The sequence below is a fragment of the Platalea leucorodia genome (genome assembly GCF_965183815.1).
Source record: "Platalea leucorodia genome assembly, chromosome: 3".
NCBI lineage: Eukaryota > Metazoa > Chordata > Aves > Pelecaniformes > Threskiornithidae > Platalea > Platalea leucorodia.
The window spans coordinates 20,281,697-20,525,489 of NC_138825.1; the positions used below are offsets into that span (position 1 = coordinate 20,281,697).

Genomic DNA, 243,793 nt, shown 5'->3' on the forward strand with positions numbered 1-243,793 from the left:
CAATCAGACAAAATGATGTTGAGATATTTACCAACAAATGAACTACAGAGCTGTTGCAATAAAATATCCAGCATGACTAATGCAGACACCTAACTAGAGCACAGATATACCTATACTTTCAGGAGAATGCTGCTGATGTATCTTGATGTAAACATGATTAACAACCTTGTTAAATGAAGATGATGAGATGGGCTTTAACCAAACAGCTTAGAAAAATACTTGAGAAAAATTATGAAAGAGTAAGATAAAGATGTGTGTATATAGGAATTCTCAAAGCTGCTTTTCCCAGGACAAGGTAAGTGTGCCCTAATGGTTAACAAGGTTAGGACTGTAGAAATTGATAACAGGCTGCTAGTTGTTTTCTGTTCTGTCTATTACTAGCAATACAGGAATGTCCAACCACACCTCTGTCTGGTTTGTGCTGAGTAAACCCACAGTTTCTTTGCAACGAATTTTCAGTGACCCTTCCAGGAGCTAAATCAGATCTAGACAAAGCATCTCAAGTTTAAGTGATCAGAGTAGCCAAAATTACTCATTTTAATAAAGATGACACAAAAAGCTTTTATTCCCTTGAACAAAGTATAAGCTATTCTATGTAAATAAAAACACAGCAGAGTTGAATCCAGAATTTCAAATCCATCTCCCTTGAAGACTAAGGTGGTTCCAATGCTAAATTGGATTCCATACATAAAAGCTTTGACATTCCTGTCGCAGGAGAGTTGCAGCAGTGGTCCTATAACATTATTGGGTTTATTGCCAAAAATAGAATACTTTCAATAAGAGGGAGAGATTTCAGTTTCTGTGCCACAAAGCTTGCAATCTAAAACAAAAGCCTCTGAAGAAGAAAAAAAAAAATAGGCTAAGAGAGCCCAGAGGAAAGACCTAGTTCTTTCCTTATTATTTTTATGATGGTGATTACTGCAGCAGATAATAGCTTTTAGGAGGAACTAGTGTGGAGCCTGTAACATGCAACCTGCTGCATATTCCATGTCTTACAGAATATTAAGCACAAAAATACAAAGAGAAACCTGTACTGAGAGCCAAAATAACACAAGCACTGACAGGATTCTAGCATCATCGACACCGAGCCATTGATATCAAATACCCAGATCCTAAGGAACTTCAATGGTCATCTGAATTAACCTCTTTTTTTCCATCATCACATCATCCCATATCACAGCTGTGCATGGCAGAAGCAATTTTTTATCAGATCTTTATTTTAGTGGATTTATCTGTTGCACTGGTCAGCTAATATTTGCATGTGTTCATAGATTTTACTTTTTACATTTAATCCCCCTAGTCTGGAAGTTTATTGTCAGCCACTTTTACTGTGACAGTGAACAAAGATCAAGAACAAGGCTCCAGTTTGTTAATCTCTTTGCCAGTTCAGAGCACAGTCAGTCTCTGCTCCACTTCTTCCACTTTAGACAAAGCAGCTACAGACTAGGGGAAGAACCACAATCTAGCAGAACACCCATAAGATCAAGGAGTGGCAGCCAATTAGATCTGAATCTGAATTCTCTCAGTGCCAGGAGGCACACAAGGCGCGAACATCGTTCTTCCACTTCGATCGGTCCACGGCTGCGTGCTCTGGAGCCAAGGGCCACAGCGCAGTCTTCCGTCGGTTTCCCCCTCAGGACACGACCGATCCAGCTCCATCTCCTCCTCCTCACTTCGTTACCGATTTTCTCCATCTCCGCCATTTCTGATGCTTGTCGTTTCTGCAAATTTTTTTTTTTTTTTTTTGTCCGGGAGGAGGCAGTTGGCCTCCTGCCCAACCCCCATGACTTGGAGGGCCAGTGGTTTTTCTGTCAGGGTGGCCTTCCCTTAGGCTGCGTTCGTTCACGGCACCTTCTTCAATTTTATCCGGTGCACCCTCCAGAGAGGGATCCCCTATCCACCACCCAGGGGACGTGCCTTCTAGCCGTGCAGCCCCAGCCGAAGGAGCCAATTAGATACATGATGATTATTAGTTTAGAAACAGCAAAAAGTGATGGTAGACAGGCTTTCACTAGACTCTGTTCTGGAAGCTACATTTTATCCTTTGAAGGCAGGGTCTATTTCTTATACTTGCCTATTCCTTTGAGATGCAGACCTTAACCAAGCTGGCCTTCAAACCCCCACTTTGATCCATCTATTGGTGTCATGCATTGAGTAGTCTCCACTTTTCTATGAGCAGAACCAATATCTGGACAAAAAAAGACATTCAGTTATTTTATATCTACCTTTTAGATTATTTAAAGTGCACAAAACCATCCTTAAAAGGAACATTCTTAGAAAACCAGACCTTTTTCAGACTTTTTTTTTTTATACATCACACTTCTCATTTCTATGTGGATAAAAAAGCTGGTTTCAGTTTGTCCTCTTACAGAAGAAATTATTGCAGTACAGAAAAGTTAGATGGCCTGACCAAACAGCAATGAAGCCAGGGTGAAATTTTCAAAAGTACTCAGTGCTGAGCTCCTTTCTCACTACACTCAGTGGGAGAGAAGTTAAATAAACATCAAATGCTTTCTGAATAATTCTGCCTAGTGAGAAACCACCCACTGTTTTCACTGAGACCAGAATCTGAACCCAGAACCTATACCCTGTTGACTGAAAAATAACATGTACATATCTTTGCTTTGTTTACAGTTCCCAGCACTGACGCCCCAGCAAAAGGATGCAAAGTCAAAGTAAGATCAATTAAAACCAAGGTAAACACACTAGACTGTTTTCCCACATTGACCTGAAAGGCATGAAAGAAACATAAGCTTGAAGAACAATGCAAGTACTACTAATATTCCTGGAAGGATTTTGTTTTGTTTTCTGGAATAAGAAACAACTATGAAGTATCTTATTCCATAATGCATGATCCAGTGAATTTCCAAGAACAGGAGAGTTTAGAGAGTTCAGAGCATATTCTGTTATCACAACTCCCAGATGTCCATTGTATCTTATTTGGATAAAGATCTGTAGTGAGTACAGCCACTCAAGTAATGTTGCAGTCTCCTAAGATATAAACTGAATGGTTTTATTTACAGTTATTCACATCTCTTCCTTGTATCTCAGGAAAATCTCTTTAGCACAAGAAATGCTTTTTACATTAAAACCACTAATAAAAAAACACATATAGATAAAATTGAGTACCACCAGTTTTGGGGCACCATTGACGACATCATTGATTTTGAGATATTTTTCCCACGCTTCAAGTTTCTCAGGTCTCCTAACCTGACCAGTGTTCATCTCAGCATTTCTTGTAAGAAAAACATAATTGTCCCTGATCCCTCACCTACACTGACGTCAGAGGAAGTCTGGATGGAGAAAGATGACACAATGTTCAGGATAAACTAAAGGAAAAAAAAAAATTTAAGAACTTTCACGGTCAGGGTCTGCTGATCTGTGAAAGCCTGACTCAGCAGCGACTTAGCAAAAGGCAGGCCCCTATTGGATGAGGAGAGGGAGCGGATCCCAGAGCTGGTCAGCTGGAGAGGTCAGCGGCGGGACCACGGGGAAGGTCAAGGGCCTGGCAGACAGTACTTGGGCCCTGTGCCCAGCAAGGGCAGTCAGGGATGGCCAGCGGGGCACCAGCAGGGTAATTCTCTTGCCTGCCCTGTTCTGGTCACTCCACAGCCCTCAGCAGGACTCCAGCAGTGGGATATGGCTTACTGTCCACTGATGGCAGCTCCTCCAGGCTCAGACTTCGTGGAGACCAGCTTAAATGCAGCCAACCCTCTCATAAGCAGACATTAAAAGAAGGAAGAGGACCTGCAAAAAAAAAAATCAGACATCCAAATGCTCATATAAATAATGGTGAGCAAGTATATATGTTATATTAAGCCTTCGCGGATCTCCCTGCCCTTATTGCAGTCTGTGGCATGCCATCTAGGGGCTGTTCTTTACAACTTGAGATGGTCTCTTAGCTGAACAGTCCAGGAGCACCCGCTATTTCTAGAAGGGCCATGAGAGACATGTAAATAACATAACCACCAAAAGCTGAAAAGCCAGTAGCTAGAGAAAGGGAAGAGTAGAGACACTTTTAAAGCAATTTTAAAAAAATTACAAGAACAGGAAAATTAAGGTGACAAATATGATACATTTGTTTCTCTGGAAAAAAGATCTCTAAATTTCATCTATCAGGTAAAAAGTCTTCTGGCCCTACCCGAACTCACAAGGCACAGTAGGATGGCTTCTTATCAGATTCAACTTCTCCTGCATTGCACAGGACACTTCAACAGCTGCCCTGACAAGCTATAAATAATTAACTTAATCCACGTTGTGCAAGCCACAGGGCAAGAGATTACAAAATCCATTTATGCAATTGAGATGTTACATTGGGACACCCAAAATACACTTCAGCAAGCTGATTGTCCTCTTCTAGTTTTTATACTAGAAAACATTGGGGAAAAAACAGACATAGCGTAAATTAAATTTGATTTAAAATATGGAACTCCTAGGCTGGAAGAAAAGAAAAATATTTTAAAAAATACTCATTGAGATTCTGTCATATAGCATTACTAATGTTGAACTTCAATAAAGAACACAAAAATAGTTGTTTATTCTATTTATTCCATTGTAAAAACTGAAAGGGATCTGAAATCCGGCAATCAAGATAAACAATCCATCTAATTTTTTTTCCTTCCCCCTTTCAGTTTATGTTCTGGCAAGGAGATGACAGTTTTGCTGCAGGCTTTTTATTTTTAAAAAGTCTTCACAAATCATTCCAGTAAATTTTTCTTGATGTATTGATAATGCAAGCTTCTGCAAGCGTTCTACATGATGCAAAAAGTTTCCAAACAATTGTGACTGACTAATTACAGTTATGCATACTACTCAGTCATTTAAATATCATCATACAATTGATAGCATTCATTTTCTTGCCTGGAGAAGGCAAACTCTTGTCACTATTGCTTGGTGAGACTTTAACCCTCTCCACTGCCTCCCAATGAAAAAATCAAGACCAAATCCAGCATTTTTGTTGTAGCCTTTCAACATAGAGGATGTCTCAAGATCACTGCACGCTCCAGAATTATTAAACTGCTGATCTGTTTTTCCCACATCTCACACACTATTTTAAATAAGCATCTTTAAGTTACAAAAGTGAGAGTCATCAGAATGAAGAGCTGGTTGCCGAGTTACAGCAATGCATTGGAACTTCCTTTCCTCAAGGGAAAGGAGAAATCACTCCAGATGACACCATCTTTAATAGGGCAAAAACCCTACTTGGAAAAGCACAAGCAGCCAACATTCTCAGAATGCTCTGATGAAGAGGTACCAAGCGAGTTATGATGTAAAAACAGGTCCAGAGCTTTTTTCCACTGAGATGTCAGAGAACACTGATGTCATATTTTGTATTTTAAGAGTCTTCTGCTAGGTCTCGGGCAGCACGGCATTCAGCCTGGGCTGAGTAGTTCCACAAGAGAGAAACTGATCTTACAGGGCTCTTGGAGCCAGGCGGTCTTGCACTCCACCAGGTTCAATGTACTCAAGTTCAACAGGGGACTGTCTTCACAAATACGCCCACAGACTAAGTCCAGCAGGGGTCACAGTGTTCACGCAATCAGACATCTCATCTGTGATTACGACTACGTATTTGGAGTTTCCCATCCAGCTCCACAGAACTTCCAGGTGCAAGAAAGGAAAGGCTGGAACAGATGGATCTTAACGTTTCCTTCTTGTCATTCCTCATCTCCTTCAGCTTTTAGTCTTACTCCTCCATAATCACGCCTTAAGACCACAACTCTTAGCCCCTTCCACTGAGAGTATTTACTCAGAACCTACTTTATCTTTGATTCATCCACAACTGTGAGTTCAAAAGTTCCTTCAAAGTTTCCAGACAGAATAATCATAAATATGCTTCAACAGTGATTCCCCTAGAGAAGTTTCTTGAATGGATCCCACTACAATATCTATCCCTAAATCTTGCGGATCTCCACTGATTATCATGAATTCCTGAAAATCCAGGTTGATTCAGGACACACGCCATGTGGTTCAGTCTCTCCAGACCACGTCTGCTACTTGCTGGCCTGCAGAATCACACTCCTCAGCAGACCACTGCTGCCTCAAGTTCTGAGCATGCTGTCAGAAGAAAGTTGATTACCTTTCTGATCCAGGTTGTTTGTCTGGAAGGGTGATGATATATTTCCCTTCCCTACATTTGCCTACTCAGTTGTCTACTTCTGCTCTGCAGCTTACTGAGTCAAGGCTGGCTTACTGCTGCCTTCATACAGCCTTCCTGACATATTGCTTGAATGCCTTTCATTTAATTTATCCTTCTCCTGGGCTGTGTTTCATAAGGACCATGCTAAAAAAAGCAATGTCTTCTATTTCACTTTTTCAGAACTTGTGCTCACTAAGGTGTAGTAGGAGTTGTTTTGCTGGTGCATCTTATTGTTCACACTTCATCACCAGAAATTTCTTTCCCATTTCAATTACTGCTGGGGATCCTTAAGGCCATTTAAAAGAAGCTAAAACCTGCCCAGATAAGCTAAAACCACATTGCAAGCAAGTGTATCTCAGGCATTCAGGTCTGTTGTGGACAGACAGAAAGTCTACATTGTTCTAAAAACAAGATTGACTGCAGAAGCAGCTATTTGATTGGCACATTTAAATAACAAATAGTAGAAACTTGAGTATCAATATCTGAGTAATCAGATATATACTTTTAATATCTTATCCAGACATCCGATTCTGCTGTTTTCTCTCCCTCCTGTACCTATGAGGCTGAGCTCCCTTTAGTGAATGTTTCACAACTCCACTCACCAGAATTACCCTCTATTCTTTTATTGTCAGCTGGTTCCTCCTCCATAGAGGAAATAAAACCTAAGTACCTATTCCATAACAGTTTCACCCTCTTTTGAAACAAAACAGTGGCCCTAATACATCCAGAATTTTGACAGACTCTCTCCACTTTTTTCCCTAGCTGGTAACTTCAGTCCCAATAACTTCCTAGTTCCAAGAAAGCATAACCAGCTTCTTCCATTTGGTGCAACGTACACCTGTACCATGTTATCTATTCACCACTTCCCCATTCCCCATCCTCTGATCAGTTTACTGTTTTCCACCTGTGGTTCTTAGTCTTCAGCATTCAGAAAAACTGGTTTAAGCCCTCCTTTGTGTCTGTGCTTTTCTCCCTAAACAGTTAAAGTCTTTCTGTTGCCACCCTCACAGTACTTTTTCCCCATAACCCAACAAGTTAGAGCCCCCAGTCAGCTTCTCTGACACAGCTAAGCATTCCCCATCTAGACTTCTATGCTCAGCTTGGAAGATTTACCTGAACACTTTCATCCCAATTTTCTGAGCTCTGTAGTATTTCCTAAGCAGCTTAGGAACCCAGGAGACTGGCTGAGAACACAATCATCAGGATGAAGAATCCACAGGTGTGTCAACGTGGCTGGATAACACCCCAGGCCCCATTAGGGCAAAGTCTTGAATCATTACTCTCCTTGGCTTCCTTGAGGGTGAAGGCAGCAGACCTCCATCCTTGGCTATGTAATGCCCCTCTGCATTTCCCTTATTTCTGACCTCAGTGGAGAGGAGACTTGGTTGCAGAAAAGACCACCATCTGCCAAGAGGGATGGTCAGTGTCTGGCTCCTTGGTGTGGAGCAGTGGGTTCTCCTCCTCACAGCAGTGTTGGTGCATTCCAGGATCAAGGCAGCTGGTTTCCTCCAGCCTGAGTGTCCTGCAGATGAAAACCATGTACTCCCACTTTTGCAATTCAGTCACCACCTACAGCAGCTGTTGTAGCTCATTTGGCAACTGGCATGTTTCACCTTGGGTGATACCTCTTATCTGGCATCGTTTAACAAAAGTATCAGAACTACATTCCCAACAAGTCAGGACCAGAACCAAGGTGGAAAGTTCCAGAGACAAAGACAGAAGCAGAAACAGCACTAGGGACAGCAGAGTGCCTTGTTTTCCCCCTTGAAAGGTAGAAAATAGGCACCTGCTGTCCTCTCTCACCTGAGGAAGTCAGATGGTCTCTGACAAACAATGGTTAACTTTGGTTTCCTTGCCACCCTAGACCCTCTTAGTAGCCTAAAGAAAAAAAAGAAAAAGCCTGCAGTCCAGTATAGTTTACTATTTCTCTATTTGTTAGAAGTAAACAGGTTGATGACAGCAAGCTTTTCAGGCATAAAACAGCAGCAGACCCTAAATAAGCTTCTTCCTTTTCACACAGATTTGGCCTCATGAACTCCATATCTGAGGTCCCTGCTCTGCTAGACAGGAAACTTCAAAATGAAGCATCCATACCTGCTTTGTCCAGCTTCTAACTTTTCCAATATGCATGCAGTTCTTGGAGAGGAGCAATTTAGATCTAGCTATGATTTCTCTAGCCCCAGACAACTTCTAGTAAGGAACTCCTTCACCAGTTACAGCTTCCCCTTCTGTTCCACCCCATACCACATCATACATCAGTTAAACCAGCGCAGTGGAGTCCAAAGAGCATTGCAATATCTTCTTGCGAGAATTCTTGGACACCTCCCTTGTATGTGTCTCTACTTGGGCATCATTTAGCCTGCCACACCTATTTCCAGCTCCTTCAAACAAGGACCTCATCCTGTTGAGGAATAAGGCAGCACCTACAGAAAGGCACTAACCTTGTTTAAACCATTTAAGTGACACCAGAACAATAGGATAGTGCAGGGGGACAGGACCTGCCCCATTGCTTGATTAACAGTACTTCCATAAGGACCAGTTATGAGTATTAGAAAATCTTCAGGCACATTAAAGAATGTCCAGCTAACTATCTGCTAGTCAAGCAAATATTAGTATTGACTGAATCCTGAAATGAAAGCTATGCTTGACTCACGACAAACCCTCCAAAACCAACTACACTTCATTGTAATGAGTTGCCAGGATGGCCCAAGTCCAATATTGACAGAGAGCTAGAGTCTCAATGAACCAAGCTAGCTACCTTGCCACTGGAAAGCAGGGGACTGAAGTGTCACCTCATCATCCACTGGAATGGAGTGAGAAATGCTCCAGAGCCTAACTGGAGATGCAAGGAGAAATTAACATTTGGAAATATCACATTCCTCTTCCAAAGTAAGTTATGCAACCCCGCAATGACAAAGCCTAGCTGGGAAACAGACATGGCAAAGGAACTCTGAAGTCAGACATGGGATGCTACACATGCCACAGACTGATCCTTCAAAGAGTATACCAGGAACAAAGCTAATAAGATTTCTGATCCGACTCATTCATATTATAGGATGCCTCAAATGACTTAGTAGTGCACTGTCAATGATGTCATTCTGGAAAGTTTATACAACTGTTTATGATTACCCAGGAAAATGTTTATAAATTGGCAAACCAAAGGAGACATCCCATGCACAACATAATCCTGTTGTATCCTCCTAGTGTGTCTCTGAAATTAATATAATATGAACAGTAAACTTAACACCATCTGACTGGAACCCAATTTACCTATCAGGTACAGACCAAAAATCACACCTTACAGGTGAAAGAGCACATACAAAAATATTGACATTTAGCCAAAGAAAACATTGCAAGAAAAAAATAAGGCACAAAAACTGCCAAAAAACTGCAAAGTAACAGAGAACGAAAATGTTTCTGTGTATTTATTCATAGTGTTACACTTAAGATGTTGCTGATGGACATAAGCCAACTACAGCAGTGACTTCAAAGCTATACCTGTACAAAGTTGTAGAATGGTATCATCACAGAAGCAGCATCTTATCAGAGCACTTTAAAGGGTAGTTTTGGTCAACCGAACTGCTTATTAAAATAATCCTAAAACCCCACATACAGAAACTCTTTTCTACAAACCATCAATTGTTATTTTCATTTGGGGTTTGAAGGGTATACATCCCCAGGAGAATTATAAACTTGACCCTATGTATCCCATATCTTTCCAATTAAGCTCCCAAAGTCAATTATTAAAGGCTTGGAATTCAAGTTATGATTCAAATCTGAAATTTTACATCTTCACTGTGCATATTAATGACTTAAGAGCCTGTAGGAAACACTGGAATTCCTTTAAGTCTACTTTACCCAATGTTCAAGGTTGATTTGATTGGATCTACGCTTTAAAAACTTTAACAGGTATATTCATTCATTTTGCACATTGCAAGTACTGGGCCACATACTATTATTTTTCCACGTAATAACTTCATGTTGCTATGTTACCAAGAGCTAAAATAATCTAATAAACATTAATTAATATTTGCACAACACCCTGTAATGTGGTTACTTGCAGTTTTACAGACAGGAAAAGCTGAGACACTAAGAGGAACTCTTAGATCATACAGTGAATCAGCAGTGGCACAGGAATAGAGACAATAAATCCACACTCCCATTTCTGTAATGTCTGGGCTAGGCCCTTTTTAAGTTACTAAACCATCCAACTAATTCTCTTACTGCAAAATATTGCTTCAAATTAATTTGTTGAAATTGATATTACAGCTTTCCACCCAATACTGATAGGTTTGATTTTCATTTACTCTAGATTCTTATAAGAAAAATCAAGGTTCCTTCTTAAATTATTAGAAAGCAGCAACTGCAATACTGCAGAGCTAAATTAAGAAAGTTCGCATGATTTCACTTCCAGCTCCCACCTGCTTCTGTGGCAGAGTGGGCGGGGAAGAAGAGTTTTCCAGGTCTACGTATAGCATTCACAGGTCTACATATACAGCAATTTCCACCAGACTCTCCCAGCTGATCCAGCAACAGACCACGGGAGAAATCACTGATTATGACCAGAGCTCTTCACTCTCCTTTTACCTGCAAATTTCTCCTCTTTCCCCAAAATTACATTGTCCAGATGTTACCCAAGATGATCGAGTACTTCTGGTTACAGCTCTGCCTTTCCACCTATCAGTAAGCCCTTTTGCTCTAGCATTTTCAGAACAGAACATCAGCTGTCAACTTCGGAGCCCTCCTCAGAGGAGCATCTGGCACACACAAACTCAGGGAAAAGCAAGTCCCCAGTCTCACCCTACCCCACATGCTTTCAAAACAATGAACACTCTTGAAATAAACATGGCCATCCAGGAAAATTGTCCTGCAGAGACAAATCCAGTCCCCATACCTGTTCAAACACTCCCATCACGTGTAAGGATCACTTCCAGATGTGTTTACGCTTCTTCTGAAGGTTTAATTTTGGACTACTAAAAGTCCATTCAATCAAAAAATTGCAAAAGCTTGGTGTCCTTCACCAACGGACATGAAACTGAGCAGTTATGCTCCACGGACTACCAATTGCACAAACTTTGTAGAACCTTATTTGTCATTTTATCTTGCCAATTTGTTTGCATAATAGTTGGAAAGTGGTGCTGATTAAATTTCTCCTGAAGTTTGATGGGCCAGTGCTAACTTGCCTCTGGTTCAAAGCCAAAACATAGAATAAAGTGAAAACTAAAGCATCTGTAAAAATTGGTATGTTGTGCTTAATTAAGCTGTTAATATTTCTCTTAAATTTAGGTAACTATTTCTAGTTGGTATTTCACTAATTCCTCTAAGGCAACCAGAGCTCTTAACAGTTATACTGACTCTACTGCAGTTAAATCTTACCTTTTATTTCTCCAGTCTTTAGCAATTCTGCCTCTTGAAGTGTGTTCCTTTTAAATAGAGAACATATCCAACCCAAAGTGATCTTCATTGATTTATGCCAATTAAGAATCTGAAAAGGGTTGCTGCTGCCTAGAAGAGATGTGTACTTATTCTTACCTCTTCTTTAGATTAATATCCATGGTCACCAGTGATGGACTTTTCCTGTGTATCCAGTTTAACACTGATAAAATCGGCAAGATTATGCAATTAGCAAGATCCTACCTAAGATTTTGATTAAATTTTAACATTCAGAAGTTCTACATAAAGCTTTATGCTGCTGGGTTGGACAATTAATACAACTTTGGTCTTAGCAGTTAGGCTCAAAATTAATTCCCCATATGGCTGTAACAAGTTAAGACACCCTGAAGTTCACTAATCCTGGTAACGATATAATCAATAAGGCACCGGTGTTTATTCTAGAACTAGTACCATGAGATTTTGTGCCTGAAGTGCAGTCTACAGATGACACTTGATTCCCTAGTTATACTAAAGACAATTACAAGTAGCATCAAGCCAGTAACGGTGTCCCGTCTATTTCCAGCTCAGATAACGAAATATCCTACAAAGATGTGTTTACAACCACTTGGTGAGACCACAGTAAACTGAAGCAATTCCAAGTATTTTTGCCTTTTCCCCACCTCCATAAATAATGTGATGAGATTATCATGAGATCTTTTTAGATTACAAATCCATCATTTGCAACAAATAATTGATGCTAACACTTTAATAAGTCACATGAAAGCACTCATTACTACCTGACTAGCTTCCGCTTGTGCTTAACCATAGTAGCAGCAAATTACTCCCATGGCCTCCAATGGACTGACACACCTCAGAAAGCCTAACGTCACTGCCAAGAGGTCATTTTTACAGACGTGTGTATGCTTTCCCATCGCAATCACAAAAGAGCAAACATTGACTGATTTAAGTGACCTGTTGTTTTGAGATGAGTATGTGAAGAATTATCATGACCTTGATCCATCCTTGCGTAGCAAATGTCTAGATGGCCTATCAGTTGCAGCTTGCAACACCTTTTCCAGCCTCTTCTCCACCTAGGATGAATGGCGCAACCCCGAGCAGAGCCAATGCACTTCGGAATATTCACCAAGTATTTTACTGTTCCTACAGCACACGACTGGCTTAAGGATTATTCATGACAGCCACACCCATGTCATTAATCCTCCTGGCAAATGGTAGAAATAGAAAATGTCAGAACTGAAGCTTTAAGAGTGCTCCCAAAGGTTAAGATTTTGTCCAAATGCAGTGAGAGCCTACAAAGCGTATTCTGATAAAAGACAGCGACCTCACCTACAGTTACAGCAGAGTCACGCTTGCCCTATCTTATGCCTTCAGGGAAGAGTTTGTTAGGAACAGTGCTGTCATCTAGCCCCTCCCTAGTTTAGTATTCCTAAGAACATTTAACTACATCTGGGGAAATATGCATATGCTCTCCTTTTTTGCAAAGCATTATATATGTTTCTCACATCAGTGATGGAACAGGGCGGGGCGGGGGGGGGGGGGGGAAGCCACACAATGCCCTTCAAAAGAGGCTGAAACTGATATTTAATATTTTCCTAGTTCAGGTTGCCTTTGGTTGTTTCGTGAAGGAAGTGTATTCAACCATGCAGAGCTTTTCAAATCGACTAGTCACACCTTCTTGCAAGTTCAAGTGTCAGACCTGGAGTTTCCTGGACACACCAACCTATTGTTGAGATAGGCACTCCCTGGAAAATGGTTTGTCATATCATAGAATCACAGAATGGGTTGGGTTGGAAGGGACCTTAAAGATCACCTGGTTCCAACCCCCCTGCCATGGACAGGGACACCTTCCACTAGACCAGGTTGCTCAAAGCCCCATCCAACCTGGCCTTGAACACTTTCAGGGATGGGGCAGCCACAGCTTCTCTGGGCAACCTGTCCCAGTGCCTCACCACCTTCATAGTGAAGAATTTCTTCCTTATGTCTAACCTAAATCTACCCTCTTTCAATTTAAAGCCATTACCCCTTGCCCTGTCACTACATGCCCCTGTAAAAAGTCCATCACTGGCTTTCTTTTAAGCCCCCTTCAGGTACTGGAAGGTTGCTCTAAGGTCTCCCCAGAGCCTTCTCTTCTCCAACCTAAACAACCCCAGGTCTCTCAGCCTGCCTTCATAGGAGAGGTGCTCCAGCCATCTGAGCATCTTCATGTACCTCCTCTGGACTCACTCCAACAGGTTCATGTCCTTCTGATGTTGGGAACACAGCACTCCAGGTGGGGTCTCACCAGAGCAGAGTAGAGGGGCAGAATCACCTCCCTTGACCTGCTGTCCACATTTCTTTTGATGCAGCCCCGGATACAGCTGGCCGCCTGGGCTGCAAGCATACATTGCTGGGTCATGCGGAGCTTCTCATCAACCAACACCCCCCAATCCTTCTCCTCAGGGCTGCTCTCAACCCATTCTGTGCCCAGCCTGTATTTGCGCTTGGGATTGCCCCAACTCATGTGCAGGACCTTGCACTTGGCCTTGTTAAACTTTATGAGGTTCTCATGGGCCCACCCCTCCAGCCTGTCAAGGTCCCTCTGGATGGCATCTCTACCCTCCAGCGTGTCAACCGCACCACACAGCTTGGTGTCATCAGCAAACTTGCTGAGGGTGCACCTAATCCCACTGTCAATGCCGCCAACAAAGATGTTAAACAGCGCCAGTCCCAATACTGACCCCTAAGAAACACCACTCATCACTGGTCTCCACATGGACATTCAGCCATTGACCGCAACTCTTTGAGTGCAACCATCCAGCCAGTTCTTTATCCACCGAGTGATCCATCCATCAAATCCACGCCTCTCCAATTTAGAGACAAGGATGTCATGTGGGACAGTGTCAAATGCTTTGCACAAGTCCAGGTAGATGACATCAGTTGCTCTTCCCTTATCCACCAACGCTGCAACCTCATCATAGAAGGCCACCAAATTTGTCAGGCATGATTTGCCCTTAGTGAAGCCATGCTGGCTGTCACCAATCACCTCCTTCTGAAGACAGTATCTGTCATAGCATAGAAGTTGTGGGAAGCAGTATGCATGAGTATTTACCCTGGCTAAATGCTGCATGAACTAACTCTTGAGTCATTTAAGCTCTTGCCTCCAAAGGCAATCGTACTACCTTTCAAAAGCTATTTACATAATTTTTTGTGCTACTCTTTGCTTCTCCTTTTATTATTTTTATAACATCAAAACATATGCAAGCATATCTTCGTCATTGCCACATTACAGATTTTCTTCTCTAAGGCACCTAGACCCCGCAGCCTTCCTGGCCATAGCACATCAGGAAAGCACTTGCCTGCAGTCTATCACCCATCCACGTTGATTATGCAGGTTGCGCTCTCTGCAAAGACAACTGCTTGCAACACCCTGCCAATTCCCATCCAAACCCAAGTTCTCCTGAATTCCAAGTTACTTTTCCCATGAACTAAGCATTCAGCTAAGCCCAAGGCAAGGACATCTCTGATGCTTATCTATGTGATGCAGTGAGCTTCCCTGGCCTGTATCCACTGCAGTGGCAGTGCTAATGCTTTTTAGCCAGTGGAAATCAGCAGATCACATCCATGAATGACTTTCCTGACAAAAACTGCTGTGTGCAGCTAACACAGGAGTCCTGGTTTCTACCCCATGTGTTGCTGCATCAGCAGAGCCAAGGGAGAGGGAGCTAGTGTGCCCTGTTTCAGACTATATCACACAAACAAGATCATACCTTGGATTTACAGCACACTGGTCACACCCCTTTCAGGTACTCTTGCTAGCTGTCCCAAAGAATGTATATGTAGAGTGTACAGACTGCACTCTCCACTTGCCCTGAAAGATCACCCTTTCAACTTGTTAGGGTAGTACTTTTGCCCCATAAATCTAAGATCAAAGATCTTAGGAATGTCCTGAAGTTCCAAGACACTCTGCTGTTGCAGACCCCTCTTCCCCCTTCAGTTTAAGAAGCTCAGGCAAGTCAGACAATAGAATTGCTAACCATGTTGTGGGTTTGTTGCTGGTTGGTTTTTTTTGTTGGTTTTTTTTTTTTTAAGTAAGCCAGTCAAGAAAGATTGTTCCCCATATTTCCCAACTCTAGTTCAGCCCACTCACTACTTTTCCAGGTAGGTAAGTCCAGCTGAATCTCCACCAGTGAAATCTGTTCAGGTAATATGTAAAAAATACCTGCAGGGAAGGTGTAAACCATTCATTCATGCATGTACAGCTCCTGAGACATGCCAGCATTTTTAGAAGACAATTAGCAGCAATAGTAGCTGGATACTTTGACCTAGAAGGATGCAGAAAAAGAATTAAACTGAGCAGACTGTCAGAAGACCTGCTAATTAACTTCCTCCAGGACCAGTCTATCATTAGGAAGCAGTTGGAAGCAATTAGGCATAGGAGATTTTTCTAACTTCACTGTTTCATTTTCTAACCGCTTTGCTCTAGCTGCACACATACGAACCTTGGGGATCTGTTTACACTGTGTTACTCACACCAGCCTATCATAAAGACATATCTTATAACTGCGTTTCTATAGGCAGCCGGAGTATGACATTCAATATTAAGTCACCAGCTCAGATTTTAATGGGCAACACTGAGATTTGCAGAGCATCCACAGGAGTTATGCCTGTGCAATATATCAGGCAGGTTTCCCCCAACCCAGGAGAAGTAGGCTGAACTTAGAAAGTGAAGGTTAAAAAAGTTTTTCATCTAGCATTACAAAGGAGCATAGCTATCAGGGCTCCTCTTTACTCACTGAGAAATTTGCTTCTTTACAATACTGCAATTCCCCCCAGACACTCTTCTGTTTCCACAGAAATCAAGAAAAACTTTACTAATGATCTTCATAGGTTGCAGGTTGGGCTCTTTATCTTTCAGGGAAACTTTGTGATTCAGACAATACAACTGCAGCTGTACCCTTTTTCAAAGGGAAAAATAATAGCCTACTTTACTCTCAGCTCCTAAAGAAGGCACTGTGACAGATGCACTCGACCCCTTGATCAGACTGGCAGTGGTTTGGTGCAGGCTCTGGAAGAGGTAAAGGCCTGAGCTGTAGAGAGAAACTAGAGGAATTCACAGCCTATCTGTTCTCTGAAAACCCACAAAGGAACAGAGCGACTCCTTTATCAAGGAATGAAGAAAGTTGGGGGTACAAGGAGTCTCCTGCATACCTTTTCTATGGCATGGAATTTGACTACAAGCCAACCACTTTATCCTATAAATATGACAGCCTAAGTGAGCCTTCTTGGAGCTCTCCTTGCTAAGGCAGTGTGGCTGCATGGCGGTGGTCACCCCTTGAGCTGGGACACAAGGTTGCTCCTCAAGGCAGAGAGGCCTTTTACCAACAACACATCTTTGGTAAGCAACTGATATAACACACATAACCTTGTAGTTTGGTCACTTTGATTTTTGTCTTGGTAAGTTTGATTGCATACTGAATTGATGCTAATGAAACATTATATAAACTTTGCATGTACAATCCCCTAGACATAAACTGTTGCACAAGTCTGAGACTAAGATTGGACCTAGCTGCACCTAAGCTCCATCAGGAGTTTAGAAAGCAAGAGCGTCTACTCTGAACCTCATGACTCAATGGGAGGGTCTTCCTTACTCTTTGAATCTCCGGTCTCTCTGTGAATCATTCTAACTCAAGGGTAATTCAATTTTCCTTTGTGTGATGCTTCCATGCAGTAATTAATAGAGTGAACCTTGCCATAGAACTTTGTTAAGTCACACTTTTACAACATCATATTAAAACCACTTTTGCTAATACCTTTGTTGGTGATTCCTTAAGCATTCTAAATCACTCATTCGCAACAGGTGCCTACCTTCTAACTGTCCTATAATAGCAGTAAAAAGCATATGCTGAATAAGAAAGGAAAAGTTACACTGCAGGCAGATTAATCCAATGAAACCAGAAGTGCCTTTTGCAGGCAGCAAAAAAAAACTTGCATTAGCCAATCTGTCCTGATATGCCAGCCTAGGTCAGTATCTTTGTGGTCCAGCATGCCTGTTCTTTCAAACTTCGGGCACTCACCAGCAGCTGCCACAGAGCTGCTTGCCCACCAGTCAGGAGGAGGGCAGCAGTCTTGACCAGAGCCAGGGTTGCCAAATTTCTGACAGCGCTGTGGCAGGTACTCCGGGCATCCAGGGCAGGGCATGACCAGCTGCAGAGGAAGAAGCTTTGCTCCTGCTTACAGGGGGCTCAAGCCACAGGGGCAGCAGCCCAGGCCTGCTTGCTGAGGGACACCAGGGCACCAGCCAGCCCTGGAGTCACAGAACACATCTGTCTCAGACCCCTTTGCATAGACTTGAACACTTGAACCTGAACCCCACTTAAGGGGAGGTCACACCAAGCAGGCTGCCAGCAGGACAGAAAGCCCCCAGGAGCTGCACCCTGAGTACTGGGAGGGCACATCCCACCTCACACAGCTCTGCCCCACACCTCTGAAAGGCTGGGACATGAGACACCCACCGCCTTACAGGGGGCTGCTCCAGGCAGGGGGAACACACAGACCCCACTGACAGGGCCAGCCACTAATCACTAGCAGGAGCCCAAGCTGGGAGGACTCCCAAGGAGAAGCCCATGGACACACCTCATCCCAGCAGCAGGGAGGTGGCTCACACTGGGAGAAAGCCAGCAGGAACCACTGGACTGGCTCCTCTGGAGCCATGCTCACATGCAGCTCCCGAGGGCTGCAGAGCTCCAGGTGACGCATACCTTGACTGCAGGGCTGTCACCCTCACTCTGCTCCCAGCACAGACAGACACAGACTCCAGCCCTGCTTGGGGGGGGGACAACATATTGCCCAAAGTGCTACAGAGTGTCCTACCTCCACCCTAAGACACAGGGGGCCTTGGGCTTGGCCCAAGGCAGGAGTCAGCACTGATCTACTGGTGAACCACCCAAAACATACTGCAGCATTTTGTTTGTTTTTAAATGAGAAAGGACAAGCACATTGACATTAATGCACAGACACAGTCAGACATCAAAAGCCCCCCCAAAGTAGGAAGGGGACTCCAGGCAGCCATTTTGCTTACCCACCAGCAGAAGGGGGCTGTCAGGCACACACCCAGGACACATGGTGGCCCACAGTACTCAACCAGCTGAGGAGCTTCAGAGGCTGCCAGAAGGCAAACGCCACAGCACAGAGCTGTTGGGCTGCCCAGATTGCCAGCAGGGTCCATCGCAATGTAGAAAACTTGCCATTTTCCCCCAGCAAACCCCCTTTCAAGGGGCCACAGCTCTTCCCACCAAAACATTGAGGCACCACAGAAAGGACCATAGAAGCCCACCCTCTTTCTCCCTTTCCTTGGCATTTATTAACTTTATACAGGTGCACTCAATTTGTTACTAACACAGCCCACCTGCAGCAGGGTCCATGAGTACCACTGAAGATAAAAAGCTGTATTTAGCCTCCTCTTTCCCTGTCATTCTCTTCTAATTTTTATTTTTGATATCGACATGAGTATTTTGCCTCAGCTGCGATTCCAGCAGTTTTTCAGTCAGGCATGCATTAACGTGCTTGCTTCGTTATGCTCTGCTGTCCTTGTCATTGCTCAGCAGCCCCATGTCAAAGGATCAGCAAAAGGATCTGTGATCCTTTCTTACCTTCTCCTTGAGTTGAAGGAAATAAACGTTTATGCTAAGACTTGTGAGGAGAGTCATTGCATGTGCTGGATCGGGAGGCAGGGAAAGGGCAGACATTAAACCCCAAGTACCCCATAAACCCCCAAGAAGCATTGAATTCTGATGGGAGTCGCAGCCAAAGAAAAAACTTCTCCTGTGGAACAAATTTATCAGTCCTCTATTTTCCACTGTGAATAATCGCATCACTATGCCTTGTATTTAAACACACATGCTTCCAGTGAGCTATTTACTCCCGTCCACCTGACAGCTCAGTTAATTTGGGAAGCACTCATCCGACCTTACAAGCTTCTCGGTAGACACCGCACTCCTGTCATAAACTGGGTGAGCAGCTTTAGCAAAGTATGGCAATTGAAAAGAGCCATCATGGTCACAGAGGTTATTAACCCTTCCCTGCAGAAAGAAGGCAACCTATGTAAACTGTCATTAGGATGGTGCATCATTGCAATGCATTATTCATATCATGGTGGCATCAATACGTCCCAATAAAGTCATAAGCTCCTCCATTCTGTAAGTAAATAGACCCAGCCCTAAATGCCTGTAATTTAAGTAGGCAAGACAGAGAAGGAGTGTGGAAATGAGGTATAAGAAATTAAATTATTTTCCCAAGGTCACTCCAGAGGTCTGTGGCAAGCTGAAGAACAAAACCTGAGTCTGCATCTAGTCGTTAACCTCAGAGGCCTCGTTCGCGCATCTCCCAGTCAGTACACCTGAAACGCTTTTTGTCTCCTGCCTTCCTCCTCCTTAATGTTACTTCATTTCTGAAGTTTAGCTCTTTGACCATGCCACATTTGGCAGACACTGCCTACACGTCACAGCCCTAGGAGCTGTTATGTTATTATAGTTGTTCATTTTAATAATGGTGCGTGTCTCTGTCTTCCCTGTTTTACCTTGTTATGTTCTCCACCTGGTGTTTCTGAATTGTTTTTACAGGTTGCAATCCCGTTCAAACCCAGGGCCTGACATACCGGTACTGGGAGTTGGATGAAGTAAGGACGATAGTGCTGCATCACACACGTGCCCTCATCTGCCACTATGCAAAAAAAAGTCTCTTTAAAAAGCCTGTGAAGTCCAGAGTAAGTAATGTCAGAGTTTCCCAGACCTACTACTTTTGAAACCGTAAGAGTTTCTTCACTAGACTGTTAGAGCAGAATGAGCTATAAAATGGGAAATAACTGTGTCCTGTTCAGCCTTGGGGTAACCTTTAAACACTCTTTATGAATCAGAGATACAGATGGTGACAGTTGTTATTAGTTGCTATTCTCCACTGCTAAAATGCTACCAAGAAATTAAGCAATGTACATGTTTGATTGTCAGATCTGGTTCAGATTTGATAGTGTCCAATGAAACGTTCCCCTCCAAGACCTACCAAGGCCTGGAGTGGCAGGCAAGACCTCATGGCTTCCCCACTGTCAGACAGCACCAATGAAACCTGCTTGAAAAGAGTCCTGACCCCTTCTAGTGCTGATCTGCTAAAGCCATGACAGCCTCTTCCTGGTGAGGACTCACCAGCGTCCTCAGGAAATCTCTATTCAGCCTGACTGGGGTTTCAAACAGAGCAAATTTAAAAACAAGCTGAAAATATGAAAGGAGCATTTTTCACATTGCAGAATCAATCACCCCAAAGTGATTCCAAAATCCGCAGAAGAGCTCAACCATAGCAGCCTGAAGCAAACAAAGGCACACACTGATTTCAGCTGGCTTTACCTGGCGAGACCAAAAAAAAAAAGCTGACAGCCTTGCTGATGGCATGCATGGGTGTGAAAACAAACTTGTCACATTGAAGATATTGTTGCCACTCACTCAGGAGTCAGACCAAGCCACAGTGACTTTTTTCAGTCTCCCACTGTTACAACATGGGAGGATTCACCTGGATGAGCCACCGGTATTCAAACCTTGCCGTGCTTTAACTATTGCACAACCAACCGGCTCTGTAGGACAGTGTCGTTCATGTACCAGCAGTCGCTCTTGCTTTATTTACACAGAGCAAATCTGTTGCTCGTTGCAGTGGGAAGTTTTAAGAAAGGATAAACATGGGGTTATCGCTCAGAAATTACTGGCTTCTTTCTCTGTGCTCAGAGCCTTGTCCGAGGCCACCCACACAGCCGTAGCTGGGGATAGCCGGGGTTAGCCGGGGTTGCACACAGGAGTCCTTGGCTTCCAACCCCACGCTGGGTTACTCGACCTCTCTGGCAACTCTGCTGGATATAGAGGCGATACTGTTGCAGATTTTCCCCAGCTGGCACCAAGGGCATCTCCCAAGCTGACCAACAGCAAGAGAAGCCCCCACATACTTTGATCCCTTCCTCTCATAATGACTAGATAACGAATCTATAATTGGCCAGCCCAGCCGCAGACATACTGGGAGAGGTTTAGGGCAGTCCCGTTAAGGTCAGCAGGTCCCCCCCAAGCTGTTCCTGCAGAAGAGGGTGCACCGCCATGCTCAGTGTCTCATCGTTGGGGCCACAAGGACAGCTTTGACATCTCAGATATTAATAAGCAAAGTGAATGTTCTCCTCAATCCCACAAGATGGCAGGAGATGCTCAAAAATTCACCCTTGGCCAGCTGGAAGGTCTTTGCAGGCTTTTGTAGTTCTCTTCTGACAAGCCCTTGCTCTGCGAGGAGTTAAATGAAACCATATTTTTTAATAAGACACGAGAAGCCTGACAAAGGCGTATCAGTGAGTGTTCATGGATCTCTTAGGAGCAGTGGGATGTTATCTCAGTGACTCGGCGGCACTGACAGACCCATGTGGGAGAGTGTTTCATGTGGGAACAATCTCCAGAATTTGCTTTCTTGTAAGGAGAAAAAAAAAGAAAATGAGCAAACTAAAAGTGGACAGAGGAAACTGCAACTGGCTTGTATAAAGTTTTTATTTTTAATATCAGAGCTTGCAGACACTCTGCCTGCAGCATTCCTTACATTACTCACAGCATGAAGACATGAGAAGCCAGGAAAATTCAGACAGTTTGTCAAGAAAGGTCAATTTTTATTCCCTTTAGTTTACAGCTGACTTCTCCCCTGTTAAGCACTTTTTTTTTTTTTTCCCAAGGACCTAATTAAAAGCAAGTGCCTGCACCAGATCATATTCCACCCTTAGGATAATAATAATCCAAAATGATCCAAAATGACTGAATTCAGTACTAATTAATAGCCCTGTGAATGAGTCTGATACTTCATGAAACAAATATAAAGAAAAGGTCACTGAAAATTGAATGAAGTGTCTATAGGGATATTTCTGATGCAGGAAGCACTGAAGATAGTCTTTGTGTGATCACCTTCAGAAGGGAGATAGAGGAAATACCCAAATGCGTTTAATCACCCCGAATTCAGCTACCTCAGTAAGTGAGTTTTCCTATGCCTGCATCGAGTAACCATTCAGAGGTCAAAACAACCCAGTTTGACTGACGAAGGAGACTGAGCCCCGAGCTGCCGTGACCACTTGTATTTCAGGCTGGATGAATCTCTGCCTGAGGAGGTGCCAGCCAGGCAGTGTGATGGGGACGCGGGTCCTGCAGTGCTGAGGGAGAGGCCCACCGTTTCTCATGATGCAGTGCTGCAAGCAATGGTGGTACAAGAGATGATGTTAAAAAGAAAATGTTTACGCTCAGAGGGTAGTACCTGACTGCCATTAAGTCTGCACGGACCTGAATCTGTAAATATGAGACAAGAAACCCTAAAGCACATTATTTATCCCTGATCTATCAAGTCTTCCCTTTCACACCTTCTCCTCCAAATATTTTTATAGGGCTAAAGCCCCTGGCAGGCACAATCTCCTAACTTAAAATACATTTTTTAATTATAAACACTTAAACATTCATGGCATTTTTTCCTATGCTGCATCTGGAATATATATATGTAATTCTCTGATCTCTGCTGTGCTACTTCAGCAAATATATTTTTGTATCTGAGTTGTACTGACTACGATACGGTTTTTTCATAGACTTTCCAGCAATAGTTAATACTGTGGCACTGTCTTCGATGAACTTATTCCATCTAGGACACAGTGTCGTCTGATTTGACTGTTACTGTCTGTCCCCTTGTGGCCAGAAACCAGACTGAACTCAGCTTACAGATTTAAACAGATCATTTGCCTCGAGTAAGAAGAAACAGCTTATTTTGCTGAAGAAGGAAGCTCTTGCATAGCGTACTAGTCCCTTAGAAAGCCTTAGATTTAACTGTTATGGAAGTAATTTTGATCTCCAAAATTCAGATTCCTTTTTGAATATCCTGAAAACTGGTCACATTCACATCTGAATCCTGGGTTCTGCTATTATCCATTTGCAAGCAAAATCTGGATCCAGGCTTGAATTTCAAATAACTTTGGTGGCTGAATCACTACAAAGGCCTGAGCAAATTCAGAAATAATGGTTCTGTTTCACAGCTTCTTATTCACAGTGAAACACACACAAAGTCTGGGGCTACCTGTGTGCAAAGCTTTGCACAAATGATGGTAATTATCTGGTGAACAGAAAATAACCTTAGATTGTGTCCCAAAGCCTTTAAGCCCCAAGCTGAAATGCCTATCAGTTTTGCTCAGGCAAGCGCAATTCAGTATTTTCTTCAGGTAGTTAACACTGTAGATTCAATTAACATTTTCTAACTTTTAAGTTGAGCAGCAACTATACCAACAGATAACACTAAGCATGAAGGTTTGGGAAGAATGAGGCCTTCCTCAGCAAAGCGAGAAGCACAGAAGGATGTATAGGTGAGGGGCACTGTGGACCGTAAAACGGGAGCCGCGGGAGAAGACTCATACTGCCCTAGCAGAAAAGGAAAACTGCCCAGCGCTGAGGAACCAGCGTGAAAGGAGTTGCGCAGTAGCGCGCCAAGAACAGAAATGAAGGGTCCTGGATGTGAGACTACAGAGAGGGCGTGGATTTGTGGAGCTTTGATTCATAATCTGGGGTCACTTGGCAAACCTTCCTCTCTTCCTTTGTTTTACTCTTTCTGTGCTTTTAATCGCCTCTGAGTAGAAAGACAGTTTTCAGAATCAAGCCCATCTCACGAGGTGGATGTACCATATGTACAGAGGCTTTCTTCCTCCTGACGCGTCTCCCGAAAACTGCTCCTGGCAGTCCCGACACTAATCCATTTCAGTGATAGGGTTTCATGAAGCACCAAGCATACTCTTGGCAGGCAAACTGTTTGTGCATCTGGATGTAATAAGGAGCTAGACTCTAGCTGATGTGGTGGCTCAGCACAGTGAGCCACCAGGCGCAGGATGGTCAGTTTTTTCCTGCTGCCAGAGTTCAAATCGCAGCGGCACATTGGAAGGCGGTTGTGGTGTGAGCCTCTCAGTAAAAACAGCCAGACCACAGAGAGGGAAGGGAAAGAAAGGTCACTGGGAGTCAGTCGAACAGCTGGTTTCTGCCTAGAGGACTCTGAAGGGTGTGACAGTATCTCCCACCAGCAGGAGTAGCCAAGGCTCCCCTCAACAAGAACAAGCCAGGAAGCATCCCAGTCCCAGAGGGTGAGGAAGGAAGAAGGTGAGGAAGGAATCCCCCAGGGGTGGGGGAGAAGAGACGTGGGCCCAGCTGAGATTGCTAACAAAGAGAAGGTTGGTGCGGAGTCCCGATGGCACTCCAGTGGAGCACTGTGCACTGCTGTGCTTCCTTAGAGGCTTTTAGTTTCATCTCTATCACTGCAGGAGGACCCCAGAGTCGCACTAGCTGGGCTGCTCCCATTTCCCTGCCAGAACTGTTAACACAAGGGTGGCACTGGTGTAATGCAAGCTCTCCCTGCCAGCAGCACGTGCTCAGAGGGACAGTCCCATGTAGGGTACAGCTGGCCTCTGGCACCGCTGAGCAGCAGAAGATGGCAGGATTTTTTGGGACTACTCTGAAACAAACTGGGCCCAAACCAGCTCACACCCAGCCTCCAGGATCCCAGCTGCAACCTTTGCCCTTCTCTACAACTCTCTACAACTACTTCTCTACAACTATTCTCTACAACTGCTCTCTACAACTACCTGAAAGGAGGTTGTAGCGAGGTGGGGGTCGGTCTCTTCTCCCTAGTAACAAGCGATAGGACGAGAGGAAATGGCCTCAAGCTGCGCCAGGGCAGGTTTAGGTTGGATATTAGGAAAAAGTTCTTCACCGAAAGGGTGGTCAGGCATTGGAACAGGCTGCCCAGGGAAGTGGTTGAGTCTCCATCCCTGGAGTATTTAAAAGAAGGGTAGACGTGGTGCTCGAGGATATGGTTTAGTGGTGGACTTGGCAGTGCTAGGGTAATGGTTGGACGCGATGATCTTAAGGGTCTTTTCCAACCTTAATGATTATATGATTCTATGATTCTCTTCAGTCCTGCACCGATGCAAGGCATATCCTCCTGACTCCATGACTTCACTGCGCACACACAGAGAAATAAAGGAGAGCAAAAATGATCTTGCAGTTAAAAGTCACACTGAAGAAGAGCAAGCTCCCTTTCCTGCAGTCAAATTGGCTCTGCAGGGCTCACAGATGTTTTTTTCTTAAAAAAAAAAAATCACGGTAAAAGCTTCATTTCAATGTTATTTAAGCAGATCCGACTCTTAAGATACATGCAAGAAACAGATGTGCAGAACAGAGAAGTGCCATTTTTATGGAGTGGTTCTTCAATGTTTGAACCACACTAGATTACATTTGGAGTGTAAGCTCCTCAGCTACGCCATGTAATATTTATAATAGTTTACAGCAATGACCAAATCTTTCTGCCAGTGAAGCCACGTGCCTCTTTATCAACCTCAGGACAAGGTGGCAATGCACCAAAATAAATGGGATGTTAATCCCTTGTTGCCCTACACTTTCCAGATACCCCACACTTCACCCTATATTAGATTTACTTCTCTCTCTCTGTCATTGCTCAAGCAAGGTGTTACTTGTCCCTTACTTTTCTGTCCTGGGATGCGAGTTCAGGGAGCACAAGTCAGTGTAAGTTGTTTATCAGGCAGAAGCAGAGCCTGTACCGTTGTCAAGTCCCTGAATCCCTCATGTTAGTGTTTTTCTCTGACACTCTGTCCCATATTTGGGCTTTGGGTAAGCTGACAGGAATGTAATTTCTATTTAAAGATACACTGTCTGTTACTTTTATACTAAGTAATAAATGCAGGATTTGAAGAACAAGCACCAGAAAAAAACGGTTGGACAATTTATACATTGAGTCACCTCTAATAAAACATCATTTAAAAAAAAAAAGCTATTCTTATGCACTTCCTTATAATCTTCCCCCAAAAATTCCCTTGGCCTGAAATTTCCCATGTTTGGTCTCTGCCCAAATGTGAATATTTAGATTCCTGCCAATTGTTTTCAGTCAGTTTTCAATTACATGAGGATGAAAAATAGACATTCCTTCCTATTCCTAGGACCAGGGCTATATTTTCCCATAGCTATGCTGAAGCAATCTGAACACTGAAACCTAAGTTCAGTTGTAAAAAGCTATCAATAGGGTACAACGCCTTCTGTGAGTCTGGGGAATCCTTTTTAAGTTTTACAAATGCATTTTTACCAAGGAAAAGACTGTTACACTTGTGCCTCCTTCCACATATGCGCTGCATGTGTACATTCAGTCATAGATAATTACTTATTGTTGAAAGCAAATGTATTCCTCCTTAGCCCCATTACCCTTCCTGAACATGCTCTTTGATAAAAGAGAAAACTGGATTCTGTTATCTCAATTTCTGCAGATGGCTTTCAAAACTACTTAGGAGTAAGTAATCGTTTGACTCTCAGTGACTTTCAGCCATCACTCATGTATCTCTTTAATGTCCTCACCCGCATTCAAAATTCCCATTGAAGCTGATATTAATGTTGAGGAATAAGCCAGAAAGGATCCAGTAGGGCGTTCAGGTTGCAGACAGCACTGAGAATAGGCAGTGAACTAAATGCAGCAGATACGATACAGAAAATTCTGCAACATTATATTGGAAACCCAACATATCACTCTTGCGATTTCTTTGCAGAGACAAAACCCCACCTGTGGTTGAACCACCGCTTGTCTGAATGAAGCCTAATGTTTACTCTCTTTAAGCCTTGATTTAAAACACTGACAGCGACCTCCCTTCATATTGACTAATACAATTACCTCTCCACTTCCCGGTTTCCCAGCCAGTGAAGCACAACGCTGCTCCTCAGAATTTATTAAATACTTAGTTCACCCAGTAGGAGTATTTGTGGACTCAAGTGCTACTCAGTGCAACTAAGCATGACAGATATAGCATCCTGCCTGTAAACAAGTTTTTCAAAATCCAAAGCCAAATGAAAGAAGATCAATCCAATGAAAACATTTTTCTTATAATTCATAAGCCTTCCCTCACTGTTTATAATCCAGACACTGTACTTTGGGAGATGACATGAAGCATATATCAATTATTGACAAATAAAACGGATTCACCACCCCTTATCATTGCAGAAAGCAAATAAACCTAAGGGGAACCTTCAAAACTTTCAGGTCCTTAGTCACGGCTTAAGGTTATTACTTAGGAACCACTCCTGATATCCGCTCTCATCCTGAATAACACCTTTTTCTCCAATTAGTCCCACTAATTTCAGTAACACCACTCCTGCAAGAAAAGCCACAGTCAGGTTAAAAATGCATGTCTTTTCAGACAGATTTCTCCTAAGCAAGTGCAGAGCGAAAGGAAAGTAAAGGCATCAGGATCCAACCTCATAAATAAGGAAAGTGAGTTCTAGCAAGAATAAGCTCCCGGAGAGGAAAGAAAAATGAGAGAGCGCAAAAGGAATGAACAAAAGAGATAAAGGCAGGAGAGGAGAATTTATCTTACACAAACAGAATTTGTGTTGGCCCATCCGTCCATGACACAAGCACTAATGAGGCTGCCCATTCATGGAGGCCTCAGATAAACACACAGATGGCCATTTAAATCACCACAATGCAGTATGTGTATTATGTGAGCCAGTGTTTTCACTTGGAGAGGGTAGAGAGGAAAAGACACAGGGCTGGAGATGATGAAGATAACAGGCCAGGATTATTGGACTTTTCCTATGCCTCAGCCTTCATAAGTTCTTCTATGAAAATGCTCGTAAAGACCTGGACTATAAAAATTCCAGACTTTACTTTGTTGGCATAATTGATCTCAGATATGTCACCACAGAAGGAGACAGAGGAGTATTCATGTAAGACAGACAAATCTTGGAGAGGAACCAAGTGTAATATATAATCTTTCCTTCCCAGAAAACCATTCACAGTGGTTTTGGAATAGATTTAGACTTTTAAAACCTGTTCTCCGACCTGCAGCACGTTTCAAAAAAAAAGCTCTCAGGATCACAACAAAGAACACTTGAATTTGACAGTGTATTATTCCTCTAGTTTTGAAATAATAATTCCTCGATGATACTTTCTTATTTCACAAAAAGGAGACTGAGGAACTTCCTCTTTAAAAGACCCTTCAAAGGATCTGAAATGTTACAAAAAACAGAGACCAAATTCACAGCTGGCACAAGTGGGCACTGCCCCATTTGAGTATGTGATCTGGGGCTTATAGAAACATTTTTGCTCCAGTTGGAGGTGTCTACCAACACTGTATAATTATTACGGTACCATTGCAAGAACTTTTAGAAGCCTGGTTTTTATTTATGCACCATGCTGTGTGCTTTTTTTAAAAAACTATGTTGGTGTTTGTCGTTGTTGTTATTGGCATTTTACCCCTGGGGGTGGCTGGCAAAACCTGGTTTCCTTTTCTAGTCATTTTTTCCTTTGCAGCTTCCTCACATTCCTCTTCACTTTCCTTCACAAATGCTGATCTTTGGTCCTCCTGACCCTTCTTTTTCAACACCCTCTTGTCTCTCTTGTCTTCCTTCTCTAGGGAGTACAAGTTCTTACCTTCTCCCCTTCAAAGCTGTTGCCACGTCAGTAGTGACTACGTGATACACACCTAGAGGCCACAACTGACATTAGAAGCCGTCATACAGCATCGGACACAGATAGTCAGTCCCCTTTTATGCCTCCTCTGCTATCGTTTTACACTGTCAGCATCTACCTTCTAAGCCATCAGGACATGTGGCCCAAACTGATTGCTAAGGGCTTGATCTGTGGTCTCTTGACTGAACATCAAAGAGAGACTCACACTGGGTTCAGCAGGCTGTGAATCAGACCCTAAGACACCATCAGAAATCTCCATCGGGGTGTTAGGAAACCAGCTGAAAGAAAGCAAAATAAATTTTCCTGTGGAAATTAAACCCTATGCCCAAGCCGCTTACAAAGTTAGTCTTAAGAGCATGCAGAGGGGGGAACTGCTTGTCTAAACTCTGTGTCTGTGTCTCTGTGTGTGTCAGTGAATGAGCAAGAGACATCCTGTGGGCCTTTTAGAGCTGGTTACATTTAGCTGCTTTGTGGCTGGTGCCAAATGTTTAGTAGCTGTGACTCATTGACCGACTAGCTGTCTTTTAACATCTTGCTTCATTGTCCTTTTCTCTTTATAAAGGTTTCCCCTCACCCCCATCCGAGATGTCAAGAACAGTGATTCCAGATGTAAGCAAAAAGTTTTCCATCGCGGCGCATTACAGGACCTGCAGGCATGTCTTGAATGAAGATTGCAAGTGAAGTGGATACCGCTAGACTGCTGAACACCTTGAGAGCAATGCTGACTGATGAAAGTGAATGCTCAAGGCAGTCTGCCTTGTTATGTGGCCTCCAGGTGAATGAAAGATTAGTTGGCAAGATGTTTTGAGATGTGCCTGTGCATAGCTCAGGAAGCAAATCTGAGTTCCTTGTCAAACAGGCAGAGGCATGTGGGATTTTGGGGGTACTCGTGATACAGAGGAAAAGGGAACAGGGATATTCTGAAGAAATTTTATCAAAACACACACCAATCCCTGCCCAGGTTTCAAGGAACAAAATCCAGTAGCTATTGGAGAGGAACAATACATTGATGACTGCGTTCCTCAAAAGCGCTCAATAAGAGACAACAGCCATCCTCCTCGTTTGAATCAGTGTGTGCCACCAGGGAAAGACACAACCACAGATGTCAGGACACATGAACTAAGGCTCCAGCTCTACAGTGCTTCCAAAGGGGTAACACTCTCACCCTGGTGAGCTGATAGGCCTCAGCTCTTGTGCGGAGATGTTCAACACTTCGCAGCACTGAGCTCCCCACCTGAGGACATTAGGAGGCTGGCTAGAGAACCCGCCTCTCGAAATGCGCGGTGCCAGACAGGCGGTGACACACAGACCCTGGGCAGGGATGAAACCAGCAGCGTTTAGTGCTGTGGATATTCAAGGAGTAGAACAGCAGTATTTAGGGCTGTGGATATTTAAGGCTTTTGAGCTCATCCCTCTCCGTTGGACTCTCCCTAGGCAGGAAATTGCTAATTACCTTTCCATGGCAGGAGCAGTTCAGCTCCTCCAGGGCTGAGGAGTGAGAATTGGCCGTAATTACAGGAGGAGCGCACAGAACACTCTCTCCCTGGTAGTGGAGGGGCTGAGCTGCAGCCAACGTTTAAAGGCTGATTAGTATAACTGCTTGCAGTCAGTATTTACAGCCACTTCTCAATTGCCCTTACCCTGGGAAAAATGAGATGCTGTCAGCATAAAACTTAAGAAAAAGAACAATAGAAACCAAATTATCTGTTTTCTTTTGATATTAAATCAATCATAATTTAAACAATTACATTAACAATAAGATTTTTTCTAGCCCTCCAGTGCTCCTTTTGAATTTTCCCTACAACCCATGGTTTGGAAAATTTGTTTTCAGAATGAGTGAACTATACATGCATTCAATAACGGCTTGAATGGGGGTGAGGGGCATTGTTTCTAAAAAGAGCTGTGTGAATATTTTAAGTTATTGAGTAGGAGGGGTGGTAACAAGAACAATAGAAGAACTAAATTATTGTTATTTTGTCTCTTCTAGTCCTCAATGCTGTCATACATTTGCCCTTTCCCCTGAAGTGGAGTTTGTCTCCCTGATGGGCTCTTCTGGAGAGCTGTCTGAGCTAACACAATTATTGTGTCAAACTCTTATCTCAGGGACCGAATAATGGAACCGCGCTTTGACTGACTTGTCTCCTCTGATTGTTAATGAACTGTTTATTGCAATTAGCACCCATGTTCTTTTAGCTGGGTCTGGTGGAGGAGTGTGCTCAGAAAGCTCTCAGAGGGAAGAAGCAGATGGATAAAAAGAGAAAATAAACTGTAAACAAAGAATATAAGGGGGAATGGGAACAGAGAAAGAGAAGGAATGTTGGTGAGGGAAACATTTGAAGGAATAGAATTTGCAAGATCATTTCCATGCTGTACTATTTATGCAGATCTTAAAAGGCTGATAAAAGTACAGGAAAAACGTGGGCCCTTTCCTCTGGCTACGGTTTAGCTCGAGGTGGTCAGAGCCACGGTTGCCCGGTTGGTCCCGCAGCCTTTGCTTAGAAGCAGATCATTCAGGTCAAGAGTGAACAGGAGAGGGCAGCATCGCTTTAAACGAGTGGTAGGAGCGGCTACTGATGGGTTTGGCAGGCGGCACACGGACAAACAGATGACTGTGGGTCACCAGGCAACAGATGGATGAAGGGAGTTTGCCGGCAGGTACCTCACTGGAAGAAATGTCTGCATGGGAAGAGGAACGAAGGAAAAGGGGTTTTTAAGTGCAGAGCAGGAAGCAATACGGATGTGGTATTTCAGCAGTGCTTTTGGCTTGGCTCAGTTCAACTGCGGAGTAAAGAATCCAAAGCCCAGTGTTAGGCAGCATATACCTAAGGACAGGGACTTCTAGCAGTTCGTTTAGTTACATTGTATCTCATCCAAAGATCGTTAGGCTCTTACAAGATAAGAAAACTTATTTCAAAGATGCACACATGATACACAAAGGGTGGTTAAGTACCCTGCCCAGTGTGCCGCGTGGCATCAGGACAGCACCTGGACGGCCACGCTCCCCTGCTAACCACTGAACCACATCAAGCACATCCACTGAGCGCAGGGTACCATTTTAATGAGACGATGGATTTCTGAGATGTAATCAGCAGACCAGAATCGCTGATTCAGCTTCAGCCGAAGGATCAATGCTCTGCTCTAGTGTGTTGTTTCAAATCAATTCATTTGGTGATATAAATATATGAGAACATCTTAAACCCTGGAAAAGACACAGTAGCCTTGGTTACATCAGTGGAAACTCCAATGTAGTGACTTTTAACAGAGGACAAAATCTAGTCCGTTAACTTCTATTTTTCTTCTCTGACAGCAGTTATTAGGGGCTGTTGTGGATTAATGAACTGCTCTGGGCAGGGGTTCTCTCTGACACATGACTTTTTAAAGTTACGCAGTGTGCAAAATCACATGGCAGAGAAATTCCCACACAGATAAAAAATAGCCATACCTATCAGTTGCAATCTTGGCTCTGCTTCCTTTCTGCCACTATGTTATGCCTACTTCAGTGAAGAGAGAGTAATTCTCTTTACAATTGATGGTTCTGCTAGTACATTACTAAATCTGCAGAGCCGTACCGGATTTGCTGCACTGCGCCCTTTTCAAATCAGGCTCACAATCCAGAGAGGAAGACAAATGCCATTTCAAAAGAGGGTAATGGTACATCGGTTCCAAGGGAGATTTTGTTCAATCATTTTGCAACGTAGGTGAATCACAGAAATCTTTTTCATTTCATAGACAATGTTTTAATATCTCTGCTCTGTTCCCGAGGTATAAAATGAGAAAACTGGGTTTTCATTTACTGAAGTTTGATGGTTAGTATTTCCCCATCCATGTAAATTAAGTGTTTGATCTCTCTGTGCAAATTATCAATAAAATACCGATACTGAAAGAAATAATCTTGGAGATGACTGTGAGGGAAGTCTGTGAATGTGAACACCAAATACACATAAATCTACATAAACCACCAAACATCTGTTTGGACATGGACAGAATTCTAGAAATACAGAGATAAATGACTGCCTGACCTGTTTATTGAAACAGACATTTCAAGTAACATTTTCTAATTATAAAAGTATTTTTGATCCACTGTTTTGTTACATGTGAAGTTGTAGTGATTACACTTAGGATTTTCAGGGAAATGTTGAAATGGAAGTGGTTTTGTTTTGGCAGTTTTTAAAATTTGATCTTAAAAATAACTTTTTTCCTTTCCATTATTTAATTTCAATAGCTGTGCTAGAGTAAATGAACCATTATTACTGGCACGTTATCATATAAATGACGGATTGCATATGATTGAGGACAACTGAAATATGCTATTTTAACACATTTTCAAAATAATGCTGCCAGATGCTCTTTAGTACTGAATGAAACATCTTATCTTTTCTAGCCCAGTACGTAGGAGTGGCATTTGATGATTTAAAAGCAAGTTTCCATCAGTAGTCTCATCATGTAATGAAAACTAAAAATGCTGTGAAAGAAACACTAAGCCTTGAAATTTTCAAACAAAAAGGGCCTGAAACAACTCTTATCTTGGATTTTCTGATTTATGGTAATATTTTTGCTTTAAATATTCTGAATCAGAATGAAAAGTAATATTTCAGTGTCAAATTTCCCAGAAAACAGAAATTCCAGGCTTTGACCAACTATAATTACCAAATGAATGAGTAATCCATTTTCTCCCAGGCCCTCAGTTTTGTCAGCACTAAATTTACACACAATCATTTTTAAGGAGATATGGGAGGAAATGCATAAATGCCAAGAATGTTTGTTCAGGGAAATGACACACCATCCTTTTCCCAACATCTGGTTATTCATGAAGGGCTGACAAATCTTCTTTTAGACTTATTAAGCGTGAAGTTATCTATTCTGAGGGGATCCATGATAAAAGCAAATTTTTTACTGTAGTGAAGTTTGAGCTGAAGTCTAGTACAGACAGAGGAAAGAGACTGGAAGAAGGAGAGCTGCTCTTGTTGGTCCGTGGCTCGGGAGCACTATCCGTCTCCCTCTCCAGTTCTCTATTTTTAGACGACCTCCAGTGCGTTAGATCAAATGTATAAATTGGGTGAGGTCAAACTGTCTCTCTCTGTCTGTGAATATGCAGCTCCCAGAGGTGTGGCGACGTCTGGGGAATTCAGCTAGCCGGTATTAACCTGAACCTTGTCAAAATCTGACTACAATCTTAGTCTTTCTATCAAACATGGGCCTAATAACCTTTTCACAATTAGAAGTTAAATTCTCATTTAATTTATGCTGATGTGGATGTACAGATGTCAGCAGAGGTTTTTTTTGCTTTTACATTGTCTTCCTTACTGTATTAGCAGCTCACTGCCATCATAAAAGGTCTTTGCAGGAAGAAGATTATCATCCCTGAAAACAGTAGAAACCCCATGATTTCTACTTTTGTAGCAGTTTGATTTTATTCTAACCGGTGTCATCAGAGCAGACTTTATATAATGGAGCATACTTCTGTAGGTATAGGTGTGTGCTTATAAACGTAAATACACACACACAGAGAATTGATAGTACAACACTTATTAATTCATTATTCAGGCAATAGAATAAGAACACTTCAGCAGATCACAGAAACCACCCACAGTAAGTTCTCTTTTGCACAGCCTGAGCTGTCTTTGCTTTGCAGAGCTCTGAGTGACTTGAACATCGCGTGTCATTTGTTTAGCCCTTGTACTGAGAAGGGAATTTCACCTCAAAACTGTGCGGCGTGAACTGGCAGCCCCGAGCTCTGCAAGATTTATGTGAGGCTGCTGGTGGTGTTGTGTCACTTGGTAATGTAGGACCGTGTCTGTGGAGGGAATACCATGCAGTGTGGAGGCGAGCTAAGGAATTAAATGGGATGGGATTTGCATTAGAGCTTCACCAGAGTTAATCAGCTTTGTCCCTGAAATCTGGCTGCAACTTGCTGTATGGCTTCCTGCTCTGGTCAACAGAAACTCTAAGACTACGACACATAAAAATGCCTTGAAGAAACAGAAGAGGAAAGGAAGCAATTATTCCAGTTCAGCTAGATAAGTGCCTAAGGGATCAACTCCTTGTCTAAAAAGTGTATTGGCATTCTCAGCCTCTTGACATGGATTCTGCAATGAAGAAAACCCACATATAGAATGAGGTCAAAAAGTTAGCTGCGAGTGTATTGTCTGGGCTTTAAATTTAACCTTGCCTTATGTCTAAACCCAGATGACTGAAGCATTCTGCTAAGTCTTTGTTGCTTGCAATTACATATATTTTAAAATATGTGGAAAGCTCTGTGGCTCCTTCTCTTCCAATGGAACTGGGGATTCAGTTCAGCAAGTATACAGGCTGATGGATACAAAGGTCACCAGTTACTTCTTGTGGTAAATTAATTTTACTGAGTATACTTCATTATTTATCCTGTACGCATCAAACAGAACACGCAGCTTAGACTGAAATGTGTCTGGATTCACATTCGTAGAGAGATGAGAATTGCCAGACTGGACTAGGCCAGTGTCAGTCCACATAGTCCAGCAATCTGTCTTTGATAATAACTAGCACCAGATACCGTAAAGGAAAAAAGCCTCTACTGAGCAATAACCCCAGTCATTAAAGTGTTTTACCCCAATCAGAGAGAAGTTGGTGCCCAAACCATGAAGTCTTTTCCAAACATTTGCTAATCCGACTGGAACATTATCAATGTAAATGTCTGATTCTTTCCAGATCTTGCTCGCCTCTTCAGAGAAACCGTGTGGAAGAAAAGAGCAGTTAGATGAAGGAGAAGAAAGAAATTTCCAAAATGTGGGATATAAACAAAGAAGGTTTGGGGCAGAATGAAAAATAAACAGAGAGAGTGTCTGGAGGGGAGGAGGGAATGAAAGAAAAATTCTGTCCTTTAAAAATAACACAGGCTTCCTTTATAGCTTGCAAACCAGTGAGGCTTACCTTACAGGGAATAGTTTATGACTCATACCCTGTTTTGGAAGTCCAGCAGAGATCAGCAAGATGTCAAACCAAAATTCAGCTATCTCTGCAAATATGCTGATCAAAGTTCTGCCCAAGACAGAGCAGCAGACACTGTAGATTATGTTGACTCAATGAAGTCAGAGGTGACCACGGAGGATCTGCAAGTCTAGATCCTCCGCCCCCAGTCCTGCAGAATACAACAATACAAGGGCTTGACATAGAAAAGGACTGGGATTTTTATCTGCTATGTAGCTCAAGAGGGTGGAAGGAAAATCTCAGTTCACTGACAGAATAAGGGTTGAAAGCTACAATTGCACCAATGATAATAAGAATGCAGGACTAGCAAGATTTGTGCTTTCAAAGAACTAATACAGAAAAATGTCTCAACGTCTTGTCCATGAAAGCTGGTAGATAAGCATTAGGATAATATGCTCTAAATATGGTTTCCAAATCAGTCCAATGTGAACGTCCTGCTTTGGGAGACATGAATAACGACTACTTGCTCAGAGACGCAGCGCACAAGGCGAGATGGAAAGTGACATGTAAAAGTCAAAAGACTTTGCAGAATAAGGCAAGATTGAACTCTGAGAGCCAGAACCTCAAATACAACAGAGAAACTCACTTTCTAGGGGTTTAATATTGTGAGATCTTCTCACAAAATGTGGACTCCACATGTGATAAATAACCCTGCTTCCAGATCTCCTGAAAAAGTTTAAGGGCATAGCTAATGACATTTTTAAAGACAATTTCTGTGCTGATAGATGGTAGCACTGACATTTTGCATTTATTATTTAAGATTGTTTTGCACTTGTAGAAACAGTAAGTGAGTGCATTTTGAAACTCCGATGGTAATTTGACATTCACAAATTTCTTGTCACCTGGCAAAGTCTGTTAAAATGTTACAAGCAATTATTTTAATCTTGTTGAAGATTAATCATACTTTAAAACATCGGTTCTGGAAATAAAATTCTAAATGTTAATACTGATAAATTACTGTTGCGAATGGATCATTATGTAGAGGAAACATTTAGTTTAATTGGAGTTGTTCCTGAGCCACTCTACATACATTATATGCTCCAAGAAGCTGAAAGCAAATTCTGTCCTTTTGAAGAAAAACCTACAGTCCCGTCCTGGTTTTAGCCTCTATTGTAAAGGGAGTCAGGGAAATCAGATCAGACGAGGTGCCTTGCTTGGATGTCAGTTTTCAATCCAGCAGACAATTCCAACCAAACTGGACAGAGCATTCACAGAGATTAAGTTTTGACAAAGCCAGCCAAAATAAAGACTTTACTAGGGCTCTCCCATCATGAAAAGAGACACTTCATGGGATACCACAGAATACTCAAGAGACTGAGACTTGGTCTGTAAGGGATGAGGCCTCTTCATGCAGGAGGCAGGATGTTCAGGAACATCTTTATGCAGCTGTTTCTTTGAAAGAGAAGCACATCATCCAAGGCTGCTAAAATGCACCTGTTAAGTCATTTTAACCTTTCCTTCCCTTGCACTGCCTTGGTCCTGGCTCTATCCAAAGATGAAGTAGCTGCCAATGGGGCGAAAATGCTGGTATGCACTCTTTCTCCAGCAAAACTCTTTGGAGAAGTCCTGTGCTATGTTGGCAACGAAGATGGATATGAAAAAGAAAAGCTGTGTAAAGCTGATACGTAACTGAACATCCTTAGACCAGGAAGATCTATTATTGACAGATAATTCTTGCTGGAAACACAGTATAAAGGGAACCTGACACTCTGAAAGCCAAGCCTGAGACCTGTTTCCCATTGGTTTGGAGCCTGTTTTTGTGAGACCTTGAGCATCCTCAGCACCAGTGTTATTTGGCTGGAGGGCTCCCCGACCACTTTGATGAGTCCAAAGCACAGTGCAGAATTGGGCTTGCCTCTCTGCCCTGCCCTGTGACTCCTCAGTGCCTAGGCACATGCCTAAATCTCTACATTTCTGCAGGAGTTCCCAGCAAGCCAGATGCAAAGACACACTAGTGAAGCCCTGTCCAAAGGGTACACTTCTGCTGCACAGCATGCATTAGCCATCTATGAAGACAGCAGCCTATTGGGTAACAACTCCAACAGTGTCTGCAAGCCAGCTTCTTTAGAGAAGACAAGGGTCTTAAAAAAATTCCTCTTGTATCTTCCACAGAAAAAGCATGAAGGGAGCTAGCTTTCAAATGCCAGGATCTGCTGGAAGTGCTGTTCTTTTCTACAAAGGTCCTCATTTCTTTAGTAACTAACAGCAGCCTATTGGGTAACAACTCCAACAGTGTCTGCAAGCCAGCTTCTTTAGAGAAGACAAGGATCTTAAAGAAATTCCTCTTGTACCTTCCACAGAAAAAGCATGAAGGGAGCTAGCTTTCAAATGCCAGGATCTCCTGGAAGTGCTGTTCTTTTCTACAAAGGTCTTCATTTCTTTAGTAACTAACTCCAGGGGTGCTGCTATGCTCCCACGTGTTGCACGCAGCATAGCTCCTGTGCCTCCAAAAGATGGAACTGTCTCCTTACAGTCCACCGACTCCTCACCATTCCCTGCCACCGGGATGGCCAACATCATGGGGCAGTGCTACTTGACCTGACCGTTTCTTTGATGGGGAAGCTTTTCTGCTAGAAAGCTGGCTAACGGCATGGACTATTTCTACCCAGGCAACCACATTGCCCCGACAGTACAAATGGAGCTGGATTTTATGTTCAAGAGCATGCATGGAGCCCAGGGTTCTGTGTCGCATACCTGACAAAATGGACTAAGAACTTCAACTATTTCAGCCTACCACATACCCCTGACATGTGAACAACTTGGGCTGTTACTGAGCTGGGTTAGATTCAAATCCATGGACGGAGGTAAAAGGTTTTGTGTTCCATTACCAGCGCCAAACATTCTGTTTTCTTACTTGGCTTCTTTCATTACGGTGTTTTTCAAAGCTGTTAGAAAGCACCCATTAGCACTTCATTCTGTATAGCTAATCTAATAAAGGGACAAGTGAAGTGGGAGGAAAGAGAAGGTGGGCAGGAATTATTATCCAAATTAGGTGTTAAGCTTTGGCTTCTGCCCCCACCTTGGGTGAGGGTTACAAGGATTAGAGTGGAGAGGGGGAACGGAACTTCTGTTTCTAGAGCAAGACTATGAAAATAGACACACTGGTAACTATGAACAAAATGGAAAAAGTAAATACGGTCCATGAAGTAACACCATCGGGAAAACAAATGTTCTCAAAGAAAAATTTCAGAAACTGCATAATTCTCTGCAGCATGAAGCACTGAGAGCCAAGGTCTGTTTCTCTGGAAAAGTTCCTTTGCATCTGGATCCCCACCAGACTTGGAAGAAGGAGAAGTCTAGGAGGGCTGTGGTTTGGAGTGTGCCGGCACTCTCATTGCATATTGTTCCATTTTCTTTGCAATAATAGCAGAAGTTTCATGTTTGACATAGCAAGTCTCCCCTCCTCTGTCTCACCTGAGATGTTTCTTGCCGCAGTCCAGACACTAAGGAACTGCAATAAAGCAAAAGCAGAAGCTGGATATTGATCCCAACGTGACACTCAAATCACATGTGGCACACGTACTACTTTTGAAGATTTGCTGTAGCATCAGGCATTGCTTGCATCAAGCCCTGCTTTTGCACTTCATGTGTGAGTGATACACATAGCAGCAGAAACTGGAAAACAAGATCAGTCTATACTAGCTCAATTCAACCCCTGAGCAGAAAATATTGTGGTGTATTGTGATGACTTCATGTTCCAAATGCTGACATAACAGCTGTTAGTTATGTCAGACCATCACACCATGTAGCATCCACCTAAGAACAGGAAAGCCAGTGCGGTGTATTTATGTGTAAAACATTAAAGAGCGTCTCCCTTTTATGATCCATCTTAACCCAGGTGCCGGTAATGCTGCCTTACCACTTGGAACACCTGCAGATTTCCATAGTTAAAAAGTCTTTGACAAAGCACATCTATCTTATGTGAATAAAGAATTTAAGTAAGTTTCTCTTGTCGCTTTTCCTCCTCTTCTGAGGAGGAGTTTGCATGAACTGAAGTCATGATGCCTTTCTTGACACTGTCAGGAATAACCCCTGAATATACTGGAAGGGTATTACAAAACAGAATGAAGTATATTTCAGTTACAAATTCCCGAGAACACCATCGCCAACAGACTGCAGAAGAATCTTAGGGTTTAGGGAGTGATACGTAATTTAAAAGTCATGCTCTTTGGGATTACAGCGGAAAAAATCTGCAGAGCCTATTGCCTTCCAGATTCTTAATTTTTTTTTAGTCTGGTGGTAAACCAAACATTTTTATGCATTTGTTGACATGTCCAGTGCATTTGGCAACATGCGAAATCCTTGCTATTTGGGTCAGACAAGTGTCCTCAAAAACAAGGCAACCCAGCAGACCTTCCAAGCTGGGCTGTGCCGGACTCTGTTTGCTCTGGTTCGGTGGAATTGGCTGTTAAAGACAACGTACAGCAAGCCCTGCTCTGGACCGGGGCTGTGGCCTCTGCAGGGAGCTGGGTTGCCTGTCTCAGCTTCCTCATCCTCTTCCTGACTGCTCAAGGTCAGACCCAGGAATCCACTGCCCTTCACGTGGGGCATGCCGAGAGGCAGCAATCTTTACCAGCTCCCTATCGCTGCCTCTTGGCCCTGGCCCCAGAACTGGCTGCTACTCATTTGGCAATACACCCTGATTTCATGCCTCCCTGCTAGAAGTCACAGTAGAGAGACAGAAAAACAAATGGGCCATAAGAGCAAAACCTCTCTCTTCCCCAAACGTAAGTCTGCGCATAAGAAGAGCCTCTGGTGCATTTGTGCATGAATCAATTGAATGAGCAGCTCTCATCTACTGCACACAAGAGATGCATCTCCTAGGTACATCTCCTCCTCCTCTCCCCTCCAGGTACAGACTATCATAAGCAGAAAGCAAGATTTAGATCCTTGGTCCTCTCCTGCCAAGCCCTATCCTCCTTCCCTGCTTCAGTCTCCCTAGTTGCTTCTTTGTGTTACTAGTAGCCTGAAATTAGAAGCTGTCACCTTGTTTGGCTGGTAATTGTACCTCCTTTAAAGAGGAATCTCATTTTACAAAAGTTCAAGAACCGAAGAAAAGTTTACCCTGGTTTGCAAGTTTGTTATCTTCAACACTGCCTCAAGGCGGTTGAAAATGAATATGGCACATATATGTGATGGAAACCCTCCGTGAGCTTGAGAGAGGCTTGAAAGCTGTATTTACAAAGCATATCCTAGGCACTACCTGAATACACCCTTTCTTTAAAATATAGCGGGTGAGATCCAAAGAGCAGGTACATTTACAGGTACAAAGACAGAAGATGATAACTTTTGTTAAGATCTCAGATGTGGAGATGTAATTCTCACAAAGTAGTGTTTGAATCAACTGTTTTGTCTCTCCAACATAACCTTATGTTGCACATCGTCCTCGCTCACTTGGGTAAAAGCCTTTCTTTGAGTGACAAACCTGTAAACGCACTTAACAGCCATGAGATCTGCATTGCCTTGTCTTTTCCTTGCTTTATCACATATGTCACTATACCAGCCCACTCGGATGGGCAACCGGCTCATTTTAGGTGTGTACATTGTAAGACCCTAAGTATACTTTCGAAGCTGTACTTAAGCAACAGCGCACTGATGAGATATGAGGTGCAACTTGGGGAACAGCAGCTGTCAAAAGCATCAAAACCAAACAAGCTCAGCCCATTTTTCTTGGTGACAAAGACATAGATGTTGAAATACATTCATATTTACATCAAATATTTATCACATACTAGAATGCCTCAGTTTGCAGAATACATAAGCAGCATTCAGCACACATGATTTTTCTCACTGCCACTTTCGTACTGGCAGCCAGGCAAACCCTGACATACAAACACTGCTTCTTTTCCTCTTCAACATTCCACAGCTGCTGCATTTATGCAATTTGCTATATGGTATTTCTCATCCCAATGGAAAGCGTCTCTGATATCTCTCTCCAGAGGCAAGGCACAGCCATAACACCCCATAGATGCATGCTACGGGGGAACCAAAGGAGCTTGGGAATTGGCAGGTGAAGATGGTGAGAGACCAGGAGCGTGGAGAACCCTTACCATTCTGCCCACTACGACACCTGGAGCGCTCCCACTAAACCCAGGTCAGGCCGCCCCGCACAGCCCACCGAGCACAGGAAGAGACGTTGTTCTGTGCCACGGTGCAAACATGGCCAACGTGCCCAGGAGGAAGGACTGTGGGATGGGCTGATCAGTCCCTGCTGTATTCCTGAAAGGGACACACTGAAGCTAAAGAAAGGGATGGGGTGAAATCTTGTCCTAATTATGTTAATAGGAGTATTGTCATTGTCTTCAGTGGAGCTAGCCTTTCTCTGCAGGGAACCTGCCAGAAAATCCCAATACCCATTTGTATTTTCCTATTTCAGGACGAAAATTAGGCACAGTGTGTATTTCACCCACTGGTGTACGGCTGTCACTGTGGAAACCCTGTTCAATAGCGTGTGAAAACTTTTACAGTATTGGCTGGGTTCATAGAGTGTTGAGCACCATTTTTCCCCATTAACTTTATTAAGGGTACTATCATTCAAAAATTAGGCTACCCGCGCGTGTACAAATAGCTGTAATTATACACATAGCTGCTACGTATGTCTTCTGAAACAAATACTGTACTGTATTTCTCAATTAAATTCCACTCTTCAAACATACCATGATGATATAACAAGAACTTCTATATTTTTCCAAGCCTATACTAACTGTGTTTTCCATTGCAACATCCTATGAGTAGATACTGCCCCATTTTGCAAATGGGGAAAGCAGGGTACACAGGAGTTGCAGACCTTGTCAAAACCATGCAGCCAAGTCCTGGCAGATTTGGGAATGGAATCCATGAGTCCTGACTCTTTAGTCCCCCCGCTCTGATCACCAGACAACACTCCCTTCCTCTGAAATAGGCTATTTTGATTGAAAACAGATGGTGTACATTTTTGGCACAGTTTTTTAACTATATTAAAATGCTCTGAATGAATATGTGCTTATATCATACCTATATATGTATACGTGTATATACATGCATACTGCATCTATGCATTCAGAAATAGGTATGAGTTAAGGACATATTAATTTACATATATCGTATGCAAATGTAATGGATATGCTGAAAGATACTTAAGTGCAGCTGGACAGCTGACATACCTAAACACATAAGCTGTATTCTTTGGTGGTATTGTAATTACACACTATGTATTCTCTCTCTCTAAGCAACAGATTTTACATTGTGGATGGAGCATACACTTTGATGTAATGCACGTATTCATGTTCTTTACCATTTCGTGAGAAATTTTAGTATAGTTCCAGTAAGGGATGAATCACATCCTTTTTCATTAGCTCCAGGACCAATCTCCATCCTAGCTGAACAATGCACTTAGTGGACACTGCCTGCATTTGTAGTGTTTTTTTTCTGCAACTGAATCATTATGTCTTAAATATCTTGCTTACCTTTTGAATTCGCTCCTTCTGTCATAAGATTTGCCCCTGCATCAAGTCTCCTCTAAAGTTTGTTTCCAGCTAAGGACTGGCAAATCCTGTCTTGGACTCGCTGTCTGTCAAGACTAAGATCTTCCCACACATCATACCCTGGAGGAGATGACAAGGGCCAGTTTTTAATCACCCAATTCTTTGCCTGCTCACCTGCAGCCTTGGGTCAGGTATAGATGGTCTGTCGTATCAGCTGGCAAACAGCTCAGGAGATCTTTCCCACGGCTGGAAATCACCAGAATGGGCTTGTATCACTTGCTGTCTCCTGTGCATCCTGGGCAAAGATGGGAGGGTGGGCCCTGAGAGCTACTCGCATGGGATACAGCCTAGTTACAACCCCCTTTCCATAAACCCCTTTTCCACAACCCCTTCCCATTGACTGTATTTCCATTCCTTTTATTGGTCAACTGGATTTTCCTCTTCACTTACCGCAAAAGAGGTAAGGAAATAAGCCTTCAAATCCACAGTTATGCAGGGGGAGCTGAAAACAGCTCATTCCCCACGGGTGCTAATCCTTTGTCTGCACGTTGGCCCCAGCTACCTCACGCCTTCTACGCACAGAAAGTGAGCCAGAATTGGGGGCGAGATTAGAATTTGGGAATTCTATCCTTGCAGAATGGGGAGCCGGAGCAAAAATAGTTATTTCAGTCTGTGCTAATTCCTGCTGGACTGACCCGTGAATGCGCAACAGAAAAAGGAAATATTGCTGATACTCACTGCTCTTCAGTCTTTTTTGGTTCTAAATCTGCAGAACTCAGGAATCAGGAAATGCCTGCAGAAAGGTTTTGAGGAGGTCACAGAAACAGAAGTATGCTACAGTGCTGCTTTATCTATGGATAAACAAAATATGGCCGCTTATTATAAAGAAAAAAGAGTTTATTCTCTTTCAGAACTGTAGCTCACAATCCACAAAAAGTAACATTGGCATATTCTGGTTTCACAAACAATGCTGTAATGTAATATTAAGATCTCCACTATTGTGCTTACATCAGCTAGCAGCTGTAATCAGGAGAGTACCTTACCTCAGCTCTTATCTTGCATAGGATGGACTAGCATGTTTATATTTTCCTGTCTGTTTGTTATGCTACAAAACTAATAATGTGGCACAATTCATTCTCAGTAAAGATTTTTTATGCTAATTTCCTCTGTATCAAAAGATACAGTAAACATATGTACTTAGGATAGCTCTCTTGCAATTCAATACACTAAGATATTTTGCTCTAACTTTGCAGAATGTAATATTTCCAAGTAGAAAAAGTGTTAAAAGAAAAGTCTGTTCTTGCAAACTATTACGTGGTACCAGGCCTCTCTCATATCAATAAAATGGTCTCCACAGTGACACTCTTGCCCTTTCTCTAGCCACTTTCTGCCAGGTAGGAGTCAGAGAAATGCAAAACAGCCTTAAAAGCTCCGTATCTGATTAGAGGAAATTCTCCCAGCGCAGGCTAGGCAGAGACTGCCAAAGGCTTTGTTCCAGTTCCCTTTTAATAAGCCATTGCAAAGGGGTCTGAGTTAATTTTTCAGGCTGCTGTATGGCATGAAGGCAACAGCCTGGACAAAATCTGCTGGATTCACCTCCTACAGCAGGCCAGTGCTGGGAGGATGATGAGGCTGCTTGAAGGCAGCACAGCCTGAGCCGTTCTGGGCTGCTGGTTGCATGCAGCGCTGGATCTTCTTCCATTGGTTTCTGTGGGATTCAGACGACACTCTTGCCATTTAAAGTGTAAGTAAGTGGAATCTCTGCTAATACTTGTTTTTCACCAATACTGAATAGAGTCCAGAGACTAAAGAAAAATCATGAGGAGAACGTAACTCGCAATATATACCCAATGCAGAAGCCTGTTTTCTCTACAGCACTTTTTCCCCTCCGTGATGTTCTGAGGAGTTTTTTTCATGTTCCCTCATTATCTCCCTATTTTACGAGTCAGAATAGATACCCTATGATAAACATGTGCAGCAAACTAAGCCCCAGAACAACTCCATGATTAGCCTGAGACTACTTGGTGAACTGGCTGGAGGTGGGAAGACTGCCCAGCTCTCAGTAATCCACCCTTGGCCCCAATTCAGCAGAGCACTTAGGTACTTCTTTAACTTAAACAAGATACAGTGCTTTACTGTGAATGATAGACCTTTTTATTATTATCACTTTTACTGCAGGGCAAGGGAATTAAGTCTTAGGAAAGGCCTTGAAGCAAACGGGAGCAATAAATTCAACATCCTGAGGCTCTGCACCCTGGGTCTGTCAGAGTCCCTGACCACAGGGAGGAGGTTGAGAAACTGGCCCAGCTCATTTCCTCCTCCTGTAGGAGACAGCAGTGAGATTAGCGACTGTAGGATTGCTGCCATACAGAGCGGTGCTAGTCATAGCTGGTAGCTAATTATACATCCACTGGCCACTTTCCTCATTATTCGGTCAAGTAAGAAAATCTTCACTTTGTTAGAAAAGCCAAAAGAACAGCTTATAACTGCTGATGTCTTTTTTTGAGAACGCACAACTATGGCTATTGCTTTTCGTTGTAAAAATACAAATCTTTTCTTTATAACATCTTCAGAAAATCTTTTTTCATTACCTGCATGAAAACGCAATTTTCACAGCCTCTGAAATGAAACCCTCTTCTTCAGGAGAGAGCCAAGAAATCAATTGCAGCAAACGCTGGATTTCAGGTGGTGAATGTAGCTGGACCTTGCTTCCTCCTGAGGCACCACACACAGAAATTGTCAGTCTTCTGGGCAAACTGTGCTGGTCTCCATGTCTGGGGAAGAAAAGGGTTGAGATATAGCTGTATTATGATTAATGTTTTTATGACAGATAAATACATTACTTGACTAAAGTTTTACAAACATTCCATTTTATGTGATGATTTTAATTCACTTACTGTGTGCTTTGGCATGGCTTGGGGATATTAAGGGGAGGCAGCAACATCTCTGTGGTTAAGGCTGAAGCTACCTTCCGTTACAGCACCCTATTTCCATCGCTTCATCATAACTTTGGCTTGGAAAGCTGCTTGAGTCTGAAGCTTGCCAGGTGTATTTTAGTCACTTTTGCAAAAATTGAGGAAAATCAGCCAAATGACTTTCAAGTTACGCGTTGTTAAAACTTACTCTGATTGGAAATATTTACTTTTAATTAGTATTTTTAGTTCTTGTCTTCAGTTTGCTTGATTAAGTTGAATTAATGCAGTTCATACCAACACTCCTGCCTTAAGAAAATTTCACTGTAACTCTGTAGTTCTCCTCAGCTGAATGACTGTGACTGTAGAGCAATGTCCTCCTCCTGACCCATGTGCGTCCCATCAGGAGTGGTTATTGTCCCCGACCCAATCTCTGATGCTTGTTTGTGCCCATCTGCTGGAGACTGTCCCTCCTTTCGATGTCTTGGGAGGACTAAGTGAGTCCCAACTTATTTCAGCCAAGGTGAACTGGGTTACTTTAAACAACTCCATAGTGATTCATTGCTAACCTCCCTCTCTTGCAGTGATGCAGGTAGGCAGTACTCATGCTAGCAGCTCTGCTCTCACTTCTATAAGAAAGGTTACCTTCACCAAGGGAGCACTATTAACAAAATGAAGCTGTACCACTGGCCAGCAGCTCCTTCCACAAGCACAATTACTTCCAGTGCACAGGCCTTGCTATCCACACACGAGGATCTGAGCCAGTGTTATGTTCACACTTTTGATTAAACTAGTACAAATATTTGTCTTTCTCTACCTCAAAAAATATTAGGAATCACACTTCTAACTTTTCCATATAATTAAATCCTCTTAATTTGTGCGCTGACAGTTTACAAAGAAAAATGGTTGACATATTGTGCAAAGATATAAACCACTCTCGTTATTCATGAATCTGAGTCCAAACAGTTTTGTTTGTTTCAGAAGGAATTATGAGTTCACTTATGTTCTTGCTGAGATCAAGGAGGCTTTTCTGGCATTGGCGTGAGTGGGATCATGACTGAACACTACATAACATTTTGAAACTGTCTTCAATTGCCCATCTCTCTTCAAGATTTTCTTCTCTTTGCAAGGTGGCCTAAAGTTACCTGCTGAGTGGCAAGAGGTCTTTATTTACAACAAATGCCTTCCAAAAGTCTCTCAAGTTTTACAGAGCATTTCATTTTTCTATTAGTTTTCACCGCAGAAGGAACCAATCCACAAAATGTAGTACTGGTAAATAATAAAGGTGTTGGTTTCTAGTCGTTGTTAGCTGCACCATTGCCATTGCCTGCTTAAAATGTGATGACTGATTGCAAATTTAATCCATGACGAGAGAGATAGGGCTTGCTGCCTCCTCAGCTAAATAAAATTTAGCAAACAAACAAAAAATGCCAACTGTTGATAAGCCACAGTATTGTGATTTCAGTCCGCAGACCATGATGGAGGTGTCTCTTTGCACTAAGTGTCCTATCACTGATTAAAACACTGACTTCTGCCTGAATTGCAACTGTCATCATTGTCCGTATCTATTTTCCCAATGAAATACATATTTTAGAGCCTTGTTGCTGTTTTGCAATTTTTAAGTTAAAAATAAATAACACATAAAATAGAGGCACCGCTGTTTTCAATATATCAGTGTTCTTTCAATTAAAATTCAAATAAACTGAAATACTACTTTAAAACAAAAACTGAATTGGTCAGACTTCTAATCTGAAAACTCCACAACCTGGGGAAATTGGTATCACTGTGCGATCTCCTCACACTCCTTTTTGTAATGAGCTGGGCACTCTGAGCCCTTCTCTGATATAAAGTTAATCCCATTCAATCCACCCTGTGCTCGCATTCCAAATTGTGCTCCTTGCTGGGCTTGTTTTCATCTAATCACAGAATTTGCTGTTTTTTACAAAAAAGGGGTTTTTTTTTTCCCCATTTCCCTCTTCACAAGCTTCCCTTCCACTCTCTTGCCAAACTCCCTGCCCTTGGCTTCCCCTTTCGAAATCACTCTTCCTTCCCATATGATCTCCAAATTAATCATCGCTCTCCCTCCCTCTCTCCACTCTATCCCGTTTTTTCCTCCCTTCATCCTGTTTCCTTCCCCCATCAAAGATCTCTTAGTCACAAGTTCCCTCAGTCCTCATCTCTTCCATCGTTGTTACATATATGACAGTAGCAGCTTGTTGCATTTTTTTTAAATCACTTTCACAGTTAGGTCCTCACTGCATTCATCTCTAAGTGTACCCTTTTGTGAAAAAAAATCCATAATACAGTATTGAGTGTTCACCAGAAGAAGAGGTACTAGTTTTAGAGGAACAGATATCAAAAGCCTTGATTATGATCCGTAGAAACTATGAAACATTGCAAAGAGAGTAGGTTTACAAGCAGTTCTCATGCCGAGTTATTGCAATTGTAAGGTGAGCAACACTAGTTTTGTATAGGCGTCAGCCAAATAATGTAAATGTACCCACTTTTCTTTTGAATCAATGGATTTTCTTGCTGTGCCTTGTGTGGCGGTGGCAGAAATTTGCATCCATCCAGTTCACAAATAAATACGTGGTCTTCCTGAGAACTCTTCAGTTTGAAAAGCCACTTGACCTGAGGAAGAGTTCTACCTCATTAAATAGCTTCATTTAAGGGACTGAAGTATCTTGAGGGTACTTTCAAAGGTGGCATAACACGGGTAACAGATTCAGGAGACAGTGGAAGAAAACTTGAATGTAGATAGAGGAATCCACAGGAGAGAACTGGACTACGGAGGGACTAAAGGCTTGAAAAGCTGCAGACATTCTAGACTACAAAAATAAGAGAGAAAAGAAAATAAAAGAACAGTCTTAGATTTATGTGACTGAAGAAAGGAAAGTAAAAAGAATCTCAGATTGCTAATTAAGCTTTACAGCGTCCCTAGGAGCTTTGGCAGACTTGGTCCCACTTTTACAGGAAAAAATGACGTACTGAGAGATGAAACAGCACTGTCAGAGTGCAAACAGGGTCCTGTTCGGAGGCCAGCATGAGACGTGATTTTGGTCAATTCCTAGTTTGCATCATAAAAGCAGGATTCAAAATAACAGCAATTTCACGCAGTTATAAATGTAATTTCACTGCTTCCTCTCCTCTTCAAGAGAGAGGCTATCTTGTTTCTATTCAGAGCACAGCACCCCTGGACACTGCAGCAGGGCCAAAAGCACCTCATGTCTTCACAGAAAATTGCATCCTGCTGGTGGCCACGTTCTCATTAGTTTTAAATGAAGACTAAAACCAGGGGAGTGAGGCCGATACAGAACCAGTGAAGTGAGATCAGTATGATGCAATTTGTCTCTGAGGTAAAATTAGTCAGTTCAGCCATTCACAGAAAATCGTTAAGACTACAAATAAGACTCCAAAGACCAATAAAAGAAGCATGAGGGAAGAGAAAGATAATTCCATATTTACAATATCTATATACGCATACAAATTTATGATCATTGTTTTGGGATTAGGTAAATAATAAGCATCAATTTTGCCGGGTACCATTTAGGGCTTGGACTTGGACTTGTCTGTAGACCTCACAGGAGAAATAGGTCTTGGCAAGACAGAGAGAAAAAGAATAATAGATTTACAAGTCTTTAAAAACACTAAAGCATGTTACTAAATGCATTATTACAGGTACTGAGACTAACTTAGTTCTGCGATAGTCATTAGTTTCAGTGAAGAGACCTCTCTGTCCAATGGGATTAAGTCTGCCCCGGTAGTAAGACTTATGTCTACATAAACTACAATGCTACAGATACTAGAAGAAGTTTTGCTCTCCTCACACATGCAAGTCTTCAGTGTCATCCTAGAGTGCAACCAATGTGTGCTGTGTCTGTAGTCACCTGCAATCTCTTATAATAACCTAAGTTATTACTATAGTTCAGACGACAGCTGTAGGACCCCTTTCCAAATGGTACCATCACATGTCTAAACACACGTTCTCTAAATTGGGTGCCGGTACTGTTTTTGCACAGACCACTGCCCAAATTTTCCTCAGGAGATGAACTGCTATGTCAGTACAAACAATGTATGTCTACAAAGTGAGGTTTTGGAGAACAAAAAAGCCTGGATGCAAAATTTTGTCAACATATAAAGGCCACTCTTGAGTACTTGTCCCTAAGCATGTAACAGATCTACCAGTTGCAAGCACTCATTCATCTGTAGGGGAAGCATATGGGATCCCCCTTGACTTGAGTGTAAGTCTCTTTTCCCAAGCAACAAGTGATTAGATGAGAGGGAATGGCCTCAAGTTGCGCCAGGGGAGGTTTAGATTGGATATTAGGAAAAACTTCTTCACCTAAAGGGCAGTCAGGCACTGGCAGAGGCTGCCCAGGGAAGTGGTTGAGTCCCCATCCGTGGAGGTATTTAAAAGACGGGTAGACGTGGTGCTTGGAGACACGGTTTAGTGGTGGACTTGGCAGTGATAGGTTAACGGCTGGACGTGATGATCTTAAGGATCTTTTTCAACCTAAATGATTCTATGATGCTACGACTTTAGAAATGGTTTGCATGCCAACAGCAGGTTTCTGCAATATTTCACCCAAAACAACAAATCTCACGTCCCTGCAGAGAAAAGGCTGTTTACTTTATTATACTAACATTAAGTACTGCAACACTCAACATACATGTTGTTAATAAAACATAAACTATAGTTTCAACTGTATTTTCCTCATTCCCCACTATTCTAGCTGTGTTGCTATCAGCTTGCTAATTTATTGTTTGATATAAATTCCTTATTATCATTAGTTACTTTTTAGATACTGTAAACATTTGTAAAGCTAAGCAAAAAGGAGCAAATATTATTCTGATATTATTAAAATAAGAATGGGGTGAAACAAACACATGATAATTATGAAAGATACTGGGGCATGTTTGCACAACTTGGGTGTATTTTTAGGACACGGTCTGTCCTAGTGACAGAACATACAAGAGGGAAGGAATTTCTGAGTGTTACACTAAGTGCTTTTGTTGGTTTTCTAAATATTTTGGACTAAAGTCTCTCTTGCAGTCTTTCTTATAAAACAGAGAAAATATTTTTCCAACCCATGGGGGTATTGTGAGAATTACTCATCTGGTACATAGATAATTCCCAGCAAATAAAAATGCCGATAGTCATTGTTGGTATTACCTGTTCCTCACAGCTTCTGTGACAGGACGGCTGACTACAGCCCACTGGGCGTATCACCAGTTGTCGTGAGGATTACCTACGTATTTTTGGACAGGCTATCAAATGAGTAGAGAACAAATAATTCCTGGGTTTTGTGTTCAATTGCAGCTTACAGAGCACGGTTTTAATAGAAAAATGTGTCGTGTGCCTCTTGTAGTCTCACTGGAGCTGAAAGCATGCTGAAAAGAACTAGCTTGATGTGCAACTTCTGTCAAGTGGTGCTGACAGAAACAAGGGTTCGGTTTTAAAACCAGAAATATAGGGCAAGTGAGTGCCTTTGCTAGGTATCCTTCCTTGTTTGCAAACACTTGGTCTGCAATTAAAGCAAGGAAAGACTTTATTATTGGCTGAGGAAAACATAGTAACATAAGTAAATAAGTGAAATATCCACACCCATCATATCTCTGGCAGTGGTTCTTTAGTTCACTTCCCTACCAAGTGGTGCCAAAGTCCAAGGAGCTAACAACCCTTTAACTCTTTGTCTTCTCCCTTTTCCCTCTGCGATGCTATTAATGGTTAATGCATGCTCAGGATGAACTTGGCTGACGTGTCTCCAGCCCCTATAGGAAGTGCTATCTGATCTGGTCCACCTACCCCGGCAATAGCAATTTATTTTTATTGCCGTCATCAGTCGACCCCCACCCCCAGCCTCAATCCCGATTTCCACAAGTTCAGCGGAGAGCCAGCAGGAAATACCTTACTCTCACTGTAAAACCGCCTGTGTGCCACAGCTTCGGAGCGGGCTCCTACCACACAGGCACTGCGGCGACTTCTTCAACGAAAGCTTTAGTAGACAAGGATCAGCAGCACCCCAGATCCTTGCACAGGGCTCTTGTCATACCAAGGGTGTACCCCAGCACGGGAAGGGAACCCTTTCCTTGTCCCCATCTTCTCAGTTTAATGCCATCTTCTACCCATCACAAGCTCACATACTTTTAGTAGCTCCTAACAACATTTCTCGGAGGTTTTCTGCGTAAAAAGCTTTTAGAATTAAATTCTCTGCACATTTCTTCATTCGCCAAGAGTTGGCAGGAGAGTTTCCTCCTTTGAAAGGCCATTGCCCGAGCTGGTGGATCCCCTTCCCAGGCTCACCGGCAGAAAGCAGACTCTTCCCAGCCCCGCAGACCGGCTGCTCTGCCTTTTCACTCGCACGGGGCGGGAGTCACTGTCCTCTCTAGCTTTGCACCAGCGAGTTTATTGAGCAATTCCGAGCAACCATATGGGACTTTAATCATATTGTGTATTTCATCTTCATGGGTATGTAAGACTGTTGATGTATTGTATCAGGTGGTAAAAAGCTCAGTTTAAAAAAAAGTATTATCTAGATGCTTGTTACAGCAAAACCCAGCTGAGTGTCTTCTGTTGGTTATTGAACTGAGGAAGCAGATGCCCGAGCCGTTTCCTCGCCTGGAGCTCCAGCAGACGCAGGACTTAGCGGGGTTTTGGAGAACACTGAACTTCACCTATGGCTGGTGACCCTTGGGAGCCGCGCTGCCTTCCTCCCCTTTCACCTGACTTCTGAGGAAGGACGAAGTGGTTACGGGTTGACTTACAGGTGACATTTAACCCCCCACGGCCGCCTGAGCCCACCACCGCATCCCTTACGCCTTTCGAGAGGCGAATCGCTACCGCGCGCTGCGGGGTGGCTGCCATTTTGCACCCCGCAGGCGGCCCCGTTTCGGCGCCGAACAAGCTGGTTCCCCGTGTGTGTGCCGGGGCGGCACGGCGGGCTCCTCGGGGAGCGAAGGCGCTGCACAGGCGGGATGTAACCGCCATGAACCGCCGCGTTTTCTGTCACGTTTTCAGTCGTCGAAGCGTGAGGCGGACGGGGTCTGCGTTCGCACCTGGAGCTCGGTGCTCGGCAGAGAGAACCGTGGAAATGAACCACCACGCAGCGTACTGCTCCCCCTGCCCTTCGGCCCGCCGGCTTTAATGAGGCTGCCTTTTTTAATGAAAGGCGTAATTGCCGGGGAGACGAGGCGGCAGGGCGGAGGGGGCGGCTGAGGGGAACCGGGCCAGCGGCGGCGGAACGGCGGCGGCTGAGGGCCGAGGCGGGAAGGCGGCTCCCCTCCCCTCGGCTCGGGGGGAAGGCCCCGGAGGGACCCCCGGCCCGGCGGGTGGGTCGGCTCGGGGCAGCCCGGCCCGGCCCGGCCCGGGCGGCCGCAGCCCGCGGAGCGTTGCGCAGCGCCCTCCCCTCTCCCTCCCTCCCTCCCTCCCCTCCGCCTCGGTCCGCCCGTATCCCTGCATTCCCCGCTGCAGCACCCCCCCCCCCCCCCCCCCCCCCCCCCAATCCCATCAGTAGCGGCGGCCCCGGGCTCGGCTCCCCGCGCTGCGGCGGCGCTCGGCGGCGGCTCCCCCCGCCGCGGCCGCCATGTTGGGCTGCTGCGAGCTCGGCGGCGGCAGCGGCGGCTGCTGCTGCGTGTGACCGCGGGAGGGAAGGAGGGAGGGAGGGAGAGGGAAGGAGGGAGCGGCGGGGGAGAGGAGGGCGCGGAAGCGGAGGGGAGGGAGGGAGGGCGCCGCCGTTACCCCTCCCCGCCGCTCCGCGCAGGCACACACACACACACACACACACACACCCCGCACGCAGACCGGCGCCCCGCGGGAGGATGCCCTTTGCCCGGGGGGGCGAAGCCGGGAGAGCATCTCGCCGCCGGGAGTGAAGCCGCCGCCGGGGCCTCCCGGCCCGCAGCGTGCGGCCGGAGCGGGGACGCCGGCGCTTTCCCTCCGCCCCAGGACGCGCACCCGGAGGAGGAGGAGGAGGAGGAGGAGGAGGGCGCCGCCGCCGCCGCAGCAGCCATGGGAAGGATTTGACAGGGCTCGGAGCGCTTCCCAGCCGCCCCGCGGCGGTGCCGGTGTGTAGGGGCGGGCGTCCCGCCCGCCGCCCCTTGGCGCAGCGGAGGAGAAGGGGGCGAGGATGAAGACTTTAGTTTTTTTGAATCACTGAAAAGCCTTAAAAGGAGACTCGGTAAGGAGGAGGAGGAGGAAGGGAAAGGCTGCCCGGGGCAGGACGTGGCTGCGCCCTGAGGAGGGGCGGCCGGGGGGACCTGCGCCCCACCCCCACGGCGGGCGCGGTGGCCGCGGCCGGGGCCGGGGCCGGGGCTGGGGGAGGCGGCGGCGGGGGCGGCGGGGCTGCGCGGCCCCCTCCCTCCCTCCCTCCCTCCTCGCCGGTGCGCGCCCTGTTTTCTTCTTCCTTTCGTGTATATAAATATATAAACGCATCTGTGTTTTTTTTTTTTTTCCCCCCCTTCCCATCCGTTCCGGGAAGTGAAAGGCCGGTGCGAGCCGAAGGGGGCTGTTACACTTTAATGATGCGGCGGGGCTCCGCTCAGGATCGTGTTGCATGATCTGCATTTTGAATGGAGGAGAAGACCTTTTTAAATATATAAGTGCGTATGTCTGTGCACGCACGGAGAAATCGGTGTCAGTCAGTCTCGGTTGAATTTGAGTCCCATTATTAAAGCATCAGCAGTGGCCATATATATTCCCCCCCCCCCCCCCCCTTCTTATTAAGCATATTGAAAGATTTTATTTTTTTTTTTAGGGTAACTACTTTCTTCTCTTAAAAATTATGTATACACAGATATACACACTATATGTGTGTGTCTGAAAGTCGCAAGGGTTTAGTTTCAGGCTGGGAACACCGAGGTGGGCTGGAAATTAAGCACCACCACAGTTTGACACTTGTTAAAAATACTGTTGACTTCTTTTTAAACAACAAAACCCTCAAAAGATTTTTTTGTTTTATTTTTTTGTTGTTTTTTTGGCAAAGTAATAATAATCATTAAAAAAGAAACCCCAATGCAAACTGAAACAACCATGTCTGGAGAAGTGCGTTTGAAGCAGTTGGAGCAGTTTATTTTGGATGGGCCAACTCAGACTAATGGGCAATGCTTCAGTGTGGAAACCTTGCTGGATATACTCATCTGCCTTTATGATGAATGTAATAATTCCCCTCTGAGAAGAGAGAAGAACATTCTTGAGTATCTAGAGTGGGGTAAGTTTGAATGTGTTTATTTTGTGTACATCCGTCCATGTTCCTGTCTGCTTTGTACAATGTCTCTGTTATGTATGTGTAAGAGGGGATTGTTTATAACTCTGTGTTTTACTGGGGAGTGTTATCAGTTTTACTGTATTTAAACATGGTGGTGGTGCTAAAAAGAAATCTGCATTGGTTATTTGTCTTTGAGGTATGCATGTAAAACACACATTATTATTCTTTTTTTTTTTTTTTTTTCCCCCCTCTTTTGACATGGATCAGACTCTGGTACATGAGGCATATTTGTTTGCCTTCAGGCCCAGCTGTTGAGTTTTGTATCCTAAAGTTGCTGGGAATATAGAAGGCTGAGGGGTAAATTCTCTGATGCCTGGAAAAAAGATCAGTACACAATCCTCTGGTTTGCATCTGCAGTCAAATCTATAGTGCTTTAAAATAAAACGTGTTGATCAACAAGAAAATCCTCCAGCTTTCTTAAATGATATGGGTTTGAAATGTCTGTGAAAATGGAGAAAATGACATTCTCTTCTTTAACATAAAATCATTGCTGACCTTGTTTTTCTCATAGGAAAAATCAATCTAAGTTGAAAAGCAAAATGAAATTGTGTGTTCCCCCAGCACCCTTTCCATTTTCTTTCTTCGTTTTGGGGAGACAGGGTATTTGCAGATTTTTAAATGAAAACAGGTGAATGATAGCATTCCAGTTCTTCTTAAGTTGTCACAGAACTGGTTGTCTTTGTTTTTCTTTTTAATTCATTTTCTTCCTCCTCCTAAACACAGATGCAAAACAGAAGATGCAGTCTGACATAAGAACCTTGATGAGAACAGTTACTGTATCTGACCTTCAAACTTCAAAGTCATGCTGCACTTCTGCATTTACATGCAGAACCATTTACCACATTTGCTTTGTAACAAATACATCAGCAGGCCTCCTTTATTAAAAAAAAAAAAAGCACGTTTTCAAAACACATAACAGGCGTTTGATTAATTAGCTGGTTGAGCTCTTCATAATGAAGTCACTGAGGAAAGACATTGTTTTGATAACGGATCTAACAACTTGAGGCTGATACGTGTGTGCTTTATTTTCCTGCTCCTCACTGTGGTCATACTGACATCTAAAGGACATCTGACTCAGTAATTAAGTTTCTTGTACTGTTCATATTGCACTGGTCTTTGTTTTCTTATTATCTGGAGGAACAGGCTATAATTAATGCGTTCTAGCTAAGGAGGAAATAGTAATTAAAAGTACTTCTGAAGAGTCTTCCCTGTGAAACTGTCACAGTGGCATACAGAAGCTGTGAAAGACTGGGAAAATATGGTGGCTCCAAGTGTGTTTTGTATGTGAGAACTTAGTGTAGTCTGCAGCAGATCTAGCCAGCTGATATCCTGATAATAGTAATAATAAATAAGTTAACCGTATCAATATGATCAGAGTAATGGTGTGTTCGGGACCCATCGTGTTGGGTCCTGGTGCATTCAGCGGTAGTTGTTTGATGGATAAATGCATCGTTCCAAGGCTCTGACAGTACCTAAAGATTTCTATAATAAATTTTACAGGCTGCTAATGGAATAATACGCTGTTTTGGAAAAGCTGGAATAAGGTTTCTTGCTGGCCTGTTTTTCGTGCTACTTTTCCGCTCTCACGCTCCAACTGTGCCTTAGCAGGACTCTTGAGCTTCAGATGAGACCGGTTCCTCCCATTTTCAAGGCTGAGTTGCCCGAGTCCTCTGTCTGCTCCCAGCTCTGCTATCTGGACTTCCACCCTGAGAGTTTTTTTTCAAGAGGGTTTGTGAGGTGAAATGCAAGAGCAACGGTTTCTAATACCTGCCGTTGGAAGTGTCTATGTGAATGATGTCTTTATCCTGCAAACACTCACATGAGTTGTCTCTTCTGAAAGCCAGACCTCCTAGTGAAACTAGCGGTCTCTGGCATTTCTGTTGAGATCAGGGGGTTGGCAAAATCGGGTTCTTCCAGAGGTAGCGTACCCTCCAGCGTTCGGGGGCGGCGACGTTACCAAGAGTACCCTGTTCTTTGATATAATCGTGACCTTGCATATCTGTCTCCCCAAAAGGGGAAACAATGCAAGTGGTCGATTAGAAAGAGGTTATATGCGGTTTTAAAGTCGGAGACGTGCCGGGTAGTGGCAGAAGCGGAAGGCTGGCAGCCAGAAATCATAGGCTCTGCTGCTGCCTCTGTCAGTGACTCAGTGTTGAAGTGCTTTCAGCTGAGTTTTTTTCAGCTTCCCTATTTGAACAGTAGGGAAAATACCACCAGTTTTACACCAGGGACTTCTGAAAGCTGCTGTATGTGAAGCACTCTTAGTTTTGAATATGCCATATAAAATAGCATGTATTAATTAATTTTTCCCATCAGTGAAATAAGACTTGGTGAGTGGTGCATCTACTGGTGGGTGTCAGTGGCTTGCTGTCTTGGAAGGATGTTTTGTGCATTTATGCCAAGCATCCACACATTTGCTTTATTATGAGGAGTGCAATCTGAAATTATTGGATCTGGTCTTGGAATGGTATGAACTGGTATGTTTGCGCATTTACAAATTGCAAAGTACAAATTTTCTCCTGAGAACTGTTCATCATCTTAAGCTTAAACTGCTTTTTAAAATTATTCTTTCTAGAAGTAAATAAGATTTATTTATATAGTTATTTTTTTAAAAAGACTAATAAATAGCTATTTGGTGATCACAGACTGCTGTTGAACACAACAAATAACTTTTTTCTTTGTTTTCAGCAGTGCAGTTTCGAGGTGCTACTGTTTCATTTTGTGGGGGTGCTGGGGTGGGTTTTTCACGGGGGGTGTACATGGATGTGTATTGTTGTTTAAGCTGTTCTAGGTCTGAGGTGTTACATGCCATATTTCATGTAAGACTGAATATTTGTAGCACAATCTAAATTTTTTGGGGGGAAAGGGTTAGGAGGTATTCTAACATAGAAAAGCTAATGTGGTTTCAGTGATAGCCATGTGACTGATGCTATATTTAGGGGAACTAAGCAGCTTCACGTTCTAGGCCTTGGATCTTTTAGGACTATTTTATGAACTTGTTACCTAGCTCTGTAATTTATTAAAAAATTAAGCAGGGTAAAACAGATAAGCATCTGAACTGGTTGTTCATCTTTTGTTTTGGATTGATGTTACAAGTTTAACTCAGCAAATGAAGAAAATAGGGTCTCTGCAACGTGAAGTTGGTTGAAGTTTGTAGGTTTTGAGTCTTTTCGAGGTGCTGGAAATGATGTCACACTTACTTGAAGGGTCAGGTTAATTACTTTAGTGATTTAGAATCTACATTACTTCTAAAATTTTTTTTGGCTTAAAGTGAAAGCATAATTACTTTGCCTATTTTTATACATTATTAATTTTGTGACATGTGAATAAGATGATTTGGTTTTGTTGTTTACTTTATGTAGGTATTTTATATGCAAAGACAACCATGGAAACAACCAGTGTATTTGAGTTCTGAGGGTTAAATCAGGGCACGTTTTGAGATGACTGAAAGGAAACAAAACATTTGGATTTGGCTTGTTCTATGTATTTGATGCTAGTTTTCATTTTTACCTCTATTGATAGTTGTATTTGTGATTTAGAAAAGGCGTTGTCTAATTATAGCAACTGGAGCTTACCAGAGAAATCTATTCAGAATTCCAAGCATTTTGTTTTTTCTTTTCTACATGTGTACGAGTTGCCACAATGACTCAAGACTGTGAGGGAGGTAATGAAGGCTGATAAGCTGAACTTGAAAGAAAAATATAGTGATAGAAAGAAGCTTTTAGAGATGTTTTTGTTCTGGGAAAACTTCCTTTACAATGGCACCGATTTGAATTGGTTTTTAAAAAGAAACTAGAACAATGTTATTTAGGATGCATAGAAGGAAAACCAGAATAAACTTCAAAATGTGTGGAGATACAAGGGAGGGAAGATGGAGGGCACTACCAATAGCATGGTGAGGTCAGTGGCTTGATTGAATCTGTTCTCTTGTAGGAAAAATGTAAACTGTCCTTTAGTGGTTTTTATGTTGGTGGTTTTTTTCTACCAAAGGAGGCTTTGGAAGATGGATTAAATTGTTCTCGTTTCATCTCTAGCACAACTGAAGTGTTGTGGTGTTTATGCAGTGTTGATATGGTCGTAGACTAGACTCTCATCATTGGTCTCATACTTTTGTTGTTTAGTTGTGCAGCATCTCTTCTGGCCATTAAAAATGGCTCTATCATCATAAAATGATTTTTTCAAGACAGAGTTGTGGAGAGAGGCTGTCTGCGTTTTCTCTCTGGCAGTCTCTCTCACATTTTTTCTTAAGAAAAAATAGTATGCCCATTTTCAAGCTAGGTTTGTTTTTAAATATTAGTAACAAAAGAAAACAAAATCTTGCCTCTAGACTCCTGCACCTCTTCTGTGTTATTCAGCTGTTTGTAGGTCATGAAAGAAATCATAGGCATTTTCACCTGTGGGTTGCTTATATTTTGTTTTTAAACCAGACTGTTAAAAAAAAAAAAAAAAAATCCTTAGGTCCTATTCTTAGTACAGAGAGCAGCAAAAGACTTAGTACTCAACTTCTTTAAGTGTGCCTTATTTTTTTTGAAAGTAGACTTTGGCGCTTAGTACTATCTAACCCATTAGAAATACATTTAAAAAAAAATACATTTTAGGAATTATAATTGTTTTTTTCTTGTTACAGTCATACAACTGGGAGCACCTCTTGGTCTCATTGACATAAGTGAAAACAGTTATTAAATTCTTTTTGGGAAAGAACGAGCATCCTGCTTGACAAGGCCACTTAACGTGCTTAAGCGTATATCTGATTTTAAATGTGAGTTGTTTCATTGCCTGCAGCTGAGGTATATGGAGGCATGGGGATATATCTATGTTGAAGTCATTGTGGCATTCTTGATGCACAAATTTCTGTCTTTGTTTATGACAAGACTTTACTGCTTATTTATGTAAACTTGTTTCTGTTAGATAGTTGCAGCTAACAATTAAATGCCTTTTATTGATTAGGGTGAGAGAAGGAGGTTCTTCAATGCTGGCAAATAGAAACAACCTTCAAATCTCTGTGTTTCAGAATACTGTGTAAACAGCTTTTATAGAGATGCAGTTTTATACCAAATTACTTGAAAAGAAAAAGAAATTGCAGGAAACAACATATAATTGTTGCCTGTGCAGACCTTGCTGTTAGGTAGCTCTGTGTTTAACCTCTGTCCCTTTTGAATTGTGACCTCTCCCACATTTATTTCAGTTTTGATTCTTGTCTAACAGAGGAAACTAATTACTGTAAGTTAATCAACAGTTCTGATGTGATCGAATGAGCTGTGAGACCATCCAGTTAATTCTACGTGTTTTGCATTAGGGTTAAAGCCAGTTTCCAGTAGAGTGAGGCATTAACCCATTGTAACACCTTTATTTCTTAACACATTTACAGTACACTAAGTTTTTTAAACTTATTTTTACTTAAAATTAAGTTTTGTGAGGATGTTCCTTTTGGTTGGTTTTGTTCTTTTGGGCTGGGGAAGTTTTGAGGTATTCAGAGGCTGCCTGATGGGCTCTGGGGCTTGTGTATTTATGTTGACTGACTTCTGCAGGGATGTCCTTTTTATTGCAAAAGAGTATGGCTTGCTTAGATAGAAAGCTAACTAATACTTCGTTTTCAGGAATTTTAGGAATGTCTTTATTCTGTACAGAAATTCCTAGCATGCTTTGGTCTAATGGGGACAAATGGAGAAATACAATTATATGAGTTAGTCTGCTCAGTGGGCATTATAAACCTCATGACAACACAGTAGATTCCCTGTTACTAAGATATTTCATGTTAAAGGGTTAATCCAATAGTTTATTTCTGGGACCATCATAACTGTAAAATCTACTGCTGAAGGTGTGTTCTTAATCTCTGTGTAGCGTATGACGCTGTGCGTGTGTGTACCTGATTAACCTCCTTCCTTGTCTTTTGGCCCTTCTCTCCTGAACTTTACTGACATACTCTTTTATAACCTGTAGCATATTATTAGTTCACAGTTGACTGAAAGAAGGATATTGTGCTATAAGAACAATGAGTTTATTTGGCCCAATATAGTTTAAAGTTTAATATTTTGCTATATACAGACTTTTTTTTTTTTTTTAACAAAGCTTAAGAGAACCTACCTTTCTTTTTGAATCTGTATCTCTCATCCATAGATCAGTGCTTGAATTCTAAATAGCAGCAGGAAATAAAAGTAATTTCACTTCTGAGTCATACCTGGGGCTGGATATTCAAGTGCCAGCGTTGTTTTGAAATTTTATTGCGAATAAATTGCAAATACAGAATTTCCAGATACAAAGTGGATGCAGGCTACTGTACTGGAAATTATTATTCCCGTATTATTTTCTGAAAGTAGACACTGTAAATTATCCTGGATGTGTCTTTGCAAAACATTAACCCATTCATAGCATCGCTAATTACTTTTATACTGCAAAAAATATACCATCTCCATTTGCACAGAAAACTTCCAGAAGCAATTAGATCCTGTTGCCAAGCTCTAAAACCCAACTAAAAAAGGTACAGTGGATAGCTGAGACAGAATTAGAAGAAAAGGCCAGCTCCTAGTTAAGTTTTATCTTTTGGCAAAGCAGGCATTCCTTCCATAAGCATTTGTACTTGTTTAATTTGATTTTCTTTTTCTGGCTGAACAACTAGAATATTTTGTTCTACTCCGGTCTAACTTACTTCAACACATTATTTTTCTAAAATCCTCATTAAGCTGGGGAATGCCACTAATGTGGACTAAAATCTTTAAAAAATGCAAGTGATTTAGGTCAGTCATGTGCAATCTTTTGTTAACTACAAGATTTTTATTTCAAAATAGTTTAAACATGACATTAGGCTTAATAACAACTGCAAAAATCTTCCATTCAGACGGGTCAGTTTGCTTTATTTCTAGCAATAGAGCCTAATTAGGTTTACTAGCGGTCACCACGGATAAAATCCACATGAGGTGTATCCAGACTCCTGAGACTTTGTGTTTCATAATTCTTCCTTATCCGTATCCAGCCTTCCAGTTTGATTTAAATTAGTTTTGTTACACAATATTGTAGGTTTTATTCTTAGGGATCAGCTTCTTAGTGAACCTTCTTTCTGCATGTTTTTGAAAAGTTTTTGACGTGGAGCTTGTTGATGTTATGAACTGCAGTATTTTGTAGGCCATTTTGAGGGAAAAAACCCAACCTTTTAAATATATTTTGTTCAGCAATTTAGTAGAAATGGATGGTAATTCTTTTTGTAGAAAGACTAGGTGAGTTTAGAGTGGCATTCCAAAGGGGAGGGAAAAGCATTTGTGGATGTTAATAACAGTAATTACATTTCCTTCAAACGTTGTGGGATTAGGCCAGCAGCACTTCGTTGCTCTTCTGTTTGATTTCTTCTCAGTCTCAGAAGTCTGGGCTTGGAGGAGGACTCTGTTGTCTTAGCTCGGGAGCATGGAAGATCTTCGTCCTCAGAGTGGAGGGCACATGAGCAGTTTTTCTGTGTAAAGTGTTGGGGTGGTGGTGTGTTGGTTTTTTGGGTTGTTTTTTTTTTTTGTTTGTTTGGTTTTTTTTTTTAAGTATTCCCTCTCACTGTTGCCCTTGTTTCATCCTTTTCATCTTCAAATCCTACCTTATTTTAGGCTTGTGTGACTGTCCTGCTTGTGAGGTGTCCTCACCTGCGGTGAAGGGCCCGCAGGACTCCATTTCCGAGTTCTTCCTCCTTTCCTTTCTGTGCATTTTTCATGGGTAATGTTATTCCAGAGCTAAGCTTTAACGTGTGTACCCTCTCTAAGCTGAGGCCTCCTTCTCTTCCCTGGTTCCATTCTGTTGCTTTTCATCCAAGCAAGATCTCAGTTTGTCTTTCTAATACTACGTGGATATCCATGTGTCAGTCTGCTTTTTCCCATGGCCAAAATCTTGGTTTCTGGATTTGGATTGTTGTTTTTAACTTGTTTCTCCCCAGTCATCCCCAAGCTTTCATGATTTTGTTGGTCAGATTCATAATATAGAGACTTTGTGTGGAGAATGGTAACAAAGAGTCACCACCTGTGTGAGAAAAACACACAGGCTTTCCCTACAGGTGCATCCACACAGCATTTTCCGTAAACACCCTGTGTATTTCTTATTAGATCCGGTACGTGTCAATTGATTTACTAACATGAATCATTTCTACTTGCAAGCTCTTGTAGAGCTGGGGCCTTGGGCTGTTTGTTCTGGCTGCGAGTAAGAAGTTGTGATCTGTTTTACCCCTGTAGTCTAAATACGAAGAGACTTAAGTGAGAGTACAGCTTTATCATTTTAATACCTAAAACAACGAAGTGATAGGAAGGGTGGCAACGACTTTTGTTACGTGACTGCAAAGTGGTTTAAGAAAATGTCACTGGTGCTGTGGGGACACCATGGTCCCAAGGTATTTCCTACTCTTGCTCATTAAAGCTCTTTCACCTTTACCACGCTGCCTTTTGTCAATAAAGCACCGTGTTGTTTGAATGTTTTGCAGGACACATAGTAACAAGAGGAGGAGGAAATAGAAGTTGGTATTTATTTTAATTGTAACTCGCTGGTTTTATCTTGGGTGGGAGCTGACTTGATGGTGTCTTAAGGCTGGCTAAATCCACTCGTCTCTGTTTTGCTGGTGCTTACGTGGGCAGAGGAACGTACTCCAGTCGAAAACTAACCCTGCAAAAACGTGTTGAAATCTGTTGATCCGCTTACGTGAAGAGATTATACTGGTGTTTGTACAAAAGGAGGGGACTAGGACTGCGACAGCCCAACTTCAGTGGCTTCACCTACTGTAGCTCCTGTGCTCCAAGTTCAGAGGCTGCCTCTCAGATACCTTCTAATGTACAAGGAAGCTACAATTTTGAACCAAATTTTGACATTGGCAGCTTTTTCTGATAGGTGTTTTGTGTAGAAATTCAGTGAGCCTTTTTATTTCCATAACAGTTACCAAAACTTTTCTTCTTGCAATGAGAAAATTTCTAATCATGAATAGTGGTCTTCAAAATAGCTGTCTGATTTTGATGATGGCAATTCCTTGGAAAAAGAAAGTGTTCATGTATTTGTGTGTTTTGTGGTATTTGGCATAGTATCACTCAATGTCTTTAAACATTTTTCCTTGTATGTTTTGTAACTGAAAGACAAAGACTCTTATATTAACACACTTGGAATAGTTTTGTTCTATTTCCCCCAACTTTTAGAAAACACTTGATGTTGTTCTATTTTGTGATAATTTAAAAGGATCCTTTTATAATTTTGGTAGGGACTGACACAAAAGAGACTTGTTTTTGCTGTGATCTGATATGTTAGAGGGAAATTATAGAAGCCGCTTCCTACGCAAATAGAAATTTGCAGAGAAAATCATTATCATTTAGCTCTGCTGGTTCTGTCCTAGGATGCTTTATTTTGTTGTTTCACTCCACCCCCAATATTGACTATTTTTACCTCTGTAGCTAGCAACCACTTTTGGCTAACAAAAGATGTATTTCTAAACTTCTGTATCTTTGCAAAAGTCATAATTTAACTCTTGAAATAAATTTAGGCAAATTGTTTTTTCCGGATCTAAGTATTTGGTAGGCTGGCTTTTTTTTCTTTATACTCTTGCATGTTACCTATTTTTTTGAAAGTAAGGAATGACTTAATGTCTCCGCCGATGATAATCCAGACTCTCAAAAAGCAAACTCTAAATAGTTAAGGTTAGTAAGAGAAAACAGTATATGATGTGTATTACCACAGCTGGTGTGTATTATTTCGTTAACTTGATCCTCGAGTAACACTGACTTGAGAGAAGATGATCGGGGAACCAGTTGCTTCTAGTGACATAGTTTCTTAGCTACTTCTGTGAATATCTGTACAAATATGCCTGAGCTCTCGTGAACACCTCAAAAGTCTGTTCCTGGGTGATTTAGCAGAGATGTTACCTGATCTTATCTGTAGTAGCCTAGTGCTTTAACTGTCTGGGGCGGGGAAAGGGTGCAGTGGGGCCAAGGACTTGCTGATTTGCTGTCTAGTTACGCTCTTCTTGAATTTTTACATTCCTTTTCTCCAAAACTAAGATTATTTAATGGAATTAGTCAGTATTATTTACTGACAATATTATATTAATCTTGTGATCCTTGGCACTACCAATAGAAGGGAATCTCTTCCAAGAAATTCTTGACTTAAAAATTTGCTTTAATTTCGCCATTGAGTTTTCTTCATAAGGGAACAATCCAGTCTCAAGGTTTTTTGCTTTATCTTGGTCGTGTAGTTTGTGTTGTCAGTAAATGTATTTAACTATGTATATGATCATAGTAATAATTACAAAAACTTCTTAAACACCCCAAAATCTACACGATATGTTGCTGTGCATTGATTGTTTCTAAAGCCTCAATACATTCAGTTCTAAAACATGCTGAATTTGTGGCACTAAAAACTTTCAATGATATAAAACTGTCATATGATTATTCAAAACTTGTCTAATTTTGTTCCCTGTGATCTTGTGATTTTTGCTTTTTTTTTTTCCCCCACCCACCTTAATTAACAAGTAGAATGTTAATTGACAATTCTTAGTGATGACTGCTCGTGTTCAGCAAAATGAAATTTTACATTTTAAAACCTAGGAGCTAAGCAAATGTTATTCTGTCTCTAAAAGAACACAGTTTCTTGCCTTGTGTCTTTCACTTCAGAGAGGGGTTCCAACTTCTGGGGATATCCTTTTATTTTTTGTTTCCTTTTTCTTTTTTTCTTTTCCAGTTTAAGGAAACTATTTTCTCTAATAAGTCACTGTCAGATCTGGTTAGATCAAATTAATTCACTTGTTTGGGGCAAGTATGTTCTTTAGTAAAATAAGGTAGTTTTGATGTTATCCCACTGATTCTAAAGCAATAAAGAAAACTTTGTGACTGGTAAGTTTTGATGGCACTTTTGCTAATGTTAGGCTACTATTTGTTTTTGCTTTTACTTCAGATTTTCAATTTCTCTCAGGCACACCTTCTCCAGTTCTTTCTGTATTTCCCCTCCGCCCGCCCGCCCGCCCGGCATGTGAAAGCATACGCTCTTACAGCGACAGGGTGCAGAGGTCATTCTTAGCACTGCTCCAACGGCAGGGGTACAAAACCATTTCCTATGGGAAGCGGCAGAGGAAACTTGCAGGAGGTGGAAGATGGCAAATGAAGTAATTTTGGCAAAGCTACAAGGGTTTCTTGGTATGCCGGTGGTTGTTCTCGGTAACACCCCCATCACCATCCCCCTAAAAGCTTGTGGCAGAATTTTCATTAGCTTCAAGAGAAGCCAGGTCAAGCATGTCAAACTGCACGTTTGAGTTAAGCATAAACACCTCTCACAGGGGTTTGGGGTCTTTTGTGTGTGTGTTTATGAAAGCAATGTAGCTCTTCTGCATTGTGACATACCTGATGTCCTTTTTCACTTAGAGTATTCAGGTAAGACAGAAATATTTGAAGTCTGTGTGCTATTTGCAGGCATTTTGAGCCTCACAATTTCAATCTAGGACTCTATGAATAAACCCAGATACTCTTCTTTGTCTCTGCCTTAGTGTCCATCTTATACCATATTCTTCTGTGCCTGGCACTTGAGGACTTTAGTGCTATTTTTCCCTGCTGCTTTTTTCTTTTATAGAGAAAAACAGGCTCGCCAGTGAAAGGCATGTTACCCAGCCACAGGTGGTGTGTCAGGACTTCAGAAAGTTAAGACATCTCAATGGGGAAGGATTCACTAGTGGATCTTTAGGAAGGAGGACTGTCTATCAAGATGAGTATGCGTGAAATTATTAAATACAAATTCAGGTGGTTTATTTAGAAGACTGTGTGTATACATAGATATCAATTATATGTATAGGAAAACACCTTTTTTACAATAAACTTACACAGACTTTAAGTGGTAGGCATTGACTTGGATCCATGAGCCAAAACTGTGATGTCTGTCTGGTAGGAAGAAGAAAGCATTTGTAAGCCAAATTCTGCTCTCATTTAATGGAGAGAAACGTGAAGTTAATTCACTGATTCCTGTGCGATATTAAAGCAGTTCATATTTGCTGCTGAGATTTTAAAGAAAGTCAAGCTACTTACTTGAGGGCATTAACTGGTTAAGTATTTAAAACTAGAGTACTGTAGCTTTTTCTGGATGTCCAGAGGGAATATTTCCTTTATTTTGCTTTAATTTTTAAAGTATACTTCAAAAATATGTATTTCTTTCAAAGTTGGGAGGGTTCTAAATGTTTGGTTTGTTGTGTTTTTTTAATTTCAATAGTATGATTTCTGGCGAGAAAGGAATTTACAATGCTACTGGGCACTTGTATATATTGCTTTGAAAATCTGTTTCAGAGAAGTAGGTGGTTATTAGCATCTTAAATATCTCTGCAAAGAAATGGAGGCAGAGCTATCATTTGTTGAAGACCATTCAAAAATTCAGTGGAAAAGCAGTTTCTAGGATCCAGGTTTATGTGTATGTTTCTTCCAAATTTTTTTTCCAAAGTTTTTGAAATGTTTGCAGTGGAAATTCCTAAAGGTGTGGGTGGTTTGTAGCTTCTGTGTGTTTAAGTGCTTTATTTATTTGCTTAAATTTTCAGCATAGTGTTTGGGTACGCTTTTTCTTGGTGGTGTTACTTGAGAAAGCTTGGAATCTTATTTCTGTGATCTTGTTGCTGTGACGTCCTCTTTCCTCCCTCTCCTGTAACTTCAGCATTGTACAGTTCAGAGCAGTGGCAATTGTTTTGTTTCTCAGAAGGGAAGTGCTCTTTTCTGTCGTGGTCAGGTGGATGCTTGCCAGAATTGTGTTTTGAGCAACTGTTTATGTATGTTGAACTCGGACATCCATAAAAATTAAACTTCTTCTAACTCATACAGAAGTTTGTACCTCACCTTTTCAAAACCTCTCCTGCAGCTCCACGCAGTGCATGCATGCCACTGGTATTTCAGAAAAGTTTTTCCAGAGCGTTTAAATATCTCATATAAAGTGTAATGTGTACAATTAAATCTCATCCCGTATGTACTATTTAGGAGATGGGTCTGCACTGACTCCTCCTGTCTGCAGGGCTTGCTTAGCTTGAGTGGACTTTGGGGAAGACTGTTGGTGGTGGCGTTGGAGCAAGTAACCGTTAGGCTGCAACATTCAGTTCAGAGAGGAGAAAGGGAATTTGTATATAACATTGCTGCACTAGAAACTTTTCCCATAAGACTTTGTATGCTTTCGGGAAGTCAGATATGATGACAAGAGAGATAACCAGAAACTATTGATTGTAATCTCCACCTAACGCTGGAAGTTATCTCCTGGGAAGCTGCGTGTGCATAGGTATTGCTCGAAGAAGTTTTAACTGAAGGTTGAGGCAAGTCGTCTTATAACCTTGTATTTAGTCATCAGTTGAGGTAAGAGAGACAGTATAGGTAGGCAATTTCGCAGTATGGTTACTTCTGTGGATCAGGAAATTCCCCCACCCTACCCCTCCACCCCTCCTCTTTTTCTGCCTGGTCCTCCTGCGTTTCTGCTTCCTGCCTCTTCCCGCTGCACTCCGAAGCGCCCTGCGAGGAACTGATTTTAAAGCAACTGTGCCAAGTAAAACTCAACTTTCCATTAAGAATGGATGCTCTACGCTTTTAGTTTAATTTTGTTTTACTCTTTTGTGCTTAAGGACTTCTGAACACGTTCTGTAGGGTGCCCTGAGGTTGATCAGTCAGTCTGTTTTTACAGCAACTTAGTCATGACATGCCAGAAGAGAAATGCTAAATTTTTCTTTTCTAAATAGTACTGCAAAAGAAAAATTCAAGAACTATTAATGAGATATTACTTTGCAGATAGCAACTATCTCCCAGGCACAGTGTAATTTATGTAATACATAATGCTTTGTATCAGAAGTTATCATAATTTATTTATGGAGGAGTTTGTTTTATAAGGATATTTCTGAGTGATTTCACTGTCTCATTATAATTTGCATTTACTTTGTGTTTTGTTTGTGCAGAAACATTTTGTACAAATTGCTGTAATTTGTCTTTTTGCCCTGCCAGATTCAAATGGCAAAAGTTCTTGAAGCGTCCCGAGGTAGTTATTTATGCTATACCTGGAATAGAGGAATTGGAGAGCAGGCATTGAGTTTCTCAGAGTTCTTCAGTGAAAGTATGGCAAGGGTTGGAATTTGCGTTCCATGGCCTACGGCCATAGCCAGCCCTTGTCCATACTTTCTGGACATGGGGAAGGAATAGCTGTTCCTCTACTGTTGCACATTTAATATTTGTAAAATGACAGTGATTTAGGGTTCTTGTTCTTGATTCTATACAGTAGGACTTCAGAAACTTTCCTCCTATTCATTCTTTTGCAGTCAGGTGTGGAAGGTCATGAATTAATCTGTGCTCTGAGGTGATAGGCTTTACTAAAATGAATTTGTTTTCTTGCTAGTCTGTGGAGAGTGGAATTTGGGGTTTTAGTCCAGTCTTGGCTTCATTAGCAAATGGGTAGAGAAAAGAGTAACTTCTAATGAATGTTTTGATTGTTTAAAGTGATCTTTGTTGGAAAAAAAAGTATTAACAAAGTATTAGACTTCAGCCTGACCACGTGACATCTGAAGTAATGGATAGTCATTCACACCTATGTAAAATCAAAGGCAGTCAGAACAGTAGTGGGTTTTAAATTTTTTTTTTTTTTTTTTTTGTATGGAGCAGTAACATCTGAATGAAGTGCAAGCTAGTGCAAAACCAGATCCTACATCAGTATTTGTTTTGGAGAGCTTCAATAGCTCATTTGTGGTTTTCCTGCTTGTAAATAATGCAGTTATCCCATCTCCTGCTGCATGTTTTTATTCTTTGTATTTTCTGCTGATGAATGTATCTGTCTCTGAGCTATATTAAGGAAGGGTATAGAGCCAGTTACTCGCTGATTTCTTGAGCTAAATCCCAACTTGCGCAGAAGAACTTAATGTTCTCCTGGAGGTTCTTGGGTCCTTTCCCCCTTCTCTTCTCAATCCCATGTAACAGAGGAAGTAAGTCCCTTCCATTTTGCGAGCTCAGTATTGTAGTATGTGAGCTGTGGATTAACGGGAGAGTAATTCCTTCACTCATCCCTTTGAATGCTTTTTCTCCCCTCTTGCTTCTTGTGCCTTAAACTGGTAGCCGAGACTGTATTGCTGTGCTCAAGAATCTCCTAGGTTTTGTTAGCACAGTCAAAATAATCCTTGTTTTAAGGTACTTATCTGCACCAAGCCCGATTAATGTTTCCTGTGGGTCGATTTAATTCCTGAAGAATGTTACTGCAGACGGTAGCACTGGAAAAGCGGAATGTTTCTCTCTTGTGATTTCATTAACTGCATACTGTGCATCATTTTGGGGCTCATTAGCTGAGAAGAGTAGTTAGGATTCAAAACTTAAATACTTGAAGTAATCCATTAATATTTTTCTTTTTGATGTTGTTCAGTGTTAAGAGAAAGATAAACACAAAAGTCAATGTGATAATTTTTCTTTCCTTTTTCTTTCAAGCCTGGTAGCTCAGGAAGGAAACCTTACCATGAAAACAGAATTTGATCCATCACCATTGCAGTGGTATTGCAGAGCACTGCCCTTCTGGTTGTGTTCGGGGCACTGCCCTCTGCTTAGCTTCTGCACAAGTACAGAACACGTAGATGGTGGTTCAGAACTGTCTTTCTGTGTTTGCTAAGAGTTATGAGCCATTCTTAAACATTAGCATTTTTGTGTGATCTAAATGTGCCTCTGTTCCCCCAACATAAGTACCTTCTGAATGGTTTCAAATCAATGACAGGACATGCAGGACCAAGTCTTGCTTATCCAATTCTCAGAATTATTCCAAGTGTAGGAGTGAAGTGTTTCATGCTTTGAGTATGACTTGAACAGTATACAAGGCTTGTCCTTGAGCCATTTGGCCTGGGATACTGTTTCTCCTGAATTTGAGGATTTTGTATTTTATGTGAAAGCGTGACTACTGCCTGGCAAATGTCTTCATCTCAAGCAGTCTCTACTAAGACCAGCAGTGACTCCTACCCGTCTTTTGGAAATGCAAGGCCTAATTAATGAATATGTTACTGCTTTTTTTGCTTGATATCAACTGATATTTTGAAAGCACCTGTGGAAGTAGAACCCTTTCACAGTCACTGGATGTTGGGCATTTTTGCTCAGCCTCTTGGTTGCTGTTTCAGTGATAAAAATGTATAGCTCGGCTCCACAGTTCAACACCTGCATACCTGAGGGCAGTGAACTGATTGTAGGGTGAAATGTATCTACGATAGCAGCAAGGCTAGCTTAAGAAGTTGAAGAAGATGTATTGTGTAACTGTACCTTGTTGAGCGGTCAGGAGATTTTTATTTCTCTCTTTCCCAGAAATACAACATCGGATCCTAATGGTATAAGGATGGTGTAAGGAATGGCAACGTTGGTGGTACAAAGACATGTACGTGGTGTTCTTTGTGCATCTATGAAGTAATTTGGCTGCGTAAAAGCTTGAGCTAATTCTGGGTTTGCGTTAAAGGTCAGGGAATTCCTTCTAGTCTGAAAGAAAGGAAATGTGAGTGTCACTTTTGGCTTTAGCCAAAATAGTCCATGTTGTACTTTATTCTCAAACAGGAAGGTAAGATGCATTCCAAATTACAACGGGGAGTCTTTCTGGGAATTGCTTTGCAGGTTAATGGTGTTCCTTTCTATACTTTTCTGTATTTGAGGGCATCTGAGTGTAGAATATGAAACATCAGAAGCCAGGAAGGAGGAGCTGCAGGCAGCCAGTCTCTGCAGAGCCCCTGAACACACGTTGTTTTAAGCACGCTGCGGAGAAGAGAGGGAGGGATGTTTGATGCACCTTCCAGGGGCTCGGCCAGGTGTCCGGCCTGCGAGTGTCCACTTCAGAGGACTGGTAGAAATCAGGTTTAGGAGGAACCTGAAGGTGATATTTATGTAGCTGTATCCTGAATGTTACATAAGTGGATTTTGTGTGAAAGCTTTGACATTATTTAAGAGATTATTAAATGACTTACAAATACAGTAAAGATTTCTGAAAATTCGTTTTGTTGCTAGTATGTATCTATGATAGAAATACTGAAAGAAATAATTCAAATTATATAAACGCAAACTGACAGAATACACAATCTATCTGGCTGCGTCCTATCTTAGTCTGTAGCTGTATGATTGTGGTGTTTGCCCTGCTCCCCCAGCACCTGTCTTGCATGTCCCATAGGATAGTAGGGCTCTGGAAATTCAGATTTTGTTGGGGAATAAACTGTCAAAGTTAGCAGTTATGTAGTGAATGAAATTGTGGTTTGCAGGAGAGGAAAATTGTTTTTATGGGGGAATTGAATGATGCTATGGAGAATTCGACTCTTGCTGACTGCTACAGAGGGTTGGTTTTTTTTTTTTTTTTAATGTGATGCTGGATATTAACCACATATTTTGTATGTAGCCACTAATTGTGCGTTCATCACCACATGGATCAGTGAGTTGACTTCCTGTGGTTTGATGAGAAGAGATACCAAGAACTCTCAGCTGTCACTGAAATTGGTTGGAGCTCTGTTTTAAACTGTAAAGCTCTATATAATGCTATGTGCTCTAAAAAGTCTGTATATGGAATTCTGAAATTATTGGTTAATATTGGATAACTACTTTTTCCCTCAGTTTATTATGTCCCAGTTTGTTTTGTCATAAAGGCGATAATATTCCTGGCTCTTGGAAGGGTATTTTGAAAGGTAATGTATTTGGGATCCTGCCATAAAGAGCGCATTTAAAAAATTTTGTGAGAATTAACAAATCTTGCTGCAGAACAAATAAGATGTAATGTTTTCAGGAACCACCCTAATATATCTTATCTGAGCATTGACAAAGTTGTAGACTATCATCATTCTTATGTCCATGCCCTCTAGTTTGTCACCAACCAAAACTTTAATCTTCTTCAGCATTGATGTCTTAGTCCATTCTTGTTTTTTTTTTTTTCTTTGACCCATCTTTGTCCAGTCACAATTTTATTCCAATTAATTGTTCTTTGTTTGTGTGTTGTTGGTTTTTTTTGTTTTTTTTTTTTTTTTTTAAACAGGGTATTCACTTTATAAATTGCACATTATAACACATGCATGGAAATCACAATATATTTATTCTACCTACTTTATTGTTGCAGTTGTTGTTGATCAGAACAGCCAGTTTCTCTGAACATAGCTCATATAATTTTTGAAAACAATTTCTGTTTTGGAAGAGATGAGGAGGATTTTTTTGAATTAAAATGAGGTGTGATGGAGCTACTGATAGATGAGGAAAGGGAAAAACCTATATAAAAGAAGTGGTGACAAGTCTCATTTGGCTTAGTCTCAATGTCACTATGTTTTGTAGATAGCTAAGGAAAGAGTGTATGTGCCTAAAATAAGTCTGTGTGTTAAAGTAGTAAGTGCATTTTAGAGCATGTGTTTAAAATTCCTGTAGATTCAGTGAGAGTATGTAACTGTATTTAAAGGCTTTCAGAAAGGGATCCTGTCTGCCTAAATTAGAGGCTTTCTGTCATGTACTTCTCTCACCCTTTAGGAGAGCATAGTTCAGCTTTTGCATCGTGCACCTGCCAGTTTGCCTTATCGACACTTATCGACCCCCCCAAAGGTAAACTCTAAAGCCATAGTCCAAAATTTTTTTTTTTTTTTTTCTTGTTCATTTGAGGGAGGGGTGATCCTAGGGAAGCTACAGCTGCAAGACATTCCACTGTTTAAAGTAACGTGCCTCAGCCAATACAGAAGGAAGCCAGTGTTTCAATTCCAGCTCCAGTCACTTGCGGCTAGAAGACAGCATCCAGGTCCAAAGATAAAGGACGTTATGTATCTCTTCTGCTTCACCATTTTTGGGAAAAGAGCACTATGTTTTCCTTCTCTAGTGGTAGGCTTTGTAGTAGGAACATACTTTTCCAAACGTTAAATTAAGAAGCATAACACTGATTGTCTTTCCAAAATTCAAAGTACTGCTTTTTGTACTTTCCTCTTTTAAGATCTTGCTGCTACAGAACAAAACCACAGCAAGCTGCTTCTCAGTTAATGACAAGAACATTTAAAGCTGCACTGCTGCCATTGTGCTGTGTATCTGGTATAGGAAAAACCTTCCTTTTGACAGAGATGTGGGCGTCTTGAGCCCCTCTTCTCTGCCTCGGTAGGTATGCTTCTAGCCCTGGTACTCTTGCTCAGATTCATACAGTGCAGAACAGAGGAAGAAGGCCTTCAACAGAGGGAAAACCTTCAATAATGGCCAAATGATTAATCCTTACATCCATACAGCTACTTCCATGCTGTTTGGAGAAAGAAAACAAACAGTATGCAGGTTATGCTTTAAACTGCTTCCATGTTCGTATTTCATCAGCAGCCTCTCTTATTTAAAGTTTTCCTTGGCCCTGGCAATTCGTTATTGTCATCTTTTTCAGACCCTAAGCTTGGAAACTTGCACACCATGCACTTGGCACTAGACTTGAGATCTCTTTGGGTAAAATCTTTCTTTTAGGTATACTTAAAAAGCTGCATTAATACCAGTATTGAATACTCAATCCATAGAGTCCCTGGCAGCCTGTCTGTATTCAGTGCAGAGGTAGTGCTCTACCTGGAGAGATACAGGTGGTAGTGGTGCAATTATATAGGAGGCAAAAAGGTTCCTGAACCTCGCTAATTTGTGCAGAATGATGTGAATAGCTTAGCAGATGTATCTAGGGAAATTCAAGGCAGATTTTATCGGGGAATTAATATGATTTTTCTGATTGTATTTTCTGACTACTTCCACAGAAGTAGTCTGGAACCTGGAAGAACAATATCTGTGTTAAGTCTGACAGTACATTTGCAGGGTAAGGGGAAGTTCTCTACAGGACTTTCTTAATGGGCTCCTTTGAAAGACTGACTTTTCATGGTATAGGTTTACCACATCAAGTTTACCTAAAAGAGAAAAGAATTGGCACGGCCTTGCATTTTAATTTCTGCGGTATTTTTATGACAGTATCGGTCCTCACGTTTGATTCAAATCAAATTCCTGATACTTCCTTTTTCTGTTCTTTAGTTGCAAAATGTGGGCAACAGTTGATATGTGCTTCTCAGGAGTCTTGAGACTTCCTTAGCTGTAGCATGTGATGCGCTTTGAAGAATCGATGTGGAATATAATGTTTAGTGTTGAAAGCCATGAGCTAATAATTCAATTTGGATCTCTGTCATACTTTTTTCTGTTGATAGTCTCAGGGGAACAAAGGGTCCTTGGAACTAATTGAAGTGAATCTGTTGGGAGTTTCCAGTGTGCGATGCTCAGAGAGAACACTGGGAGAGGCCAGGCCCTGGCCTGTGGGCCCTGTGTTCGTGGGGGAACTGAACTCTACGCATATGGAAGGGCTAAATTGGACTTCAGAGCTGTCCGGAGCCGTTTCACTTATTTTTAGCTGCACAATACTTGCCTTTTACTCGGAGGTTTATATGAAGTGTTGTGCAGTATTGCTGCCTGCTTAGTCCTGTGAGAAGGATCTAATCTACAAACACACCCATGCTTACCACCTCGACTGAAGGTATTTAAACTATCTATATTTTGGTTGTGGGTTTTTTTTCCTGGCTGCGAGCCCATTTCAGGTGAAAATGTGAGAAATGGCACAGTTACAGAATCCAAAAGAATTCTGAAATGGTTCAAATGTCTTGACATTTCTTTTAGAAGACGGTCTGTATCATCTATTAATGTATGCAAATCTACTCAGTGGTTTTAACTATTGTTAGCTTCTTAACTGATTTTTGTTTGTGGGGAAACAGTAAAGCTTGTACTGAAAATAATCCTTTAAGTTGAACATTTCTATTCTTAAGAACAACAGCAAAATCCTCGTGATCGTATTTTGCTGTTATCAAGGAGCTACCTGAGGTATCCGTCCGCATTTTGACTGCTCCTGAAGTAAGCACCCAAGAAGAAATGCTGCAGCTTGTCCTGTCTTCACTGTTGATCTCATGCAATTGTAACAAAGTGATACAGTAATCATGTCAGTGTTGATATTTTATAAGCAAAATGTTGTTTTAAGGAGCACCCATGAAATTTGACTATTTCAAACTCTAAAGAAATTATTTTTTCGTAAAATAATGGAAACATGTCAATTGGCATGTGATACAGAAGAGAAGGTATGTGTTTTCTTGATGCAATTTATTCCAGCTCCCATGTCTACGTGCAAAAGACAGTTGCTTTAATAGACTTGTACAAAACTGAGTTCAGGCAAACACTGTGTCATTGCCCAAATCATAATATTTACAAAAAGTCATTGTGTGTGCTCAGATAGGACTGTGGTATCATGCAAAGCTTGTTAATTAAATAATGTTTTAAAATAGTTTTTGAGATAAATTTCTGTTTTCTAGCTGCTCTAACAAAAGACAAATGGCTTTTCTGTTCTGTGTAGCCAGTTTCTAATGGAACAGCTGTACATACTGATTTTTTAATACTTTTTATTTAGAAATCTTTCGGGCATTTACAGATAGATGGATAGTTGTGTGAGAACAAAGCACAGTCCAATATAAAAATAAGTGTTAAAATGTGAAAAGTTAGCGTGAATTTATTTGATAACTGCTGATCTGCTGTCCGTTCAGGTAAAATAGGAATTATAGACTTTAAAAATATATATATATATACACACACATTTAAAAAAAAAATAGAAATAAACCAAAATATATGTTTTTATACACAGAAAGTCTGCAATATATGAAGATAATTAGAGCTATGTGAATGTCTAGGTATTTTGGTGTGTGACTTTTTTTTTTTTTTTTTTTTTGCAAGACAGACTATCATCTGGCTTTTCTTGTGTGTTTTCTTGTTTTAGTGTTTCTGAAGGCTTAAAATAAAAAATTTTGTAAAGAATTTTTGTGAAGTAAAATCTGGTTCATCTATGAATATATTTTAGTTTTGGAAATTAAATTGTGGGTAAAAGCTGAAGGAGGGTGTTGCAAAGATCAAAAATATATGTTATTTTTAGTTTGGAAAAGCTGTTCTGCGTGGTGAAAGTTAACTCCAGATGCTCCATGTTTCTCTGAGCACTTTCCTTTTCAGGAAGGCATGACCACGCTTAATTTTGTTTCTGAAGTTATTCTTGCATTGCAAATGGGATGCTAGAGGCATACAGCTTTCCACGAATGGATCGCAGCTAAGTGGAATTTGATTGTGGGGGCCCAGATAGGAAGTAATTAAATGTTTGAGGTTTGGTTTACTTCGGTTCATTTTAAGTACCTTAATGGATGTCTTTAGTTTTGGAAGCCTGGCCCACAGCATTGATAGATAATATCGAAGGAATGACTATTACCAAAGAGTGAAAACAGTGTTTTGGTGTTACTGTTATATTTGAAGAGCCTAATGTAAAGGAAACTGAAGTGCTTTCCCACTGACCTTATTTGCTAAATCAAAGTAACACTAGCGTGTGGCCAATAAAGATATCTGGTGGCTGGGCTTTCTTTCAGACGTAAGAGTGTTTGTGTATTTTGAGAGATGCATATTTTACATCGCAGTATGGGAAAGCCATTTTAGCAGCTTTCTTATATTTATTGTATATATTAGAAAGCGCCTACTGTGCTCTCCCCTCTGGGGGCTGCAGGGCACTCCCTGCTCGGAGGCCTGCAGCACCTCCTCCCCTCCTCCTTCTCTGAGCTCGGCGCTCGCAGGGCCGTTTCTCTCACTTTGTTTCCCCTCACGCCTCTCTGTCTTTGTGGCATTTCGCCCTTCCTTAAGCACGTTTTCCCCGGGGTGCCGCCACCGCGGCTGAGGGGCTGGGCCGGGCCCTGCGGCGGGAGCGGCCCGGAGCGGCGCGGGGCAGCCCCGGCCTCTCCTCACAGAGGCCGCCCTGCGCCCCCTCCTGCTCCCAACGCCTCCCCGCGGGCTCCCAGTCCTCCTTAACAGGTGAAAATGGTAAGAAGTAGCCGAGAATCAAGGTTAAAGTTGGTTTTGCTACCTTGGATTAATGATCCCTTCATAAATTTCTAATTAGGCAAGTAAAAGAGTATAGGCCAAGACGACTAGCACTGAAATTAGATGATGTTAAATTATCTGCACTGCTGCACAGCCGTGTTTTCTAACCCACGGTGCAACAAAACTGTAGAATTGTAACAAAAATCTATCTTATTAATTCAAACAAAGATTCTTTTTTTTTTTTTGCCTCCTTTTTTTTTTTTTCCCCCTTATGGTGCTTTCCAATTCTAGTTGAAAATTACTTGCCTCTTGTGGAATCAGCTTTGAACCTTCAGGTTTTAGGTCATTATATATTAAGATTAAAATTTATCAGTGTTGCTTTCAACCTTGCAAAGTTAGAGAGTTTGAAAGTTAACTTTTAGGATTATGAAGGGGCTTCGCTTTCCCACACTGAACTGAAATCCATACGGTACGAAGTTTTTTGTGTTGGGTCTGGGCCGTTGCGCGTTTCCATCCATTTTGCTGCTCTTTTCTCAGAGGAGGTAAACAGCTTAAACCAGGGGTGGTAATCACCCGACGCTGTCCGTCGTCCACCTGTGTGCTCAAACACAGAGCAGTCAGGAGCTGCTGCCGCTGTCGTCTCCATTTCTGCTGCCCCAGAGCAGTCCTGGGAATGAGGCTTCCTCACTACCGACGCTTGAATTGGCTTGTTATATCCAGTTACGCTCTCAAATGCACCCGTCTGCTTCCTGCTGATGGTGGAGTCGGTGTTTGTAGGGCTACTTTGCTAGCGTTGGTCGTGCGTCAAGCAATATAACTGGTAGTCTTGAGAGACTGTCTTTCGTCTACCCCAAGCAGCACCTGAGTATTGTGAATCTGAGCAGTCATTAAATACAGAGCCATTCTCATTCTCTGGTATGTCCGTTTTGCGTTATGCGATATCCTGCTGGTAAACAGCAACAGCTGATGAAATGTTAAGCAGCTATATTAATTTTAAGGCCATTTCCATGTTTCTCAGACTTTTTTCCTGACTCTTTTACTAGATAAGGAAAACTATTTACATCTGGGTATTAATCATACGGAAGTAACTTTTAAAACTTAGCACTGTATGTGTGGATTTTTCATTAGCTTTCTGTTTTTCAGACCTATAAAGGAGCTCTTCATTTGAACAATTTGAAACCAAAGAATCTCTCTGATAGGTGTTAAGTTAGACCATTTCCTCTTTCTCTGTGAAGTGTGTGTGTTGTGTTTCAATCCCTTTAGGGACAATTTTTGTCATGTGAACTCTGTTACTGGTTTGCCCACAAATTAGGCAAAATTAGCTCGCAGTGGCTGTGGTAGAAGTCAGTCTTTTTCGATTGGGAGCAAAGCACATAGAATATAAAACAACAATGACCACAAAACCCTCTTTCTGCTCAGTAATTGACTTTTAAAATTTAACTATTTTAAATGAGCAAATGCTGAAAATAGATGTGAAAAGCTTGTAATCTTGTACACTTGTTAGTCATCAATCTTCACCTTACCATGGATGAAAAATTTATATGCTCAGAAAGCTGGAATTACCTTTCCACCATTGGTCTTAGTAGATAAATAAGTACTCTGAAATTGTGAATTACAAAAAAGAATTTACTGTATTTACTGGAATCATTGTTTTGAAATACAAATTAGCACTTGCTCTGACAACTACTGTGTTCATGAAAACCCTGCTGAGGAATAGCCTGCAGAACAATTTCTCCTAGTACAGTTGTTTTTAAGTAATCCCTGTCAACACTAGGCATTGAAAATGTGCTAGCTATGCCATGGTCTGAAACAGCTGTCAAATGTAGTTTCTGGCACAAAGCCATCTTTAGATATTGTTGTATCTTGCTAATACAGAAAATGAAGAGATCACTTTCTTCTGGATTGGGTAAATTTGTGGTCAGCGAGAAGAGGAAGAAAAGGTCCTGAGTTATAAATGAAATTTGTTCAAGAAAGGTGTAAATGAGCCTTAATCAGTGGCTGCATTTTTTCACATCATGAAGTGCTTTCCCAAGTGTAAGGATGTACTTAACCATGTGCTTGCCTGAACCTGGGTCAAAGCTCATACTGCTGTTTGACTTTGAGCTAAGATAAGCTGTGCAGTTGTAATTATAACTAAGTTATTAGATATTATCCAGAAAGTATATTAAAAATAAGTAATTTCGAGATGCTTTCTCTTTCTGATGATCGAAAAAGACAATGCAAACAACAATAAACTTGAGGTTTGAGATAAACAGGAAAACAACTATAGTAGAGAATTCAGGAAGAAGGCATTTTGCAGGGGAGCAGAAAGGGAAGTTGTTCCAAGGCACTGACGTGTCTTTCTCTACACACAGATTTCACTTTAGATATGACAGTATGTATTCCAGTTGGCAGAATTCAATTTACAAAGCTGATTTTTCATGGTAGCTAGATGACATTCTACCGAATCCTGAGTTAATAAGAGAACTTAATAGTTTGGATAAGTGTATGGGTTCCTCTCAGGGACTTGAGTTTGGCAGGGTACTTTACAATATATTCCAGTAGAGGACACAGAGTCTTGCATGCGTTCTTTACTTAAACTGTATGAAAGAATCTTTACCAGTAGGTAGTTTATATTTAATTCTTGCATCCTCTTGGTCACTATGGTGATTTTGCTCATCCCTGACAAAGCCTTTTCATTTTCCTTGAATTGTAGAAATTAGAAATGGCAAAACCCTATTAGGATTAGATCATCCAGCACATTCCCTTGCCAATGGGGGATTTTCAGCAGTTTCTCTCTGCCTTTTGTTTTATGAAGTTCCTTATTGTATCAGCAAGGTTTTTGCCAAAGGAAAACGGGATAAGGGCTTCTTTTGGAGCCTGCTAAAGAATTTTAGTGCATCAGAGCACTGTAACATCATACCAGATCAGTGTCATCTAGTCTTGGTTTAGACAAAATATCTTGCGTTAGAGATTTCATGTTCTTTCAAAAGAATGGTTGTTAAGGATGATGCTACAGGTTATGTTTAAGTATTGTTATTACATAGCTAAAGTAAATAAATCCCTGTCCAGAAATCGTGGTTACACGTTATCTTCACTTAGCCGTTTTTCTGTAGTCAGTATGTGTCATTTGAAAACCACATGTATCTGTACTAATAGGTTTTGTCTGTGTGATAACTAATACAGCAGAAAGTAAATGAATCTAAAGATAAGTCTCCGTACTAAGAAAAAAAGACGATACACAGATACCACATATGTCATGCTGAAATTGAGTGGGGATTTTTAAATACAGTTTGAAGTGTTGTCTTGTACAAAATCCATCTGGTACAGGTTTTAACCATCTATTCCAGGTAATGAGCTGTGAAATTGAATGGGACTGTATAAGCTGATTATACTCTGTGGTTTGCAGATGCATAACGCTTTTTAACTCTTCATTTACTGTACGCAAAATAGCTTGATATTTGTATGGCTTGTTTCCTGTTTATTTCAAGGTACTTGTCTCTGAAAGACATTAAGTACTGTGTGTCCAATAGTAGGAATATTGTTCAAACGGTTATGGTGCTGATGTTTATTTGGGTGACTAGTAGTGTGGGTTTTATGGAGAACATGGAAGGAGCCCATGCAAGGACATTTCTACTAGATGCTTCTTTATTGATTTTTCCTAAAATCAGGTTTAAACTGTTGTTTATCAACAACGGTTTTACCTCAGCGTGAAATGCCATTTTTATGCCGTGTTTAAGATATTTGTAGCTACTTGCAGTGTCTTCAACTTTTGGTCTTTTCAGATACCTATTTGCAGCCGTATGCAGGCGGCATAATAATATATATGCTTACTGGAAAACATTTCCATACCCTTTGTTCCTCCTCTTCTCCCTCCTACCTCATGTATTTGCATTATACCTTATGTAGCAATTGAGAACAGGGCAAAGATATCTGCAATGTGCCTGTCTTGATTTTTCTTTAGTTTGAAATCTTGGATTTCATGATTATTCAGTGAACCCACGAAGTACGTATTTTTATGGCTAATTTATGCATGCTGCTAATTTGATACTAGCTAGTATTATTGTATTATTTGTATAGGTCAAATCAGATCTTCAGGTTGCAAGTGTACAGATTATGTAATTTCTGTGAATTGTAAGTATATTCATCAAATCACCTAAACCGAAAGATGCCTGATGTTACCCCTCATGGCTTGCAAAACTTGGTTTTGGTAGAAACAAATCACGACTGCTGTGTTAATGCATAATCATTGCTCATCTGCAATTGTTCTTCTAATCTCTTTGGTTTTCTGCTTTCACTAAATCTAAGCATTCTTTGTAGAAACTCGTAGATTGATTGCGGTCTATGATATCACTGAGACTTGCTGTACTTTTTTCATGTAATGCTGGTTGACAGATGAGTAAGTTCCTCTTGGTTTCCTCCCGCTCTGTCATAGGAAGTCACATTTAATCGATTATGTGACTGAAGAGTAATGATACAACCACAGGAAATCCTGTGGCTGAAACCAGTTTTGTTCTTTACTTACTTTCAGTAATAATTTTATATTTGCAGAATACTATTTTGGATTTAGGACTGCATTGTACTTTGACTTTAAAAAGGTGGTGCTTTTTGCAGTGGACACACAGAATGGCTAACAGTTTTTGAGATGGGGAATCTTTCTTACAAAAGATCTAAAAGTAAAGAGAAGTATTGCTGATGAGAATTTGTGGATGAAACCTTGGCAATGTGGGTCACTTCAAACAAAACAAAAGCCAGTAGTGTCAAATGCAAACACACCCAAAGAAAAAAAGAAATGTAGCATGTGCGTGCTACGTTTAGCGGTTTTGAAAGGTAAGAGGTGCATGGAGGCACGTAGGACTTCTTGCTCATTGTTCTTTGAGCTGGAGCAGTGAGCCGATTCAGCCACACAAGCCCTCGTGCTTGTAGAAAGAAAGGATATGGCAGGAGAATGAGACCATCCTTTCTGAGAACAGAGCACACTTAAATTGATGTAAACAAGTCTGCACCCGCATTCTTGATCAAGAACAGTTTATATCTTGTCTTGAAGCCCTTACTTTCAGGATATAGCAATATGCAAGTTTCTAATTATTTTAATTTTTGGTTGGGACCTGCTCTTCTGTGACTTTTGAGGCACAGTAATAGCGTTGTTGGGTGTCAGTCTCTTTATAAAAATTTTCTGAAGGGATGGGAAGATGAGCTTTTAGATACTGCTGCAGATTTTTTTTTTTCTTTTTTCCTTTCAATTTTAAGTAATTTAAAGGAATTTATTACTGTGCTAATTAAAACTAGGGAAAGACACGATTCATCAGAATGCATTTGCTTTCTTCCTTGCATATGCTGTTACCATTAGGCCTTTTTTCATTTATAAATTGGGGAAATAAATGTATCCCTAAGATGAAAGGGCAAAGGAAGGATAAAATGTTTTAAGAACATATCTCTTGGCCTTGTAGAGAGCATGTGTGGTATTAGTCTGACTTGACAGCACTTACGAAAGGGAATTACTGTGGTAACCAGAACGCTAAAGAAGGCAAGCGGCTGGCTAGTGTTTCCCAACCGGAGGCATGCCTTACTGGCAAGAAGGGAAGATGGCTTGGAAACCAACCAGGGTGGGGAAGAAAGGGCAGGAGATGCCGAGATGCACACCCCCAAAGTACTGATGTCCTTGAGGTGTGTAGTTCTTAACTCCTGTGCTCTGGGCAGCAACCATCTGGTCTTGCTTGTGGCTGTGTACTCACTGGATGCGTACAGCCTTGGAGCTGTATGGTGCTGGGGTTGCTGAACCTGGTCAGGAACCCGTGCTTGTGTCTCGCTGTCTTACGTCATGAACTAGTGCAAGAGTAGGTATTGATCCCTAGCTGTTGAGCAAGATGTGGATAGCTGTAGCAGTGTTCCTCAGTCTGGGTTGTTAGAATATACCTCCGAAGCCCCCTAAGGACATGCGCCCTCTGGGAAGTTACATGGAGACTAGAAAAAAGAGAGGAAGGAGGCAGTAATGGTAGAGGCAAACTGGGATAGTAATACTAAGCACAATAGTTTGGGGAATGTTGATTTAATAGGAATTTCAGTTTCTTTTTTATTTAAATTCTGTTCCTGTAATTCTTTCTCTCTCTACTAGAGACTTGTACAGAGAGTGTTCTGCAGATCCAATAGAAATATCATTGGTGGAACTGTTGACCTCAGAAACTTCGGTAGTAGAAGTGCTGTACCAGCAGGAATGACAAATTATCTGTTTATTCAAACTGATACTGACAATATTAGTGTGTGCTTCCTCTGTTGAGCTAAGCATATGTATCTTTAATACATTTCTCTTTGGATCTTAAAATGAAACTTAAAGCTCAGAAGTAATGGAAATTAACTAAAGAGGCTGATAATATCTGAAGATTGTCTGGCATAACTTGTGGAAAGTGGCCTTTTGGAAGGAGTAGCAGCAGGATTTAAAAAAAGTAGTTGAAAGATGATTGAAAATGACTTTGCAGGATCTGGACTGAGTTCAGTTCATTTCCTTCCCCACTTGAAGCATCAAGAACATTCTGTGATGTAATAATTTTTTGTTGTCATCAGTAATAAATTTGAGGAAGAATCATGCTGTTTGCGAATGGATTTATGATGACTGATTATCTGGTTCAGAAGTCTGGGCCAGAGGTGGGAATGTGGGTGGCTCTGCTAGCCTGCTTGGGTCATCAGAGAGTGCCCATGAAATTTATCTAGAAGAGTGGTCTTGATTAGTTTTTTGGGAAAATTTCTTCTTTGAATTTGCTTCACAGCAAAGCATAGGGATGTTTTCATAACATCTTACTTGAGCTATGTTTTTTATGCTATCCTCTGTGCAAAATCTAAAGATTGTGGGGCTGGGGGGGGGGGGGGGGGGGGCGGGGGGAAGTGCAGAAATTAATTATATGCAGTTCTAAGTGACAAAAGAGCTAAATGAGCTCCTTTCATCCAGCATAGCTTAAAGCTTTGCAGAGTTAGCTCCTCTTTGTGTAAGTGTTTCAGAGAAGTTTTAAGACTATCCTAATTTAATCATAAAATCTACTGTGTGGCCATATGAGGACTCAAACATAACCCAGCAAAAAACCCCTGCCTTGACCATAGTGACCTTTAAAGGAGATCACTGAGCATGAGTTGTGTGAGACTTGGAAATGGATGAAACTTAGCTGGTTTATGTCAGCTGGCAATCTGGCCGAGTATTTAAACTGAAGCAATTTATTGTTTTATTTTGCTTTTTCCTCTAAGAAGTTATTAATGCACAGTACATAAACATAGAAGCAATAATACTGTACAAGTATTGAGGGGGGGGAATACCCAAACTCCAGAACAGTACCTCTGTCTCCTCCCAATCTCTTCCTTTCCTATCTCCTTCCAGGTTATTTAAGTAGTTAGTAGGTAGTGAGGAAAAAGTCATGTAAGAACACTTCCTTCCAATCCATACCATCCTCTTGAAATGGCCTCTTCGGGCAGCTAGAATTATCTGCACTGTATTTCCCATGCCTTTTAATTGCTGTGACCCACCCCAAAATTTTACAGCTTTAAAAACCCATAGCAGGATGAGAAAATGCGAAGTTTTGCACTTCTTTTCCTCACACTTGTATCAGAAATAAAGATATGACTAAAATTGCATTATGTCAAAACACTTAATGTGTAGTCAAAGAGGAAACACCTTTTTCCTCATAGCAATTGCAGGTCAAGTGAAAGTGGACAAAAGGAGTAAAAGTGATAAAAACTTGGTGGAGAGAAGAGAAATCTTTCCTTGGAAAGACAGAGTGACTATGTGTAGCAATGTTGTGGAAACTGTTCATAAACCATAGATGTGGGCGTAGAGAGCAGGCAGAGCAAACAGCAAAGAGTTCTTGACTATACATGGGATGAGACTTGTGATAAATTCCTAAAACAGATTTACTAATTTGTTCCAGTATGCTAAGTGAGTGAGTGTTTTGAAGATTACATCCAAACAATCTGAAAATAAATGTTTCTTCCCATCCATACTCAAGTAACAGTTGAGAGGAAAAAAGCATAAACAGGAGATATCTAAAATCAAGAGAAACCTTATCCAGCACTTTTTAGGATAAAATGTTTTGAGAGTATTTAGTACAGCAAAATATTTTGGATCAAGAGACTGAGCACCTGTTGACTTCATATGTTAATAAAGCTGTTAAATGCACCTTTATATTTTCACTTCATAGTGTGATCTTTATACTGCCCTGAGTGGGCTGAAGACCTACAATACCTCTCTAGCTTTAGAGGAGCATTTCATCTTTGTTTTTAAGCTAAATTTTATCCTAAATTCAAATGAAGTGAGTGTTGCATTTGTGCAGTAGGGAAAGATGAAAGAAAAATTCTTTTTCAAACAAGGTTGGAGAAATTGCCTTTGGCTTTGATTATTTATGTATGTGTTATAGAACCTCAGCTTTCGTGATCAAGTTAAAGTAGTACAAGCACCTCAATGTGAAAATAATGCTAGTTTAAAAGTACTTCTATATAGTGTGTTCCCATGGAAAATGTGAAACCATAGCAGTGTGAGCAGTTTTCCTCACAACAATATTTGCACTGTAGCATTTTATAAAAGTGTAAGATTTTCAATAAAAGTTAATTCCTAGCTGTTGTGACTACTACGTGTAGCCTAAGATTCTCTTCAAAGCAGCTTATTTTTCTGTTGTGATTAGCTTAAAAAAGTAGGTAACCAAATATGTCAAGTAATTTTTTTGGAGACAGTTTGCTTTAAAGCATTCAACGTCAGCAAGTGTTTTTGAAGAAAACAGGTAATTGTCCTTCTCGGCTTAGCATTGAGGGTAAGCCTATCGGTTGTGTAGAATGCAGCGGCACAAGTAATTAGTAAATTGCTACTATATACTATATGTAGTAAACTATATATAGTAAGTAAGGAAATTAGTATATTTCTACATGTAAATGAGAAAGCCACTTGTTTTCTTTAGGTAAATGGACTCTATTCTGTTGAAAGTATAGCTTCAGCTGATTTACCAGCATCAATTAAGGCTTCAGGATCTTTATTTCCAGAAGGAAATATTTTTCTATTTATATTATGTTAAGGAGTAGAGTATGTGAGATTGGGATTGCTTTGAATCAAGCATGTTCCCACACTATTTAGTGGTGGTTTTAATACTCCCCCCTCTGCCCCCCCCCCGGCCCCAAGTGCCTGGGAAACTAAATACTAAAAATCAGATTCACCAATTAAGTGAATGACATGTTCATATTGCAAACATTGTTTCTAACTGGTGAAAATCTGTAGGTAGAGCCAGAACTTTTGCATTAAGGTTGTACCTAATTATGCAACACACAGCTCTTAGTGAAGTCATATGACTAAGGACCTGCAGAATCTGTAGGTTGTATTTCATTTTAATTCATTTTATTCAATTATTCATATAATTCTATGTAAATATAGGTATGCTATATTCATACATATATGTATGTGTGTGTAGGTGTGTATATAGACACAAATGTATGTACAGATACCTATATATATATATATTTGTATATTAAAAAAAAGCCATCTGCATGCTTTGGTACTTGGTCTTGGTTAGAATTTGAAGGTACGGTTCCATAAATTTCTGATACCATCCAGAAATATTTTAAACTCTTAGTTCCCAGGGAGAATTAAGATTTTTCTCTGCTCAGTATGTGGAAGAATCAAATAATCATCTCTGATTTAATACTAGATCAGCTGTTGAGTATGTTGTGCATAGTAAGTTTTTGTAATGTTAGTATTATTTTTTTGATGTCTGATGTCAAGGCCACTGGAAAATGTGGAAAGACTGTGACTTCAGAAAGCTTTCAAAATCAGGCTGTTACTAAACTCAGAGTACTATTTTATGGAAAAAATGACATTATCAGATCACGCCGTGATGTTCCAGGTGCTTAGGAGTTTTGTCTTCTACCTTTCTGCATATGTATACAAATGGTAGATCAAACATTTTAACTGTGAAGTCAATTCCTTTTTGGTATACATCATTGATATTGTAATACATACATATTTTAATGCCTGAATTCTAAAAATGAATAAATAAAGCTGCCTTAATATTTAGTAGAAAAACAGGCAAGTATTGAAGAAGCTCTTGCACAGATGCACATGCTTGACAGAAATTGTATCGAATTATTTCTATGATTTTATGGTTTTACTACCAGTATTAAATGGAACTCGTATTTTAATGGTGCAGACTCTGTGCACACCAAGTAAGATGAAAAAACTGTCAGAGGGAAGGGGCACGTTAGAGGGGAAACAATCATGTAATGTACACATAATTTCTTGTTACTGAGAAATTTTTCATTTTAAAAGTGTCACTTCCTGAAATAAAATAATATATTGATATAAATATCTATACCATGCAGCATATATTTTAATCTGTTATTTTAGGATATTCTTAACTGAATTTTGACCATTTAAAAAAATTTAAAATAATGGATTTTGTATGGCATTTTTCGCTACTAAGTTATAATAGCTATTAACTACTTTGAAGGTAAAAAGAGCGATACTTGTGAACTGTTGACAAATCTGTGTAATGTTACCTTGTTTCATATTTAAGTCTGTTTGAGATAACAGTATTTTAAGGCTTTGCAACAGTTACATACATTTGAACATTTTTCTTAGTATAAAAATAATTCACTTCCAAGTCCTTGTATAGGGAGATATTCAGGAAGTTTTCATTTTTGCTCTTCACTTTGAAACAGTTCCATTTCCCCTCCACTAGCTCTTTGTTGGCAAAAGTAACGAGACCTCTTTCCTCCAGGAGCAGCCTTTTATTTGTTTTTGTTTGCTTGGGTCAGTCTAGGCTGCAAATAAATCTGTTATTGCACAGACTTTACACTTTATTTTACTATAACAAAACTTGTCAGCTCCCCTTATAAGTGTGCCAGTCGCAGATGAGTTGTGTTTGATATTTGGAGGGGGAGGGAAGAATTGTCTTTCATTGCTTGTAGTCAGCAATTGAATCAGAGTTTAAAATACAAGCTGAAGGTGGTTAGAAGTTATGCAGTTTTTTGTCTCCTAGAAGAAGCTCTAAGCTGTTGCACTGGACAGTAACGTGATGGTTACCCAGAACTACTGAAAATGTGATGTTGTGCTGTGTCAGTCCTTGATTCCACCAGTGCAGCTATCTTTATATGTGGGTTCCTGGTAAAGTACTATGATAGCTACAAGAAAGGCAAAGGTAGTATGAGCCGTACTGCTGGCTCTCGGGGGAGGTAGTTTGTCCCATTGGCATTGCTGCGGTATGAATTTTGGAGGTCAGGAGAACAGTCTTGGGAAGAGTGGCAAGGGACAGGCAAAAGATCCTCTCCTGGTTGTTCTTGCATAGTGCTGCCGCTCAGGCAGTAGTGAGCCCAGGGAGTAGTTCCGTTGTGTTTAATAGCCTTGTGCTATTTTTTATTAGTTGTTTTTTTTGTTTTTTTTTTTTTTTCTTGTTTCCCTGCTTTGTGGGAAGGGTGCTGCATTTTTGGAAGGAAATGCGTTAAACTGCTAACTCGTCATTCTCGCACCTTGGCCGTTTATTTGACATTAAGACTGTTTTGTTCTGTGCTGTATTAATGTTAGTTAATTTGTGCTTGATCTAACTTATGAGAAATTCAGCTGTCTCCAGATAGTGGGCATATTTAGTTATGTAAAACATAGTACTTGCAAGAGAGCACACTTTTCAGTAAAAACATGAATTCCTGGGGCTATGCCAAATCTTATTTAAAGTTGTGAGGCCTTTCCTTATATAGGACTATAAACATAAAAGATTTTTAAACAAGTGAAATCTCAAAATTTCTTCTATAGCTATAAAATCTTGAGGGCCAAGCTCTACGTGAACTCATGTAGCCCATTCAGTGATAACTGGATTTCATGATCAGATACATGGTTGGAACATGGATACATACTATTGTCTGACTTAAAAATGGATGCACTGATAATGGAGTATGATCTAGCTGCTAAACTCCATCTCTTTGTCTTGAATACACAGTACTGATGTTAGTTGAATTTCTAAAGCGAACAGCTTTCGTGAGCTTTTGGTGCCCTTGTCGAAGAACTGAGGATCCAATTGTGGGCATGTTCAATATGTTAACATAAGAGAAATTGTAATATGTGGACTACAGATTAAGGTCCACATTGATGTTAGAAGAAAGTCGTGCCATGCACAAAAATATTTGTTAAAAGCCTGTTAAAATACCTTAAAGATATAACAACATGGTTGGAGTAATTTAACATGTTTTACAGGAAATTACGTTGTTAAATATATAACTGTCAGTAACACTTCTGCAGTTGTAGTAAACAAGTTGTCGTCGTGACCCTTTTTAACTTTACAGATAAAAATGTAAGCTGGGAGATGGTTAAAAAGAACGGTTCCACAGCAAACAAGAAGAGTGTGTCAGGTCTTACAGGAGCTGCCACAGAAACGAAAGCTGCTTTGCTTTCTGAAATCTATTTCATTGTTGATCAAATGGCTCGTGTTTGGAGCCTTTGAAGAGTAATGCCCATTATGGTCTGCAGGAGCAGCATTTGTCTCTGATTTTAACACCAGCTGACCGTTTCTTAAAAGACTGCAGCTGTTATTTACTCAGAGCAGTGTAACTAATTCGATTTTTTTTTTTTTTTTTGTCTGCTGCAGCGCTAATGAGTCATTTTTGCTCCTTGCTGGGTGCTATACATACATAAATTATTATTGCAAATGTTACGTTATTCCGAGGCCTTTTAAAGGGGTATGTTGTTGAGGTACCAAGTGTAATCTAAAGGAGGTACCAAATGTAATGTGCTTAATCAATTCTGATTTCTTTTCCTTTATTAAAAATCATATTTTTCTCATTTATTAAAAATCGTATTTGTAAAGCAAGCAAATAATATGGCGACTGTGCACAACTCGTATCCCGTGAAGCTCCGTTAGTCATCATACTAGGGGCATCGGAGAGTTGTATTACAGAGTGGATTGCAGTACGAGAGGTTTCAGCATGCGAGTCAGTGCAAATTGTGAGTTATGGGATTCTGTGTTGGTGATCTTCCGAGAAAGTGTGGAACAACTCTTTGGCAGAGGTAACTACTTTTTATTAGTTCTGGCAAAGTGATAGTGGCAGATCAATGCAAAGCTGAATCCTCTGAGCTTGATTCCCTGTGTTGTGCAGCTTTTATTTCTTCACATATCTTCATTAGCATAAAAGCTAACAAAGCTAATCAGTATTCAAAGAGGATAGTATAAAGGAAAATGGATACTACACACAAAGAAAGCATGGGACATTTTGGTTAATATAGATGATGCTTTAAGCTATAATTGCGCTGTAATGGTGGTGCACATCTGGAATGGACATATTTCTGAACATACTTATTTCAAATGTTCTTGGTATGTTTTAATTTTTAGGACAAAATGTTGTATGTAGTAGTGTGCTATAGCATAATCATAGGATTTGTCTGGTATCAATTATTATGAATAGGCTGTAGACAGTTTTAACAAAATTGTGGCTGGAGGCTTTTTACTGCTATCATTATTTGGATTTCCTGACATGGCTTTTTGTTTTGTTTTGTTTTGTTATGATTCTGAGCACTTCAGAAAGATAGTTGGTGAATGTCTGTTATGAACTTCCATAGGAGGATCAGTTCTGACCCCTGAAGACTTTCTACTAAATATTTACTGTGCTGTTCTCAGAAGTGGCATTGTTTTTCTGCTATGCTACAGTTGTTATCAATATGCATTAACAAAGCATTATGAGGTTAAAGTATTGAATGAGCGCAGGGAAAGCTGTAATATTTTGCAAAGCCATGTCTTTTAACAGGGGCTTTAATAAGATAAATATTAAAGTAATGACAGTAAATAGAATGTCTGACTAGACTTTTTGAAAAAGTTTCAATTATAGGGGTAATATAAATGGTATTTGGAATCCCTTAACGCTAGCTTTCTACCTTTTTGATTTAAAAAAAAATTTCCACTGGCAATGTGGGCTTCTGTACAGAACATTTCAGTTTGGGATATCCTTGTGTTTCTTTCAGTTACTCATGAACTTTTCCAGGCCCCGAAGTGCTCAAAATCCAGAGGTCAGAGACTAGTGAGTTAGAAGACTTGTCTGACATGCTGATGGAAGAAAGAGAGGGAAGAGAAATCGTGTATCCATCTGTTCTCTCCTCAGGAATTTTTGTTCATGACTGAAATAAAACTAAATTGAAGAATATTTGTAGGAGCAACCTCCAACTCTGTTTCCGAGTACTCGGAGCAGTCTGTAGATAGGAGTAAAGTGGTAAGGATTGAATTATTCCCCTTTGTTTTGACTCCAATAACTGGAGTTATTCTGTAGTTGGAAATATTTTTTTCAAATATTGCTATTGCTTAGCTTGTGGTTTTGGATAATGTTCTCTTGTATGTTTACAGACAAACAGAGATGACATTCTGACAACTTTACTCTGGAGCATGTGTGGCTCTGGACCATTGTAGAAAAATCCTGTGACAAAAGGCTAGCAAACATAGAAGTGGCAACATTTTTGCAGCTCAAAGAATTATTTCCCACTGAAATCCCCAAACTTAACACAACTGCTTTGTGTGTGTATGTTCTCTAATGACTGTGCATCTTGCGCATGGAATCACAAGCTTAGCATAGTCAAGTGGAATATCTATAATCGATATCTTGATTATAGAATCTGACTTGCAGGCCTTTGAGTGGCAGAAAGATCCTCTCGTTCTAAGGTGGTCAGGACAACTACATCTTTATGGTTTCTTTGCTGTTAATGTTTATGTTAATTCATTTGCTAGTGCTTAATTAAAGCTGTAACTACTTAAGCACTTTCTTCAGAGTGTAGGAAGCACTAATGAGCCTAATACTCTGCAGAGGCTGAATGTACCTGATCAGTCTGTATGTTTTGTTCACATGAGTAAGCATCCCAAAGGAAAGTTTTGCCAGGAAATATTCCTCCTTCCAGCTGTAATTGAATGGGCTTGAACAACAAGCTGAGACAGCTGGGTCCTGTTTTGGTCTTGATTTGTAGGGACCCAAGGGATTGGGAGAGTGGGAAAGGGATCCTGTGCCAGTTGAGTGAGTTCAAATGAGGAAAAGAGAGCTTTGCTCCCTCGGCTGCTCTGCATTTCAGCTATTAATACAGCAATAAAGCCTATTCAAAGAGTTCTGTGTTCTTTGTGTTTTTTTGAAAGAAGGCTTGTGTACTTAGCTATTGTGTCTTTCTTGAAATTTAATGTCTTATCACATGAGGCAGAATTTTCCAGGTCAACCACCCAACTTTAATCATGAAATCTTGTAGAGTGCAGGAAGGAAGCTGAGAAGTCCTCACAATAACCAAGGAATAACATCCTATTGGAAGTGTTCTTTCATGGGGTCATTCACATTATAATTAAGAAACCCCAAGAAACAAGTAGTTAAAGCATTTGGACTTCAATCTTGAGCAACTTTTTGAGTAGTTTAAGTCCTTGATGTATCTGTATTTAAAATGAGTTTTCTGTGGTCTTGAGGAATAACAGGAGCTTTTCCCCAGTCCTTTTAAATGTTGCTTGTTCTGAACATACACTTCAGATCACTGTAGGAAGGTCAAATTGCTGCTTTCAGAGGGAACCCTAAATCGAATTTTTGCAGGTTACAATTGCAAATGTTAACTGTTTGGTTAAACCTTGTATTTGCCTCAGGCTGACCTGTTGTTGACAAAAGTAAGTAGCTGTTTCTCCTGACTGAATCAGGCTGTTTTAACAAATGAGTGTTTAAATGCCCTTGTCCAAATCCAGCTAATATGATTGCCATATGAAAATAATATGAGGGTAGAAGTGGGGCAAAATGAAGCTATGTTTGCACAGTGATCAATCGCTTATATTAAGTAAGAGTAAGAAGTATGCAGAGATTTGTGGAGGAACTGCCTAGTTTTAAAAATCGTCAGAAAAAGCTATGAAGAAAGAAGAGATCTTGTCAGAAGAAAATAGCGTATCTACAATGTAAAAGAGAGGATCCTGTGCTGCCAGATTCATCGTAGCAGTACATCCTTACTAGTGTTAGTGGGGGAACAGCTCTTGCTGTGGTGACTGGATCACTTCTGGTACTCTGTTTTCCTTGGGTACTACTACATCATTGCCTGCAGTGTAGACAGACTCTTAGTTTAGACACGTAGGCACAGAAAGCGAAATCCTCTTTTATCTCTATGCTAACTTTTGAATACTTGGTGTATACAGAGAGCTGAATATAGACCATCAGGTTGAATTTCTAGCAGCTCCTGGGTTTTCTTGCATGATACTGTACCTCTATGGCTAGGGTTTGTCTGGTGCTGTAGTGCAGTGGTGGGAAATCCAAATATAGAGGGCTCTCGTTTGTACACTGCTACAGCGATTTTGTGGCAGGTATCCTCTAATTTTACATGGGCCCGAAGTTTGTATACGCATTTGTTCTGGTTCATCAGTTTAACACAGTCTAATAGCCAGCTGATCTTGACGGTTTTTATTAAATAGTTAGTAATTTTGTTTATTTACCAAACCTAATGGTGTGTCCATGTGTTTCAGTGATTTGATTCTCATTTGGTTGTTTGGACGTGTAGAATTCTGAAAAACTTTCCCCTAAGTATTTGTGTTCTTGCAGGTATGAGTTTTAAGCTGGCTTATACTAATAAGAACTTCTTGGCTAAAGAGTGTTTTTTAATTTTTGTCTCACGTAATATTTCATGTGTTCACAAATGGTTATTTTGCATGAGTATTGCAACTGTTATCAAGTCTGGGTTTGTTGTCATCCACTTCCTTTGGGGCAAAAAATGTTGTTCCAGAGAATGGTACACTATGCAACATTTCTTCCAAATAAAATTTCACTTGATGACAACTAATTTTATAAAAGGAAGTAAAAAAGATGTGGCACGAGCTTCTTCTGAAGCTGTATTAAAGTTCTGCCATCTTTAGTTAAGAGTGACACTGGGCAGAACAGCCTATTGTCTTTTTGCTGCCTCTAGATCAAGGAAAATGTTTTATTTGTATGATATTTAAATTTTTTACTAGGGCAGAAGAGCAGAATTTAAATAGACCAGACAAAGCCATTTTCCACAGTTTTTCACATTCTCATAGAAGAACAGTTAATGCCTTAGTGGAGACTACTTCTTTCTTTTTTCTGGTCTCAAGGTACTCCACAGTGTTGCTTACAAGTGGGACTGGGAAAAGCTGGTTTACATTATGCCGAAGTATTCTTTTAGGGGCAATCTCTCTGTTGTCAAGGTTGGTTTGAAAATTTGAGAGAGAAAGGGGAAAAAAACGTTCCTAGACCTAGTTCTGTGAAGGCTATTTTTTGCAAAATATTTTATGTTGGAGGTGACACTTGCTTTATTTCAACCAAGTAGCAGAGGGGCTTCTTAGTGTCAAGGTTGTAGCCGGGGAGAGCATTCCGGGAGAATTTTTTTGCTGAGATAAAAGATCAGCATATGAATTTGGGTATTTTGGGTCTAATTTTCTCTGAGATTAGAGGAGATAAACTAATTTAAAAAAAAAAAGGTAATTGAAAATACAGTGTTTCATCTTCACCTTTTTGTGACTTTTGTTTACAGCCAATACTAAGAGCATTTATATGGTTCTCTAGTGTACTAACAGACCGCTAGCACTTTATATTTGTACATAACTTCGCATATTCTATCTCTTAGAGTGACAACATATAATAAAAATAAATGGACATATAATTCACTTTTATATCTTTAAAGGTTGAATTGATACTTGATTATTTCTCTTAAGTTTATCTTGTGTGATCCCTGCAATGAGTTATAGATTAAAATATCATACAAAAAAAAATTAAAATTTTTAAAAAATAAAATCTTAATTGATGGATTGTCTATCCTGAATGTTTGGTAATACACTTGAAGAGCCACTAGAAATCATTAGTGTATGTTACATTTGAGACTGATTTTAGACTAGTGATTTTTTAAATGCATGTATTAGAACAAATGTTGATGTGGCAAGTAGCAGTTGCTTTTGTTTAATTATTATTTGTATTAAGAAGAAAATACTGCTGTTTAAGAAGTTGAGCTAGAAGCAAGGAAAGTGGCTATCACCTTTACATAGCAAAATGCGAAAGCTGTGTTTGCTCTCCATCTCCATGTGTGTGCACAATCATATAAGTAGCAAGAGCAGTCCTGGGCAGGAGAATAGTGCAGTCACAGATGTTGCCACCTTGGTTGCTATCTAGCCTAGTTATGTTTGCTGTCAGGTACTTTTTCACTTTTAAATGGGAAAGGAAGGTGACTTTGAAAAGAGGAGAGAGTAGCAGAAGCCACTGACTAGAAGGAAAGAAGAAAGAAAAGGAATGAAGAAATTGAATCTTCTTTTAGATGGCTTTCTGATTTCCTCTGGGAGGAAATAAGGCCAATCAGGTCAATAACAGTCCTCTAATATTATTGATGAAATAACAGCTGTCTTGTTTCTATGGTGTCTTTAACTATTTAGTTTTCAAAAATAGAGAGGAGTGTTCTTGTCTCATGAAAGAAAGGGAATGGTTCTACTGGAGTATGTGTTGTATCAGAAGATTTCAAAAAGAAATCCTTGTTTTTGCATAAGCTACTCAACAAGACCTCGTGCTTCCTGTCAGAGATGGCTCATTTTTTGCAATGGGAAAAAGTTTGTGGTGGTTTTTTTTTTCTTTTTTTCTTCTTCCCATTTATTGTATCTTTGTCTTTTATCTCGTGATTTTGTTCTGATGGACAATTCAGTTGGGTGAATATACTTTTTATTTCAGGAAAATAATATAAATTTATACTGTTACTCAACAGTATATGTATATTTTAAAATCTCTTCCCCAAATGAGGCAGAACTAGGTAAGATTTCTCTTGCAACGTAGGTTTGCTGTTCGGTGTGGTAAGATCTTTTTAAAATGCAAAACACCAAGGTTTTTCTGTTAAAATCGCTCAGTTATCTATTTGCTTTAAATGTTTTCATCCATTTATGTATTCCAATATGTTATTTTCATAAGTCAAAATGTGATCTCAAAATGACAGTTTAAAATTTGTGTACAGGCTACACTGAACTGCGTGCATGGGGTTCTGTTGAGAATATCAGGATGAGAACTGAATGTTGGCTGCCGCCTTGCTCTCTGCTTTTGAAAAATTCAGGCCTGTAATCTTGACAGCAAATTTGCATGTGCGTTCACACACATATATATGGCATTTGAAGTATTTCCCAAGTAAAACTCGTCAGGAAATAATCATTTTCCCCATGTGCAAAATGATAAGGGGTTCTTTGCTGTTTTGAATAAGTACAAAACATTTTGTTTCTTGGATCAGTGAGAGAAATTACTACTCATGGGGCAAAAATTTGTTTACTCTGTCACGTGTACTTCAGGGCTTATGGGATGGGGAACAAAGCAAAATTTCCTTTTCCTGAAGGCACAGAAGCAGGATACAGAGTAGATTTTTATCTACTACGTATCTTTGATAAGGAAAGAATTGGGGAAACAGCTAAACAAATCACCCTGTAAACCCGCATAACCCCAGTAAGTCATAGTAACTTTTCCTCCTCTCTACCTGACTTTAGGTAGTGGGAGAAATGGCAGGTCATGCAGGTTATACGCTGTAATGCTCTCAGATGCATCCTGGTGACATCCGTCATGAATGCTTCCTTAAATCTCTTTCACACTTTATTAAAGCTCCAAACCACCGTAGTGTTTCAAAGACAGAATACAGAGTTTAGTTCTTAAAAACAAACAAACAAAAAAAATCCGCCCCCCCCCCCCCCCCCCCCCAAAAAACCTAGAAACAACAAAAACCCAAAACAAACCCAAAAAACCTTTTGTGGTCTCTGAGAAGAAATTGTTCATGAGATTATTTTCACAGTGTTCCTTCCATGATGTACTTTTTCTTTGCGTTCAGATAGTGAGTAAGAGCATATAAGACTTCAAGCATGAAGAAGGCGGTCCTTTTTCCTTTAATGGCTTTATGTACACAGCTTCATAGATTCTTGCCATCACATAGAGGAATATGATTTTCTGTTTGTACAGTGAGTTGGTTTAGGTTAATTTACTAGTTAGGGTTCTCTAATTTACTGTTCAGTTTTTGGAATTAATTAAAACTTACTGATAGTAATTAGGAAATTGTTGTATATGATGTCTGGGCAATTATAGTTACATTTTTTTAAAATCTGTGCAATCTGTGGTATTTAAATCAATCATATTTTCAAAAATAGTTCAGAATCTTTCAAGAAAATAGCTGACTTACTTGTTATTTTAAATCTAGAAAAGGTGATAAAAGTAGGTACTAAAATTATTTCTGTCAGATATAGTAAGTTTGTTTGCAGTTGTACAGTCATTCAAACTTGGGAACGTCCGTTGTTCTTTTACAGCCAAAAGGATGGAGTCTGAGTTATTTATCTATTTTCTTCTAAAAGTTGGATGTGGCAGAAGGGCCTCAAGTTTTCTTTTGATTTCCCCTCCCCACCCCACTACATGAACATGGTTACACTTCTAACATATTGCAGAGTTTTGCTTGACTCTCTTAGGCATAATGGCATTATAGTACACTTTTGTCTCTGCTTTCACCAAGACTTCTAAGGTTCTCCCCTGATAATGTATTTCCTGACCACCACATGCCCTTGCAGCATTTCAGGTGTACTAGGTCCTCTAATAACAGATATAAGTCACTAGTGTTGACATTGAAATGTACTTGTGTTGTCCAGAAAAAACGCGGCATATTTCATGACAAGAAAAGATACCTCCATTTGCTGCTTCCTTCAGAATTAAGTTGAAAACTTGGGAGCTGACTTGTAAGCTTGTGATCCTGTTCTAGCATCCTCTTTGCTAACATTGTTACCTTTTGCTTACTATTTCAAACTTACACTTTAAACTTATATTTAAAAAAAAATAAAATCTGAGATTTTAATTTCGGTTCATGTCTCCTGTAGCTCTGCAGCAGGTGAGGCATACTTACCATCTTGTGTGGAAACACAGTAATGTTATCTGCTGAAAAGGACAAGCAGTTGTAACACTGTGCACAAAAGGATTTTTTGCTCGTTTTACCAGTACATCAGGGCTGCTGTTATCTGCTGAGTTTGGGGCCAGAAGGTGTTGAAATACGTTTGTTTGGTGTTGGTTTAGTTTGATTTCTTCTGGTGGTGCTGTCTCTTATATCCACACAGGGCCTGGGCCACAAGAATTTGGATGTATCTAGGATAACCTTTACACTTCGATCACTCCCCAGACCATGGTACAGGTTGAGAGGGAGACGGCTGTGTAGAGTGCTTCAAAATTGCCTCCACTGTGCTTGGGTTCAAAAAACAACTGGGGCCTTGAAAAGCAGAGCACTCCTTGAAGGCTGCCCTCATCCTTAGGTCTGCTCAGACATCTGGTGTTTTGTTGTGTTGGTTTTTTTATTACTATTTGCTTTCCTCTCAGAGGATTCTGTAACTTTATAAATATCTTCATCTGGCTATGTAATTCTGTTAAGATGCATAGAAATCTAGGTGCTTCTGTGAGAGGAAGGAACCTTTTAGAAGAAGGTTTTGGTTTTTTTCTTATTAAAAAAAAAAATCGGTGTATTTTTTAAAGGGGATGTTTTGCCACCAAACATAAATAGCAAGGCTGATTACTAATGCTTACAATTTGCTTTTGTTATCTTGTGGTGCTGTTTGATATCAAACTTGGCTACTTTATCTGCATGGGCTTGGTGTAGCCAGTTCCACTTATACCCTAGAGAATGTAGCTCTTAGGTTGCCACAGGAGTTGTGTCATCATCGGAGGACTGAAGCTCTTTTTCAGGAGTGTATGTCACTTGGGCCCTGAATTTTGCAAATTCAGCCTGTTTTTTGGAATATTGTTTAAATGACACTCTTATGCATTATTTTCAAGCTATTCTCTCCATGTCCTGTAGAAAACAGATAGTGCTGCTCAAAAAGAAGCCTAAATTCTGAGAAGATTTTTTTTTTTTTTTTCCCCCCTCCCTTTGTGGTCCTTTTGATTGAGATTTGTTTGGAGGTAATGAGTTGGTCTAAGAAACTTGACGTTACCTACAGGCATGCCTTTCCTGGGGAAATTTCCATTTAGTGGATTATACATATATGTGTGTATATACACATATGTGTGTGGGTACACACACACGCACACAGGTATATATATAAATAAAAATTTTTTGATAGCTCAGTTAACACAGACTATTCCCTGTTATCTCTTAACAGTCATGGAAAAATGATAGATGAGGCTTGGTAGCTGCAACTCCTTCACTGATCTATATCATAATTTCATTATCATTGTTAGTTCCTTTTGAGTGCAGCAGCCTGTTTGCTTACTGGGATTCAGCTAACTATAAGCAAAGTTCAGCCCTCCCACTATTCTTTACAGTACGTGATTGGAAATTAATAGATTGACTTTCAGGTGGAGAGTGTATATTTTTTAGTCCCCTGGTGATTCAGACTGCTAATTTCAGCAACTTGTTGATCTGCAGTGGCACTCATATGTGAACCTTGAATTCCGACATTGTGCTTTTAGGCTGCAGGACGGATTTTTTTTTTTCAGGAGGTAGATGTGGGTGTGGCATTTAGATTTTACAAAAATGAAAATTCCTTTTTTTGCCCATCTTAGATCTTCTGGAGCTCTGTTCATTCTCTGTGTGTTCTTGAATAGAATCTTTAATGAGTCAGAAATTACTTTGCCTGCTTCCTTAAGCCCTTGGGAGTAAATTTCATTAGACATTGCTGATTGAAGTGTATCTAATGCATTTTTTTTGTTTATTTATTTTTTGTATTAGTATCGGCAGAGATATTTGTGATTGGATTGAGCCAAAAAAGTCGACATGCCTTTATCTGTAGAAAAGTTACTCAGATAAGGCACGTTGGTCAGTACTTTGTGGGGAAACCTCCCCTGCCCTTATTTCAGACAGCTAGTACTTGTCAGTCCAGTAGCTTTCACAAATACTGAATTCACATTTGTTCTAGAATGTACTAAAATAAGTGTAAACGGGGAAAATACTACAGTGTGAGTTGTTCTTAGCTATACAGATGGAGCCTAGGCAAGCTGTACTGCCAACTGGTAACAGTGAGGAAAAGCTAAAGCGAGTGTTGTCTGTTTTGATGACTAGCAACCCGAGTTACTGACAGTCACTGTTTCTTGAGTTCAAGTTGAATTCTTGAGATTCAGAAGGATTTTAAGACGAAGGCATCCGTTTATTCTCAGGTTTGTAAAGAAGTACTTTAACACAATATGGGTGAAAAGTTTGTCTGTGCAGCTTGTATACTGTGATTAATATTGGTGCTACCATCTTTGAGCATGAATTAAATTAAATCAAATACTAATGTTGGGTTAAAACAAATGCACTTTCCGTTCTTTCTCACACCCAGTGGTAGTAGATTCAAATTAACAGTTGTGTTGAGCTAGAGATTCTGTTGACACTTGAAATAGTACCGAGTGGTTCATTATTTGAAATTTATAAAGGAGCAAGCAGTAAGATTTATCTCAGCAGTAGATATTGGTCCTTTGTAGGTTGGTACATAGAGGGGAGGCAGTGCACCGTGGCTTATGCAGAAAACTTGGGGCAGGGAGGAAATCCCAACTAGGGAAAACTCATAGTGAGTAAGAGAACATGCAGTAACTGACTCCAGTAGAAAGAAGCTTTTGCAAGGGTTGTGTAAGTCATCTGAGAAAGTTTGTTGGATGAATTTTGATATTCAAGATCCCAACAACTGCATTGTAACTTAGGTGGGTAGGTTGATGTTTGATGAAAAGATTAGGAGTGTGTTACTTGGAAATACTCTGAGGAAACTGTAAGAAAGTAATTTGATTTTAAACTTCCCTTAGATTAACTTTATAGAAGCAAGATGTGAAGAAGTAGTAATTGTTGACATACACCACTAAACTCACTCTCAAATGTATGATCTATTTTATTTATGAAGTTAAAATTGCATTGTCATTGGAAGGTGAGGCCTTTGTAGTTAAATGTATATGAATTTTAGTTTTAGTAAATCAGGAAACAATCACAATAAAAAGCAAGAAAGTAGATGTTTTGAACACTTCTGATGGTAAGTCATATCAAGGTGCTCCCTGTTGTTGAAGTTTTGTTTAGCCCTCTGTGTAAGTAAGTAAAAATTACAATGAAATACAAACAAAATCAGGGGTGAGGAAGTTGAGGGTGTTGTGTATATTCATTACTGCCTTTTTATGGACTTGGACATCTTTCTAATACACGAGTGAATGCTTAATTCTCATTCTCTGAATTGTCCTTTCTTTTCCTTTCTTTTCTAATCAACTCTTGTGAATGCAAATAAATTTCACAAGTCTCTGGTACTGCCTTCTCTGAAGTTGGCAGTTTGCATCAGGATTGATAGTTATGTAGTCACAGGTGTCCTGTTTATTTCAATAGAAGTTAAGTGTTTGCATTCTTCTGAGGATTTGGGCCCAAGACATCTTGAAAACTCATTGTAGTCATTTCCTAAATTAATGTGTATTAAATTATTTTCCTAGGAGAAATATTCTGTGGATGTCAGGTTTCTAGAGAAAGATTTCTCAGTTTCATAAAGTGAGATCTCACTTCCCTGTTAATCATCTTTTCCATATTTGTGTGTCAAAAGTAGTAGTAAATCAGAGAAGTTCTTAGCCTTGGAGTTGCCCAAACTTTATGTAAAATATTTGTCTATTCTTTCTCTCTTTTTTTAAAATATCTGTTTGCTAAAAGAGCTGGAGGGAGTAATCAGTTCTGAAGCAGTTGTATCTGCTGGTTACACTAGGAGTCTGGACACAGACTCTTGATTAAAAAACAAAACAAAACAAAAGAAAACAAAACAAAACAAAAAACAACAACAACAACAAAAAAAACCCCAAAAAAACAGAAAACAGAAAAACAACAAACCCCCAGAAGTAAATTTTGTGAGCAGAAGTGACTAATAAAGCTTGGTTTCCTGTTAATTGTGCCTTGTGGTTGATTGGAGTCCCTGAGTTAAAGGCTGTGTCGCAATTACAGCACCTGTACGGGAAGATGTCCGCTCCCACCCCTCTGTCTGGTTCCCAGGGTGTTTCCCTGGGATTAAGAAGCAAGAGGATGCTGTTGTGAGTCTCTCCTGCCACCCACTTACTTTTGTGGAGCATGCAAAAAGTGAATTGTCTTTGAAACATCTTCTGCTTAGTCATATCGGGTTCAAGTCAGGTGACGGGGAGATGTTACGAGGAGACTTGCGTTCAGACATGCACTGTGATGGTGGGAGTGTTGCTTCTTTTATCTCTGTGTCACTCTCCTGACAGTAATTCAGGTATATTTAAGTGTAAAAGCTTTTGTTGATGGTGATGATGCTTTGTCAAAATTATTAATTTAAAAATAAACCCAGGTCTGTCTGAGAGCAATTGTAAATCTAGAGGATGAAAACCAAATGTTTCTGAATACCAACTCTGTTACAGTTCTTTATAAGGACTGTATTCTGCCTTTCTGGTTTGCTTGCTTTTTATGGACTAGCTGTAAAAAATGTACACAATGGCTATTGTAAATATCAGCCTTCCGTTTGCTGCTGTATGTAAAATTCTTAATTTATGTGCCATAATTATTTGAAAAAACAACAAGAAAGTAATCCCAAAATACCTTATTGTATGAAAGAGTCCTTTCCATTTAGGCAGTTAGATAAGCAGCCCATTTCCTCTGAATGAATATTGCTAAAGTTGCTTACAGTAGTTGCTATATCTGGACTGAATTCAGGTTTTCCAGGTGTGTGTTTCTTATTGTACAGATGTTTTTTGAATGCACTTTGAGATAAACTGAGAATATTTAAACAATCAGTTGACTATTATATTTTTCTGATAAAAAGAGAAAAAATTGGGTGGAAAGAAGTATCAAAATAGAGTAGAAAATTGGCAAGGTATAGATAGGTATGAAAAGGTGTGGCTAGTGGATGAGTTGAGTCTGAGTTGTTGGGGGGAAATTTGCGAATTCTGACATGTGTTGCATATGCATGCTAAATTTTCCCATGTGTTTGACATAATACAGGCTTAAGAATACTACATTCAGTTTCAGTAATCAGGTTTTTTTGCTAAGGTATAACTAGAGAATTTGAAAAAGAGCAACAAATTAAGTTTTGTTGGTTTGTAGGTTTTTTTTATTGTTTTGTTGTGTTGTTTTTTTTTTTTTTTTTAAATGCGCAATGCTGTGAAGCCAAGCTAAAACTAATAGGAATGTTTTGTGGTAAGTTTTGAATAAATACAGAGTAACAACCTAAAAATAGGTGTTAATAAGGGCCAGAGTTGCCACACTTCCCTAAGGATTTGAGATCAGAAAAAAAAAAGTTCAGAGTGTGGGAGGTGAAAAGTTACAGTTCTCATGTTTTTTGTAATAGGGAGTGCAGTGTGTTATTATGGTAATCTAGGTTTGACCTAGGACTTGACCCATTTGTCAAGAATGGCTTAAAAATAACAAGCTCTGTTGGGCAATTATATGGATGGGTACACTCATGACCCATACCTTCAAATATAACTAATTCCAAATACACATGTGACGCTGCATTATGACTAACCTTCATTTTTAGTAATAGCGTTTTGGTACTGTTTTCATATGGATAAGTGTTAAGAATTTGTAGGATTCGGATTTCAGAAAGTTTTGACGGTCTTTCACGTTGTTGTTAAGCTTGCACTAATTCAATGTGTTGCTCAAGAACACGAACTAAAGTCTGGAGGAAGAGGTGTCATGACCAGGTGTTTGAACTGGGGACTTGTGCTGAACAGGGAAAGATGATGATATAATTAGCAAAATGGGTTTAGTCATATAATGTGGAACATAAATTATCCATACTAAAATGGATGCTTGTATTTTACTGTGAACTACTTAACTTGCTCTTTTGTGATCTGTGGAACAAGGTGAAATTTGGAAAAGTGAGCTACAAGTACTTTTTTTGTACAAGTACACCTCCCTATAAGTACTTTTTTTGTAGAATAAACCTTCTGTAAACTAATTCCAGAGTGAAAAGTCATGAATTCCTAGCATTCGTTTTGCTTATGACTTAATTATGACTTATATTTTCAAGATGTTTTATTATCTGTAACTGGAATCCATTTTTATTAGAGTGCAGTTTCCATTTAAATATTTATATGAAGTAGCTAGATTGGTAATATTAAAAAATTATAAGTGCTAACTAAAATCTGTGTATGTTACTTACTTCTGGAGTGTGGTTGCTTTATTGAGGTAACTGAGTACTCTCTTGCCTGAAAACTGCTGTGTTTGTATATAAATTAATGAATTTGTGTTCTGTGCTCTTCTGAAAATGTGTCCAACTTCCTTATTATCCCATTACTTATCTCAGACTTGTTTGTGTGTGCTATGTCTTGCCATGGCTTTTCCTTTCAAGTTTCTAGTAAACAAAACTTTTGAGATAAAATTTGGGTAGAAGCATTCAAAGAATTTTCAGAACTCAGTGAATATTTTATGCATTTAGTATCACAACTTGTGAAACATTTCTTCTCCAGTGCATCAGATGCATAGAAGACTGCCTCTCCTGTCCACATTTGGGGGAAAAAAGCATACAAAATTTTCTAAAAATGTCTAGAATTTGAACATGAAGAACAGTTTGTTTTGATTCTAATTCTTCTCTTCGATTAGTTTGTAGTTTGAAACTGAGACACTTTAATCCTTGGTTTACAGGAAGAATGTTAGTTTCACTTGCTGCCGCCTCTTTTTATCTTAAGCTGATAAATAAAACCAAATAATCGTATCTTATTAGAAAATTGTTGTATTGTCATAGAAAAATAGCTTTTAATCAATGTAGTGATAAAGAAATGCTTTAATCTATGTAGCCTGTCCTAACAGGCATACAGCAATACAGCTCTGTGTTACTATAGGGAATAAGATTCAAAAGACTCTTAATTTAGGCTCAGCCCGGCAAATACATGCATGCAAGAGTTCACGGTTTTGAGGTCTCTCTAATTTCTGACTTGACGTCGATGGGAATACTGAAATAGATGATGTGCTCAGTAGCACAGAAGTCAGTTCAGGTGTACCGCTTAGCGAATCCCTTCACTTGATTCATTAGCAACTCTGAAGGCTTAATTTGAAACAATATACCCTTAAAGTGTGGTTTGAAAACCTTTTAATATTTACGTATTACAAGCATAAGGGGGCCTAAAAGCTGAACAGAGAAATTGAATTAAAAAAAATGTAAAGTTTCTCTTTGGTTTCGTGAAGAATTTGATCCATCAGTGATCTGGGTTGCAGAATTATTCTTTACTGTATCCTTGGTGATATAAAGATGGTGTGGATCAAAGCAAAAAGGGCTGTGGTGGAAGCATCTCTTATGCCTGTGCATGCAGGCCCACAGGTGTACATGGTTTATGTGGGAACTTACAGAAAATGTATGCTGTAGGGTAGTTACAGGTGTTGGGAAATCTATTTGTCATATTCAAAGTCAAGATTCTCTTGAAAGTTTGATTTCTATTAATGGGGATCGTTGATCTTTTTTTGAAGTGGCAGCAGATTTTAGTGATTCAGCTGCACTGAAGATTGAATGATTAAAATTGCCATGAGGTGAAATGCGGTCAAAATAAAAATATCTTAATCAGCATTATTTTGCAGTGATCATTTAATCAGGAAGAAAGCGAAGATGATTGTAGTTGAGAAATAGAGTGCCGGATCTGGTTCACGGTTAGGTACTTAAGCGTTATGATATGGTCTTTATTCTCAAGTGGGCCAAATCAAGTTTATTATAGGCAATTTACGTTCTAATGGCACTGAACTTTCAAATGATTAATTATTTTTTATTTTTAATTGCGTTAGTTTTAAGGTAACTCTGAAAGAGTGCTGAAGTTCTAAGATCTTCGAAGACCTTTAATGAGTGCTGTTAGTTTAATAAAGGAATATTGTTATAGTCATAATTTCCTAAAATGTAGTGAAACTGAGAAGCGTTCTTGAAACATGACTTAACATCACAGTTTTTTAGAGTTACTGTCCTTTTATCATTGTGTCAACGCAAAAAAACCCAGACAATAAAGAACATGCTCAATTGCATTCCCCAGCTTGAATACAAGGAGCAAGCAAATGAGTAGTTTGCAGTTCTTACAGCAGAAATAATATAGAGTGGTGGCATTAAAATGGTATGAGGTGGGGGGGGTGGTGGTGGTGGTGGAAGCTTAAGCTGTGGAGGTGGAAAAATTTCTGTGGCCAGAGGAAGGGTGTTTTGTTTTCTTCTCTTGTGACCGGGAACTTGCAATTCGAGTAAAAAGCAGTCATAGAGACTGCAGTAGTGTGTCTTTGTTTTTCATTGCACTTACAGTGGCGTAACACTCAGAAGCAGCATTTTCCTGTGATGCATTAATGAAGTGCAATACGATCTATTTTCTTATTCTTAACTAATTTCAGAGTAACCCATAGGATATATCAGACAGTGTAAAACTAATGTAGGCAGTGGTCAAAAGCAACGTTTTATTTATTTGGATCACAAATGCTACTTTAAAAATATGTCTAATGACAGTGAGTAGTTACTTCTAAAGAAAATTAAAAATATGACTGGAAAATGTGTATCATTTTAACCTAGGCAAAATTCCTTCTCACGATATTAAGTTCTCACTATAGTTTTTAATATTTCCATTTGACATACGTTATATCCAAGTAATTCTTGCTTTTATGAATTTTGAACTTTATTTTAATGTTCGAACTTCAGTTTAATGTCAGGTGTAGATCATGAAAGCAAGACTTCATATGACATCTTTCATTTCAAACGTGTTGTCCATAAAGGCAGAATTAGGAGTATAATTGTGTGCATTCGTACGATATTCACTACCCAGAGTTCTCCAGTCCTGACTGGGACTTTAGAGATCTGTTGCAATGCAAATACAAACAACAGTGTCAGTGAAACCTGCTGTACATGAAGTTTATGCCGTGCTTTTAAAGAGGAAACAAAGTATATTGTTACATGGTCTGTTGGTACATATGGTGGGCGCTTGCCCGCGACATCCTGCGGAAGAATTTGCCTGCTGTTGGAGCTCGGCTGCGTTACTCTCCTTCTGCTCTGAGGGCCTTGCGGCTTGCTGGGCAGTGTCTGCGATGGTTCGCAGTGAATTTGGGGGTAAAAGCACCACAGTGGAGGGGTGAGAGACAGGACTCAACTGATTCATGTGCTGCCTGAGACTTGACAAGTGTGTGTTTTGACAAGTTCCAAGTGTAAATATATGCTAAGGGTACATGGCTACACAAACGAGTAATTTTAGAGGAGGAGATTTTGTGGAGAGTCTGCTCACCTCCCTTTTCACCAGGTTTAGAGCATATCCTTTAACTAATTAAAACAGATCAAGTGCTTTCAGTTTTGCAGCGCTTTTTCAGCTTTTTTCCCTCAAAAATGAAAATGAATAATGTTAGTTGCTCACATAAGAGGTAATGAAACTCTCAGTATCAGCAAAAAATCAAATATCTGACCTCAGTATATTTGCTTTATATAGATGACTGTAAAAAAAGTTTTTCCTTTTAATTAAAATTCTAAAGTAAAAGGAAGGCAGGCTGATGTTGTGTAGCTCAAGTCCTTTTTTGTTAGTCACAATCTAATGAAAAATAAAGGCACTCAAGACTAGCAGTGGTAAAAGGGGAAAGGAAATGCATCAGGGAATTTGAGAAAGGATGGTGGAAGCACGTCGTCACCGAAACTGGGACTTGGGAAGAGAGATTCCAGCTGGGTAGACCAGAGTTTTAAAGGAAAAGTAAGAAATTAGAGAACTAGCAGAACTGCAGAACTTTGCTCAGATGGTGGCTTCTGTGACCAGCAGGGCTACAGGATGGGGCCTGGAGGTGAAGAGTGGTAGGCATGAGCAGACCAATATATATAAGCAGGCAAGGTACAGATGCGGAGAAAACTGAGGAGGCTGTGGGCAGAAACCATCAGGCGTGGTGGCAAAGCTGCGTGGGAACAGGGCTGAGTGATACTGGATGACACAGTCTTGTTGGAGAGGTTAGGACCGAATGGTTGAGAAGGAAAGCATTGGGATGAGGAGTCACAGCAGGGAAGAGGTGAAACTAGATCATGTATTTGTGAGAGGCAAGAGAAGGGAGTGTAAGGCAGGCTGCAATATTAGACAGATATTTGAGTATCCCTTAAAATCCATCTTTCTCTAGCTTCAGAAATGGAACAGGAGATTCCTGAAGTGCTGTGAAATACCTCGGAAACTGAGCAGGGGGCTTCATGAGTGCTGGTCCATGCAAAAAGCAACAACCTGCAACACTGGTCCTTTAGTCAGTGAGGATCATGTACTAGATGCCTGTGTTGTGTGGACCAAAGTCGCTAGCTTTCTTCTGGTAAAACACTCCTGTATTACTACAGTATGTAGCAGAATTTCTAGAGAGGATTAATTTTTGTTTTTTAAATGTGAGGATTGTTTGAATTATAAATAAAATATATATTGAACAATTCTTGAATTAAGGGTGCAAAACCATAAATGCAGAACAAAGGAAATGACAGAATTAATGATGCCTCCGCAACTACCTTGAGAGAGGACATATTACAGGCTTCCCTTGTGGTCACAAAATGCCTGTTCTTTAGAGAGATCTGTTACTTGACAGACAGTCGTTCCCCGCCCCCTTTTTTTTCCTTTTCTCTCCTTGAAATTTGCTGTGTGGTTGCACACTCTTTGTTTATTGCGTAATATTAGATTTTTTTTTTCTCTAATATTCATCAACATATAATCTTTCACAAACGGTAGGATAGGATTTTTCAAGGTCCCAGTCAGATTAGATGGTGATATCTCTATTTTACATAATAAAAAGTAATACATTGAGGGACTAAGAATTTTACTTAAAGTATTAATTTTTGATGCCTGGTTTATTTTGATTTTTCAAAATATCTAGTAATTCTAAACAGAGGTCTGATTGATTTTATTTACAACTTAAACGTCCAGCATTTTTTGGCGATCAAAGACTGGCATATTGAGTTATATGTCAATTATTGAGGAATGTGAAGTTTAAGCTTGACTGTCAGAAGTGTGTTTTTACTTGACTTGTCTCCAGCTCTGTGACAGCATGAGGGATGGACTCTAAGCAGCATTCTGCTTCATAAGCGTAAGACCACCTTTCTATTCCTCCTTTGTTAACCTTTCAGGTTTTTTAAGTATCACAAACCTATTTTTTCTGTCTGCTCTTGATTTGCTCCCACAGCATTTCCACCCTCTTTACTAGGTGGAAGAGGAGTCCTATAGTAAAGATTTTACTGACCGTGCTACAAGAATTGCGTCAGAATTCTGATGCACAGCAGGATGAATTAAAGTTCAATATTTCACTTTGCTGCTAGTATAATAATATTTAAACATAGGGTGGTTTACTGAAATTCTTGTGACAAGAAGGAATGATTACCATATAAAAAAATAATGGCCATATCTTGATGTGGTATGGAAGCGTTGCCCAGCTCTGCAGTGGGTGTTTCCATGAATGCAGGGATTATTTTTCATCTGAGTTTGGGGAGGGGGAAAAAACAGAACTACTCTTATATCTTTGGGAAAGATATTTTATTTCTCTCTGTGATTTTAAAGTTCCTGTTGAAGAATCTTTTGTGGTAGCTGTAGCCAAAGATGGCTGGATGATCTCCACTTGACCTAGATGAGAACAGATTACTTGGGGTTTTCTTCCAAGATGAATAGGATCCAGAATATTGTGTCTGTCTATACCGTAGTACAGGAATTTGTGGACATGCTTCTCATTCTTGGAAAATGCCAGATTCTTAACTTGTACTTACAGATGTTGGCACTCAACTGTTCATCAGGAAAAACATGTTAAAAATGTTCTGACAGAGTGAAAACTGAATCTTAATTGTTAAAACTGAGAAGGATATTTGGGGCTTAGATTTTATTTTTTTTTTTTTTTTTTTTTATATTGCCTTAACTAACGTTCTGGGGTTCAGCTGCTGTCGCTGTCGACTACAGTGTTTTGCCCCTGGTTTCCTCCAGAGAGTTGGCAGAAACTGCAACAAAGCTTTCTTGTGCTGTTTTGCCAATTTTAGGTGGGTGGAGAGGAGAGATTTCTTTTCTGTCTCCTCTCAATTAAGTTAGGCTTTAAGCAGCTCTGCCTTGCTGATTGTCAATTATTTCTCCTTTGTTTTGAGAAATACTGTTTATTTTGGGAGGAGTATTCTCTCACACCTCCTTTCTGGAGTTTTTTGAAACCTCCAGTTATGGTCTGTCTTAACTCAAAAATGCTATTTACACATTTCATAATCACAGCTGATAGAAGCCAGTGGAAAATAAATACTTTGGGTTTGGACTGAGCCTGTAAAATAAAAACACTTGTTAAATTCCTTCCAGGAATTTAGCAGAAATTTCAAAACTGCAGAATGCTTTTAAAAACAAAGCTATTGGTGTATTATTATGCTTTGTTCTTTTTTTTTTATTATTTTTTTATTTTTTCATGGACAGCATTAGGAAGAATCGGAGAGCCTTCTGGTATTCAATTAAGTGACAATCTCTTAGGTTATGTGGGTTTTCTCCTTTGCATGGGAAAGCTGTGTATGTATTTTTATAATTGACTAGTGAAGGAAAGGGGACTTTGTCTTGAAATGGCAAGCAGCTAGTTTCTCATGGTGGTTGTTTTCTTTTCCAGTCTGTTTCCTTCGTAATGAACTTTCACTATCGCTGTTGACAATTCTGGTGGATACAGCTTTTAATTTCTATATCTTTGGCTTGACATCGTATTTTACATTGAACAATGCAGTGGGCAGGAGGCAGGGTTTGCTGTGTGATACCTGGATCGCTAGGGAAGCATGTTTTGTAATTCCTTTGGGAATTAAGAAATAGGTGTCTTACTGACACCTGCCAGTCGAGGATAGCCTTCCATCTGAGCAGAGTTAGCCAGCCTGTTTATCTAAAAAGCAACTATGACATTGGTGAGGCACCAAGAGGAATTCCTAAATGGCAATGAATTCCTAAGGCCAACGAAGCTGGTGAAGAGTCTAGAGCACAAGTCTTACGAGGAGCAGCTGAGGGAACCGGGGTTTAGCCTGGAGAAGAGGAGGCTGAGGGGAGACCTTATCGCTCTCTACAACTACCTGAAAGGAGGCTGTAGCGAGGTGGGGGTCGGTCTCTTCTCCCAAGTAGCAAGCGATAGGACAAGAGGAAATGGCCTCTAGTTAAACCAGGAGAGGTTTAGATTCAATATTAGGAAAAATTTCTTCACCGAAAGGGTAGCCAGGCACTGGCACAGGCTGCCCGGGGAAGTGGTTGAGTCTCCATCCCTGGAGGTATTTAAAAGGTGTGTAGATGTGGTGCTTAGGGACATGGTTTAGTGGTGAACTTGGCAGTGCTAGGTTAACAGTTGGACTTCATGATCTTAAAGGTCTTTTCCAACCGAAATAATTCTATGATTCTAAACACTGTCCTGTTTTGTTTTGTTTTCTATTTAAATAAGTTGTGGGGACCCATATTCAGTTGCTGGTCTAGGTCTGCAGCACTTTCTTTAAACAGTCAACATGATCTTCATCTCACTTGGGTTTAATTCCGAACCATGCCTACACCAGCTCTGGTTCGCTGCAGTGCTCTGCTGGGGAGGGAAAGGGGCACTAGCAGGTGAGGGAGGGGGAAGGAGCTCACCGCTAGCTCCTCCCCCCCCAGCCAGCAGGTTAGCCCTGAAAAATCTGAATTTCAGGGCTTGCCCTGCCCAAGCTCTGCAGAGAGAAACTGGGAGCTGGAGGGAGAGAGGGCAAGGCAGGAGCATGAGACTAACTTTGCAAAAATAAAGCATCCAGTACTGCTGTTTTATTATTTTGATGCTGTTTGGTATCACGTGTATAATCACAGTACTAAACTGTACTGGGTTGTCAACCATGTCGCTGTCCTGCCTGTGTCAGCTCTTCAGGAGATGGACTTTTATCTCCAAGAGTTTAACAAGTAAACCCCTTAAATATGCTGTAAGTAATGCCAGTAACTGCTTCCGCCCTGTAAATATGATAGACTGTTGAAGCTCAATGTTACTGCTGCAGAACCTATTGTTTTGCCTCTCTTCTGCTGGACAGTTGTAATTGTAATAAAATCCTCCCTTTTCAGGGCTGGGGGTAGAACATCTGCTCTTCTGTATGCCTGGCTTGGCAGCTGGAGTCCTGCTGACTGTTTTTCTATGTGCTTAACATGTTACTTCAGGTGAAGTTCTAGTAAAATTTCAACTGGAAAAAATCTAAATCGCAAACACTTGTAGAATTCTCCTTTTACTGATTTTTATTGTTTGAATGCATTATAAGCATAGATGGAATGAATGGCTAGAACATAAAATGTGGGGAAAGACCCATAAAGACTTAAATAACTTGCAGGAATAGTCATGACAGGTTCACCTTGCTTGAAAAAACAGCTTAGCTTACTACTTCAGTACATTGGTTACCCCTGAAGGTGAACTGGGAGATTGGGTTTTCTTGCCGTTTGTAACTGATGGAATAAGTGCAAGAAATCTTGCCAAGAAGGTGGTGGTGCGGTTTTCCCAGGCAGGGTGGGATCAGAAGTATTGGCCAGGTGGGGTGGCTAATGTTTTTGTAGAACAGTTTTTATAGGTAAGGTCTTATCTATCCATCTCCTCCACGGTGATGATAGCAACATAGAATATTTTTCAGAGTAATGTCCTCCACAGACTCTATGTATGACTTATCAGCTTGTGGCCGTAGAGAATATACTGGCAAACTTGAAAGTTTTATGTAATGAACTTTGGTTCCTGCTGAGTTAAAAGTCCAGGAGGAGCCAGGGGACATACTGCCCACACTTACCCTCTCTTTGGAGGAAGAAGAATTTGATTTGGCACAGCAATCCGCTGGTCCCTGATCTGTATCCCACATGGCTAGCAACCTTGAAAAGGGATGTCTGTGTGGAAGAATTCAGCTATCCCTCTGTGTATTTCTGTAGGTTGAATGAAGTAGCAAAGGAAATGCCCATACCGCCTTTTGCTCTCAAAAAAGCTGCAAAGACAGTGTGCCACTCTGGTATCGGTGATCAAGGAAACTGCAGCTTCTTCTGAAAAAGAAGATGGTGTTTTCTGTTAACTTCATGATGATTCTGTTTAGGGGGATGGGGACATAAACAGGGGAGGGCTGTGTACCTGTATGTTTTAACCGAGCTGCGTTGCAGGGACCCCTTTGAGCACACTGCATTTTGAAAACCGTTCCCAGACCTTCCAGTTTGCTGTCTTTGTAACAGCTCATGTGACTTTGCCAAAGTAGTTGCAAAAAGTCTGCCTGTTAACCTCATAGTCTGGAAAGCTGGATGTATGAAGCGGCTGTCTGAAGATAGCCTTCCAAGGCCCTCGGCCAGGCCAAGTTTTCTGTACTTAAGGTTGCTGTTGCCACAAGAACAGCAGATGTTTGCACAGCAGACAAACAACATTGATAATAAAGCAAATTGACCTTTTTTGGAACAAGCTATTTGAAGCACATTCCTAGGGTGATTCTTTTCTTTTTTTTTTTTTTCTTTTTTTTCTTTTTTTTTTTTCTTCTTCTTCCCCTTTCTTGGACTGTATCTTCTTTCATAAAACTGCTTGGCTATACATTGACATGTCTGTTGCTAGAGGTGATAAAAAAATTCAAGAGAAGGGTTTACAAACTTTTCCACTAACACTGATACTATGAATAATTAAACCGAATCCAAACCTATTTTTGTCAGCTATATTTTACAGAAGTAGTTATAATGATGTTTATTTTTTCCAGTGTCCCTATGGGAACCCTGGAAGATTCCAAAATGTAATAATTAAAGAATGACAGGCCTTTCCTTACAATATAAAGTGAGGAAGAGTTTTGTGGTTTAAACAGCTATGCTGTTGCTTGTTAACAAGATATTTTGCCTTGTACTCTAGCCAGGCCTATAATGGTCAGAAAATGTTGAAGTCGAGAACTACACGTTTGTTTTCAATCAGTTGCTTTTCAAGCTAAAAAGGCTTTAATGGCTTGTTTTAATTTGTTCAGTAGTATTCGTCAGTAGTATTAATATTTGTATTAAATCACTTGCTACAGTACAGCTGAGGCTGTCCCAGTAAGGCAGTAGATTTTGTTGTCACTTTTTTTTTTCTATTGCAAGACCTTTCTTTTAAGGTATAAAAGATTAATTGAAAGTTTGGGGAATCTCTGTGAATTAGGGTAATAAAATACTTTTAATATGTAATTTAAACAGAAGTATAAGTCTAATATTAAACATGTATTTTAATTGGATAATTAAATATTTTGGATAAAATTATTATAAAATTAAAGTAAAAATATCACTAAAGTGAAAATCTGTCATATGGCTGCATCTTTACTATTTGGATCTAAACCCTAGGTCCCAAGGTTTTTTAATCATAAGCTGATGTTCCTATAGTGACAACAAATGTAACAAATGAATTTTAGAAAAAACTGGCTAAATTCAGACTTTGGAACCTCTGAGATTTTTAAAGGATTTCATCCATTGCACCACTAACATTAGTGGAGGTGTGCTGTATTGCTTAACAGGAGAAACATAAGACCCTGCATTTTTGTGGTGTTTTTCAGATGTGATTTACAATGCTAATTTAAGGACTAGGATAAAGAAGTTTTGTGGGGGTTTTTTTAGGTATTAAAAATACAGGTAGCTTGTGTCTTGACTCGGTTTATAAAATTGCTTTGCTGAATAGAAGGCAGTAGGCTTTTGGACAAGGATTTTGTAGTGCCTTAAAGGGGGGGTGTTAATACCAAAATTCTAACTTGAATGATGGGTTATCTGTATCAGTATTAGGGTTTGGGGTTTTTTTAGCAGGATTAGTTCATAACATTAGAAAGACAAAATACTGAATTCTAGGAGAACCCAAATCAGGTTTCTTGCATGTGTCTAGATATAATTTGGTTGTTATGTAGGGTCATTTGCTTTTGGAGCTTTTGAAAACCAATTCCCATCCCTGTTTAGAAACATTATTCTGAACAAATTGTTCTGCAATGTGATGCCTGTTACAACTCTTCACTGCAAATAAAGCTGTACTAATTCCCTCAGCCTCCGTATAGATAGAAGTAGACATAGATGGGTCTGTGTGCCATGAAAGCATAACCTAAAACGGTGTTTGTGGGCCATGTAAAATGGCTACCTTCCGGTGCGCTTTTTTGTTTCTTTCTTGATCCAAGTATGTGATGGTCAGTCCCTTGTCTGTTACAAAAATGCCATCCCTGTTTTATAGATGTGAAGCTGTGGGTGAAGTATCTGAAGTTGCTTGTTAAGGATCATTGAGAAAGACTGCCTTTGAGCCAGAAATTGAACTTAACATTTTTCTGGGACCCGTTCTAGTCCTGTGTACGCTGGGTTATACAGCCTTCTTTTATGGGCAACTTTTAGGAACCGTATTTACTGAAGCTTCTGTTTTCATAAGAGATTTCATTTGTGTGAAGTATGATTTTAAAGCAATTATTTTTAAAAGAACTCCTTTTCCTGCTTAATTATTTAAGGTTTTGGTTTTTTTTTTCTTTTTTACCAAAGGTTGTGTTACGTGGCTTTTAAGGTAGAGTTATCAGTAACTTGGATGTTATGGATGCATGCTTAGAGCATGTATTAATGAACCGGGACTGGTTAGTTGTAGTGCTGAACGGGGCTGAAAGAGGGGAGCAGTCCTCCTGATACTGTTTCATTGCAAAGAATGCTGGGGTTACCTGGCTGGAATACGATACCTTATATTGCTTACTGCTTTCAAAGACACTATAAAAGAGGAGAAAAAGAAGCGGGAAATGGAGCTTAACTTTATATATATGGGGGTTTTCCATTGAATGTGTTAATAATGCCTTGAGTACAACTGTTCTCGCTTCTAGAAGCCAAGAATTGACTACTCAGTGTCCCGTATCTTGAAGAGGTGGTCTCCAAAAATATTGCATGATACATTGTCTAGGCCATTATTGCCCTTCTAGTTATCATTAATCAGCATTTTAATTTTTCATTGAATACAATATTGGTTTGCTGTTTGGCAGAGAAATTAATGTTGTCCGAAGTGAACTTTTAATTATATTTTACTTTGCTTTTGCAACCAGAGTTAACAACATATAGCACAGATGCAGTGGATGTCTATGAACTCAAAAGACTGTCGAAAAATATAGTCAGCTTCATTCTTTTTTCTTTTTTCTTTTTCTTTTTCTTTTTCTTTCTTTTTTTTTTTTTTAATGTAAAGAAGCAAAAGCAAGCTTACTTCATAAACTTTTTCTCATAGCAGTTTTGGCTTAGTTCTTACTGATCATTATTTCTAGCTTTAAAGTTCATTACATTAGGTTATATAAGTATATAAGCAAAACGGTCTGTTCTCAGGGTTCTGATTACATCTATTTTATGTTACTGTTACCTTGTTGTTTATTTTTTTTGGTTTTGGTGTGGGTTGTTTATTTTTGTTTTTAATGATTGATATTTTCTTTTGTTTCAGCCAAACCTTTTACATCTAAAGTGAAACAGATGCGACTACATAAAGAAGATTTTGAAATCCTGAAGGTGATTGGTCGAGGAGCCTTTGGGGAGGTATGTACGTGAAGGAGGTGGAAGGAAGGGTTTGAATAATGCTCTTGCAAATCTGCAGCACTGAGGAGAGACAGTTAATAGTAATATACCAATGTACGGGCCTTCACATTGTTTAGGCATAATGGATATTGTAGGCCCACCTAATGTTTGATGCAAGTACATTTTGATTTATACATTCTTTGACAGCTCTTTTTAAGTCTCTCAAATTTCGAGAGAAGGCAAGTTCACATGGATTAAAAGACCATGTTTCAACTGTCTGATGATAAATCCTTTGCTTGACTGTAATTATTTCCAGTCAGCAGGTGGAGGCCAGTGAGTTACTGATGGTATAAAGATCTAGTCATTTCTAATCATCCTAATAACTGAATAGTCTGAAAGTAGTTTTCAGCAACTGAAATAGCCAAATACTGATACTGACATTCTAAGAACACCGAGAAACCTCTCTATTCCTGTCACTTCGTTCCTATTTTTAATGAACGTTTGAATATTTTTCCTGTATTTCTTTTAAAGAGTTTAGCAAATATTAGTTTCTTTTTCAGTTGTTGCCTACTGCTATTGAACTATACCATTTTTTTGCCACTTCTGATTAAACTGTTTATTTGAAGTCATCAAGTGAGAAGTGAGGCTGTTGATCACTAAGTTTTACACTAGGCATGTCAGATTACATAGGTTGAGGAAACTTGAATAAATAAACATTAGCTTTCTGTGCTGCCTTCTTAATTATATTAGGTGCATGTGCTTTGTTCTTCATGCAGGACACTATGTATGTAGAAAGAGCAACCTAATGTGTAACAGTTTTCGATAGCCAAGTCTACTACAGATGGGGATAGTGTGTAAAGCTTCTGCAGAAGGTACTCCTCGGTGCCTGAAAATACATGTGAACTGAAACCCGAAGTATAAGAAAAAGACTTTCTGAGCAATGTCTTCATTGCTTTTGGAACTGGAAATGTTTTGTTGTTTGGTTGTTTTGGTTTTGTTCTTTTTTTTTTTTTTTTTTTTCTTTTTTCCAGTTCTCCTTTCTTTGAGAGCATCTCTGGAGGCTCTATGGCATGTGACAGAGAAGAGTTGTTTTCAGGTTCACTTACATGTTTGCATCATGTGTGAAAATTAGCATTTACTAGTCTGTGGTTATGGAAGAACAGATTTCTATATGTAGTGTGTAAGGAACAGGAATTTTTACTGTAGCGTATGTCACTACATACTGTGATGCCTACATGCAAATGTCATTATTGGGCAACTGTAAGAATAACAATAAAACAGTAGTATTTATTTAGCTACTTTATCACTTTTGGTTGGTTTTCCTTCATCTGGAGGAATGCTTCTTTATAAAGGAGACTGATGGCTAAAGTTACTCATGGATAATTTACCTTTAGTCTGGAACTCTGCCACAGAGAGAATGTTGCATTCTCTGTTTTGATGTAAACGTTTCTGCTTAAAACACTGGCTTTTCTCAGTGCTGCCACAGTAGTTGCAGCTGAGTTCACATACAGATTGTACAAGACGTAAGAAAAATCGCTGATGTGGGTGCTTTTCTTGTCATATGTGAAACCTGCCTTATATTGTGTTTTTAAGAGAAGTCATTTTTGTCTGCTAAATTAGCATCAAACTCCACAGCAGCTAAACCACAAAAAAAAAAAAAGTAGTTCTTTCTCAGGAAGCTTCTTTGTGGTGAATCATCCCACGAATAGTGAGAGCGTAACTTTCCCCATCCTCTTCTGGGGACAGTCTGTCTAATCGGTTAGTTCTCCTCTTTTAGGAACAGTGTTTCTTTCTAATTCCTTATCTGAGAAAGATAGCATGACTCTACTTAATTGTCAAAATCTTCACCAAGGGGAAAACTGAAGTTCTCTCAGTGAAGATGTTTGGTTCTGTATGTTCTTAAAGTAGGACTTACTAAATATTGACAAGGATATATGTTAAATTTTCTAACTAGCTTAAAGAAGACAAGTTTCAAGTCCTACACAGACATTTGTCTAAGAAGACAAGTTCTGTGTGAAATTACTAATTTTCCTTTAAAATAACCAGTAAATATGTGAGCAAGGTTGAAAAAAGGACCACCAGATTTTACTGCTACTTAAGCCAGTAAAAACTATATTAATATTAAATTGCAAAGTACTTGTACGATTCAGTAGACTACAGTAGTTTACTGAGGCAGATTAAGAAATCTGGAAGAATGTATTTTCTTTCCAGCAAACTATAAATGAGACCAAGGTTGCTTTAGGTTACTGGGAGGAGTAATTTTTGTCTCCTGAATCAACATAATTCTGAAATTCTGTAGACTACAAACTTAGTGCAAGTTTTCTTTGGCACGGTCTCAGACTTGTTCTTATTTTGATTTTATGCTACTCAATTTCTTCAATTTGCGTAGTCAAGAAATATTTCCCTTTTTGTTTTTACAAGTTTGATGTAGACAAGAAGTAGTTTAAACTAGTTATTGCTTATAACTGTAAGAGTTCATTGTTCCTAGTTTTCTTTTTCCCCTTACCGTGCTTGCTGCCAGTCTGAGAATGCTTCCTTTTTGTCAAATTAACGACATGCCCCTTCCCTCTGCATGCATACATTTACTTATTTAAAATTCTATGTAAGAAAGTGCTGTCTTCAGAAAACACAGATGTTTTGCTTAGAGGAGGAGGAGGATTACCTTGGTAAAATTAATAATGTGGGCATCAAGTGTGTCATTGTGCTGGCTTTGGGCAACATGGTTTGGAAAACTTAACAAACAACTATAACCAAGAAGACTTTAAAGTTGGGAGTTGGAGTGCTGCTAGGAAAGGTGAAGCAACTGGGCAACAGCTCTTAGTGGTGTCTCAGCAGTATGGAAGTGCGGCTTTTGAAGGTTCTAGCTAATACTGAAATTTTCAGTTCATTCTATTATTGCTTAAGAGAAAAAAAGAAAACAAACCAGTTCAGTGCTTGCTTATGCAAGCAAATATTATGTCGTTATGTTGTTGATATTTCAAAGATGATGAATTTCGTGGTTCTGAGAACTAGTTAGCTACCTCTAAATTTTGGCATCCAGTTATGAACAGTAACATTCCATCTTCCTGTTTCTGGAGGGCTGCCTACTCCTGAAGAACAAGAGAACCAATGCTGACTCTCTTTTTTTTTAAAATTATTTTTCTTATTTTTTCCTTCTCCCCCCCCCCCCCCCCCCCCCCCTTTAATAGCTTCTGCTTTAGCTTTTTTCTGTATAAGGCTGTTGGTTTTTAAGCAAAGGAAATGTGCAGACACGTACCTTAGAGACAAGTAGCCAAGTTTGGGGCAGAAGGTGCCTGACAGCATGCCAGACTGTGCTGCTGTTTGTGGGAAATATGGAAAACTGTTGGAAAAATGGGGGAAAAGAACTATCTGACTAAACCAAGATGTTTACATCAGCACATACCAATCATTTTTTGTTGGGCTGCTCACAGGAAAATATAAATTTAAAAAAACCCCAACCTTTAAAAGTCCAATTTTAAGAAATGCCAGTAGCAAGACACTGTAGGATAACTAGACAGGAATGATTACCCTTTCTTTTGTCTTGACAGCTTCATTGGGGAAGGGAGAAGATCAAAGCAGCACTCTGTGTGTATTTGGGCCTTTGTATACATAGTATATACCTCTGTGTGCGTATGTAAACACTGCCTGAGTGTGTAATCATGAGTCAGAATTTTTTGTTACAATTAGAAACTGCATCAGACTGCTCATTGCTGAAGTGTCAGGTTTTTCTTTCACAGTCCCGAAATAAGCATTTTGAATTTGCTTTCATGAAGCACTGAGACACCCCCCAAAAGATGCTGTGATTGCAGAAAAATGATGATGTTAGTGATTTTTTTTTTTTTTTTTTTTTTTTTTTTAATGTGTGTCTAGTGGTTATTGATATGGAATAACATTAATGGCTTTCAGGGACTAAAAGGCTGCTTCTGGCTGATTGTAAACACAGCTGGTAAACATGAGTCTATTTTTGTTCTTTAGTCACTCTTCAATAGTATTACACATTCACAGAAGGTACGAAGCCCTCAATCTTGTCGTTGAAGCCCTGCGCTCCAGCTGTTAACCAAAGGCAGTGTGGTAGCTCTTTGGGTTGTGTCCAAGTGAATGCTGTATAGGAGACTACAGATTTAGGCAGCTGTGCAATTAGGGTATGTCTTTCAATAACCAAGTCTTCGGCAGAATAACACGGCCTTTCAATGAGCACGCTACATGCAAGAAATGCAATCCTGAAGCTGGACTTGAAATACATGTATTATCTTATGCCTCTGCCTGCCTATACTGCAATGGTAAGTGGTGGGGAAAAACTTACTTGTCGCGCTGGGCAGCAGAAGCAGCAGTCTAGTCAGCTCTAGGACCAACCTGTTAATTTTTCTCTCCAACAGTCACAAAACCCTTAAAGGTCTTCAGGGCAGAATTACACTGTAGCTTCATACCACAGGCTGAATGATGCAAAGGGATGCCTGTCATCCAAGATAGGATACAGTTTGAACGCTGACTAGTTTCAATGTTAAGGCTTTCTCCTCCTGCCATTTCTCATTAGAAATCAGTACAGATATGACTTAGCAGAGTTTCAAGCTAGCTTTTCTTTACTAGCCTAGCTAGTAAAGTAAAAGGAGACTCAAGATTCAAATCTGCATTGTGGGTTATGCATCACTGCAGAGGATCCATCTTTCCCTCCCAAGGAAAATTGTGGTGCTCGGTCTTGGGGTACCAGGCACAGAAGAGTAGACATTCTTTATGAATTAAAATTAGATTATAGTTTAAAGTAACAATCTAGTTTTGTGTTTCAAATCTGAAAGTACCTTGAGGGATCCCAAGTCTCAACTTGAACCTCAATTTTTATGCATGGAGTAACCTTTAAAAATTTCACTTCATAAACTAGTTTAAACAAGTAGACATAGTACCTTTCTGTCCTTCTCCCCTTTTTTAATCTCCCCCACCACTCCACCCCCCCTCAACCCCAGAAAGCAGCAGTGTCAAGAGCAGGGCCGATAATGTATTGCCACACATATGGGAAGTGACAGCTGCTTCGTCTATGAATCTATAGCTAAGCAAGAGGTACACTTTTAGATACGCTTTAGTTTAGACATCTGAGTATTGCAGTCCTTCAGCCTGCGCTTTTGGCACATTGATGAAGCTGCTGCAGCTGATGACACGTTTGAAGATGGTTGAAAGAGGTTTGCATGACACTTTCTTCAAACTGTCTGATCCTGTATTTTCTTTTGTTATCACTGCCTTCGACTGTCTTCGCACATAGCTTGTTTACTGATTATGAAAGAGGTGGAAGGAATGTAGGATTCAACCTTAGTATTTTTTTGTCACTGGCCTGCAGGATGAAGATGATGATAATCTGTGTGACAGCATGTTACTTTACAGAAATAAACTGTTATCTTCTTAAGCCTCAAGATTTATTTGAAAGGGAAGAGGCAGAATGGGATAGTTGGAGAATGGTTGTTAAAACACATTGATTGTTGAATTTTTATATAATTGGGATGGTAGTGTAGTGGTCTGGTCTAGTTCTAATCAGCGGCTCTGAGTCTGTGGCAGATTCATGGCCATTTTGGGTCAGACGCTTAGCTTTCCATGCCCAGGGAAGCCTGAACTGTGAAAACATGTTTGTGTAAACTTCTTCCCTCCCTCTTTCCTAAAAATATTCTGTTTTAGCTTTTATTGTAGCTAAACAAAACTATAATATTCTCAGAAAAGGACTGTGTCAGTTGGCTTTGTTAATATATTATTACAAAGGCCTATGATATCTAATGTTTCGGAAGCAATGAAAGGGAGGAGAGCTTGTGTTTCCGAAGTTTTACTTCTCTAGAAAATGTGGATTTTGCTATTTCCCTGCCGCTGACAGCAGACATGATAGAGCTCGTTGAATTTCTGGTGGAAAAACGTGAAGTAATTCTTTACTATATCTTTGAAGAAAGTCTAGTACATTATTTGAAATGAGAGCGGAAGCTCTTTTATGGCAAAGCTACAGTCTAATTTGTGTCTAAAACAAAAAAAATTGTTTATTTTGTTTTAGAAACTACTACATTGTTGTCTTTTCTTGGCGGTTCTGTAATTTAAATTATTGTGTAGGACTGAAGTCCAAGAACATAAAACATACAGCCAGTGATAGCTTCATGATAGTGTGATAAAGCAAGAAGTGTGATGGTGAGAAATACCATTGTTCATCTACAGTCACCTAGAAAAAATGATACATAATGAAAGGGGGATACATAATGAAAGCTTAAAATAGGCTTGGAGCTTTTGCACACTAGATATCCTGTACTGTTGTGATGTTACTCTTTCTTGATGGCGATGGTATTGTGTTGTGTGGATAGTAAAGCTAAGTGTCCGGAACACTGAAGAAAAAATCTCCAAAACTGTAAGGTTTCATAAAAATGAAAACAATATGCATTTTCATGTTTTAACTTATTTATCTTTCATTTACCTATTCCAGGTTGCAGTAGTAAAACTGAAGAATGCAGATAAGGTTTTTGCCATGAAGATACTTAATAAGTGGGAGATGCTGAAGAGAGCTGAAGTAAGATTACAGTAATGTTTTCTGTAATCATGCACCCTCTTACTCTGCTGAATTGTTACTTCTCTTCCACAAGACTCTGTGTGTATAGAGGGACTGAGGAGGTGCTTCGCTACTTACTGACGATATGAAGATTAATATTAAAATAAGCTTAAAGCAGTTCGTCGGAAGGGTTAAAGTGGCATGGAATCTTGACATAGGTGGGGCTGGATGTTTTAGACATTATACCTTTTCTGTAATTGCCCAAGAATTACCGACTATACAAGCAATCTTTTAATGCATTTATTCCGGTTAGGAATGTAGTCTTTAGCAAGTATTTTCCATCGTGAAAGGTAATTACTGAGCTGTAACTCACCAAGCCTATCGGTTTATCAGTAGTTAGAACTTAGTCGAGGTCCAATTTGTAGATTGAAAAATCAGAAAGATCAAAGTATCAAATTAATTTGAGTGCCTGTTTCATAAAAATGTCCAGCTGCAAAAAATTGTGATGAAAAGTTCCTCATTAAAGCTTGAGTCCATTCTGTGTTCTGAAAAAGGTGAAACAGCTCTTTAACCAGCACCACTTTGCCTTGGGTTCCTACTTTCATTACACAACTCCACTCTTCATAGAATCCTCAGTACATTTCCCTGGATTCATTTGGAAAGAAACTTACAAAATGCAGTCTACACCTGAAGACTTGTGTATGAAGTTTAAACAGAGCGTGTATCTAACTCTTTAAATTGCTTTGAGATTCTCCATCTATGCATACTAAAAATAAAGTGCCTAAAAATAGATTCATAAAAATATAACTCAGTGTCTTACACATACAAAGTTGCTTTGGCCGTTGGGTTTTCTTTAGTTTGGACAGTGCAAGCACTATCTTGGTGTCTCTTCCAACTTGTCTGTTTGAGTTATTGCTAACCTCAGTTTTTATTTGAGACTTCTACTTTGCTACTCTCAGACTGCCCTGCTGTTCAGTTGCTTCCAAGTTTATTCCGATTTCCACATTTATGTTTTAATTATATCTTGCTAGGAAATGAGATCAATGGAAAACCATCACACTTTAAAAAAAAAAAAAAAAAAAGTATCCAGGCGAATTAAAGCCAATTTCTGATGTGTGCACATCCTGTCTCTTTTAATGAAAATGTTATCACATTAAGAAGTATAAATGGCATGCAGATTGTGGTTAGACGTACACAATGTGTTTCCTCTTTATCCAGAAATTATTCAGATACTGAGCAATCTGGCATTAGTCTTGATACAAAGAGGTATTTCTCTCCAAGACAGATGTCATTACTGTAAGTTTTATTATTTCAGTGAAAAAGAAAAGACCAGAAATAAAGTTCCACTCTATTTTTAAATGTACCCTTTTAAAGTCAGTTTAAAAGCTATTTCTTTCCATTAAAATACAGTTATAAATAGGTTTGAAAGATTTTTCTCTATGCAAGGTATTAAAAATACTCTTCCCATGGGAATTTCTGAAAGTCTGAACCGTTAGCCTAAAAAGAATTATAGCTATGTTTTTCCATGTATTTGTAACCCATGGGTATACAGTGGAAAGAAGAACCATCTGGAGTGAAAATGTATTACAAAGCATGACCTTCAACAACTGTAACCTGTCATTTTTAAACGTTGATGAACGCATCTCACTTGCTAACTACTGCTAGGGAAAATGACCCATTTTGGCTCTGTTAGCCATGTGCTGCACTAACACCGAAATACAGTCCAAAAATGCAAGACAAGCATATATGTAGGTGTATACATAAGTGGCAGAAATAAGTTGTTCATATATCCCTGTATCAATTCTGTGGGAAGAGGGAGTGATTTGTAAAAGGAGAAAGGGAATATGAACTCAACAGGCTTGCAAATGCCAGATTAAGGTTGATGACTGCAAGCTCTGAGAGTAATTGTATGCAAAACCTTTGTTTTGTGAAATTATACAGGTTGCGAGGTCAGTGTTCTTTGTATTGTAAAGAGCATAAGTTTTCCAAATACTTGCCACTGTTGAAAACTCGGAGAAGTGATGTAGAACTGAGGACATTACTGACAGAAGGAGTACCTGAAAGTGTGTGACAGCTTGCTGTTGCGCTCCCAGACCTGTTACCCTGAGTGCTGACAGTCGCTTCCAGTTACACGTGTGCCACGGTGGTGCCAGATGAGGCTCAGGAGAGACCAGGACAAATATTATGCAGCATGGAAGCAGTCGGCACTCCCAGAAGGTGCTAACTCTGAGCTGTAAGGACATGAGCACCAAATAGCCGAGCAGCCTGAATTCTTTAGTGATTGAAGGCCACAATAACAATATAGATACAACTAAAGCACTAAGTTGGCTTTGCTGTGACAGAGAGTTGGATTACGTGACCTCTGGAGGTCTCTGCCAACAGTTTAAGGAGACTGTGCCTAGGGAAGATGAAGTGTAATGTGGAAATAATGAAAGGCACAAGAAAAGGCTTCATTTAAAAAAAAAAACAACAAAAAACCAAAACAACAAGAAAAAACCAACTTAATTGAAATATGTTACAGTAATTACAAGAACCACTGCTACCATCGTTTTTCTTTTTTTTTCTTTTTTTTTTTTTTTTTTTGGCCATGAACTAATGTAAAGCCCATGAACCACTTACTCTGTCTCATCTGTGATCTACTGTGGTAATAGCTGTTGCTGTCAGCTCTAGGCATACTGCCTGGAGGTGGGCGTCTAGAGTGCTCAAAGAATGCATGGTCTTGTTAAATCATGGCAAAAACAACTGGAATTATATAAACTCTCTGTAGTAACTAATCCTGTGAATTGTGTCATAACAAGTAGAAAAACTACATGTCATTTATCCTTGTGAAAATAAGAGTTCTTAGTAACTCTTTATGAAATATGTCAGGAGTTTACAAACAAAGAAGGAAAAAAATCAAGCTGAAGCATAGAACAGCTTTTCTTCATTCTGAAGATCATCCTTTCTCCTTCTCCCACCCCCAAGTCCATTTTTCATTTAATAACCTCTGGGGGTATTTGTTCAAAGTATGTTTTGTTCTTTTCTCAAATTTCACTGATGTATCATCTCATGCGTTGTGCTATGATTAAAGTATACCATCTTTCTTTTTCCTGGTCTGCATTATTCTTACTGTATTCACCAAAACAAGACTTGGTATGGTTTATTTGCTTGGAGGAGGGACTTATTTTCTGCTTTGCTTTTACTGCATGTATTCTTGTGCATAGCTCAATCTAAAATGATATTTCACTTTCATTCTTCACTCTCCAAATCTCACAGCCAACAATAACCATGTCAGAATTCTGGTATTTGCCTATTGTTTTTGGAAATGAAATTGGAAAAGTAAAAATAAAAGACTTGATTTTCCTTTAAATTTAGCTGTCTCCGAAGATGAGACAGAGCATGATTAAAATCGATGAAACATCTTTGTGAAGTAGCAGAGTGTGCTGAAAGAGATTATGGTCTGTGTTTTTCTCTAACTCTCCATCTCCTTTGAAATAAATGCCATACAATTATTATTCTTTCTTTTACACTATCTTTTAGACATTTTTCTGAACAAAATTGTATGTTGGCTTTGCTGTTTGGTACCTTTTGTTTTCTTGTGATATTCACTTCAGAACTCAGTCCCTTCAAAACGTTTATGATATTTTTTTGCTATAGTTTCCTTTTGGCTTCTCGTCTGTTTGTTTCCTCCGTCATTCTGCAAAGCTGCTTTTGCTGAGGTATTTTATTCACTTCTCAGGGCAGGTTGCAAGACCTCCATTGAATTAACTGCCTTGTTGCTTTCCAGATGGTTATTTTCTTCACATTTTATCTTTTATTGTTTCATATGAACCTGCGTTCTCCTTCTTCTCGTAGCTGTTCCTTAGGATTTCTTGGCAGTTCTTGTTCCTCCTCTGTTCCACTCGCTATGAAGGTGCCTTTTGCCTCTTGTGTTTCTTTCCAGTATATTGAGAGGAGGTCCTCCTGGATGTCTTATAAACAGCTTATATCTGGCAAGAGCAATATCCAATTCTGTCCTACTTTTCCTGAGGGTGGAAAAAGTGTGCAGAAAATCCCAACTGCTTAATGATTATCAAATTATGGCACAAGACTCCAGATTCTAGTTCTTTAACTCCAATTGTAGTTATAATTACATAACGCCATTATTGATTGTTTTCTTCAATCTTACATTGCTATTCTGTCATTATTGATACTTGATTTCAGTATCTACATGTACAAAAAAGATAAGATTTTGACCTGGGATTTTTAGACAATGGGAAGCAGCAGCTTATTTCTCCCTTTGCATCACTTAACAATATAGAGAAGTACAGCAGTTTAAATTTAAAGAAGGTGGACTCTTCTGATACCTAGGTTTTCATAGGTTTTGGCATGTTTGGAGAGAGTAGTAAATGACTTCTTAATTGAGAGGCCGTTTTGAATTTTTTTTTTCCCCCCAAAATATAATGTTAAAACATAGTCAACTTGCAAAATGTGTTTCTTTATATGTTTTACTTAAAGCCTGTAATTCTTTTTTTCCCCTTCAGACAGCCTGTTTTCGAGAAGAGAGAGATGTGTTAGTGAATGGAGATAACCAGTGGATCACAACATTACATTATGCATTCCAGGATGAAAACTATTTAGTGAGTGTTGCTTTTATGTATATATGGATGGAAATGCAGCTTCTTAGTTGTGGTTTGAGACAGAAATATAGTTTGTTTATTTGTTAATTTTGTGTTCTGGACTGTACAGACCATGTGAGGGTATGTGATTTTGTGCATAAGATTCTGAAGGAGAATGGTCAGAAATTTTTAAAGTTTTGCTATAAATATCTCAGGAACGCAGTTTTGTTTTCTAAACCACTTTGCTTTTGTTGATAAACCTTGGTGTATCTGCATGTTCTTTCTTATAACTTGTCACTCCGGTTTAATTGGATTCGTAAAAATAAAAGTGCACTTACTAACATAAGTTTTCTATTTGACTTTAATTTTTGTGACTAACATTGCTGGTTACTGTTTTACAGTTAGAAATAGGGAGTAGCCCCGTTTTGAAACAGCAGTTCATTTTGATTGGTCTTCGCTTTTTTGAGGACTTAAACCCACTAAGATGTCATAAAGCAATAAAATGTTCTTGCAGCATGGAAGAATGCCACTAAATGTTCATAAATAAGAGCCAGAAGCTGTAATTGTAGATTAAAGTGTCTCTTTAATATTTAATGTTATTTAGTTTTCAAGTATTTTGAAAGACTTGCAAAAAGAAGGAAGAAGTGTCAATTTTCTATGAAATCTTTCCCACTTAAAATATGTTTCGATTGTGATACAGTTTTCTTAATATTTATGCCTGAAAAAGTGAACAACTACACATGGATAGATTTTGCTTATTTGGGTTTTATTGCCCTGTGCTTTGGATTCTATATCATCAGTAAGTTCTAATGTTTTCTTAAAAATCTACTATGCAGTCATAATCTCCCCCCCCCCAGTGTGTCCAATAAAAGAAGTGCTATACATGGAATTCTTGCAATTTGCAATGCTTTTTGCCATTATATTGCTTTCTATTCTGTCAGCTCAGATACTTGGAGATCCATGGATTGCAGTGGAGTTTATATAGAAACAGGGCTCTGCATTTGTGAATCTAACTGTTGGCTTAAATACCTCCCAGCCAGCTTCATGCTTTGTTAATGTGGACAGTAAAAATAATCCCACATTTTATGTAATTCTGATCTTACTACTAACAGTATTTCAAAGAAAATACTATATATGCCGCAACAGCCTGCTAGAATTTGTTTTAATCTTGCCAGTTTCCTTATTTTCACGAAGCACATAGCGGCTTCTGTTCGTTATCTTTGACAGTCTGCTAACGGGAGCTAGTTTTGCAGCCTGCTGGGGAAAACATCAGTAATACTGTTTTTCATCATCTTAGTATGAATGTATCACTAGTTCTCTATAAGCTTTTTATTAAAACAAAATATAAGAGAAGTGACCTTTAAAAAAAAAAAAATCCGTGTAGATTGAGCAGTGGATGTTGTTTACCTTGACTTTAGTAATGCCTTTGATGCTGTCTGCCGTAACATCATCGTAGACAAGCTGACAAAGTATGCATTAGATAAGCAACAGTGAGGCAGATTGAAAACTGGCTGAACTATTGGGCCCAGGAGGTTGTGATCAGTGATGCAAAGTCCAGCTGGAGGCCGGTCAATGGTGGCGTACCCCAGGGCTCAGTACCAGGGCCAACATCTTCATTAATGGGGGGAGTGCACCCTTGGCACATTCGAAGGTGATAAAAAAAAAGAAGTGGCTGGTATGCCAGGTAGCTGTGCTGTCATTCAGATCGACGTCAACAGACTGGAGAACTGGGCAGAGAGAAATCTCATAAAGTTCAACAAAGAGAAGCGTGATGTCCTGCATCTGGGGTGGAATAAAACAAACCCAGTACATGCTGGGGGCCAAATGGCTGGAAAGCAGCTTTGCTTGAGATCCTGGTGGATAACAAGCTGACGGTAAGCCGGCAATGCTCCCTCACAGCAAAAAAGGCCAAGGGTGTTCTGGGCTGCAAGGAGCAGTGTTGCCAGCAGGTCAGCGGAGGTCCTTCCTCTCTGCTCAGCCCTGGTGCAGCTGCATCGGAAGTACTGTGTCCAGTTCTGGGCTCCCCAGTGCAAAAGAGGGATGGAGCTGCTGGAGCAAGTCCAGTGCAAGGCCAGAAAGATGATTAAGGTCCTGGAGCATCTTTCATGTAAGGAGAGGCTGAGAGAACTGGGATTCTTCAGCCAGATAAGTGAAGGGTTGGGGGGGTTATCATCAATGTGTATAAATACCTCATGGGAGGGAATGAAGACAAGGGATCCAGATTCCTCTCAGTAGTGCCCAGTGACAGGACAGGAGACAATGGACACTAACTGAAACATGTGGAATTTCATTTGAACACAAGAAAACACCTTTTTACGGCGAGGGTGGTCAAACACTGGAACATGTTACCTGGGGGAGTTGTGGAGTCTCCATCCTTAGAGATGCTCAAAGCCCAACTGGACACAGTCCTCATCAGCCTGCTCTAGCTGACCCTACTTGAGCAGTTGATGTTGGAGTAGATGTTCTCAAGAGGTCCCTTCCAACCTAAACAAGCCTGTGATTTAGGATTAAATGCCCGTGTTAAACTTCCACTAGTTACTAGAATTTAGCGTCCTTAAGTTTGTGCCTTTTCTTTCTCTTGGAAGGGTGGAGCTGTCGTACAGTAGTATTCTGAGAAGTATTTGAGACTGGAATAGATCTGGATGATTGTGTGCATTTAAACAGAATTTTTAAAGTTTTTTTAAAAAAAAAAAAACTTTTTTTAAGTATATGGATCTTTGACATTGGACGGGATGCTATGCATTGACTGAATTCAGTTGTTAAACTTAGCTTTGATTCCTGTGCATGTGTTTAACTTCAAGTGCATGACTTAATTCTGTGAGTTACAGTTTAAATGTTGGCAGATTTGAGGAGTTGAGGGTTTCCTGGTAATTAGGCTACTGTGTTGCTCTTGCAAAATGGGAGGTGCAGAGTCCTGTGTTGTAAGAGCCAAAATTCCTTTATTTTGGTATATCCGGTCACGGAGTTGTACTGCTTTTAAAAATGCTGAAGAATGAGCATAGAGATCCCACATCAGTTGTGAGAATCTTAAGAGGATTTTTTCAATATACTTTCAAAGCAATAAGTTAAGCTCTTGCAGATCTCACTAGATAGTGTATCAGTTAATAATAATGATATTAAGTTTCAAAGGCTTAATGTATTTTCTAAAACTGTAAAACATGAGAAGCTAATGCTGTAGATATTGTTTCAGAGGGAGCGTAGGAGCACCACTGAATAGAAGATATTTATCCTGTGTAAGGCTTGTGACCATAATTTAAGAAGTTTACTATTCACATCACAAAGCAACAGATGAAATTTGATTGTCAGCACATTTAGAATTTGTGGAAATGCATTCTGTACTTTCTTCATGCACTTGGAATCAGTGAGGGTGCCCAGGTTATTCTGTATCAAATTGTTAAAATCTTTGTTCATCACCTTTATTGTTATGGAAAGTATGAGGGAAAAGAAACAGGCATAAGGTTTCTGCCTGCCCCATATCTTCCTTATACCTGGTATAATTTGGCAGAATTTTTTCCACATTTTAATTTCATTTTCTGAAGGTGGGAAAGACATGAACAAATGAGGAGAGCTAATTATAAAAGTCCCTTTAAGTTGCTTTACCAAGATTTTAAAGAATTAAATTGGGATATACATTATTGCATCTTTAGGGTTTTTTTTTTATTATTTGTGATTCATTGTACGCTATTGTTAAGAGTCGTTGCTTCAAATGTGGATATATGCTGCCTTCCTGGAAGCAGAGGTTGGAACTCTAGGCAAAAGCTTTCAGATATTATATACTTTAGTGGGAAACTATTCTAATTAGTCTGTCCACAATGATGCTTGAAAGTAATGTCATAGCAGTGGCTGTTAAATTAGATTGCTTATAATTAGTTTGTTAGTTATAATTAGTTTGATTTTTTTTTTCTTTTTCCCATTTGCCCTTCCAGTTGCTGTTCCACAATTAAAACAAACTAAACTAAGATAAAAAGATATTAATCGTTAATTTTCTACTTTTCTTAAGTTCACTTTGTCCAGTAATTTTGACCATGTCTCTAAAGGAAGTGGCATTGTTTACTGTCATGATATAGTAAAATGGAGAAAGGTTCTGATCTCTTTAAAGTCTTTGCACGTGATACAATGGCAAGCAGGTTTTATGTTTCAGGAATAGATCAGAAATCAAGTGTATTTTTCCCTATCAGTTCAAATAGAGAAGGTGACACCTTCCACTGTATGTTGGCAGATCCTGTATTGTGCGCAATGTCAGCAATATCTGGAATTGTACTGTGAGACACTGGAAGTCTCTTAACCTTTGCCTTAATCTGAGTAATCTAAAAAACTTTACTCTCCAAAATAATTTGTTTAAGGGGAAAAGAAGGTGGTAGGAAAAAAGGGAAAGGGAAGCCTGGGAAATTAGAGCCCTTAAATAAGATCCCAAGTTAACACAATTGGTTTTGTTTTTATAGGTCTGTGCTTTAATCCTTTACTCCTTTTGAATTCTATCAAAGGGTATTGTTTTTATGAGGGAATCTGGAGTATCTAAGTATTTTATGTCTGGTGATGGGACAGTGGATGAAGCTGATACTATTTTGTCGTGAGGCTTACTGTATTTGGAGAGGCATAAATAGGAAACATGTTCAAGTAGGTTAAATATTAAAATGTGGCTGAACCAGCTACTTCTTTTCAGAACATCTAAGCATTTTGGTTAGCTTTTTAAATGCCCATAATAATTTTTGCAATGAACTAATTTTTATGCTTAACTTGGTTTTTAGTCTCTGATTCACTCAATAAATTGTTGTCTCCCCCCCCCCCCCCCCCCCCCCCGTGTTTTCTTATCATTCCCACGCCATAGTACCTGGTCCCCCCCCCCCCCCCCCCGTGTTTTCTTATCATTCCCACGCCATAGTACCTGGTTATGGATTACTATGTTGGAGGAGACCTGCTTACATTGCTCAGCAAGTTTGAGGACAGACTACCTGAAGATATGGCTCGTTTTTATTTGGCTGAAATGGTGATAGCTATTGATTCAGTTCATCAGTTGCATTATGTTCACAGGTAAGTAATTTGAGCTCCAAATTCCTGTTGGAGTTATGGGGAGCTACTTGATGGAGTGAAAATAATTCCTGTTAAAGAGTTTAAGCTAGTAACAAGCATTTGCTGTAATAGTAAGCACGATAGAACTGACCTGCCTACATCTTGTGCTTATTGAGAACTGTTGCTAACCTTGTACCGTACGGTCAGAGACATGAATGAATATCTGAATGCATGTGATGAATCTTGCACACTGGCATGTTTCAAAGTTAATGATCCATAATTTATAAAAGCAAAACTGGAAACCTGTTTGTGAGATAAGATAAACTTTGAACAGGTTTATTGAAGGGTCAGATTCTGTTTCTTAATTTGTTCAATCTATGTGGAAGTTGAAAACACACCATTGTGTCACCTGTTTGGGATTTTTTTCGCCACTTTCTCTTGGACTTAATGAAATTATCTTTAAAATGAAGTGAGAGGATTTTGCTAAATAAGTGGAAGTACTTAAATTGTGGTACTTATCTTTACCTTGGTATGTAAAAAAAAATAATCTGTTCAAAGGAAAATATTAAGTCATTTGTGTCTAGCTTTTGGAGGCCATGATTGATTTTTCCACAAAACTAGTGTCATCTTTTCTTTAATGTATCATTCTCTACTGAATTCCATGGTCGTTCTTGTATGCAGAGCGAAAGATTACCTTACAAGAGGCAGAATTTTCAAATGCACTCAATAGAGGTACTTTGCTCTGACAGAAATCAGGAGGAAAACTCCCGATTTTTTAAGCTGAATCATTAAGTTGGCAGCATGAGCTCGTTTGATATGTCCATCTATCGCCCTTAATCAGAGTCTATACTGGCCATTCCTTCTTTTACTGTTCCCATTTGGGTGCTTTGCTCCAGAAAAAGTTTTTTGTTGTTGTTGTTCAAGAGGTGTATTGTGGTTGGTTTTGGTTTGTTACTGGGTTGTGTTTTGTTTCCTTTGAGATTGTGGCTTTTCATAAAAGAGCTGTAACTAGGAGTGCTTTAAGGTGGGGTGGTACTAAGGTGCAAATTGCTCTTCTGGAATATTTTGAAGTCTGCTGGTTTTGTTGAAGAACTATGTCTTACCTGCTAAAAAGAGCTCTTTGTGATAACGCTTTGTGGAAAAACCCAAGCAGAGTATTTTCCTTACGCAGTTTTCTTGAATTTTGAAGGTTTCAGCTTTATTTCTGAGAAACTGTTTGTTCACTTAGGACCTGATATGGAAGAGTTTTGTATTCAGTTTAATTTGGATCTAACTTTTAAAATGTGTTTGTGGGTAAACTGTTGAGATGCTGTCTCCTGTTACCAGGTGGAGAGTACTTCAGGTACTACATAAACTGCTGTATTTTACCCAATAAGTCTGCATATGTGGTAGTAACTCTTCCCAGAAGAACAGATGCCCACCATCTCTACCTTTTCCTCCAAACAGATCAAACGCTTTGTAATTCAGCACTGTTACTATGTAATATGTGGCAGATGAGATATTTCCATCCTCAATGATGGAAACAATGATTGAAATGAGACCCATTCCACTGTTGGTTTTATTAGGATGTTTGCAACTGGTAAAGCAAAAGAAAGGAAAAGAAAACACGTCATCTAAATGCCACTAATACTCTTTTCCTGAAAATTTAACTGTGGTGGCCGCATCCTTTTTGGGAGGGTGTTCAACACAGGAAAGGACATAGGAGAAGAAGGAGGAAAATACTACTGAAAGATGGATAATGTAGCAGCTGTAGTAGTGGTATTTCAGATGAATAGCCAATGTGCATCAATGTGCATTAGGATTTGATCTGAGTTGTAGAACTAGTTTGAACTAGAAATCATGCTTTAGGCATGTTGTATTCCAGGTTTTTTTCATACAATGAGATAGCAGATTGTTTTGGTTTGTTTCCTTTTAGTGCCCCAGTTCTTTCAGGATAGATTTTCACATTAACCATACATAGTGTTGTGCTTTGACAATAATTTTCTTTTTCTCTGCATGTTTTTGTACCTTTTAAAAATTGTATTTCTGGTTTTATTCTCAGTATACCACTCCTCTTTCTCTTTTCTGTCATTAATCACTTTTCTGTTGTCAGTTAGTTTTGTTCGGGAGTGGTACTGATTGCAGTGGTGGTTGCTGGGCAGACCACTCCAATGTCAAATGCAAATCACTTTTCTTTCCTAAAGTACATTGGCCAAGGTTCTCAAACATCAAATACAAGCAATCTCAGCATTACTTAAATGAAATTGCAATGACTGTATTTCAGGTTTTGGAGTTCCAAATTTGAATGCCATTTCTGCACTAGCGTTGTGGGATTATGGGATGAATGTGTAGCAGGAAGGAGATCAAAATCTCGGTATTAGTAGAATTGTGCAGAGAAATTGTATGATGTTTTTGAAGCTGTCTCCTGAGACCTACTGAATTGAAGGAGAAAAGTTGCTAGCTGAAAATAACATCGGTACTACTGGTTTTAGGATATTGCTAATTTTTTTCTATTTTTATCCACTTTTTAGTTTAAATAAATATGTGATAGAATGTTTTTGAGGTAACATCAATCAGAACTTTGATAATTTTTCATTTCTGATCAATAAATTTCTGTGAACAAATCGTGGAATTTTACATGATGGTTAAATGATGGCTCAGAATGTTAATAAAATGGTCTTTAATGTGTATCTTGGCTTTTGCTATTGTTATAAATGCACCAGCACTGGCATTACCAAATGACATTGACAGCCCCAAGACTAGCTTTAGAAAGAAAACTTCATCTAAGTATATGTGCAGGTATTCACAATGAGGAAGAAAGTACGTATGTATCTCTCTCACAAATGCACGACTTCCTTGGGAGTTCGTGTAGTTTATAACTACCCCTGATACCTTAAATTACTAATTCGTACTAATGAAGTGATGCTTGCTTGTAGGCCAAGGTTAAATATTGTCTTGTGCCAGTTTTCTGCAAACTGTAGTATCATACAGGGTAAGATTTTACATTTATTAGGAATCAACATCAATTTGTGTTTTATAGGTTTGTAGCACCTTTTTTGGGGTTTTGTCTGAAAAAAAGTCTCTACATGCATTAATATTAATTTCAGTTTCAAGGTTGTGTTGTTACTTAATTCCTTGTGGTATATGTTAAAAGCTTATATTTGCATGCATTATCAAATATCCAGGTGTGGGCTAGAGTAAAACTCTTACTGGTTTAAGCTAGGTAGCTGCATTTTATTTATGCATTTTGTATTACCTCAAACATGTAAAATTTGTTTTTCCTACAACTGGGACTTTAACTCCTTAATTATTTTGTTGGTGAGCCAGGTTTTCTCTCCATTTTATGTAAAGTAGAAATTGAGGTTTAAAATGCTTGGTTTTGTCTAAATCCATTTAACTGAAAAAGACTTTGGAAGGCCTGGTTGCCACTGGAAGAAATTTCCCCTGAACTCTGCAAAAGGATACCCTCTGGGCACGTACTAGTCCTAGGCACAGTGAGCGTGCCACTGGTGGCTTTGCACGCCCCTTCAGTTTGTCTGTGCTGCTGCCTTTTGTGCTGTCTTCTGAGACAGCCCCCTCTCTAGTAAGGGTGCATCTAAGTCTGCCTCTGTCCTAAATTCCGTTTGGGACGTTCCAGCTTCTTGAATAGTACAGAGTTACAAGTGTTAATGTGCTTAAGTCATTTTCATCTTGACTTTCTTTCCTCCATCTATTTGTTCTGTGCAGGGTTGCACAGTGGTTTGGTGCAGAGCAAATTTGCAGCTAGGGAGTGTTCAACATTTAGGCTCAAGATCCTCCAGACCACTGCAAAAATACTCATTTAAAATAGTTTTCATTTATTGGCACACACCCATGTTAAACAGTCTTCTTTTGCTATTGAATGGTAAAACAATCCTCACTTACCTTCTTACTAAGAAAATATTTTGGAAGGATTATGAAACACCTATGTTAATTATTATTTTTGTTGGTTAAGTTTGTGGGAGGATAGTTAAGGCTACAGGGCAAGCTCTCAAGTTACATGCATGTCAGATGTCATCTTTTGCATGTGAAAAGATAGGCATGCAAAGCATAAACACACCTACTTCGTAAGGTGTGCGACGTTACGGTCAGCTTGATCATTGTGTTTCTGGTTTTCTAGTTGCCGCTGTCTTTTAGACTGAAGAATTTTAGCATTCTAAACCACTAGATGCACTTTTCCCCCCCTTTTCTTTGCATTTTCTTTATCAAGTTCTGAAATTTAAGTTGGGCTTCACTGGAACATTTGAGTTCTTAAAATGTAGAGCAGCAGAATTCTCTGTGGAAGTGACATCCTTTCTGAGAAATATTGAACATAGGGGAATAAATGCGTTAGAGGGATAAAAGAACTGTCTATTCCCTATCAAGCCAGCCTCTTCTTTGCTTTTAACAAAAAGGTGCTATTTGTTCTTGGTAAAAATAATCTTTGGGACATCCCTGAAATATTTACTGTAGTTAGCAGGCAGCTGAAATCTGGGATTCTTTGTAGGATGCATTTCACTTTCAACTATAAGTTTCAGTGCCAGCATATCCATTTTTGACTTGCTGAATAAGTGGTTTTCTGTCTTCTGGGTGTATCCCATCTTTCCTGATCATTAATTTGCTTAAGTGGAAAATTTGGGGGTGGAAGGCACATCCTAGGGAGTTAGCTGCGTTGCATGGTATGTCTGAGTTGAGTTGGCACAAGGATGAGCCAAGTGCTCTGGCCTTCAGTAAAGTGAACCGTAATTGTGGGTTTGAAAGAAAGCAACAACATATTTTAAGTGTTTACCAAACTTTGCAACAGACATAATGTTGAACACACACATGAAGATGTCCTTACAAAGTGCTGAGAGTGAAGGAAACAGGGCTAGAAAAATAAGGAAAAAATAACATAAGATTATTTTGATAGTCTACTGAAAATGTATTGCTTTGAAATGTTGCGTGGTTCAGTTTTACATGGAAAACTGCAAGGCAGAAAGTTATTTTAGTGAGTATTTGGTAAGCTAGTGCTTCTTTACAAGGTATTCCTTTACAGAGGTAGGAGAGCTCCGTGAGTCGAGGCTCTGTGTTTCCTCTCCATTTTTCCACTGAGGAAGGGCTGGGAAAAAAGGTCATCTTTACAGACTCTGGGTTTTCATTTTGCCCTGTGACCCACTCTACTACAAACGCTGGCAGCTGCTCCCATAGTACCCCCTCAGGGTGGCATTCGATTTGCAGTGCGGATTGTAGGAGGTTAATGCTATTTGACTAGAATTTGTTGGTAGGGTTTCCGAAGGAGCCTGCGATGAACTAGAAGTATTCTGAAATAAAAGACCCATATAGGCTTGGAGTGCCAAGAGCTAGTGGATCGGACTGGTTGTGCTGTCATGTAGAAGACAAATGGTTTCTTACGGTATTGTGTCTAGTGGGAGTGGTAATTTAAGTGAAAGCTGTGTAATGGGTGCCTGAGCCAGCATAGACCTATATTCTGTGTTGTTTGAGCAGAAGGAATTTAGAAACCCTGACTCCAGTGCCTTGAGCTATAGTAGCCTTGAGTAGTCCTTTCAGCAGAGGTGCTTTTACAAATGTATCCTTTGGCCTTTTTTCTCCCATTGTTCCTCTCTCCCCAAGACCCAAGCTCCAAATATCCCTGCTGCTCTGCTGATACAAAGGTTTGTGGGGCTGTGCAACGAACTGAATGAGGACACCCGTCCAAGTTAGAAGTAACTTTACATTTTAACTAACCTGGGTCAGTTCTCTGATCTGTTTGATGAAGAAGGAGAATAGGAGGAAATAGCTTTAAGCTGGTCTTCCCAATAAAATCTACGTTCATCACATTGTGCCCTTTTTTTTTCCCTGCATCCACTGAGTGGTACTTGAGATATCTGGCTATTTATTCAATTCTATGATTTTAAAGAAAAAGGAACACAAGAAGCTGTTGGAGCTGCGGTATCTTAAATGTACTTAGCCATAAACCCCTCAAATAAACCCTTCCCCTTTCATGTCTGATAGCTACCTCCTAAGGAAGGGCATTCTTGATTATTGTCAGCCGAGGAAGGCCAGCAAGGCAAGGAGCGCACCCCTCCATTCTTTCTGGTGAGTCCCCACCAGTCCTTTAGCTAGACAATTATACCTTTATTAGAATGAAGACTTGTAGGAAAAGGAGGAATATGTGGATGAAGGTTTTTTTTCTTTTTTGTGTAGATTGGTATATCTTCTGGGTGCAGTTCCTTGAAAGGCAAATGGATGTGAGCACTCTGTCAGATGGTACGTAATCCTTTTTAGGTAGGAACTGGATGTGGTTGTCATAAAACAGAAGTATGTAAACCCTCCTAAAAGTGCAAATGAGAGAGACAGACAAGAAATAAAGTTTGACTGAAAAGGATCCTTTTTAACCTTGTACCTTAATGGGAAAATTCTTAATGCCGAAGGTCTTCTATAAAAAAAAACCCTGGTCTTGCCTTCCAAGTAATAATGTTTATAGCAAGACTCAGTGGATGCTAAATGTGGTGGAACTTCCCAGGAGATACTGCTGCCTCTAGCATAGAGATTCATTTCACTTCCGTGGTGTTTGCAGAAAAGAAAGTCCATGTTAGAACTGTCATAGCTCTGATACGAGATCTGTTTTAGTGTCTTATGAAGTTGGAGGTGTTTTCAAAATTTCATAACTTCTTTTGAAGACAAAACATTCCCATTTGTAAGCTGTTTTTATGTGAGTTAAGCTATAATTTTACACTCATTCTTTTCTGATTATTTCAGACCTGGAAATATTTCCTTCTACTGCTTTCTTTGATATCCAAAATCAACAGTAGGAAAGTAGGACAAAAACATTTTTCTTATTTCTGAATTTTTAGTCCTAGTGACTGTGGTTCTGAGGGTATAATTAGCTCATAGTTTGGTGGCTGAGGATAGAGTTGGTAATTAACACTTCAGTGATTTTGTTCTTGTATATAAAGCTCGGAACGATGCAGGCAGAAATGAGGATGGTGGTTGTGTGGTGGGAGCCTTCGTTATTCTCAAGTTTTTTGTTATATTAGAGGGAGACTAACTGCCTCATGTTTTGTCTTCAGCAGACTTTCCATTTCATTATCTCTTTTTGTGAACACAGTATTTATTTCATAACTACCTCCTTTCATAGTGTCTCAAATTTTCATTTATTAATACCCTATGTGCTCCTCATGTTCCTCCTTAGAATGCCTTTATTTTAGTTATGATTATGGGCCCTTTGCTTCTTTATTTGAAATACAATTGGGTTTACGTTGTTAGATCAGATTAGATTAGATCAGACTAGAAGCTGCACAGGACAAATTCATTATCATCTTCTGAATTTGAGTGTCGTGTAGATTTGTCATTGCATAAATAAGCAATAATAACTTGGCTTTATTGCTTGATAGTCCTGCAGTGTTAGTATAAAACTGTAACATCTAGATGCTTGAATACCTTAAAGGAGTGTTTTCAACCATTGTCTTTTACCTAGTTTTTTGCTAGAGCATTCTCCCCAGTGAGTGTTTGATGGATTTGGGGTGAGAATGTTTTCACTATCTGAACTGCCAGATCTGACAAGTAGAAAATTGACGTTTGAATTTCTGAATTAAATTGCTGTCGCACCAACCACTAAACGTAATACTTCCTTTTCTTCATAGTAAATTAAGATATCCTTGCAAGATATCTTGATTATAATAAGATATCAATGCAAGAATCTGATTCCTGAAAGGGCAGTTAGGGAAGTGTCAGTCCAAATAACCCTGTCTGCATTGAAGCTGTTCTACGGTAAGCATTTCCTTGTTACATTTCCAGGGGAGCTGTTGTATTATTAGAAGAGCCTACTCCATGTTCCTTTTTAATATCAGCAAAATATTACTAGATTTTAACTTCTTACATGAGAAAAAATAGGTCACTTAACATCCTGCAAATTAGAATACTGCTTACAAAGCAGATGCTTGCATAAGGTCATGCTTGGTTCACTTCTGGAAGGCTTCGTGGCTGGGGTCAGGGAAGCAAGACCTTGTGGAACTTTATCTGAAAAGTTGTATTAAAATCTTTATTGACTCAGGTGCAGTGATGTTTATGCTGTTCAGTTTTTCTTTATTAGCTCTTGGAGGGGGCAGCCTTTAGCATTTCCTCGTGCGGGAGGAAGCAGTGATATTACTGCCACTGTAACTCAGTAATTTTCAATCAGATATAGTGTGTAAAATCCAGGAAAAGGGCATTAGAAAGGTACAAGAGAGAAAATACTGGCTAGAAGAGAAGGAAAAAAAGGGGATGGGGGCTAAAATCTGATCTGGTGTAATGGTAGCAAGGTTATGTATTCCTCATATAGGAAATTGAACTTTTAGCACAGAAAGGAAGTTACTTGTACGCAGGTACAGCTCTTTGAGGATTCTGCTTAAGTTTAAGTGCTGAAAATTCAGGCCTTGAGTTCCTATCGGAGATATTAAAAAAAAAATATGATTTTGTTTTATTTTTAAGCAAGCATTGTGCCTTACGCTAAAAGAAAAGAGTGTACTACATATGCAACTTGAATACAAAGACTTTTTCAAGAACACTGTCCTTTATTCTTAATAATTGTAATTTTGCTATGTCTGAGCAAACAGTGCACTTTTTTTTTTTCGTATTATTTTTAAAGGTCTGACATGTTTTTCTGCCAAGCTACTGCAGGTACTGGAGAGACTGGGATGCATTTAGACCAAATGCATTTCTTCCTTTATAGCCTCTGGCTACAATTCCTTCCTCAGTCTGTTGCTGTCAAGAGTTTTAGGCAGATGTACGGTGTTTGTTATATCTGGATCATGCTCGTCAATGTTTTGTTTGTTTGTTTTCTAACAACAATGAAACCAAAAAACATATATCAAACTATTTATGTCTTATGTCTCTTATGTGGCAGAGTAGTAGAACTGTAGACATATGCTTCAAACTTGCTCTGGCTTATTCCTGCATGTTTCCTTGGCTTTTGGTTGGAACAGCGATTGTCTTACAGGTTGAACTTACCAAACACATTCTGAATGGTTTATGGGATGAGAGTCTTTAGGATACATTTTTATTCTTTTCCTTCATTTCTGTTTTGTAAGAATAATGAATGTATTGTTTTCATAGTCTTTCCATCAAATTATTATCTTTTTCCTGTGATTTAAACATGATAGGGGCCTAGCTATTAAATAGAGCTATTGTTTTTTTCTGGAGTTGCTTTCAAAAACTGTAAAATATTCCTCTACGAAAGTGCAGTTTTGATCTCTAGTGCAGTGATCTTTTAGAAAAAGCATATTCTTACAATCCTCCTCAGATGCCAAAGGTACTATAGACTAATGCTAATTTTACATATATTGTTATGTTTATACAAGCACGCTTCATTTTTAGTATCTTACTTGTGTGTATGCTGCAGTATTTTTGATTAGTAAAAGACAAATTGTTACCAGAACTACTTCCATGCTGACTAATCTGGTACAGCAAAATCTTTCTACAGTCTGCAGCTGCATGTGAAGCCTGTAAAGGGCTGTCTTAGTGACTGAAGAGGGGTAACTTCGTAGAGTGCCACATGGACGACAGAATGATAAGCAGAAGCTTTACAAAAAACAAAGAAGCAATTGAAATTGTCTAATAATGATTCTTGACAATTAAGTGGTGAATAGAGTCAACTGGGCATCAGATGGCATCCCACTGAGGTGTGTGGGTTCTACGTGCTCTATCAGGGCATATGAAGAAAACTAATCATATCCTTATTTAATTTATGAAGAAAGTGGAGTACAAGTGTGGTGAAAAATAAACACAGTGTGTAATTTCATATGATGGACGTATTTTCTTTTTTTTATAGCAGAGCAGTAGAGCTACAGTATTTCAGTCCAACTTAATTTTATCTCTGACTGGGTAGATACAGCAACAGCCAAGCTACAGCTGAGATTAAGCAGAATATTTAGATTATGAATACTTCCAAAGAGGCTAGTAGGTTTTGGGACTGCAATAAATAAGGGAAGATAAGAAATCCACATGTGCTGTATTTCAAAGACTGGTTTTGATCATGAGAAAGTGTTGCAAAATAGAAGAATCGGAAAAGATAATGTTTCTTTATTTAAATATGAGTCTAAAGAGTTTAGTAGTGATGAAAAAGAACTAAATTTCTGTACCACAATGACTACTTCATTTTGGTCTGTTTCGTACTATTGGGGCTATAGTTAGGTTTTGGCATGTGTTTTGGCAGCCTGATTTAAGTTTCTTGTGCGTAAGTTAAAATTTTAGGGATTTCTTTTACAGATCACAATTTTTGAAGTAGTATTTCATGCCAGTTTTGAGTGTGGTCATTCCTAAAGTTGACATTCACTTGTTCACTCTGAAAGTTGTCAGACAACTTTCAGCTTTCTGAAACTTTAATGGCAAGGATTGTAAATAATATTCCAGATAACGTTTTAGAAAGAACTTGTCTTTTAGCTGCAGTATTTTTCATTCTCTGCTAGGATATTTCTTCCAGTGAAACCAAGAGCTGTGGTTCCATGACACTGAAAGGGTACAGGTATAATATAATCATTTGGTGTACCCATTCCTTCTCTTCTGTCATTTACAGTTGATAAGGTCTCAGTGTATAGGTGAAGTTTCTGCTGTTACTATCAGTAGGCAGGTATGTAACATTTTACGCTGTTAAATTTAATCTGATTTCTGTTATTATAGTCTTCAGTTTAGCCATTTCTTTGTCTGATATTCCAGTTTTCCCTGCTGTTACTGCTGCTTTCCAGCTTTGTGATATCTACAGATTTTATTACCATGCATTTATTTTTGTGCCGAGGTTATTAACTAAAATGTATAATCAGTTTCAAAACTGACCCTGGAGGATTTCCACTAATAATCTTCCTCCGATTTCATTTCCTCTTTCAGTACCTACCCATTGTCACCTCTCTTTTAGCCAGTTCCTGGCATTCTTTCTTTCAGTGGTGCTATTACTCATGTGGAAAAAAAAAAAAAAAATCTATTAAAACATTCTTACGTGATTCTGTGTCAGTTCATAATACTGTGACAAAAATTATCTGATCCTGATGACTTAGCGTGCAAAGGAATTCAGATTTTGCTCGCAGTGTTTGCGTGGTCTAACATGGTGTTCATCATAATCATTCTAAATATTATGCATTATGTATGAGGAAGTGAAAGTTATATAATGTTAAAATAGTCTACGTGTTTTCTGCCCGATTAACTGCGATAGCTCCAAATAATATTCTCTTGCTATTCACTTGCATCTCAAAGCTGTTTCTCCTTTTTAAGAACATAAAACCCCCAAAAGTATAGGAAATTAAATAACAAAAGCATGATTTACAATGATGGCTCTTGTCCAATGTAGCCAAAAAAGAATTTATTGTCAAGTTACAAGTCTTGCATAAACTTTCATTCAGTCTTTGCTTACCTTGTTGCTTTAAACCATAGTTTCTGGAAAGTGTTTGTCTGAGATTTATATTACTAAAGTTATGATGGCTTTTGACAGTCAGATGCTTAGGAGAGTTGTGAATGCTGAAATGTAAAACATCGTAGTTCCCATTTGAATATCGTAAGTGGGATTAACTTGTCTTTTATCAAAAAATCAGAAGGGTTCTGAGGATGTCATGGGCAAGAAACACAGCATTTGTGTATTGTAGCATCTGACTTCAAATTAGACCTTTGCATCCCTTCTCACGGATTTAATTCCAATTAAGGAAAACTGACTTCCCATAAACGATGATGTCTGACCTTAACATGCCTAAGATAAACTAAAAAAACAAAACAAAACAAAAAAAAACCAAACAAACAAAAAAACCCCAACAAAACAACAACAAACCCAGCTCCATTAGAAACACAAACATAGACGCTGCTCAGTGCAATTTCCCTGGGGAAACAGGAGTTCTGTTATCCCGTTTTGCTTGTTCTGGCCTTTTGCTATGAATATACCAACACCCAAAATTTCTGTCCCATAATTTTTAAATGAGTTAGTAACTTCTGTACTATGCCATTAGCTACATGAATGCAAAACAGCTTGCTGATTTCTCTACTTACCTTTTAACTGTGTTGCCATAATCTTTCTGTGTTGCTGCCTGCCAAAACTGTGTCTGTCGTCCTCCCAGTTTACACTAACTGAATGTGTGTATCTTACAGTGTCTTGATGAAACTAACACGAAACCTTTTAACACGCTCACATGTTTTGGAGAGTATCATGTGAAGAACCTAGATTTTCACTCTAACTTTGAGCATGTGTCTTTGCGTTACAGGTACTGATTTCTGTGGGTTAGTAAGCGTCCTATAATGTTTTGTCTGTTCTTGTGCGATTCAGATCAATAAGCATTTCACAAACACGTTTTGGCTCTATTATTACTTCCCAATTCCCTAGTATCAGATTGGTGGAATTTAACATGTGTATATAATATTATTAGCAGCATCAAAATAGTCTAATCCCTCTGCTATAGAGAGAGAGTGAGGAAATAAGAGTTGTTCTGAAAAATCAGGAAATTCCTGTTGCCACATGAAAACAGGGAATATCTTGAACTGGGATGAAGATATTTCTAGTATCCTGTTCGAAATTTTGACACTATCCTCATTTAGTTCTTGGGTTCTGTTATGATTGAAATTCTCTAACTGGTCTGCTTGAACACAGTGCAGCAGTTACTGAAGACTAAATGTACATTTAAGGTAAAAATGCAGCTAGTTTGTGAAATAGTTGAGATACACATGCTTGTGTGGGGTTCATACTGCAGGCTTCGACTTCATTTGTATTTTATGGTAATGAGAATTCTTGGCTGAAAGTGTCTGATGCTGTGATACTAGTTTGTACAACATTCAAATAGCATCAGTAATAATCTTACTGAGATTTGTAATTACATTTGCATAATATATTAACCAGAAGAACTCTGAATACCTTATCTGCTATGTGCTACTTCACAGGAGGTCAGAGCTGGTCCCTTCAATAGGCTTTATTAGGGAGCTTGAAAGCCGACCCTAGACAGACAACAGGAAACTGGAAAATTGGGTCTAGCTAAGAAGAAAAACGTGATTAGCTCAAACAGAATTCAACTGGTAAATCCTTGTTGTTATTCCTAAATAACTGATCTTCTCTCAGGATTGCATACTTTTATGAAAGTGTCAATAACTGATGGTTCTTTTATCATTATAATTTTTTAGGGTCTTGCAACAAAGTCTTTGCAATACTAATACAACTGAAATGTAGGGAAAAAAGCCACGGAAGTCTCAGAATTTATCTAGGAAGATGCCTGTGACTTATTTTATAAAAAGTATACCTTGAAGCAGATAGATGAGGTACTTGCCTAGTCTGGTCTCACAGGCCAGCTGATTCACCTCGTGCCAGGGTGGAGGATTTCATGTCAATATAACATTTGAGTTGAATTTAACCTCAGCAGATGCAATTTTCAGGAGAGTGGCAGAGGCTTTTTTTGTAAACTTCTAGTCTAATTGATCCTTTTGAACCACGATTTTATCATATCGATGAGAATGTGTGTATGACATTCAAATCTCAATGCTGGGGTTTTGTTTTATTTGTTACATTAAAGAAAAGTAAGTCAGGGAGTACTTTCCCACTATTACATAGTTTGTATACTCCTCAGCTCCAGATCTATAAGAAGCAAGAAGGTAATTTATGTAGACATTTTAAGGAATGTTTTTATTTGTTAAAGGAACCAAATATCAAGTTGTCTATCTAATTGTAACAGATCGTCTGAAGTTGAATACTAAAAATTCAGTATTTAAACACCATCCGTTGCTTTCCCATGTTTCAAAACAGAATAGGCGTTTTTCTTTGAATGTGTGAAAACAAAACCAGTGTTAGGCATGTAGGTAACTTTGCTTACTTATGAAGCATTGTTTTCCCAGAACAATTCGGTAACAGTGGTGATAATGTCAAGAACTGTGGAAAAACTTTTCCATTTTTTGAAATAAACACCCTGCTGGAAGCCATTTGGCTGGTGGTGAGTTCAGAAAAGTCTCTCCTGGTTGGAGCTGAAGCACAGGCACCAATTAGGAATGATCTTTGACTCCACACTTTTGAAAATGAGGACAGTCTTACAGGGTGTTTAATTTGAAATGAGTAAAATTTTTACTTTTTTTTTTTTTTTTTTTTTTACTCAGACTTCTCCTGAAGCAGATCAGTTATAACACGTGTCCAAGGAAAGTTTTTGATTAATGTGATACGTAAGCAGAGTTCATAAATCATTTATAGGTGTAAGTGGTCTATTTGCTAATTTAAGTGCTGAACTGCTGTTTCCTGCTCTAAAGAATTTGCTTTTCAATTTGGTTTCCAGTGAGAGGAAGGTAATGCTTGAGTCTCAGCCAGACAATAATGATTAATACAGATATTAATCAAGTCACATAAGTTCAAATATCAATCAACTCCATGAAAACAAGCGTCAAAACTAGCTAAAACTGCTCATTATGTTACATGAGTTCTGAAATGCATGTTCTGTAACATTACATATAGCCAAGGACTTACTGTCAGTCTCCTTCTTAGCTATTAGATGCACAGTAGACAACTAATTCTACTTAAACAGGCAAGCAACAATGAGATTAACCATAGGTTAAGTGACTGAAAATAGCAACTTTGATCCTCCAAGTGACCAGCTATTTAAGTGGAGGAGGATACTAGATGGAAGACAAGCGTGCGTGAGGGAAACAAGAAGGGGAGGAATACATGAGTGACTTCTGAGGGTGGTGGCGGGGATTTTTCGTACTTTTGAGTATTCCTGAATAACTGGTTGTTTGAAGATAGTATTCTCTGACTTGCTTTTAAAAATGTGAGTTCAACCCCAGCTTTCCCTCAGTAGTTGCAGTTCTTTGTTTGAATCTATCTTTAATACAACATTTGTAATTTAGGCATATCAAATCGATCATGTCTTAATCTCTAATAAAAAAAAATTAGCAGTGCTATGAAGGGCATAGTTTCCTACTATGTGTTTTCTCATTATAACTTCTCAATATGAATTCTGTTGTATTCTGTCATAGGATCTAAAAATGACAAAGCTTGAATCACTTTCCGTAGTTTTCACTGAGGTGCAGGCTTCTGGTTCACCTGGGTGCTTCAGCAAACTTGATACAACCTGACTCTTACCACCTTCCCCTTCAGCTGCCTGCACAGGGTGCTGCTTTTCAGCATTTTAAAGACTCTCAAATTGTCTTTCTGACAACTCTTTCCTTCTGCAGTTCATGACTTTTGTATGAACATTGAATGTCAAAAAGCACAATAGAAAAGAAAATTAAGAAAATTGACTATTATTGAAATAATCAACCATCAGGCTAGGAATTTGAAGCACATCCTCACATGGGCCGCATCCTCCTGTTCACTGTTTTCTGCCCTTTCCGTTCTGCTTCCATATATGTTTGTGCTGTGCAGCAATAAGGGTCAAGGAGCTGGTCTTTGTGAAGAAAAAATCCCCAGACTGTATCCCATCTTGCTTGGTATCCCATGGTCGGATGAAGGATCATAGCCTCAGTCTCTTATAAAAGCCTCACCCAAACCCTCTGCAGCCTGAAAAGCAGACAGGGAGAACCCCTGAGTGTAAGGAGTTAGAATGAAAATCCAAGCCCTCATTATATAGACCAGAAATCTGTTACTTTGAATGTGATTTTAGTGTCAAAAAGGAAAGCGCCCTACTGTCTCAAAATAGCAAAATAAGAGCAAAAAAAACCCCAAAATCTTTCAAGAAGTAGTAAAACTTTTTCAGATGGGCATAGTCAGAAAAAAAACCTGTACATTTTTCACATTGAATTAGCTTAACACAACTGAAAAGCTAATGCCAAATAATAATATAAAATGTATCTTGTTTTACTTGTCAGGGTGGCACTTCTGACTCAAAAGATTCATTACCAGCGTCTCTTGTATTCAGGTTTGGGGAAGGCCGGTCGTGCGGGTGAGGCCGACGTGCCAGGTGTGGCTGCTGCAGCGCAGTGGCTTCGGTGCTTCATCAGGCAAGCACTGCCTTCCCAGTCAGGACTCTGAGGCTGAGCAACTAGGCACGATGTTTACTTTTCGCCCTTTAAAATGGAGTCCTAGGTGTTACAGTAAAGAAAAAAAAAAATACATCATGACAGAGGTGGGAGGATTTGTATGTTTCTTCGTTTGTGTTTTCCTCATGGATTTAAGAGCCATTTATGTCCCTCTTCAGGTCCTTCCACTGGTGGGTTCTTCCACCCTGTGTGCTGTTCTCCCTGCGGAGGAATTGGTGGAGAATTTCATGGGAGGGTTGTGATATGATTCTTCATCTGGCTATGGAGGAGCACACAGGAAACAATACAGTCCTCTGCTGCTGCTTTCTTTTCAGTACAAAGCTTTGCAAGTGTACGCTCCTGTAAGGCACTCATTCTTTTTCTTACTGCCTTCAGCAAGGCTTTGATTCAGCCTGTATCAACACTGGTCAGGTTGAACTGGCAGCTATTCATGTGGTTGACATAGAATGAATAATAACATGGAATAATCTAAATTTCCAGTGAAATACCGTTTTTCTTCCTTCCCTTGCGCACATATATAAATGTGCTTTCACACATGCTCATGCTCTCTTTTTCTCTGTACCTAATAATCAGTCACTTTGCACTTGTATTTAATGGCAGTATCTTCTGCATTTTAACAACTTATGAACAGAATTTCTTCAACACAGCTATTCATTAGTGCATTTAATTTTTTTGCAAATAATCAAAAGGCAATAAATACAATGGCATATTTGCAATATAGTAAAGAACATGATCAAGCTGAGGGGAAGCAAGAGAGATTATCCTAAATTTAGTTTTATTATTTCAGGAGTAGTAGGTTCTTTGCTCTCTCTGCTGTTCTACTTTTTACTTACTCACTAGGAAGGAATCTTCTTTCCTATTAGCATTTAACCTATATACTATTAATTTAGGGCACAGTTAAGTAGAAGACATCTTTGGACAAGCCATGCTTTTGTCTGTTGTACTTCAGTAGCCCCCTCCCCCACCTTTTTTTTGGAGGGGGTAAGATATTCTTAACAACACTGACGTCCATTAAAAAAAGGGGAATCACAAGTATCTGTGTAACTACTGAGTAAACCTTTATTGGAGAAGGAAGAAGAAAGCAAAGGATCTATGCAGCACATTAAAATGGCTGTATAGTAGTGTTGTTTTCTGAAACATTCTTCTTCCTGCTGGGCAGGAAGGTCTTTCAAAAAATATGTGAAATCTAAAGCCCTGCTAGCCTGGGGAAAGAACAGTAAAATATATAGGATATAACAGTGCTTCTTCACATGCTTGCAACAGCTATGGCAAGTATTTGATGTATATATTTGTTCTCTTGGGATGGCACTGGTTTTCTTCTCATTGTAAACCTTTTTTTTTTTTTTTTTAGCCTCCAGGGTTTACTTTGCAGCCTTTGCATCTTATCTTTGTTCTGTTTCCCACATAACTAAGGAACAAGAAACAATTTATTTAAATTTTTGTAATGTGCTCTCTATTCCTTTATGTTTTACGTGTCTTTAAAGTATGTTGTACATTCTTCTGTGTGGCTTCCCCCCCCGTCCCCCTTTAATATATTTTTTATAGCTTCATGTTGATTTTTATTGCTGATCGAGGATGCGGATGGGAGAGGGATAAGATCAACCTCATATTAAGACTGTATATCCTTCCTTTGGCAAAATGAAAAGCATCTAGTGATCTCAGAACTCATTTCTGTACAGATCTCCCTTTCCCTCACCTCCCATAATTCTTGGTGTATTTATATCTGTGTATTTATTCCTAGAGGAAGATAGAAAAGGACTAGGGAAGAGTTGCTGTGGGATGCAGTATGGACCCAGCAGGTTAGTTTGCTTCATCAGTCCCAGAAATTTTTCTAGTGATTTGCAACTACCAGCTTGCTTCAGCTCAGGGCACTTAAAAATATCCCTGATAATTAAAAAACATCTCTGTGTGTCTTATACAGATACACATATGAACACTTATATAAGAGTATATATTAATACTCGTTAAATTGTCCAGACAGCTTCTGAGTGAACATTCTTCTGTGAATTGCTTGCTTAGTATCATCAGTGCATTTAAAAAAAAAAAAAAAAGCATATGAAAAATGTTTTTTTGACTGTCATCGTCAAAACCAATCAAGTCCTCAGTTTATGTTGTCTCATTTACTCTCAGAATTATTCAATGCAATCAGCTGTTTCAGAGACTGCATATTTAAAATGAGAATCAAAAGGAAGTAAAGCATTTATCTGCCTAGAAATATGTGTTAAAGTTTTCTAGCATAGGTAGTAATTTACAGTACAACAGCTGGGCATATTCTGGATTCCTCTTTAGCCTCTTCTTTCAGGATTTCTTTGACAGATGGCACTCACAGATGGACATAACATTCTTAAGGAGCTTACTCTTTCTACTCCTTTACCCGCCAGTAACTCATGATACTATTAGAAATCTAAAAGCTTTGACATGAATTAGCCTTACTTAGCAGACTTTAATTTTTTAATCTTTAGAATATGCTTCAGGGTAGTGGTTGTGGAGTTCTTAATCTGTTTACTTAAGTTCTTAGAAGCCAAAATGGAATTCCAATAAAGTTGACATGGCAAATATACCGTCTTTTTTTTAATTGTCATGATAATATTTTTATTCCTATCTTTTGGAGGAAAAGTGTAGAATGATAGAAAAGAGTAGAGTTCAGCAACTCAGAAATAGCTCTGTCAACTGAAGTTCACAGAGTTCAACCAAGCTGCTTGGCATTTCATTGTAATGACATTGAAATCTTAAGTGAATAAACCTAATATTTAAAGTTGTGGGTGGTCAATGAAACTTGTTTCTACCACCATCAGTTTAAATCGGTTTGTTTTTTAGTAAGTGTTTTAAAGTATCATCTAATAGACTGCCACAAAAAAGAGCAGACTGTGTTCCAGATATTTGAATACACTTCCATGGTAGTTAAATTTGTCTGCCATGTACTTGGTGTTGTTTCTCAATATTCATGCAACTTTGGGCTTGAACTTGAAGGCCATTTTTCTCTCAAGTGTTGACTCAAATGGCTGTTTTCTCTGATGAATGTTGTTGGTGTGGAGTTTCTGTTGAGGAATGTGAAACTATAAGCAGAACGATCAGATCCAAAAAAAGCATTGTGACAGCTGGGCAGGTTAGAGAGGCGAAAACAGTGAGTGCCCTCAGCCAGGTCCTCCGCTGCATGTATTCGTAGCTTATTAGAAAACTGGAAGAGCACCAGATGGAGGTAGAGAAATGAAATCAAGTTTTTTGTTTTGTTTTCTAAATGCTGTGTAAATGAAAGGTTCCCAACTCTTCCTTCACAAATAGTACGTAGCCCACCGTGGCAAAACTTCTGGTTCACAGCCCATTTTCAACTGTTTTTTTTTCTTCAGGGCCTCTCTGGTGTAGGCTGCTTGCTAGGTGAGCAATCCACTCCTGCCATCACTTTTTTTCCCAGAGGCTACTTCATTTCAAGTTACTGTTGTATTTTCAGTGTGGGCACAGTTAATTAGTCACATAAAGGTGTAATTTAAACACCTATTTTGAACCCTCCTGCCTGCAAGTAGTTGGGTTCTGAAGAACCATCGATAAGCAAACAGTCCTGACTTAAATCCTCTTCTTTGGGATGTATTTATGTACTCTGTTCTAGTGCCTGTGTATTCCTAAGAATATTCTTTTGTAATAATAAAGAAGCATGCATATAGTTACTGCAAATTTAAAACAATTTACCTAAGGAAACATAGCGAGAAAAATAATCCGTGCACTGGAATATGAAGTTCAGATAAGTAGTCCAGGCCAGAATTGTGCCTAGTTTGCATCTTCAGCAAATTCCATATATATTTTACCACTTAAAAGTCTTACTATAAACCTTGCCCTGCTGCTTGATTTTTAAAAAAACTCTTGTCTTCCTTTGCTTGTTAAGTTCAAAATTGTTGTACGGTAAGTTTCAATATGGTTAACTAGGGAGTCAGGATGAGGATGGAGTCCTCGGTTAAGAAAAGCAAGAGACGTTAGGGGAAGCTATGACTGTAGCTGGGGCTCCTGATGTGAGAGGCAAACCGTATGATGAAGTTACATTTCAATAGAATAAACCAGCTAGCTGATCCTTTAACATTACCTGGCAGTAAGTGTAAACTCTTCTTGAAATTGGTACGTGATGCTGCTTTGGGGCAACAGAGCTATGGTGGTTACCATACTTCTGAGACACAAGGAGGAGACTTGTATGCTGTGCCCTGTTGTAGCCGCAGACTCGTGTGCTGAAGCTGTTCTTATGAGGAGATGAGGCTCCTCTGATAGCCAGGCCGTAAGACACAGAGAAAACCTGTGCGAAGGAGCGGTGGTGGGGATGGCTACTCATGTAGTGTTATCTAATAGCTTGAGGCCAATCTTGCCAGCATTTATTATCTCAACAGTGTCAGCAGTGTCAAAGACTCGCCTTGATTACCAAGCATGTGGGGATAAATAGGGGCTTTCTGTTTGTCAGACTTTAGAGCAGGAACAGGAAGTTTTTCATTTTTAACAAATTTTGTAAGCCTGACTACTACTAAATGTCAAGAAATGATCATGACAATTTTGTGGTTTTACCTGTCATATCCTTGTACAGTTGAGAGAGAGAGACTTTGCCAATTTTTGTTTTTTGAACTACAATTCCCAGTGCAAAAACAGGCACATTATAAATACTAAGGTTAAAGGCACATTCTGTCTTGAGCCACAAGAACTCAGAAGTATCTATGCTGCTACAACTGAATATATAGTATCTCGGTGTTACTGGAGTTCAGAATTAGATTTGGGGGAGCTTTGATACAGTATAACCAGAATGTTTTTACTGAAGAAAATTGAAAAGGCAGCTTTAATCATAATTTCAGAATCACAGGATGGTTGATGTTGGAAGGGACCTCTTGAGATCAACTACTCCAACTGTCCTGCTCAGAGCAGGGTCAATGAGAGCAGATTGACAAGTGCCATGTCCAGTTGGATTTTGAGTAGTCCTTTCAAATTAACCATAATTCTGGATTGACTTTGATCAATGAATGGTATAGTACCTCCAGAGCTTTAGAGTATTGTTCTGTAGTTACGTTACAACTTGTCTTGTTTCATGTACGAATATTTATCTCATTTCCTGAGCGTTGTCTCCTTCTTGAGTTTATACAAATTGCATTCAGTTAGTAGCAATTTTTACTAATTTCCTATGCTGATGTTTGGACTTCTCAAACCAAATACTTGTTTTCCAAATGGACTTTTGTTTCTAAAAAAATAAAAAACATGTTTGTTTTGTTTCTCCCATCTTTAGTTTGCACATCTTTCAAAACTTTTATGCTTGTGCCTCACATATATTGCATCCTGTGAGACCATCATAAATAGCTATTTGCAACTATTAAAATTACCTGAAAAGAAATACAGTACAAGGCTCTCATGTTTTTATGCATGAATTTTTACTCAACAATACTATTCTGTTCAAGATCAATGCCTTATTAAACATTCAAATGTTCAACTCTTTATGTGTGCCCAATTTTATATTTGAGTTCCTACAAGTTTTTTGGTCTCATATGAATAACGGGTAGGAGACAACCCTGAGGGAAGTTCCTAGTTTCTATATTCTTGCTCTACTCTAAGACGCCAGTTCATTTTGGGGGTTTTTCATTTGATTTTTGACGGTTCCAATGTTTGGTAGTCAGACTGGATATCGGACTTTCTGCTATGGACTTATCTATCCATGATTGTTTGCCATAAGGAATTGTCTTTCTGTTGATGTCTACAACTCTTCTATTTTTATTTCATAAGTGTTTAAAACGGCATCCATAAATCAGCATTGTAAGGTTTAATTTTAAATGGGTGTAAAATGACACAGTGTATTCCTGGTTTTAGTCTGTAAAACTGACAAGACAATAGAAATAATCCTTAGACATCACAAGTGACTTTGCCCTGACATCTCTTCAAAATACTGCATGAGGGGCCTAGCCTGGATGTGAGGGTTTTCTCCATAGATATCTGGTTCTGTCAGTTGATTAGCATTTTAGATGAAAAACAATAGCTACAGGGAGTATGTAGCTGCCAAGCACTTACCAAGAAGAATTTTTCAAATCACTCCTTGTACTTATTTTTTTAAAAGAAGGGGAAAAAATGGATATAAGCAGCTTGTAAAAATAATTATCCTTGTTTTAGAACTGTTATCATATTTGAGAGATCCATTATTTGAAAGCAAATACATATGCACAGAGGCCAAAGGGAGACATTTTTCTAAGGTAAATTAATTCTAGGACATTATAATATGTGGTGCAGCATATATAAGCCAGTAACTACACTCAGTTCAAGTGTTCAGGAATGAATATCAGTGCCTGAACAAACTCAAGATGTATATGTGTTGGCTGATGTACTCGTTCCCTGTTGTTTGTTATTATGTCCTTTATTAGCATTTGAAATTCATAAAGAACATTGGATACCATAAGGTAAATACTGTGTTGTGTCCAGAATACTTGTTTGAGTGGCAGAAATTAAATAGCGGTTTGGAACTGTAGAGAAAAGGACTGGGAGAGGACTTGGAGGGGTCAGCTAATACTTTGCTGCTGCTGCAAGGCAAGATCAAACTATAGCTAAACCACTCTTGACAGATGTTTATCTAACCAGTTCTTAAAAAAAATACAGTGATGAAGATGGTGAAATTTCCCTAAGCAATTTGTTCCAGTGTCCTACTGTCATTATTACGAAAGTGTTTTCTAATATCTCACCTAAGTAGCTTTCATTGGCGTTTAAATTCATTACTACTTGTGTTGCTCAGGCTCAATGTGGATAACAATTTGCGTCAGTCTTTTTTGCGTTGTATACTTCAAGTCTGTGGTGCAAGTTCTTTGCAGTAAAAGAGGAATGTAATTACTTTACTTTTAGTGGACACAGAAGTTGCTTCTCTCAATCTGGATTAGGGATTAAAAAATGCACTTTGGCAGAACGTATGGTCTGAAACTAAGTAAGTTTGGATTCAGTACCTAATTCTGTATGTGATGTAGCACATGTACTGCATCTAGTACATGAAACCTTGATTTCTGTATTGTCTTGCGTTTAGTTTTGTAATACTACTAAGAATAAAACTCGGTTACGATGTGTAACAGTATAAATATAAAATTGCACACACTGATAATAAATAATGACTATATCACAGATCTAGAATCTTTATTGTCTTGGTTTCATTGATGTTTCCTAGTAATTGATGGGAGTCTGTCCGCTGACTTTAATGAGATTTAGTTGAATCTCCTGCTGCTGAGAGTAGCGAGATTCTTTTAGTAGAGGTGAATTACTGGGTGTTCCTGGAACAATGCATACATAATGATCTATTATCAAGAGCTAATGACAAAACAAGGGAGTTTTACAGTATTAAGATACTGTTTAAGAAAAAAAAGGTTGAACCTCCTCATTGTAATTTTTAAGTAAGATTATTTATAGCATTTATTTTTCCACATAGTTGCTTTGCTTATTAAGGCCTAAATCCTAAAGTGTTTAGTCTTTGACTATTCCTATTGACTTCGAGGCTATATGCAAGGCTACTATGTCTTTTTCAGTTGCAAGCTTTAGTTTGTCAGCTTTATATGAAGCAGATTTTTTTTAATATATAAACATGATGCAACTGTGTTTGGGTGCTATTTAAACAATAAGGTTGTGATCAAAGTTATTGAAATAATTTTGAATTCAATTGAAATATGCACTTTTTGGATTCCACCCAAAAGTGGAGGAGTGTCTGTTTAGGAGGAGGCACCGTAGAGTCTTGATAAGAGGCACGGTTAATGAGGTGCAACACATTCCAGTTTTCTCATGCTGCTATCTTGTGCAGCCTATCGTATTGGGATTACTAAAGAATAACTGCCGACTGTCCAAATCTAATTTGGCTCATTGCACATCGGTCTTTCTGCCAGATGGAGCCTATTTCTAGTTTTTCCTCACTAGAATTCAGATAAACTTTAGTTGGCAGAGTATGGCAACTTTGATATAACCCAGTACAGTGTAATGGAAAATAGAAATAAACTCCTGGACATCAATGCCCGTAGGTTTCACTGTGAAAAAAAATGCATCAATTGACTAACATTCTTGATGGAAGTTCACCAGCTGTTTCACTCTGCATATCTTAAGCGGGCTGTCAGTATGGCATCGCTGAATACCTTAATAAAAACTTCACAGGCACCAAATTTTCTCCTTTCATTGGAATGCTGCCAAAACCAAATGTCTTCATTTTTTATCATGGATGTAGCATTGCTGTGTGACGAGGAGTGTGGAAGAAAAGTCTGCATGAAACAACAGAAGGGAGTGAAATAAACAGTTTGCCAAACTTCTGTCCTGACTAAGGATAATCCTGTGTTCTGAAGGAATTTTGGATAAAAAGTCCAGGCATTCTGGCAGTAAGATCTTGGTTATGGTTTTTTTTAGAGTAGGTAACTTGGCAAAGGATAACATTTCTTGTTGTAAGAGTGGATAATTGTAACCATCGATGTCTGCTTTTAACCTTTTGATTTATATTTTTGGGGAATGCTCTTGCATGTATAATGAGAAAATAATGTGCTGTGAAATCCTCAATTAGTAATAAGTTGTCTGGATCAGTTTCTCTGTGCCAGCAGTTACACCTGAAATGAATTTATTTTTCTCATCTGCTGGTATTTTAGTTTGCATTGGTAGCATTAAAAAAAATACTACATGTCTTGGGGAGTGTGACCTGTTCAGGAAAATTAATTAATTTCCATGCTTTTCTAATGTTAACATTAGAAATAAAAATTTGTTCTCCAGATTATCCCTGTCTTATCCAGTGGGCTAAAATAAACTGGTAGCTCAGCTATCAAATTGGTCCTTGGATTTCAGACAGGTCGATTTCTTTCTTCAGGCTCAGCTCACGTTGCAGTTGTTGAATTTAGAACCACATCAGCCCTTTTATTGTCATTTCAGTTCTGCTGCTTTTTTTAAGAGCTCGACTGTGCACATCAGGACAGCCCATTAGCATCTGAAATGTTTATTCCAATGAGGGCATATTGAGAGGTGTCCCCTTGCATCATCTGGCCACCTTTTATTGATATTACTTAGAGAGAGGGAGACTCACCTTTTCCTCCATTTCTGCCTGATCATTTTTGTTTTGAAAAAAAGAATAAATACATTACAAATGAATAACCAAAGTGAGCATGTTCTGCATCATAACTGTATAGTTACCAAGAAGAGGAATCCCTACTGGTCACAAACTCTGTAACGCCAGAAGGGTTTTTATCGCGTAAACTTAAATATGTGGGCCTGTGAGTTGGTCCATTGGCACAATCTTTGGTAGTGTCTGACACGACTGCTGCTTAATCATTGTATTACAGTTCTTGCATTAAATGTCACTCTATTTTTGATGTAGCTTCCTTTCTGTTTGTCCGGTCCCCTGCCTCCATGAGGCTGTCCATGAAACAAAATAAGATACTTCTGGAACCTGCCGCTTCCTGAGCTGTAGACGTGAGGAACTTCACGTGGTCTTGCAAATAACTGAATAACATTGATTCGATGATTCAACAAATGACATAGATGATCCTCAGGAACAGGTATACTTTGAAACCATAAGATGGTCAGATAATTCAAGTTGGAAGGAACTTAAGGAGGTTGTCTAGTCCAAATTTCAGTATGCAAGACCTCACGATTCCTGAAATTCCGTTTAGTATCAGAAATGAGTCCAGGAAAAAAAAATACATTTACATGTATTAAAAAGTGTTTTTAGTTTGTTTTACAGCTGGAATGTGCTATGGATTTAGCACGTCTCAGAGGGAATACTTTTTCTTGAGTCTTACTGAACAAATGAAATTCTACTCTGGCTCATTAACAGAGAAATCAAAATGAATGGCAATAATCCAGATGTCTGCTGTAGTCCCATTTCAGAATGTTGTTTATATTAACACAGTTAGTATGTAAAATGTTTGGGGTTTAATTATGGCTTAAGAAAGTAAACTGTTTTAAAGAGAGGTGAGTGAAGTCATCCAGGTAAACATGCCAATCTGAAGAACAGCTCCCCAGATTAAACCAAGAAGCATTATGAAAAACGATTGATTAAAGATTTTTCAAATTGTTTTCATAAGCCTCCACACTCATTTTCTGTGCAAGTGAAGTTTCCAGTATCACAGAGACTGTTTATTCTTATAGCATTCTCCAGATGAACAGAAGCAAATAACGGAAGTCTGCAAAATAAATGCAAAGAGCATCACTTTATCCAAGCTGCTGTGCAGTGCTCATTTTCTCCTACAATCAAGGCCAATGCAGCTCAGAAAAACAGAAGGCACTCCTATATTCTGTGTCGGAGTCATGGTTTAAATGGACATATGTGTGTTTAAAGAACTTTATTCAGTCCAGACTTTTAGCTCCTTTGATGCTGGTATATCGCTCATTCAAAAAAAAGCAGAACAGCAGTCTTTGCTTAGTTCACATCCTCAGGTGGCAATGCTACAAAAAAGTCGATTTAAGGAAGATTTTTATTTCTTTGGATATGCTGGATACCCATGTCCCCTTAATTCACTGTGGAGTACATTGGAAGAACCTGTACAAGCTTGATTTGTACCAGGTCTAACTCTGGCAACCTGTACCCATTACACATTGGACTTCCCACAGAAGCCTGCTCTCAAGAGTAGGGCTGAACCGTCTGGGACTTGGTAGAACTCAGGGTCTCCAGAGGGCACAGTGGTGTCAGAACAATTCCCCCAATTCAGTACTTGTTCCTACTATAAATCTGGTTCATAAAATGGCTTCCAAATGCTTATACTTCTCGAAACTGAATTATTATTTCATATTTCAAGTGAGCAGACCTTTATCTTTTATTATAGTGAACTAATTGCAGGGTTATTAGAATATTAGTGCTCCAGAGCCGTCTAGCCAGATGATATTAGTTGCTTGGCTGAGCACCGGTGTTATCATTGAGTGATGGTGAAATGGTTTGCCCACAATCACCCAGTAACTCTTATCTATAGAGGTTCAGCCCAGTGGTCTATTCACTAAACCCTATAACTTTTCATTATTTGCTCATTACTTTGCCAGATTTTAGCTACTTGGTCTGGAATTTTCCTTCCTTAGTATCTTTCTGAAGCAGTAAGTGCCATCTCTTTCCAGGAACAAGATCAAGAAACATGCATTGCTTTTCCTATATAGATTTTAAATGAATAAAATAATTCTTACAAGCCCCGTGAGAAATTCTGCTCTGGGATATGGAGGCATTGTTGAAATCCAGGAGAGAATCTTCCTTGAGTCATGGATGTACTTTCATTCTTCTGCCCCCCACCTAGATATTTGCAGGTTATAATTTCCCCCCCCCCCCAGTATGCCAGTTGTTATGAGTTTCGAACAACCATATGCAGAGTTTGCTCCGTAACTGCTTTTTCAGTTTTCTTATGCTGTAGTTTGCAGTTTCAGAGCTGTAAGAATGAAGGGACTTGCCCTGCAATTTTGGGAGATGTTAGTAAATAGACACTAGAGATGGTGTGGAGGCTCTTTGTTGTTAACAGCACTCTTCCTTTTGGTGCCAAAGATTCCTGTGCAACAGAACAAAAATTAGACCTAAGGAAGGAGGATAGTAAGGATTAGAGGAATAGGAAGCCAGTGGGAATGGGAAGGGAATCTGGGAAGTGACTATGGGGAAATACTGACTGCTGAGAGCTGAGATGGGAGGAAAAAAAACATTAGGTAAATGGTGTACGTGCAGGGAGACTAGGACTTCGGACTTGATAGGCCATGGAGGATTTGACATCTCAACTTTTGAGGTGAGTCTAGGAGGCAGGGGATGATAGGAATAAAACTGCAGCCGAGATGGAAGCATGGGAAGAGGAAACAAGTACAGTGAAGAAACCGGGAATGTGGAGTGGGTGTGAAGAGGGAAGACCATGCTCTGTTTAGAACAGGAGAAGAATCGGTTCTGATCACTAAAGGAGAGTCACCAAATGTCACTCAAAACAAAAACCTGGAACAAAACTAATAATTCTTATGGAATCTAACAACTGCAGGCTCAGTAGAGATGCGGGTTTTATGACACGTTATTTTTCCCCATAATCACCACCTTCGAACTCTTCAGTTACACTGGCAATAATTACTCCCCTTCCTTGTTCCCCCTTGGGGCTCATAATTTTCTTTGCTTTCCCTTTGCTTATAGCCCACTCTGCTCTGCAGGTGCCAGCAATTCTTGTCTTTCAAACTGTCTTTTATTAACGTAGTTCAGTTGAATTCAGAACAGTTGTTCATAACCCATACCTTCTGTTACAAGAGCTGAAAAGAATTTGTATGCATTAAGTTGGTCTCTTTTTTTTCCTCAACTATAAAAATTGTTCTTACGAAGTTATTACTGAGCCTTACAAACTTCGCTTTGCAAGTAATCCTTGTTCCTTTGAGTGCTTTCAGTGGTGTTTGCAGGTTTGTTTTTGCACAGTGTTGACAGCAGAGTGAGATTTTTCATGTTTTCTGCTGTTTTGTGAGATTGAGTGGGGGAGGTTGGTATGATGATGATGATGATTATTATTATTATTATTTCTCTTGGGAATATATTAAAAGATAAAACATGGGTAAATGGAGCCTCAAGGGTGACTCATGTTTTTGTTTAGCTTGAACTAGGTCCAGCTTCTAAGAGGAACTTGATTTTTAGGTGCGTGTTTTTGCAAAGTGTTTTAAACTGAAGTTATAATTCCAGAGGTCTCAATAGCATGTGTTTGTTTTTGTTTAGGAACATGTGTAAGGAATGTTTTTTGTGGGTGAATGTAAAATAAATAAAAGTGTCTCAATCTGGAGGTTGCAGTTCTTCGGCATATTCAGTGTCAGCAAAAATGAAGTGGAAGAATGTTATTTAGAGAATGGACTCGGTTAATTTTTATAATTTACTTTCTAAAGAATTGTCTTTATGCTCAGTTGCGAGAAGCAAAAGTAGGATTTCTTAAGTAGTGTTTGCTTTTTACTTTGTAAATGTTTCTGCATGTTTGGAAGGTGGCTAAAATTTGTTTTCAGCATGGGCCATTGCCTGCTTGCCTTTGGGTAACACAAATTCAGAAAGTACTTTTCTTCAAAACAACATACTGTTACTATATTAATTGTCACAGAGTGTATAACAGTGCAACACCTTTGTGCCATTGATTCTATAATGTTATTCAAGGTGGTGGTGTAATTTTTTTTCCATTATAAATTCTCAATAAACATCATTTATAACTCAGTTTTTATTAAAAAACAGAAAAACCTGACAAAACCTTGCTCTCATGTGCAGTATGAGTATCTTAGCTTGTGAACATTTTGAAATTTGTCTGCAAAGCAATTGATGACATTCATTTACAATTTGTTAGGGGAATGAAGCAAAGGCAGGGCTTCACTTGTTTTTTGTTTGTTTTAGGGGATTTGATCTTATGTCTTATAAATGACTGTTCACTGAGAAAGGTTAGAGTAAGAATGTAGTAATGTCATGTATTTAAAAAATGTAGCTTAATGTGTATTTCTAATAACTGTACTTTAATGAAAAGGAATTTCAGCATTTGAACCCAGTTTGCAAGTTGAACAATAAATGCACCGCTGGTAATTTAGAGAGCATAGATGCTTTCATCCTAGTCAGCTCCATACTGGGGGCATACACTTTATCTGTATTTCAGTATACTTAGGTATCTGTAAAACATGAGACAAAAAAAAAAGAGTCAAATTTTCAAAATAAGAAGTGTTTATTATGTTGCCTGCTTAGAACGATTTTTCCGTGTGTATCACGACCTGAATGAGACAGCTGCAGAATTTGGCCAAGCAGAGCTGCAGCAATGTGTGCAATGGCTTTGCTGGTCATTTCAGCAGAAGTATGACAGGCGTACATAGTGAGCTGAAATGTACATGAGAGAAAAATGTTGATGAAAGACACTAAATTTAAAAATGTGTTAGTTATTTTAGGGCTTCAGTGACCTTCATTGTATAGTAAAACTTAGAGATGGTTTTACAGCTCCAGTATAAATGTGCATCTTTCACTTGAGAGTTCTTCACTAAAATTCTTTAGATGATTTAAAAGTTTTATGTACGAAAGTTCAGAGCGAGTAAGATTCTCGTTTCTACCTGTGAGAGATGAGAGGAATTTGACCACACAATTCTTACTAATATTCACAGGCATTATATGATTTGATCCACAGCCCCTGTCATGAAATGTCCTTGGTGCGAATTTCATCATATGATGAGTGATTGTGTTCTGTCTACTGATCTGTTGCTGGTTTTGAATGATAAGGGTGTTGCAGAGTTAATGCTTGGACTATATGTTATACAATATATTTTTATACTGATTCTGAAATGTGTTTTATTTGCAGGGATATTAAACCAGACAACATTTTGATGGATATGAATGGACATATTCGATTAGCAGATTTTGGTTCTTGTCTGAAACTGATGGAAGATGGAACGGTAAATTAGAAAGAATGATATATTCCTAAACACCTTTTCTTTAGTCCTTTGCTAGCTACTAAAATTGTGCTAATAAAGAGAAGAGGTGCCTTATGTCAAATGAAAGGGAATTGTAATGGTATTGGTATGTAACTAACCTCTGTTCAAAATTACTGCACTTTGCTTGGATTTACTGTATATTAAAAGCTTTTTAGATGCATATAGTCAAGTCATGAATAAAGAAAGTGAAGCTGCACTATCAGTACTGAGTAGGTATTTGTTGATGAACTATGAATCTCTCACTTTTGAGCTCTGAGCTCTAATCTTTATTGAAAATGTAAGCTTTAGTATAAGCAGGATGAGATACAATTAGCATATCATCGTATTTTAGTAGTATATTTAAACTTGCAGAGTATATAGTAGGTGTGACTAGAATGTAATTCCAGTGTGTTAATCGTGTCCCAGGGTGTTGCAAAGTATTTGAGTTAATATATGTGATTACCTGGTCTATAATGACTTAATAACAACTCTAAGCCTAAGAACTGACAGTTTTGTTCTTTCTCTCTTATTAAATATTTGTAAGAGTTGAGCAAAAGTATGTTATTGGGATGCCTATTAATGTAGTACCTTGGATGCTTACGTATTTCTTTATGAATTTAGAAGCCTTTTTTTATAACCAGAACACTAGGCTAAATTTATATACACGTGCACAGTGCCACTAACAGCAGTGTCTGTAATGATGGAAGTTGATTTTAGTCCTGGAAATGTAACTTCTACAGGTCCAGTCTTCAGTGGCAGTTGGAACACCAGACTACATCTCTCCAGAAATCTTGCAGGCCATGGAAGATGGAAAAGGGAAGTATGGGCCCGAGTGTGACTGGTGGTCCCTAGGCGTTTGCATGTATGAAATGCTTTATGGAGAAACGCCCTTTTATGCTGAGTCCTTGGTGGAGACCTATGGGAAAATAATGAACCACAAAGTTAGTGCACTTTCTCTTTCTGTCTCTCTCTAAGCTAATTTTTAATAAGTAATAGGGTAACTTGGAGGCTTATTTAAAAGTGAGTTTTTATTTACGAATTATGTTAATGTTCATAAACGTAGAACAAAAAATATGTTTCCATATAGTAAGTTTATGGTTATGGATCGCAGATGGCTTTGCTTTAGGATAAAGCAGTTCAAAACTAAAAATCTGGATTTGGAAACATGGCTGTTAGTTCATTCTGTGGAGTAAATCTTGGCTACGTTACATCAGTTCTTTTGCGGTACTTTCTTGTGGCGGGATCCGTTGGTTGGCTTATGCAGAAGATTCTTAAATGTTCTTCCACATGGAGGTGGCTGCAGAATTCAGCAGTGTAAGAGAAATGTAAATAAGGAAGAAAAACTAGGAGACAAAAAAAATTTCAATAGTTTCTATCCTTTGGGGAAGTCTTTTTCCTAGAAACCTTACTGCATATGTTTAAGAACTGGAGTATTTGCACATTTCTTTTTCTACATAATAGTTTTCACTAAGAAGGGTTATTTTTCCAAGTTTGTCTTGGTAATAAACTATTTTCTCTTATTTTATTCTTTAAGGAGAGGTTTCAGTTTCCTGCTCAAGTGACAGATGTCTCTGAAAGTGCAAAGGACCTCATCCGAAGGCTCATTTGTAGCAGAGAGCATCGACTTGGACAAAATGGGATAGAAGACTTTAAGAACCATCCTTTTTTTGCTGGGATTGATTGGGACAACATTAGAAACTGTGAGGCACCTTACATCCCAGAAGTCAGCAGCCCCACTGATACATCAAACTTTGATGTGGATGATGATTGCTTAAAAAATTCTGTAAGTATAGAATTAACATATTGACAAATCTGCTTTTGTAGTATACTTTACAACAAAGTGTACGTAAATGGCAGTTTATTTCAGTGTGTTCACTGTGTTGTGCATAAACAACAAAGTGCTGCTTTGAAGAACTGTGGGGGGAATACATTTGTAGTTTGGAGACTGTTCCTCCAGACGTATATGTGTAAGGATAACTTCAGTTCAATTTTGTAAAGTCATTGTAAATTTACACATGTTTAACTAATACATACATCTGTTATTTGCAGTAACAAGGTCTTATAAAAAATACTATATTTGCATGTAGATAGCCTGCAAGACGCAGTATTTCTAGCAGAGCATTGTTGAGACTTGTACTAAGTTTGCATAATGCATTTTATTGTAGTGCTCTACTCTAATTGCTTGTATCTCTGTCAGATTCCATTCAGTTCATTCCCACTAAATTTTTTCCAGCTTGTTTTCTGACTTGAGTTGAGTTTGGGGAAATTTAGGAGAAATGTTACAGCCATTTCTTCAGCAACAATCTTAGTGAGAGAGAAAGGATTTTGCTTTTGCTTAAAAACCTTTGCAACTATTGATTTTTAACAACCTTAGTGTTTCTGTGCTTTTGAAGAGGACCTTTGACAGATGATAGAGGTCTTAGCGTCAGAGGAATGCCTTGTGTTGTCTCCTTGGAAATACTTTTTTTTTTTTTTTTTTTGGTGTTTGTTGAAAGATGCAGAAACCTGCTGTTTACATGTGAGGTGAAGCATTTTCACTGTTTTTGCTTTTGTTTTCTGAGCTGCCTGTGCATCTCAGTTCCACTGAGCTTCCTGGACCTGCAGATAAGCGATAGGCAACATGAATTCACAGAATCATAGAATACCAGGTTGGAAGGGACCTCAAGGATCTGGTCCAACCTTTCTAGCACAATCTAGACGAGATGGCCTAGCACCACGTCCAGCTGAGTCTTAAACATGTTCAGCGTAGCGGAGTCAACCACTTCCCTGGGGAGATTATTCCAATGATCGAGTGTTCTCGTTGTGAAAAATTTACCTCTCGTGTCCAATCGGAATCTCCCTGGGAGTAACTTGTACCCATTACCCCTGGTCCTCACCATGTGACTCCTTGTAAAAAGGGAGTCTCCATCTTCTTTGTAGCTCCCCTTTCAGTACTGGTACGTGGTGATGAGATCACCTCTAAGCCTCCTTTTCTCCAGGCTGAACAAACCCAGCTCTCTCAGCCTATCCTCATAGGGCAGCTTCCCAGACCCTTGATCATCTTGGTGGCCCTTCTCTGGACCCCCTCCGGCCTGTCCACATCTTTTTTGTATAACGGGGACCAGAACTGTACACAGTATTCCAGGTGTGGCCTGACAAGGGCTGAGTAGAGTGGGATAATGACTTCTTTGTCTCTGCTGGTGATGCCCTTTTTGAATTGATATAGGCAGGATGATGATTATTATTATTTGCGTTCCCTTTCTTTCAACTACACAGTAAAACATGGAAAACGCTTTGACTTGATGAAATCCGGTGGTAGACATATGTGGTGTGGAGCATTAGGAAAAATTATATATGTAATAATGAAATTCAAACAGTATGTTAAAAGTACACATAAACACAAAGGGCAAAACAGTGGTGTTAGGCAGCCTAAGTTCTGCAGGTTTTTCGCTTTTAACTGTTTGGTTTAGTAGCTTACTGATAGGCATGATAGACATAGATTCAGTTATAGTTCTGTCAGTATGATAAAACTCGAATCTATGCAATATGAAAATGAAATACAAAGGAGAAGTAAAGAATTCTACTTTTCCTAACCATAATGTGTAATGATTGATATTTTTATTATCAATTAGTGGAAAGTTAAGGCTTTGTAATTTGGTCTTGTCCTTAGTTTCCAAAATGCCCAACAGTGTAGACTTGATGTACTTACACAATCTAGCCATGACATTGGTGTTGCTTTTTATTCTGGGAACTCTTTTTCGATGTTAAGATTTTTGTCTGCTAAAAGGTCAAGGTTGTGATGTAACATAGCTGACGCCACCACTGAAAAGGTAATTTTGGATTTCTTTTGAATACAGGCTCGTTCTTTCCTGCTGAGTTTTACATGGAAAAATGTACAACTGGTTCCTTTCTTCTTTTTTTTTCCCTTTTTGTTTGGAAAAAATCATTATGTTAACTTTTTTTTTAAATTTTGAATCTTTTAGCACTTTCAGGGTGATAATCTTTATCTTAGGGATATTCATTTGATGACTGCTAAGGCCTTCTCTAGTATAGCAACATAAACCTTGCATCTTGAGTTAAACAGGAAACTTTTAACAGGATATTTAAGAATATTAGAACTTATAATGCTTCGAATAAGATAGCAACAGGGTTATTTTAGCCTGAGGAGAAGCTCAAAGATTTGTCTTGGTTTGTGGCTCTTTGTCTGGCAGAAAGAAGGAGCCATGAAGGAAGAAATTGTCAAAGCACTAATGGGATTAGAAAACCCTGTTGTATTACTTCTTTCTAGTAAACGTCTGAGTATTGTTCTCCCCAAATAGAGATAGCCCGCTCAGAAGTGAGGTTGGTAAATCTACAGGCAGGAAGCCCTGCTGACTTAGTAGCAGAGAGGAGCATAGAAGGGAATAAAAGGTGATACTCTTTCTGCTGAGAGCTTCTTGGAAAAAAGAAGGAATAAATTGGCTTTTAATATGTGTAATATTCTGCTTTCCTCCAATGATAGCCTATTTAATTAGAAAAGCATTTTTATGCCAGCATGCTGTATTTTTGTATATTGCATGCTATTATAAATAGATTTAGGTGAAGCTGTTTCATATTTGGGCTGTAGATCAGAATGACTGTGAATATAGTTAATACGATATTATCACTAACACTTCACGTATGATTAGACTCGAAAATCTTTTTATTTTAAGTCCAGTAGGATATTACTTACTCAACTGTCCTATTATTTTCTAGGAAACAATGCCTCCACCATCACACACTGCGTTTTCTGGCCATCATTTACCATTTGTGGGTTTCACATATACAAGTAGCTGGTAAGTTAAGGTTCCAAAATTGTCTACAGGATAGTTACATACCATCTTAAGTTTCTGTCTCTGAAACCATCTGCAAACAGATACCAAAGAATGTGGTTTATTGAGGAAATTACTAGGCCATAATCTAAAATGCTGTCTGTCCAAAAGAATGAGCTCTCTGCAGGTAAAATTTACATGAATTTAAAGGTCAGGACCTGTGTTCAGAGGAGTTTTGTTGAGAAAGGTGGTTTTCAGACAATGTATGAAGTTAACTGCATATGACAAAGTTAACACCAGATGTGTGGACCCAGAGAGAAAGTAGCTTATTAGACTTTAAATCCAGTTTTATTTCTAGTCCTTTGACACTTTTGTAAGTCTGAATGGAAATTTAAAACAAACAAACAACCAAACAACAACAACAAACCAAAAAAACCCCCCACACTTTTATTAGTATTTGGTATTAATGTGGTATTTGTCATGTTCATCTCTACTGCTAAATTAAACGGTAACAAGGAAGTCCATGTATGCTCCCTGATCATTTATGAAAATAAATAAAGAAAGAATGTTTACAACCACTGAAAAACCAGGCCTATGTTTCTGCAAACACATGTGCTTAAGGCTGGTTATGTGACATGTCCTGTAGACTTCAAAAGGATTGCTTGCATAAGTAGTAGTATGTGTACTTGAGTATCCACAGAATCAGGGCCACAGCATTGCTGATAGGTACGTGCCCTAGTTGTCATGTGATAATTTCACACCATTTGTTGCTATTGTTGTTTTTAAAGTATAAGGGAAACTTGATTAATTATTTTAAAATAACTGTTATTGTAATCTTACTAACTATCTAGATTGTTGGGTTTTGCTATCTGGCTAAAGTAGACTGTCCATAATGATCATTTTTAATCAGGAGTTCGTTCACTTCTATGTAACAAAAAATGCATTGAGGAGATCAGTCATGCCAGGTAAAAATGAATTCAATTTTTGATGAGCACATACGAACAAGATGATATTTAACTGTATAATAAATTACATAGTAATTAACAGTTTAAACAACTATTTATTGGTTGATACAATTTTTTAAAAATTCTTTTAAACACAGCCTGTTGTAAAATCCAATACTGTTTAATTTTTTCCCCCAGTGTGCTTTCAGACCGCAGCTGTCTAAGACTGACAGCTGGGCCACCCTCCATGGATCTTGATGCCAGCATTCAAAGAACTTTGGAGGACAGTTTAGCAACAGAAGCTTATGAGAGGAGAATAAGACGTCTAGAACAGGAAAAGCTTGAACTTAGTAGAAAACTGCAAGGTATAGTCATTCTATCACCTTTTTGACTTGGATTAGCTTGCAGCTTTGTAAGGTATGGTTTATACTGTTGGAAAAAATAAATACACCTCCTGGAGTGCTTTCTAGAAGAAAAGAATTATCTTCATTATTTCTGTTAACAAATTATACTTCTGTTACTCTGAAATATCCCATGTATGCAACTTCTTATAACATGCTAACTTTGTTTGCACCATGCCTTGGTTACTATGATATAAAGATTTCATTCTTAAAACTTCGAAGAACTTAGTTTGTCCAGCTGAGAATTACTGAAAAATTGGCACTTAGTAGTGGGAAATTATAAATTGGAGAATACTCAGTGGGGGGGCTTTTTGGCATGTCTTAATTTATCAGTGATATCTTTTTGACCTCCTCAGATGTCAGGCATGTAATTTATCCCCTCTCTTCCATCTTTTTCTAGAGTCCACCCAGACAGTCCAGGCTCTGCAGTATTCAACAGTGGATGGCCCACTAACAGCAAGCAAAGATTTAGAAATTAAAAGTTTGAAGGAAGAAATTGAAAAGTTGAAGAAACAGGTAACAGGTATGTTATAAATATTAATGTAAAAACTGTAGCAGGAAACAATATTTTGACAAGATTTTTTCTCGTAATGTTAGTTTTACTTTGCTTTCTAAAAGAGTTTTCCAGTCTATTTTTACTTCTCATTTTACCCTTCGCTCTTCATTGGTAGCTCAACGTTTTCTACAAATTCAACTTCATATTCAGTACCAGTAATTCCAGTTGCAAGGAAGAAGGAAGATTTCAATGACTTCTGCTATTATTATTAGTGGTAAAGTTCCACTAGTTTTAAATTATGCTGTTGCTGATTTACGTGGATATGTATCAGGCTCTACCTGAGAGTCTGTGAAACCATGACCAATTTCCTTAGTACTACCTTTTTTTTTCTTTTTCTCCTTTCCTTCGTCCTGCAATGTGTACTGCAAGAGCAGATGGATCCCTTGTTTGGTTATTTTTGGCAGTATCAAAAGTCACTGCAGTCCTTTCAGAAGTCATAGTCACTGTAGCATACCTTAGCCTTCCTTGCTTTATACACCTCTGCACTCCGGTATGCAGGTACGTAGGTAGTAAACTGGAGGGAAGGAAGGTGTTCTTTCTTGTTTACGCGAGTAAACATGAGGGATGAAGACTTTAGCCTAGCAGTTTCAATAGTCTTAAAAATATTTGATGGAAGGGTGATTTGTTATGATTTAAGCATCAATTGATATTTTTCATTATCTAATTTTCTGTTGAATTTTCCTTGAAAGGGCCGAATTTGTGAGATGTGATTACAATTTTGATTATATTTTCTTTGAAACCACAGAGGTTTATAGTGGGCTGTTGCATAATGTGTTGTAACTGGATGTGGAGTAAAAGCTAGTTCAAACTGGAGATGTGGTTTTCTGAGTATTTTCTTGGAACAGTACTTTTTAAAAAGTGTGAGTTATCTGGGATGTGGGCTGTGTGCGTGAAACTACAGTGACACTGAGTTTTCCAAGTGGCAGGGAGCAGTGAAGGGTGTTTTCCATGAGACAGGACACTATGGGCTATAAGGCTGCAGTTCCATGAGCAGCAGAACTGACCAGACAAAATTCTGCCATCAAAACGGGTCCTGCTCACAGCTGTGTGGCGCCTCCTCTCTTTGTGCATGCCCCAGACTCTCTCTTGAGTTTAATTCACGCAATTAAACAAGGAAAGACCTATCTAGATATAGAGAATTCAATCAACTCATGATCTGGTAAATCAGCACAAGGTGGGCGATAGGAGCATACAAGAAAAAGGAGATGAGAGAGGGGAAGAACCACCTCTCAGCTCTGCTGTCAATGAGCTATCATTTCTTACAAAACAAAACATTTCTTTCCATTTAATTTTTTTGCTTCTGAGAGTTCATGAAGATTTTATGGTAACTAAAAATTTGGCTATCAAGTATCTCAGTAATTTAAGTTTGAAAAGCGTTTTTGAAATCTGTGCAAAGAAAGAGCTGAATTTCTTTAATTAATGTCATACTGCCTTTCTTTAGAACTCCCAAACTAGTCAGAAAGCAAAGATCTACATAGCCCAGTATCCTGTGTCTTTACAGAGGCTACTGGAGACATTCAGGGAAAGATTCAAAGAAATTCAATATATCCAAATCCATCTTTTTCCAGCCTTACTCTCCCAGATTCTGGCAATTCATGTTTTAAGAAACTTCCAGAGGGAGAGCTTGTATTGCACCACCATGTTCAGTATAGCTATTAATGAACCAATTTGCTGTCTGCTTAGCTGGTATCTTTTTAGCCTACTTTAAAGGCTAGCTACTAATACTAATATTCAGTATTCTTGATTTGATGCTCTGAATTAAGTTAAAGGGAATTTTCTCTCATAGTGATTCATAGCATAGGACTTCTGCTATCCCGCTCCATAACGGTTTCTTCAAAATAGGATCTTGAGAGCAGAGACAGCTTCAAAGAGAAGGAAAGGAAGTACAGCAAGGTGGTTTTTATTTAGGAAAATTAACAAGATTGATAGAGACTGTTAGGTATCAGGACTAGAACCGTAGAAACAGGGAGGACAAATCTGATTCCTCTTGTCAATCCAAATAGGAAAATGTCTGCATTTTACGTGAGAGAAAAATCAGACACAAGTAGTGGTGGATGGATCTCTATTGTATGTCCACATCTTACCTGTGGCAAGGGAAAAAAAACAGCAAGAAAGGTTAGAGGAAAATACAAAAAAGATTTGTTCTGGTTTGTATTTGTGAAAAGACTTCATTCGGTTCCTGACAGTGTCAGGAATGCCAGCAGCGACACCCACAGAAAGAATAACTTGAACTTAACTTCCAGACATTTTATTTGGTGTGTTTAGACTCTGCTGCTACGTTATGGGGCAGAAGCACGCTATGTATGAACTGCAGACTGCAGCACATAGATTACATGCTGTTAAAATTGTGTAGTCTGAAAAAAGTCTGTTATACAGTTGGACAGCTGCTCTGGTATGATGCAGCAGTTTTGTATTGTACCAGAAGCATTATTTTTGGATGTGAACATGGCTTAACTAGCTCAGGGAGGATCACTCTGGTTTGAGTGATGCCATGTTGGCGCTGTGTCAGGACAAAGGTTTTTGTGAAGTTTCTTTCCAGCCAATGTCTCTCCACTTGCTGCTGTAATGAGGAAGAAGACAACACGATCAGAAACGTCTGTTCCGCAGCAATCCTCAGCTCTGTTTTTGGCTCTTTGGGACAACTGAAAAGCAACATCTACAAGAACAGCTTTTGAATGGAACCAGCCCTTCATAGAAAAGCATCAGGATCAGCTTTAAATTACATTTTATTCTTGACTATTGATCTGCAACTTGGATTTTAGTTCATTGCTGAAGCTATTACTCTCTTCCTTTGGTAATGAAGGAAAAAAAAAAAAAGGTGTGGGAACCTTTTAGGTGTGTAATATTGAGAAGGTTTTCCCTTAAGTATCCATTAAGAATTTTCTGCTTCACGCCACATTTGTATTTGTATATTTATTCTTAGATACAATATGTGCTTTTGTTTTTTGGGTTGTAAGTGAATAATATGATCAAATGAGGAAGATGTAGAGTTGCCTAATCCATCCCCAGTCACCACATAACTTTCCCAGTATATACTTGAATGCCTTGTCTGGTCCAGTCAATACAGCCATTAGTTAGAAGACACTTATTTATGCCTTGAGTTGTAACTAATACAAGCTAATTTGATAAAACTGGGAAAAGAGAATGTTGTATTTTGCTAGATTTTATGGGGGTTTTTTGTGAGATAGATTTTAAAACTAAATTAGTGACAGAATACAGGCACAAACCAAATGATGGTCATGTCTGAATGCTTCCAAATTTAGGGGAGCTAGTTCCAAGTTTTCTGGGTGGCCTTTAAAATATCTAAATTTCCAAATCTACATCTGATGAGCTTTAAAGAAGGTTCAGTTCAGGTGCAGAGCTGAACTTTATCCTTTGGGGCTCATCTCTTGGGCAATTAAAAGTAATGTAATAACGTCCTACAGTGAGCGTTTGCATATATTAGCTAAAATGTTAGCAACATCTAGGGTGATTAGATGCAAAATTACCATTGACTACACGTATGTCACAACTAGTTTTTGGTTATATTCTTTAACCTGTTTTACTGCCCCTTCTGGAGCTGTAAGAGTAAACACCTGTTAAAAAAAGGTACTCAAAAATGAACATGAAATTGTGTCAAATTCAGGAGTGTCACCAGGGGGACCTTAGAAAAATACATTTTTCTTGACTGTCTAGTTTTCCAGGAAATGACAAGCTAGCATATGCTTTCAATTTTTGAGGTCAAAGTTATAATTTTTGTTCGCTAAGTTACATAGGAGAAAACTTTGAGGAATCTTTCATATTGCCAAATATGTAAAGGGCAGCGATGGAAGAAGAAAACAGAGCTGTGGAACAAAGTAGTTCATGCACAGAAGAGAGATTTATCTTGGCTCAGCAGAGCCATATATAAACTTTCTTTTTGCTGGTGACTTCAGAGTAGACTACATAAGAGAGGCAGTTAATCTCTGGCGTTGAGCTACATCTGTTATGTAAATGCATTCTTTTAAATTTTTAAACAAGAGTCGATGAATTAAAACAATAGTGAATATTTGTCTGAGTATAAGCTAATGGTATTATTTGCTTATAAAATTCTTGTGTTTCAGAAATTACAGCTCTTAGAAATATATGTGTTTTTATGTTTGATTTCTCCAGGAGCCAGTCTCTTAGGATTGCATTTATGAAAATGTAGTAAAAGGCTCTTATTAAGAGTATAGATGGGTTCCTGTTCTGTGGGTAAATACGTATGGTCTGAAGACCTGCCACAACTGAAACCAAAGGCAAAATGCCTAGTGATTTCATAGAACTTGGAATTAACCTACCTTCATATACGTATTGCTTTAAATTTGTGTTTTTAAGTGAAGGACTAGGAGGGAAAAAAACACCCACTAGCTAGAAATTTTCAATTGTCGTGTTTTATGGATTTCAGCTTTTCATGTTGTAGCACTTGAGCGTATTGATATGACATTATTTAGCTGTGGCTTAGAAATGTACTTCCATTCTGTAACTGACAGTTGGTAAGAAACTGGCTGTAATAGTTCTCCTGTATTTATAGTAGTAATAAAGCAGATCACATAAACACAAGTGGTTTTCACACTAGAAATAAGTAAAATCATCTGAAGTTAATTTTAAGTGTATCAACAGGAGAACGCTTGCCAGCTCTTGAGTGACCCATTACTTTTACTGTTTCTTTCTGGGGGAATTTGGTGGGAGGAGGGAGACTGTTTATAATTACAGTGTAATAAAAGATGCATTATATATTACATCACAGTGCATAAAAGTCAAATGTATAGGTCATGTTAAAGCATACATTACAGAATTATGTATAGTGCATGATTATTATAACGTGAAAAGACAAGTTGTTATCGTTTCCTATGTTGTTTTGCAGCAAGCTGTGACCTTTTATTCTGTTGTGTTAAAAGCAGATAATGGCAGTTGAAACAACCTACTCCCTATTCTAAACCAGATAAGAATTGCATTATTTTGTGATTAAATGGAAACCAGAACAGATACTGAAGAGGCTTCAAGCAGCTAGACTATGCTGTTCTAGAATAATGATTTTTTCCTTAACGTATTTAGAAGTCTTCTGCTTTTTCTAGATTCTGGTCAGCTAGAACAGCAACTTGAGGAGGCCAGCACTGCAAGGCGGGAGTTGGATGATGCTTCCAGACAAATAAAGGCTTTTGAGAAACAGGTCAGAACACTGAAGCAAGAGAGGGAAGATCTTAATAAGGTAAAAGCATTTTGTCAGCAACTCTTCTAAACCCTAAAGACTATCTTATTTTTGTTCATTTTGCTTGAAATAACTTTCAAGTGTAAAATTAATGAGCAGACAACAAATGTGTAGCATGACCTACTTTGTTTTCTGCCTCTTTTTTGAAGACAAGGACGTTATTTAACGTGTTGTATGTATGACTGCTTGGTGGGCGTAGGTGTCTGCTTCCAGACAGTGAACAACTCCATGATCCAGGTTGCATGGTGGCTGCCAAGAAGGTTTTATAGCTTCGGATTATGGTGATAATGATAGTGGTTAAAAGACAGAGTAGAGAAGAACTATTCCAGATAACGAATTTAATCTGAAGTATGGGTTAGACTATAGCAGGGAAAAAATGTTAAGAATATGGTATTAAGGCTGTGTCACGGAAGTGTTTCCAGAAGAGAGATGTGCAAAATTGCCCAAATATGAAGATCGGAAAGTAATTTGAAATAACCACAGTAAAGAATACTGGGTTTTATTTCTTCTTCTCCGTCTCCCTGATTCCTTGTTTTCTTATTTATAACATACTGTCTTTCATGGCTCTTTTTTGTATTCACGTTTAAATCAACTTCAAAATGTAATCAATCAGGTGTGAAATACATTAGCCTGTTTCTCATCATGATTATATTGGCCCAGTATTTTAGAGTCCACACTGAATGTTGATGTGCCAGCTGTATTTAACACTCTTTTAACCCTTAAGTCTCTTAAAAACTTGAGAGCTGCCAGTTTGTCCAAGAAAGACCATCTCTCTTCTAAAACAACTTGTGATTATGACCTCTTTTTAACAAACTTAGAAAATGCATTTGAATTTGTATAGATGTCAGCAGTGCCAAATATTAACTCTTCCTGCTGCTCTTCTTTTCATCCTCAGACTCTCTTTTCCTTGCTTCTTTGTTCTGCTCCGGTTTGGCTGAACATCATTAAACCATTTAAATTGTTGCGGTACCTCATTCATAGTGTAGTAGCACAGATCTAGGACACAGCAAGCTTTGTGAAGGTATTGTGCTGTAGAGTTACCACAGCACTAGCAGTGTTATTTCATTCTTTTGAAAGAATAATTATCATATATTGCTGTTAATCACTACAGTGTTTTGTTGCCTGAAACTTTCTCTAATATTAGATATTATGGTACAGTGTGTGGAAATCATACTCGCCATTGCAGATCAGTTTTCAAAACCTTCTAAAGTAGAAATATTCACAGAGCAGTTTTCAATTAATGCAAAAACTTTTTAAAATCACTTAGCAGTTGCGATAAGTACTATTCTTTTTATTCATTTAAGTCGTTCTTGAAAAACTATGCTAATGACATTTTTAATTAAGAAAGCAAGGTATTTTGATATTTTAATGCAAGTGCTTGAAAGCCTTTGTGTTGAACCTGTAATAATGGAGTAAATTCCAACTTGGTTTACCTTGATGCAATTTTACTAACGTTAGGAATGTAAAACCTGACCTCTTTCTTTATTTACAGAGGCATACAATCTGTATCGTAGATGCATTCATGAAAAGAAATGAATATGTAGTTTCTGTTCACTCTGGAGAAGGTGTTAGATGCGCATCCAAAGACAGAATTGGCCTTGCATCTTTCTAGGTTTATTACTTAATTCTTTTTTTAAACTGTAGGAACTGGCAGAGTCTAGTGACAGATTAAAATCCCAAGCGAAAGAGCTGAAAGATGCACACAGCCAGCGGAAATTGGCAATGCAGGAGTTCTCAGAGATGAACGAGCGGCTGACAGACTTGCACTCTCAAAAACAAAAGCTTGCCCGCCAGCTCCGAGATAAGGAGGAAGAAATGGAAGTGGTGATGCAAAAAGTAGAAAGTTTAAGGCAAGAGTTACGCAGAACAGAGAGACTTAAAAAAGAAGTAAGTGGTGAGAAGACTGTTTAGAGTCTATAAAATAGTAGTTACATGTAAGGTTTTCTGACCAAGTAATTTTTTAATGTTATCTGTAAATCTTTAACTCTATGATTGTTGTTTCAAACAGTACCGATTTTGTTTTCTAAGAATTTGAAGTGTCCAGTTTAGTGCTGAAGATTTCTCTCTTATAGTGAAAACCATCAATAGATTTTGGAAAAAAAAATATAAGAATCCTACCTATTAAAAACGTATGTACTTTTGTAGCTGGAAGTCCAAGCTGAAGCTGCAGCTGCTGAGGCATCCAAAGACAGGAAATTGCGAGAGAGGAGTGAACAGTACTCTAAACAGTTGGAAAGCGAAGTAGAAGGGCTAAAGGTTAGTCTGTTTTGATATTAACACCTGCAAACTTACTAGTCAACTAGGACTTGGATCTATTTGATTGCTTTCAGATGTAGGACAAAAGGGTATTGTCAGTTTGTCACTTCAGTTGATCCTGAATATTAATGCAAGCACATTTGCCTAATGCACTTTTCAGGCCAGTGTGTTCACTGCTCACTGAAGTATTTCTTAATACTCGATGTTTTCTTACCAAATTGCTTCCATTATTACTTTGTTTAACTTTACCTGTTAAAAGCATTTTTTTTTTTTTTTTTTGTAGCGTAGGATGGTTGAGTATTTGAAGATAAACCTGCAGCCTGTGCAGGTTTCTGTATAGGTCTTTTGCGTACTGTGTTGTTTCTCAGCATGTAAGTCGAAAGAAAGATGGTTTCCTCCACAACAGATGTCAACTGATGTAACTGTAAAGGAAAAGTTTCAGTGTATTCTGCCTCTCACCTAGAAGTTGAGACATTTTTGCGCAAGAGCAGCATTGAACACGAGTTTTGTTTGTATCGATGAGATTGCTCACGCATGTATATGTTTTTAGGAGGAGAAATTTAAGTAAGCCAAGAATGTTCTATGATTTAGCATTTTATACAGTGCTCTGAAGAAATTAGACTTCCTCAAAAATTCAATGAGAAGGTTTTTTCATTTTCACATGAGGATTGCTGTTCACTTACAGCAAAATCCTGTTCCCAGTGTTTCGTCCAGTAGGATAATTCTAAACTTTTTGTGCAAAATGTCAGATTAGGCCTATTCTGGTCTTAATTTACATGAATAATGGGGCGGAGGGTATTAGAATTCTGTGGGACATTTGTCACCATTAAGTCACTGCACAGAAAATTTGGGATTTTTTTTTTTGCAAATATTCTTTTATTTTGCCTTTCTTCATTAAATGAAAATAAGGAAATCCATTCAATATGAAATTTGGATTTATAAAGCTTCTGCTGCTGTGAATTCAGATTGTTATCTGAAAATTAAGATGTGTTTCTTCTGCTTTCATGAATCTTCACCATCAGCAAAGAGTTTGTATGACAGTTCAAGAGGTGAGAGGAATTTATTAGAGATCTATTGAGAATAAACAATGTGCTGATTTATAACAACAGAGCAAGTTTATCAGAAGAGGAGAGGAGACTTGTAGCTTTCTTAGTAATATTTGACAGTACAGTAAGCACACTTTGGGTCACGTGCGGTTGTTGTGATACTGCGTTATCCATTCAGTAAAAGCTCTGCATGGCTCTTTAGTTAAGTTCAAGAGGCTATCATAGAGGAAAAAAAAAAGGTCAATATTTAAAGAAAGAAGGAAACTTTCTCCAAATGGGGAGAATAGAAAAGCCCATAAATGATGGCAGGTTAAGTGTAAACAGGACGTTGAGGGCTAAATAAAGAGAATTTAGAGAGCACTTTAAATCAAAAGCACAAAGCCACCTTAGGAAACTCATGGGGCTTTTTGTTGGCAGGGATGAAAAGGGTAATCTCTGAGTCGACAGGGCTGTGGCAGAAATGCTCAAGGAGTTTTTGGTGTGTCAGACTTCCCTGCTGAAGCAGTGGAGGTTGCCACACAGCGCGTTCTTTGCAGCAGGTTGGTCAGATGAGCTGGATCAGTCTGAGGATGATGTGCAGGAAGCGTTAGCGCTGGCAGGTGAGTCAGATGTGAAGTCACCCGGAGCGGTGGCCTCACTGAGGAGGTTCTGAAGGAACTCGGGTGAGAAGTAAGAGAACTGCTGGCCAAGATGTGCACCCTCTTATTACAGACGGCCTGCTGTGCCACTGTAACTCTCATCCGGAAGATCCTGGGAACTGAAGAGGAGTGGGTGTGACTTCCTTAGGAAAGGGGTAGAGGCTGTAGTAAGGAATAAGGTCAGTGAGCTCATGGATGAAGCAGAGCCAATTGGGAAGGAGGCAGTCTGCCTTCTGTCCAGCCAAGTCCTGCAACACCCACCTGCTGGGGTTCTGTGAAGTTGTGAGTAAGTGTGTGGATAAAGGAGATCCAGTGGATGTCATGTATTTGGATTTTTGAAAAAAGCAGGCTCAACGTGAGTCAGCAGTGTGCCCTGGGGTGCATTAAACAGCATCTAACTGTCTGTGTGCCAGGAGATGCATTATGTCTCACTTGAAACAGGCATGTATGAAAACATCTATTTGGGTGTCACTCTTAAATTTGGGGAGGAAGAAGCTGAGGGGAAATTATGTTTAAGGTTTACAAAATCACGGAGGTAGTGGATAAGGTGAATGGAAATGGCTGTTTACCAAACCCTACAGTACTACAACTAGCACTGATGAAGCAAACGGGACATGCGTTTAATACAGTACTTCTTCACGGAAGGGGGAGTAAACTCCTGGAACTTGTTGCCACAGGAGTTTGTGGTTGTGACAGTGTTGACAGGTTCATAAAGGGATTAGACAAATTGATGAACACCAGGTCCACTGACTACGCGGAGAGGTACCCTCTAATACCTTCAGTCCAACAGTTGTTGTATTACAAGGGGAATGGATCTCATAAAAAAGGCAGGTCTGGGTGCTGTCCCCAGATAGCCACTGCTTTAGGGAAGATACTGGTCTGACTCAGTAAGGCATCTCAATGTTGTTCTTCACAGTGAAGCTGAATGCGATACTGGAATGGTAAGAGCAGGGAAGGCAATACTGTATGAGTAAGTGAAGAAGTTAATGACTTGGACTACATGTTGGAGGAAGGTGTCAAAAGAAAGCAGTGACCATTTGCAATAAATTTCTGATTCTAATCAAGCTTCCGTTAACATTGAAAAATAGAGCTATAACAACGGAAGAGGAGGGCTTTCATTTTCATCAGAGCAATATTATAATACCTACAAATCTCTTTCTGTTCTTCACCGGAAGATGTATGTATTTATTGACAGTTTTTAGGGCATTTCATAGGTGTGCTAGAAGATCTTACACTTGCTGTTTACTTCAGTAAACTTAGTTATGAAGCCTTAGGTGTGTATTCAGACAGCCAAAATTCTGTTTCTGGATTGAATTACACATATAGAAAAGGTGTGTTGGGTGAGTCAGTTTTGGGCCAACTAGGCAATTTTTCATGCTGATTTTTACAGCTGATTTATTTTTTTGTTTATTCTCTCGTAAATTCATTTCAAGCAAATTAAGACTAAATTCTGCATGTTAAATATTTAGGTAGCATATTGAAAATTAAATTCTCAACTCTTTCCTTCCTACCTGAGCAACAGCAGATTATTAAATTGCAAGGAATAATACAGTAATCCAGATAAGTGATAATTAATAGGATTGTAATAAGGAAGATTGCATCTTTCTTAATATGTTGCATTTGGCAAATATTTATACCACAAAACTTTGGGCTATTAGCATCACGATGCTAAGTAAGATTCTTCATATTCTTAACCAAGGTAAATTATTATTACCATCTGCAAAGGGCAACATACAAGCCTTGAAGCAGTACAAAGTAGCACTTGTAACAAAAGGCTAATCTCATTAAAGACCAGCCAGAAGTCTTCCAAGATTTTTAATGGTACGTTCATTTAGGATTACGTTACTTAAATAGTAAGTTTGCCCATGCCATCTGTTCTATTATTGCAGTATTTAATGGTTATTCTTCTTTATACTTAAAGTGCAAAACTTGATGTCTGTTAATGTTGCGATTATGGTGACTATAGTACGTGATATACATGTCAATACATATAGTAATATTTACAACACTGCTGTCAGTTCGGAATATTCAGCTTCATAACTGCCTAATGAAAGGGCTGCTGTGTGAAGGTTTTTTTGTTTGGGCTTTTATGTGTGTCTATGTGTGTGCATGAGAGGGAGAGAGAGGCAAGACTTCCAGCACAGAGTTATGGCATCTAACTGTCTATGTGCCAGGAGATGCATTATGTCTCAGTTGCACCATTTGTCCACTTGAAACAGGCATGTATGAAAACATCTATTTGGAATTTGTGCTTACACCAATTCAAAATATATGCTCTGTTTACTATATTACTCTAGTTCTGTAAGCCACTCTACAATACCGTCCAGCTCTCTCTTTTACTGCACCATCTTTCTTATGGTCTTAATAGTATCTTTTCCATTGTGGAAAAAAATATGAAATACCATTAAAACATTTTACATTCTTGATAGATGATGTTGCAAAGCCTAAACTTCTTATGTGGTCCATTGCCATATATGTGGAGACAATTCGGCATGTTGGGCAGTAACAAACAAGTTCAGTAGTAAACTGCCTGTGCATGAAAGAAAATTCCTATACTTCCTTTCTTTTTGACTTTTTTAATCTTTCTTTCTCCAAACCATCTCCTGTTAGGATGGCATCTTCTTTCTCCAATTTACTTCTGCATCCTAAGGGCAGGATTTTACTCTTAGATCAAAACAGATGGTCATTTTGATGAGTTAGAGAAAACAACGTGGTAGCAGCACATATCTGGCTCATACATTTAGGGGGTTTTGCAGTGTTCTGCTGACACTAACAGCAAGGCCCAGCTTTCTCATAGAATTCATCGTGGTAGAAATGCAGCTCGCCTGAATGTTCTACAACAATATTTAGCTCTTAAAGTCTCTTCATACATCAGCAAAAGAAAATTACCCAAAGCCATGTTTAATTAAGGGTAACTGAGAGGATTTTAATATCTTATGGTAAGAAAGGAGGTATAATTAACAAAATATCTTCGATCCTCCTGAAGGTGTGAGACAGTCACCATAAGGAAGTAGGTTTTCCAGTTACCTTCACTTTGTCAAAACACAATGTTTTTATTAAGTAATTTCCTTTCCTTAGACTACCTTTAACTACATATTTAAAAAATTAGAAAAAATTCCAAACCAAGTTATACACGTGTCTACATTAAAAAATATTTCCATACTTGGATTTCAGTGCATGTCATGCCACTATCTCACTTTGAACCTGATCTTGCTGCTCCTCTATGTTATGGCAGGACATTGGGTTTAGTGAGTGCAGCATTTGGTGCAAATGTGTATGTACCCTGAAGCAATGCATAAGGACTATTGAAATGCCAGAAGACCTCACTAAGAGAGCTATGCAGCTACGAAAAGTGAAGTAATTACTCTTATTGTTTAAAGCTTGTTTTTCCACTATGATGTAAATGGTCAGTTTGAGTAAAATAGGTCAGGCTTCCCTCCTGATTGGTACAATCCATATAGTGTTTCAGTAGCTAGATTTTAGCTTGTCTTAGTATAGCTTTTCCACACATTATTTGTGCTTTAAAATATATTGGCCGTATAGCATAGTCCTTATTCTCCATTCCTGAAAGTCGTTTGAACTTGTTGCGTCAACCATGTGAGTGGGAGCATAAAAATCTTCTAATTCTGTGGTCACTTTCTGACTGCGTGTAAGGGGAGTCAGAACGTGGCCAGAGACATTTAAAGTGATGATCAAATTTTCAATGGTTTGGAAACTATTACTGCATTTAAATCACAAAATGATAGAGAGTACAGTTCAGATTTATGCTCTAACATATTTTCAAAAAAGTTGAGATAGATGTGTTTAACTCAAGTCTATAATGGGATATTTTCTAAACATAAACTTACGAATATTGAGTTGTTGTTAAGCATAATTTTCAGCATTCTTGAGCGCTAACTTGGGGCTGTTTATTTTAGCAAAAACAGGTTGGTCGCTCACCTGGGGTAAGCAGCATAGAACACCAGCAAGAGATCACTAAATTAAAGGCAGACCTGGAAAAGAAAAGTGTTTTCTATGAAGAGGAACTATCTAAACGTGAAATAATGCATGCTAATGAAATAAAAAGTCTGAAGAAAGAACTACGGGATGCAGAGAGCCAGCAGCTTGCCCTCAAGAAGGAGATCATGATTTTGAAAGACAAGTTAGAGAAAACCAGAAGAGAAAAGTGAGTATTGTATGGAATTTACCTTTAAGCTCAAAATATCTTTTGAAGTCTCCTAGTATGCTTCGAAACACACTACCAGTTCCCTAACTGTCGTGCAGACAGATGCATTTTGGCTGAGCTAATGCCAGGGTTGAAAATAGTCACCTTTAAAAATAAAACAGAACAAAAAAAATCCACAACCCTGTACTGAAACAGTTCATTTTGCACCAGAATTCTTGTACTGGCTGACCATTCCAAGGTATGTAACTTGAGTTACAGACTTGCAGCTCGGGGTAAGTCAACCCCTGAAGCTTATGTTACAGTTTAAAATAGTTTTTTTGACATTTTTTTTCTGTTTGGTATTTTCATCTTTTGATGCAAAATTAATGTGCTAGAGATCAACTGTTGCTTACATTCCTGCCAGGACAGGAACAGTCACTTAATGCGGACTAAGGCTAATCCATGCTGTGTTCCATCCAGTGTTAACATCAGTCATCAGACTACTGTAGGCATAAGCTGCTTTATCTCTTCTGGCCTGGTAATTTGTCAGAGACCTGCTTTTTTCTCTCCCACGTGGTGAAGCTTGTAACTGGCCTTGAGAATGTTCCTTGAGGCATTCGTCAATAAAAACAATTTTTCCTGTTGGATAGTGTAGTAATGGAAATAGTCATAAATTGAATGTGTTCATTTTCATTCATAAAAAATTCAGAATGCTTTGTAGACACTAACATAGGTGCTTCTTTTTGCTGCTGTAGTAAGATAGCATATTAGAAAAACCATGGAGAAGTTCCTGTTGAAAACTTAGCCAAACTGTAGTGAGTCCTTAAATATAAGTAGTAAATAAAGAATTTTTCAAAAAAGCTTATGCAAATAGAGGTGGAAACACTGCTTCTCTGGTAAATTGTTTCCAGCAGGGGAAGTAAATTATACAGCCTAAAACGCAGTGGATGAACTGTTTCTTCCTAGAATATAGCTATTCATAGGCTGGATGTATTAACACAGTGGTTTGCTGCTTTGTTGTAGGTTGAGAGGGAAAACTTGCATCAGCAGCATGTTTTCATTGTACCACAACTTAATGGTCTTGCTGACCTATGACTTACGAATGCACAACAGGCTATGCTTTCTTGTAATAGATAAAGGTGATAGTGTGATACTCCTTTAATGCCATGTCAGTCCAGTAGTGTCTCAGAAGGAGGAATATTCAATAAAGAATCATTAACACCTCTTTCTGCAGGCTGAACTGTTGCTAAGGATCACGCCTCCAAACACTGGCCAGACCAAAAACTCCTTGGAGTCTTATCAGAACCATTCTAATGTTGTACAGCTGCAAAAGTTCAAACTAGATGTCCATCTAGTGAAATAAAAAATGGCCTAACAACGCTGATCTGCTTCATGCCAGCTAGTTCATAAACTTTCTTTCAATCTAGTTTCTCTAAGTAAAAAAAGAACTGGATGCAAATCTAAAATGAGTGCTGATGTAACCATGTGTTTCTGTATGTATTTCAAGTGTTGGTGTAAGAGAATATTTTAAAGCATGAGCAGAAGTGTGTCACATAACCAGAATCCAATGTTTGGCTCTTAATTGGAAGGGCTTCAGCATCATACGAAGTCAGGTGTCGAAGCACATGAGGAGTGATTCATGAAGACCTGATCTTAACTGGGTTTTGTCAAACAGATCTGCAGAATCTCGTGCAAGTTTTAGGACTCCACAGGAATGCGGAGGTCCTCTGTTGAAGGTGTGCTACAGATTGACTTCTGTAGTAGTTCAGGGATTTAGAAGGGAAGCTTAAATATTAGGAATGGAAAAATTGCTGTTGCTGCTCAATTCTCAATATTTGGTAGTGTTTCTTAAGAGAACGTAGATTTTTTTGTTTTGTTTTGTTTCTGCTTGTCCATGTTGTTTTTAGCTTTTGTAATCGGGTACGCAAAGCTTTTTGTGAGTCTGCCAGTACAGAGGTGTTCAATGTAAGTGTTGAAAAGGCAGCACCTGGAGGCTTTATGCTGAAATAAGCGGAATTATTTCAACAATGGGCGTGGGGTGGGTGTGTGGTTGAAGTGTGCGTATGCAGTTTGGGAAGAAAATTTTAGTAGTCTAAAAATAATCTTTAGTGCATATTAAAAAAAAAAAGAGGCTTTGATAAGAGGATGTGGTTGCATTACTTCATAAGGGCTATAGTATAGTGTGAATAAGAGCTTGGTCAAAATCTGTGTGTATTTTTTAATGTAACTTGCATGCTGGGGGTTTCTGTTTCATTTTTTTTAAATAGGTATTTTTTCTTTGTTTCCTTCAAATTTAAACTTTCTTACTTTTGCTATTTCAACAACATAAGTCTTCGAGGGAGAGAAACTGCCTTACTGTACAAAGTGATTGCCCTTTGCTAAAGTCTGATAAACTGCATGCTGTTAAAATTGGGAATGTAGGAACACAGTATCAGGCCAGTGATCTGTGTAGCATGATATTCCATTTCTTAGAATTGTCATTATGAAATATTTCAGAAGAAGGTGCAAGAAACCGTGTAAAATAGATCATGTTTGTAGAAGTTTCTTTTAAGCCTGCCATTTAATGATAGATTTATAAAGCAGAGAGCTTTGTAAAACAGTGTTTGCTGTTTTTAAATTATGTGGTATAAGGAAGCCTGGGGGCTGGTGTTTGTTTCAGGTCTACTTTTCTCGGTTTCAAAGCAGTAGTGTAAAATATTTCTCCACTTTGTACAGCCACAATAAAGAGCTGGAGTGACAAAGTGATACCGTAAAGCTGTATTTCACATTGCTTGCGTGTGGTTTGCTACAGTTATTTTACTGATAAAAAGAAAGCTGGATCATGTACGATTTCATAAACTTGAAGAACAGATACATAGCTAAATTTTAGATGAGAGAAGAAGCTTGATGGGAAAGGAGGATGCCAGGCTTCAAAGCAAATGTGTTATTTTGATCTTCCTGGCTGTCCAAGGAACACCTACAGAGTCCGTCACAGTTCTCTGGTTTGCTGAGTTGATATTTGGGTGTAATAGATTATACCCACATTGTCCTCTGTTTAAAATTTATCATTTCTGTATTATACTATAGCAATCTGACTTACTGGGTTAGTGACAATCACCAGTTGAATTAAGAATGTAAAATACAGAAAACTACAAATATGTTGGGCTCTTTTGCCAATCCAGCGCTTCCTTAATCCACCACCATTTATGGCTGCTTTGAGCCTTAAAGCCTTAAAAGAACAAATTTTAGACAAATTCGGAATAAAAAAACCCTAAATAAAACCATAAAAGCTAAATAAATTAAATAAATTAATTAAAAATTAGTTTGGTCTACTGTCTGAGAAATTAGCTTTGAATCTATGCCTTGCAAACAGAAGCAGGACCTGTTATTAATTCCCCTGACAGCCAATGCTTTAATCTCTTCCCGCCTTTTCCCTAGGCTGCTCATCATATGCATGGAATCTGTTGATACAGAAAAGGAGTGGTGGTGAATTTCAAACTTGGCGTTTAAACAGTAACCATAGTATGTTACTTTGCTAGGATGTAGTGTTATGTTTCAAAGGATGCCTAGCAACATAGAATTTCACCATGAGTCTAACATGCTGTACTACATTTCAAAGAGTGGTTGAAGCACTAAATGAATTTCAAATTAGGAATAGGAAATTCAAACCAGCATTACTCTTAACTGGGCTCACTGTAACCACTGACACTTCTCATCTTTTAAGGGTGTTCTTTCAATTTGGCAGAGTTCTAGTAATTCTGCATCTCAGAAGAAGAGGCGAGGATGTAATTTCTCTGTTGCACAATGTAAAATTCTGATCAGTATCAGAAAAAAAAATTGCAATGCTCAAGACAAGGTTTCCCCTGGATTTTATTTTTACAGAGTTAACCTTTTGTACTGGGCACTTTTTCAAACCTTTTAAGGCTGGACAGTGATATTTGCTGAATGGATATTTACTGTGTCTGTAGCACTTTATAGTATAATTCCATCAACCTACTGATGAACTTTGTGCCAGTTACCTGAATAATTGGTGAAATGGTGAATACAAGGTGCAAATGTCATGAGTCTCAAAAGGGTGGATGTGAGGTGGGAGTTATACATCTAAAACATTGCTGTACACCACTTTAAGGACATTACAGTGGTTTTTGGCAAACAGAGGACCTGCAGCTTCATTTATTTTCAGGTTCTTACATTCATTGTGCAAGATAAAAGTTGATGTTGGGCAGTATCAACAAGGGGTTCTCCTCTACTGAATGACATCCACAGAAGTGAAGAGTTGGGGGAAACAGCTACTTTGAAACTCTTTCTCAGAAAGAATGGTCCAAACCTGCTCTAGAATCTGGTGATATTAGGAGTCTATAGGTTATCCATCCGTTTTTTGCTGATAGTAAGTATACAGTACCTGAATTAACAATTCGAATGTGTCCTCTGGCTTTTCTAAATTGTCCAAAGACTAGCCCATACAAGCTTTTCTCGTCAGAGACCCAGCCCCAAGTGCCCCAATTTAGCTTCAGTAAGTTTTGGTTTCATATGTGGTCATTTTTGCCTGTCATTCTATGTGAAACTTGAAAGTATAGAAATGTCTAAGTTAAAATAATGTTTCCATGAGTTGAGAATTTACCCTGAGTGTCTTAGAATATTGACACACACTTTGGTCTGCAGAATTACAGCTCCTCAAGGTTTGAAGGATTCATCTAAAGAATAAAATATGTATAAGTGGATTGATAAACGTTAGCTCAGTGGAGCTCTATTCATTCTGTACTGAAGGAAAGATCGTTGTCTAATGATAAAATTCAACAGACTGTCTTATAGTCCTAAGTTGGTAGTATGGTCCATTACTTGCATAGTTTTAATAGGCTGTGGTATTACCAGTGTAGTACTTTTCCATTCAGCTACTGTGTGCATTGATCTTTATGTATTTAAGTGAATAGCGTGATGAGTTTTAGAGTAGGAAACTTTCTAATTCTGTTTCATTTTATTTCTTAGCCAAAGTGAAAGAGAGGAATTTGAAACAGAGTTCAAACAGAAGTATGAACGAGAAAAGATTCTGCTAACAGAGGAAAATAAAAAACTTTCAAATGAACTTGATAAGGTAAGGGCTGGTTAGTTGAGTCCTGAGTTTACAACTATTGTATGCTATTACAAATTGGACAATATAGAGCTGTATTGGTTATTATTAACTCTTAATTGATACCAGAAATTAATATTACACAGAAAGTGGTGATTAATATTTGATTTGAATAGAGAGTATTTACATGTACCTGAACTTGAGAATGTGTGCACATATATATGTATGCATGTGTATGTATTTATGTGTAGGAATTGAGTTAAATGGTCTTACAGTTTGGTAACATTAATTTTAGACAATATCTTAAGCCAAAAGAAAAGGATGGTGTCATTGTATGACCCAAATATAAAAATACATAGCTAATGATGTGATTACTTAGAGTATATTTGCATGACAATTACTGTGAAATAGCAGGGCCTCTCCCACCCATTGAGATTAAGTGTTACTTTGAGATATTAAAGAAATACAAATGATAAGGCACATTAATTGAAGTGTGCTGAGCAAGGAATAATTGTGTTTTGTGCATTTAGATTATCTCTTTATTGTTCATTTTGACAGGTTATTCAAGTTCATTGTGGATTAGCCCAGTCTTGCTAAACTTGTCTGTTCTTTTTGTAACGCATTAAATTTTATAAAAATATGATGAAAGTAAAGTGTTCTTCAAAGTAAGCATGTTTGCATGTCAGTGTTCAAATTAAAGTATATTTTCATACCAGTGTAAGGCACATACTATATATGCCTATATGTAGGCTTAGTCCAAGAACAGTAAGAGACTAGTCACTTTGATAGTTTTTCTGCTCAGTCTCTTTTTTTTTTTTTTAAATTTAGTTAGCTTTGTATTTTTCTTGTCAAATGACATTTAATAAATAGGCATATTTAAATCATAAGCCCATTTAAATGATAAATAAGGAGTGGAGTACTCATATTAGGAGTAAAAAGCAGACTAGATTTAAAATCGGTATTTTTTTCATCGTTTTGATTTGTTAATATATTTCAGTACTAGAAGAAGCCTTTCACATGAGATTCGTTCTCCTAAGCATGCCTTCCTATAAAGTCTATCTGATTCCAGTTTGACTTTCTGAATAATTATTTAACATAATGAAGGTTTAGTTCCCAATACCAACTCAGGTTAGCTGTGGCTTTTGTCTTGTAGAATGTGCATGTATGAATGACAGCTATGTGAATGCAAGTGAGGTTAATTGCTAGGTATAACATATTGTACTTACAGATGTGCATTTAATTTCAGTTTCCCTGCCTGCAAGTAAGTAAAATGAAAAATAGGGGAATGTGAGACACCTGGAGAATCTCAGGACTGACTCACGCCTGTATCTGTTAAGCCTCTCATTCTCCATGGTTACTAAACAATGGAGACGTTTGGCAGTTTTATCTGAGCTATAACAATTTTTGTGCCCTTGCCTTGCTCTTTTAATGTAGTTTTTTCTGTATGGAACATTCCACACCTATATGGTGCAAAGCAGAAACCTTCTAAGAGTTGTAGAGGTATTTGGAGGCTAATTCTCAGAAAACTGATGAATTCGTTAGAGTAAAAATGTAGTTCTAGTCCTTAAAAATGTCCTTTCGGTACAGCTAAGGTCATACATGAGAAGAGATTCTGGTTTTTTATTGTTACGTGCTATTTATTGTGATGGGTAGAACCAATTTTTAAAGCAGATGCACGATGTGGGAGAGGGGAACACGTGGCTTTGAGTCTGCACAGAGATGGAGTCACAGCAGCTTATACCCTTAACAAGTTTATTTAAATTCTCCTTCAGCTCACCACCATGTTTGAGAGGCTGAGTATGAATAACCGGCAGCTGGAAGAAGAGATGAGAGACCTGGCTGATAAAAAGGAGTCCGTGGCCCACTGGGAGGCCCAGATTACTGAGATCATCCAATGGTGAATACTCTGCTCTAATGTCATTGCAGAATCCCCTCAGTATGTGGCAGGGCTGTTACTGAGCTTTTGCCTTTGCACATGGCATTTGCAAGTGCTTAGGTGAAATCTCACACCCGCCTGGGATTCTGCTGTATTTTTGCTTGAGATTTTAATAATATCCAAATCCAGAAAGTTGTGTTCCTCCTTAAGAGCGAAAGTGTCTTACCAAATACAACTTTTTTAAGTGCAGAAGAATGATGGCCATTGGGTGTGGCTTGTGGCTTTGGAAGAATGCTGGAAGGAGTCATGTGCTGAGCTCACACCTCCAAGAGGGAACAAGCCTGGGAAAAGCAGTGGCTGAGAGCATTTGTGTCTTGGCATTAATTTCCTTCATCTGCTTGGCATGTGGCAGAATGAAACAAATACAGTGTAACTTTTATGTGATTTTTTACAAGGAGGGCATGTGAGACTACCACAAAGCCAGTCAAGTGATGTTTCTAATAATGCTTTTGCTAAATGATGACGTTATGTTTCTCAAGTCTTCCATCCAGTTCTAATAAATTAAGGAAGAAAAAAACCAAGTCGGAACTATTAAGAGGAAAAGGTTGTTTCATCTAGGTGGCCTTTATTTTTCCTCTCTGTGCATGCTTCTCTTCCCTCCCCTTTTAGGGTTCGTTGCAGTGTTTAGCATCTACAAAAACAATTTGCATCCAGACATTTTTTTTAATAGATCATCCACTTCTGGAAAGATTTCATCATCATATACTAATGTTTTTTTGGTTTACTACTTGATTGCCCCCCCCGCCTTCCCTGTCTCACGTTAGTGAAAAAGTCTAATTTGTTGTGTCAAAGCAAAAATGGGAAACATTTGTTTTGATGAAACCTAGTTTGGTATTGTTGTAATGTCAGTGTAATTTTGTTGTCCAAATACAGAGAAGTTTGGCTTTTGAATGTATCCATATGAATATGTAACAAGAAGGAAGGGCGTCCTCTGGGTTTCTGGAAGTGTTTTAACCAGTGGTTGTTACATAAAATTATGTAATGCCGATCTGTGTTATGAAGTCCATAGTGTCTCAAGGCATTGTACTCGTAGCGGAGGTTAAAAAATTTAAAGGGTCCACTTTGTGCGTGTTCATTTTAAATCTTGTCTTTCATAGCTGTGAGTGTAGTAGACAGCCTGTGTCACAGAAATAAAACAAAACAAAACAAAACCCAAAAAAACCCCAAAACATGAAAGTTGTTTAAATGAACAGTTAATTTCTAGCCAATCAGAAATGTTTATTCAGAAAAAAATCAAGGTAACGAGAGAGACAAGTCTATTATTTCACATTCTATATTGTTTTAAGGTAATGCTTATTTGTCTTAATGCGCCAAGGTAACCAAACTCCGTTTTGCAGATTTACATGTGAAAGCACTCATAAAACTTGGCAGTTCTGGAGAAGGACAAGTCAGAATTAGTTGTGGATTGTTTTACTTAACACTATGTAAAAATGTACCAACAGCCCTTAAGAATGTCCCTTCTCCGATTTATGAGAGTGTTTAATATTTTAAGATGTATTACTGATGTGGGTCAGGTATATGATAAAGCATCTTGCACGTATTAGAGATGTCACTGGGGAGGGTAAAGGAGGTTTGGGACTGAGTTTTTTATCTCTAAAGACAGTTAATGAAAAAAGATCAGGAACATGCAAGACCAGCTTCCTGAAGGAAAGATACCATTTTACAGATCCTTTATGGTAATATAGTGTCTTTTAAAAAGTATGGAACTAAAAAGAAAAGAATTATGTTAAAAAACATAGAAGTACTGTGGTCAAACATTAAGGAGATAAAAAAAGTCTGGCTTTTTCCAGTTTTTAATCGCTGTACATATCTCAGTTTTCCCTCGATACTTTTCTCTGCTTATGTTAAATTTTTTTCAGCCATGTGTGGGCACATCTCGGCTCACGTTTTTTTCTTATTATGTTTAGATTTTCCATGTGTTACCCAGATAATCTGGTCGTGTACATCTGCTGTCCTTAGAATTCAGCACTGCATACTGACACTGTGTTCTTCTCTGGGGATTTCTTGGTGTGGAACATGGGGTGCTATATGAAGTATTTAAACATCTGTACTAATGATAAACATTTTAAAAGAAAAAAACCCTAATTTTGAAGAAAACTGATCTTATTTAATCAGTCACAAGCCTATGTTTTCCTCAGAAGAACATGCAATTTAAATCCATACCTGTCCACCTCAGCAGTATGACAACAGAATGCCTTGGAGCTAACAAAGTAGGGTAGAGCTTGTAAGTTCCCTCTTCAAAACTAACGGATTTTTGGTGCATAGGTTCCGCCTCTTAAAAATGGGGTTTGCCTACCATCTTCTTTTTGTACCATGATTCATGAAGGATAGGAGGCAGTAGATGGAATTAATTACTGGTTTTGTAAACAGTTGGCTCAGCTGCCTGTGGTAGTTCAAGGGATTTATTCTAGCCTTGTTTTAAGTAGCACAAGCCCAAGGAGTCCCTTACTTCCCTTGAGTTCTTTGACATCTAATAGATACCTCTCAGGAAATCTGCCCCACTATTCGAGTTCACATTTTAGGTGGTTAAGATTGTCACTTTCTTTATGATTCCTTGGGCCCTTCTAAATTATTATTTCTTTCAGGTTTTATAACTTGCGAGTAATTTTAATGGCCTATCATGTTCCCTTTAGCCTTTCCCTTCTTTCTTACTGTGCTCTCTTGCATCTTGTTTAGGGCAAACGTACAAAAGCCTTTTTATTTTTGCTGTTATTATCCCAAGTTGCCATAAATATAACCAAAATCTTAATATAAACACTTGAATCAAACTTTCATTGCAAATTCTAATGTGGTAGCAATAGACTCTCACAGATCATTCAGCTTTAATGGAGCTATTATATTGACAAGTTTGTGTTTGCCAAATCACTCATCATTCCTTGACAAGAGTAAGAAATATTGAGGCTTTTATAGTCAGCTATAAATTTTCCTATGGGAGATAGGAAAGAGATTCATTGCAGAGGAGGTTAATGCAGTCACTTTAAAAAGCAATCTTTTAAATAGCCATGGTACAGTATTTCTGTTCTGTTCCAGAAAGGAGGTTGATGGAAATCTTGGTAGTGATTCCCAGAGTACTTGGCAAGAATCTTCACTTATTAGTCTCTCTGGGAGGGGTTCATGTAACCTAGTTTTAGAAGTCCTAAGGTAGACAACTAAAATAAATCCCATGACTAGTACTGTAAAAGTCTCTCTTTCTCCCCACTGACTGAAAAGGAAGTGTAGACAGCTAGTTCAAATGAAGAATTCTGTATTGTTGACTATATTTATATGGATGAGCTAAATCCTACCTGATTTACCTGTAGAGTGGATGTTAGGCTTAGATTCAGCTGGCCAAAAGCTGTGACTGTTGTTTACCAGAAGATTCAGTTAATGTTCTCCTTGTTGACTAGATACCTTTCCAGTCAACTGTGTACTATGGTTGATCTTAATTATTGATTTACTTAAAAAACAAAAAAAACCCAAAACCCCAAAACCCCAAACACTTCTGCATCAAATGAAACATAAAAGAAACATAAAAAAGCCCCAAATTTGTTGGGCTTTTGTTGTGGGTTTGGGGTTTTTTTGTTTGGTGTTTTGGTTTTGGTTTTTTTTCCATATTTGGTTGCTCTCAGAAGAAAGCACACACAAATTGTGGAAAAGGTTTAGCAAAAATTCTGGGCAAATTCAACTGTAAGAAACTCAAAACATGAAAAATTCTGAGATGCGTTGTTTGAGGTAAGAATAATCAGAGGTTAATGAGCTATAAAATAGAAATTCTGGTGGGCAGGGGGAGATTTCAGGGTTTGGAGCAGAGTGAAATGTTGAAAATTTTTCGAGAACTAGTTTTAAAAAAGTTTTGTTGGAGAGGGCAGGGGAAAAAGAAAATAACTAAGTTGGAATCTTTGAGCATAGTGATATGAAGAAAGAAATTTAAAAGCATTCAGAAACTACAGGAGAAATGGGAGTCACGGCCCACAGACTTCCTTGGTGTTTTTAAATCAGGTAAGATGCAGCTTGGCGTAAGATCCCAGGGCTTCAAGACTACTCCTGTTCAGCAAAAAATCTCCAGTTCTCTGGGTCCATTTTGTATTATAAAGTATCCCAGACAGAGAGACGCAGAGAATCTGAGGTTCCTAGCAGCCTGACAAATAACATACCAGATATTGGTCAATGGTTATTTGAAGGTTGTCATGATGTTGCCTCCAACTAAAAAGTGAAATTAAATTTTAGAGGAATTTGTACTATATCGCTGTCCTAGGTTCTTTACAGTTAATGAACTAAGCTTGCCAGGGCACTTACGTTATGTATGAAAACAGAACAGTTCATCTAATCTAAATTTTCAATAAAGAAAGAAATTACTCTGAGTGGAACCTAAAGAACTTTTCTTCCTTAGGTTTTCTGCTGTGCTTGTTAGGGCTCTCTGCGAGAAGGGAGGGGGCAAAGAGAGAAACATTAGTAAGATTAACTTTACTATCCTTGCCTTATATTTTAAAAAAAGCCAAACAAACAAATAGAAAAAACAAACAAACAGCAGAACAGTAACAAATCAAAAAACTGCAAGAACTCTTGGGTTCACGTGTTTAATCAATGAATCTCATTATCGAGAGACTGTTGCCATCTAGTGGACACCAAAACTGTATCTCAGCTCTAAACTGTATTGCTTGTATTTACTGTCTTACCTCGTATAGATGATTGCAAAAATTGCCTTTATATGTATATTTTCATGTTCTTGATGTCCTGTGGAACACCTCTCTGAAGTTATTGCATGTGAAGCTTTTCAGAATTTAGAGCCTGAAGGTCTGTACATCATAAACCAAATAACTAAAGTGTTTTCTCACCTTCCGTGAGGAAGGGTCTGTATGGCATGATAAACATCGACAAAGAAATTGGACATCTAAAGTTTTTCATCTTTAATTAGAAAAGTTCAAAAAATAAGGCAGCAATTCGATTTTATTTTTAATCTGACATTGTCCCTTTTTTCTTCAAAGATTTTACATGTCATTAAAAATAGAGAAGATCAAACGCCGATTCCTACATTTCTTTTCCCTTCTTCTACATCAGGAAAACTTACTTTCTCACCTTGAGAACCTCACACTCTTTGTATTCCTACTTACACTCTTTTCTTTTTACTATGCAGTTTGTTATGCACACACCCCCCCAAAAGCATCTTATGCTACTTCTCACATCTTTTGCCCACTCTTCTACCCTAAGTGGTTTGTATAGGCCAAGATTATCTGTAGCTGGTCATCAAAATGTGTTTTATCCAGAATGTTGTGGAAAAAAAAAAAGCTGCTGTGCTGCTTCCTCTGAGTTCTGGTATACCTTGGGAAACATACTGACTCATTAACATCAAAACTCTCACTGACTTTTAATAGAGTTAGGACATGTTGTGTGTTTTTTTTTTTTTTCCCTAGGCTCCTCCCCACCTCTTGAACTAAGTTGTAGGCAGGAAACAAAGAAGATAAAGCCCAAAGCATGAATGAGTGCTTATTTTTCATGCTGGGTGGGAATTTTGTGGCAAATCATCACTGTTTTTGCATTATCTTCCTCTGTATTAAAGCAATTTTCTTTATATAAATCTTAAACTGCACGCCCAGGAGTCACTGCAACCTGTAGATGTTTAGCCCATGGCTTTTGCATTGTGATCTTGCCCTAAGGCCGCTGTGGGAAAGCTCTTCTGTTCCTCCCTTGCCTCTGGCAGTTCAGAGTATGTGCTCTCTGTCTTTCTTCCCTCCTGGTGACTAGAAGTCTTTGTTGAAACATTCTATTATTTTTATTCATTAATGATAAGCTTGCAAGTAGCACCTTTTCTATATTCACTGTGTGTATGAGTCCCACAATATCAACCAGAGAAACTTTTATATTGCTTTGTAGGCACAGAGGGGGAATCCCTTTCTGCAGAGAGGTCACTAAAAGACAAATTAAACCATCTGGAGAACTCTCATCTCCAGTCCAACATACTCAGGATTACGGTTACTAAGGAACGATCAGGAGGCAAGAACAAGTTAATTTCCATGAAGTAGCAAAAAATATTTTCCCACTTTCCTAAAAGTTAGTTAAAACTATTTGAGGATCATTACTTAGAGCACATCCTAAACATTTCTGTGGTTAGTGTTGATAGATTTAACTGTGATCAAGCTGTGGTATTAGACTGCTGGCCTCTGAAACCAGCTCAGAGACTTGGGTACGCCCTGGTGTTGCAGAACAGAGTTCGTTGTTCTGTGGGCAAGAGGAGTATGTTCAGAGCCAGGCATGTAAGGTGAAAGGAAATGTTTTGGGTTTTTTTTTCCTTCTTTTTATCTTTTTTTTTTTCCCCGTATTTGTTTGGTTCAGGTTTTTCATAAGCTACTTACTTTCAGAGAGGTAATTTTTTAGCAACTTTCTTTTCTATGTTAATACCCGAGGCAAAGTGAAGAAAGAACCTTCTGCTGTGATTAATCACAGAAAGTTTTTTTCTTTCTAACGGATGATCAAAGAATCTGAAAAACAGGCATGTCTCCTCCTTGATGTGTTTACACCCAGAAAACATGTCTTGATAGAAAGCAAGCTCGGGGAATGAGAGCGCCTCTTCTGGCTTGTGCTGTGCAATAACATTAGAATTAGGCTCTCCCTATTTAATTAGTATTTCTTTAAATAACATCACTGATTGATTCTAACTACTATTTCTCATAGTCAGTTGATACCGTAAAGTCAACCACTAGTTCCGATGTTATGTGGATGGTTGAATTGTTAATTATTGGTTATAAATTTTGTCTTAATTTACTCCCTAAAAATAGGTTGAATCCTGAAAGGTTTCTTTCCCAGTTTTTCAGGTAGCTGACATTTATACTGAGACATATATTTTACTTACTTAAATATGTAGTTCTTCGATCTTTATTCCTTGTCTTAGTGATGCATACTGTTTAATGGAACTGTGCAAAGCAGCAAAGGCTTAGTTCTGTGTGGCTTTCTGTATTTTTTGTTTGTTTCCTTATGTTTTATGATTTTTGTTTTGTATTCTGCTTTTTTCTGTTTCTGGTTGCTATTTTGTTGAAGGGACTTTTATTTTTTTTCTTCAGATTCTTTGGTTAAAATACCTTTTTCTTCTAATGTAATTGTTTAGGGTAAGTGATGAAAAAGATGCTCGAGGTTATCTTCAAGCCTTGGCCTCTAAAATGACAGAAGAACTAGAGGCCCTGAGGAACTCCAGTTTGGGTGCAAGAGCTACAGTAAGACTCTACTTCTATATGTCACCTTTGTTTGTTTGTTTGTTTGAAAAAACACTAATTCAATAGTTTCAGCTGCAGTAATAACCTGTCTGTAGAGCCTGTGTTAGTCAAAAGTTAAACTTTCCTAGAGCTTCCCTTCTGAATAACTGAATAGCAAATTTATTGTTTATCAATTAATTAAACACCAAGATCTTTATAATGTGATTTTATCTATTATATTGTTCAAGTCGCTACTTTATAATCATACATGAATTTGTTGAAGGAAATCTATACTTTGGGTCATGAAAGCCTGAAAATCTTTCGCTTCTGAAATGTGAATGTCCTTCATAGCTGTCATTTGAATTGAGGCACATCAAAACTTGAATTCACAAAATCTCTTGCTTTTGAGATCATGACAGCATAAGACATTCATCTTGCCTATTTAGTACTTGAGTTTAAAAATAATAATACTAATAGCAATACTCTTAGGTTTTTTTAATTTTAGATTCCTTTGGAATTAGTGAACTCTTATGTTAAGAACATAATAGACTGAGAAACATAATTGTTGAATTTAGTTATGTTCCTCATTTTCTGCCTTCTTTCCTCTTTCTTCTCCCTTTTTTCATTCTTCACTAGGACATGCCCTGGAAGATGCGCCGCTTTGCAAAACTGGATATGTCTGCAAGGTTGGAACTACAGTCTGCTCTTGATGCTGAAATCCGAGCCAAACAGGCTATTCAAGATGAATTGAATAAAGTCAAAGCTTCCTGTATCTCCACAGAGTGGTAAGACTGAGTTGTTCTGATGGAAATTTACTTTGATACCTCCCAGGGAGTGTCGTCAAATCATGATTTTAACTATCTTGTCTGTCAAAATTTGATAATGAATGATACGCCAATTTCTTATATCCAAATGTGAAAAAAAGACCATATCTCTCTTCATTGTGCAAGCAGCTGAACACTTACTGGGAAAATTTGAAATCTTGAGGATTTTCAGAGGGGACATTTTCTCTTTAGTAATGTAATCTCTCCTAGTTGTGATAACAAGTTCAAATGCAAGCAGAGTTTGGGTTTGTATCTTAGAACATACTCTTTTCCATTCTATTGATAGCTGCATTGCGTTAGTTGATGAAAATCAATTATTGCATACGATTTACACAGTAATAAGATGTGCCTATGGAAGATTATGAAGTCTTTTATTCCTTCCGCAGGCCTCTCGCCCCCCTCATTACAAGATTTATTCTGAGTTGGGTGAATGCCTGAAGCAGGGGATTAGTTAGGAAGACATTCCATTTCTAGGTCTGCAGCTTCAGTCTAGCTCAGAGCACTGACTTGTTTTGCAGCTTTAGGAAAGCAGTTGGACAGAGCTGAGATTCAAGTATGTTATCTGTAAAGTGGGAATACCTTGTCCACCCAAATTGGGTGTTTTTCAGGCCAGGTAACACGATGATAGGCAGCATTGTAGATCCTCTAAGAACAGCAGAACCAGTGTTTGCTTTGATAGGCAAGGATGAGAAGTGTGGTAGAAATGCATAGTAGTGTTACCTGTCAGCTGTGAATCAGAAAGCATTGAAACAACTAACTGTAAATTAACTGAGAAGAAAAATAGTTCAACGTAATTATTAGTATTACAGGCACTGTGAATTAACAAATAACACCCATCCCCACCCCCACCCTGCAATTTTTAAGCATAAAAATGCATGTGGTCTTTTTTTCTCATTCACACTTATAAATTAGAAACACAAGCCTATTTGCCCCTATAACAGGGGCAATTAATTGCTTGGTCTGTTTTTTCTAAGATACCATACTAAACAGGTCCCAGTAGACTTCTTAATTCATTCTGGCATTTGATGACATTATGAAGCTTGCTGGGCATTAATTTTTAAACAGCATACAAACATGGACAAAAAAAGCTATTTGTGTCATGGGTTCTTAATATTTACTTTTTTTGTTTGTTTGTTTGTATTCTTTTGAAGTAAATTGCAAGAGTCTGAGAAGAAGAACATGGAACTGTTGACAGATATTGAAAGGCTGAAAAAGGAGACAGAAGAGCTTAGATCAGAAAAGGGTATGGCAACTGATATCCAAGTAGATAACATGTTTCACATTCATGGGTACATCTTATCAATTAAGTGTCACCTTACAACTAAAATATGATACCAACGGGCCTTGACATACAAAATGTGAGCACAATTGCATGTTAAGATGTACCCACAGCAATTGCATTTGCACTTCTAGTACATACTTGTAATATGCTTCAGTTTTGTTGATATACTTGAACCAGTAAGGTATTATTTGAGTTGGAACTGCGTTATTTTTATTTGGCATGTGTACGGTGATTTACTGCCAGAAAACTGTTAGAAGTGTAGATATATTTATAATTTTTTCCCCTTTATGATGGGTGAAGGTATTTAGACTTCAATACTAATCATAGTGTTCTTCATCTATGAATGTTTTGGCCCTGTCTGCAGAGGGAGTAAACAACTGCAGAGGCATTCATAGCATTCATTTGTTTCTGGGATGACTTTGTTGATTGGCTTTGTAACCACGAAGTGAGCAGTGTGGTCATGTTTGGTTTGCTGTGGTATTAAGAGTATGTTCTGGGATTTCTAGTGCATCTGTCTAACAGTATTTCGCATTGTTGCTGGGAGGAGAGACTTTCTGGTAATTCTGAAATGAAAAAAAATTTCATTGAGAGATGATTAATGATTTGGCTGATTCTTTGCAGTTCCCCTAGTAGCTCTAATATTTGTGTCTTACGAGTCACATGGGAAGAAGTGATTTTTCAGACCAAATGGAATTACCTGATTTTTTTGTAGGGAACTGTTTGAACTCCAGAGTTTCAAAACCCTGGCAACAATTGCTGCATGGGGATGTCAGATATTGTTCAGCCTTTGCAACCTAATGGCATGTCAATCAATATTGTAGTTAACATTCATCTCCTATATAAAGGCCTCCAAGTGCTGGTTGGCTGGTAAAAATAATACAAAACTATACAAAACATTAAAAAATGACTGGTGCTGATTAGCAAATAAGACTTAGGGAATTGATACTTGTCTTGACACTTAGCACTGATACCAGGATTATGCTTCTTCCAAGTGCTTGGAGAGGAACTCTTGATAACATCTCCCTGAAGACAATAATGCTTTGTCATGTTTAGCTTTCGTTCATAGATTCTTGAACTGTCTTAAATATTACGCACGGTTACTTGGCTTCTGAAATCTTCCTTTGTGTTAAACGATCTGTTAAGAATTTATAATTATAATTAATATTTTACACTGTATTTTTTCTTTCCTTAAAAAAAAGAAAATGTACTGTTCAAGGAAAAGTTAGTTGTTATGCTTTTTGCTAGAAGTAAATTAATAAGATTCTACTGCAACTATTCAAATACTTGGATAGAAATACACCTTAATCCAAAATCCTTATTATCTTTGGACTTGGTTTTCTCTTATAAGAAGAAATACATTGATGTTTGAATCATGAACTGTATAGAGGATTCAAAAGTAGTCAATGATGTACAGTGGTAGAGTAACTTCCTGTGTGTGGAAATTAATTTCTTCGAAGGGATTACTTAGATTAGCACTTGAATCCTTTTGCTCTTTATAAATGTGTTCCAGAAACTGAGGAGGGTGGGGAAAAAGATTACTAAAAATGATTCTGTAAAGTAGCAGGTAATTTGAGAGTTGTTTTTAGTCTTTTACTGGGGTTTCAGTGTATTTATATTTTGAAGAGGAAAGGGTTCTTTGTAACTTCTTTGTTCACTATGGGTTATATTTAGAGCAAACGGGGTGATATGGCCAGTTAGAGCAAGACACTGACATTTTTTAGAAGAAAGAAGTGACCTTTGATAGCATCAGTCTTTTGAGATGCACGCAGTCCTGTGGGCTCTGGTCATAATAAGTATTATATATAATGTATTTATAGTGTTCAGGAAGCTAGAGTCTGTACACATCTGTGATTTATAAACACCCACAGAGCAACTTGAATTATTCCCCAAAGAAAAGAAGAAGAAGAAAAAAATATATCAGTTGAAGCAAGTTAAAATAACAGTCAAGATGTGCCAGCCTCTGCAGCTCCACAAGATGCAGCGTTCCTGCTCTGCTTGCTGGCTGAAAACCGTGTAAACGGTGTAGCGTGACAGAGACATTTGAAGCTTTACCCAGGATTGTGTTACTCCTGGACGTTCAAAAGTGAGAGGTGGCAGACAGGCGCAGAGGTCAAGGAACTGGTATTATTTGGAAATGCAGTGTGCTCCTCAGACAGCCTGTTCTGTACGTTTTTGTGGAACCTCACTGTTTGCCAAAGCTGTCTTGTCACGGTAGGCTCTCCCGCGTGTGACTAGAGCAGGCACGACACCTGCTGCATTAGCGTGTATGCCTGTACGTCATGCGGTGCATCTTGCAGATGGACATAAGCGCATTAGAAACCTGTGCCTTCTGCATAATAGACACACACGTACGGTATGTTTTCACGTTGAATTCACACCATGCACATCCTAGCTTAGAAAAGGTTAATTAAACATATGCTGCTTGCTTAGTGGGTGTATGTCTGTCTAAAAAATCTTTTACTCAGGAAAACAGGCCAAATGTGACAACTCATTTCAAAAAATATAGGTTCAGGTGGGTACTGAAACCCTGATTCAGCAAGGCAAAGGTCCTCCATGAAAAGGCCATTTTTCTGTAGCTTAAAAACCTGCTGCTGTTTTCTAGGTGTAAAGCACCAAGACTCACAGAATTCTTTCTTGGCATTTTTGAATGCGCCTACCTCTGCTCTGGATCAATTTGAAGTAAGTGTACAGCTATTATAACTCTCTGTTAGTCAGTGGAACTACTGCTGTTATGTGCAGGTTATGTGCATATTTGCTGAGAGTTTGCTACTGTATTTTAATCGTATTGCCCGATTTATATTTGTGTATAATAATATGTGAGAATTGTTTGTCATTTACAGTGCTGGCTGTCTTCTCTTGAACACTAGGAATCATAGTGAATTCTCTCTGAAACCTTGAATGCAGAAATTTTCCTAATTTTATAATGAACATGAAAAGCGTAGTGGTTCAAATGGCCTTGCTTTGTATTCAGAAAAATGCTAAGTAATGTGGATACTGGTTTGGTAAAAATGAGAGAAAATACGTAAATAATCCATGAAGTCACTGGTACTGTATATTTATTAAGTTGTTTTCATCTTCTGTTCATTTTACACAGAATTGTAAAATCCAGGTAATAACTATTCATCTCCTCTCCACAGATCCTATATACTTAAGACATAAATCTGTTTAATTCCTTTGTCACTTTTAGACAAAAGACCAGTTTATGTAGAAAACCTGGAAGAAAAAAATTGAAACGATACTATACATTTCATATCTTCTTTTTTAATCAACAGTAAGCAATGCATCATTTTTCTTTTAAAAGAACAGCTGGGGTGAAATACTGGTCAAACTGAATTCAGAGGAGACAAGGCACCACCTTTACAGTTATACAGGGGTCTAAAATTTGCCTCTGTTTTTTTTCCTAATGGGTGTACAAGGTCATCACATTTAGCTATGAAAGAGCATAATTACTGATGTTATTGATGTTCCAAAATGTACTTTGTTTTCATTGTGTATTCATTAATTCATTGTTCTGTCTTGAAGTCCTCACAGTTAATACCATTTTTTTAATTTGCTTTTAAATTATTCATCTTATAAGTTACTTTCAATATAAAAATCCTGTTGGAGTATAGGAATACTATTTTATTGGGTGAATGCTGGAAAAACATTGCGTTTTATACAGGTAGTTTATACAATTTAGTTTATACTAAATTGATTAATTGTCTATGAAAGGCAATTAATGAAAACTTACTGAGGTAACTGTTACTGGCACTAGTTATTTACAGTTCTTTGGTTTTGCACTTTTATTTATACTGAACAGTTTTCTTCATCCATCTCTCTCTCTCTCTCTCTCTCTTTTTTTTTTAACTGCTGTTTTCATTAAAATAGGATTCCTTTTCCTCCTCTTCATCCTCATTGATTGATTTTATGGATGACGTAAGTCTGACTATCAAACCAGTAAATCGCTCAATAACAGAGATCAGTTGATTGATCTGGAATATTCAAACATTAGTGCAGTCAACTTAAAAAATCTGCAAGTGAACAGAATATTTCTGTAATAGCATACTTAGACCTATTTATACAGATAGATGTTCAGTTTTAAAGGAAATGTTTTTCTGTAGGTGCAGGTGAAGAATTCTTAATTGCAGACAGTTTTTTCTAATGGGGAGAAGCTGCTTTTGGGCCTTATCTACTGATACGGTCTGTGGAAAATGGTTCCAAAATCACTGGCACATTTATTTCATTTAGTTTAATTGCTTCATATTATTACTTTATTGTAATTACATTAATTGTTTCCAAAAGTTTTCTGATGACTTCAGTGAAACTGTTTTCCTTGCATACAGTCAATTTCTGTTTGCTCAAATAAAATATTATCTCTTTTTTAGCCTATACTCTTAAGAAGTAATTATCATTATAACTGAAGTGAACTTATTACTTTTTATTGCCATTTGAGATGCTAGTTTTCTGTCAGGACAGTGTTTAAATATTTACCCTAGTTAATTGCACACTAAGGGAATTGAGTTAAAAGCTGAAAATTGACTGCATTATATTTCTTCCAGACTGAAGTAGTAGGCACATAAAAGTAAACAATAATAAGCTTTTTTAAAATCGAAGTAAATACTATGCATTCATGGTAGAGAACCATCCATTACCGCTCTGTAGGTATATTGTGTGTGTACGTCTGTGTGTGCTTGTATATACGTGTATACACATACGCAAATATTTATACATGTGTATTTAAAATAGTATAATCCTGTGTGCGTTAAAATGTGATATAATTAATTTTATTCTAGAAATGTCTGCTGTGAAGGGTGTAACAAAGAGGGTATAGTATATGGCCCTGTTCTGCTGATTGCATTTCCTTTCACAAACTGAAAGAATGCTTTTCTTCTAGATGCCTTTTTTCTGTAAATCAGGTACATACCTTAGACAAAATGTGAAGGTACATCTGTGGTACCGTAGTAGAAGGTATTTGCCTGCGTTTTTGTATAGTATATTGAAAACTTCATCTTGGTGGTATTGCTGGAGTTTTCTTACACGAAAAAAATGAGAGTACAGTTTCCTGTCATGTTAAATCTACAATAAATTAATAATATTTATATCCTTTATCTGGATTAAAGAAGTGTTCTCTATTTTGCCTGAGTATTAGGAACACTTAGTGTGTATCAGCAGGTTCTTTCATAGAAAGTTACCTTTAAAAATATCTAATACTCTCTCCTAAAAGCTCTTAAAAGAGAAATAAAGTACATATGCCGCAGAGTAGCTGATAATGTTCTATTTTGCAAGGGGAAACTTAGGACAAGCAAGTTTTCCTCATTGCTATCTAGTTAGTTTTGAAGGACATCAGTACTTTATTCTGTGTTTATTGTTGTTCTGTTGGTTTTGTTTGTTTGTTTTTTTAAAAAAGGCAGCATATTTTTTTCACAAGCATTTTGACAAATTCACATTTTTTTATCTATGCAAGTGAATAATTGTCAACTGTTGGCATACATCCTTTAAGACATTTTTCTTGATTGGTCCACCCAGATCAAATCTTTTCAGATACCTATCTTTTAGTCTTGGGTAAAACTCCAGGAATCGATGTGTATATTGCTGCATGCGGATGACTGTACTACATGCAGAATCAAACTTCCCCTGTTACATCTTCAACCTGAGTCCAGATTCAGGAGCATTTTTTTCTCAGTTGCATTGGGCAAGAGTACATTTCTGGACTGGACTGGCCAGGGGCTAACGTCTCTAACACCAGGGCAGAATTCTTTCTCCTCTGGTAAAACTGCAGAAGAAGAGAGTTGACTGTTGTGCTTAAAGCCAGTTCTGCATCTTTCATTTATTGAACAATTACTTGATTCATTCATAGAGAGATTTGTAATATATAGCCTCTGAATTATCAAAGTGAATGGTTATTTATGTTTTAGCTCATTGAGTTGGTTCAATATCAATGTATTAGGTGGACTGAAATGAAAATAAGGGTATCAAAAATCCTTCCCCACTGGATGTGACCTCCATTCCTTTCCCGATGTCTCTTTGTGACAGTAGTTACCTTGAAGGGCATTGTTTCTTGCAGCATCTCAAGAAGAATTAATCTGTGCCCAGTCAAACCTGTGAAGTGTGTGGGTTCTTTATATTAAGACCAAGGAAAAATTAGAAGTCCTCAGGTCAGACTTATGCAGTGCTGCAGTATTGCATGGGTTTCAGGAAAGCCTCTCCTGTAATCAAGAACCCAAAGTAAATATTACTAATGGCCCGCATTGTTTCTTCAGCCTCTGTGCTTCATTAAGAAATGACAAAGAGAGTGTAAAATAATATGCAGTTGCAGTTATATACTTCGCAAGATCTCTGAAGTCTATTTAACATCTAGATGTGTAAGCAGCACTGAGTTTAGTAATGTAATTGTTTCATCTGTGAATGACTGGAGTTAATTCTAATTTTTTTCAATGAGGAAAATGGTAGTTTTGCAATTTCTGCTGGAGAGAAGTAAAAATAGATGTCCCGCTGCCTCTGTGGCCTGCAGATGCGGAGCAAGGAAAGCAGTAGCTCACTATTCAGATGAGTAGCAGTCACTGTTGGTTCTACCCGTCCCTCCTTGAAAAGATACTTGGTCAGGTTGGCAGAACTGGTGCCTGAATCCTCATAGCCGCGAAACCCCACGTGTTCAGAACCGATCCTTGTATCTCCTGTGCACACGGGAGGGTGCAAAGTGGAGTAGGAATGGGTTTTGCTGTCCCTGGTTTCTGATTTTGGTGGGGAGGGAAGTCACCCCCGGTAACTCTAATATACTAATTCCTAAATCTTTGCCGCTGTTTCTCCTGTGTGTTGCAGGCTGTCTCTCAGTAACATCGTCTAGGTGTTAAGTCTCTTGTGTTCACTAGAAGTGTGTGATAATGGAAGTGTTGGGTTTTGTTTTTTTGCCAGGTGGATCTTTGTGTATCTCACTAGCTACTAGAAGCAATCAACTTGTTTTATTTAAAGATGAATTTGTGATTATTTAATAACAATAAAATGGAATCCCATTTTCCCGTGACAAAATTATTTTCCCCACTTGCTAGAAAATATTATTTTTCCTGTGTTACCAACACATTACGAATTAAAAATAGGTTTCTTAAATCCTCCTGCAATCTGTCCTTACATGCAGTCCCCATGGGCTTTGGCTAGACTAAACAAATCTGAACTTTGTAAATAACCACAGAATAACTCATGTTCTGAATTCTCATTATTAAACAGAATAAGCCATAGTAGTGTGCGGTGAGAGCCCTGATTCTACCTGCACATTCATAATTAAGTTTAGAATAATTCTGGTTCTTACTGATACTTTAAACTGGACATGTTGCGCCTCCAGGAGACTGCTTTATTCATCTTGTTCGAAGTGCAGAGATGCTAACTGCAAATTACTGGTGTGACGTAGTCTGCAGCGTCACTGCTATAGTCCAGTGTGCAACTACAGACTTTGAAATAGCGGTTCCTTTCTTTTGATGTTTCTTCCCTCTTGTTGCCCCGGAATATCTTGTTTTCGAAATACTTGTAAAAACGAACATGTTTGTGTGTGTCTAAACGCTACCTCTGGAGATATAGAGCGACGAATTCTGAGCTGATGTATGTGTCACTGTTTGGTTTCGTAACATATTCTCCTCCTTTCTTTGTTAAAGCGCTCTCCTTCCTGTATTCCAGCTAACAAAGGCAGACGTGTAAGAGGCTGTCTTACTCTATGTGGCCCTTTATTTTTTGCCTGTTGTGTACATGCCTTTGTTTAATGTATGGATTGTGTATTTACCTCACTGCATGTCTTGTGCTGCTGCTCCCGTTTGCTGCTGCTGCTGTGCTTTTTGTTGTTTTACAGCTGTGGGCTAAAGGCTTTTGGAGTATTTCATTTGGTAACCCTATAAGCAGAATATCACAGTAACTGAAGAAGATGCTTTGGGTACTGTCTCATTTCAATATGAAAGGTCTTTGTGAAAGCTGATGAGGCAGATGCAGGTTGGGAAGATGAGCAAATGTCAAATGAGGGCCAGTTTGTTTCCTTGCCCTTAGCAGAGGGCGTGTGTTGAGTTATGGGAATTGCCTGTAGAAGGTAGAAGTTTGGCATTTGGGAGGCATGCCATAACAAATCATAGAAAATATCATAGTACAGAGATAAATAAATGGGAAGTGGGGAATTGAGTGAATTGGAGCATCAAGGAGGGCAGGATAAATTCATACAAGGAAAACAGAGTTGGATGTGTTGTGGTCTGTTAAGCTGGAAAGCTCTATGGTGTTTCAAAAATCAAGGTGGATTTTTAAGCATGGTGTTATCAGAGCTTTGTCAGACTGAATTCATACCAGGTATGCTATGCCCATTTTAAACTCATACTGCCGCTTTTGTTTCTTTTATACACGTATGATGACAGGAATAGGAAAGCGTACAAAGCATTTATATTGAATATTCAATAAGTAAGCAATAATGCCCAACAGCTCTAATAATGACCTTACCTGTGCCATTCAAAGCACACCGCTCAGTGTCTTGGGCAAGTTTACAGCAACTGCTTGTTTTTGCCGGCTGTGGCTCCGATTCCGAAGTTCATCTCTCCTGAAGATGTGTTTATACACTGGCCAGCTTTGGCTCAGACCTACACAGGTGACACCATGTAGACAACTAAGCACAGTCCTGTGGAAGATGACAGGGCTATTACAGTTTGGTAGGAAATATTGAAATATGCTTTTGATAATCCAGTGGATTAGTTTAAAACTAATTTTAATGGTGTTAATACAGTCCATGTAAGCTTTTGGCCATAGTTGAGTCAGGTTGCTTTTGTACTTAGTTCTGCTCATTAAAGGAAGGAACCTGGAGATTACTGCAGCGATACAGCTTCAGGCCCTGTTTCTGCAGTAAAGGCAGTGGTTAAATTCCCTTCAAATTCTGTAATGGTAGATCAGGTTCTGTGTGTTTTGCAGGCTTTTTATGTTCATCAGTAAAGTAAAAATACGTTTGTTACTGGTTCAGCAGTTGTCTTCAACCACAAAGGCTTTGTAGCACATTCCAGAAAAGTTCCATCATTCATATCATGCTTGTAGTAAATTTTTTAAGAGACACCATGAAAATTCTTTGGTATGCAGATGCTACTTTGAAAGGGAAAGCCTTTGCAGTATCTGGAAACACTTATGAAATGATAGATTAGATCTCTGAGTTTAACTTGCAGAAGAAAAGCAATGTCTGTTTCTTGCTATGAAAAATTTGCCTGTAGTTATGTATTGGGCTTATTTTTTAATAACACTTTTAAGAAGAAGGTAGAATTGTTCGAGGTTAAACAGTCTTTGAGTGGACTCCAAGTTATCACATGTTTGGACTCGATAAGAGAGTTCAAAATAATTGAAACAATGTTATGTGTCTGGGGTTTTACTGCTTAAAGGCATCCATGTTTCTAATACTGGATAAAGCTTCCAATTATTATTTGCTTCTGATAAATCTGAGCACAAAATGTTTGCTTTACTGCTAATTTTTGCCTCAGTGCTTGAAACACATGATCTATGTGTAGAAAACAGGTGTATCCCAGTGTGAGAATTTCCCATTTTCATTACAGAAATACTTACAGGCATCTTAATATGCCTAAGTTGATTAACCTGATGAGCATTCTCCACCAGATATTTTTTTAAGGCTATGATAAAATTAGAAGCCATCAAATTTAGCTCACTACTATTAAAAAAAAAAAAAGAGAGAGAAAAAAAAACAAAACAGCTAACAACTGCACCTGTTCACTACCATGACTGAGTTTCTGGAGAACAGGACTGTATATGCATGTATAAGATTGGCTTGGCAATGTACTTTATTCCCCCAAAGCAGTAAAGTTTGTGGAATTCTTAGTCTGTCAATGGCAAATGAGATAAAAAACACTGGAATGTTCAAATGCTTTCTGTAAATGTTGCTGCATATTTTAGTTTGTGTGCAAGCTAGCAAAATCCTTAGCAATGGGGAACATTGCTCCAGAAAAGCCAGGCATGCAATGGAGCCTTCTGTAGGCCTCCAGCTTTTAGTTTTATTATTAGTGGGGAAAAGCATCCTCATCTTGCTATAATTTAAAAAAAAAATTATAAATGTACATAGAAAACTTCAATGTGGAGATGTCTTGTTTTCAAGGAAGAATCCTGCATTCTCTGATTCAGTTGCACTGACAAAAGATGACTTGTTATCCAAGATACCTGGTTGTACCTATATGCCTTGTTGTTCAGTGTAGTTCTGTGTTGGGCTTAGTTTCATTGTATATCAAGGACTAGGAAAATATTCCCCTGAAGAAACTGTATTTCTGGTAAGGATGTTTTTGTAGTTCAAATGGGGTACAAAAAGAACCTCAATACTCTGTGAATATAATTAACACTAACCTCAGGAAATACGTTGTTTGGTCTGCCTTTTCTCCTTATTTTCTCCTAAATATGTTTGCAGTGATTTACATGGGCTATATGGGAATTCACTTCTAACAAATCTCCACTACCAGTGGACAGAACCCAGTAGCGTTTAGAAAACATTCACCCTTTAAAAATGCTGAATTACAAGTCTCTTCAAGTGTTTATCAGACCCCTGAACTAGCAGCTCTTATGCATGTGCTCACCTCTAAGCAGAAGCCTTGGCGTGTTCATATACAATAATTTTCACTGCATTTTTGTACTTCAGTTAGGAAGTTGCTTAAAACTGAATTTTGATCCTCTCAGTTTTCTCTTAGGAATTCTACTGCTCCCATATCTTATTTTGGTAAGAGTTGAAAATTCTTTTTTAATGATGTCTGATTTAGTTTTTTGGTTGTTGTTTTTTTTTTTTTTCCTCTTGATTTGTTCTCCTAGATTGATTCAGTTGAGAATTTTACATTGTCTAATACTCCATCACGGGATGAAGATAGCAAGTCTCACCTCCATTCAAGATCAAGGTCTCCTTCTACAGCTAGTGAGATTGAACCAATTGAGGTACTTCAGCGTTGACAAATTTTTGTCTTTCCTTTTTTTTTTTTTTTTTACAAGTAACAGTTTCACTCATATAAAAATTGCTATTGCAAATCCTTTTGTTTAGAATGAAGCTCACTCCTCTGCAGTGAGACTATTTAGGACTTTGTAATAGCCTTCTGCACTAGTGGTGAACTGGATTTTAGGGAATGTTGAATTTCCTTTCACCTATGGTTAATTGATTAGGCATGGGAACTATGTTGAATCAATTATTAGATACAATCTCTCTTCATAACATACTCTGTTGTGAATATTTAAGAAATGTTGGCACAAAGTTAATGTAATAATGTCGTTTGTAAGAGCACACTTTGGAGTCCTGCTGAAAGTCTTGTCAATATGAAATATTAGCCAGGCTCTGCAACTATAATAATGTATCCCCTTTCCCTTTTAAAAAAGTAACACTGATTATTTTACATTAGAAAAGATTCAATCAAATGTTTAGGATATTAAAATACATATTAAGATATTAAGATGTTATTTTTGACGTTTAGGAGATGAATCTTATACATCATTTTGCTGAGAAATAAGATTTGATTTTCTGAGTCCTTTCCTATGTTAATCAGTTTGGTTTCGTTGCTTGTATGTTTCGGGATGGGGTGGATGGGACGTTGTAGTCTTTTTATTTTATGCAAGCTATCTTTGATAGTGTGTATTTGATGTCTTATTGATGCTTTGGGGACTATGTTCAGGTTATAGATCATCCTCCCCGTTCAATTCACACACCAACCATGAGGACAGCATATATTGGATCGGGACTCTCTGCACCAAAGGTATTCAGTTAAGCGTTCGCACTTTTTATATAGTAAGGGGGAAAATATCACTCCTGGGCAATAGCTTCAGGAGAACTGTTTATCACAGTAATCTTATCAGAACTGCCTAGAAGTGCTGTTTATATGCAAGCTGGTTGCTTTCTAAAATTTAAAACCCCTCATTCTTACATTATGTGGTGTGACAAGTTGTACTAGGCATTTCACTGTAGCAGCACACAGGCATTTGATTATAGGAAAAACAGTGGTTTGGACACTAGAAAGAGATAAATGAACCAGAACATGAAGAAAGAAAAAGACACTTCCTAGAAAGAGAGAGTTTTCCGGCACGTGTCTGACCAACCTGCCTCTATCCTCTGCATACAATAAAACTGATGTCACTGTGGGCCAGTCTCGGATTAGCACATCTGTGTGCTAACTAGATGCTTATTTTTGAGAAAAGGCAAAGAGCCTAAAATGAAACTGTAGATTTGCATTTTTTACAAGCAATGCAGAGTGAGCACTACAGCCAGCACTGCAGCACTGGGCTGGGAGAAGGAATTCCAGTTTTTTTGTCTTCTGGCTCTTTACTTGCATAAATACTGATTTCACATCAGTTGTTGAAATTATTTTGCTCTTGGCCAAATAAGCCAGTCAGTGTATGCTAATTCACAGTGAATTGTGTATATTCAAGCAAATGAGGAATAAGATACAAGCTAGAAAAGGGAAAATTTTCTCATAAAAGTTTCAGAAGTGCATCGATGGCTTAGGAATCTTCTGTATGTTTAAAAAAATGACAGTTTTTCTGCAACTAATCAATGAAGTAAGTCTTTCTAATAGACCTGTTTCTCTGCTTTGATGAATTACAAAATAGCGAAAGACTTCATTTGTGTAAAGGAAAGCTAAAAAGTTTGAGCAAACAGTGTTCTGTTGGCAACATCTTAGTAGATCAATTAAAAAAATACCGTAAGTGCACTTAGAAATCATGTGAAACAAATTTTACTGTGTACATCATTCATTTTTGCAAATATTTTGCTCAGTAAGTAATGATTGGCTTTCTAATTTATTATGTTCCCTAAAGAACCTTCTTGTTTTATGATTGCATCAGTTTTTAAAGCTAAGTATTGTTTCCCTGCAAGTTTCAAACCAAGACATCCATCTGTAGACAGAAAGGTTCCATTGTAACAGTAAGACTGTCATTAAATATGGATGAAGCTTGAGCCCTTAGCTGTGATGTCTTATGCTTTGAAAAACAGCAAAGTGAATAAAATTTTAATATACCTACTCATTAAAGTATTCTGCAAAATTGTCTTATTTCAGGTCATGTACATTGTCCAGGTTGTTTGGACAGCCTTTGCATTCACCCTCTGCTGTATCCTTTCTCCACCTGCCAGTTGTTACTTCACTGGAGTTTTTTTAGAAAAGCAAAGCCGCTTCCTGAATTTTATATAAGGCCTTTTATGAATCATACTACCACGTTACGTAGTCATTTAGCCTTGATATCACAGGATCAGCACTGCCATCCTTGAAGGGAGAGAGAAAATTAGGACACTTACTCATGTAGTCTGTGTTCCCAAGAACTAACAAGAGAAGCCCTTTCAAAATGAACTTCATCAATACTCTTGCTTTTAAATTGGGTGTTAGGAAATTGCCTGTGCCTGACACCATAAAACTGAACTCTGTCATGCTTTCTGGCATAAAAATTAGAGTTTTGAAAAGTCTGATACTTTTCTTTGAACTAAGGCAATACTCCTTGCAGAGGAGCATTGAGTTTGCAGCTTAGAAAATACTGTGGTGGGTTGACCTTGGCTGGTTGCCAGGTGCCCATCAAGCACATACATACACACGTTCAACTTCTAGAGTGTAATGGAATAACTTTGGCAACTTTCCTATCTGCAGTGGAAGCAAACTTGTGTTCTGAGACAAGGTCCAGTTTCCATGGTTTCATTTACAGAGGATGGTTTAAATTATCAGTAACGACCACTGATAAGTAATTTTTTTCAGCCCATGTGTTAGGAGCTCAGATCTCATTTCAGCAAACACAAATAAGCTACTTTTTAAAGTGCACCTGTGTGCTCTTATGTCTGTGGAAAAAAAAAACAAACACCTGTTGTTCAGAAGTGTTACAGGTATTAACGTTCTTGTCTGCTTGTTTCACAGCCTAAAGCCCACCAGTTTGTAGTGAAATCGTTTAATACACCAACAAAATGCAACCAGTGCACATCTCTGATGGTCGGTTTAATACGACAGGGCTGTACTTGTGAAGGTGAGCACTCGTGAAAGCAGGAAATGTGAACTGAAGTTCTTACAGGTGCAAATTGCACAGTAGATGTTGTGGTGTGATAATGCAGGAGTCTTCTGTTTATATTTTGAATAACAGAAAATATTCTTGTGCTTCAGTCTTTTTAACAGTGGAAGCCAAGCACTTTGAACATCTTATGGGACAGATTACCTAGTTATCTGGGGACATACTTACTCCAGTTGGTGGTAGAAGAGCTTAGTTCAGTAAGCAATAAGAGACCACAGTCAGTGGTCAAGTATGCCCACAGCAGCTTTGCTTTCTGACTCAGGGCAAAATGGAAGCCAGCTTTGCCATTCAGTACCAATTTTGCTTCTTTCCAGTACTGATTTATTCTAGGTTTCTGTGTACACAGAATGGCATCATTTAAAGGAGTTTCCAGCTTTTTGCTTACTAGTAGAGTTGGGCCTAGAGGAAAGCATAGACATTATCTTCTGATTAGGCTTCTGATTAGGCTCTTTCTTACCTGGATGAAACGAGACTCTGTATTCGTACACCTCTGAAAATGAGAAAACCAGAATTTAGAGCAGATAAAAGCATGAACTGCTGCTGTGCGCAGACTTACATTTCTGTCTTGGTGTAGCAAAGTTCAGTGAACCTATTCAGTAGTTGGTCAAAAAAAGAGTGGATTCCTTTATAAACGTCATTGTCATTATTATAGCTTTTGCATTGTGCAAGAAATAACCGTCAAATCTTTTTGTTTCTTCTCCTCCTCGCAAGTATGTGGGTTCTCTTGCCACGTGACCTGTGCAGACAAGGCTCCTGCAGTATGTCCAATCCCTCCTGAACAGACTAAGGGACCTTTGGGAATAGATCCGCAGAAAGGCATAGGAACAGCTTACGAAGGACATGTCCGAGTAAGTATCAGGTAGCTGCATTTGGGGCACTTATATTAAATTTGTTGTTTTCTGGAGCTGGAATTAAACTCTAATTGGGGCACCGGGGGGATGGATTAAATTATACCTTAAGGTAACAGTTTGGAAACTTAGACCTAAATTTTCACAAAGCAACTCTTGGCATTTTCAACAGTAATTCTGTCTCCATCTCTGTTGCCCATTGTGCTTTGAGTTGGTCTTGAATAGTCCATCTCTAGAGATCAGATAATCGTCCAGGGCCTTTGAGTTTTTGAGTCTTTCTGTTGATGCTAGTACTGTCTAGGGTCATGGGTGTGGATACTTGTACATAAATACTAAAAAAATTACTCGACATAGTTTTGGTCATATTCCTGTTGACCAACTAGAGATGGGTTTCTTTCTCCATATTTGTTAATATACCTTTGAATGAGTTTGTGAAATAAGAAGAAAGAATCTGTGGTGCTGTGAATTTTTTAAATAATGTATTGTGGTGTCTGTGTGGCTGTGTTTGATGCTCTTACTGCACCTGTGCTATTGCTTATGTTGCTTAACGTTATCACTGAATAAAAGCTTGTCAGCCTAGATGAGAGAATTGATTTTTGTGCTCTCTGTTTGATTTATGATTGCATGCAAACTTACAGAGAGTTGATCAGAATTTATTTTGCTAAAGGTACCAAAACCAGCTGGAGTAAAGAAAGGTTGGCAGAGAGCGCTGGCAGTGATCTGTGATTTTAAACTCTTCCTATATGATGTAGCAGAAGGAAAAGCATCGCAGCCCAGCGTGGTAGTGAGTCAGGTCATAGACATGAGGTAAGCTGTTTGGTGCTGAGTGGGAGCTTTTCAGAGGCACTGGGAGGTTTTTTTCTACTTTTCCGTTTTGTGAAATCAGTAAGCAAGCTCCAGAGCTTTTATGAAACAGTGTAATACCTGTTGAGAGCCTCTGATTTTCTGGAAAAAAGCGGTATTTGCAGTTAGCCTGAACTACACTTTTGTGTTCATATGTGAGAATTTAAACTTCCATTACTACATCACGTGCCAAAATGCATCTATTCAGCTGCATAGAAGGTCTGGAATGAATAAAGAAGAAAAATACATTCTTTTGGAGTTGGATAGATTTTTGAAAGAAAGAACTTTGTTATGGGATAAAACTAATACAATTTTTGATTCAGAAGGGCTAAATAGTTTGTTCCCACTGTCCTCAGTATTACTGAAATACTACCAACTTCACTGAAGGCTGAGAACATTTACCATACCAACTAAGTAAAGCTCATCTCTGAACTAGGTTAGTTTATCCAGGAAGTCTCAAACAGCTGTAGCTTATAGCTTCTAGTGAGTTTAGATTTTTATGAAAGAGTTGGAGGGGTGTTCTTTGTCCAGGCTTATTTTTTAAGTTTGATTTTTTTTTTTTAAAGTTTAAATTTGAAGAGGAAAAAAACAGATACTCTGAATAGATTTATCTCCATCAGCATTTACCATGAATTAATTATGTAGCAGTGCATTTGAGTTTCATCTGCAGATGAAGAGGAAAGGATAATTTTAAAAATTAGGCTCAGTGCTGCCTTGTTGTTCCCTTCACAAAACAAGGCTATTGGTACTATGGAAATATAAGTAAAAAACAAACATACAGATTTTGCTCTCTTTAACTCTTTCCAATTATGTTTGTGATCTCCATAAGGGATGAAGAATTCTCAGTGAGTTCTGTCTTGGCCTCAGATGTCATCCATGCAAATCGAAAAGATATCCCCTGTATCTTTAGGGTAAGTATTACGTCTTGAACCTAGTAACCCAGAAGTACAGGGTTTCACAGCATGATGTACGGTGTGCATTCACTGACAGCTTGCTAGTATTTTATTTCCTTTGCAAGTTCTGGCCGTATGGTATCCATGGCAGCAGCAGTGCATAAGGATTGTACATATGTCATTTTCGTGATAAAAATAGCTCTGGTACATTTAGACAAGCTCTCATCTCCTCCTTAAGTGGGTTTTATTTTTTTTCTTAACCTTTACAGTAAGACTTTTCTTAACCTCCTGTTAGTCATTTGGAATTCTTCTGTTCTTCATGACCTTCTACATTTTCATTTCCTAAAGTTGCCTTCTGCTTCTCAGTTTAATTTGTTGTGTTATTCCTAAAGCCTCTGTTTTATATATTTTCTTTGTATGTATGCATTGGATCTCTGAAAACTCCCATTCATCAGGTAGTCAGTATAGAAATCTAGTGTAAAATACTCATCAAAATTTATGTCTATTATCTGGAATCAGGATTTTGCCATCATTGGCTTTTTCTAATATTTTTCTTATTTTTACTAGATATTCTCTTGAAGCTTTGACCTCAGTGAAATATCTTCGGTGTCTTATTAATTCCCTTATCATTTCTTTACTATACCATTGCATTTCACTCCTTGTTTTTCCAGCTTTCAGACTGTTCATCACTCTGCATGCTGAGAAGAGATAAACCTACAAAAGAGGCTTTCATTTTTATCTGTAATAGCTGTACCAAATACATGAAAAGGATCATAGATCATTCTACCATAAAGACCATTCCTATTGCATTAAATTATTAATGAAAACTATTGGTCTTTAAAAAATGCAGAATACTTTGTAAGAAATTGCTGTGAGAAACAGATGACTACCTTATTTAGGGCAGACACTTCCAAATTGTGGAATAATTACAAATGCATTTAGAATAAAGGCAAAGTTTTCTCAGTTCTTTGCTGAGTTATTCACATCTACAGGTTTTCCCGCTGTGGGTTTTTGATTGCAATAGAGTGTTTTCTGTTAACTAAGGCTAAATTTTTTGCATTCGTAGTTCAGACAGTTAATTAAAAGGGCATTTATAGGCATCCCTTGTAAAAATCATAGAATCATTAAGGTTGGAAAAGACCTCTGATATCATCGAGTCAAACCAAAATGATCAGGATGAATTTTTTTATCACTTATGACTTAAAATATCTATTTTAAAATTTTCCAGGTCACAGCCTCCCAGCTCTCTGCATCCAGTAATAAGTGTTCAATCCTGATTCTAGCAGACGGTGAGAATGAAAAAAGCAAGTGGGTAGGAGTGCTGAATGAATTGCATAGGATCTTGAAGAAGAACAAACTCAAAGACCGCTCAGTCTATGTTCCCAAAGAAGCTTATGACAGCACCTTACCCCTCATCAAAACAACACAGTCAGCAGCGATCATAGGTATAAACTGAATAAGAAGAAAGCTCTAAGAACAATGGATATGCTAAAAGCATGCTTTTTCCTGGGGGGGGAACAAAAACCCACAACACACAACAAAAAACCAAACATGATAAATGGTGTTATCTACTGACTAGAGAGTAATATGTAGTGTTTTTATCCTATATGGAAATGTGTACGGGTTTAAGGGAGAAGTGCAATTTACTACCCAGTACTCTTGTCAGATCTTTAAGAATATTCCCCCTATTCACACATATTCATAATTATGAATAATTTTGACTGAGAATTGGACATTATTCTTATTCTGTAAACATAATTTCTTAATTGGGCAAAATTAGCACTATAGAATAGACGCAAATCACTGACTTTCCAAAATCTGCTTCTGGGACCAGAGACAAAACGTAAAAGCAGAGAATTAATTTAGTAATTTTAAATGCTACTGCATAAATTATGTTAAACTGATTATTTAAATTATTATTTAAATTATTATTTAAATATGATATTATAGTTATTTCAAAGTCAGTAGTACACTTAAGTGCTCTGAATCGTTTGCAAAAAATGATGTTTCTTGCTGTTACTCCTGGGAAAGGGAAAAGACTTATTTTTTCAGAAATTTGAAAGATTGGGAGGTTACCAATGTTTTTTTTATTACATGAATGTGTTGGGTTTGGCTTTATATTTGTTTATTTCAAGATATTAAAAAACTTTCTCTGTTAATCAGAATTATCACTATTGTTGATTAAGTATTTCCAAAGAAAAATAACCTTTTTTTTTTTTTTTTTAAATATCATAGACCATGAAAGAATAGCTCTGGGGAATGAAGAAGGATTATTTGTTGTGCACGTCACCAAAGATGGTAAGAGATTAGGAACTGGTAATAATTTCCCTAATATTAAATAATCAGAAAGTGACTTTGTAACCTTTTTTCTCTTTCAATATCGTCTGGTTTCATTTTTCTTGATTTACTACGTTATCAGCTGAACAGCCCCATGTGAGAGCTGATAATGGAGAAGGTGTTCCGTGTGCTTTCTGTTTTGGGTATCCTTTCCAGTAACAAAGATCCAGCATCTGCAATGCAGTTGAAGGTTTCTTCCCTTGTTTGAAGCAGACTCAGTACTGAATTCAGACCTGGTTGCTCAGGACTTTGTCCAGGCGGGTCTTGAAAATCTCTGAGGACGGGGGTTCCGCAATCTCTCTGGGGTGCCTGTTCCAAATTATTCTCACAATGAAACATTTTCTTTGTATATCCAGTAGGCGCTTCCCTCATTTCAGTTTGTGACTATTGTCTTCTCTTCTCCTGCTGTCTACCTCACTAAGGAGCCTGGCTTGATCCTTTCTCTAACCTCCTCCTTGGTATTGGAAATGAAAACTTATGTTCAGTACTGTAAAGAGATGTAATGACAGATGCCCAAGCTAATTCAACAAGCAACATGTTTGACTGGATGTTTCAGTTCTTTGAGGGTTTTCCTTTATTCAGTAGTTCTGTGCCTACAAACTGTTTTTGAAGTGAATACTGAAATAATACAATGATTGTTTTTTGCATTGGATCTGCTCCTCCCTTTTTCTGATGAGGAAAAGCCAAAGGTCTATCCAGCATTGCCACATCTGGTATTATTAAAATACAAGTTTTTTTTATGTACTTCTTAATATTGCATGGAAGTAATAAAGGGGATTTCTTGAGTTTCCTTAAGAGTTTATCTTTACAAATACATATGTTATAATCAATTCACACTTCAACGTTATTTACTTGGATTTGGGGGGTTTTGTTTTGGTTTTTTTTAGAGATTATCCGTGTTGGTGACAATAAGAAGGTTCATCAGATTGAGCTTATCCCAAATGAACAGCTCATTGCAGTAATCTCAGGACGAAACCGGCACGTGCGGCTTTTCCCTATGGCTGCCCTGGATGGAAGGGAGACTGAGTTTTATAAGCTGGCAGAGACAAAAGGCTGTCAGTCAATAGTTTCTGGACATGTGCGCCACGGAGCTTTTACATGCCTCTGTGTAGCTATGAAAAGGCAGGTCCTCTGTTATGAACTAAATCAGAGCAAGACACGTCACAAAAAGATCAAGGAGATCCAAGTCCAGGGGAACGTCCAGTGGATGTCAGTCTTCAGTGACCGTCTTTGTGTAGGCTACCAGTCAGGTTTCTTAAAATATCCCCTTCACGGAGAAGGCAGCCCGTACAGTCTGCTCCATCCAGATGACCACACACTATCATTTATCTCACAGCAGCCAACTGATGCCATCTGTGCAGTCGAAATCTCAAATAAAGAATACCTGCTGTGTTTTAGCAGCGTAGGGGTTTACGTTGACTGCCAGGGCCGAAGATCTAGACAACAAGAATTGATGTGGCCCGCAACTCCATCTTCTTGCTGTAAGTTGCTGTGTGTCTCAGTGTATTTGCTATTATACATTGAAGTGATCACTGCTTGTATTAATAGCCACAGGAAGTGAAGTTCAAGGATAATTACCTGACAGCTAAATGAACGCTCTCAGCTTCTGTCAGCATTTTTAATCTAGTCAGAGGGTTTAATGCTGATCTCATTTATGCTGGTTTTGACAACTGTGTCACTGACCTGTACTGCTGTAGCACAAGGAGGAATCAAGGGTCAGGATTTCTAACTCTGATGTCCTATTTCTAAACACACGGCCTGATCTCTAAAACAGCTGAAAGACTTGGGTCCTTACAGAGGCTAATGGGATCTCCATGCATTTGCTACCACTGATACTGGACTGTTATTATTTAAAGTCTTAAAATTTGGTTGTACTTTGGCTCAGCATTGTGATTCAAGCTTTCTTGATGTTCAGAGTCATCAAGATCTGCTAGTTTGATTTGTTTTTCTCTAATGGTGTTTATTCCTACTTAATGTTTTATTTTCCTTTCCTTACTCCTTCATTCTCTCTTCTTCAGCAGTTTTTGTTGACACTCTTCTCATTCATCTTTTCTCTTTGCTTTTTTGAAAAATCAGTTTTTTAAGTTTTTCCCCCTCTGCCTCCCTCTTCCCTTCCAACATACAATGTATGGCAGGCAGTATAAAAAATATATTTCATAACCTTAAGGGAAAAAATACTGTAATTTTTCAAGATTTCAGTTTCCAGCAAGAGCTGTGTTAAACCTTTATTGCATGTTTTTTCAAAGCTGGGGCTTTATCTTTGTGACAGTTGGAGGGGAAAAAAAAAAAAACCTGCAATGCCCCTCTTCTTTTTAATGTCTTTCTGAATGCAGCTAAGGATTAGCCAGATTTGTCCTCGGTGTATCTGTGAATCAGCCCAGTCTTATGTTGATTTTTTTAAAATAGTCTGCCTTCTTACCTCACTGTGACAGCAGTATAGTCACACTGCAGAGGAGAGGAATGTTTCACCCTGTTTGAGTGAAGCCTCTTCTGAATCTGGAAGCAGCAACTTTTACAGGCTATATGTCACTTCTGGTTTTCAAGCAAGAGTGTGATTATTACAATGGAATCAGAGAATGAATGAATCGAAATAAAAGATTTTGTGATAGATTGAAAAACAGGTATTTTCACATGTAGTTCATCTATAATGGCCATTGATATTTGTGAAAGTTTTTTGATTGCCTTAAATGAAGTTACTTGATGCTATTCCAGTTCAGAATGGAGGTATATTTTATAGCAAAAACTGTTACATTTAAACACAAATTGGATGCTCTTGTTAGTCTTGGCAGACCATGGCAGTCTTGTTGCCGACATGGAAATACTGAATTCTCCTTTAGAAGTGGTCCCAGTGGAACAAATTTCATCCTGGGGAAATGTGCCAGATGAGTAGCACAAGAGTTCCCTACAATTCTGAAAATAAGAAAAGAGCATTTAAAGCTAGAAGGAAACATGAAGATTTTTATGACTGTGTCATGGTGCTTAGTTCCAACTGATGTTCGTTTAGTACATAGTACAAAGACTAAGAGCTCAGTTCATTCAAACGACAGCTATTAAATAACAACAATATATTTTCCTACCACATCATTTACAAAATACGAGCTCTTAAAAATAGGGCTTTTAGAAGAAGAAAACTTCGAACCACATCAGTGTTTGGCAGACTAAACTGTACTCCCTTGTAGTTCAAAAAGTAGTTTGGTTCTGCAATGTTAAAAGAAAAGTCGTGGAGGTTTTAGGGTTTTTTGGTGGTGGTTCAGAATAAATTTCTTGGTCATTTTTGAGTTAAAACACATTTTACAAAGACTGCTTTTGGATTGTGGGGTGGGGTTTTTTGTAATAAATATGGTTAAACCAAAAGAAATTGTGTATTTTGAGCCCTGTCTATGACACAACATGTCATAGCCTTGACATGACACTATACCTAATCCTTACCTCTCAGGTTACAATGCACCATACCTCTCTGTGTACAGTGAAAATGCAATTGATATCTTTGACGTGAACTCCATGGAGTGGATTCAGACTATTCCTCTCAAAAAGGTAACTTGCTGTTTCAATATCAGTTGAAGAATATGTCTAGACTCAGTGTTGCTTTGCTACAGTCATACCGGGTTTTTTAAGCACATTGTAAGCCGTCATTACAACTGATTGTTTAAAAATAATTGAACTAAAAGAAGAGCTACTGCAAAGAAACCAGCACTTTTTGTTTGAAGTATAAGATATGAAATGGGTTTTGCATGTGGTTTCAGTGTTTTAGACAAATGGTCAATCTGGAGCATGTGAGCATGTTAGACTTACTGATACTATTGTAGAGAGCAGTTTCTTGGTATTAATTGCATATGGCTTCATTGGGACATTGCATCTATGTTATTCCCAGAAGACGGAGGATGTTAAACAGGTGGATAATTAAACAGGCCTTCAAAAATCTGTCTTCTGCTGCTTGAGGACATTGTAGACAGATAGGGTTAGAACATTTTGGTTCAACCAGTACAAATATTAAAACACCAGCGTGATGTCAGGTTGGATCACTTATCAAAAGGGAGAAGTTTTTGGAAACTGACACTTCCTTGGCGTTTAGGAGTTGTTTGCCCAGCTGTATTTGGAAAGAAAAAAGAAAAGTGGTGTTTTTCCCATAGTTTAGCGTGACTTCAACATTGTATTAGTGTCAACATAATTCCTTTAACTGGCATTCCAGTGACCTAGAACTACAAGAAATTGTCCTTGTGGTCTTGTGTTAGTCATTCAGTCTCTCTGCATATCAGTTTCCCACGTCAGATGCAGACCAGGGTATTACAGCAAAACTGTAAGGATAAATAATGCAAAGATCAGGGTGCTCAGCTATTAACCATCTTAAGGAGAGAAGAAGAATATGGCCTTCTAGAGGAAATTTCCTCTACTCTTTCTAACGTCCAAACTTTGAGTTATTAAGCGGTTGGAGCATTTTTTTCCTACACAGCAGAATGTGATTTAGTACTTTGATTAGTATTTGGCTCAAGACTGCCCATTTAATGAATGAAGCTACTTTCAACAAACAAGAATAACTGCATCTAGGAGACTCAAAAATGTCAATTTATTAATGCAGAGTTTGTTTCTAACACAATTTGCAGACTCGGAGAGTGGAATGCTTCTTTCATTTTGAAGTTGGAAATCACAAATACCAGTCGTTTTAGCAATTTGTATATACTCATATCAAGTTGCAAAGCGTAATTGTGACGTGATACCAACACAAAGTAAAAGCACAGCTTATTGCTTTGTGCATCTAATAGACAAAATTTAATTGTTATATGAAGTAGACTTCTAACAGAAATATTTAGTTAAATGCTGAGAGGAATGGTGTTAAGCCTATGTCTTTAAGTGGAATTTTAGGCAACTCCCTCTGTACCCGTTCTCCAAAGAGAAGTTTAGAATCTAAAATTCATTTTAACTCTTCTTCGTGGCTTTAATGACTCACGATTGCTATTCTTGAGAGCAGGCACGTGTTACTGGAGATAGGAGACATGGCTCCCTCCAGCCTGTACTTCTTCTGTGGAGCAGGCTTTGCTCTGGCCAGCTACGCTGTTCTGCTCCCTGGTTGGCTTTATAACAGCGCTCCTTTTATGGAGTTTATAATGCACCTTGGAGCTTTCAGAATAAGATGTAGTATATAAATGTGAGTTATTACTATTATAAGGACTGATTTTCCTTGTTTCAGGTACGACCCTTGAATACAGAAGGATCACTAAACCTTTTAGGCCTGGAGACAGTTAGATTAATATATTTCAAAAACAAAATGGCAGGTAAGTAAAGAGAAGCCAATTTTCATCATGCAAATTTTTGTTTAGAAAGAGCGTTTTTCTTTGGCCTGGATCTGTGCATTGTAGAAAGTGATCTCTCAAACATATATGTGCTTGTTAATTTGGGAGAAAGCCAAAGCTTACAGATTCCACAGTGATTGCAATGGTGTCTGCTAGGCAGCTACTCTGAACTTTTTTTTTCGTTTTGAATATTCAGTGAAGACTTGCATGAAGATTGGAAATAGAAAATAGAATGACAAGATGCTCCCTCCAAATCTGGGATCACCTGCCAAAATGCTATCTAAAAATGCCTGCACAATTAAAGACTTTAATAGTTATCTTGGCTGTACTAGATTAAAATCAATACTATACCTAACCTAAACAAACCTTTCCCAAGGATCAGAAAGTAATATAATATTATGTATTCATAACTTGGTTTTAGGGCCACAAATGATTGTGTGCCAGAGTTTTAGCTTCAGAATTCTGTTTTTGTTATAAGTCTTTTTGACCTTTTTTTCCTTTTCAGAGCCCATTTCATAAGCATGGTCCTGAATAATTTCCTTAACCTTTTGTTTAACCTCTTAGATGGAGGAGAGTGGATGTGCTTTGTTTTAACAATCAAAAGTTATAATTTTTTAACAGCTATTCTGAAAATAGTGGAAATAAACGCTCTAGAAACACATACTGCTGTTGGCAGTGTTTCAGTGTTTATTTAAATTGCTAGCAAATTAGAACAAAAGGAATGACAGTGGTAGAGAGGAGCAATATGGTGGAAGTATGTATAAAGAATTTTCAAGTCTAATAAAGATTGGACATTAAAAATAGAGGAGAAGAGGAAAAAAAAAACTGGAGAGCATAGGATCAGAAGTGAGTAAGGCTGATCTTTTGCTCCTGTACACTTCTCACTGTCTTTCAGAAAAGGTTGCCAAACAGTAAAGTATCCTCCAGGTGTATCTCTTTAAAAGTCTGCAAGTTTTTTTCCTGAAGCTACATCTAGTAGATCCCACACTTCATGAAATCTCCAGCTGATCTTAAGGCAAGAAGAGATTTCAGTTCCATACAAAAACTGTCTTGGCAGTGAGCAGTAGGTGTTGGGAATGTTCAAGCTTGTTAAATGTAACTTTAGTCTCCATATATATAAAACAAGACAGAGCAGTTGCAGCGTTCATTCAAAGTAACGCTCCTATTGTATGATTATCACTGCTATACATTTCATGTCTTTAATAAAGATGCCTTGGCCAGACGTACACTTGTGGAAAAAATCTTCCCTTTTCCCACAGTTGCACCAAAATACGTCAGTGTTCAAACATTTCAAAAGGAGTAGGGGATGAATGAAAAAGAATCTTGCATTGAGTTTCCAGACAATTGGCAGAACAAGACTGTTCTAGTGATTTTCAGTGAGAAATGCCAAAGCAAGTCTGAGATAGAGGTCTGAGATCCATTCCTGCCCACCTAAATGTTTTGTTTGAAAGAATTAATCAGTGGTATTTTGAGAACACAGTTGTGGCAGCCTGTGTGTGAAGAAGGATTAAGTCTGTTACTATATAACAGAGTAGATAGCGACCAAGAAAACCCATAAACTAAAGAGCATTTTTTCAGGTTTGATGGGAAATGGGTGGTGACCAGCACTAGCAAGAGCAGAGGGAGAAAATGTCTTTTAATTCAAATTCCATGAATACCTAATGAATTGTCCCAATGGATCATCATATTTCTGTTGATTTCAGAGGGTGATGAACTGGTAGTTCCTGAGACATCAGATAACAGCCGGAAGCAAATGGTTCGAAACATCAACAACAAGCGCCGCTATTCATTCAGAGTACCAGAGGAGGAGAGGATGCAGCAGAGGAGGTCGGTATTCAACATGTACTTGTCTTCTGTACACGCCTGTAGGCCCTGAAGGACAGTGAGTGATGCCAATGCAATACTTCATTTGTTGCTCTCTGGAGTGCCCATTCAGGTGTTTGTCTCTTCACTACCGCGTTAATCCTTGATGTTTAATTTGTGTTAATACCAGTTTGGATATGGCTATGCACTGGATACATGAGTATTGATTAATTTAAATTAATTATGTGAATCAGCTGTAATTTGGAATGCATGTCTCCACGTACTGTATATAGGTACATAGATGTGCACATATACTGTATATATAAAGATCTGTAATAAACACTTCGCAAAAGGAGATTACAGTGCTAACTATGCATATGGATTAATTACTTTCAGACTCTGGTTCTGCTTTTCTTTCTGAAGGCAATTCTACTCTCAGCAGTATTCCAAGGCATCTGCTTTTTTGATTTATAGATATAACTACATAAACATTCTATAAATCTCAGAAAACTCACCTCTTCAGAGGGCGTAGGACTTCAGGATGCGTTTGTAATAGGAGGCTTTAAGAGGTCACAAATACTTTCCTCAGTGGCAATAAAAATAGGGCTGCACTACTCACAGTGTTCACAGAGGATGTTACTGACCACTTACTAAAGATGACCTGCTACTGTGTTAAGCTACGCTCCAAGAACTGAGTATTTCAGTTGTCTAACTTCCAACGTCTTCCACCGATGGTTGGCTCCCAGCTTTCCTTTCTCTTTGGCTCTAAGAAAAGTAACGGCTGTGTACAGTAGAGATAAAATTCCAGTTCTTGTCCTTGCCTTTTCTGAGCTGATTGCAGTTTGGTCTTTTAAAATTTGATTTATTCTGAGTTCTGAAATACATCCTTGACATTTTGAAGAGGTTTTAATTCTGACCACAGACTGAGAAAGGTACTGCAGCATTATTTTAATTCTATTTTCATATTTTGTACTTCATTTTCATCTCCACTTTGTAATACATCACAAATGAGTTCTGCTTTTACTCATCTTACAGAGCTTTTTATCAGCTCATAGTGGTTGTATATTCTTTGAATGTTAGTAACTACTGGGCGCGGGCTGTTAGCCTGCAATCAGCATTCTTCTCTTCTGGCCCCTTGCCCTATCTTCAGGCTGGAAGCTTGCCAGCGCTGATAGCAAGGGTTTATCACTGTTAACATGGTTAAATAGTTAATTTCCATTTAAAAGTAGCTGATAATCAGAGCTGTACATGTTTTATAAATGTCCATCCTCACCTGCAACAAAATACCTAAACAAAGTATTTTCTCTTCCAGGGAGATGCTACGTGATCCAGAAATGAGAAATAAATTAATTTCTAACCCAACTAATTTTAACCACATAGCACATATGGGTCCAGGAGATGGTATACAAATTCTCAAAGACCTTCCAATGGTAAGTACAAAAGTACATGTGAGTGACTGACTGCAACAGAGGCTGCAAATAAGTGAAAGACAAGTACAATTTTAAATGTATATTCAGAGTGTTGATGTATTTCATATCAGGAGCAGTGTAACTAGGGAAATGGACTGAACATGCTCTACTGTATGTGATAAAATTTAAACAAAGAGGATGACTCTCAAATGTCGAGGGGAGAAGGAGTGGCAGCTAATGCCTCCTGGGTTTTAAGGCAGGTTGGCCTCTCAGTGTTGATCATTTTTATGACCCATATGAAGGTACAAAATTAAGAGGATTTGGGCCTGTGTTCTTTGTGGGAATGGAAAGAGAAATTCCTTCCTCCATGAACTGTAATTCAATTTCTTTCTTCTCCCATCTTTATCTCCAACTTAGGCTATCTCTTTACAGCCTCTTTTCCACAGCCAGTGGAACTGTAGCAGTTCAACAGTGTGTAGTGCCCAAATTTCTTCCCATGCCAAAGATGCTATTTTTCATTTTCTCTCCAAATTAACTGTGAAACAGAACTTCTTGCATAAAAACTAACCTTTTAAGTTGAAAAATGGAAGAAGAAAACATGTAATAGCACGCACGCATGCTCTTTTCCACAAAACCTTATGTAGGAAATACTCACCTGGAAGTTACTGAAATTTTTAATGAGCTAAAGACCAATTAATACTTTGTTCATAGGAGAGTATCATACTGCTTGCTTCAAGTTACTTTGAGCATCCTGTTTGTGTGTTCTGTATTGTTTTCTAAACTCATCAACGATGACACGGGTGTGATTCAGAAGATGCTAATTAGGACTGTAAGAAAGATCAGATGATACGACATCAAACAGACGATATGAGTACCACCATAAGACATAAGCATTAGTACAGAAGTGCTGTCTAAAATGATCATCGTTATTACTTGGATTTTGTGCAGAAAGCAGGAAGTAGGTGCTGATATTGGGATTTTCAGATGCTGAAAAGCCCAAAGGAAACAAGACGACGACTGGAAAATAATGTGCCATGCAGTTGCACTACTTTAAGAGCTTAGGAGCATAACCTCTGGTCACCAGATGCTCATTTTACCTCACTTTTGCAGCAAATGGTACTTTCATATTACACTTCACTATAAAGTCTGCACATTGTACAGGAGCCCTTCTGGCACTGTGTTTTCCTTAGATGAGAATATGCAAGGAAAGGAAAGAATTTACTTTAAATCTCATACTAGAGACACTCCGAGAAACCTGTCAATAACATATATTCAGTGCAATTGAGCAAAAACCAACGTTGTGTGTGTGTATGTTTATAACATGACAAACACTACCTGCCAGCTTCCCTTGGATTTATCTTACCTGGATGTGAGTATACATTATGTCTAATGTTAAACAAAGAATGATAATTTGCTTCAGGGCAGGATGTAGATCAGAAGCTTTTTTCACTTTTCCATTTCTGGTGGGTTCTTTAAAATATTTCTGGCTCTTCTCAAGCAGAGAAAATAATCTGCTACTGCTACAGGTAGGGCAAAAGACATCCAATTTCACACCATCAGTAGCTGAAGGTTCATGGGAATCAAAAGCTGCAAGGATTCTTAATCAGGGCCAAAATCTGGCAAGTGTAAAATGAGGAATGATTTTATCTATAAAAGGGGATTACATGGGCTTTTACATAGACATACATTACATAGACTTACATGGATTAATGTTTCTTCAGCTACGTCATCTCTAAATGGCTTTTAGTTTTGAATTCATTCTAATTACGCAAGCCTTGTATTAGCTCAAAGGTCATATTTGAAGGTAGAACTGGTACTTTGCTTCTTACCAATCAATACGATGTTTAAAGAAATTCATGAGTCACTTTCCACACTTAAAAGTGATGAGAAGACATTAGAAAATATGTACAATATAGAATTGATTTCTGCACTTGTTCCACTGCTGCAGCTTCTTTTTAAAGTTACTATTAAAAACTCCTTTTTGCAAGTAGGTATCAGTCTGAACTCTGGGAGATATCACTGCAAATAAAGCAAATTTGACATGTATTTTTCCAGCAGTTCCTTGCAATATCATACTGTATTTGTATTCCTAACTTAACGGGTATAGAATCGCATCAACCACGGGACTTAAAAGCGTGTGAATTTGAAAGCGTAACTTGAGATTAGGAAATAAATGTTCTATCAAGAGCTACTTTGGTCCAGGCAGCTTTTTCTTTTCCAACAGCTTCCTGTAAGGTATTTGGCTGGACTAAGTTTTCATTTAGTCTGTTCCAAACTACCTAATTTGTTTCTCAGGCATAAAAATAGGAGAAAAGGAGTTGTGCGTGCATATGATATTATGTATTGAACCTAGTGTTTTATTTGAAAGATAAATTTAGAATTAAAAGAGAGGATGGAAATAGAGGACGTTTCCTGGAGAATCAGTACACAAGGTAAAGAACACTCATCCAGCCCTGTGTACAGTTCATCTGTGTGGCAGTTTCTGTACAAGGACGTAGAATTATTTTGCTAGATTCATACCTTGTTCCAAAACGGTGAATAGATTTTTCTTTTTTGTGCTTCTTAGCATGTGTGATGATTTTGCAGCTGGAACATCTTCTTTGTATTTTTAAATAGATTAGTATGTTTCAGAAGAAAAAGTATTTATTTTTCAAGAACCGTGGGAAAGATTGCAGCATTTTACTTCGCAAATGCCTGTTTCTGTTCGTGAAAGTGGATGATAAAATACATTTTTGCCTTTAAAGAGGGTTACCACTAGGGGGAACAAGTAGTGCAAGGCTAATAGTTTTCTCAAATTCTCTTCATCCAACTATGTTAGGTGATATATCTTCTTTTTTTATGAGATACTGGAATGCAGAAAGTGTATGAAAGAATGGAGTGGGCCTTTTTGTTTTCAGTTTCTTCTGATTTATTTGAGCAATTTCATATTTGGCTGGATCTACTGCTACAAATTTGTTCATCCAGTATGAGCTTTCACTGAAGTCAGTATAGTGCTGTGTAGGCAGAGGGGGCCTTAGCAATAAATAGGTTTTAATAGAGAATAGATATTTTAATCTGTGTGTTGGATGAGATGATTGTCACAAACTAAATAGCCAGCTCAGCCTAGCTTTTATCTAGCATCCATGGATGAACTTTATAAAGTAAATGACGATTTTTATATATATGTATGTATGTATATTTATTTCTGAATATATACATATTCACTTCATATATGCAGTGTGAATCCAATCAAAACCCTTCTCTGCAGTCCCACTAACCTGCCTCTGCTGCCTTTTTCAGGAGAAATGCCAAAAATTGAGTGAAGCACAGAATTAGGACTGGTAGCGATGGCCCTTGGGTGGCTGGGCTGCCATATGTCGGTGGGCAGGAGGGGACATACGCTTGCGCTGCCTTAACCCGTGGCATAACTGCCTGGCGGATGCAGAGCCAACGGGAGTTTGCTTGCTCTCTGCCCACTGCTGTTCTTAATGATGTCTTTTAAAAAAGACCAACTTTAGAGAGTTTAATTTGTATTGTAAATGTACAAAATGAAAATTGGATAAATGGAACATTTTAAACTCTCTCAGGCTATTTGATATGTTGTACATATGTGCAACATACCCGTCTGCATGTGATTGCCCTTGCTGATGCAGCCACACAGGGGAGAAAGATGCTCTCTCTCTGCGTTGTTTCCAAGGTCTTGGTGTGCAACAGGCATGTGACATGAACAGTGAGATATGTTTATGGCAAATTGCAGTCTCTTAGCCTAGTCCCACGTTCTCTCCATGAACGAACACCCTTGATTTCAGTATAGCCCAATGTTTGGGCAGAAACAAACGTGCCCAAGGCTCAGAATGAGATCAGACTTAAGAGAGAAAATATTAGAGGTCATCAGGCAATTGTAAATTTGCAGCCTTCTTTTCTTCATGGCGAGCAGTTATTCAGGGGTCTGGCTTTGACAAGCAAGTTTGCGGACTACAACACGACAGAAACCAGAAGTTCTCGTTTGCTATTATTATTATCAGTACATATTTGTATTTTATTGATGTGGATGCTAGATCTGGGTCATTGTCTTGTTTTGTACAATTTAGAATCGTTCCTGTTAGTATATCCCCAAACTTATTTATTTACATGTTTTTCTTCCCTAGCAGCCTGTCACCAATTAACTGGCCGCACAGTCTGGCCTCCCTTCTGCCCTCTTGTCCCTTGAAGCCACTTTATCGTGGATGCTCCTTTGTAGTGAAGATCTGAAATCTGGAACTGCACTTACTGCAGCACAGACCACCTCTCTGTGTACATCAGATGTACAGGATTGATTTTGCTTTCATATTCTGCATGCCTAAGTATTTTACATTCAAAAGCTAGTCTTGACTGCCATTATATTTGAACATTATGCTTCAGTTTGACCTCATGATACATGAGCCATTTTACTTCCATTCTAGATGTGTGAAGCTTTGCTTGTTTCAAATGAGAAACTTTTAGAGTAAATGAATACTTATCCATATTTGGTATTCTTTAAAGAAAGTGGGAACCCCATGCATGCATGTAATGGTGGAGTCCATGGAGAAAGTTCCATGGAGGATCATTTTAAAAATGTTGCCGTATCGTGGCTTTCTCACGTTCATGAATGCTGGCTAAATATTTTCATGGTCTGCACCTGGCCTACCCTCTGCTTTTTAGCTTGTGATTTTAGACACTCCCTTTTCTCCCTTATTGGCTTTTAGGAACGTAGCTGGCTTTGCTGCCAGTTCTCTGTTGTGAGCAGATAACTCAGCAAAGTCTGCTTTCCTGGACCATTTGTGGAATGGTGGCTTCTTGTACTGATATTTAGATGCTGCTAAACTTACTAATAACAATTTAATGTATATTATGTCTTATATGCCATAATGTGGTAATTGATGTTTTGGTTAACATGCAAAGCCTCATAATAACCATGTGTTTAAAAAAAAAAAAAAAGTTGGATTTTACCAGCTGAAATGAAGAGAACAGTAACAATAATGTTTGATAATATATATTGGGATGTGACTTAATGTTCTTCCAGACTTTAATACGTTCCACATACAAAAAGTAGTGCCTTAGGTTTAGCGGAGGGGTGTAAGCTGTATTTTTACCATATTTTATTTTTTTAAGTCCTAACATTTCTAATGTTACTCAGATCTGTTTGTTTTAAGGTGATGAAATCAGTTGGACAAGGGGAAGAGAAAATTAGAAGTTAGAAGTTAGAAATTAGAAAAGCCTTTCTGATTTGCTGGTGGCTGTTGGGCAAACCATCCCCTTGCAGGCTGACCTGCTGAACATGTACAGATGGCACAGGGAGGGAGACCGAGCCTTGAAACACTCTTCCATTAAATCTGCATTTAGATGTCTTTAAATTACAAGAGCACGTGTGTCAGCACATTCTGTAGAGATGAATTAGAAATTGTTTCTGTTCAATTTGCAGGATTATTTCTCCCCTCTCTTTCTTTACGTCACACTTCGGGAGCACATTGCTCAGTTGACCTATTAAAAACATTTGAATTACCCAATGCTTTTGCACCTTACCTGCTAAGGGCCTAGTCTTCTGCAGCGCAGAGACAGCAGTGCAAAGTCTCTTCATCACTAAAGCGCTGTGAGGATTCAGTGAGTGTGCAGAAGGACATAGGCCTTGTCTGTTTACAGCAGAGTAAATTGTCCCAGTTGTCTGACACTAACCAGTTCACCTTCCCACCCAACCTGTGTCCCTATCCTGTCGAAACACTGTTCCCTCCCGTTAGAAATACTCTGTGTTTGTTGTACGGGTGATACTTTATTTTAATGGAATCGCTAAAATGCATGAATAACAGAAGGAAATCTCTTACGATCTTTAACTGTTGTGTATTCTCATCTTTTCTTCTCCCCACACCATCTCACCTGTGTTCACCTTCCTTTGTTTGTGTTACGTCTATTTTAGATTGTAAGCTCCTCAAGGCAGGGAACTGATGCTTCTCAACTGTCTGTAAAGCACCTTTTACAACTGTGGTGCTCTTTGAAATATCAAATAATAATAAATATTAGAATCGATTCCCAATGAGTTAAAAGTTTTATTTGTTTTTAATGTTTTAGCAACAGCAAGGGCAGCAGGCCCGTATGACACCATGTAAGGAAGGTGCTCAGAGGACTGGGGGTGACAATGTAAGAACCTGTGTGTTGACGGGCGAGCAGGGTTGCTGTCTGGCTGTCCTTCAGTGTTTGACTGCTCTTGCGGACCGCTGTTGCCGATGTAACCTGTACGACCATCCTTCATTGCTTTCTCTCTCTGTTGTCTTTGATAGCAGCGTTCCCCTTATCAATACCCTCATCATCACTCCCGTCTGATCTCCTCTCCGAGCAACTTTGAGCACATCTACCACATGACTGTTAATTCAGCCGAAAAATTCCTCTCTTACGATTCCATAAACCCTGCATTTTCCCCGCCTCCACGCTCTGTCCTCGGTACTCCAGACTTTATGACTCTGAGGGTATGAACGGCTGAATCAGGTGTTCACTCTACTAACTCTGTGTGGTTTTCCTTTTGCCTGGCTATTAACATGGGAGAAAAACCCTTGTAAGCCGTTTCCTTCACCCCTTAACTTTCTTCTGTCCCAGCTGATTTATTTTCTGCTATCAGCTGTGGTCTTTCCACAGCTCTGATCTGCCAAGAAACAGATACTTCATGGCTTTAAAAAATAAAAAGAAGTGTATAACAACTGACCTGAATGTTTTGCTGTGAGAATAGCATTTTTAATCACCAGGAAGGATGTGGGAATTTTGAATTATGTTCCACAGTGTTCATCCTCCAGCAGTCAGTGGCAGGATGCTGTTTATCAGGTTGCATTAGGAAAAGTTTCTGGATCTCTCTGTGTTGGACCAAACTTTCAAACTGTTTGTTTATGATGAAATCATGTGGAGTGCAAGAATTTTTACACAGTACTGTACGTAGATTGAGAGAGAGACAGGTTGTGCCTCAGACAGTTTCTAGGTTAAAGTAAATAAGTGAAGTTAGAACACATACAAGCACAATCAAAAATTAAAGATAATGGCAACTTGCTGATGTAGATCCTCTTAATCCTGGTAGTTTAAAGCAGAGGCTGAGGTAAGATACTGTTCTGTAGATATCCTTCCAGTTGGAATGTAAACTGGGGGATGGAAGTGGACTTTTCTTTTTTCTTGTATTGTGCATCCTGGTCTGACTCCGTGGGGGCTGCTAGGTCCTATAGAAATACAAGCCATACTAAAACAGGCACACAAGTCCCTGCTGTGCATTGTAATTGTGTACCGTGCTGTAGCCTGTAGTTCTGCTTGGGGCAGGTTCGCAGATAAATCAGGAAGAATCTGTGAGGTAGATGTATGTGATGGTGGTTGGTTGCTGAGGGTTCGTATGGGTCTGAGCCATGCCCGTGGCTGTAATGGAAACACCGCTGTTGGTTTCTGTGGCTTTTGGACACCCTTCAGACACGCATGGCAAAGCTTCACCGCCAGACTGCTTGGAGTGCCTTTTGGCTGCTGTTCTAGATCCTTATCACTGGGAAGGTTTTTGGATACATACCTGCGTACAACACTAGAGAGAATTTAAAAACGCAGGAGGAAAATTAATCTCTTCCATATGGCTCCAAAATGAATTTGCACAGCTGAGCTTTGACTGGTCACGTGCGTGGTGGTGTGCCACTGTTGTGAAGTCCCAATTGTCACAACCATTAATATTCAGAAATGAAGCTGCAGCATTTTGGAAAGCATGCCCTGTGATGACAGGTCTGCATCCATCCTGGCTTTTCTGGTAGGAGGAGAGATGCAAATACACAAGAGGAATGCTCTATTGAAATGCAAAAGAAAAATATTGTTAAGCCAAATTGAATTTGTTTCTCTCTTAGAGGGTCATTACAGGGTCACTGAAGCTGTATTTCCATTCTAGTTTTAACAGGTTTTTTTTAAATCCAACTGTACTATAAAATTTTCTATGTTTAATATGCAGTAATGTATCACTGGACTGTGACCCACCCTCTACCTTCCCTTTCTCATGTGAGTAGTCTCCCTGGGATCAGTAAGGAATGACCCTGGTGTTTTAGACTCTTAATTTTTTGCTTTAGGAGTGTCCTTCATCCTAATGTTGCAGCCTACTAGCATAAATTGGAGAAAAAAAGTGAAGTGGGCAACCTGGAGCATCGAGATTTTGTACCTGTTAGCTCCTTAGAGCACTAGAGGTTTAGTCTTGTATGAAGAAAAGCGTTTGTCTCCTTTGTGGCTTGAGGGTAGAGATGCTGTAAGCTGTATGGAGAGCAAGGCGGTGTGGTTTGGTTTCATGTCTGTCCATCCCCTCTTTGTGTTTGGAGAATTTAGGGTTAAGAAGGGTAGCACTCCCTCTGAGGGGACTGTGGTCCCAGGTACAGATGGGATATTGGAACCAAAACAGCCTGGAATCCATACAGGAGTTGAAAAATGACCCGTTAAGGCTTTTAGATTCTGTCATATTATTTCATGGAAGAATTAAAAGCTCAAGTTTATAATGTAATGAACAGAACACTGCTTAAAAACAAAAAACCCAAAACACAAGCAGCAGCATGACGGACAGAGAAACATAAGCAAACCATTTCCTATGGGTGTTGTAACTGTTTAGTTAGACCTTAGATGTACGTTCTTGCCCTGCTGCCTGAGAAGGCAGCGTGGGAGCAGTTAGCACGGGCGCGAGAGCTGAGGCTCGGGAACACCGCAGAGCCGCGAGCGTAGCAGCGATTGCCCGTACGTAACCCACAGCTCCACGGCAGCTCCATTCTCTGGCTGGGAATGGGATGCACTGAACTAATTTGGGTCTTTCACCCTATTTCACAGTGATTAACTTTGCTCAGCAAGCAGCTTCTCTGCTGCTGTTTTTTTTTTCCTCTTCTCTCACCTTTCTCCATTTGGTTCAGCAGTGGGAATGAATTTTCCATCTAGGATTTGAATTGTTGCTCTAAATGAGGGGTTTTTGTCTCTAAGTAAAGCAAGCTCAGGTTTCGTGGGGTTTTTTTCCTTTGTTTTTAACGTGCTGCGTTTTGCTGCTTTATAACTACCGCTAATAACTGCTGTTTATTTTTCTTTGAATCCCCTTTCTGCATCATGTGCGTATCACTTCCAGGGGTTTTGGTGCAAAATGCCAGGGTCTCTGGCATGTGCTGCTTTTATTTTTAGAACAAAGAACAATGAAAGATTTGCTTTGTGGAGAAACTTTCTACGAGGAATTACATGGACTTTGCAAACTGAGGTCATGAAAAAGAATCATCATTAGAATACACTATTAAAATAAATGAGTCTCTTTCACACACCCACCCGTTCCCTCATTCCCCTGATGCCTGTATGTTGTCTGCTCACTGTTAAGGAGGTTAATCGCCTTAGCATCGAACATAATTGTTCTCTTTGCAAAATGAACCATTGTAGGTTTACACAAGTACAAAAGACCTCCCTTGCAACTCCAGTGTACTAACCTCAGTGCAGGCGTTTGCATGGTGCTGCACTTGCCTTCCCTCTGTTTCTCAAAACACAGCAGTAACTTCTTCGTTAGCCCGTTAGTTCCTTTGCATATTGTCCGGGGAGCCTCCATTGCTTACGTGCATCCAGGATGCTCATGCTCTTATCTGTAACTGATTGTTTATTGCGTGGTGAAGGACACAGAAGCTGAGGTTTAGTATTTTGTACTACAAAGTAGGTTGGTTGTTCGCATTTAAAAAAAAAAAAGAATCACAAATGATTTAAGAGACTTTTTTAAGCCTTCAGGTATAAATCCTCATTGAGAATAGCAGAGCAGTGGGCGAGAGGAGAATTAAACAGGGCTTTTTCATTCGTAAGATCTCGGATTCTCTTTTGCTGGTGTTTGAGAGAGATCTGAGAACAGGAGGAGAGATTTTAATTCTTTCTTGTTTGTTGCATGTTAAAAATCAGCCATTTCTAGCCCCCTGGGAGAAGCAAAGGGCTGACTGTAAGAGCAAAGGGGTCTGTTACAGCAATGACTCTTAAGGATCAGTGTGAGATTGGATTGACAGCAGGTTGGTAACAATTATCTGATAAAGCCTGAACTGTATAAAATCTGTTCATTACAAAGTTTCTATTTAATTATCCATTTTAAAATACAGATAGAGAACTGGGTAGTATCTGAGGGTCTCTGAGAATACTTTTGCCGGGGAGGGGAGGGGTGGAATCTTTGTTGTGGTCTGACATTTCCATAACATCCTAGCTTAAAAAGGCATTGCAATTGCAACTGTTGTTCTATGTGTGGCTACTTTACTTCAGAGTGAGGGTGGGGAAATAATTAAATATAAATAGGAAGAAATTAACAGCTATTGCAGGGGGGTGTTTTGTAAAGTGGAAATAAAGTAATGCTCAGAACTACCTGCAGTTCTTTTCACATTCTGCATCTGTAAAGGTTCCCTAAACCTAATTCTAGTTAATGCTAATGACTTAATAATACAAATCATGTTAGGAGCAGGATGAAGTCTCATATTTAGCCAGAGATGAAATGGTACACATGGGCATTAGAAAGTCCCTCTGGGCTAAGAAGCCAGCTCATATACAGAGAGATGGGCTAAACAAGCTGAGAAGCCTTTTCCCCTAAGGTCAGCTGTAAGTTAACAGAAGCAGAAATAAAATCTCCCAGAACTTACTTCAAAGTACTCTTTTCCCTTCTTTTAAAGACGGCTTATGTTTAAGGAACTACCATATCCAAGTAGAAAAATGGTGTTTTATCTCTTCCCTCAGTAAAGGACCGCTTCAGTCCAGTAACTTACCAATTTAGAAAATCAACTGGAACTCTCAGGATGCAAAACAGGAGCATTAATCAAAATACGTAGAAAAACAATGGCATGTGCTCTGGTCATCCTCTTTGAGCAGGCTGAGAACAGGAGGCTGATTCTCACTTTGGCTCAACTGGTGTAGGTCTGGAGTAATGCTGTTAATACCTTTTGAATTACATAAGTAATTGAAATACAGATTGATCCGCTATGTGTTCATAACTCTGCAGGCATTAGGGATTAACATGGTTATTGTGTAAGTTACACATGCATGGCACAAATGATGGCATCAAAGAGAGAAATTTTAGTAAGATCCTTGGAAGCCTGTGTTCAGAAAGAATGCATTATGCGATATAACTTGAAGATATCTATAGCGGCTTAATTAGGCTTGCAAACCATCCTTTCAAGGAAATTCTTGAATTATTAGACATACTCTTTCAGTTGTCTGCATATGTCCATGTAATTCAGCACTTCACTATCGCATTGCGTGTGCTTCCAGTCTCTGCACTAAACTGCAGAATATTATTTTGCAAATTTTGCTGACTTGCTGCCCAGATAATTCAGCTCTGGTAAGACTGGGGTTTTAATGTATTTTGGGGCCTTCCTTCATAGCATCCAAGGCTGAGCCAGCAGTCAATAAGTAAACATGTCATTGTGTGTGTCTGCATTGCAGAATCTTCGGCCTCAGGAAAGTCGGACCGTATTCAGTGGCTCTGTCAGTATCCCATCGATCACGAAATCCCGCACAGAACCAGGACGATCGATGAGTGCAAGCAGCGGGTTAGCAGCACGTAAGCAAACAGAACTGTGTTGCTTTGCGGTCTATGCACAAGTATTTTAGGGAAACAGCTACCTGCATTTGCTTCTATCCGTACTGCCACTAGATAGGATTTTCAGAAGTGATGGCTGACTGTATTCCCATTGAGGGCAAGTACAATATTCTAATCTTGCTTTCAAAGGAGCACATGAATAAGCAGCTAGCACTTTTGAGAGCCCCACATTTGTAATTCGTCAAATTTTTAAAACTGACGTTAAAATTAAGATTACATTCTTACCCTTGGGACTACTTTGCTGCTGCTTAAGTGTTTTAAATCGGTGGCAAGTTGTTCACAAGCTCCATGGTTATTAACTTTGTTGCTTAAGTGTGTAGAGCTCTTGATGCCTCTCCTGCTGCTAGTGCAAAGAGAAAGCAATAGAAAACTGACTGCTGGTATGGAAGCGTTACATTGCGCTGGAAACAGCTGTCCTAGTGCTGCCATGCTGCCTCTGTGTGCCAGAGTCAGCGCAGGGACCTGTGCTGAGACCGGGCAAGAGACTAAATAATGGCCCGTGTGAAATTAGAGGCAAGACTGGTGTCCCACATTTTCTAGGCTTTTTCCCTTCCTGTGACGCATGCCCCATTTGTTGCACATTGCCAACTGCTTGCAGAAAGCGTGTGTCTGCTGTAGTCTGTACCTGCCGGTACAACCCACCTACTCCTGGGAAAGAGGCCACTGCAACTAAGCTGCCACCACAGCAGTTTCTACAACTGCTGTCTTTGTCAGGAACATAGCGACTGTGTCTGTGCTGGGTAAAGTGTGCTAATGCTGACGCGCCAAGGGAGGGACCAGAGAATCCCTAGGAAAAACTGCAGCTGGCAGCAGACAAGATAAAAGCCCACACAGCCTGCAGGCCATGAGCTGAGCATCTTGGGAGGTGCTGGAGGAAAGCAGAACTAACCAGAGAAACAGCTAACGAATTTCTAGTACCTTGAGTGGGTGTCTGTAACACAGTTTAATTCCTCCACCCATTTTAGGATCGTCTGCACAAAACGGGAGTGCTTTGCGGAGGGAATTCTCAGGAGGTAGCTATGGAGCAAAGCGTCAGCCCATGGCATCGCCCTCAGATGGTTCCTTATCCTCTGGTGGCCTGGACCAAGGCAGCGATGCACCAACAAGGGACTATGAGCGAGAGGTGAGCGACAGGAGAAAGAGGAGAAAATTTAAGTGTGTTGATAAAGATGAGGGAGTTAAATTCTGTCATGGGTTTGGCTACAAGTTTGGGAGTGGTTGACAATGAAGACTTGGATTTCCTGTATTTCAAGCTGTCCTGACAAAAGACTGGTCAAACTGTGTCAACTCTGGTCCTGGCATTTAACGTGCAGAAAACACTCTCTGCGCTCCTTACCTGGAGATATGTGGGTAGTGAGGCTCCCAAAAATACTGGCCCAGTATAGTAATAGCTTGATAACGACCTGTCACAGCTTGAAGTGGTGATATTCCTTCTGCCCTTTATTTGCAAAGCCTCTTAAGCTATCTTAGCAACCATTTCACAGGAGACATTTTGTACTCGGAGTGCCTGAAGTTAATAAGGTAATTTAAGAATTACCGTATAGTAATTTCATTTAGAGCAGAAGCTGGATTTAATAATTTATATTCTGTGCAGAACGAGACTATAATTATGACAGGACTGCAATCCTGCCCAGTGCTAAACACAGTCCCTCCAACCAAGAATGTTTTACGTGGGAGGGTTCAATGTGAAGTTGGCCAGCAAAATTTCCCCAGCCCGTTTTCGTACTAAGGAGTGAGAAAATCAGAGCTCACATAGGCTTTTTATGGTACTGAATATATCCTTCTAGTTGAAGCTGGAAGGCAACTGTCAACCCAAACCCTGGGAGTGACATAGAAGAGGTAGCGGTGATGAAGCCTGTACCACAAAGATTTCTCAGTTCCGTGCAAGAGCATCTCAGATCATAATCTGTGAAAAGGCAGGAGCCACCGTAGCTTCACAAGCAACCTGACGTTGCACACTCTGCTGACCAAGAGGCCCGCGGAAACATGCAAACTGCAAGATTCCCGCAGGTGCTGTGTCCTTATGTCGGTGTCAGTTATGCCTGCTGAAAGCAGAGTGATCTGACCGCTTACTCTTAAGTCTCCCCAGACCAGGAAATTCTGAGCAAAAAAAATTCCTCAGTATTTTTGGACAGAAGCAAAATACATGGAGGCCTTTGAATCCAGTCACCTGTTGCTCAGACACCCTCAGTCACTCTCAAACTTGCCATCCTGTTACTTACTGGTGTTCTTCTGTGTCTTTGGGCTGCAGGACTCTGACTCTCCGAGACACTCTACTGCATCAAACAGCTCCAACCTCAGCAGCCCTCCCAGCCCGGTTTCTCCTCACAAGACCAAGAGCCTCTCCCTGGAGAGCTCTGACCACGTGAGTTGGGACTCATGAACTGCTTCAGCATTCAGATTTGACATCACAGCAGCTTGCTGTCCCCATGGCTGTCCCCTTCACTTGTTCCAGTTCTCACCTTCATCATCCTAACCTTCCCCATTCCCTGTCTGAAAGCGATCTGGGAGTGGGGTACAGAGGAAGGTAAAAGCTGGGCGTCTTCAGCACCGTTGGGCACTGCCTCACCCTCCCTTCCCCAGATTTGACAGCAGCAAACAAGCAAAGCTAGGGTGTTGGTAAATATCAGATGCTGTAGATTTGTATTAGTATTGGTTTCATTTTTGTGGTTACAGCTGCTTTGTTTTTGAAGACATATTATCCCACCTCCCTTCCACTTCCCAAAAAGTAGCTTAAGTAGACCAGACCAGTATCAACAAGAGAAAATTCAGAGGGATTTTGTTTTCATACAATAGCTCATTGTACTGTACAAAAGTAGCACAGACCCCTTCCCCTGCATGGGGAATGATCAGTATGTCAGAGGCACATAAAAGCTTTCAGCCACCACGTTTGAATGTCAATCTGATTGTCGCCAGCAAATCCTTATTGATTAAAATGATGCATATTTTACTACAGTACAGAGTTTAAATAAATACGCAGATGTTAGAGTAAAATACGTATGTATATATTCAAAGAAAAAAAGCATTGTGTATGCAGCAGAAGATGGATGCTTATTTAAGAGAGCCTTTAATTTAAGATTTGTGTTGTCCCTGTTTTCATGCTCGGTAATATACAGACTTGGAGGCCTGGCCTAAAACCTTTTGCAGGACAGATATTCCTTTTGCATAGCACTCGCTGCACTGGCAGGAGAGGTCCCTGCAGTGCTTTCACAACATTTCTTTACTTCTGGCGGTAGCATAACTGAAGCTATAATTCCTACTTTCATGTTAATCCCCCATCCTTTGCAAAAATGACAACGATTGGAAAGCAACCCCCTGCCCCGACAACCAAGGGCACCGGTCAGCCAGGTGGCTGCCCTGGTTTCTTGTGTGCTAGCTGTGCAGCTGAGGAACCTTACGGCATGCTACAGTAGAGGTCCTTAAGGCAGCAAGGGAGTTCAATGCAGCAGGATTCAGCAGGAAAACTGTTTCCCTGGGTGAGCCTTTGAGCAGGGTTAACTCTGAAGGGAGCAGTCTTCCACATCTCCTTGACCATCCCTAACCAGAAAACTGTTTCTGTTGTTACCAAATACTAGTTGCTAATACACATCAGCCAAATGAGTGCCCTTAGCCTGAAGCTAGCCGTGGCTGGCTATGCTGTCACTGTAGCAATGAAGAACCTTGAAGACTGACCTCACACTGTTCACACTGTGGTAGTCGAAGATGCCTAGTCACCCACAACTGCCATGCTGGCAAGGTTGGTTTTCCTTTCCCTCCCCACCCATGCTGTGGGTTTGTGCAATTTGCAGTTGTTTGTATGCGCTCACCTGCTGTTTGGTTCCCATAGCAGGTCAGGTTGGAGGGCAGAAACTATTGCGGTGGAAGACAGAGCCCACTGAAGTTGCAAAAATAAATAAAAAGCTGAAGCTGGTCATGCAGTCAACAGAATAAAGTGAGACTGATGTACAAATAGATGGTAAGAGGAAGATGTCTCTTCTCTTTAGTTAGCAAGGCAGATGTGTTTTTCATTTGGGAGTGTGTTCAAATGAGCCTCTCTTCTCAGTAGTATTGTTGCTGGCTTTATACAATGACCATACTCAAACACGTAAGGGCTTTTTGTATTTAGAATACTGTTTTTTGTGGGTTTCGGAAACTTACTATGGCTCTTATTAAACCATTCCATATTCTTGCAGTCAGCAGTATATAGTGTTTCACCCACACAGAGATGTTTGGAGTTTTCCAGTTTCTGTCTTCCCTAATAGAAGTTATAGGTAAGGTCAAACCATGTACAGTAATTTCCAGGTATGATCTAAACATGAAATAGGGAATGAGACACAGATCATTTAATCCATTTAATCATGCTGGGTCTCCTAGGTAAGATTTCTCTTTCACTCTGAATCAAGAGGCTTGTGCGAGTTTAAGCTCATTCAATGTTATTTTGGGACAGGAATTCAAGAATTTTTTTAGAAACAGTCATATCAAAAGCCTGTCTCTCTCCTGTTTGGGTTTTTCAGAGTAGCAAGCTGGTTGTGGTGTTTGTTTTCACTTCAAAGCTGCTACTTTTGCAAGCCTGGCATTTTATATTAAAAGCTTTA

The 243,793-nt window shown here is 39.0% G+C and overlaps 1 protein-coding gene across 1 annotated transcript; it reads left to right on the top strand.

Moving 5' to 3' along the window:
• Positions 1–55,404: 55,404 nt before the first annotated feature.
• Positions 55,405–243,111, top strand: CDC42BPA (CDC42 binding protein kinase alpha; the record flags this gene model as incomplete). Its single annotated transcript, XM_082307118.1, has 38 exons — positions 55,405–55,600; positions 117,614–117,705; positions 124,124–124,207; positions 128,689–128,784; positions 133,646–133,794; positions 163,920–164,013; positions 164,772–164,972; positions 165,566–165,814; positions 168,745–168,824; positions 169,943–170,109; positions 170,546–170,668; positions 175,777–175,910; positions 177,555–177,797; positions 178,056–178,166; positions 183,768–184,015; positions 188,960–189,065; positions 190,814–190,938; positions 198,056–198,161; positions 198,777–198,925; positions 200,116–200,207; positions 202,849–202,925; positions 211,029–211,148; positions 211,874–211,954; positions 214,091–214,196; positions 214,950–215,086; positions 215,754–215,893; positions 216,759–216,840; positions 218,051–218,267; positions 219,058–219,120; positions 220,047–220,640; positions 222,596–222,693; positions 224,345–224,429; positions 226,151–226,274; positions 227,563–227,680; positions 239,063–239,180; positions 240,185–240,342; positions 241,471–241,584; positions 243,049–243,111. The coding sequence occupies 38 exons, from the start codon at positions 55,405–55,407 to the stop codon at positions 243,109–243,111; spliced, it is 5,340 nt and encodes a 1,779-aa protein (XP_082163244.1).
• Between the last annotated feature and the right edge of the window lie 682 nt (positions 243,112–243,793).